Source organism: Crotalus tigris, unplaced genomic scaffold (genome assembly GCF_016545835.1).
Source record: "Crotalus tigris isolate CLP2741 ecotype Arizona unplaced genomic scaffold, ASM1654583v1 scf7180000018925.3142382, whole genome shotgun sequence".
Lineage (NCBI taxonomy): Eukaryota > Metazoa > Chordata > Lepidosauria > Squamata > Viperidae > Crotalus > Crotalus tigris.
Genome location: NW_024097278.1, coordinates 2,501,482 through 2,789,839, shown reverse-complemented (window position 1 = coordinate 2,789,839; position 288,358 = coordinate 2,501,482). Strand labels below are relative to the sequence as shown.

The window sequence follows — 288,358 nt, the reverse complement described above, 5'->3', positions numbered from 1 at the left end:
TACCTGAATTCCAAATGGGTTACCATTTCAGCCTCCAGTCTGTTGTTGTTTTTTCCTTACATCCCTGGAATCTGATCAGGGGATTAAACATTTACTTCTTAAACAGGCAACATTCCTACTTTGATGGTTGTGATAAACAATATCTTGGGCAACATTGCAGTATTAGAACACTCTTCACTCAGTCTGCAATAGACTGTCTTACTCAGAGTTGAGTTTGGAAGTCCTCAATGTCTATTTGCTTAGATATACATACAGTATATTCCCCCCAAAATACATTATATCCCAAAAAATACAAAGCACAAAGAGAACATGGTGAACAATTATTGTTTGGTCTTTGACAGTCCAGCTAGACTGTCCTTTGTGTTCAGTAACTGGATTGGAAGGAAGTCTGCAGCAGCCTTTAAACTCCAATGGGATGGTGCCAATCCATGCACAGAACCAGCCACATCAAATAAGGCACCATGGGTTGTTCAAACAGCAGACTTAAGTCTTGAGAGGCTGGCTGGCCAACTCAAAAAACAAGAGCCAGTTAGGTTTTTAAAGAGATCGTTATTGCTAGTTCTGTAGAGTAATATGACAACATCTTGAAAGTCTGCTAAAGGAATTCTCCCGCATTTCTCACTTTATATCTAGTAGAATTAAGGTAGTGTTACTCTGAGTCTCTTTCTGTTCCACACTTCCTCATTCTCCTGGATTCAAGAAACTTTTACGTAACAATCTTGTTGCCATCTCCTCTGGTTTACCAAGGTCATCACAGTTTGATATACATACAACTTTTAACAGTGGGACAACTAAAATTGACTTCAGCTGCTTTCTACAGGGATGAAGGTGAGATGAAGGTGACATCATGAGGACATGCTCTTAAAAACAGTTTGCTTGGCATCTTCATGCCAGAGATACAGATGTGCGAGACAAAGTTGCTAATTGTGATGGAGACACTTTTTCTGCCTTACATTCGATCTACAATGGCTAACTTAAGCATGCTTACTTTAGACCAGGGGTCTTCAAACCTGGCCCTTTTATGACTTGTGGACTTCAACTCCCAGAATTCCTCAGCCAGGCATGTGTGCCTGGCTGAGCAATTCTGGGAGTTGAAGTCCACAAGTCATAAAAGGGCCAAGTTTGAAGACCCCTGCTTTAGACCATCCCTGGAGGTCACAGCTTTTGTACATAGTGGTAAGGAATGGAGCCTTTATCACCACTTATATGAAATGCTAGGAATGCCTTTTGCAATATGGACCTTCCTCATTTTCTTTTTGAACTTGTCAGATGCTGGTGGTGTTGATGTACTTCAACCTAAGGCCCCAGACAGTCCTGACCACAAGTCCAGAAGGAAGCTGCTGATGATTTAATGACCTGCTGGCATTTAATTGTTGTTTTTAATGGCTCTGCATTGTTATACTTTCTAACACTGCAATTTACCATTAGAAATTTTCGTTTGAACATTGCTGCAGAGGGAAAATAATCCAAACAAATTTGAGCAACCGTTGTGTTAATTTTGTCTTTTCCCAAAAAGAAGATCTCATCCCATACATATTTATTTAGAAGTACGTATACTTAAGTGTGTGCTTAGGAAAGGTGGAACATACCTTACATTTTTCAGAAATAACAATTTTATGGATTCAAGCTAGTTCGGGTAAAACCATTTTAAATATTCAATTTGTGCTTTGGTTTTCTCTGATACTAATAAGATATTTTTAAATGAAACATCAATGGAGTTGTGTTAATGGGTTTGCAGATGAGAGAGCCAGAGTTTTACCCATGATGAAGGATACAATACCTGGTTCTGTAATCTGGATTAGTAGACACAGAAAAGGGCTATAGAAAATTCTCTTAGCTGCTGTTCCATGATCATCTGGATTGTTGTGAGGACTGTCTTCACCTCTATTTTAATTTAGGCTGCAATTCAGACTAGATGTTTGCATGGTGCAGAGCCATCCATAGGAGTTCTAGTTCTTCTTCTCTCTCCATCTTCCCAACTTTCTCTCTTTGTCACAGAATTATTGATCTCCCATTGATCAATGGGTCTATGCAAAACCAATTTTCCATTTGACCTTGGAAGGACAAGGGAGGCAGATGAAGTGAGAAGGAACTTAGTTGAAATGCACCATCCCAACTTAAAGTTGTTATATTCATTGTTATTGTAATCCTACAATGTGTGGGCACATATGTGATTCATTCAGGCTGACTGAAGCCCTTCATCCCATTCCATCACTCACTACGATGAGTGATTGGGGCTATTTTTGAACAGGGAAGAAAAGAAGGCTCAGATTCCTGCACAAAGACTTCAAGAACAGCCCCATATCCTGGTCTTAGCCATGGGCGGCCCCACAATTTATGTTGCCGACTCAAGGATGGGAGCATTGCGGTTTAATGTGGCCAGAAGCAAGTCCCCCTTTTCCTGTTTGACTCAGCAGCTAAACAGGGCCATCTGTTCTGGTAAATATTTGGATACGAGACCTCAAGGATTGCTGGATAGACTGGGGAGTTGAAATAACATCCTGAAAGAACATAATGGTAGACCTCCTGTATAGTTCTTAACAAAATGATCTGGACTTGTCTGCAAGATCACCAGGAATCAAATTTGGCCTGAAGAGCATTTGACCTTCACCTAATATATAGATGATCACACTGAGCCTAATCCAGATAGAGAAAGACGGAAGAAAAATATCTGGGAAGAACATTGAAGATTGCTTCCCTTTATTACTGTCAAGACAACTAAGAAGCCAACTTTTTCTTTTGACAAAGTCAATGTTGATGTTATTGAGGCATAACAAGAACACCAAAGAGTACATTACTGAATTTAGGATAAAGTTTTTTATTATAAATACATTATTTGGGTTTGGGACTCAATTATAAATTGCAGTGATATGTTTGGCAAAGAAAGCTTATCTCTCTCTTTTTTAATATATATATATATATATAGACAGCCCTCTTGAATTTTTCCAAATAACTTTTGGGGTATTTAAATACAGATTTATTATCTCATTTTTAAAGATTTTTTGTAATCCCACCTTTTTATTTTCATAAATAATTCAAGGCGGTGAACATATGTCCTTTCTCTTCCCATTTTCCCCACAATGACAACCCGTGAGGTGGGTTGGGCTGAGGGAGAATGACTGAGCCAAAGTTCAGACCCAAGGTAGGATTAGAACCCATCATCTCCTGGTTCTGAGCCAGATGCCTTAACCACTAGACCAAATGGGCTATGATGAGGCACAAAAGAAAAATAACTACTTGTTGCGCTGCTACAGCAGTTCTGATACTGTGATCTATTTAAGAAACAATCTGGAAAAAAATGTTTGCTTATTTGTTTATTACATTTGCCATTCTGCAGCCTGCCCTTCACTGTAGGCTCTGGGAGGTATAAAACAGAGTGATAATTATACAAATATAAGAAAAAGCACTCCTAAAATTGTAATAGAAAATACACCCATTTAGATAACATGACACAAAACAGCTCGTATTGAAAGTGTGGAGAATAGAATTGATTTAACCAATGCTGGAAAGGAAGGAGACCTATTTTTTAAATATTCACTCTGCATCTCCCCATTTGCATTTTTACTTTCTTGCATACGGTCTGTGGACTCGATAGAGAGGCAATAGTCATTCTAAACATCACAGCATATGGAGAGAAAAATTGCTTTGTGCACCCCACCCCATCCATCTCTGAATGAGGGATACAAGCCTTTTCCCACAGCAGACCACATCTAAAATCTCTCTTCTTTCACTAATTGAATAAGAACATAAACCATTTATATCAAGTAAATCCAGATTAATTTATTACGAAATTTCACCCTGTCTTTTTGGGCACCCATTTATTAGATTTACCTTCACGTGTAACAAATCTGATATGTGAGTTTGGTGCTTTCTTGTCATATCCATTCTTCAAAAACCAGGGATTCAGAGAATCACAACAGTACTGAAACGAATAAGGAATTAATTGCATTCAGCACGTCTTCTTGTACATTGTCTCCACTAAATGTTGTTCTTGCATCCTGCCATTGTTTATACATCTCCAAGCAGTCCCTTGGACTGGAAGGCGTTCAAACCGGTCAGTCCTAGAGGAGATCAACCCTGACTGCTCTTGAGAAGGCCAGATCCTGAAGTTGAAACTCAAGTACTTTGGCCACCTAATGAGAAGGAAGGACTCACTGGAGAAGAGCGTGATGCTGGGAAAGATTGAGGGCAATAGAAGAAGGGGACGACAGAGAATGAGGTGGCTGGATGGAGTCACTGAAGCAGTGGGCGTGAGCTTCAATGGACTCCAGAAGATGGTAGAGGACAGGAAGGCCTGGAGGAACGTTGTCCATGGGGTTGCGATGAGTCAGATACAACTTCGCAACTAACAACAACAACAAAGCATAAGTGACATCATTCATCATGCTTTTTAACATACTGAGGTCATCCCAAAGTTCTGTTTTTCAATTAATTGATAACACCATCATCATTCTCATTGTGAAATTATAGACAAGAACAGAAACAATTAGAGAAGGCTGTTTCAATGGAAGCGGACGTGGAATCTGGGTCCACCTGTCTGGGATTTTTAATACTTAAACCATGAAACTGAGGCTGTATGTCAGACATTAAGGGATAAATAATATACCGTGAACCAACTGTAAAAGTGTCTTTAACTAGCAAGAAAAAAGAGGAGCTTTTCAGTTATGGCAGGTATCAACAAGAAAAACAAATGCTGGAAAAGTTTTGTGAGCACTTTATTTACTACAGTTAAGAACTCAACTTTCACCTGAAGCCGTGAACATCCCCAGCCAGTATGTGATTATTTTTATAATAGGATTCCCTGTAGAAAATTGGTTGATAAAAGATGCACCTGGGAGAATGATGAGGCATACATAGCTCTAAAAGTGAGTTATACCTTTCAACCTTTTAGAAACGTTAAACATAAGATGCCTTGAATGGCATGTAAACCTGATTTTACAGTTTCAGAAATTGCCAGTAAACATTAGTTCTGGTGCATTAAGGGGAAAAAAATTCCCCTTCTCTTTGAGAAAATCAGAGAGACACCAATTTCTGCTAACATCAGTTTAAAGGTCAGACAATCCATAGATTGATTTTTCTACCAACCGTATCTTGTTGTGCGTTTCATAATAAAGCGATCAACATTTGCCAATTCTTGGAGGAAAAAGAGTTGATTCCGAGTGTCTGAGACTTAAGACATCCAAGTCACATGTTCAAATTAATTACATGGATGACTTTGAAGAGAACCTAGCTATCTAGATTTTCTCTGACACAATCTCCGCAGTGATTAAGCAATGGGAACAGAAATGATTTTTCCTTAGTCTATCTTACATCTGTATCTAATTTGTGCATAAAAGGTTGGTTGGTTTAGATCTTGATGTCTTTGAAAAAGGCACAATAGCTTTGATTTAGATGCAGTATATATCATAATTCACCCAGTTCCAATTGTTTCTGGTCCCTCCCTTATCTTTTTATATCTCATTGAAGTCCATCTTGATGCAACCGACCGCTTGATGAATGGAGACTTCCATCATCCTAGCACAGAGCAGCCTCCAGCAATATTTTAGGATTAGCATGGACATAGAACAATGTACAATTTATGTCATGCAATGTATGGTGGCATAGATAGTAGTAGTAGTAGTAGTAGTAATAATAATAATAATAATAATAATAATAATAATAATAATAATAATAAAGTTGGAAGGAATTTTGGAGGTCATCTAGTCCAACCCCCTGCTCAGGCAGGAACCCTATACCATTTCAGACAAATGTCTGTCCAGTTTCTTTTTAAAAACTTCCAGTGTTGGTGCATTCACCGCTTCTGGAGGCCACTGATTAATTGTTCTAACTGTCAGGAAGTTTCTCCTTAGTTGTAGGTTGCTTCTCTCCTTGATTAGTTTCCATCCATTGCTTCTTCTTGTCCTGCCTTCAGGCGCTTTGGAAAATAGCTTGACTCCCTCTTCTTTGTGACATCCCCTTAGATATTGGAACACTGCTATCATGTACCCCCTCATCCTTCTCTTCGTTAAACTTCGTTAAACTAGACATACCCAATTCCAGCAACCGTTCCTTATATGTTTTAGCCTCCAGTCCCCTAATCATCTTTGTTGCTCTTCTCTGTACTCTTTCTAGAGTCTCAACATCTTTTTTACATCGTGGTGACCAAAACTGGATGCAGTATTCCAAGTGTGGCCTTACCAAGGCATTGTAAAGGGGTATTAATACTTCACGTGACCTTGATTCTATCCCTCTGTGATGATATGGTACTTGATTCTGGCTCGCTACTTCTCTTATATGGATATCATAAGTAGGTACTGGTTAAGGGATTGTTTCACCCAGTTAATTAAAAGAAAAAAGAAAGAAAGCCCACAGTACTATGGGTTAAGGGGATTCCTTACCAAACAAGCTTAGAATTCTTAGTTTTTATTGTATGGACTTTTCCTGTTGGGTTACCAACATTCAGGATTTTTTTTTTTTTTAAAAAAATAGCCTGTTGACTCTTATGTTGTTTTACATTTTGATACCAATATTATCCTAAGGGGAAGTGATATTTTGCTGCAGATAAAGAAGCAGAGGACGAAAGAGATCTGCTTACCATTTTTAAAAGAAAAAAAATTGGTAGATTTATTCTTTAAACTCCGTCCATACCAGAGAAGTGCAGATGGAGAAAATTCTAGCTACAGCATTCAGTGTATTGGCATACGTAGGGGAAAATAGTAAAGACAAATCACAATCCCTTTTTTCTTCAACATGAGGGCAGATTTCAATTTAAGCAATTAAATCAGCACAACAATGTCATTGTTAATGACAAAATGCTATCAATGGAACAGGTTGCCTCCTGGAGTTGTCGGTGTTCCATCACTGGAGATTTTCAAAAGTAGACTGGACAACCGTTTGACCAGATGGAATAAAGTCTCCTGCCTTGAGTAGGGGTTAGGACTAGATGACCTCTGAGGTCCCTTTCAGTCCTATGGTTTTATATTCTGCTTTGCAGTCAAGAGCACCTGGGTAGAATCGGTCCCCTTATTTGTTATAACTAGAGGAACAATCTGGAGCATTTGGTTGTAAAGCCCAACATGACTAGGCCAAAACTGCAGCTACTACAGACTGAAGCAACATTTGTTTGCTTTTACACCTGAAAAAAAAGCACATAATCAAGAGACCGGGGTGAATTATTTGTTCTAGCCTTGCCCATAAAATCCAGCAAGCTGTGCTAAGAACGTGAATTATGAAGCAAAGGGGGGGAAACCAAACAGGTTTCTAGTAATGAAGTGTCACCTCCTACAAAAAAAGTGGAAGGGAGAATGATGGAAAGCTAGATTTCTCCGAAGCCAGACAGAACGTTCACCTTCCAAATTTACAACGGCAACAATGCAGAGCCGGTTCAAAACCACAAATTCTTCTTTCTGCCTTTGCAAAATAAAACCACAAAAATGAGAAAGTGTCACTCTCCCTAAGAAGAGGTGTTCTGTTTTGTACGGACCTTATTTTTTTTCTTTTCTATTCCCATTAATCATCATTTTAATTCCCAGTGATGCAATATAAGGTTTCATTGGATGAAAGAGTAGCTTAACTCTAAAGGCATTGCTTTCATCTTGGTTCTTCAACAGACTCCTGAAAAAGTGCAGTAAGGGAGTGGCCTCTACACACTGCATTTCATGAGTGTTTCTGTATCTTTGTAACTATGTAGTTTGGTTCATTCCTGTATTAACAAGATTACCTTCCCATAGAAGTAGAATGGGTTTTAATGTCTTCTTCCTAATTCTGTCAGAACCTATGCCCAAATACGGTACATTGTGAAAATAGTCTGATGTGCTCAGAAGAAACTTGTTACAAGTAAACCCCCTCCAAAATATGATCTTCCTGGTGAATTAATCAATACATAATTCAACGTATGAATAAACTGGAACACCAAGCCTTCCGCCTGTTTCTCCCCCTTTATGCTATAGCAGGGGTTTTCAGACTTGGCCCTTTTATGACTTATGGACTTCAACTCCCAGAATTCCTCAGCCAGGCACTCTGGCTGAGGAATGTTGGGAGTTGAAGTCCACAAGTCATAAAAGGGCCAAGTTTGAAGACCCCTGTCTTAAATCTAACAAACAAAATGGAGGCTGGCTGAGGAATTATGGGAGTTGAAGTCCATAGGTCATAAAAGGGCCAAGTTTGAAGACCCCTGTGCTATAGTCTTGCTATCCAGCAAAGAGGATGTTAACCCTGTGAGTAGTCCAGCTAAAAAGAACATCCAGGAACACCAGCTCTGTCTTTGTTGCTTAATAATACATAATAATAATAATAATAATTAACAGAACCTTGCAAAACTGAAAGCATTTCTTCTCTCCTTTACTTTTAATTTCAGGAAAACAAGGAGGTGTCCTTTCTGAACATATTTCCCATCCTCTTTTATTTTATGTGGGTGAAATATCTTTTGCATCCCATTTGTCCATTACTGAGACAATTTCCAGCTCAGTTCGTACCTAGCACACTCCCAGTTAATTCCTTTATCCTGATCAGTGCAAGGATATTTATCGTCAGTTGAGCAAAAAACAAAGCTTGTTTTTATTTATTTATTTATTAAACCCCACCAAACACCTGATGAAGTAGGATGAGGCAGACAAAGAGAAGTAGAAAAAGAGACATGAATAACAGGCAACAATTTATATTATCTACAATATATCTACCTAGTTATATTAAAAAGCACAGAAAATTCTGTGAGCTCCTGGATCAAACTGATTGCACTCTAAATAAGAGCCATTTGCATATTACGGTTTCATAGAAAAACATATGCAATTTCAGACTGCATTAACAAATGTATTTCAGGAAGCAAAAATCCCATGGTGTTTGCACTTTAGTCAGCCTCTGTCTTGTATACTAGGTCCAGTTCTGGGAACCACACTTTATCAAAAGATTCAACTAGATACTACATTCTCTAGCAAGTGCTTAAAAGGGCTGGATTTGCTGAGAGAAGACAATTAGGAAGGACATCACTATCTTCCAAACTTGGATGGATGATGAACCATATGAGAAGGTATCGGCCTGTTCATTCAGGTTATGGAATAATGGATTTAAGGGAAGCCGGTGCTGATCAAAATCAATAAATATTTTTTTCCAAAGAGTCAAAACAGTTCAGCAGAGGGATCAATTAGCCAACATATTCCTCCTGATTGTCCTTAGCTGCCTATTGTCTTAATTTTGAGGTAGCTGAAGGGTTTCATACACAGAATTCCCACCACTTAATGGTTCCATATTCTTTAAAAATATTCAAAAGAATTGTTCCCACGAAGTTTTATCCAATTAAATTTCAGCATTTCATATATCATTGATATTAATAACAACCACCACATTAACAAATAGTCATCAGAATGCAGCTTCCAGCTCATCAAATTGTATTAATATGTCATTAACTGGATATATATTGTGTTAAGTATGTACACAAGTTATTTATTCATTAAAATAGATATAAATCTCCATATTTGTTCCTTTGCTTGCAGCAAATAATATTCAACATTATGAACAGAATAAAAGAACAGGAGCAAAATCTGGTTCTTTTTAACACCATCTGCTTTAGTGATAATGTTTTTACTTCTTCTTTTTTTTTTTTACCTTTTCTCCAAAGTTCATAACTATTCTGACGATATACTCTGTTTCACTGTTTCCAGATTAGGCAGTCACTAAAAACTGCTAATAATAGTCTTTGCTTTCATGAGTTTGCTCCAAAGGAATCTCTTTCTCCAAATAACAGGTTCATTCTGATTTCTACTTTCCAGAATCACACCAGCAAAGGCTGTGCTTACAAATACGACATGCCTTGTAAGTTTGATTTCTTTTCTTTCTAACAATGAATGAAATATATACGGAGTCTCTGTTTATGAAAAATGCAACAGTTTCCCCCCCCCCTCCCACTTGCACTGGTCTCCATCTAGAGTTTATCCTCTGGTTTATAAGAAACATGCTATTCATGGAAATGGCATTATTGGAAACATAAATCATGACATAAACCCAGCTTGCACACACCCTGTTGTAATTCTTGTGGATTTCATTGGGGGTGAGGCAGAGAGGGTGGAAACAGCTCCCTGGGCAGATTAATGTGTTGTAGTTGCCTTAGAAACTGCTAAAGAAAAGTTTCCTTCAGGTTAAGCGCAATCCTGATGACTTGGCTGGTTTTAATTTTTTTGGTCTTCTGCCTCTCATCAGCCTGTTCTGCCATGGGAAGGATTGGTGAATTCAGAATAAATAAAAATACATATAAAAAGGCATTTGATCCCTTTTTGGTCTCTATAGAGCAAGGATGACAAACTCAGTTTCACTGAGGGCCACATCAGCATTGTGGTTGCCCTTGGGGGGCTGGATGGGTGTGACCAGAGTGGGTGCAGCCTACTGGGTGGGTGTGGATGGAGTGGATGTGGCCTACTGGGTGGCCATGGCCAATTCTACATCATTCGCATCAAGGGTGCCTGTGGGGGCCTGGGCAGGAGTAGGACAGATCTGAGGGTCTCTGGCAGAAGGGGGGGACCGGGGCAAGCGCCAAGGCATGGTCCACTAGGGCTAGTGCCAAGATGGCCACCACAAAATTGTACATTGGCTCCCGGCTGGCCTGGGCCAGGGCCAAGGCAGCGGAGGCCATTCCCTCACTGTTTCCATGATGGTTTCGCGGGCTACATGAAACCACTTTGCAGGCCACATCCAGGCCTTGTGTTTGACATGTCTGCTATAGTGAGTTGTTGCAATTTGTTACTCCGCCAGAATGTCCCAGCATCTTTTACTTACAGCAAATAAAATTGCACTAAAGGTACAAGAAAGAGCACGAGGTTAGACAGGGCTGCCATCTTGATGGTAGGGTGGCTAGACTTCAGCCTCTTGGTCAAATGCTCTATTTTCAGACCTGCTGCAACTTAAACCTTTAAACAGAAATGATCCTCGGCTCCAGTTGTTGAGAAAGGTATCATTTTATTAGAAGCGAAGTATTGTAGTAATGCAAAGCCAGAACTGAAAATTGCACACCAAAATGCCTAAGTTCAACTTTTTCCTCCCTTCTGCCTCCCATCACTGACACACACACACACACACACACACACACACACACCATGACCAATCAGGTTCAAGCAAGATGTTTTCAGAATGGTCACTTCAAGCCTAACTTGGTATGTAGCTGCCTTCTTCTCCCAGCTGGGTGACCTTGAAGCAGTGTCTCAGGGAGATACAGTACTTTTGCTTTCCCCCAAGCATCTCCCTCCTATTCATATACAGCCCCAGACTTCATGGCAGACTGTTACCACATGGTAGCAAAGCACCTAAGCAACGTAAGGTGGCAGCTGACACTTGGCCATAATTGATGCTTTTCTTTCAAGCAGAAGTGGATTTATAAAGGAGAATAAAGGAAGTGGACTTGTGTGTGAGAATCAAAAGTGCCAGGGTTTATTTGATACTCTTAATTTCAGCTAATATGACTACTGGCCATTTCTCATGTCTGCCTCTGGGGAAGGAAGTTTCCATGCACATTTGGAACCCTGCAAGGGATGTGAGGTGTAATCTGGTTTCACTTTGGATAATGTCAATCTTGTGCATAATAAAAGGGTATACAATGCTTTAAAAATCAGCACGACCCTAATATGGTCCCCTTTTTCTCCCCTCTCTCACTCGCTCTGTTGATCTTACGTCTTTTCCGTAAGTTACTTCTTTGAAAAGGAGATTTAAACAGGAAGGAAAAGCCAGGGGAAGGCAACGTGCTACAAACTTTCAATACCTTACTTCTTGGCATCGAGATAAAGAAAAACAGGATTTTAAGGCTCTCCAACACTACCACAAAAGACTACAAAAAGCCTCACATGACAAGGCTGCTACGTGATCATAGGAACCATCATTGTCAAATTCTGGCCTTGTGGAATAGCAGTGGTTTCTGATGGTGCCAACTATTGTCCTCCTCTCTACAGCTCATTCTGAAGGCTACCAAAAGACATCTTGGAGCTTAAAGTGAAGCTTTGCCTCTGCTCCAGTTATTGGATAATGGCTGAACATGGGTGGAAGAGGAACTGAACCCTGCAGAGCGACAAGATAACTGGGACCCTCTAATGAGTTCTTCACAAGCACATAATTTTAGTATGGCTGTTACTGAATAACAGAGTTGGAAGGGACCTTGGAGGTCTTCTAGTTCAACCCCCTGCTCAACCAGAAGACCTTAAAACATTTCAGACAAGTGGCTGTCCAGTCTCTTCTTAAAAACAGCCAGTGATGAAGCCCCTATGACTTCTGAAGGCAAGTCATTCCATTGGTTAATTGTCTTCACTGTCAGGAAGTTTCTCCTTAATTCTAGGTTGTTTCTCTCCTTGATCAGTTTCCATCCATTGTTTCTTGTCCTGCCTTCTGGTGCTTTGGAAAATAAGTTGACCCCCTCTTCCTTGTGGCAGCCCCTCAAATAATGGAAGTCTTCTATCATGTCACTCCAAACTAGATTAGAAGTAGGAGAACTATTTATGGACAGCAAAGGTTATTGACTGGAGGTTTCTATTCTGAAGGCAGGACAAGAAGCAACAGATGGAAACTAACCAAAGAGTGAAGCAACCAAGAACTAAGGAGAAATTTCCTGACAGTGAGAACAATTAATCAGTGGAACGACTTGTGAATGCTCCAACAATGGAAGTTTTTAAGAAGAGACTGGACAACCATTTGTCTGAAATGGTATAGATTCTCCTGCTTGAGCAGGGGGCTGGACTAGATGACCTCCAAGGTCCCTTCCAGCTTCTATTCTATTCTATTCTATTCTATTCTATTCTATTCTATTCTATTCTATATGGTGGAAAGTGAGTATTGGGTACATTTGTCTTTCCTTCCTTGCATGTACAACTTACATATTTTTGCAACATCTGAAAGTTGGACTATGTGTGCTGGTGTGCGTAATTATACTGGTAAATATCTTAGTAATTGTATTTAGCAAGCATTCCCTGTAACAAAATCACCTTCTATAGCTCAGATCAAAGAAAAGTTTTAAACCATCAGAAAAAGCCCGTCTACTATAAGTAAATTGATCTATTCCCTGGGGAGGTGCCATCCATTGTTAAAAACTGTCTGGAGCTATGAAACTTCAAACATTTTAAACTTTCTCCACACTGAGCCCAGATTTTTCTCCTTAAATGTAATATCTCTCTTATTCCCTTAACATTTCAGAAGAGGACTGTTACAGATTAAGGGCCATTTTAAAGGCCATATTGCCAGCTGAAATAAATGTTAATAATTTTTGAGAATGGAAGAGTGACATTAAATGAACTCTGTAGGATACACAAAGTATTATCTGTCTTTATAGCCCTTTTGAGTTGTAGCTTTTAACATCTGAGACATTTTCTAGGCCAGGGGAAAGGAGATGGAAGGAGAGCTTTGGTCCTGATCAGCTACAGATGCGACGGCTTAATCTCATTGAAAAAGCAGCTCAAACAACTGCCTTCCAGGCCATTAAATGAAGAAAGTCGAACTTTCTTCCCATGGGAATTAACAGTTTCCTGAGGGCATCTAAAAATGGGAATATGACTAATAATTCACCATGAACTAGCAATCTCCCATTCCCAGTGCCCTGCTCTCAAACGTAGTCTTCTCATCCTGGAGGAAGATCTTTCTGCTTGTATGGGGATGAAGGGCTAAGGCAGGGGTGTCAAACTCAATTTCATTGAGGGCCGCATCAGCATTGCGGTTGCCCTCAGGGGGGCGGGGGGGCATGGCCAGGGTGGGTGCAGCCTACTGGGTGGGTGTGGATGGAGTGGGTGTGGCCTACTGGGTGGGCATGGCCAGCTCTACATCATTCGCGTCAAGGATGCCTGTGGGGGCCTGGGCAGGAGTGGGACAGATCTGAGGGTCTCTGGCAGAAGGGGCTGGGACCAGGGCAAGCACCAAGGCATGGCCCATTTCTTCATTCCTCACAAAGGGTGACACCTCCCCAGCATGCCCAATGCAGCAGGGGCTGGTTCCTCACTATTTCTAGATGGCCTTGTGGAGCTAAGACTGAAGGCGTTTCAGCATAGATGGCCACCACAAAATTGTACATTGGCTCCCGGCTGGCCTAGGCCAGGGCCAAGGCAGCGGGGGCTGTTTCCTCACTTTTTCCAAGATGGCTTTGTGGGCCACATGAAACCACTTCGCAGGCCGCATCCGACCCCCGGGTCTTGTGTTTGACATGTCTGGGCTAAGGGAATTATGGTGTCGGTTGGGGCAATCAGAATGGGAATTGATGATTTCACAAATGCTTTCAGTGGTGGTGGGAAGATGGAAGGAGAAACGGAAGTCTTTCTATTGTTTTTCCTGGCAGTGTAAATAAGAGGAATAGGAAAGATTAAGAATTATATGAATGAAGGAAAAGAGAGGCAGTGTTCTGACCCAGCTCCCCAAACACAACAGATGCATCAGTAAATCTCCAACATTCCTTTTATTTAGGAACACCAGCAGTTTCACACAGCCAACTGTTAAAGTCTTTAGTTGCCTCCAAACAACGGAGCTCACCCCCTTTTCCCCTACAGGGGCCTTCCAAATACCCAGAGTTAATCTCAGTCTCTCACCATGCTTGTAGCAAGAGTCCTTCAGGCAAGCTGGATCTTTTCCAACATGCTCAGAAGGCGCTCCAAGTCCCAGTGTCCGAGGATCCGAGGAAAACTCCAGCAAGCTTCCAAACAAGAGTCAGGAGTTCCAATTAGAAGTGGCTGGCCAGCAGGGAGACAATTGTCTGCCACACCTACTCGTCTGTGCCCCTGCCCTTTATCCACAGCTGAGGGTGGGGCTCTGTTAGCAGTGGCGGCTCTTCTGCCCTGAAGACCACCCCATAGCCTTTCACTGTTCTCCTCTCCTCAGCCTCCGCCATGCCTGTGCATCAATCACTGGCCCCATGTGTCTCCTGAATCATTTGCCTCAAGGAATGGAGGTCTCTGCCTTTCCATCTGGGGGCTGGTGGATGGTCCAGGCTCCGCCTCTATCCCTGGCTGTGACAGCTCTATTCCTTTCTCCCTATCAAAGCTTTTAGATGGCTCTGAGGCTGGGCCTGACGTCCACTCCTGTGCTTCCTCTTCTGAGTCAGCCATGGATCCTCTGGCGGCTGACAGGCCATAACAGACAGAAGGAGAGAAAATGGAAAATATGAACAGAAAATGGGAGGAGAAAGGGAAAGAAAATGGTGACAAGAAGAAAAAAGAAAGAAGAGAGTTTTAGAAAATGAGGACCATCAAAGGAGGAGGAATCTGTAGAGGGATGAAAAAGAGAGCAAGGGGCCTTGACCCCATGGTGGAAAAAAGGTGGAACCTTCATCAGGCAGTCATAGCTGCCATCTTGATTTTTTGGGGGGGGCCCTCATCCCTGCTATAAACACCCCTGTCTGTACTGAGTTTTCCTTCTAGAACAGGGGTGTCAAATTGCCGACACGTGGGCCGGACACGTCATCCTTGAAGCTGGACCCACCCCATTGCCAGCAATGCCAAAACTCTCCCGATATGTTGTGCAACGTCACACGACGTTGTGAGTTTGACATGTCTGTTCTAGAACAAAGGAAAACAATTCCCTTCATACTAACTCTCTCATCAACTTGATACCTCCTCTGAAATACATTCTTGGATTTCTTCCCCTATACCAAATTTGTAGCTAGTTTCCAAAGATCAGCTGATGAGTTTCTCCAGGGAAAAATGCTCGTAGGATTTGTCCTTCCCTTCAGACATCTGAAGTTCTGACCAACTGCGAAGGTCAGAAGCAACTTTGGGGTGGGGTCACGTTGTCTGCCCATGTTGTTGTGACCTATCAACTAAAGTTGGGATTCCTGACCCCTTTGTATCTCCAGAGAAATCATGAGTTCTAATTATGGGGGATTTTAGGAGATTATGGAACTACAAAGTTTGAAACTCCTTGCTTTAGGGCAGTGTTTCTCAACCTTGACAATTTTAAGGCATGTGGATTTCAACTCCCAGAATTCCACAGCTGGGCTGTGGAATTCTGGGAGTTGAAATCCACATGCCTTAAAATTGTCAAGGTTGAGAAACACTGCTTTAGGGAATTTTTTTTTGTGTGTGGGAAGTATTGGTTAAGACAGACATGTCAAACTCGAGATATCACGTGATGTCGTGTGATTTATCAGAACTTTTTCCCCATTGCTGGCAATGGGGTGGGCGCGGTTTCTTTGTGACGCGTCCAACCCGCGGGCCAGCAGTTTGACACCCTGGGGTAAGAGGACAAACACATTCTATGTATCCCATACACACCCTTGCCAAATTGTCAAGGGGCTTCTCTTTTGGGGAGGGTATGTGTGGATATGTTAAAGCTGATACTCACTGGCAAAGCCACAGAAGAATACAGTCGGTCTACAGCCCAGAGAGCATTAGCGTTATGATAAATATTTCTACAAAGATAGACCACCAGGCCATTTGTCCTCGGTCCAAATCTGAGACGAGTTAAAAATAATAATAAATCCTTCAGGAATAATGATAAGTTGATCCTCGGCTATATTGTATGTCACTGTCGACTCTCAGTTTACTAAAATATTACAGAAGCTCTTACTCCTAGAAAAATAGGACTCTTTAACAATGTTATCCAGAGGCAGATTTATTCTTAATGCCTGTCTGCAGAAACCTGAATATTTTTTCGTTGCTGTTGTAACTTTTTAAAGCTCAGAAGCCCCAATGTGTTGCATTAGTTTTTTTTATAAGGGCACAATTATTTTCTGTTTCAGTGTGGCAGTGATTGCGGTGTGAGTCTCCTGCAGGAGAGTCCTTCCCAGAAAATTCCCTGGACTAGAAATAACTGTGGCTAAGAATCAGAGATAGAGACAGAAATCCAGATGCAAACACTGCAATCACGTCCTATCCCTTTTTCCATCTTTAATTGCCTGGTTGCTGCTGCCATTTTGACCCATTGATCTCCCACTTCCATTCCCCCTTCCCAGACTGCAGATCTATCCTTGGTAGATCTAGAACAGGGGCTAAGTAATGACAGAACTGTTGCAGGAGCGTCAAAAGTAGCACAGCTGTCTCTCAACACAAGAGACACAAACGTCATAGAAACAATGGATGGATTTGATCCAGAATTACCATTATTTCTTTACTAATTTATTTTTAACTGATCTATGACCCTCATCTTTCTGGTAAGAACTCAAGGCATCTAAAAAAAATTAAAAACAAAAGAAGATTTTTTTTAAAAGTAATATTTTAGCCTACAAACCCTATAATCAATACTATGACCAGTTAATTAAAAACTTGGCAAAAGAGACCAATCTTGTCGAAAGGAGCCTGCAAGAATTGGCTTTGGAACCAATATTATTCTAATTTTGTTCTTAATGACCTGGATAATGGGATTAGTGGGTTGCTTATGAAATCTGTGAATGATACTCACTGAGAATAAGAGAAATGTTAAATATTAGCATCCCTTAGTTCTTCTGGAACATCGTCAGAACTGCCAGGACTGAAAATCAGAAACTACCAACTCTTTTTATCTAACCCAAGGAGTCTTAAATACAACAACAGTAACAATAACAACAACAACAATAATAATAATAATAATAGGTAGACAAAATGCCAAATCCAGTCTGAACATCTGACTGACTGTGTGATGACTAATAATAATAATAATAATAATAATAATAATAATAATAATAATAATAAAGTTGGAAGGGACCTTGAAGGTCATCGAGTCCAACCCCCTGCTCAGGCAGGAAACTTCCAGTGTTGGAGCATTCACCACTTCTGGAGGCAGGTTGTTCCATTGATTAATTGTTCTAACTGTCAGGAAGTTTCTCCTTAGTTCTAGATTGCTTCTCTCCTTGATTAGTTTCCATCCATTGCTTCTTGTCTGCCTCAGGCACTTTGGAGAATAGCTTGACTCCCTCTTCTTTGTGGCAGCCCCTGAGATATTGGAACACTGCTATCATGTCCCCCCTCGTCCTTCTCTTCATTAAACTAGACATACCCAATTCCAGCAACCATTCCTCATAAGTTTTAGCCTCCAGTCCCCTAATCATCTTTGTTGCTCTTCTCTGTACTCTTTCTAGAGTCCCAGCATCTTTTTTACATTGTGGTGACCAAAACTGGATGCAGTATTCCAAGGGTGGCCTTACCAAGGCATTGAAGAGTGGTATTAATACTTCACGTGATCTTGATTCTATCCCTCTGTTAATGCAGCCCAGCACTGAGTTGGCTTCTGATTAACTTCTGGACAGGGTGTCCATATTTTATTATGTACGTGATTGATTTATGCCCCTCTTTTCTGCTTTAGAGAAACCAAAACAGCATACAGAATTGAGAAAAAAAATAGAATATAAAAACTGAAAATAAAAACAAAAACAAATGAATGAGCAGAATCATTACCCTGGTGCTTTCACATAACACTAGGGTCTGTTTTCAAATATCACAAATAAAATCACCATTTACTAGCCTAGGTGAAAAAAAAACAATGAGAAAAACCAAACTTTCCCAGAATTCCATTTACTCGCCTCCGAACTGGAGTATGAAGAGATAACGTAAAGCTGGGATTAAAACATGGAAATCATTCCGTTTGAAGGAACAGTACTGCTAAATGAGAAAGGATGCATTTGCTTTTAAAGAATAGGAAAAGGGATGCCTATTGTTCACATCAGTGTGTTTATACAAAGAATAACACAATTCTGCTCATATAAATATTTCTAATGTTACGAAGTAAATCCAGTTCTTAATATGTTCTTTGATGGATCTGTTGAACATCTTGATTGTAAATGAAGGAAGCAGATTATTTGAAGGCATGTTTTCCACAAAATAGCAGAATGGACCCAGTTTTGTTTGATGGGCCACACAGCAGGCGAGGCTTTAATGATCAAACTTGTCTTTGCCTAACAAGCTGGTTCTTGTTTTGGAAACCTTATTATATGCCATGTGCAGAATGGGACTAATTGACTGGGCTCTACATATCTTCTTGGCCATTCCACCACATTAGGATGATTCAGGAGGCCTCTTCCCAGCTACAATAAATATCACAGAGCATTACAGCCCAGCATTGTTCATAAAATTGAAATAATACCTACTAATATGTCTCTTATAGTTTCCAACAGGAATGCTGCAATAAGGGGAAGGAAGGGCAAACAAACAAACATACAAACAAATAAATAAAGCAACACTTCTCAATTATGAAAATCTCAAAGTCCCTTTACCATAAACACATAAAGTAACTTGAAAACAATCTATTAAAAAAAAAAAGGTAACGTCTCATTCAAGTGGGACTTGTCTCTGGTGACCACGCAGACATATCTAGGGAGGTTTTTTTGGCAACAAAAAGTGCAAATAATTTGCTTCTTAATCTGGGTAATTTTGAGATTGTTTGCCACTGCCAGACATGATATTCAAGAATTAACCATATCCAACCCAGTTCAGCTTGCTAAGATCAGCCAAGATCAACTCATTTATTCATGCATTATTATCCCACTGTTATTATTTCTATAAGCAACTCAAGGCAATGAATTTACCTACTACTCTTTCCTCCTCTAAACATCTGTATGGCCAATCCTAATAACAGATGGATCATCCAATGATTCAAAGTGCAGATTGTGCAAACGGAAGAAGAAAAATGGATTGCATAAACTAATTGTAGACAATGACATCACACAGTCACCAAAATGATTCAGTTGGAATATTTGTAAAAATTAGCATCTGCCAGTAATGAAAAATTGGTGGGAACGCAGAGCTGAAAAAAGTAGTTGAAAATGTTCAGGTTATAATGTTCAGGTTATAATATTGTGGGATTTCTGAATACAAATTGATAAAGTCTTGGTTCATAACATGCCAGATTTAACCGTGGTTGAAAAGAAGAAAGCATGCATAATGGATGCCTCAATACTAAGGAACAGTACAACTGGAACTGGGGAACTCAAAATATCAAGATCTGAAAACTGAAGTTAAAAGATTATGAAGTAAACCAGCTGTGGTGGTCCCAGTAGATATCAGCCCACTGGATACCATACCCAAAAAATCTTGGACCCCACTTAAATAACCTGTGCGTTTACAAATTTTCCATCTGCCAATTGCTAGAGGACACTCTGCTTGGATCTGCACATAGGCTATGCCAGGGCTTTTTTTGTCATAGAATGCCCAGAACGGAGTTCCGGCACCTTTTTTGGATGGAACCTTGTAGGGTAGGCAAGGCGGGTTGTATGATGTGTGTGAGTTCCAGCACCTTTTTTTTTTTTTCAAAAAAAGCACTGGGCTATGCTGAAAAATGATAACTTCCCAGGTTATTAGGAAGAGTATGAAAGTTAACACCAGCTTAAAAAACTGGCAGCTCAGATTTCATGCTGGTGCATGTATGACAACAATAGTACGTATTATCACTTGCACATGGGCACAGACTAATGTTTGCAATTGCCAAAGTGTTAGGATATCAGGACCAATACACGGAAATCCCAGGAATTAAACCCTACTCAGTACCGTACAGTGGTTCGCACTTCAGACAGGGGATTCTATTCATTTATGTACCTTAGGAAATATCCCTTCTCCCATAAATGCAATTTCAGCAGCCCCTGCATGCATTATAAGAATGGAAACCCTGCCTAGAAATACTTTAACTGCCTTCCACAATGGAGTGCCAAGACAAATCCCAACAGAACGGTGCCATCTCTTCAACCACAATCTGATTTCCTTGCCCAGTTTGTTGTGAGTTTCTGAATTATGTTTCCAGCAGGCTTCTCTCTTGTCTTCCCTTTCACATTCATTAAACCATCTGCATCTCACATTTCATTCAAAAGGAATTGCCCAGCAGCTAAACTGAAGAAGTTGCATATGCTTGAGAGAACTACTTCTCTTAGGCTTGCAAAGAATGTGTGCTATTGTATGGAATGAATGCAAATGCTGTTTTCTTAAGCATTAAGAACAACTCTGAGCTTTGGAGATGCACGGAGGTGTATGTGTAAGATAAAGTATGGATTATAATGCTTGAATTTTCAAGGGTCCACCTATAGTTCTGTCAGTCTTCCGTCCTTTTTAATAGTCTTCTGGCTACAGATGAAAAAAGGAGCTGCTTGTAAAACAAATCTGCTCTGACATGCTTTCTCTTTCTTTACATTTTTTAAAAAATCTTGCTACATACTGTATATAGCACAATTTATATTCTGTATTTTTATCTTGAAAGTCATGGCAAAGAATGTTCATAGACAACCTAAAGACTCTAAAACAGAGGTCCCCAACCTTTTGGGCACCAGGGACCAGTTCCATGGAGAAAGGTTTTTCTACGGACCAGAGATTGCGTGGTTTTGTGTGCTACCTGCATGTCGCAGATGGGGCTTTGCTTGTTTGTGCAGATCGGTTGCTGCCATGCCGCAGCCCGGTACCGGTCCACAGTCCGGGGGGGGGGGGGTTGGGGACCCCGGTTCTAAACATCCCATGGGGATGACATAGTTTTCCTGAAATGAAAATACTGGAAATCCCTTGCTGCCCAATATGCTACATAGCATGCGAGGATCTACTGCTAATGTTGATGCTAATTTTTATCTCAGTAATGATTGATTGATATGATTAACTTGTTCAGATTTGTGACATTTCATTTTTTAAATGAACTAAATTCCCTCTTCCCTTTCTTTGTCTATTCTAAACTCTAGTTCAAGGCTTTTCAACCAGTGGTACAGGCACCACCTGTGGTACGTTGGCACCTGGAAGGTAGTACGCAACCATCCTAGAAAAGTGGTAGCAGGGGAGGGGAATGAGCTGAACTGGTGGCAGTACCACATAAGCCTGAACGAGAGATGGCTGGAGCTGCAGGGCTGTCAGGGCTCAGTGGAAGCACCAGGATCAGTGCTTCTTCAGGGCTGTCAGGGCTCAGCAGAAGTGCCAGGATCAGCGCCAGTTTCCAGCTGGAGCTTGGCGCTGATCCTGGCACTTCTGCGCCTAGAAGAAGCGCCAATCAGCTGGAATGTTGCAGCATCTCCAGTGTCTTGTGATTTACATTCAGATGCTTGGCAACTGATTCATATTTATAATGGTCACAGTGTCCCAGGGTCATGTGAAGTTTTTGACATCTTGCTAGGCGACTGGTGGTACTCGGATATTGCCATATCCTAAAAGTGGTACAATGAGTGAAAAGGTTGAAAAGCCCTGCTCTAGTTCCCCTTTTCACTAGTATAATGATGACGATCTTAGATTTCATTTCCCTTCTCAGAGAAGACAGATGCAAAGTAAGAATGCCTTCTCACCATCATCCGTCTGCAACTTCCTTTCTTCTCTCAGCAGACCTGTAGAAGACCATTTTCCTTGTTGTTTTTTGGTATCTCTCAAAGGGTTCAGCTACTTTTGAGGTCGAGTCTTTCTGATATAATTTCTACAGTTTCTCAATAGTACCTTATACTCTCCTCTGGTCTACAAAAAAGAGCTGATGTTGCAACAAAAGGATTATCTCAAGACCTTTCAAGGGATGGAAGGAGGTTTTTGAACAACCTTCCCCATCCTGGTACAATCCAGGAGTCCTTATTCTAATTGAATGGCCATAAAAGGGGATTGCAGAATCTTATTGTGGCTACATATGTTTTAGTGATCTAGCTGGTAGTGCTGGAGAAACCTAAGAGGATTCAACACTGTAAAAACCTTTTCAAGTTGTAGAATGTAAAACCCATGCCAAAGTCCATAAACACTGGGTCTTACTTCTGGGCTGAAACAATGCTGCTGTTTATACTAAGTACGATTAGAGAGTGGTACCATATATTGCAATATAAACAATTTAATAAATACTGGCTGTATTATGAGGATTTTAAAAAAGACCATATGCAGATCAGATGGATTCCTGTATTTGGAGAAGGAAAACATCTAAGACAAAATTTGCTGATATATTTTGGTTAAAAACTTTACAAATTCAGTATGGGGAAGTGTAGATAGATTTTTTTTCCAAGCTCCAGAAACAAAATGACCATCTTTCTCGGTGCATTTAAAAAAAACAACACAGCAGGTATTTTAAGTGTAAAATGTTCTCCTACATGGTCATATATATAAAATCCTTGTCATCAGCACCACATTTCAGTTAATATTGTTGGGCCTACTTAAACTTCTTTTCTAAGTGTTTTATGCCATTTGTGAAAGACTGGAAAAAAATGAATTCTTAGCTTGCGTGGGTAGGCTTTCTATGGAAGGCTTCATTGTCTGTTATTTACTGGATTTTGAATGGAGACAAATTAAACCCTAAGCAATTTTGCATGATGGTTATTTATCTACATAAATGGATTGTGTCAGGAATGTCACTAGGTAATCAGGGATTAATCCAACGTGAAATTTTTATTGACTTTTTGAATCTTTGTGGGAGGTATTCTTTATTTCTTTATGCAACAAAATCTCCGATTTCTGTCTTGTTTCTATTCTTGTTTCCTAAATAACCTTGTTTCCTTTGCAGTAAATAATCTTAGCAAGTTTCATGAGAATTGATACCGAAGCAGGACGAATAAGACCTGAATACTTTCCATGCAGTTTGTCCAATCACTCAGATTAAACAATTTCCTGGACTGTATTTCCAGTATGGCTGATTATTATCATATTCACAATATAAAATCTGGTGTTTGCAAATAGAAGAACAATCTATATATATTTAAAATAATATATATAAGTAAAATAAATAATATGCGACCACCAGGAGAATTTAAGTAAGAAAATACTTTACTAAAAACCGCCAAGCTTTCGTTAGGAACTCCCAACATCGTCAGGGCTAAAAAGCCAGTTTAACAAAGATGACTTAAATAGGTTTGGCTAACATTTGCACCTGGCTCTTAGACCGCGTCACCGGCCCTGGCCGGTCAGTTTGTGTTCCAGATATTTCCTTAGTGTTGCGTTCTCTTCTGTTGTTCTTTCAGACCTTCCTACCTGTCCCTTCATTGTCAATTTCTGAATTTGCTAACACCCTTATATCCTCCTCCCTTCTAATGGTGTTTACTCCCATTCTATCCTTCCTTCTGTTGCGGGTCTCGGGGGCATTAGATTCTCTCTTAGTGTTAACCTCCATTCCACTGGGGCTCCATATGCTTTTCACCCCTTTTAATTCTGGGTTGATGTTTTTTCCCTGCTTCGTATTCCCCTCTCCCTTAACCATATGGGTAATCCTTGTCTGAGCATTATGCGTTTTGGCGCTTGTGCTCCCATCCCCCACCATGGTGTTCTCTGTGTTAACCGTCTTCCATTGTTCTGTCCGTTGATGGTCATTATCCCTGTCCAGGGCGGGCCCTTTACACTCCTCCTGGGAGGGGTCTAGCTGTAAGTAGGGATGCTCTTTTTCAAAAAACCATGGATAAAAAGCGTCCCTACTCACAGCTAGACCCCTCCCAGGAGGAGTTGGGACCCCATTTGGGGTTGAACGACCATTTCACGGGGGTCACCAAACAACGCAGTCCGCCATTTTTCCTCCCTTTTCCTTAGCTGTGCTACTCCCTTTTATTCTATTGGCTTTTGAAAGCCAATAGAATAGACTCTCTTGAATAGAGTCTAATTCTATTGGCTTTGAAAAGCCAATAGGAATTGTCCAGGCTGTCTCTGCCCTGCTGAGCCCGCCAAAAGCCCCATTCTGCAAACGGTGCTGCACGAGTTGAGTAGTCCTTGACTTACGACCGGTTGGGGATCACGGCATTAAAAAGGTTGAGAACCACTGATATAGACCATATATTATATATTATCTACTCACATAAACTTACTTCCATAATCTGGAATTTGGCACAACCTGGATTAAACTATTATTTTTGCTCTATCTGGACTGCCATTGTTATCATTTTGAGTGTTTTGAGCCCCAGGTGTTTTGAGATTCAGATTTCTTGAGTTTCCTTTTCAACTTTCTTTTATCCATTTCATTAGTTCTAAATAAGATCTCCCAATTCTTTGAGAAATTCAGGAGAATGATAGCGAGGGCTCCAAATTCACCATGCAGATGGATTACCACATTTCAAAGTAAATACATATTATGATCTAAAGATCTGAGGGGAGAGAAGACCATTAATTCCAGAACTAAGTTTTTCTAACTACATTACTATCCCAGACAATGCTCACTTATGTATGCAATTAATTTGAAAGAAATAAGAACAGTATGCTGGCAACCACACAAACGTTTATAAAACAAGCAAAGTTAAGTTTAGCTTTACTTATTTATTTTCATGTACAAAACACTGAATGTCTCTGATTCAAGAAATGTATTGATCAATCATGGTTTGGAACAAAAGGCCATAGATCTTTCTGCATTTTTCAAGCAACCAAGCAATTTTTCTTAATCTCAAGATTCTGCTTTCTCTGTAATGGTGAAAGGTGCAGTCAGCCAAAAACTTGCCTTCTATACCACCTCTTGCTTAACTGGAGAAATTATATTCTGATGTCTTTCCTGATGCAAAATGTTAACCTTTGTCAAGTACATTATACTCTAATTAAAAGCAGGCCCATCTCCTTTACCGATCAAGTTGTTAAAAGATATTGTAGAGGACAGATGATATTCCAAACTAAGATGAAAGCTTCACAATGAATGTTCTCAAAGGTTCTATAAGCAGAATTAAACACAAGAGATTTCTCTTTTTTTTTAAGCAAAATTGTTTGAAAAGAGAAAACCTGCTCCCTGCTTGCAATTAGTAGGTGAAAAGCCAGCAGAAAGATCACACCAGTATCCGTGTCTTTGAGAATAAACCTTCAGCTGCCCATCAGTTGGTGGAACATCCAAAGAGGACAAGGAAGAGCAGCCATTGAATAACCATTATTATTTCTCCAGGGACCAAATTGCTCTTAAAAGTGATTTAAAAATTGAATGACAAATAGGAAGCAGCAGTCAGAAATCTAGGCTGTAGAGAAAAAAACCCCAAACAATTCAGATTACATGACCTTTTAATTTAAACCAAAAATAAAGGAAGGATACAAGATTATTTTCCATCTACCAAATGCAATAAAAACAAACTTTGAGGAAAGAATTCCATCAAACAGAATGTTCTCTAAGCAGAAAAAAAAACCCCTTATTTTGACGCTAAAATGATTAATGAACCAGTTTATTTGCTATGTGCAATTTAAAAGCAACCCTTTTCATTTGATGCTCAGGTCTTAAAGGGATTTAAAAGTTGAATATATTCATCCTCCCTTTTGCCACTGAGATTTGCTTTAAATAAATGTAAAAATGGGAGCTATATAACAACACAAATTAATTAGAAAATAAAGAAATGTATTGATTATTATTTTTACTATGTTGTGGATATTTTGTAAGATGACTAGCACAAAGCCTAATTTCACCTCCAGACAGAAAGTTCATGATATTCGAAGATGTTTTTTAAACCTATCCTTGACTATTGGGAATTTGGAGCCCTTTCTTCCTGTGAATGAAAATACCCTGTGCAAGATTGTTAGGATTTTTTAATGGCCCTGGCAACTCAACAACAAAACTGTGAAGAATAGACTTCTGGAAACGTTGTGGGAACTGGTCTATAGAGAGAGTGAGGACTGAGGAATTCTGGGAGTTGAAGTCCACACATCTTAAAATTGCTGAAGTTGAGAAATTCTGGTTTAATCTGTTATAGCTGACAAATGTCTTGAGCTTAAGAAGGTGCTAAGAATAGCACTTCTGTTGCCAGCTCTTATAATGCTAGCCTTCGGGGATAACATGACTGATTTTATTTAAAAGAAGTACAGTAAGAAAATACACTTAAGTAAAATTAAATGCCTCTGATTACAGCCTAATTCACAATAAAAGAAATGAACCATGTTTTTTTGTGACTGATGTAGAAATGCTTCTAGGTTATTTCACTGACGTAATTATAATAATATGTAATAATTATTTTAATCATGATTAACAGGCTACCCCCCAGGAGTCATTTCACTGGGAATAATCATACTGTATCATGCGTGTGTTCCATGAAATTTAAGTGATTGCAACAGTGCGTTAAAGATGGTGATTAAACTGACAATCTGTAGTTGAATTGTGAAGAACTGTACTTGGTTTTCATTAACAGGAGTTTTTCATCCCCAGTTCTTTAGACCATAGTCTTCTACATCTTTCAAAACCAACCACTTGTGAAATCACGTTCTTTCAAATGGAGCCATGCTTTATTAATGGCAGTCTCTCTGGTCCTTTGGGGAGCTTGCAAATGTCTGAATTAAACTCTTTAAAAAAAAAAAGGTTAAACTTTTCTCCCCTGTTTCATTTCACCGTAAGCCTTTGATTATAAAAAAATCTATCAAGGGCCTTATTTATCCATCTACCAGTCTCTCCCCATGGATCAATCTAGACAACTCAGATTTCAGGGTGTCACAAACTTTGGAAAAGTAGTTTGAGATCAAATAGCTTTGGAGAACTCTCTGTGGTAGCTATTATCATAATGTCCAAGGCCCACATCACTTAACGGCCCTTACTTGACAGCTCCCCCTTGTGAGAGATAGAAGTGTCATTATATCCATTTTTCCCAACCAGCCAAGTCATAAGTGGTTTTGCTAAAGGTCATTCAAGAAGATTGCTAGCAAAGCGGATAATTGGAAATTTGTTCCCCGTCTCCCCAGGCTGAAAACTTAGCTGTTAGTCTCTTCCTTTACCTGTCAGCTTACTCTTCTGTAGGGTAGGATGAAATCTAGGCCTTCATTTCCCCAGAGATGTCGGTTTTTGCATATGTTGGCAAGGAATAATTTAGGATATCAAAGTGGCAAAATCTGAGTCAAACACTATTTTAAATATCTATACAGGTACGACTAGTTGTGAAATTTCTTCTCCTACAAATGTAATACTTTAAATATTTGAACAAATAATAAAAAAAACTGATTTAAATCATATCTGATCATGAATTCTGCTCGCATTCAGTGGTGGGATTCAGCCAGTTTGCACCACTTCAGCAGAACCGGTACCTAATTTTTTGTTGCCTAGGCCCAGAATGGACTTCCAGAAGCGGCATCCACACAGAGAACCAATTGTTCACATATCTGAATCCCACCCACTGCTCGCATTGCTACAGTTTCTTTGCGTATTTGTGAAAAGTATATTCTTATTCTACTGTAAGGTTTCCTGTGTGTTGCTTAGAAGTGATTGAGTCCAAAAATACAGTAACCAGAGAAGTAATAAAAAAAATGATAAAGTGACCACAGCAAATCCACAATTTTCAAGATGGCTACCTCTAGATCCCATGCTTATCTCCAATTGGATCCTACATAGATTTAGAGCTGACTCCATGTGTAATGTTGCCTATGTAGAACTTCGAGAGCAGAATTACAAATAGCTTGTAAAGAGACACAGATTTGACTACTTCCAAAGAAAAATTCCTACATAAATAAATCTTTCTCATTCAAACCAGGTATGGTTACTTCCCCCATCCCCCCCTTCTAAAGTTTTACAAGATGGTAGAAACAGAGGAATAATATAGTAGAATATAAGAAACAGCATGGTGGGGAGCGACATAGACTGTATTACGTTTAACACAACACTTCTTGTTTACCTGAAAAAGCAAAGAAAATTATTTGACACTCTCTCTCTCCCTCTCTCCCTCTCCTCCTCTCCCCCCTCTCTAGTTGACAGTGAATGAAATATGTGCATATTCCAAATAACTATGCTTGGAGAGAATGTTTTTTTCCCCCTTTCTTTCATGCACACACAAATGCTAGGCATCACACTCAAACACCTGAGGGAATCAAATGTGCCCCATCTAAATTAATTTGTAAATGTCTTGTTTGTTAGAAGCAAAAGGGAAAAAAAACAAAGAAAGAAAAACCATCCAAGAGGAAGAAATTTAGCTAGAAAAACTCCCAATGCTTTTACAAGACTTCAGGTGTACCCAACAGCTGCTTGAGCAAGATAAAATGCTGATTTAATGACCCAGGAAGACAACTTTAATGGAAATGGGATAAACACATTTCAGATCAGTTGGGCACACTTAAAACTGGAGTGTGAAATCTCTTAAGGAGTACAGACTGTAATGGCTTTTATCTGCTATTACCACAGTCTCACGGAAGTTCTTCCCTGACAGCTGTTCTTATTGTCTCTGGTAAACAATCCATCAAGTCAAAAGACTAAAAACGAAGGTGTAAAATTTCTAATATATTGAGCCTGGGAATAAGTTGTAGTACTATTACATGTCCACACCCACAGGCACACAACAATCAGTTGATATTTTGCATTCCAGCCATTTTTGGATTTGCTCCTGTGACACAAGCCCATTGTCATTGTCTTACATGTCCAGGTCAGGATTTAATGTATGGACTAATCACTAATCTGGGGCTGCTTTTCATATTAGGAATTTTACAATCTCTTTTCCTGTAAGGGATATGGCCAGACTGGAAAATGGGCTGAATTAAAATCAGAAAATATGATAATTTGGGTTTTTATTTCTCTGACCAAGATTGGAGCTCTGTTTGGTCCCAACAGGAACTAACTATGTATAGTTCCATAATTCTACAATGCCTATAATTCTATGGCTCTAATTCTCTAAAAATTACAGTATCTATAATAACTACAACTCTACAATTTCTATAATTGAATCCTATTGTTTTCATCCTATTTCTGGGCTTGCATAGACACTAGGGTCAGCTCACCATTACCATTATTTTTACAACTGTGGTTATTAACCCTCATTATTGTCTTCATCACTATTTCTGTTATCGTTGCTGTAAGAACTCTTACTTGCAATACTGTAATTTTCACCATTATTATGATCGCTGGCAGAATTGCGTACTCTTATTAGTCATCATCATTATTGTCAGGACGAGTAAAAGTCAAACTCTGGTTGGCTGGTTTCCTGTCTGCATCCCTAGCAATGTAAAATTTCAACACATCTTTTGGCACCCAAAATCCATGCTGCTCTAATCACGAGACATTTGTTAATTGAGAAGGCTGAGCAGCTTCATAATAATTTGTCTTTGGGAGGGATTGCATCTGAATGGGGGCCACACTTCATCAACACATTTTACAGTTTCTCTTCAAACTCTGTGCTGCACATTTGTTGCTAAAACCTGGCATCAGGACACATTGCCAGCAATTCATGTTGCTCATTAGGAGAGCCTATGTCTAGTTTAATGAAGAGAAGGATGAGGGGGGACATGATAGCAATGTTCCAATATCTCAGGGGCTGCCACAAAGAAGAGGGAGTCAAGCTATTCTCCAAAGCACCTGAAGGCAGGACAAGAAGCAATGGGTGGAAACTAATCAAGGAGAGAAGCAACCTAGAACTAAGGAGAAACTTCCTGACAGTTAAAACAATTAACCAGTGGAACAACCTGCCTCCAGAAGCGGGGAATGCTCCAACACTGGAAATTTTTAAGAAGAGACTGGACAGCCATCTGTCCGAAATGGTGTAGGGTTTCCTGCCTGAGCAGGGGGTTGGACTTGATGACCTCCAAGGTCCCTTCCAACTTTATTATTATTATTATTATTATTATTATTATTATTATTATTATTATTATTATTATTATCAGCCCAACAATTTCAGAAAGAATTTGGAGAACAGAGCAGACATCTCTGAAGAACCACTTGCCCTTGACTGAAGGAAGAAGCCATTAAAAAAGTTGATTAAAATGAAGTGGAAGTGGCTAAAGTTTAAAGGAGGAGAAGTACAGCACATGAATTGTTTAAACAAAATTTACTCTATTTACTACTTATTCTATTTACTCTATAAAATAGCATCATTGAAGCATCGGAAATTATGGAAAAATCTATTCATGCTGAGTATTACTCAAAAGGTTTCCATCCAGATTTTCTTCATTTATTTTTTTTAAAAAAAACTTTAAAAAAATATGAAGAAAAACTGGATGGAAACTTTTTGAGTAATACTCAGTATGAATAGATTTTTCCATAATTTCTGATGCTTCAATGATGCTATTTTATGCTGTTGGAAGAAAAGTCTTCATCCTGGTTCATCCAAACTGGGAATAAACATGGCAACTTCTTTGGGAAGAAGGTTGTAGTTTATTGGAGAGAAGAGCCAGACAGAAAGATGGCTCTGGCAGAAAAGAGAGCGAACACATGTAGGGAGTGGGTTTTTATACCCTCTAAAGCCTTTTGTTTTGAGTTGTTTCCTGTTCCTGTGGCATAAACTTTGAGCGGAGTCTGAGAGTGCTTTTCTGGGCCTTGGTATCTGTGGTTTAATCCTATTATGTTCCAAAGGTTATATCCTGCTTCCCTGGGGCTGGGCTAATGACTCTTAGAGTTTGGGTGAGGTATGCAGATTTTAGGTCTTTGTCTTCTTAATCTTCTAGCTCCAACTTTCCTGAATGGTCTGCATCTGCATTTCTATAAGGCTGGTTTCTGCTTGAGGGAAGCAGATTTGGGGCTATTAAGAAAACTGGGCATGCTTTCCTGCCTCTTCAAGATCCTGAGGAAATATATTTTTTCTGCCTTTTTAATATTTCCTTCTCTGGGGGACTGACTTCCCACAATGTTCTCCACAATTTTTTATGTTCCTGATATTACTAACTTTGTATGTTGAAATGCAATTTGGGAATGCTATTTTTAAGGTCCATGTTCTTATTTATTGCTTGTTTATTAAATCAGCACCTTAAATTGCTTTCTGCTCTTTTATCCCGAAGACTCAATCTCCTCGTCATCTCCTTTGCTCATTTAATTTTATAGAATATAATATTGTAGATCAAAGATGATGAATTGCTACAGAATATTAGATGATTATATGTAGATGAAGTCAGGGACAGAAAAAAGAAGAAAAGCCATAAAAAGTGAACTACTCAAAAGGGCATTTACTTAAAATTCCTCACTGCACATCTGTTACTTTTACAATATTGTATGAAAAGTTTTGACAGTTTTATTATTTCTATGTTATTCTACTTTTCTGTTACAATCACTTTGATTTTTTTTTTTTAAACTGTATACTGCCATGAGTTTATGTGGAGTGTGGAAGTATATAAAATGAGAAAGTAAGTAAGAAATAAATTAAAAACTACATGGTGGAAAATTGCGTCATCAAGATATGATGGTGATCATCCACGTAGAAGACTTGGGGAAGGAATTAAGCACCAGTGATTAGATAGTAGATTGTAGTATCTTCAGGGTTGGAGACAACAAATTTCTACACATCAATGAGGAGTGAAGTTTTGGTATCTCTGCCCAAATTCTTCTCTAGGAAATTTTACTTCTACTATGCTATCTGAGCTTAGTTCCCTCTTTAATTTGAAATCACTTTTTCAGTTCCACCTGGTTTAATTCAAACCATGCCTCTTTTTGTCATACGAAGCAAAAAAATGCCTTTTGATGAACCATTTCATTTGAGAAGACTAGATTTCACCATCTCATCAGTGAGGAGCGCTATTTTTCTTCAACTCATCATCATTAGCTGAATGGATCATTACGTTAATTCTGGGCAATCTTGAGAAAATGAAAGACGGAGACCATGAAGTTTTCAGAGATCTTTGTGGGAGGTCGATATGATAGGTGCAGTACAGGATCAAATGAGCAGCAAGAAACATTGAGGATTGGCCTCTTTATTAAATGATTCTGTGTCCTCAAGCATAATGAAACAAACTGTTTTGTTTCTGTTACTGAGATTTGTATGACGGTGTGTCTTCATTTTGATGAACACCATACTTTCCAAATTATCAGGAATTGGCCTTTTGATCTAATTTTCCTTCCCTTCAACACAGCTAATAATAAAACTGTCATATAAATCCTTGGCTTGATGAGTAAACTACAAGACCAAGCTGTAAATTTCTAGAGAACCTTTAAGATAGAAGCAATAAATGGTTTTTTGCTGCATTATTGGAGCCAGGTTACATTTATTTATTTTTTTTACATCTATTGCTGACATCATTTTATTCTGTTGTGTGGGGTGATCTCAATTTATGGCCTTGTATTCTGAATCCTCTGTAATTTTAGCAGAACTTTGCATTTCCCAAGTAGCTCTGCAACTTTCCTGCAGATTGTGCCATCAGACTTACGTTTCTCATATACTAATCAAAACAAGTATTGCATAGATATTCATATCATCCTGTACAGCTAAAGTCAAACACATAACAATAGGGAAAACAATGGGAAAACAGACCTACAGGCTAGAATGTGTAGGTCACACATCTAAACCATCTTCCAGTTGAGGCTCTTTGAGATATAAAAAGAAAAACAATGACCTTAATAGGTCATATTGTATGGATGGAGAAGGTCTACCTCTAACCTTATAGGGTTTAATTATTTTATTTTCATAAAAGTGCATATTATTCAATTCCAACTTCCTCCAGTTAGGTTTCAATGTATTGATATTGGGAAAAAAATCAATGTATATAATCATCATCATCATCATCTGCCTATCCCAGGTCCTGGGTAAGGACTCGATAGGTAGACAAAATGCCAAATCCAGTCTGAACATCTGGCTGACTGTGCGATGATTAATAATAATAATAATAATAATAATAATAATAATAATAATAATAATAATAATAATAATACAAAAAAGTCTGGATAGTGGACGTGGCAGTGCCTGGAGACAGCAGAATAGAAGAGAAAGAACTGGAGAAGATAACAAAATACAAAGACCTACAAATAGAAATAGAAAGACTGTGGCAAAAGCAAGCAAGGGTAGTACCAATAGTAATAGGCTCCTTGGGTGCAATCCCAAAACAACTGGAGCACCACTTAAACACCATTGGCATTGACAAATTCGCTATTAGTCAATTGCAAAAGGCGGCCTTATTAGGAACTGCTTCCATCCTGCGACAATACCTGTAATACCATCAAACATCCACATCTGCCTATCCCAGGTCCTGGATAAGGACTCGATAGGTAGACAAAATGCCAAATCCAGTCTGAACATCTGGCTGACTGTGCGATGATCAATAATAATAATAGTAATAGTAATAATAATAAAGTTGGAAGGGACCTTGGAGGTCATCGAGTCCAACCCCCTGCTCAGGGAGGAAACCCTACACCATTTCGGACAGATGGCTGTCCAGTCTCTTCTTAAAAACTTCTGGTGTTGGAGCATTCACCACTTCTGGGGGCAGGTTGTTCCACTGGTTAATTGTTCTAACTGTCAGGAAGTTTCTCCTTAGTTCTAAGTTGCTTCTCTCCTTGATCAATTTCCATCTGTTGCTTCTTGTCCTGCCTTCAGGCACTTTGGAGAATAGCTTGACTCCCTCTTCTTTGTGGCAGCCCCTGAGATATTGGAACACAGCTATCATGTCCCCCCTCGTCCTTCTCTTCATTAAACTAGACATACCCAATTCCAGCAACCGTTCCTTATATGTTTTAGCCTCCAGTCCCCTAATCATCTTTGTTGCTCTTCTCTGTACTCTTTCTAGAGTCTCAACATCTTTTTTACATCGTGGTGACCAAAACTGGATGCAGTATTCCAAGTGTGTCCTTACCAAGGCATTGTAAAGTGGTATTAACACTTCACGTGATCTTGATTCTATCCCTCTGTTAATGCAGCCCAGCACTGTGTTGGCTTTTTTGGCAGCTGGTTGGCTCATATTTAAGTGATTGTCCACTAGGACTCTGAGATCTCTCTCACCCATGAGTCTTCCAGAGAAAAATGAATACAGTATTTGAAATATTGTCTGCTCGAAATGGAAAATTCTGTCACTTGAAGAGGCATTGGGAGGAAGGGACCCTGTCCTTCCCGATTCCAGCAAGCTAACCCAGCCCCAAACCCAGCAGAGAAACTGATTGTATGACTATGAGAGAAATCTGGGGATATCACAAAAATAATTACAATTTGCAAGTGCAGGAAAGCACTTGACCGTTTCATTTGCATCACTTTTGCACAAGTTGACAGCCAGATCATCTTCTCGGCTAGTTTATTGGTGATCTCATCAAATAAGCAAAACGGCTTGAATAAGAAACCAAACAACATTTATATTTATGTAGAATTTCCAATAGGAAAATTCTTAGGATTGGATGTGATAATAATACTTTGATTAACCACAAAGCACATCAGAATACAAAATACAATTTGTTTTCAGGGCCTGAAATCCACTAATAAAATCCAGGCAGGTTGTAACTTCGTAAATGAAGAGAGATCCTGTATGTCTCATTGGCTGCCACTCCTCAAATCCTTGCAGCAGTTCCTGAAAACTGCACTGATGCTGGAAGACATTTGACAGTTGTAGCCACAACTGTCTAAAGCCATGTCTGAAAAAGCAATGATGTTTTGGGGATCACAAAGATTGCTTATCCTTCCAAAAGGCTTTCTAACCAACCCTTTCAAGATCCTACTGCAATTCCGTTTGTTCTCCCAGCTATGAAAACGGAGAAAAAGGCAAGTAAAACTCTCACACCTGCATTGCTGAATGGAGCTGTCTTTTGTGAAAACAAGGGGGAGGACAGACAGCAGCTATTAAAGCTGGATGCTTTCCCTTCAATTACACAATAAATTAAGGGCAATGACACAAAGGGGAGGGACCGAACACGATTCAGGAGGTGCACTTAAGACAAGATGATTCAAGGAATAAAGACATTAACTTTACATCTAAAGCAGAGGGAGGAGTTAACACCTAGTGAGAGGGAAGGAAGTTCCCCCCCCCCATTCATTCCACCCATTTTTTTTCCTTGTTCCTTCAAATTGCAAGGTTTGGAATTTAAAGAAGTTTCCAGAAACAGCTTTAGTTCATCTCAGACAGGGAGAGCTGGCAATTACAGAAGCTGAAGAAAAGCTGATAAAGGGAGCATCAGGCCTACAGACCAGTGGCATTTTAAAACTGTTTTTAGAAGCAGAAATAAAGCTGTTATCTGACTTATACTGGGTTGGGTTTAAGTCTGCCTCTTTCACTGTGTCACTCCTTAAATGCTTGTAATATTTGGAGATCACCTGACTAGAGAGGCCTGTATGCACTTTTATTTTTCAAACAATAAACTTTTCAAACGGGCATTAGAAATCTCGCACGGCTCCCTCAGACAAGAAGAGACTGGACAGCCATTTGGCTAGAATGGTAGAGGCTCCCTTGCTTGAACAGGGGGTTGGACTAGAAGACCTCCAAGGCCCCTTCCAGTGCTGTTATTCTGTTAAGTGTGGCTTGAGCCCATTCCCAGAAACTAGTCTGAAGAAACATCTCACCCAGGCCTCTCTCTAGTTCACACCAAGATAAAGTGAGGGAGGGATAAACATATCTGAACTTCAAGACCCTGTTACTATTTTGAGCCATTAGATGGGATATTATGTTATTAACTAGATGTTTGAATATGGTGGAGAATAGATAACTACTAGAAATAGAAGTACTATCATAACTAGAAAGACAATCACTTAAATATATGGCTCAGGGCCAGGCTATTTGCGAGACCGCCTACTACCTCATAGTTCCCTACGTCCGGTTAGATCCCACAGGCTGGGCCTCCTTCAGGCCCCGTCGGCCAAGCAGTGCCATTTGGCGGGGCCGCGGAGGAGGGCCTTCTCTGTGATGGCGCCCACGCTTTGGAATCAGCTCCCCCCGGAGATTAGGACAGCTCCCACCCTGTTGGTCTTCTGTAAGCTACTTAAGACCTGGCTTTTCTGGCAGGCCTGGGGTTTATAAAACCTAACCCCTGGATGATTGTCTTTGTACTGTTGTTTTGTTATGTTTTATGTGTTTTTTATTGTTAGTCGCCCAGAGTCCTTCGGGAGTGGGGCGGCTTATAAATTTTAAAAATAAAATAAATAAAAATAAAGATAAGATTTGTAACTAGAATATTAGATTTTGATATAAGAAGGGAAACAGGAAAATGCTAAGAAGTTTGAATAAGGGAAGCTTTTGGTTACCCATATATAACTTACTTTGAAATTATAAACAATAGAGACATTTTGGATACTGATGGGAAATTAAAATTTTAAAAAAGCAAAAACAGGATACTGATTGAACATATGGATATTAAGTGCAACTGCAATTAAGATAGGTTTTGGTTAGAAAAGTAATCTAAAACTGATATTATTGATATTATGAGAAAAATGTAACAAAGATGTTGATATTCAATTGTATATTTACTAATAACAATAAGAATTGGATTTGCCTAGTGTGGGAAAACAGGTAGCAGAAGAAGAGAGGAAACGTGATGGTGCAATAATGGATCTAGATCAGGGGTGTCAAACTCAATTTCATTGAGGGCCGCATCAGCATTGCAGTTGCCCTCCGGGGGGGGGATGGGTGGGTGTGGTCAGGGTGGGTGCGGCCTACTGGGTGGGCGTGGATAGAGTGGGTGTGGCCTACTGGGTGGCTGTGGCCAGCTCTACATCGTTCGCATCAAGGGTGCCTGTGGGGGTCTGGGCAGGAGTGGGACAGATCTAAGGGTCTCTGGCAGAAGGGGGTGGGACCGGGGCAAGCGCCAAGGCATGGTCCATTTCTTCATTCCTCAGAAAGGGTGACACCTCCCAGCATGCACCCAGGGGGTGGGGCCGACAAAGCGGGGGCTGGCTCTTCGCTGTTTCTAGACGGCCTTGTGGAGCTAAGACTGAATGTGTTTCAGCATAGATGGCCACCACAAAATTGTACATTGGCTTCCGGCCGACCTGGGCCAGTGCCAAGGCAGCAGGGATCGTTCTCTCACTGTTTCCAGGATGGCTTCACAGGCCACATGAAATCACTTCGCGGACTGCATCTGGCCCCCGGGCCTTGTGTTTGATATGTCTGATCTAGATTGAAGAAGTTAATATATACCACTGAATTACTAATGGACCCAGACAATATGTTGTCTATTAAGTACTTGATTGTAAAACTAGACAATCAATAAAATATTTATTTAAAAAAGATTCTGTTACTGAAGCTTTACCATAAGAATAGTCAGGCTTCCGCGGCACTGGTCTATCCTATAACAGAATAACAGAGTTGGAAGGGACTTTGGCGGTCATCTAGTCCAACCCCCTGCTCAGGCAGGAAACCCTACACCATTTCAGACAAATGGCTGTCCAGTCTCTTCTTAAAAACTTCCAGTGTTGGAGCACCCACAACTTCTGGAGGCAGATCGTTCCACTGATTAATTGTTCTTCACTGCCAGGAAGCTTCTCCTTAGTTCTATGTTCTTACCTCTATAGAATAGGTGGGGGGGAGAGTGGGGGCCACTAGTAATTATCATTCCCATCCACAGGTATTTACGGCAGCTGCTTCTGATTTATGCAAACTATTGAGAAGGTGCTCCACCTCAACCTGTCCACTCACCTTTCACAAACATCCAATTGGCTGCCTTACTGGCAGAGAATTCTGGTTTTATTTTGTAAGAAAACAATTGCTTTTTTTTGTCCCGCATTTCCCCACATTTAGCACTGAGATGAAGTTGGATAATAATTCCATATGGTATTTATTGTTTATGCACACGCAGAGGCTCTGCTTTGAATTGGGACTCCTGCTGCCCGTGCAGTAGCAGGGCAAGCCAGTCCCCATAATAAGCACTTCAGTGAAACATGAAGCCGGTTATGTTGAAACTTAAATGGATCTCAGGGTAAGAACCAAATTGGAAATTGAATAGCAGGGGTGCTGGCTAAGTTACCATGTGGTAAATATTTGAAAGGTGGACTTGCCATTAATTATTCAATTGCCAAGAGGCCTCTGAGAATTAAAAAAAAAAAATCAAACTTCAGAAATGCTGTGTAATTTATGAGCGGACCCCACCAGGAAGTAGAACAATTGGAAAATTAAAAAATAGCCTAACTTTCTAATGATTCTGCTGAACCTTATTATTTTCTTCCACAGAAGTGTAGTGGAATGAAGCATGACCAATGCAGGCTATTTATAAAAATGTATTTGGAGTACACGAAAGAAAGAAATACTCCCAAAGGGAGCTTCAACAACTCCCAGTCACAACCCAGCACGAACCATTTACTCAATTCAGAAGCCAAACCAAATAAATCAGAAGTCAAATCGTTATAAATCTGTAATGGCTTAATCCCATGTTAATGTTACTCTTGATAGTTAAATTCTTTTCTTTTTCTTTCTTTTTTCCTACTCATAGATAGTCAGTCCCATTCTTCCTTCTGAACGTTTTCTGTCCCTGGCAACACAGATGTTGTGTCGAACCTCTCATAAAAATATATAAATCTAGTTTAACTGGCCATAGTTTAATTCAGAATCTGAGAGTTATTGATACGTTCTTCTCATTTCGTGCTATTATCTTGCTAGCTTTTCATCTAGTTTTTTCCAAGAAAAATGATGATTATTTTGCTACCTCTTAGCGAAACAAACTACTGCGTTGTAGTCCTTGACCCTTCTTGCAAGATCAGTCCATGTGTTGTTATATTTGGGGCATTTACCCTTATGAGTACATTCTTTCAACACAAAATAGTACACAATACAATAATAGTACAATAATACACAACACAATAGTACAATAGTACACAATAATAGTACATAACAGAAACCACCATCAGAATATTCAGCCAAATTATAATTAATTACAAGTAGGATTCAAATATGTGAACAACCTGTTCTCTGTGTGGATACCACTTCCAGAAATCCATTCTGGATCTGGGCAACAAAAAATTGGCTACCGGTTCTGCCGAACTGGTGCGAACTGGCTGAATCCCACCACCAATTACAATTAGCACTAGTATAAAAATGGTTCCATTTTTTCCCTGTACATGGGAAAAAATGTACTAAGCTGTACTTAGGCAGCTTCCAGATGTGTGGACTTAAACCCCCCAGAAATCTTTCAGGGTTCTTCCAGGAATTCTAGGAATTGAAGATCACACATCGCGAAGCTGCTTAGTTTTAGGAAGCATTTCCTGCTGCCATCAAATTGTCCTTGAAATGAGGGTGTTTCTTTAAAATTAGTATTTATCTGCACTCAATTGTTTATAAAGTCCTTTTTTATCCCAATACACTGAATTGTGCTAGGATTGTAGGATTGTCTAGGGCAGTGATGGCGAACCTTTTACAGACCGAGTGCCCAAACTCCAGCCCAAAACCCACTTATGCATCGTCGAGTGCCGGGTAGGTGTGGCCCATTGGCTAGGTGTGGCCAATTGGGTGGGCACGGCCGCAGTGGTAACAGCAGACTGAGTGGGACTAAAAAGTTCAATCAATCAATTCCAACTTTGCAAGATCTTTTTTTTTCCTGCAAGAAGTTGAAATTGACTGAACCTTTTTTTTTTTTTTGCACACAGCGGCGGAGGCCTAAAGCAAAAAGGATTTATAAAACCCAGGTGAAGGCCTAGGACTGGGGCAATGGCACGCGTGCCCACAGAAAGGGCTGTGAGTGCCACCTCTGGCACCTGTGCCATACGTTCACCACCACTGGTCGAGGGTGCTGGCTCCTGGATTTTGGACCCATTTTGTTAGTTAGCTCATTTGAGCTACGTTCATTCAAAAACTGTTGCCTATGAAGCACTGTTTCACCCAATTGAAGGTTACAGACAAACAGACAGGAGAATTGAACTGAAGAAGCTTCTTGGATGAGAAGTGAAACATCTTCAAGGAAAAACGAAGTCCAAGTTGCCTTTTGAAAAAATTTGGGACAACCATGACCTGGATGACTGAGAATCTCCATAGACATACAGTTGCTTGGTTTTTCACGATGCCAACTTCCTTTTTTGCATTTCTTCTGAAATTTATCTTCCATCTTTTACAATTCTTTTTCAAAATTAATCATTGTATTTTAAAAAACCCAAACTCATTGTGAAACTAAAATTTGGCGATGTCAAAGGACACTGAGGGAACTGCCCTGATTTGTGATTAATTTCATCAAGGTTTCTCAAGGGCTTCGTATTTACTGAACACTGAGCAAGCTCATCAAGATCACCTCATTAATTTTAATTTCAGGATCAGATATTTCCAGGTGATTCATCATGTACAGTCAGAGGTTTTGTTTTGTTTAATGGATTACCTGAGAAAGAACACGAGGTATGAGCTCAAAATGAGATATGACTATCTAAAGCAAGGGTGTCAAACTGCCAGCCTGCAGCTGGAAGCGTCATGGCGAAACTGCGCTCACCCCATTGCCAGCAATGGGGGAAAAAGTCACGATACATCGCGACACATCATATGACGTTGTGAATTGGACACCCCTGATCTAAAGGCACAATGGTGCATCTCATCAGCAAATTCACTTTCCTGGCAAAGGTGCATGTCAGCCATAAAACCATAGCAATGAAAAGGGGGGGGGTCCTCCATTTTACCCCCATTCTATCACCAGTTTAAAGTAAAAAGCCCAAACATGTAAAAAGCCCAAACAAATTATATTCCTATTGGTTTCTCTCCTGCCTCGCCTCTCAATGAATTTCCACTGTAAAGTATATCACAAACAAGAAAAACTAAAAGGCAGTTAAAGTATCGACTACTTACTGTAACTACCTTAAAAGGACATAAATAAATTATAGCTAAACAAACTATCGGTTGTTTTTAGTATTTTGATTTTAATATGGGTTTTTTGAATTGTATGCTTTCCGGAGTCATTGACTGAGATTGATTGATTGTTCTTTCACCCTTTGAAATTTATGAGAAATAGGCCAATATTGTGCAGCCAGGGAAATGTTGTTTTCTATGGAAGAATATGGAAGGTTCTGGAATCTCCCATGTTACCCATTTTGGCTACTTCCACTAAATCCTTCCCTCTCTTCCCCCTCCACCCAAGGCAGCAACTTTCCTGCAACTCTCAGAAACCGGAAAAATAAATCAAATGCAGATTCCAAACAGCAAAATAAGTTGTCCATTCTTGATTCAATGGCTGCAAATGACTTCTACTGAAGAGGCCAAAGCTCCAATAGGGTTGAAAACTGACTTCACTAAACTTCTACATGGTCTTCTTTATTATTATTTTAAGACAATACAGGTATAATCTCTTTATTCTTCTCAATGGACAATAGATGGCCAGGAGTGACATTGTGCTGCTTGTATCGCCTCTCATAATAACAGTTGCCTTGGTCAGACCATAATCTCTCAAATCCACCATAGAGTTGCTGTCCAAACATGATAGGTACCTCTTACTTTTATTAACAAAAACCAGATGATGAATTAAGTGTTTCTGATAGGTGACCCTCCCTTCGAATTCTGAGAACATAAGCCAGAAAGAGAGAGAGAAAGAGAGAGAGAGAGAGAGAGAGAGAGAGAGAGAAAGAGAGAGAGAGATTTCAATCAGACATATGTTTTACATAAAATAAAGACTCTTTCATAAATACATCCCTCACTTGGATTTTATATGGCTAATGGTTTAAAAATATGAGAAAAAATTAGTAACAGTGCCATATTGATAGGGCTGTCTGTCATATTTTATCACCTACCGTCTCTTCAGTCTCTGCCTTGACAACGACAGGAATGTTGGAATTATGACTTATAGGTTTTAATTTCTGCCGCCTTGAGAATATACTATTTATTGGACAAACTTGGACAAACTAACTTAAAACAGTATTCTTCGTAGTACCCAGGAAATGGTTGTGATGTAGGAATGCCAGACCAAAACAGGATGATAAGAAGATGTGTGTGGATAAGCGTGTGATGAAGGCCACAGATCAGGGTAGCAAAATCAGTGTTTCTCAACCTCTGCAACTTTAAGAAATCTGGTCTTCGGTTCCTAGAATTCCCGACAGGTTTGATGGAAATTGAACCAAACGTAAAGTTCTCCTGAATTTTAGAACTGTGACATGATATAAATATGAGGCTGGTTTAGCCACTGACATTTGGTTATATGCAATTATATTATGAGAGAGTGCAGCAATTTCTGTTGGGCCTTCTAGATAGCAGTAGCAATAGCATGTAGACTTATATACTGCTTCACGGTGCTTTGCAGCCTTTCTAAGCAGTTTAGAGGGTCAACATGTTACAGCCAACAATCTGACTCCTCATTTTACCAACCTGGGCAGAATGGAAGGCTGAGATGGTCAGGATCAAACTGCTGGCAGTGAGTAGTCAATGAGCAGCCAGTTAGCCTGCCCTGCTGCATTCTAATCAGTGTGCCACCACAGCTCTTAGATCTAAGATCCTTAATATTGAACTAGCTTAATCTGACTCTAAAGTTACTATAATATCACTGGAGAAACTGTAGAGCAGTGGTTCTCAACCTGTGGGTTGGGAGCCCATTTGGGGTCAAACGACCATTTCACGGGGGTCGCCAAACAAAGCAGTCCACCATTTTTCCCCCTTTTCCTTAGCTGTGCTACTCCCTTTTATTCTATTGACTTTTGAAAGCCAATAGAATAGACTCTCTTGAATAGAGTCTAATTCTATTGGCTTTCAAAAGCCAATAGGAATTGTCCAGGCTATCTCTGCCCTGCTGAGCCCGCCAAAAGTCCCATTCTGCAAACGGTGCTGCACCAGTTGAATAGTCCTCAACGTACGACCAGTTGGGGGTTGCGGCATTAAAAAGATTGAGAACCACTGCTGTAGAGGCTCAATTTCTTTTGGATAGCTATTTATCTGGAAGATTTGTCGTTGTCTGCCAATATTCAGTGGGTCAATCTACCAGGCTGATGTTCATTACCCCGGAGGTAGAAAATACATCCTGGAACAAGGTAACAGCAAACCTCTTCTACATTACTGCCCAGAAAATTACGTAGAGTGTCCACAAAGCCATCCACTGCTAAGTTCAATTCAAAGGTGCCCATAGAATCCAACTTTGGGTGACTTGCTAAGGCAGGGGTAGACAACCTTGGCTCTTTTATGACTCGTGGACTTCAACTCCTGGCTGGCTCAGGAATTCTGGGAGATGAAGTCCACGAGTTATAAAAGAGCCAAGGTTGATTCTGGGAGTTGAAGTCCACGAGTCATAAAAGAGCCAAGGTTGCCTACACTTGTGCTAGGGCTTCATGCTTCGGTTTGTTTAGATGGGAGCTTCTAGTTTCCACCACAGTTGACCACCTATTACTGCGTACCTCTCCCATTCTTCAATTACTCACACCAAGAGCAAATATGTTAAAACAATTATGGAGTAATTATCAAAATTTAGTGTCTGATAAATGCCCAAATTAGCAGATGAGGATGAAGTGAAATTTTATCTGCAGATGAATAATGTCTGAGTCTCAGGTGGAACAATGGCAACTTTAAGGCAGCCATTAATCTGCAAAAGAAAAACAGGGGTAAAGAATCGTTCTTTTTCCCAATTGGGGAAAAGAAGCAGTTCTGTATTTCACATAATCTACACCTGTCCAATAAATGTGCCATGATGTATTTTGCATGGTGATTTTTCCATGAAAAAGAGATGTAGCTAGGGTTCTTGTTGCTATCAAAATATGTTTCCCAGACAGCAACATATGTTCCTTTGCAAATGTGAATGACAGACGTGAAAAAGTATTTTTCCTACTCCTGATGGCCAGGTTAGGGTCTAAATTGGGAAACCTCCTTTTTTTTAATCAAGTGTAAGATCGCAAAAAAATATTTCTGTTTGCCAGATTTCGGAAACTGCATCCTTAAAGTGAAGTCATCAGTTACATATTCCGAATAATACCTGAACACACAGCTTAATTCTTATTTTAGAAATCATAGGAGACAACTGCCATCTGGTCAGTATGAGCTACTGACAATTGCCTGCAGTTTTCTTGTCAAGATTTCAGAAGTGGCTTGCCATTGCCTGCTTCCTAAGGTTGAGAGAGAATGTCTGGCTCAAGGATACCCAACTGGCTTCGTGCCTAAGGTGGGACTTGAACTCATGGGCTCCTGGTGCCTTCACCACTACACCAAACTGGCTTTGTAGGGGAGGATGCAGACTGGTGTGATTCATACAGTTTGCTTTATATTCTGCAAAACAGTTCTGAAGACATGGCGCAGCAGTTAGAGGTGGCGCAGCAGTTAGAGTGCAGTACTGCAGGCCACTTTAGCTGACTGTGTTCAGCAGGTCAGCGGTTCAAATCTCACCGGCTCAAGGTTGACTCAGCCTTCCATCCTTCCGGGGTAGGTAAAATGAGGACCCAGATTGTTGGGGGCAATGTAAATATATATATACATTGCTTACTGGTGTACACCCCTTAGAGAGTGCTTGCACTTAAAGCGGTATATAAGTCTCATAAATAAATAAATAAATAAATTATAAAGATATGATCACCATACACAAGTAATTTGTTACAGTCTTCTTCCAGGCTGCTTCTCAACTTCCTAGTCCAGCCCAGCTATCTGAGATCCCCTGGTGGTCCTCCATTCAAGCAACAGTCAGACTTGGCTTGGCTTCTGGGGCCAGCCGGTGTCATCCTGGTCCTCCTTCATCCTACCTATAACAAACATCCTGCCTGAAATAATCAGAAGTTCAGAATGAGGGTGTTCTTGCAAATCATGAAAAACAGAAAGCTCCGAGCTCCTGCTAGCCATGTGGTTCTCCAAATCCCACCGAGTGGCCTTCAGACTAGGACCATGAAAACCAAAGGCTCCAACATTTCTGAGGAAACTGTGATAAGACTGTAATGTAAACTCTGAGTAGGCACCTCATCATCCCAAACTGGATCCTCAGAGGGCTCCATCTCCCTCATTTTGACCATCAGCTCTTCCAAAACAATCAAGTGGGGCCCTGTTCAACCTGAGCTTGTCTCCTCCAGTGGTCAAGGAGAATTTGGGAGACCTAACTAGCTTCTGGGTCCTCTTGCAAACAAAGGCAGTGACCAACCAGGAAAAAAAAAATGTGAAATGGTATCAGAGCAGTAAGACTCTTGGCTGGCTGGTTCTCTGCAGCCTCTGGCACCCAAGTGCCTCCACAGGAGCCTTCGCTCTCGAAGTCAAAGAATTGGGAAACACACTCAGGACCTCTGCGGTGTAAATCTCTTGTTCATTTGTACTAAAGCAACTAATCCTTTTACAATCATAAATGTCCCTTTGTGTTTAAGTGTTGCTCACTTTACTTCATTTGGTCGGGAGCCCAGAAGGTATGTTCTTTATTTGATTTTGGCATCGGGTTGTCTTTCCTAGTGGCTGCAGAAAGAATAATGCCGAGAGACCAAGAGCTTGGCAGACAGCTGGACTTACTGAGAAAGGATTTATTTCAGATCTCAAAGATTTGGCTTTCTCGCTTTCCTTTAAGCCTATATTTTAAGACTCCGTCCATCAGCAAGAAGGCCCAGTCTGCATTGGGGATAATTTGTTAATAACCTCATTTCAAGCAAGGCTCCGAGCGATCTATACGTCAACATTAGAAATAGCGAGAAGGTACTACTTTAGCCAAAATTTTACTCTGAGTCCACGACGGGGCTCATTTTCTGAAAGAAGAATTGGATATTAGTAACAGGCAGCCAATTTTTTTCCATGGATTCTATCAACCTCTGGATGCTAAAGGATTACCTCTAATTAAGTGTTTATTTTTCGAAGTTTTGAGGGAGAAAAAATTGAACTAAAATCACCCACCCAGGTGACTCCATTTGTGAGCACCGACTTTGTTCTCTCTCACTGCAGAGACTTTTGTTTGCAGCTCCAGCAGACTTCCAGATCAGGAGGAGGTTTTCCTGGCAAGAAGGCTCTCATCCCATCTGAAGACTTGCGCTAGGTCACCTGGGAAATGGTGCCGCCGAGCGAACCTGGATTTCCTACATCTAAGCCCCTTGGTGAGCAATCAAAAATTACACTACGGGGAAGCCTTAATTTCTTTGGCCTGAGGTTTCATAGAAGTGGAGTCCCAAAGATGCTTTTTCAGGAGGTAACTGGACTTTCTTGTTTTTCTTTGAAGATGTTTCGCTTCTCATCCAAGAAGCTGCTTCAGTGGTAGGAATCAACCAGTTTGCACCAGTTTGGCAGAACCGATAGCTAATTTTTTGTTGCCCAGCCCAGAATGGACTTCCAGAAGCAGCATCCACAAGGAGAACTGGTTGTTCACATATTTGAATCCCACCACTGAGCTGCTTCAGCTCTGACTGGATGGTGGGTGATGGAAGGATTTTATTGCATTACTCAGGTGATCCTGAGGACACAGATAAACCTCCAGGTGGCCTCAACGACTCTCTAAAACAGTGGTTCTCAACCTTTTTAATGCCACGACCCTCAACCGATCATAAGTCAAGGACTACTCAACTGGTCGTAAGTTGAGGATTAAACCAGTCATAAGTCGAGGAAAGGGCATATAAATATTCAGCGTACATAGGACAATTTTAAACCACCCTGTTTTTTCTCAGATTACTAACCCTGCTACAACATACAATTTTGGCATCTTTTGTGCAGCAGCATTCAAAATATACATCAGAAGATGGCTGGTGCCAGTGTTACTTTAAATGAGCATTTACAGTATCATTATAGAACAGTGTTTCTCAACCTTGACAATTTTAAGGCATGTGGACTTCAACTCCCAGAATTGGCTGTGGAATTCTGGGAGTTGAAGTCCACATGCCTTAAAATTGTCAAGGTTGAGAAACACTGTTATAGAATGATATGTACAATGACTTGGTTTATGTTTTTTTTAATTACCATTCATTGCTTTTATAAAGACTTTTAACATAGATATTTTAGATATTGTTTTAGCTTTGTATGTAATTTTTATTTTTGTATTTTTCATCTTTAAATTCTTTTGTAAGCCTCACAATGATATACTGCTCGTTGACTGCAGCAAAAGTTGGTTAACTGACTAAATGTTTGGAAAGATTTAATATATTTAAAGCACCGTTCACCAAAATGTATATGGGTGACATATGGGAATGAAAAACATATAGACACATTTGCATTTTTCCTCTAAATTATAGAATGATTGGAGCTTAATGTTACTTCCCATTAAGTATCATGCCATCTCATGACCATGGACCAGATAAAAACTGAGGCATATCCTCTCTTATTACAAGACAGGATAATACCAAGTTGAAATAAAGGGGAATGTAAGTGATGGTCTTTTTAAGCAGGTCAAATAAACCTGAAGTAGGTATCTAAGTTGATTCATGTGTTGTTATGAGAGAGATTTTATGTCTATCTAATGGGCGCTTATGTCTATCTAAAAGACGCTTGCTCCTGGGGAGGAAAGCTATGGCAAATCTAGGCAGCATTCTAAAAAACAGAGACATCACCCTGCCAACAAAAGTGCGTATAGTCCAGGCCATGGTTTTCCCAGTTGCAATGTATGGCTGTGAAAGTTGGACCATAAGAAAGGCTGAGCGCCAAAGAATTGAGGCCTTTGAACTATGGTGCTGGAGAAGACTCCTGCGAGTCCCTTGGACTGCAAGGCGTTCAAACCGGTCAGTCCTAGAAGAGATCAACCCCGACTGCTCTTTAGAAGGCCAGATCCTGAAGTTGAAACTCAAATACTTTGGCCACCTAATGAGAAGGAAGGACTCACTGGAGAAGGCCTAATGCTGGGAAAGATTGAGGGCAATAGAAGAAGGGGACGACAGAGAATGAGATGACTGGATGGAGTCACTGAAGCAGTAGGTGTGAATTTAAATGGACTCCAGAAGATGATAGAGGACAGGAAGACCTGGAGGAACGTTGTCCATGGGGTCGCGATGGGTCGGACACGATTTCGCAATTAACAACAATGGGCAGCTTTGAAAATTCAGAGTTCTGATAGCATTAGCTACACAAAGACGCTTCAGCAAATCTAGATTACAGGTATGGACTCTTTCAAAAGATGAATGGTTATAAAGCACATTTTAAAGCCTCTGTTTGAACACTTCTGTTGGGAGACATGGTTGATAGATAGCAGGAGAAGAGAGGGCTGATCAGAGATAGCCACAAAAGGAGCAGCTATTGGGGTTTCACTTTAAAGTTATCTTTAAGATATTTTGTTTAGTTCATGTACAGCCGTGGGTGAGGAGTGAATTACAAGATAACCGATGGAACGTGTATTCCAAAGTAAACCAGTCGGTATAGATAAAGTTAATTCTTTTTATCAGCTTTCCTTCTTTTTAAGGCACAACCACTCTTGACACAGCCAAATAGATCTCGCTGTGATTGGGCTTGGATCCAGACTAAGTTTGGCACAGTTTATTTCCTTGAATGTTCTTGGGAAAAGGGGTAATCGTCATTAAGCTGTCATGTTTGATTCTCAATACAATTATAGGATGACTAACTTAACTTGCATTCAGCTCTTTCTTTGATGAAATATTTGCCTTCATCATAACAAAATGGGACTCTCCAGCATTTCATCTGATATGCCAAATGGAATAAAGTTTTAGGCATCTGTGATTTTTTTTTTTTATAGTTGACAGTAGATTCCAAGATTCCGATTTTCCCATACAGAGATCTTGATTCGGTCCCATGTAGAATCACAGGAAATTTCTGAATCTGCATTTTCTCCTATTGATCAAAATAATATGTATCCATCCCCTATGAAATCTCCATTATCTGGATGAATATTAGAAAGTAAAAAAAAAAGTGATTACAGTTCAGGTACATTTGGTATTGCTTCAGAAAATCTGCAAGGCTTTCGAAATGCTGTTATTATGCCTTATAACAATAAAGTAGAATTCCTGTCCTACATGGGGGTGTCTATTTCTGCCCTGCCTTGAAGGACTTATGCAAACACACATCTATTATTCTTTTATTGTTTGAAGTAATGGCCTTTCTTGAAGCATACCTCATCATTTTGCACTATCTACAAAGACAGAATTCCACATGTCCAAACTTATATTTAAACACCTTCACATTAATTACATTGTTTTATAAGGTAATTAATTACATTAATTATCTTACTCTCAATAGTAGTAACTGTGAGAGGGATCTCGGAGTCCTAGTAGACAATCACTTAAATATGAGCCAGGCGTGTGCTGCAGCTGCCAAAAAAGCCAACACAGTTCTAGACTGTATTAACAGAGGGATAGGATCAAGATCATATGAAGTATTAATACCACTTTACAAGGCCTTGGTAAGGCCACACTTGGAATACTTTCTTCCACAAAGTCTTTGAAGTTACTAAGTCACGAAACAATAGGCAAATTCCTCCCCACTCTGCAGTCACACCTGTATTGATTAAAAATATTACAAATATTTGCATTGTGTCTTTTTATGGAAACACATACATTGCAAAACATTTATTTATGTGCTACAAAAAGTGGGAAGTTAGACAGATAATATGGAAACCCCTTTTCTTCCAGTAGTTCTGCAGCTGCTGGCCCTGGTTGCTCAGCCAACAGTCCTGAGTCCTGTAACCCATTTTTCACCAGATATCCAGGAACTCCAATATCTAGCGCGGACCTTGTTAACCCAGGCGACATCCGAGCCGGTATGGCATTCTGAAATTTACGTCTCACCATATTTTTTATGGGAGAGACACTCTTTGTCTGACTCCTCTGATGAGACCTGTCCTGTATGGTTGAACCTCTGGCATAGCTCTCATCTTCCTCAGAGTACACAAGCCCCACAACCACATCAAGGTAGTGCCTCACTGGGGGATGATGATGATGATTATGATTATGGATCATTGCACAGTCAGCCAGATGTTCAGACTGGATTTGGTATTTTGTCTACCTATCGAGTCCTCACCCAGGACCTGGGATAGGCAGATGTGGATATTATTATTATTATTATTATTATTATTATTATTATTATTATTATTATTATTATTATTATTACATTTAAATGGGCAACCTTGTTATTTTCATCAGCTCTGGTACTGTTGAATGTGTGGTTCTGTTTCCTGGATCCCTGAGAGTGCCAGCTGGCAGGTCAAAAGGCATCAATAAAATTATGAAATTATTATTACACCCTGTAAATGGTTCTCTGCCATCCATCTTTCTGCCTCAATCCATCTATGTTCAGGGTTCGGTGTAGTTTCAGCAGGCTGAACCCACCCTCTCTTTCCCCTGCTCTCAGAAGGAATTACAGGCAACATCCCTCTGCTTTTCATTGGCAACCAACAGACATCTTATGGGAAAGTAATGAAAACCTTGTTGTAAGTAATAAAATATGCTACAGAGAAGCTTCTTATAAGCAAACTGTTCCACATCTTTGGCTTTCTCTCTGGAAGGTCCTCCTCCCTTCCCAGATGCCAGCCAGGAGGGGGTTGAGAAAGAGAAAACAATGACCAATAAACCCACATGCCAGGGTGGACTTGAGGGCACAATAATCTTCCTCCTTTCCATGGAAGAGTCACAAAATACACACTCTGTGCCAAAGGAACGCCCCCTTCTTTTTTGGGGGAAGGATATCCCTCCGACTTCCACTGTAAAAGCAGTTGAAACCAGATTTCAGGGACTTCCATTCCCACAGCCTTTTGATTGTCCCTATAAAACTTGGCATGCTAACCAGACGATGCGTGTGGTTTTTAAAGGGTTTTCCTTTAAAGACTGTCCTTTATTTTGCTCTGTTTAATTTAGACAGAAAGTTTTTTTTTTCCCTTCCAAGAAGATGTAACAACTTTCAGATCAGTACTCTGATCTGTATCAGGAAAGACCTTCCTTCCTTCCTTCCTTCCTTCCTTCCTTCCTTCCTTCCTTCCTTCCTTCCTTCCTTCCTTCCTTCCTTCCTTTTTCTCTCTTTTTCTTTCTCTTTCCTTCCTTCCTTCCTCTCTCTCTCTCTCTCTCTCCTTCCTTCCTTCCTTCCTTTCCTTCCTTCCTTCCTTCCTTCCTTTTTCTCTCTTTTTCTTTCTTTTTCCTTCCTTCCTTCCCTCTCTCTCTCTCCTTCCTTCCTTCCTTCCTTCCTTCCTTCCTTCTTTCCATCTTCCTTCCTTCCTTCCTTCCTTCCTTTCTTTCTTTCCTTCCTTCCTTCTTTCCTTCCTTCCTTCCTTCCTCTCTCTCTCTCCTTCCTTCCTTCCATCTTCCTTCCTTCCTTCCTTCCTTCCTTTCTGTCCTTCTTTCCTTCTTTCTTTCCTTCCTTCCTTCCTTCCTTCCTTCCTTCCTTCCTTTCTTTCTTTCTTTCTTTCTCCTTCCTTCCTTCCTTTTTTCCCCATAATTCTTACGTTCCAACCTCTATTTGGCAACATGATAAAAAAAAAAAGCATTTGACTTGAATCTGCCTCAGTGATGAATGTAGAAGTGGGCTTGTTAATTATGCATTCATTTGTGAGAAATGAGGATCTCGAAGCCATCAAAGCTAGATCAAGTTAAACATTTAATCCAAATACATTTCTCTCCCAGTTGAAATTGGCACCGTCTAAAAGCAATGTGAACTTTGCAGAGTGGGAGGTCTCATTCTATCCCTTTGGTTGAAATTCCATCAAGTGTCTTTTTTTCCAGCTAATAGGTTTTCGGCTTACAATGCTGGTAGAGACATAAATTGCTCCTGTAAATTGACTTTGATGGGATGTTGAGATGCAGCATTAAATGCTTGTTTGTTGGTTGCTTTTCTATAATGAGCTTATGCTTAGGAATTCAAGTCGGTGTACATGGAAACTGCTTTTTTTTCCTCCCTAGTAGTAGGTCAGCTCCAGAATCACCCCCTAAGTTTTGTGACCTAAAAGGGTTTTGAACTTCCCTCTCCCAATGCAAATCTATTATTTTCAAAGGCTGAATTGGAGCTTCACATGTGGATCTGGTCTTTTGCACCTGAGAACTGGAGAGCCTTTTGTCTGCTTTTTTATTATTATTATTTCTGGTTGGGGGGAGAGAGTTGACTATTCTTCCCTCCAGATGATACCATCCTTAGGGGTGGGGTGGGGGTTTGTTGGACGTGCCTGTTTTTATAAGTTAAGCCACGGCCCAGCCTAGAAATGGATTTCCTGTCATTTGTAAGGGAAAGCAAGCGAAAATAATTACACAACGCAGTATTGAAGTTTAACATTGTCCCCACCCTAGCTGGAAATCTAACACCTAAAACAAACCTTTGGAAATTCCCACTCTGTCCATTTTAGTGTTATCAGCAGAGCAAATCTGACAGTCCCTAATTAGCTAAAACAAATATAATTATGAGATCCCAGGTTTAAAAGACAACTTGTCCACAGTGATGAGGGAGACTCATTTAAAGCGAATGAACTATTTTGGCCTTCTCCAACAGATCCCTGGATTTTCAGCTATGGCCACGATGCCTGGGGAATTCTGGGAGGTCAGAATCAAGAGGATGGATCAAGACTGGATCAGTAGCACAGAATTTTATGTTTTTTAAAAAAAAAAACTGAAGAAGGCTCAAGGAACAGACTTTTTTTTCCCCTGTGCATTTTGGATCACACCAGGTGCATTGTTGAGCCATGCTTTTATAGCTACTATGGCTATAATTGACTAATAAGTGAATTTAATGCTCATTTAGTGCTGAGGGAGAGATTTCAGACAGAAATAACTGCTCTACTGGATACGTCATTTGGAGTTTGCAGTCGGCTCCTACTCTACTCTAGCTTGGGGGCAGTCGTCATGTTCAAAGAATAGTCTCCAAGCATTGGCTTCTGGTCAGTTGGAGAGTCAATGGAATGAAACAGCAATTCAGAAGCAGTAGGAGATGCAAGCAAGATGCACTAGAAAGAAATGTAGCTGTGGACAATACCAGGAGAAATCAGAGAGGAGCTTAAGTCTCCTGAAGCTGAGCACCTCCATCAAGGGCTGCCTATTATTCTGCTGGAGTAATCCGGATTTCTCAGAACCTTTATCAGTCTTAGCTCTGCTTTCTGAGACTCTGGTGGTAGAGACTGATTGTTTTTCTCCAGCCTTCTTATCTTTCCAATAAAGCTTTGCACAGGTCCTTCCTTCCTTCCTTCCTTCCTTCCTTCCTTCCTTCCTTCCTTCCTTCCTTCCTTCCTTCCTTCCTTCCTTCCTTCCTTCCTTCCATCCTCTCTCCCTCCCTCTCTCCCTTCCCTCCCTCCCTGGTTCCTTCCTTCCTTCCTTCTCCCTCCCTCCCTCCCTCCCTCCCTTCCTTCCTTCCTTCCTTCCTTCCTTCCTTCCTTCCTCTCTCCCTTCCTCCCTCCCTCCCTCCCTGGTTCGTTCGTTTGTTCTTTCTTTCCTTCCTTCCTTCCTTCCTCTCTCCCTTCCTCCCTCCTTCCCTCCCTTCCCTCCCTCCCTGGTTCCTTCCTTCCTTCCTTCCTTCCTTCCTTCCTTCCTTCCTTCCTTCCTTCCTTCCTTCCTTCCTTCCTTCCTTCCTTCCTTTCTTCTTTTTCCTTTCTTTCCCTCATTCCAGCCCATCTCTCCTTTCTTCCTCCTTCCTCCTTCCCTCCCTTCCTCCCTCTCTCCTCCCTTCCTTCCTTCTTCCCTCCCTCCCTCCCTCCCTTCCTTCCTTCCTCTCTCCCTCCCTCCCTCCCTCCCTTCCCTCCCTCCCTGGTTCCTTCCTTCCCTCCTTCCTTTCTCTTTCTTTCTTTCTTTCTTTCTTTCTTTCTTTCTTTTTTTCTTCCTCTCTCTTAATCCTGCTTCCCTACCTCCTTCCCTCCCTCTCTACCTTCCTGCCTTCTGAAAAGAAAAAAAATGCCTTATCTTTTATACTGTACATTGGTTTGTCAATGAATTCACTACTATGTGAATAATGTAAGATGCTTTTGTAAGATATCATAGAAACCATGTGCAAGTCCTTTCCCCACAGCTGGCCAGGTTGCCAATCTCTCCAGGCACCAAAGCTTCCTGATTAGAAGGCATGACACCAAGTCCAAAGCCTATTTCTCTGGCTGCTTTCAACCCATTACAGTGATAAGCATCAGGGCCAAAGCAATATACACATCTCACCTCTACATCACCCAACAGTGTCTTCTTCAGGGAATGTGATGGATGAGATCTAAAACCCAAATACTTTGGAAAAACTGCAGAGAAGTGGGATCAAACTTCATTGAGCATAAATCAAACACAGACCCTCTAACTTCTTTTCTTCCCCTTTTATTTTGAGAAGCAGCAGCAAAGATTCCTTGGTATGCAGTTTGGTTGACTGATATATTAATTTTCCATCCTGATGGAAAGATAATTCTAGAGGGGAAAAGAGATACTTTGCCCAATTTATTAAAAGGGTGGTCTAAGACCATTAAAGCAGTTTGTCAAGAGGTTTTGGTGATGTTCAATATATATATTTATGTTTCATTCATACACAAGCACACACATGAAAAATTCAGCCCAAACTCAATTTCTAGTTATTATTTTAACTCATCCTCTAATATGGGCTTATTGTAATCTACATACATCTCATGCACACTGTTCAAAATAAACTCATTTCAATGCCATTATCCAGATGTTCAGATATGCTGGAAAGGGGTTTCCATATTATCTGTCTCACTTCCCACTTTTTGTAGCACATAAATAATGTTTTGCAATGTATGTGTTTCTATAAAAAGATATGATGCAAATATTTGTAATATTTTTCATCAATACAGGTGTGAATAGAGAGTGAGGAGGAATTTGCCTATTGTTTCCTGACTTAGTAACTTCAAAGACTTTGGGGAAGAAAGTACTCACAGTAATCCTGACTGGTTATCCTTAGATGAAATGTATAACGTAGAACATATCATCTGGAATTAGCAAGCTAAGGGTTCATCCACACATCCTGCTTGGCCCAGCATGAAGATGACCCACCAATCATTGATTAAGGACATGAACGTTCATCATTTTCAACCTGGCCCAGATCAATACCTCCCCTTCTTTTATTTTAAAACTAAAAATTTTCAACTTTGGCCTATACAGACTGTTCTATGTGTCCACTTGGAAGCAAAATTTTCAAGGTAAGCTTATTGGCCAATCCCCGTGCTGCTGTTTTTGGCTATCTACCACACACCCTTGGTCTTTGGCCAGTGGTTTCCAGGGATGTACTGGTTGATAGGCTGGTTCTAACATGTCTACCATGTTGTAGGTAGGAAGAACTGTACATGAGTCCCACTCTCCAAAATTCCTCTGCAACCCCCCAGTCTTCTAGGAGAAATGTCTCAGGCTGATGTCCTTCTAGTAACAGCAGCATGAAAGACAAAGAGTTCTTTCTCAACTCTTGTAACTATAAATCTCTCCCCTCCTTTCACAGGAGTTGGATTAAAAGCACAATACATAATTTCCAAATCCGAGTAACTAACAATAAGAAAAAAGGAAATACTGTATAAATTGTCCTTTTCATTGTAGACACGCCGATGCTAAATCAATGACAGGTGGCTGAAAAAAAGACTACCGTGCTGATAAGATCATAAACAGCCTCTTAAAAATCAATCTCCAATAAAATACCATTCAGGATACTGAAACACAATTGATAGTGGTCAGGATGCATAGCTTAAAGAGCCTAAAGTGGAACAAAGGCATACAAACCCATTATGCATCAAATACAATAAACTCACTATACAAAACACCAGAAACAATTACCAGAGACACATTCCAACTATCAGCATTGATCACGTAGATTAAAGCGTGTGTCTTTAAAAAGATCAAGGACCTGACTGAAAAATGCTTTATTCTTTAGCAACAAAGGATTTTCCCACTATGCTTCTTCTGTTTGCTTCTCCAGGGCTCCAGTATCTGGTGTGGACATTGATTTGTACATCTCTAACTATGGGTTAATTTGTGTGATTGAAACCACTATGAGTTTCATTTAATTTTTGATGGGTTCAGAAGATTTTTCTAAAAGGAAAAGCAGGCCTGAGTTAATTAAGGTTAAAGGAACAACTTCTTGTTTCAGTCTAATTTCACACTACAATGAACAACGTCGAGGTGTTAACTTCTTTGTTAAAAAGTGTCTTGCGTTGCAGTGGCAAAGGAGGTGAAATGCACTTTGGTGTATAATTTGGCAAAATTTCAGGAGATCCTGTCAACTGATATTTTCTGATTTATTTAGTTAATGCATTTGGGAAATGAATTGTGAATAGCACAATGTATTAAAAAATGAACAAAAGTATGAATAAACAGAAAAATTAGACCTGTTTGTGCCCTACTCCCAAAGCCTCTTAGATTTCATGAGTGAAAGGTTGACGTTCTTCTAGTCAGACCCGTTCTTGATATTCAGTTACTCACTTGGGTCTCTTTTATAAGAGGATTGTGACCCCCCCAGCCCCTCATCTCCCTTTCGCTTACATTTTGTAAGCCATCTTCAAAACATCGTTCTCCCCCTTTATTTCTTTGTTAGATTTATACCCTATCTTTTAGTCAGGAGCTCAAGACAATGTCGATAGCACTTTCTCCTCTCATTTTTCACCATAATCACAAACCCTCTGAGAGGGTAAGTTTTGAGACAGGATGATGGGCCCAAAGTCACCTAAAGAGCTTTTTTTCTTGCAGAGGATTTGAACTTAAGTCTTGGCCTATCCTTCCATTCCTCCCCTCGCTCAGAACTAATAAAACATAATAATAATAATAATAATAATAATAATAATAATAATAATAATAATAATAATAATAATAATAATAATGTTGGTCATCGAATCCAACCCCCCTGCTCAGGCAGAAAACCCTAACCCTACACCATTTCAGACAAACTGCTGTCCAGTCTCTTCTTAAAAACTTCCAGTGTTGGAGCATTCACCGCTTCTGGAGGCAAATGGTTCCATTGGTTAATTGTTTTAACTGTCAGGAAGTTTCTCCTTAGTTCTAGGTTGCTTCTCTCCTTGATTAGTTTCCATCCGTTCCTTCTTGTCCTGCCTTCAGGCGTTTTGGAGAATAGCTTGACTAACCCTCTTCTTTGTGGCAGCCCCTGAGATACTGGAAGACTGCTATCATGTCTCCCCTCGTCCTTCTCTTCATTAAACTAGACATACCCAATTCCAGCAACTGTTCTTTATATGTTTTAGCCTCCAGTCCCCTAATTATCTTTGTTGCTCTTCTCTGTACCCTTTCTAGAGTCTCAGCATCTTTTTTCCATCGTGGTGACCAAAACTGGATGCCGTATTCCAAGTGTGGCCTTACCAAGGCCTTGTAAAGTGGTATTAATACTTCACGTGATCTTGATTCTATCCCTCTGGATGAGAAGCAAAATGTTTTCTTCCTCAAGGAAAAAAAAAAAGTCCAGTTGCCTCTTGAAGAAAATAAAAATCACCTTTGAGTTAAGACTTGGAAGTTCTAGTTACAACACTTTCACCACCTTAACTAAATATGTGCAAAACAAAAAGCTGTTTTAACAGGAAGTTCCACAAAGGAAAGCGTAATTGAACTCTTTGAACCCTCAATTCAAAGACAATAGGGGAAGCCAAGGTCAGAGTCCTTCCTGTTTCAAAATGGATGACTCTTTCCATCCTTTCATTCCTTCCTAGAGACCTTCCCAAAGTCTCAAGGCACTTCAGTAAAATAAGCCTCCTCAGATAGGAAAATGTTCATTTCTCCTAAATCATGTGTTTCTAAGCTCTGGGCTTGGTTTATATCAGTGTTTCTCAACCTTGACAATTTTAAGGCATGTGGACTTCAACTGGCTGTGGAATTCTGGGAGTTGAAGTCCACATGCCTTAAAATTGTCAAGGTTGAGAAACACTGGTTTATATACACAAATTGATACGTTACAACTTTTGAAGTAATAAAAAATATGCTTTAAAAAGTACCAGACTGAAAACCTAAACCTGAACATTTCTACCCAGTGAACAGGCATCAGAGAATAAATTGATAAATAATGGAAGGGTAGAGTTGGAAGAGGCCGTTTAAATCATACATTCCCTTCGTGCAGGGAGCAAAATCAAAGCATCCAGATAAATGGTGGTCTAACCTCCACCAGACCACATCCAGTGAAGAGGAGCCAACCAATCCTCAGGGTAGCTGATTTTTATCCAATTGGTCTTACTGCTGAGAAGTTGTTTTAAAACCCAATTTTTTCTGTAACTTAAACCCATCATTCCATCTTCTGCACTGTGGAATTAAAAGAGAATTGTTGCTACCAATACTACCATTAAAAGGGCTGATGCTACCAATGTCTTCTCTTACATGGCATCTTTGCTACATCACTTGGTCCAAATTCGGGACTTGCCTTCTGTTTCAGAAGAATCCAACATCTACAATTCTACAATGTCTATCAGAAGAACTGAAGAGGTTTCTTGGATAAGAAGCGAATCATCTTCAAGGAAAAACAAAATCCAGTCTCATCTTGAAAAAACACCTTTGGGACTCCATAGACATACGTCTATCAAAAGGGTGATGAATGTCTTCACGTTTGTGGTTGCGGTCCCAGAACAGATATAAATTTCCCAGCGAAAGGAATTAATTTCAGTCTGTACTATAATTCTGTCCTTCCTAAATGTCAGTGAATTCATTCAATCTTAAATAAGAGAAGCAGAGAAAATGACAGACCTGGAGCAGCGGAACAGATTACCAGTTTGGAGGGCCTGAGGATTAACTCATTGTTCCTTGTTGTCAGGCTGTGAATCAGCCCAAATAATCACTTGGCACCCACCAGGAAAGGGCGAAGGGTCGGGCGAAGGGCCCGTCACACTCAGATTCTTCCAATCATTTAAACAGGTGCCTAACAGAGCAGGACAATGTCCTACATTTAAGGGGATGGAAGAAAACAAATGAGAACCAAGAGCTAAGTAAGAGTGGCAGAAACAAAACAGCATTAAATATTTGTCTTGGCTTTGCTCTGGCTGGATGAAACTTGCCTACAGCTTGCTTACAGCATTGCAATTGTTTTTGTCTTGTGTTCTTTTTTTCCCTCCGGTACGCAAAGAGAAAAATATATTTGTGATGACCTTGCAATAGTGTTTCCATCTAGATCAGTGGTTCTCAACCTGTGGGTCGGGACCCCATTTGGGGTCGAACAACCATTTCACAGGGGTCGCCAAACAAGGCTGTCCACCATTTTGCCCCCTTTTCTTTGGCCAGGCCCCTGGCACCCGATGATGTATAAGTGGTTGGGGGTCACCACAACATGGGGAACTGTATTAAGGGGTCGTGGCATTAGAAAGGTTGAGAACCACTGATCTAGATGATGTTCTTTGTGATATGTGATGATACATACCATAGGCATCTTCAGGGAAGGTTTAAAAAAAATCAAGATGGTGGTCATGCCCATGTAATCAATGTCCTATTCATTTGATATGATGCACCTCTCCCTGTGGACTTTCCTGATATAAGCAGACTTGGTCTACATTCTTTCTTCTCTCCTTTTTTTCCCCTCCTAAACCTTCTGAGAACATTTTGACAATTTCATGATTAATCAGGATTTGAATCTAAGAGCCCAAGTCTGAAGGCTAAGCTGGGAAAATTGCAGGGTAACTGTGATCTCTCAAATTGGGATCTTCATTGGGGATATAAAAGAGGTCGCTTATGGATCTTCCTTACATCTAAAAATTTAGCATCCATGCCTATTCAAGACTGTCTCCCTCAACCAGCATCTGTTGATCCTGGATGAACCAGCTGATCTTGAGTCATCTTAAGAAGAGACATTGAGGGTCACCATCTCAAGTGAGGAGAAAGGCTGAAAAGGCTCAAACTATGGAGCACGTTTTTCCTCAGATATGGGAGATACTGTCTTGCTTGCCTTTTGCAAAGCAGCATTGATCCTTCTATTAAGGATTGGTTTTGTGGTGGATGATGGATCTGAGCAATGGTTATTTTATTAAATGTTTTGTGTTCTTTTCTTTCAGTTTTAACCAGCATGAGTCTTTGTAAGTAGGGCAGGTATAGAAACCTATATTAATCAGATAAACCAAACAATAAAAATAATGCATGAAAAGGGCTAGGGATTAGTACCCTATTCCCAACTGAGTATGTGTCAGCATCAAGAAATGTCTGTGAAAAAGCAAGCACAATTTCAGATTCCTTCAACAAATATACATTTTCTATATATCGAAAATAATTGTTCCACTTAATTCTATATTGGTCAAGCTTCACCTCAAGGGCATTGAACCCTTTTGTGACCTCACACTTAAAAGAGATTTCAGAGAAACTGGAACAGTTTATTTTTAATGGTACTGTACATCATTTTATAAAAGTAATCTTTAAGGTTATAACAGTGTAAATTTCAACTCTTTCAACCATATATTTTCCCATTGTTCCATCTGTATATTATAACCAAAGTTTTTAGCTCACTTTATCATACGGTTTTCCACTCGTTCTTCTGTTTTATATTTCAATAAAAGCATATACTTTAGCAATCACATGTTCATCATTTGTACGTAGTTCTGTTTCAAATTCAGTCTTAAATTGTTCAAAACCATAAAATCTTTTATCTACTTTAAACCTTTCTGATAACTGTAAATAGTAAAACATAGATATTCACATTCCTATAAAGACAGATTGAAGAAATAGAATATATTTAGCCTTGAAGGAAAAAAAGACTGAGGGTGAGAGATAGGGAATGCAATAGTATTTTTCAAAGTCTTGAAAAGTCATCAGACAAAGAAGATTCAGACCAATTGCATCTCATTCCAACATGCAAGAACATGGAATTATGGATTAAAGTTACAAGATATTACGGTTTCCTACTCCAAAAGCCCTGATTTGAGGAATCCTGGTTTATTTGTGGAGCTTAACTCTTTATTTTTATTTTATATATTTATTTTATAAACAGTTCATTTCCTAATGATGTAATTCCGCTCCCTTTTATCTAGAAATAACTTTTGCCGAAAACATAAATATGCTTTGCTTAAAGGACCCTTCTACTGCTTTAGTGCAGAAACTGAAGCAAATGTTTTCATTTGTGATAGAGATTTTGACTGGATTAGGACTTCTAATATTAGAATATTATTATTGGAGATTAGAACATTCTAATATAATACTGGAATATTATATTATTATTTTTTAGAGAATATTCTATTTTCTATAATAGAGAATATTCTATATTGTACATTATAGATTAGGATATTATTTTATTAGAGATTTGGACTGGATTTGGAGTTCAAAATATTAATTCTAACTTTTTGACATTCTAATATTTATGGGTAGTTATAATTCCAACCACCCTTGAACCAGAATCATTTGATGTCAGCATTTTCTTCTCCTTCCTCCCCACAATTTCAAGTGGAAAATCCTAACCACAGACCCAAGCTTTGAAGAATATAACTCAATGTCCTAATATCCCAGCATTCACCTCGGAGGATGTGATCCAACCCAGTGACAGTTGGATATAATCTTTATTAGTTTTACCTTTGGAAAGGTTAAATGTATGAATGAAATCCGCATGAGAAGGCTTAACTCTGAGGTTGCTGGGGGATCAGGGTGGCAGAAGGAATGTTCCAGAAGCAAAGAAGGGGCCCGCCTGTGATCCGAGGTCTGATGTGATTTAACACAGAAGCACACATGCGGCCTTTCAAGATCTCACTTCTGTTTTCCTAAGGAGCCGCTGTTGAAGATACACACACAAATTATGATAATACAGAACAGTTGGCAAAAAGGGACTGCAATGATATCTAATAAAAAAATAGCATTCTGTACGCTCTTCTGTTACCACAAACCATCTGTTTCTACACAACGTCAGAACCTCATTGGCATCTTGTAGTTAGGCCTGGGGTTTGTGGGAGAGGGAGAGGGAGAGAGATATTGCTGAGGGAAGAAATATCTTCAAACCTTTCTTTCCATGCTTAGAATTTTCTTTTATTAACAAATTTGTTAAAAGCAACCTTTTGGAATATCACCCATTATTAAGCCAGATCTGTACCTGTGCTAAACGCATAGTATCTGGTATGGAATTGGTCCAACGTGTTGGCCTTTGAAAAAAAAAAAAGAGACACAATTTCCAGTTTCTAATTGTCTTTTTCTAATGTTAAAACCAGAAGAAATTTAGAATGGCTTGTTCTAAAATGAGGGATTTAAAGTAGAAACACATGGGGAAAATATTTGAAGGCTCAACTTATTTTTGATTGGCAGATGGTCATTCCATGCTACAAGTCATAGAAAAGACACCAGTCCCGCTTGTCTAATGTGAATACATCTGGGCAGTGCCAGAACTCACACACATCATACAACACGCCTTGCCTACCCTACAAGGTTTCATCCAAAAAAGGTGCCGGAACTCCGTTCTGGGCGTTCTATGACAAAAAAAGAGCCCTGCATCTGGGAGAAGGACTTGCTGGTATTTGAACTCTGAAATGTGGGGAACCCAAAATAAGAGTTTAAAAATTAATGTTTGGAGAAGGAGATGAGATCTAGGCTATAAAAGTCCATTCTATTGTGCTATCATCTCCCTCTCTCTCTCTCTCTCTCTCACACACACACATACACACACACACACACACACACACACAGAGAGAGAGAGAGAGAGAGAGAGAGAGAGAGAGAGAGAGAGAGAGAGAGAGAGATATCTTTCATTATCCATCTTTCTCTCTCTACCTCTTCTATCAAGCATGGTTCTTAAAAGGCCATGATCTTATCACAAAATGTAGCAGAATCCTGTGTTGAAATGTGGTAACTATTTCACCTAAATTCTTCAAGAAGATGATGCATTTTTTTCTATTGAAAAGTCAAAGCCTAATGAGCAGTTGAGCATCACTGGAAACCAGAGCAGGAAAAGCCAGTGAAAACTTGAATGTTTCTGATCAGAATGGAGTTTGCCCTAAGTAGACATTTTATGAACTTCAGACTGTATTTTCGAAATTTGTTTAGCTGTGTGAAGACAAATTTATCCATCAAGGTGGTACAAAACTTCAGCTTACTTGTTGATTTGCTCAAAAACAACTCAATCCAATCCCGGAATTGAATTAACTTTCCAGCTCAGAATGAAAATTTGGATTAAAATATTGATTAGAATCAGATTAGAATCAAATATTTTATTTGATTCCGAAAATCAAATCAATCTCATTTGGCTTGCGGTTTTTTGGGGGTTTTTTGAGTCAATTTGAATTAACAAATTGAATTGTAAAACATTATAATTTGAATAAGATTGGAGATACTCTGTAAAGTTCTACCAGCAACAACACACGTGCACAAGATCAATTGATCCAATCGACTTTAAGTACAGCTGTTTATACATGGATTAAATCTGATAATTGATATTCAGTTTGCATGACTTCAAATATCAATTGAAAATTGCTTTAGTCACTGAGGACTTCTTGATAGTGAGTGTGACCAGAATCTGGTCTAAGCCCCAAAGTCACCTACATCTTGTCCTGGTGTCACAATTTATGAAGGGACGTCTGATTACTAACTCTTTTCATAATAATTTATGACTACTTCATTTTACCTGACATGATAAATGTCATAAATCAAACATTTTAATTTGCATAATTTATTCCAATTTCAGAAGCTTAATTTTGTTGCCCCAAACATGCTTCCACTTTGTATAATACCTTGCTTTTAGGCGAATCCTCTATGCAAATTTGGACTGCACACAAAAATTTCCATTACAAGGAATAATAATAATAATAAAAAAGAGATCCTCTTTTTTGGCAGCTGGTAACTATATACTGGTTGAAAATAATCCTACAAGCAACAGGGATCTAGATATTGATGTAATTTGCCATATATAAGATTTTTTTCTGTGTCTCTCTCTCTGAATGTCTCTGTACGTGTGTATGTGTGTGTGTGCGCACATGTGTATGTGTAAGACCATATGCACAATAAGAAAACCCGCTCTGCGTAATTTAATATCAATAGACTGTATTTTTGAGAAACATATTTGAAATGCCAAATCTGATGATCCAAAACATATTTCTATGGTAAAGATATTATTATCTCCGCTGATGGACTGGTAGCCTTTAGGCAATTTTTTGTTTTGTTTTATAATCTGACAGAGCAGATATCGAGTTCTCTAATATTTTGAACTGGGGGCATCAATACCTTAACTATATTTTAACTAACTAGGTGTGTATGTTTTTTTGCAGGAAGTGCTTTTTTTTCCCTTTTCATTTTATTTCTGTGATTTTCGTTACTGTTCCTGGAAGTTATTTTTGTCTGGTTCCATATTTCTTGTCCATGAGCACCTTTTCCAGGTTTTACTTACTTGCTGCAACCTCATAGCCTTGTGACAATCAGACTAATTATTTCCCCATTCTTTCCTTTTCAAATAAAACATCAGTCACACCCACAAAATGTACTTCAATGTTGTTTTTAAAACTCCATTTGCAACAGTTCTGGTTGATCGATTGGTCTGTAAAAATGTGGAGTTTGTAGGATTGTGTAAACATTTCCCTATTTTTTAAAAAAAAATACAACAGCAGATGGACAGAAACATGGCTTTTCCCTTTTTTGTGTAGTTGCGCTGATCTGGACTTGTATTTCAACCAAAATTTTGACTGAATCTGTGTTTTTAGCAGTTCCAAGATAAGCACTAAGGCCTTCCATTTCACTGTGCACTTATAAAATGTAACCAGGCAGAAAAATAACCATTGAAGAATTACCTGCGCTTGTGACAAAGCTATTTTTATGCTGTTATATTGTCATATACATTTAATAACTAAAACATCTGGCTTTGATAACAATCACCCTATCCAGTGGGGGATTCAGCCAGTTTGCACCAGTTCGGCAGAACCGGTAGCTAATTTTTTGTTGCCCAAGACCAGAATGGACTTCCGGAAGTAGCATCCATGCAGAGAACTGGTTGTTCACATATTTGAATCCCATCTCTTACTTAAACCAGAAGTAGAATGCTAGCTCCCTTTGCATTTACCTTATTGCTTATTGTTGTCCATAATTCCACCTTTTTAAACAAAAATAAGCCTCTATTTTTCATGCCATATTAAACACCACCATACATTATTGCATTTGAGCTGCACTTTTGGATAATGGCTGATAATTATAGCCCAACCTAGTGCCTGAGTTCCCGTCAAGAGGACCAGCTCCTTGCTACGCAGCTTTGCCTCCAGCCCAGCTCTCCCACTGGAGGTTGTGATCGCAGAGGCCTCTTCACTACTACTGCAGCAGATGCCATCCATTGCAATGCCGCCATTTTTCTGGCTGTTGACTTTATCCTAATGCTGATTTTGGTGGGAAGGCCGACTCCATTGCCTCTGACTCTTTAGCATCTCCTGACCCACTCACACAGGAGAGGCTGTGGGGTGCAGCTAGATAGTTAAGTATTTCTTCTGGGGCCCATCTATCACACAGCCTTTTTATCTTGTTCAGTTACCAAATTGTGTCTGATGTCAACGCTGCAAATATTGTATATTCTTGCTTTTGACAATATGCAGAATTGTCTGGTAATTATGGGGTTAATACAGAGCAGAAGGGGGGTTGGGGGTAAAGCCCAGGAAAGAAAGAGGAAGAAAACATTTGACCTTCACACTAATTGGATAATGTGAGATATGACGGCTAATTTAGGGAGGGAACATGCTGATAAGTTAACTGCTCAGAGGAAGAGAACTTAGATCCTAGCATCCCTCCATTGTGCCTGTGCTGACATTTTGTAACAATAAAAGACTTTTAGGAAAATAAATGCCTGGAAGTTCTTTGAATTGTTTCATTAGCCGGAACCATAACATCTGACTCTTCATGAGCCCATGGTCCAGGCCCCCTTACCCTCCATTGTCTCTGGGAGTTTCCCCAAATTCATGTTCATGGCGTCAATGGCCCTATCTAACCATCTCCTCCTATGCCGTCCCCTTCTCTTTTTGCCTTCCATCTTTCCCAACATCAGCGTCTAAGAGAAGGCAAATCTGAAGTCAATTCCTTTGGCTGTTCCACCTAAGCATAGAGTAGATGCTCTTGAGGACTTTTTTCCAGTTGGATGTACTGTAGTTATCTAGCTGCTTTGCTCATCCTCACAATGTATTTCAAGAAATAAATCTCTTTTCTGTTGTACTTGCAAAACCTGATTTGGTAATGATTGCTTGGGTAAGATTCCCGAGTTAAGGAATTCTGGGATACCCATCCAAACATACGCCTCCACAGGTTAAGTTGTGATAACGATTATATTTTGTAAGCTACTTTGGGGGAGAGTATGTGTTCATAGGGAGCAGCCATTGGAACTCTGATACTGGGTCATAACTAGCTCTGAGGAAGTCCGTCATAACTTTGAACAGTTGCTAAGCAACTGGTTGTAAATTAAGGACTACCTGTAAACAGAGTGAGGTCAGAAGACAAAACAAGGTTTATTCAGTGGTGGGATTCAACTATATGAACAACCGGTTCTCTGTGTGGATGCCGCTTCCGGAAGTCCATTCTGGGCTTGGGCAACAAAAAATTAGTTACCGGTTTTGCCAAACTGGTGCGAACTGGCTGAATCCCACCACTGGCTTTATTGTATATTATAATGTAGTGTACCATCTGAGGAAACAGCAGCTGCGAAGGTTTGTGTACCAGCTTCATAAAATCCGGAGGCCGATTCATCACCAGCTGATTATTACAAGGACACAGTTATGAGTTTAGGGCGACATCACATGACATCATGCAATTTATCGGGATGGTTTTGCCATTGCCGGCAATGGGGTGGACATGGCTTCCAGATGACGCATCCAGCCCGTGGGCCGGCAGTTTGACACCCCTGGTTTAGGGGATGAAATTCTCTTAACTTGCCTTTTTCTGGGAACACAGTTTTCTTAGCTCTGCATTCATTCTTTTCTCTTGGTTTTTCCCTTCTTCTTTCTTTGGTGCTGCTGTTCAAGTTTCTTGTGTTCCCAAATCCATGCCAAGGATGCAGTCAACTATAAGATTTTCTAATATACGAGAATTCATTTAGTTCTGCAGAAAGTTTGATAATTAGAAACGGCCCAGAGCATCAGATATTTCACTAATTATATATAATGTTTGACCTCTTAAAACCTTTCTTGACAAAATGGAAAGATTTCAGCTTAATTGGCTCCCCCCTCAGTGTATGTTTGTGAAACATATTGCAAAACTGGTGCCAGAAAGCAATTTGAAATCTCTTTGCTCTCTCTATTTAATTCTCTTAGATATTTTTTTTTCTTTCTCTCAGTGTTTTTCACTTTTCAAAATTCATGCCTTTCACATTCAGCTGGTTGAACATAAGGAAGCTGGTGAAGCAACAGGAAAGTTTTTCCCGATGATTTTTTTGCAAAATTAGTTTTTTAAGACACAAAGGCAGGATTGTGGCTTCTTTTCATTCACGAAGTCCTTGATTTATCCCAAAATTATTCTTGTTTGAATTCAACAGTTTTTGGGCTGTCTGACACAGTATCCACCCGCAGTTTCAAGACTGAATCTTGCATTCTTCAGTTTCTCAAGACTTTTATTACTTTTGTGCTTAACAGTTTGCAGTTCAATTTGCACGAGCGGCGGGCCAGAACATACGTGCGTAGCTTGACTGCATGCACACAATTTGATTTTCACAAGTTGAGCTGTGCGCGCATGTGCACATGCACTGGACTGCCAATCGTGGTTTCAGCTGTGCCCCCTCTCATTTGCGCCTGCCTGCCACTCGGGCAGCCCGGTTCCAGATAGGCCACAGTCTGGTAATGGACCCTGGCATGGGGATTGGGGACCCCTGTCAAATGAGATGACAATATTGCCATTTTCTTCAAAACTGGAGTTCTATCAGAATCTTAACCTTAATCTTTCCTCTCTAGAAATCTTTTGAGTAGAAAAACACGAAAAGTTCAGAAAAACACAGCTGAGCTATAAACTATAAAAATATTTTAAGTAATAAATACATAAAGACAAACTCAATCAGAAGGTACAGTTTTAAACATCTTTATAAGAAGTACAACAATCAAATGTATAATGTCTTTAAGTTGCAGTCCTAGGAACTTAACTTAGTAATGTTAACTTCTTATCTTGTAAAGCTTCCTGATGGTACCACAGCCTGCCATTTGTGTTGTTGCTGTTACCCTATTAATAGGCAGACATTTATTCAAATTAAAATTGTTTCTATTTTAGCAAACAGAAGCAGCAGAACTGAAATTCTTGGACAAGAAGCATGGATATGAACCACTCCCAAATGGGACTTTTGTCTAGACCTGTTTCCAGTGATAGGATTCAGTTGGTTCACACCACTTTGGCAAAACCGGTAGCTAAATTTTGCTGAGTTCAGAGAACTGGCTGAATGCACACTGCTTCCGGAAGTCCAGTCTAGGCCTCAGAGGCCTGGAGAAGGCCTCCCAGGCTTAGAACAGCCCGCTGGAAGTGTGTGGATGTCACTTCCGGAAGTCCGTTCTAGGTTTCAGAGGCCCAGGCCTGCATCCAATAAGAGAACTGTTTGTTCAGGTATTTGAATCCCACCACTAGGTATATCTACTGGTGGGATTCAGCCAGTTTGCACCACTTCAGCAGAACTGGTAGCTAATTTTTTGTTGCCCAGGCCCAGAATGGACTTCCGGAAGCGGCATCCACCCAGAAAACTGGTTGTTCACATATTTGAATCCTACCACTGCCTGTTTCCAATATGATGTCTATGTTTTGTTTTGTTTTTTGGCTGTCATAAGATGATACTATTAACCACTAAACCACAACCATAATAAAAGGCACCAGGGCAAGTATTCTTACATTACGCAGGCAATTTTTCAAATCTACACATGAAAAAATGTTATATATAATAATAACACAACCTAAAAGTTCCCAAAGGTCAACATTTTTAAAAATAGCCTCATACCTCAGAGAAAAAATGTGTATAGATCCTAGCTCTTCCAGCAGTGCACAATTATTAATTATTAAATTAATTAAATAATTATTAAATTATTAACATATTAAACTGAGCTGCCACAATCAAGGATACACTAGTAATCTATCTAAAAATGAGGTGAAAACTATATTTTTTGCAGAGAAAGGCAACTGCAAACTAAAATTGTCAGATTCAGGAGAATCAGCAGGAATGGCTCAAAATGATCACGTGACTGAAGCCACCATCTTGCCTTTTTTGACTTCCTTCTGCTGTTTTCCCATGTCAGGTCCATCGTTCGTTAGTTAAAGTACTTGGCTAAAAAGGGGTTGATTTGAAGAACGGCAGAGGGATGATGTTCTGGGCTTTGCCAAAATCATTTCTTCCAAATCCTTTTCAAAATACACACAACTTCACACAGATTTGTTGCCGGGTATTTGTGTTGGCTCCTAGGTCCTTGTTTGATGCATTTTACCTACTTCCAAAACAATTCTTAAAATTTTCTATAAATAGCGCTGCATTTTTTTTCTCTCACTTTTAACCTGTTTTTAAAAGTGGGAGAATTTGTTTCGTTTGCTCTCTTTTCAATGATAACACAGCTATTTTACACATTCATTTCTGCAACAATCGTTCTTATATGTATTTTTCTTTAACTATAGGCTTTTTAAATTCAGCATTCCGAAAATCACCAGTTTTCATTTTTCCTAGTATCATAACTTCTTTCCACTTTGTTTCGAAACATTTTTTTTTTACTTTTGTTCACTTTCTAGTTATCCCGTTGAAGGACTAACTCTCAAACAGGTCTCAAATTTTCTTTTCTTCCTTCTATTGTCTCTTTTCCTTCTTTTCTTCCTCTATGTTCATTCTTTCCTAACTTCACTTTTGATACAAATCCCTCCCATATTTGAAACCTCTTACATCCTTCACTAATCGTTTGTCGAAAACGGTCATATCTAATAGGCTTTTGGTTCATTCCTTGCCCTTGTGTGCATATGAACACGCTCAAAGCATGTATTTAAGGCAAAAATAATGACTTGTGAACAGATACTCACCAGTCTTCGTATTAATTCATTCTTGTGTCTCCAAATGGTCCAATGACTTTTTGTACTCTCCTTTCTTCTACCCATGTCTCCCAACAGAATATTTTCCATCCTGGACTGTGTTCAATCTGACAACACATAATCTCAACACTTCCATTCTTTTATAACTTAAACTTAACTTAAAGGCTTTTTTAAAAAAATCCTGTGTCATCTCAGCAAAGAAAATGTATTTTTCCACGCTCATCTAGCTGGGAGGCCCCAGCTCTCCTTGGCTAATCTCAAAGAGTTAGCAGGTGTCATCCTTGTAACACAAGTATGAAAGGGTCAAGAAAGTATGGGCTGGGATGTCATAAACATGTGCTGTAATATTGTGGTCAGGAATGGATACCTATGGATGTGTCCGTTATTGTCTCCATTAGCAATGTAAAGATCATCTAAACATCTCTTCTGCCTTCATCTTCCTAATCCATACTTTACTTGAGTACATGATAGTTGGGTGATCCAGAGATCAATATTTGGAAATATTTAGAATATCTCTTCCCATAACAAGAAGTGCCTACTCTCAATAGTAACTTAGAGGCTGTAGGATTGCTCCAAGACTCAAGTGTGGAAGGAACCCTGGTTGCATTTTTCACAGGATCTTTCAAGTATAGCAGGACCACTGGATATCCCTCAGTGCATGAGGGCTACTCCATAAAGGATAAGAACAGTGGTGGGATTCAGCCAGTTCACACCACTTCGGCAGAACCAGTAGCTAATTTTCTGTTGTCCAGGCTCAGAATGGACTTCCAGAAGGAACATCTTCACAGAGAACCGGTTGTTCACATATTTGAATCCCACCAATAAATAAATGGATAAAAGAATAAATGGATAAAAGAATGGATAAAAAGGGCTTCCTTTAAGCTATGGATCTTCAAACTTGGCCCTTTTATGACTTGTGGACTTCAACTCCCAGAATTCCTCAGCCAGCATGCCTGGCTGAAGAATTCTGGAAGTTGAAGTCCACAAGTCATAAAAGGGCCAAGTTTGAAGACCCCTGCTTTAAGCTGAGTTACAAATAGACGTTCATGGGTGCTACATAATCTTCATGAAATTGTGCTCATAGTTAGAGAATTCCGGTCTGAGGCAGCAACAAATACGCTGGAGCTTTGAATGTGGGAAATACTTCATTATTTAACAGAATTAATATACAGAGCCCTTCTTGATCCCCCAAACAAACAAGCTACAGCTAAAAAGATATACTGAAGGAAGGTGGGTTGGCTGAAACACCATTATGGATTGTGTGTATCCAAGAACAAGTCTGATTCGCAATACAGTAGATTTTCTGTACAAAAAAAACCTGTATGCTGGTCCAAGAGTTTTAAAAAGAAGGCTAGAGCACAGGTCCCAACCTTTAGGGCACCAGGGACTGGTTACGTGGAGAGAGGTTTTTCCACGGACTGGAGGGGGCGTGGTTTTGTGTGCTGCCTGCATCCCGCGGATGGGGCTTTGCTTGTTTGTGTGGACTGGTTGCTGGTATGCCGTGGACCGGTACTGATTCACAGCCTGGGGGTTGGGGACCCCCGAATTAGAGTGATCTAGTCTAGGCCAGCTCTTAAATATAAATTCATGCATGCTTTCATTGCCTTTAAAAATCCATTCTTTGTAAAATGACACATACAATTTGGGTCAAAGAAAACCGAACTATATATACTTTTAAAATTTGTTTATTCCATTGAGTTAAAATTATACTATTTTTTAATTTATATCCCCAAGCTAAAGCAATGAAGGAGTCTGAGATGGCCCCCAGAGTTACTTTCAGTTTCATTTTATTCATTGATTTCCCCCCCCCCCCCGGTAACCTGGTACCACAATATATGAACAATGCTGAAACAGTTAACCTCGGCTTATTTTAAAATAGCAATTGCATGAGAGTTTCACTGTGCCAGGCAGGAGTCACTGAGCTATTTGAATGCACCCAGCCCCAACATATTTTAATTAAATCCTCATCTGACCTCAATGCTTTTTCTGTTCTGTTTTATAAAATCTCCTGTTTTATAAAAACCATCCCTACTGTTCCAAATTGCACTGGGTTGGATAGTTGACCCTCTTGGTGGGGAAAGTTTAGCACTATTTTATTTCAGTAACAATTTTTGGTCAGTTTGGAATTTGGCTCCGGCAATGCTTATTAGATACTTGAATAAATGTAAGGCAAGATAGCTCACGAGCAAATGTATTTTGCTCCTCACGGTGCAGCCCTTTACCCACTTCAAAAGCAGAAAATGGCCGCACAGTTGTTAACCAGAAAAAAATTTACACACCAAATGCAGCAAGTACATAAAGAAACATCTATTTTTCCAGAGCTGAGAGTCAAAACCAATCTTTGTTTTATTGAGTGCCATGCCAATTACATGGATTTCCCACAAAATTTACTCCCAAGAAGAAAGAGAATGCATGAGAAATAAGAAAAACCTGTTGTTTTTGATATCAATCAAAACCTTCCTCCATGTAAGGAAAATGGCTAATTTGTCATTTCACACTGACAAAGGCATGAAAAGTAGAAGAGTGTGCATCTGTGTAGGTGAGGCAAGGGCAACAGATGGAGAACCGGCATCAAGACAACAACATTTGTGCAAAAACAGCTTGAAAAATCACCAAACCAGGCTCTCCTTGGCCTCATTGCTGATGCTACAAACCAGCTTCCATGAAACCAGGTTTGTAACTTTGGCTGACTTGTTCCACTTGTCTGCTTGAGATAAGACCCACTGAAAATGAGGAGTCCCTTTGCAAAAACATATAAATCATTTAAGCAGCGAAAAGTTAAAAATTAAAAAAAGAGAGAGAATATTTTACAAAAAGAAATTGAAGCTGCCCATCTCTTTTGTGCGCATTATTTACACATGGACTTTGTTTTCATTTTATTTTAGTAAAAATATAAAACACAAATTCTGCCAACACGCTACTGCTTCTAACATACTCAAGTGCTCGGAACGAAGACTGAGGAAACGGCTTTCTCCCATCTTATCAACAATGTTGCTTCCCTCCTTTTGCTGGTAGATTTAATTGGACTAGATTTCATTTCAAAGAAACATCTGAAAACCAGCAAAAGAATTAAAATGACAGGGTGAGACGTGGATAAGAGGGACAAAAAAGTATGGTATCTTCCAAAGGAAATGGGTGTTGTCAGAAATCCTGTTGCTTACTCAAAGGAATTCTGCACTGGCCACCCACTTGCATCCTGGATACGAGAACATAGAATAATAGAGTTGGAAGGGACCTTGAAGGTCTTCTAGTCCAACCTTCTGCTCAATTGTCTTCTCAGTTGTCAGTTCCAATCTGTGTCAATGTATCTTTTCAATAGACAGCTGTTAAACTGATTGCCACTCGTGTCCATCTTCTTTCTGTGAAGCTAAGATTACACTGGTTTTATATACGAAGGCATCACTGCCTCATCTAAGGCATTTCTTACCTGTCCATCTATGCCAGGACATTTGTGGCTGTGCAGCTAAGTGAAACAAAGATGTGTCTGTCTAGAAGAAATGTCACAGTCTAACAGCCACATATATTTTTTAGTTTCCTTGAGCCTAATAGTTCAATCGTCCCACAGGCCTTTTGTTCAACCTTGGGGAAGCAAGAGAACAGCCACTGGATATCCTTCATCAAGGAACTTTTCAGATCACTGTTTTATCTCATTTCAGAATTGGAGAATATACAAATCCTGAAGGCTTTCTCCCTCATTACTGGTGTATTTGTCCAAAGATCTCAAATACACTAGTAATTATTCACCGCCAGGTCTCTTTGAGAAGCAACGTTGCTGGAGAGATGCCCACAAGAACCACCAAAAAGTACTTTCCCTTGCACAAGCGTCTTTTAAATAAAATCTAGAAGCTATGTAGATGAGGGCTGGTGATGCCTCCGGTTCCGTTTCTTCTTAATCTCTTGAGCATGCTTCCATTTTGGGCCACCTTTGTTTCGCTGCCGTTTCTTTTCCCGGTGCCACATCTGCTCACAGTACTCATCCAGGCTGAAGCTGGGACTGCTGAGCAACTGGAGATAATCTTTGTATCTTAACCGGGACTCAGCTTGCAGATCTCGTGTCCGGCTTGATTCTTCTTCTGCTCTGTGACTGCTGTCCATCTGTCCGTTCTCGATAACGTTCAGGTTTAACTTCACGATGGTGTGGACAAACGTGTGTTCCTGTGCTTTACAGTAATATGTCCCAGTGTCTTTCTTTTGCAAGCTACGGATTAGCAGCCCATATTCTGTCTTGAAGACCCTTTCATCTGGTTTCAACTGTTGGGTAGAAGAAAAAGAACATTATACATTTTATAGAAAAGAAGTATAAAAGAATGTTGAACCTGGAGAAGAAGGAAATTTTTTTAACCAAATCTAATGCAACACTTCCTTGTGAAGTTCTTTCCTGCTCAGACATGGTCCATATTGTCCTATAGCAGTGGTTCTCAATCTTTTTATACCGGCGACCCCGGTCATAAGGAGGCGACGTGCATGCGTGGCGCTGCCCCCTGCGCGGCATGCATGTGCGCCCCCCCTGTGCGGCACGCATGCGTGGGGCTGCCCCCTGCGCGGCACGCATGCGTGGCGCTGCCCCCTGCACGGCACGCATGTGCGGCAGCGCCCCCTCCACGGCACGCATGTGCGGCAGCGCCCCCTCCATGGCACGCATGCGCGGCGCCGCCCCCTGCGCCGGCTGAGGAAAAAAAATGGTAGATCGCGTTGTTTGGCAACCCCCGTGAAATGGTCGTTCGACCCCAAATTGGGTCGCGACCGACAGGTGGAGAACCACTGTCCTATAGGTATCACATATGATTATTGGTGATTAATTCACAAATAATGTTTGTGATTATTATGCTTCTGCAATCCTTATAGCTTTTTTCCATCTGTCCAGTTTCAAGTTCAAGTAAGAGATACAAACATGACATAATCCTAAAAAATACAGGACATCTGGATGTTCTATATGATTCCTGTGATACAAAGTCTATCTTTATTTCTGGGTTAGGTAGGGAAAGAAACAGAATTCTCAGGTGCAAAACAAAAAAGAAAATGTACTTGTTAGATATCCATAAACTGTGGACATAAAAAATGGAGAATCAGTCGTCTTGCTATCTTGTCATGTACCTGTTCCATATAATTAATACTTTTTAAAAATTCTTTATTTCTAGATATTTCTTCCATGAATGCCACAGCAATTGTGGCATCCCAGATTTTTCTGAACTCATCACCCCTCATCATTGCCCATGTGGAATATGGCTGCTTGGAGTTGTGGGTAAACAACATCTGGAGGATGACAGTTTTACACTCTTAAGCTTCCTAAGAACAGGAACATGACAAGATGGTTAGCATGCCTAGTACTAAAAAAGATGGATTGGAATTAGTCAAAATAGTCAATCAATTCAGGGCATATACTTGGAAGCAATGATTTCAAAACAGATTGAGTATGGTTTTGATCTATGAAGCCTGAAAAAGTAGATGGTACTAAATTTAGATGGCAGAAAAATTAGATGGTAGAAAACTCTACTGTCTGCAGTGGTAGAACTGACAAAAATATGTTTTTGATTAGGTGTATAGACTAAGCTTCTAGGCCAGGGGTAGGCAACCTTGGCTCTTTTATGGCTCGTGGACTTCAACTCCCAGAATTCCTGAGCCAGCATGGCTCAGCTTGGAAACCTCTCCCTTTCCCCTCAGCATGGCTGGCTGAGGAATTCTGGGAGTGAAGTCCACGAGTCATAAAAGAGCCAAGGTTGCTACCCCTGGCCTAGGCCATGTCAAGATTGCTTTTATCCAGGACTACCAACAGGCCTGGTAACTGGTTTTCAAGGAAGACCACAGTGTTGTTGCAATAGAGTTGAGACCGCAGGAATGCTTTCTAATAATAGTGATACAGAAGGGACAGTCTATAAAGGGAGAGAGTTATTTCAAATTTCCATAGCTATTCTAGGCTTTTTGTTGTTGTTCTTTTGTTAATGCAACATTTTAAAAGTGTGCTCTGGACTTATATTCAAATATTGTACAGGTCAAAATGCAATTTTTCTTTTTTCTTTTTCCCCTGAACAAAAACAAACTGGGTTTTCTCTCTGTGTGTATGTGTGTGTTTGTATGTATGCTATTGAGTAGGTTGTATTCTCAAATCTGTTGGTAACAGAGTCGACATAGCATTAAAGGCTAAACCGCAGCCATCTTTTACAGATCTTGTAATCAATGTAGTACAATAAACATTTCCTGATGTTGAAGCGAGTATTGGTTTTCAGGCATTTTTACATGCAATTAATAATTATAGCATCTATTACAAATAACAACTGTTTGCATTAGCTTCTTAAAGGCCTTTGCTGCTGATGAAAAGAACAATGGAGTCCTGTGGTCTAATATTTGCATGACCCAATTCCAGTTTGCGACTCTGATCCACGTATTTGAAAACATAATGGATGGTATCAATCATCCCTAGCAATTTATTCCACAGTGGCTAAATACAAACCCATGAGAAGTCTAGTTGCTTTTAAGATAAGGACATTTAATTGTGGCTGATCCCTTTATTGTACAATATGAATTTCATAGTTGATTTATGCCCTTTTGTTTAGCATGAACTTCTTAATCTTTCCCTGAGTGAGTCTGATTCTAGTTTTATAAGTGGGGAAGAAAATGATTTCCCTATTTATTTCTCTGCACTGTGCCCACGTTTTTGCAACTGTTCCATGCTTATAGCTTCATGCCATTTTATTCCTTGCACAGCTCTCATAAAAAAAATATCTTTCTTCTTTGCCTATTCTGGATTGAATCAGATTACCCAAAAAAGGTCTTTCTCTTTGCACAGAAAATTTCCTTCAATGCACTGAAAATTACTTTACTTAAGGATGTATGACACTCATAAAATGACTTCTGCAAATAATTTGTTAACAGAGCACATTTTCAGACATAAACATTGGACCTAAAAAAAAAAAAAAAAAAAAGAAAGATTAAGGATTTAAAATGGATTTTTACTCTAACTGACAACTATTCCTATGGGACAATTATGTGTCTTTTTTCTTTCATGTGTGAAGTTGAGACAACTTTATCACTTTAACCTAAAAGTTGGTCCAACTGTTTTCTGCAATATATAAGTGTAAATTCCTCCTCCTCCTCCTCTAATGAGAGCACATGACAAGGGTGCATTCTTTTTTCTGTACTGCCTACATCCCAGGATGTGAGACATTGCTAATGTGATCAGAAATATCCTGTGGATATATGCCTGGGGCTTCGGTTATTCCAGAACAACGAATGAAAGAAGCTTCATTCAGGAGTTCTTACATTTCTGAAAGTCCTGTTGGAGCTGGACCAGCAGAGACCTGGTGGCCAGCCAAAAATATAGCTACAATGAAATTTAAAATGGCTGCCCCAAAATTTCCCCTCACTAGAACAGAACGTATCTTAATATCTGATAATCTCATCTTTAGGACATGCTTATGTTTTCCTTAAATGCTCTAAAACAGGTTGCTACACACAATCCATCTCAGAAGATTCATAAGTCAATCTGGCCACTGGACATTTCAGATGAAAAGCTGAGGCTGAGGTATAGACTTGTCAAACATGACCTCCTGATCTTTGGGATGTCTGCTTGGGACTTCCAGGTTCACAGTCCATGCATTCAGCCATGATATCTCAAGCAGGCTTTCTAAAACATGTTTTCACTGAAGTGGAGATAAATCTGAAAGCATTCCCTGACGTGACAAAGTCACATTATGTTCTTCTACTGCCACACTGAGGCCTACAGAATGAAAAGCAGTAATAGTAGAAGATTGAGCTTGACCAGACAGCATGTGGCACGAATACCAGGAAATCTCAGCATTAGGCTAATAATACAAAGTAAATTATTGGGGTAAACTGTTAAGCTTTCAAAAAATGTCCACCGCTGTCTTTAGCAGGATAAGAAGAGGGATCAGATGAGCAAAACAGAAGTGAAAATGGAATGTTGCCCACTTGATTCATGTGCCTGTCTAGCAAACGTCTGAAGGAATAGATTTACAAAGCGAGGAGGATGACAGAATTAAATGTATTCACAGTGGAGCAGATCATGCTGTTCCTTTATGTGAAAAATATGTGGACAAAATCTCCTCTTTCCCTCCTCATTCATTCTTTCCCTCACGTGCACACATTCATTGAAAACTGAATAGCAAGACAGATGCATACATCTGAACCACTGATTGCATCATAGGTTTTAATACCGGTGTTTTAAGAAAGGGAGATTGTCACCAAATAGCAAGCTAGACATAACAAGCAGGGAAGACTTCGGGATTTTGATTTCTCCTGCTTCTCATTTGTAATATGCTTTTGTGCTGTATTAGTGAGGTCCAGATCTACGAAGCTACCAACAAATGGCCAACAATATCATCCAGTTGGTTAGCAAATTCGCAGAAATGAGGGCCCTTTTTTTGGTGGCGACGAAGGAACTTTGAAGTTGGAACTGGAGATTTAGAAATACCCGTCCTAAAGTGTTCTGTTTCCTTTAAAGAAGCATATGAGAGTTTAAGTTTAAGTCAAAGGCAGTAGAAGACTTTGTTGTAAATGGAATATTTAAGATTCCCTTAAATCTGAGTGAAGCTGCAAATGGATGAGTTGCAGAAGTGTTTGGTTTGGATTGCCATTTCATTGTTAAGGATGTTTTAATGAGCAATGTTATTTTGTATTAATTAATTATGGTTTTGTTTTTTTATTTTTTTCTATGTTATTGGTGAGAGGGGCAGCCATTATAAGTGCATCGATAGTCTTTTTTTAAAATAAATAAATAAATAAATGGGATATTATATAGTATGATTTTTCTGTTGTATTTTAAATATGTTGCTTCTGGGAAAAAATGAATGACAGCTGGTCTTGGGCCATAATAAAAAGGTATTCTAGAATAAACCTCTCTATTGTCAATTAGACAAACCACTTTAAAATAACCAGCTTATTTAGAATTGTGACCTGTTTTAAATTAAGGAGTTACATTTATTGCAGATATCTTGCTGGAGAAGTTATATCATTTTCCTCCCCTAGTAAGGATGATTTTATTTCTAAAGTGTTCATTGTGACACAGGCATGCATTAAATTCTTCCAGAGAACATTCTTCCCTTTCAGTGCAATCATTCCATTCAAAAGGAAACAGGCTGTGTTGTCATTGATTAACAGTCCTATAGTTACTTGACCCAAACTTATTTGACCGGCAACTGCAAAGAAAAAAAAAACATGAATGTCAAGATTAAGTAGAACTACAGTTATCTCAGCCAATATTTACAAGTACTTAGCTAAGAAAAACAGCTTCAGAGATAGGGTGTGGAAGGGGAAGTTCTAAAGAAGATTTGGAAGGTGATAAAGGAACGTCTTCTTTAAATCTGGGGTGAGCAGGCATTTGCTAAGGATCTGTAAAATGGAACGTGAGAAACAACTGACACCAGAACATAAGACCATCATTCATTAAATCCTGTATTTTTTTTACTGCATGAATTAGATTCACTTAATAATTAGGTCCTACAGGTTGCTCCAAACAGCTTATTCTAAAGGGCTAACATTCCGATTGGCTGGTACTTTTAATATTTGAAATTCTTCCATTGAGCATCATTTTTACTATGATGATGAACAGACCTGATCCTTTTTGAATCGGTATATAAAAGCTCTTTTTTTTAGACTCCATCTAGGAGTAGATCTCCAGGTATCCATTCCAGTGATTCTGTGCAAATAGCAACACCAATTGAAAAGTTGATTTTGTCCACATGCTCTAAAGCTAAAAGATTGTGGTTAAGAATGCATACATGGCTAGAGAAAATGAAGAAAAAACATATAGAGATTAAGCCAGAATTATTTTTGTTAGGCATAATTGTAGGAAATTATGAGAAAGAGTGTATATATCTAATTTTGCATATATTAACTGCAGCGAGAATTGTTTTCGCTCAATATTGAAAAAATGAAGATTTACCAACGGAGGAAGTGTTAATTTAAAAAAAATATATTAGAGTGTGTAGAAATGGATAGATTGACATTGAAAATGAAAGAGAAAGAAGACTCAGTTTATTTTAGAACATGGGATATTTTTTATAATTGGCTGGAAAAACAAGGTAGAGAGAAAGGAACTTAATATGTATTAGTATGCTAGGTACTGAAACCCAAACAATATGTTGCTGGCAAAATATTAAACACTTGTGTTTAGAAAAAAAATTATATATATATATATATATATATATATATATATATATATATATAGATGAAGATTCAGTTCCAAGATCGTGTGATGAAATGTCAAAATCAACTTTATGACATTTCATCACACGATCTTGGAACTGAATCTTCAAACTGAATCCCTCTATGCATGAAAGAGAAAGTGGATAGATTAGGTAAACTGCTTTTTCACTATGAGATCCTGAGCTTTGGCTTTGGATTCCTTCTCTCTTGTTCTAAAACTAATACTTTCCAGATGGACTGAGCTTATCATTATTTTCCCCCCTTTTTGCAATGTTAGCTGGGAACTGTGAGAATTGAGATTCATTCTGAGATAAAAAAGATCCCAAGATGGTCTGTTTATCGTTGTAGTGGGGTTTTTTTTTTTTTTTTTACTCCAGAATTTATTTTCCCCAACTTACTGTGCTGGTAACTTGATAGAAATATTTTAACTGACAAAGCAAATACTGTGTAGATACAGATTTTTGTATCTGTGTTCCTTATAAGGAAACTGTGAGTTGTATTCAAATTTGAGGTTTTTAGAAATACATGTCAAGAATATAAGGGAACCTGGATTTGGTGTCTGTCTGTCAACTACCATCTTCAATAAAATGAAAAACAAAACCACGACTCCTCTATCCTTATCATGCCTTGAACAGCAGTTCAATATTTCTGTCTTTCTTCTATCCTCAGGCCTCTGGAGTTTCATAAACAGCAGGCATTTCACTTCTTGCTACCAGATCTTCAATCTTTCATTCACATGCTTAATTTATAACAGGACTGGTGGAACTAGATATACTAAAAAAAAACTTTGATTAAATTCCAAACAGGGGAAGAAAAAAAAACAGGGCACACAAAGCCACTGTACAAAGATATACATTAAACAAATATTGTGGCTAGTAGATCAGATTCAGTAATAACTAGGGCTGTGCAAAATTTTGAGGATATGCAGCCTTAACAAAAGCTGCTACTCTCACTCAAACCTTCACTCTTACTGAAGTAAAACAGAGGTATTACTGACACTACCTCCCACGGTTCCAACAATGGCCAAAGGTCCTGCCTGTGCCAAGAAATCTCTGCCAGCCTTCTGTCCAGCCAAAAGAAGCAGATGTTCAATGCCTCTTCCAGCTGCAGAAATTCCTGGGGGAGTCTTTGAGCCATCTAATCTTGAGTCAAACTGTGCTTCTTCTTCTTTCTTTGTGAGAGAATTGCATCACTTCTGTGGCATACACCGTCTCTCCAAAGCAAAGCCAGACCACCTTGTGTTGGCCAAAAAGGACATTCACTTAAGAGTATCCATGTTTCATAGAGTTGTGGACTATTTTGAAGTCTGTATAACCTATGCCTAACAGACACAGTGGTTTTGTTGAGCTTGGCTCTAAAAAGTGAAAATCTAAAGCACGCTTAGGCATGAGTTCAGTTCTACACATGAGCCAATGTGGTAGCATGGTTAGTGTTGGATGAAGATGAGGCTGACCTAGGTCAAGGCCATTCTTAGCTATGGAAACTCATAGTTGGAAGAACTTGGCCCAGACACCTTAAGGTACCAGACTTACGATGGAGGACAATCTTCAGAAACTATTGAGGTGAACGAGCCTACTTTTAAATTTAGAATTCTTCCCATGTAGCTGCAAGAGAAATACTTTTACAAAACAGAAGATCTGGGAATGCAAGTACTTTGGGTGGAGATCACCACTACCTTCACAAGAATCACTAGGGAGAAGTGTCAATTGTAACAGTGATATATCAGCTTCCTACAAATTGTCTCTCCAAATAGAATCCTCAGGGAATATCCCACAAGACAAGATAATGCATTAAATAACTCCCACCATTTCTACTGAAATAGTCTTAATTCAAACTGAAAAATGCCAGATGTTTTCAGTGAGACTTAATTATAGTTAACTGTACATGAAACGAGCTGCAGATCTCTCTCATAGACTTTCACACACAGGACTGAATCCACCTCTAACAAAAATTTGGTTCCACTGAAACCAATAGGAAAAATCAGCCATGACCCGATCAATAAATCTGCTCTAAAAATTGATTTCCTAACATCACCCCAATCCTCTGTTTTGGCCACAGTGATATTCTGATGTTCCATCTAGATAACCCTTGATTGATGGAGGATGACATCACGTCTTCTTGCCCTTGAGAAATGTCTTGTTGTCTATATTGGTGCTGACACATGCTGATCATCTCTTGACTTTAAATTCCAGTGATGTCAATCAATCATCTTCATGTTGATAGCAATGACATATGGAGTCCTGTGATGCCAATCAATTATCTTCATGTTGATAGCAATGACATATGGAGTCCTGTACTTTTCCAAGCTTTGACTCATATTAATGACTGCGCTATCGATTTAGAGCCATTCCTGCTTTCAATACAAATAAAATAACTATTCAAGGGAATTGCATGTTAGGAAGAAAGTGTTAAGAGAGTGTTTAAAAAAAAAAAAAACCCAGAAAGCAACATATTAAAACTGCACTAAGGGCTGGCAACATTGCTTGCCTTTGTGAATGGTTTATTTAGAAAGGACTTCTGTCTTTCTATTCCTACAACATGGAATCACTTTGTCTCCAATTATTGGAAAAACTTCAGGATTTCATTTATAGTCTAACCATTATGTTCACTTTTGGGATAAATCTGAGAATTAGAATTATTATCTAATTATTATATAACAGTTATGTCTTACTTTTTTGCGTTTTTCTCTGGAGCACTGCTGAACTTTATAAAGAAAGTAATTAGAGTATTACTTCCATTCTCATACCTATTTTGGGGGGAAATCCTAAAAAAGGTCATTGTGTGGAAATGTCAAAACAGGATGTACACATTTCTCTTTTATTTTATTTCATAAACTGATGAAGAAATGAGCCAGAATGAAATTATGTATAAATATTTGTCTTAAGTCAAAATAACCCAAACAATAGATAAATCTGTCCTTTCCTAACAGTAATATAAATAGGCAACAATTTTAAAGCAACATACATAACTAGAACATTGTCAATTTAGGACTAGAGAGAATAAAATTTCCATGCCCAACCTCAAATCTCCTTGGGTAACCACTGACAACCTCAGTCTATTTCACCTTAGAGGGGGAAAAATACAGAAATAATACATAAGCCATTTTACATTCCTTGGAGGAAATGAGAAAACAGAACCTCAATAAGTAATAAAAGAAGCCTGGTTTAGTATTATTATTCCCACATTTTAAATGAAATATGGAAAGATTTTGAGATGGGGAGTTGCCAACGGCTGCCTGGTGAATTAACGGCAGAAATGACATCTGAATAAAACAGTTCTTAATTCATAGCCTGAGCTTCCAAACCATTAAATTTTTCACATTAAATCTTATTACATTAATTCATAAGACAGTCTAATTAACCAAGATTCAAACGTGGTTGGTGTCCAGGTTGTTTAGTCAAGGCATCTTTTACACATTCTGGACATTTATCAAAACAAAGAACTAAAGGGAGGAAAAATGTTTATGTTTGCTATTCATTGGATTCTTTTTCTATCCATTATGTACAATCTCATTTCTAGTCTTCCTAAACCACATGCCAACATGTACCTGTGACTTCAGCTAGTTCCATGTTTTGACTATGTGCTGATGTTCATATTGACTTGGGTTCTTTTGCCCAAAGTCTGCAGAAATTCTGTTCACTGACACCACAACTCATCTGCTGATTGGTTGTCATTATGTCTTCAACCACAGGGGTTGATTGCTGATAGCAATAGCACTAGCACTTAGACTTATATATTGCTTCATGTGCTTTACAGCCCTCTCTAAGTGGTTTACTAATGCCAGCCTATTGTCACCAACAATCTGGACAGTCTGAGTCAACCTTGAGCTGGTCAGAATCGAACGTCTGGCTGTGGACAGAGTCAACCTGAAATACTGCATTCTAACATTGTGCCACCGGAGATGGTGACGATGACTTATGATTGCTATGGAAGCGTGACATGGAACACTGACACAAGCAAAGTTGTGTCTATGGTTAAATCCACAGAAAGAGGTGGCCATATCCACTATGGTGAGGAACCAATTCATGGGAGTGCTAATTACACACTTTCCATATTCTAAAATATTCGGTGTCGCTCAAACATCAGGGGATCTTAAATTATACCGCACTTCTGGGCTAGGACATTTTGTCACTTTTACAATTTTCCCGTGGCATTTTGCTCCTTCTTATTCTTGCGTGTTCCTTTTGTTTAGTTTTGTCTATCTATTTTGGAACCATATTAATAGTTTTTTCATCACCTCTGGAAGGTAGCTTTGAAGTACAACAGAACAACAATTGACAGATACCTAATTGCGCACAATGAAAACAACGTCCAATTGATATTTTCCTGCAATTATTGAACCAATCAACGGCGGGGGGGGGGAGGAAAAAGTCACGAAAGAAGAATAAGGAAAAACAAGAATATACAAGTTGTCATTTTAGGTGTACGGTTTGTTAGATTTCTCTGAAAGTGTACATGTTATTTCATTTATTTTATTAATAAAATTTAAACAGCAGCTTATCTCATGGGCAATTGTTTTATATTTATGGCACACGTGGCAGTTCGGTAAAACTGAATCTTGGGGCAAATTGGACTTGGGGCTATAACTTAATGTAATCAAGTTAAGTTAAATTAAGTAACCTAATGTAACTTAAACTGCGTCTAATGTTTCTTAAACGTGACAAACCATCTTTGCCAAGAACTGAGTTGAACTCAGCGCTTAGGTGCCTTTATATTTCGCCGCAGAAAGGAAATATATGATGATTAAATAAATGGAGGAGCCCGGGGTTGATTTTCAGTTGATTCCAGCTTCATGGACACATGATGATACCTTAATTATTATTTTTTCCTTCCTCTCCTTTGTGATTCTAGTACAAGGAGGAGGAGAAACACCCTCAAAACCAAGAGACAAAACTCTGGTTTGCTTGAGCATCACTGAAATAAAAGTGAAGAGTTGGAGGACGGAAATCCTTCTCACTGCAGGGAGATGTTCCACTCCTCCCCCCCCCACACACACACTGATGCCCGAATGACATGGTGAAAGCAACCGGATCACTGGAAATCCTGTTTTACTTCCACGCCCAGCTCTGCCTGGAAATGACACTCCAAAGCCTGACCCTGCAGGGCCAAAGGGCTGTGAAGCCGAGCTGGAAGTTGCCCTCTCTTTCCTCTTAGGAAAGCAGGTTTCGCACCCTGGTGAGCTACTCCAAGCCCTTTACTTCTGGAGTGAGGCACAGAAGGTCTGGGGAAATGTTACTGCGCGTGAATTCCAGGAACAGCACGTCATTTGCTAAATGTGATTCAACTGGAATTACCCCAAAGGGCTGGGATCGGGACTGAGAGTAAGATGCAAACGGAAAAGTTACAACCCCCTACTGCTTTTGGAGGAAAGCAAAAAGTTGAAAAGAGGTACAGAAGAAAGAAAAGTTTAATAAAATGAAAGAAATTTGGCTGTGACCAACTTATTTCTGACCAAATAAGCACATCTATCTATTTTTATAATACCATAGATCCATCCATAGATGGATGGATAGATGGATAGATCTATCTATCTATCTATCTATCTATCTATCTATCTATCTATCTATCTATCTATCTATCTATCTATCTATCTATCCACTCCATCCACCCACCCATCATCCATCCATCCATCCATCTATCTATCTATCTATCTATCTATCTATCTATCTATCTATCTATCTATCTATCTATCTATCATATGTGGACAGTCTATCTGTCTATCATCATATGTGGACAGTGTCTGTCTGTCTGTCTATCATATATGTGGATAGAATCTATCTGTCTGTCTGTCTATCTATCTCTCATCATATATGGACAGTATCTGTCTGTCTATCTATCATCATATGTGGACAGTGTCTGTCTGTCTATCTCTCATCATATATGGACAGTATCTGTCTGTCTGTCTATCTATCTCTCATCATATATGGACAATATCTGTCTGTCTATCTCTCATCATATATGGACAGTATCTGTCTGTCTGTCTGTCTAGCTATCATCATATGTGGACAGTCTGTCTATCTATCATATGTGGTCTGTCTGTCTGTCTATCTATCATCATCATATGTGGGCAGTCTATCTGTCTGTCTATCATCATATGTGGAGAGAGTGTCTGTTTGTCTGTCTATCTATCTATCATCATATGTGGACAGTCTGTTTATCTATCATCATATGTGGACAGTATCTATCTGTCTGTCTGTCTGTCTCTCTATCGCTCTATCTATCTACAACAGGGGTGTTAAATTGCCAGCCCATGGGCCGGTTCCATCATACGGATGCCATGCCCACCTCTGGCAATGTGAAAAAAGTCACGACACATCACATGACATGGCGAGTTGATACCCGTGATCTACAGTATTTATTTTATGAGCTAAATCAGTTATGCTGAATCTAATATTGACAAATTCATTTTTTTCACCAATGCATATGGAGTTTTCTCTCTCGAGGGAAAGCCAGCCTCACCTCTTCCCGGTGCTCTTCTCCAGAACGCTGAATAAACCACCTAATGGAAGCTTGCTGTGACTTTGGGACACATTCCAGAAACGTTGAGTTAAATTCAATGCCAAAAATCACCTTTTCATCACTGGTTTCATGACTAATGCCTGGAAAGCAAACACAGGAGAGGGGATTAACTCTAGCCTGATTTATTAAAGAACGGGAAAACATGACTGATGCGGAGCAGATGGCAGAACAGCACCTTAAGCTGTTAAAGAAAACAAATGGTTTGGAATGGCACACAGACATTCAAATTAATGTCAGCCATTTATAACAATGCCATTCATCTTTGACTTGGTCACTTCCTGTCATCTCCATCACTGTGAAAGAAGAATTCGATCTATATTCTTTCGTTCTGAAATTGCTTTCAATGAGGCTTAAGACAAGGAAGTCAAGTCTCTAATTCATGTAAGTCTTTAATTTATTATTCCTGGACTAACCTATGAACTGGAACCCAATTATTATTTTTCATTATTGTATTTTCCAATTCATAGAATGCAGCTCATCACCACTACCCCCCCCAGACAAAAATGCATATATTGACCCCAAAAAATATATGAGAAAACTAAATGTTTTGGGAAAGCGGTCACATTAGAGAGAGAAAAATGTGAATTCATGGAAAGACTTTTTGGGCTGTATATAAATATCCCCCAAAACATTTGGATATTCATCATTCAAAAGTACTGGAATAATTCTACTGTGAAGATATTTACATTATTTTGGGAACAATTTGAATACCTTCAATTTGAACATTTTCAAAGATAGGATAGAAACAGTGGACACAATGAACTGATACTTTTGGTGGTATGGGGAAAATAAATGGAGTTGGGTGCAACAGGAAACTTAAAAAAAATAATAATTGTCCTCTATTTTTCCCTAGCTACTAGAGATAGGCTCACATGCTAGAAATTAAATTGTTTCCAAGATTTATTTCGTGTCATCCCCATCGGCCTACATCATTGCCTTGTTATAAGACAAATAAAATCTATTCCTTCCAGAAATTTTATTTTGACTTCTTCTCTGGGACAGCTCTTCTCCCCACAGAACAAAAGCACAGAAACTCTCATTTTCCTTAATGCTGACTGCACTCAGGCCCTCCACGTTTCTTTTGATTTGCATACACAACAGGATTAATATGAAAACAACTGTGCAGTAATTGAAACTCTGAATTAAATATTCATTTTTTAAGGAAAAATAATACTGTTTTGCTTCAGTGGTTTTACCCCCCTTACTCCTCTAAGAAAGGAAAATAAATATTCCGAACTGAGCATTTTAAATTTTATGTTATGTTGTTACAGAAATTTCAGCTTAACCACAAGGCTGACTATAGATAATGCATATTGCAATACCTTTTGCCAGGGAGCAAGTTAGTCTGGCAGGAGCATGAACAGCTATATCTGTGGGAAGACAGTAAGCTGTTGCTGAAAAGGAGATTGCTTAATTAGTAGGGAAGAATTAGAAGAAATCTTGGATTACTTGCTAATTGGAACTAAGATTTCGGATTTTGGTCCAAGAGTTGATGTGCAAAAATAGATAAGAAAATGTGAGAAGTGCATTTGATGATTTTGCTTCAGGAACTTTTCCTGACTTGGCTCCCTCACTGAAAGTCTTATAGACACAATATTTCCCCATTTGGGTTCCAGAACGGTGTTTTTTTTCATCTCTTGATGGCTGCTGCTGATAACTAAATAGTAAGTTGCAATATTGAGAAAGAATAACAATACACCAGCCACTCTTGGTTATGGAATATTGGTGCCAATTTGTACATTGAGAGCTTCTGCACCGGAGACAAATTCCTTGTGCGTCACACTTGGCCAATAAAGAATTCTATTCTATTCTATTCTATTCTATTCTGTTCTGTTCTGTTCTGTTCTGTTGTTCTGTTCTATTCCATTCCATTCTATTCCATTCTGTTCTATTCCATTCCAATATCTATTCTATTCTATTCTGTTCTGTTCCATTCTATTCCATTCTGTTCTATTCCATTCCAATATCTATTCTATTCTATTCTGTTCTGTTCCGTTCTATCCATTCCATTCCATTCCAATATCTATTCTATTCTATTCTATTCTATTCTATTCTATTCTATTCTATTCTATTCTATTCTATTCTATTCTATTCTATTCTATTCCAATCTCTATTTTCTATTCTCTATTCTTTATCCTATCCTATCTTACCCTACCCTACTGAACGGACAGCCTCAAGTGTCAAGAATACAATTCTCAACATCCAGAACAGACCAAGGAATCCCTTTGAGACACAGAGGAGCACCATGGGTTTTTAAGACAAAACAACAAAAAACCATCACCTATGGTTGGATTAAGGTTGCCAGCTTCTCAACTGAAATGAGAGATGTTGGAAATAAGAACACCAATTCAATACTTACTGTCTTCAACATCCCAGCACTGGGTAATCGGGTCTCCATATTTCACGTCTTGCCTCCTTGCACGCCTAGAAAATGAACAAATAAGTTGCCAAAATGGCATTTAAGACAGAATTCTTATGTTTCTGGCTGACAAGGCTGGTATGTACATTATATTTCAGGAAGGCAATTCATGGACTGAACCAAAGTAGGTGGATTCTTTGAGTGTGCATGCTGGGGACGGGAATAAGATGCGAATAACGACCCTGAAGAAGATTACAAAGCACTTGGTATTTTAAGAAGATCTTTCAACTTGTCTTGTCCCCATTCCAACTTTCTTGTCTCTTCAATCCCAGGACTACTTTCAAGCAAAGAAAGAGTTGCCAAGAGATCTTGCCATGAAACCTGAGATTAAATCAAGTGAGTAATCAATAACTACCCTTTCCATCTAATTGCTAAGGCAGTGGCTCTCAACCTTTTTAATTGCCGCGACCCCCAACCGTTTGTAAGTCGAGGACTACTCAACCGATCGTAAGTCGAGGACTACTCAACTGGTGCAGCACCATTTGCAGAATGGGACTTTTGGCGGGCTCAGCAGGGCAGAGACAGCCTGGACAATTCCTATTGGCTTTTGAAAGCCAATAGAATTAGACTCTATTCAAGAGAGTCTATTCTATTGGCTTTCAAAAGCCAATAGAATAAAAGGGAGTAGCACAGCTAAGGAAAAAGGGGAAAAAATGGCAGACTGCGTTGTTTGGCGACCCCCGTGAAATGGTCGCTCGACACCAAATGGGGTCCCGACCCACAGGTTGAGAACCACTGGGCTAAGGTTTCAGAGATATTTTATTCTAATGTGAACAGGAAACCATAGACCATGTAGAGAACTTAGTAGGGAAAATTATAGCAGACACCAATGGAGAAAGAGGGAAGGAGGTTCCCTTAGATCCCAATATGCTCCTCAGTATGTGTGCCTAATATTGACTGAGGTTCAAGCAACAAGCCAGCATTAGGCATAATAGTTCGGATGGGCAGATTCCTTACCTTTTTGAAGTTGGGGTGTATCTGGAACAGGAATTTCCATCCCAAGCACAATAGGGGTCCCTGGCAAGGCAGCAATCAGCACATGCCTTCCCATATGTATGACATCTGTGCAAGGAAAGCTGAGCCAGTCCATTTCTGGAACCAATGTACAATTGTTGCTACAAATCAAACAAGGCAAACAAATGAGAAACAATTTCACATTGCTTTATAGCATTAAAATACTTTTAAAAGAAACCTGTTATTATAGAAATGCCTCCATGTCCATCAATATTACTGTTTATAGAGCAGGGAACAGAATCCATGAAACTGTCTCTTTCTACATAGTTAAATGAACTTGCTTTAACTAGGTTTATGGGCTCACAACCATTTTGTTATAAAGATAAGCAGAAAACCCTGGTATTTTTTTTTTTTTAGAGACATTTCAAGCCACTCTTTTGCTGCAGCTCACCTGTTTAACATCATGGCATCACTTCCAATTATTTAGATTTGGCCTCAAGTCTGCTTTAAAAATCCAGGGGCAATAACATAGTAAAAAAAACCAAAACCCTGACAGAAATCTAAAGAAGTTATACACACAGACACAAATTGATTAAGTTGGAAACTCCGGACTACTTTGTATTCTAATTAATGAACATGAGTCCCCAAAAAGATTTAGGTAATCCAAACCTTCTTTTCATGGTTCTTTCAGTCTTGAAATTCAAGGTGTATACACTTCAATTCCCAGCATGCTGGCCAGGGAATTCTGGGAGTTGAAGTCCATACATCTTTAAATGGCTAAAGCAGTGGTTCTCAACCTGTGGGTCGGGACCCCATTTGGAGTGAAATGACCATTTCATGGGGGTCGCCAAACAACACAGTCCACCATTTTTTTCCCCCTTTTCCTTAGCTGTGCTACTCCCTTTTATTCTCTTGGCTTTTGAAAGCCAATAGAATAGACTCTCTTGAATAGAGTCTAATTCTATTGGCTTTCAAAAGCCAATAGGAATTGTCCAGGCTGTCTCTGCCCTGCTGAGCCTGCTAAAAGTTCCATTCTGCAAACGGTGCTGCACCAGTTGAGTAGTCCTCGACTTACGACCGGTTGGAGGTCGCGGCTTTAAAAAGGTTGAGAACCACTGGGCTAAAGCTAAGAACCCTGCTTTAAATATTGACAGAGGCAGTTCCCTGTAACCTTGACATGGCCAAGTCTAGAAAGATGAAAACAGTTGTTCCAATTGAAGATGGAACCTTAAATTTGCTTATGAAGCATAAATCCTACTGACCACTCAGATTAACTTCTGAATGAACACTTCTGCATAACACAATTATCAGTGTGACAAATAGGTTCTGCACAAAAGCTATCAGCAAGAAAGAATCAAACTAATATATATGCAACATCTTCTTCTTCCCTCTTTTACTGTTTTTTTCTTTAATATGCAATGAATTATAGAGTGTTCATGTGGAATGTGGAAATGGATCTCAAATCAAAAGGAGCAATTTGACAGGAAGGACTGGAAAGGGTAAGATTAGGGGGAAAAACAAGCAAATATTAAATCATAAAATATTACACACGGGCTTTAAAAAAGCCATTTATCAAGTGCTATTTACAAATTACCTGCTTTGGAGACATCTCCATGGTCAAAATAGGTGATGGATGCTGCAAAGCAAATGAACAAATGTCAGTGAAGGCAGAGTCAACATCTGGAGGAAAAGATGTTATCAAGGAAAGGACGTGTGTCGTATCACTCAAGAACACCGATTTGTTATTTAAGCCTTTTTGATAAACCATATCTAACCTGGCAGTCCTAGAGGAGATCAACCCCAACTGCTCTTTAGAAGGCCAGATCCTGAAGTTGAAACTCAAATACTTTGGCCACCTAATGAGAAGGAAGGACTCACTGGAGAAGGGCCTAATGCTGGGAAAGATTGAGGGCAATAGAAGAATGGGACGACAGAGAATGAGATGGCTGGATGGAGTCACTGAAGCAGTAGGTATGAACTTAAATGGACTCCAAAAGATGGCAGAGGACAGGAAGACCTGGAGGAACATTGTCCATGGGGTCGCGATGGGTCGGACACGACTTCGCAATTAACAACAACAACATCTAACCTGGAATATCAGAATGGAATTCCAGGCTTATGTAATCTTGTAAATGAAGGTGGTTTAATGGGGTTAACACCCAGTGCAGTCTTGAGTGTTTAAAGTTGCTTCCTAGATTTGAGTTTTCCATAACCAAGAATTCTTCCTGAGAGATTTCAGGAAGAACATCTTAATTGAATTGAACAATCTTTGGGTGGTCAAATAAATCTTTTCTTCAAGCAAGCAATGTGGACTACAATATTCCTTGAGTGAGGAAATTCCTCTCCTTTGTTGCTCGCATGTTCTTGGAAATACCTACATCGAATTAAATAACTCTCAGATGGATTAATATATAGAGAACCTACAGTATTTTTCCCCTCTATTTTTTCTGTAAGAAAAAAAGAAAAAGAAACGAAGTGCATAAAGTAGAGGAACATCTGTTGAGCTAATAGCTCTGTTTGGTATTAAATCTAATATTACAAATATGCAACAAATTGGTACATGCTTAATAATTCCAGATAACTTGGCAGCTGATTGGTGATCCCAGATATTTTCGACGTGATATAGTTATAATTAGTGCCTGTGGCAGCCAAATTGTGATATGGGAAGGTTTAAAACAAGAATCATCTACTTAACATCTCCCTTAACAGGGAGATTAATTTCATTTTTTAAAAAAAAGGTTTTCGTTCTGAAATGATTATTTTGCAATAATAGCTTATCGTATCTGAATACCCTGAAGGTGTTCATGGAGGCCACAGATGAGCTTGTCTGGAAGAAGACTTAATTCTGGGGGGTTGTACCACTAATACATGCAACAATATCACAACATCTCATTACCTCATTGTCCTTGGCAAGAGAGCTGCTTAATTAGCAGCCTGGAGGAAATGTCATGATTTGGAATAAGGGCACAGCACCCCAGCAAGTAAGTTTGCTAAGATGATCAAAATGGTTTGCCTATCCTTGAAATGACTGCAGACTTTTACTCCACCAGGATTTGTCTCAAATTTCACTCTTCGTGCTTTTTTTCTCCTCTTTAATACCCCCTCCCCCCAAAAAAAGGTATTTATGTTGCTGTTATTGAAGTCTTTCCTCTGGCCCAAAATATATCTTAGCTAACCAGAGTCATTGGATATGAGGTGGACAGCAAATAAATTTCATAACAAAATTAAAAATAAAAACAAATATCTTGATCAGTTTTTTTCCTCTAGCGCAGAGGCCCCCAACCTTTTGGGCACCAGGGACTGGTTACATGGAGAGAGTTTTTTTCGCAGACTGGAGGGTGTGTGGTTTTGTGTGCTGCCTGCATTTTGCAGATGTGGCTTTGCTTGTTTGTGTGAACCAGTTGCTGGCATGCTGTGGCCCGGTATCAGTCCACGGACCGGGGGTTGGGGACCTCTACTCTAATGTAAAAAATAGTTCACTTTTGGAGACCTACCTTGAATATTTGTAGTTCTTCCAGGATCACCTCTTCCATGTCCCATTTTTCTTTGGCGATGCTCAAAACTTTCAGCACTGTTCCTATATCTGAAATTGAAAGGATCCTACTGAAAAAAGCTATCAGGATGTTTCCCCACTCTGGAAACGGTTCATTTATCAACGTTTCCCGTAAACAGAAGCCTTGTATTTTCATTCTTCTCCCAGTACTTTTTAGCTAAATCCATATCATATAAATATCCCTTTTCCCCCCTTCTCTGATCACTGCTTGCTGCTGTTTAATACCAAGGAGAGAACATGTTATAAAGCCAGTGAGTAAATCTAATTTGTTGCTTGCATACAGCCACAGCCTATTGTTACGGATCCTGTCAAGGGAAGAGAGGAAGACCTTTATCCAAGTGATAGCTGTTGGTCTTCTGTTAAGTGGTGGGATTTTTTATTATTATTATTTGTGGTTGTGAGCTGCCTAGGAAGACCACATGAGATAGATGGCCATATAAGTTATTTAAATAAAATGAAGTACAACTTATAAGAGATTTTACCCATGGCTGTACTGTAAAGGTAAACAAGTTCACATCTCCAATTACACACACACACACACACACACACACACACACACACACACACACACACATACATATATATATATATATATATATATATATATATATATAGGTCTTTGGTTATTCGGGTTTTCTCCCGCGTCAAATTGGAAATGTCTTGGCGACGTTTCGACGAAGTCTCATTCGTCATCTTCAGGTTGGTGTTTTCAGCTTCGTGCTTCATATATATTCTTCATATATATATATATGATTAGAAATGTCCGTAAAAATGTGACTCCTGGGTATGTTCATATCATAAAATAAATAACTCACGATCACCAGGAGAAATAGGAAAAAATTTAATAAAACCGAGCTTTTGTTGGGAGCTTCCGACATCGTCAGGGTTATAGCCAGTTAACAGAAATGCCTTAAATAAAGTTAACTAACGTTTGCGCCCAGCTCCTAGACTGCGTCATCGGCCCCAGATATGCCCGGGATTCGCATTTTTGCAGCTATCAAGGACATACATATACAGGAAGAGTGCTAGCATGCATTCATGTGATCCCAAGTTAGTTATCAACTGAATTAGTTCTCGGCAACTCATTTTACATAATGGTATGCAGGAAGGACCTTAAGAAAGGAGGGGAAAAGATGCTGTCCAGGAAAGGATCAGAGAGCAGCCCACAACTGCTTAATAGGCAAAGAAATAAAGTTAGGAAGGATCCGGCCTAACATATCAGACTATTAAAAGTAATAGTGGGAGATTAGTATTCTTAGACTTGGAAGATTCTGCTAATGTAGCCTGATACAATAAAGTAGAATTAGTTCATCTGCTCATGTTTTCTGTCTTGTTTACTTGGGAGGGCTGACATTTTATTACCACCTTATTCTCCTACATGTGGAAGAAATTGATAAATGATCATATATAGTCCCCTCAAATGTTATAAAAGTGACTGTAAGCAAACTTTTCAGTTATAAATGTTATAAAGATGGCTGTAAGCACGTGCAGTCTTCAGAGCTCATGCAGGTTTCCACCATGCACAAGGCCTCTGAGCCTGGACTAAGCACTAGAAACTTATCCTGATCATTAGAAAAATAAAATGAAATCCAGTGTGCTTTTCACGCATCCCAAAAGCCCTCCAGGTACATTGTCAATGGATTATGCAAATGAGCAACGAGCAACAATGCCAATTCCCCTGCAATCAATTGTGAATTATTTCCTATATTTCCCCTCTCCTGCATTGTGTGCGCATGGAACTTTTCATATGGCAGTGATTGAACAAACAAAAGATCCTGAAATTAAGTAACTGAAGACCAAACTTAAAGGAAAGAAAAGGATCTTTCAACTTAACGGTACTGCAGACAACGTTGCTTCAAGCTTCTCCTTTGATTAAACTGACTGCCTCGTATGCTAATTTCACTCAATTTAAACCTCATGATGAAGGTAATTATACCGTTAGTATTAATCTTTGTTATGAGAAGAATGATTGAGAGATAAATAGTTTCCAGTAAACTGACCACATTCAATTTCCTACTTTGGTCAAATTCCTTCCAAAGTGCTAAAATTCCATGCAGTATCACTTAATCTGAAGGAGGGGAAGACGACTCTTGTATGAATAAACCAATTTCTGACTGTTGAAAAAATAACCTGAGTCTGATCCATTCACCACATTTTCAAGATGAAGGTTTGGTTACATGCAGTCTGAGGAGGACTGAATTGGAGCTCTTAAAACATGGCACGCTGAGGGAAATGTGGAAAGGTGAGCTTGTTAAATCAAGGACCATCTTTACAAAATAGCCCTGTAATCAAGCTCGGTTCCTGAAGCTAGCATGGTACAGTGGCATTGCAGAAGACAGTTGCATTTTGAGGATTGTAGTGACATCTCTTGATTTCTCCTTCATATTACAAAGATTCCAGAAGTTTCAATTTCAATCAGAATAGAGCTGGAAGGGACCAGTCCACAGCAAAAGTAGGAGACTCTATACCAGGGGTAGGCAACCTTGGCTCTTTTATGACTCGTGGACTTCAAATCCCAGAATTCCTGAGCCAGCATGGCTCAGCATGGAAACCTCTCAATTTCCCCTCAGCATGGCTGGTTCAGGAATTCTGGGAGTTGAAGTCCATGAGTCATAAAAGAGCCAAGGTTGCCTACCTCTGGCCTAGGCCTAGGCCACTTTATGACTCATAGACCTCAACTCCCAGAATTCCTGAGCCAGCATGGCTCAGCATGGAAACCTCTCAATTTCATCTTAGCATGGCTGGCTCAGGAATTCTGGGAGTTGAAGTCCACGAGTCGTAAAAGAGCCAAGGTTGCCTATCCTTGCTCTATACCATTTAAGACAAGTGGCTGTCCAGTCTCTTCTTAAAAGCCTCCAGAGGTGAAGCACCTACGACTTATGGAGGGAAGCTGTTTCACTGGTTAATTGTCCTCACTGTTAGGAGAACTTCTCCTTAGTTCTAGGTTGCTTCTTTCCTTGATTAGTTTTCCATCCATTATTTCTTGTCTTGCCTTCTGGTGCTTTGGAAAATAAGTTGACCCCCTCTTATTTGTGGCAGCCCCTCAAATACTGGAATACTGCTATCACCTCCCCCTGTAGTCCTTCTTTTCTCTAGACTAGCCATACCCAATTCCTGCAACTGTTCTTCGTATGTTTTTGTCTCCAGGCCCTTAATCATCTTAGTTGCTCTTCTTTGCACTTTTTCCAAATCTCGACATCTTTTTTGTTTTGTGATGACCAAAACTGGATGCAGCACTCCAGGTGTGGTCTTACTAAGGATGTATAAAGCAGTATTAATACTTCATGTGATTTTGATTCTGTGCCTCTGTTTATACAACCAAGGCCTATATTAGCTTTTTTGACTACTGGCTCATAGGACTCCAAGATCCTTTTCATAGCTACTGTTTTTGAGTCAGGTTTCACCTAATCTGTACTTGTACCTTTGGTTTTTCCTGTCTAGGTGTAAAATCTTGCTTTTCTTCACATTAAATGTCATGTTGCTGGATAGGGCCCATTGTTCAAGTCTGTCAAGAACTTTTTGGACCCTGAGCTTGTCTTCTGGGGTGTTGGCTATTCCTGCCAATTTAGCGTCATCTGCAAATTTGATGAGTTCTCCTCCTATTCTCTCATCTAAGTCATTCATGAAGATATTGAACGGTACTGGGCCTAAGATGGAACCTTGTGGTACTCCACTGCTTAGAGTTCATTCTGAGTTATGATAACATCTAAGCTGTTTATTTTTCACTCTTGCTTGATAAATAAAGAGAAGAGAGGAATCTTCGCACACTATAGGAGGACCTCAAGATCATTTAAGCTGGTACCTGCTTATCTGTACGTATATTTCCCAGTGTCTTGTTTACATCTCAGGGAAACAGATGCACCATCCAGCCAAGTTTAGGTCCTACTACCTTGGTACCATGGAAACAAGGTCATAAGGTTTTGGTGTCAGGTTTTGCTAAGACCCTGGTGTTGCCCTTTGAGCTGTAGGCTTCTACAAACATCTAGGGTGCTGTGAGACTCGGCCATTTTGGGATCTCTCCACTGGGCCTCCCAAAAGCAGAACTAAGATTTGTTATCATCTCACATGGTGCTTTTGTGTTTCTGTTTCAATCTGTCTGCTAAAATTAATAATGTGTTATTGACATGTAATATGTTAATATGGAAGAAGCTCTGCCACTGCTTTCTTCTAAGATGCCTTTTAAACTTTCCAATCCTGGAATTTCCTCAAGGAAAAGCAGCCCAAGTGAGCACCACCTCTCCACCTGGATAGCTTTCTCTGAAATTAACCCTGATTAGCTGGGCGCTGCCATCAGAGCGAACGTGATCACCTTTCCTAAAAGCGGGAGTGAAAAAAATATCTCCACATTCTTGATGGGTGCGCAACTGCTCCACCGAACCACCTTGTTCACAAATTACAAAAATCTACCTGGAGTTTCCAAATTCTCAAATGACTCGGGCCACCCAGACTGAACCTCAATTTTTGGGTCCCTTGAAGAAGGCTTCCTTTTCACTCAGCAGGCAATGAATGTGAGTAGCTCCCCTGCGGATGATGAGTGCTAGCAAAAACTTCCAGCAGAGTTTGATGTTGGAAGGGCCTTCTACCCAGTCTAGATTCCTTGGATTCCTGCCTAGAGCACAGCGTGACCGGACAGGCCAATGGCCTTCTCCAGCTCTAGCATTATACGATTCTCTCAGCGCCTCGCCCCCCCAGCTCCCGCTGTCTACTTCTTCCCTTCCAGTCGCTTAGCCCTGATTGTCTGACAACATTTACAAAATGTTCCCAGATTGGAACAGATATTCATAACCACTCACCTGCTATTTGCAATTGGCGGATAAACATTAAAGGGTATCTACTACATCTTGAAAAAAAAACAACCCATATGTTTCATGCCCATTGAGAATCTTGAAACAGATGAAAAATTAAGTACCCAGTTCAAGGTTCTGATTGGCCTTTGGGGAAAAATAAGCTTTTTCTAAACATTATGCCATTTGAATGACTAGATAATTTACAACAGATCTTCAGAAGCCTCTACACGTCTGCGCTTATTCCTAATAGTTTTTGTTTATCTATTTAGTTCTTATGTTTGGAGGCTTTGATTTCTCTAATAAAAAAGAATTCAGAGTCAAATTGTCATTGCAATTTGGTGGGTGAGATTAGGCTAAAAATGGGGTGTATGTATTCACTTTGCAACTTTATTAATTGAGTGCTTGTTTCGGCTTTCTTTCAAAGCCAACCGCAAAAACATGTTGTTCAATCTTTCATGCTATTATGTTTAATTGCTGAGAAAACTGCCAGTAGATTGATTTAGCAGGGAGCAAGTTGTTAGTTTTTTAACATGTCAAAAGAATCATATTTTACCATAGTCTAGATTAGTCTTCTCTGCTAAAATTCTGGACTGCCACCTACTGACTATTTTAAACTTGCAGACATCTATTATAATGAAGAGCAAAACGGAATAATAGTTAAGAGCCAATTCAAATAGGCCTGGTGCAAAAATAACACTCAGCTATAAATATCTTTCATCTTACTTTGTCTTATCCCTGATTCAGATCAGATATAAGAAAGTCTTAAGTTTCTCTCATTTAGCAATTATTTTCCGTTAAGCAGTGTTTCTCAACCTTGACAATTTTAAGGCATATGGACTTCAACTCCCAGAATTCCACAGCCAGCATTGCTGGCTGTGGAATTCTGGGAGTTGAAGTCCACATGCCTTAAAATTGTCAAGGTTGAGAAACACTGCGTTAGAGGAACCAGGATATCAATTTTAGCTTTTCACAATTTTCCTCCATACCCAAATTAGCCTTTTTTCTATCTCTGATGAATGTATGGGCCTAAAAGTCCCTATTAAAAATTGTGTGTGTGTATGTGTGTGTGTGTGTATCTTTGAAAGAAGCTTTAATGTATCAAGCATCAATCTGTAATGTAATTCTAACACAATATTTTTCGTTGAGAAGAGATGCTGTAAGGATACTTTGCATTCCAATGGAATAGTGATGTAGAAAATACAACATGGATAAACTAGGACCAACAAAGCTGTTTTATATGAGTCTTCCATTATTATTGGAGGGGAAAAAACCCTAGCCAGACCAGCTTGTCACTTTACAAGTTAAAAAACTAGAGGAATCTTCACTCTTCGTGCAGTATGGAAATGCAACCTTTTGCAGCTTGCTCAGAAGCTAAGCCTTTCTGAAGTTGAGAAGTAAAAATGAATAAACAAGCAAACCACAGTGACAATCTGCTTCCCTCCAAGAAGATATATATTGTGTTGTCATCAGGACCAGAATCTAATTGTAGATATTATATGCTGCAACTGCTCTGCTTAGTTATCCCATCGCTTATTATTAAGTTGATGTATCTCTTTGTTTCAGGGTTCACTCAATCCCAAACAAGCCTTTGGGGAAATTAGATATAAAGTTTGTCTTTTAATAATTTGGAAGTCACGCACGTCTCTTTGTCCTAGACTTACCTGTTCCTAGAAACATGACGTCATACTGGCCGTCTTCAGCTGTCACACGATCCACCACGATTTGAGTCAGCCGGTAGTCCACGTTGATCTGAGTGAAGACCGGAGCCCGACTTGCTGGGTGGGCCGCCCTATGCATCAGGGGGTGGCGCTTGATGAAGCTGATGACATCATCGGGGAAATCCCTGGTGGACTTGACCAAGGGGTCGTAGGTTTTGCTTGGACACTGATGGAGATGAGAGAGAGAGAGAGAGAGAGAGAGGGAGAGAGAGAGAGAGAGAGAGAGAGAGAGAGAGAGAGAGAGAGAGAGAGAAGAGGTGTTTATGATCCTGGCTGGCTGCAAGGAACAAAGATAAGGGACCTGAATATTGTCAGCCTTTTAGTCACCCATGTTGGTTTGCTCCAGGACTACAATTAATCCTCGACTTACAACTGTTCATTTAGTGGCCGTTCAACATCACTAAAAAAAAGTGACTTACGACCCTTTTTTACACCTATGACCATTGCAGCCATCCCCGTGGTCACAAGATCAACATTCAGCCACTTGGCAACTGGTTCATATTTATGATGGTTGCCATGTCCCGGTGTGTATGTGTATGTGTGTGTGTGTGAGATCCCCTTTTGCGACCTTCTGACAAGCAAAGTCAATGGGGGAAGCCAGATTCACTTAACAACCGTATGACTGATTTAACAACCACAGTGATCCATTTAACAACTGTGGCAGGAGAGGTCAAAAAATGGGGCACATTCGCTTAACAAATGTTTCACTTAACAACAGAAATTTGGGGGTCAATTGTGGTAATCAATCAAGGATTACTTGATTTATGACCATCCCCACATTCTCAGGTCCCTCTCTTCCTTCAGAAATCCCAGTTTCAGGGGAGGAGGGGGAAGACGAATTAGGAAAAGAAGTAGGAAACGTAGAGAGTAAAACATGCTACAAGTGGAGGACCACCGGAGCAGATCTGCAATCTCTGCTAAGTTCAAACATCTTCATTGCTAAGTGTATTTGGTCCTGTTCTCCAGCCATTGCAGGTTTCATTTGCCTTATTTCTAAACATATCCAGTCTATTCACACAACCTACATCTTGCTTGCCGATCTCCTAAAGCAGTAATGGCGAACCTTTTAGAGACCGAGTGCTCAAACTGCAACCTAAAACCCACTTATGTGTTGTCGGGTGCTGGGTGGGCATGGCCAATTGGGTGGGTGTGGCCAATTAGATGGGCATGGTCCATTGTATGGGCATGGCTGCCGTGGTAACAGCAGAACTGGGTGGGACTAAAAAGTTGAATCAATCAATTCCAACTTTGCGAGTTCTTTTTTTTTCCCGCGAGAAGTTGAAATTGACTGATTGAACTTTTTTTTTTTTTTGCACACGGCGGCGGAGGCCTAAAGCGAAAAAGTTTTATAAAACCCAGCTGGAGGCCTAGGATTGGGGCGACGGTGCACGTGCCCACAGAGAGGGCTCTGAGTGCCGCCTCTGGCACCTGTGCCCTAGGTTCGCCACCACTGTCCTAAAGAGATCAAGAACACCCATGTTACAGAAAAGCTTCTGCAGTTTAACTGCCACCATTTGGGAATCTATTCTGCTCGTGAGAAATAATTTTCATCTAAAGCTGAAAAGTTAAATTGCTTTAGTTGCTGTTAGCGTGCAAAATATTAAAATAGTCTCTCGTATCTGAAAACACCTAGCTCTTAACAGTGGTAAAAGAGATTCTTGGCTTCACCTTCTGAAAGGATGTCATATTTTATTCTCTGATACTGTCAGGGGAAAAAAGGAAGTGCTAGAAACCAACCGGAAAGGATTCTGAGGCTGTCAGGAGCTAAAAGCCTTGGATTAATATCTAAATTCCTATTCTTGTAGTCAGCACCAGAGGGATAAAGAACCGGTTGATTCATCCAGGCTCAGTTTTCAGCTATGGCACTGTCTTATCCAGGGACTTTCAAAGAGTTACTCTGGCACTGCCAGTAGCAAACATTTAATTTCATGTAGCCAAAAAATTTAGTGAAAGGAAATGCCCAGATGTCTTCATTAAGTATTTTTCAATTGTTAATAAATATCGCCCTCTTCTGGTTGCTATTAGAAAAGCACTTGGATCCCGTTGAACTGTATTCAAAAAGATTTATATACATAATAAGCCTATTAATGTCTAAAAACCTTACAAATGCTTTTGTTACAGCCTCCAGTGTGGCTACTGCCTTGGAAAATAATGCAGTATCGAAACATCTATAGACGTGTTTTCTTAAATCCTGATATTTAGATTTCTCACATAACATTGGACTATTACAGATGCCTTGCAGAGATGGTGTGTCCAAATTAGACTATTACTAAATAAATTATCCATGCTCCAGAAATAAGCGATGACAATCTTTCAAAATGGACTAAGGAAAGATTGGTCTCCCTGGCCCTGATTCTTATTCTGGATCAAGGTCACCATATACCACTATGGATTGTGAATGCAAGGTCACACCAGAATATTAAAAGCATTAATAGCGAAAACAATAGCAATTAGAGTTATACACTGTTTTGTGGTGCCTCACAGCCCTCTCTAAGCAGTTTGCAGAATCAGCAAATTGCCTCCAATAATCTGGGTTCTCATTTTACCGAGCTTGGAAGTATGGAACGCTGAGTCAACCTTGAGCAGGTCAGGATCGAACTCCTGGCAGTGGGCAGAGTCAGCCTGCAATGCTGCCTTCTAACCACTGTGCCACCATGACTCTTAATTAATCCAATAGCTTTTTTTGTGCAGTTTGGAGAGTGTGCATGCGTGACAGGTAGGATGACATTTTTCAGTTAACATTGCTCTGGTTTTCAGAATCCTACTACAACACTCCAACCAGAAACTCTACATCAGTTTGATGAGGAAGAGCACGACTTTAAGACAGTGTTTCCCAACCTTGGCAGCTTTAAGATGGGTGGACTTCAACTCCCAGAATTCCCCAGCCAAGTCCACCCATCTTGAGAGCATAAGGGAGTATCAGATGGTAGGCTTGCTTATCTGTGGTCCCAATGGATATTAATACTCCATTATCTTCTCGTATTAAATGGATAATACCCATGTTTTCTCCCAAGGGGAATGATTACATACAAGAAGCCTCTTACATGAAGCAGATGGACAATTTATAAAAAAAAGTTGATGGTGCTTTTTGGAGTTGATGGATTCTCAATTTTGATACAGATCTTTTAAGGAAGTCCAAGCGGCAATCATCCTGTGCACATTTGCTCCAGGGCCAAATACACCATGTGGCAGATCTATTATGCTTAAATGCAGGAGGGGGAAAATTGGTGGGTTTGGGACGTGCTTGAGCACTTAAGGTTTGGCACTGCTTAGAGAACATGATGCATGCTGAAACTATCCCAAAAACTGGATGGAATCTTCTGAGTTGTTTGTGCATTTTTTTTAAATACCCCAAATTGTTGCCTAACGGTACTTAGGTAATTTTATGGAAGCATGCCACTTGCTTAAGTCCAGGCAACTGATTTGAACTTTGGGAAATCAGGAACATTTTTTTTTCTGATAGGGACTGGAAAATCAGATTAAGTTCTAATAGCTGCAACAACTGTCAAAAAAAGTGTTTCTCAACCTCAGCGACTTTAAGATGTCTGGACTTCAACTGAGGTTGAGAAATCCTGGTCTAACAGTTTAGCCCTACATAAACCCAACCTTGAAACCCAAGGGAAAACAAGCAGTCTACCCTTTCTTATTCATTGTCTTTGTTTATTGAGAGAGATGAACACATTTCTGTAGAAAGAAGCCATTATGTTCTCCAGATCCAGAGTTCATAGGTTAACTACTGAAAATATCCTCACATTAAATGAACCTGGTACTATTCATACACCAGTAGGATTAAGCTTTGGCCACCTAATGAGAAGGAAGGACTCACTGGAGAAGGGCCTAATGCTGGGAAAGAGGGAGAGCAACAGAAGAAGGGGACGACAGAGAATGAGGTGGCTGGATGGAGTCACTGATGGAGGCGTGAGCTTAAATGGACTCCAGAAGATGGTAGAGGACAGGAAGGCCTGGAGGAACGTTGTCTATGGGGTCACGATGGGTCAGACATACTTCGCAGCTAACAACAACAACAAGGATTAAGCTAAATGGTCTTTCTCTGTGAGAAAGAGTATTTCATGTCTTTTGAACACTGTTTCTTAGGGGAATAACATCTCCTTCACACTTCTCTAATACGAACTAAAATGTTGCTCCAGGTTGCCAACATGGAAAGCCAGAAAAAATTCCCATTTTGATTATGCTACAGCTTCTATTTGGATCCTGTCTTAGAAAAACCCAGCAAAGTGTGACAGTGTCCAGTGCTATTATTTTAAAACAGAAACTTGTGCAAACAAGCCTTTACATATCCCTTCCATATACAGAGACTGGAAAGTATGTTCTACTTGGAATAACAAATACCCAGAAATCATAAAGTACAGCAGTTCAGAAGACAAGAAAGAGGAATGTGTGCATTTATAAACATTTAACTGTCCTCGAAAAAAGGACCGCTGCCTGAGCACTGCTCCTGGTCATTATGTATCTATCACGTAAGATGGGAGGGCAACTGAATTTTATAATTAAATAAAAAGAAATATATTGCTGAAGGCAATTTAGTTTCTTTAACAAAGCAGAACAAAAGTTAAGAATTCTGTAGAGCAGAATGTTTAACCTCACAGTGGACACGGCTGAGCCTATTACAGAACAGCTGTGAAATAAAATAAACATTTCAACAACCTTAATTAATGCAAGCAATTGGGGTTTGGAAGGGAAGCAGCATTTTAGAAGTATGGACCTGTTCATATCCTAGGAGGCATATATATATATACTATAGACAATAAAAGATTTCTAAGAGGGGCTGCTGGTTTGTCATTCTGGCTGCTGCAGCCGCTGGAAGTTGAGTTCTGTCTTCCGCGTTCGGTTTCGTTCAGCTGGGGGATCCTGGAAAGGGTCGAAAGTCACCCTGTAGGGGCGATGAGCAAGGAGGGGACCCCCGCTTGACTGTGGGAGGGCAGCAGCCCTTTTGCTTGATCTGGGGCAGCTCTCCAAACTGGCGGAGGAAAGACCGGCCATAGCAACATGGCTCGTCACTAGACTGCAGACAGCCGAAGTCAAACTTATCACCAGGCACTTCTAAAGCAGCACGGATGAGACTGGGTGAGATCCGATCTTCTCTCTAAGATCCTAAGTATTTTTCTTCCTGTAAAACTGCCCAAAGTATTTTTCCCCCTGTGAGGAGAGGGGGAAGGGGATTTCTCTAAGAATAGCGGCGACTGACTACCCAGGGGAGCTAAAGCACTAAAAGAATAACTTTAATCTAATTGGATTTATATGTTTCTGAAACTTAGGGACCAAAAGTTTTCTTATTTTCACCAAAGACCTTTTTTTTAATCTATAAAAAAGAAATAAAATTGGAAAAAAGGACTATAAAAATTTTGGACTTAAAAAACCTTAAGCGGCACTAGAGACATCTTGTGGTGAAGCTTGGTATTACAACTTGTTATTGCCTAAAGAAGACTTGGCTTGAAGCCCAGACTACAGATAAAACTCTTTTAACTTTGATAAACACCACCTGTGAGGAGTTCAGCTGTAAAGAGAACTTCTGGGTGGCATGGCTGGCCTCCTTGAACTATGAATGTAAACTTTTATTGATTTTTAGAGCTGTATGTGGGGAATTGCCTTCCTACTTTTTTATCTGAGGAATATTGGTCATTATTTGAGATGATGGACCTTGGATTATAAAATCTGACTTGACAAACAACTACCTACAAACACATGAAATAGAGGTTCCATACCCAGCTATAAAATTATTTTCATTGTCTGATTTCAAAGTCCTCAACTTAACATACCATTAAGAGAAGATGGATGAAGACCAGGAAAAGATTCTTTCCATGTTGAAAGCAATACATGAAACCATCTTTTCAGCTTGTGACAAAATAAGGTGTTACAGAAAAGAACAAGATGTCAGCTTAGATATACAAATCCAAATTCCAACTACAACTAAAGAACTAATAACGCAGAAAGTAACAGAAGAAGTGGAACAATCAAATACTAAGACAGAAGACTTAATTGACCAACAAATACAGTCAATGGAATATCCAGAAAAGGAACTGACAACACTGAAAATGGAAAAGACTTTCTATATAAATCAGAAGAAATTTGAGGAGCAAGAAGAAGAACAGACTGAATGGAAGATAAACATAGTAGGACAATTATGGGGATTTGGAATAATAGGGAGACGATTTAAAGAATACAAATAGACTAGCCCTTCCAAAAAAAATGGCAACTAAATGGTCTCTCTTATTCCAAACAATATATATAATAATAGAGGGAGATTTATTTGATGATTTAAAAGTGTTGACATGGAAGGCTAGTTGGCAAAGAAAGAAAGCCAGAATAAGGCTGAAGAAAATTGGGGGTTTGATTTATCATAGGGAATTTCATATTACTAATTAGAGCAGTGGTTCTCAACCTGTGGGTCAGGACCCCATTTGGGGTCGAACGACCATTTCACGGGGGTCGCCAACCAAGGCTGTCCGCCATTCTTTCCCCCTTTTCTTTGGCCACGCCCCTGGCACCCGGTGATGTATAAGTGGTTGGGGGTCACCACAACATGGGGAACTGTATTATGGGGTCGCGGCATTAGAAAGGTTGAGAACCACTGAATTAGAGGATCAAAAGGAGAAGTTGAGATAAGGGAAATTTTGGTCATTAAATTTAAAACATTTGGAAATTAGTTGAAAATAAGGATGCTATTTGTTTAATACTTAAAAATTAGACCCAAAAGAAAAACAAAATATTATGAATATGTTTGATTTATTAATTAATAAATATATATAGTGGGCTTTGATTTATTAAAGGGGATACTGTATTATTAATTAATACATGTAATTAATGATGTAAGATGGGGGGAAATAGATACTTTTTAGGAAATAGAACAAGATTATACCCAAATAGATGTGTATTTTGAATATTAGATTCTGTTATGAATTGAGATAAAGGAAACTTTGGTTACCTAAAGCCTGGAAATTATAAATATCAAATATTAAATTTGAATATTGATGGGAAACTAAAAATTGGGAAAAACCAATAACAGGACATTGATTGAATGTAAAAGTAATTAAGATATGTATAAGCTAAAAATATTGATAAATGTAATAATGATGTTTTTATTTAGTTGATATAATAAGATATAATATCAACTAAGGATGGCTTAAGCCTGCTTCATTTATCAGCACAGAGGTATAGGATGACGGCCATGCCATAAGAGCTGAGGCAGAAGAAGAGGTCCCCAGGGCATGCTTGTAACTGGGCTAGTTGGACACATGGTTAGAGGGTGATCTGAGGCTTTTAAACCAGGATTTGTTTAAATGCCCAGTTGTGCAATTGAATTAGAAGAACTCACCCATAATATGGCCTCTTTGTTTCAAGAATTAGAGAGAACCAGTTTTGTCTTGTCATGAAGGCACCGAGTTAGAAAGCGGGAGACCCTGAGTTCTAATTCTGCCTTAGCCATGAAAGTCAGCTGGGTGACCTTGGGCCAGTCCCTCTCTTTTCAGCCCAACCCACCTCATAGGTTTGTTGTTAGGGGGAAAACAGGAGGAGGAAGGTGCATTGAGTAGGTCTGCCACTTTGAGTTATTTGTAAAAATAACAAAGGCAAAGATAGAAATAAACCTATAAATAAATAAAGTGTAAAATAGATCAAAGACTCCTGCGAGTCCCTTGGACTGCAAGGCGTTCAAACCAGTCACTCCTAGAAGAGATCAACCCCGACTGCTCTTTAGAAGGCCAGATCCTGAAGTTGAAACTCAAGTACTTTGGCCACCTAATGAGAAGGAAGGACTCACTGGAGAAGAGCCTAATGCTGGTAAAGATTGAGGGCAACAGAAGCAGGGGACGACAGAGAATGAGGTGGCTGAATGGAGTCACTGAAGCAGTGGGCGCCAGGTTAAATGGACTCCAGAAGATGGCAGAGGACAGGAAGGCCTGGATGAACGTTGTCCATGGGTTCACGATGGGTCGGACACCACTTCGCAACTAACAACAACAACAAAACAGATCAATATGGGTTGTTGAAAAAATCATGACTGACAAAAACTCCTTTAGGATCACATGCATGTCAATCATTGCTCAAAATCGGGGGGGGGGGAGAAGGCAGCTGGATCCCCTTTTTTTGTATTCCGGCAAAGTTTTCATTGTGCAGTTGTGGTACACAACCCCTGTGCACAAGCCCCTTTGTGGAAGCTTTACAAACAGGAAGAGGCTTGTCTCTGAACAAAGTGCGTTAGTCCAACACTGCACTGCCATGCAAAACACACAACTAAAGATCCAGCAAAGCACCCACAACAGCAAGAGGGATACTTTCTAAAAATCCTCCCAATCATTTTCTTTAGTCTTTTTAGAGAAAATATGTTATATTCTAGCCTGGGAGTACGCCCATTGTTTGGGATTATTGGAAGGATTTAGTTAAGGGTTCTTATTATGCATGGCACATTCATCTAAACAATGAAGAAGTAATTTTAATACCCCAATCAGTAAAGGGTGTCTTTACCAAAAAATCTGATGCATAAAATCTCAAGGTACAGGATGATCCCAAAATGTCATCCAACTTTGCCGTGAAATACAATTCATTACATGGATTCCTTTAAAAAAAAAAAAAACACCCTTCAATATTTAAAAGCCATTTTCCTTCCAAAGAAATCCAGGCAGAGTTTGTCTGAATTTTTATAGACTTCATGCCTACAAATTACATTTAATTCCTTCAATTTGCTAATGGCCAATTTGCTGATTTCTTTTTGGCACTCAACTGAGAAATACGAAACGGTGGGTTTTTCTCAAGCAAGATGCCAGTTCAGTCTGCAAAGCAATCAAGAATTAATTCAGAATTGTCTCTGAGCTGGGCTGTAAATTGTATCTTATCTGTTGTGCATACTTCTGCCTCTGAGTAATGCTTTGTGCCTCCAGTGGCCGGCCAGACATCCACAAGCAGGCAAGGAAAAGTCCTCTTTCTTTACTATTTGTTTCTCAGAGGAATTTCATTGCTAATTTAGGAACTTCTATTTATACATCCTTATTAATATCCACTGCAGACGCTCTCTATCATCACATTTTGACACAATACATTCCATAACTGAATTATGGATTGTGTTGTACGTCTCTATGGGCAAAGACTTTCATGCAATGGGACTTGTGTCCAGTTTGAGAAATAGAGAGAGAGAGAAACTCTTCTGGACATCCCCAATGATCTTATCAGAGGCAACTCAATAAGTGAAAGTCTCAGCTGCTTCTTTATGAAGCAGTCTTGCAATTTCAGTCTATTGCTGTCACAGAGTTCTGGGCATCTCCGCAGACTGAAACAGCTGGTAGCCAGGTCTGATGCTTTTGAAGTATAGTCACCTGATATATATATTTTTTTTGACCCAAGACATTGCCCTGGATTTGACCCACATCCAGTAGCAGCAGCCTTTTATCTATGTGCTGGGAAGGAAGGAAGGAAGGAAGGAAGGCAGGCAGGCAGGCAGGCAGGCAGGCAGGCAGGCAAGGAAGGAAGGAAGGGAAGGAAGGAAGGAAGGAAGGAAGGAAGGAAGGAAGGAAGGAAGGCAGGCAGGCAGGCAGGCAGGCAGGCAGGCAGGAGGCAGGAGGAAGGAAGGAAGGAAGGAAGGAAGGAAGGAAGGAAAGAAGGCAGGCAGGCAGGAAGGAAGGAAGGAAGGAATTAAGGAAGGAAGGAAGGAAGGAAGGAAGGAAGGAAGGAAGGAAGGAAGAAGGAAGGCAGGCAGGCAGGCAGGGCAGGCAGGCAGGCAGGAAGCGAAGGAAGAAGGAAAGAAGGCAGGCAGGCAGGACGGGAGAGAAGGAAGGAAGGAAGAAGGCAGGAGGAGGAAGGAAGGAAGGAAGAAGGCAGGCAGGCAGGAAGGGAGGAAGGAAGGGAGGAAGGGAAGGAAGGAAGGAAGGAAGAAGGAAGGAATGAAGGAAGGAAGGAAGGAAGGAAGGAAGCAGGAAGGCAGGCAGCAGGCAGGCAGGCAGGAAGGAAGGAAGGAAGGAACGAAGGCAGCAGGCAGGAAGGGAGGAAGGAAGGGAGGGAAGAGGAAGGAAGGAGGAAGGAAGGAAGGAAGGAAGGAAGGAAGGAAGGAGGAAGGCAGCAGGAAGGCAGGCAGGAAGGAAGGAAGGAAGGAAAGAAGGCAGGCAGGCAGGAAGGGAGGAAGGAAGGAAAGGAAGGAAGGAAGGAAAGAGGCAGGCAGGCAGTAAGGCAAGAAGGAAAGAAGGAAGGAAGAAGAAGGAAGGAGAGTAAGGAAGGAAAGGAAAGGAAGGAAGGAAGGAAGGAAGGAAGAAAGAAGGCAGGCAGGCAGGCAGGCAGGAAGGCAGGGCAGGAGGAAGGAAGGAATTAAGGAAGGAAGGAAGGAAGGAAGGAAGGAAGGAAGGAAGGAAGGCAGGCAGGCAGGCAGGCAAGAAGGAAAGAAGGAAGGAAGGAAGGAAGGAAGGAAGGAAGGAAGGAAGGAAGGAAGGAAGGAAGGAAGGAAAGAAGGCAGGCAGGCAGGAAGGAAGGAAGGAAGGAAGGAATTAAGGAAGGAAGGAAGGAAGGAAGGAAGGAAGGAAGGAAGGAAGGAAGGAAGGAAGGAAAGAAGGCAGGCAGGCAGGAAGGAAGGAAGGAAGGAAGGAAGGAATTAAGGAAGGAAGGAAGGAAGGAAGGAAGGAAGGCATCAAGGGGCAAAGTCTGACCAAAGAGCAGGACTTCAAGGTCCTTTGAAATCCCTCTGGGTTTAAATTCCAGAGGATCCCTCATTCCAGAGGGCGTAAAATAGTAGGCAGACCCTGATACGCTTTAGGAACTCTTTATTTATTTTGTTGACTTTTGGTAACCAATGTTTGCCAAAAAGAACTCCTATGGAAAAAGCTGGTGGGATTTTCTCTGAAATACTAGTTTTTAAAATGCAAGCAGACAACAAGTATTAAATGCTGAAGCTGCGGGGGAAATCTGGGAGTTGAAGTCCAGATGTCTTAAAGTAGCCAAGGTGGGGAAAAATCACTGTTTTAAAGTAATGTAAGAAAGTTGAACTTCCATTAACTCACCTGATGTTTAGTTATGAAAGGGCTTGCATGCAAGGAAAATTGTCAGGAAGCAAGCAAGTCAAGGTAAAATTGATGTTTTTCTTTCTTTCAAAGAAAAAAATATTTTTGTAAAGGAAGACTGGGCGCTCCAGCTACTGCCTGATTCTGCTGAGTTCAGGTGACATCTAGAATCAGCTCATGTTCTGCTTAACGTTGGCTCTGCTCTTAGCCTAGGATTTGCCTTCAACATTTAGTATCGTATTTCTCTCCAAAACATCATTTAAGCTGTTAAAACTAGGGAAAGAAGGTTTGGGTTATTTTTTTTTTCTTTTGATAAAATGCAAAAAATTCCCCCCACCTCAAAAAAAAAAAAAAAAAGAAAGAAAGAAAAGAAAACAATCTTGAGTTGCTAAAGGACAAGCAACCATGAAATACAACTGAGATTTACAAGATTCAGGGAGGGGACAGATTATTTAATCAGCAATGATTCATTTGGGAGGGGAAAAAAAACCCCAGAATACAATAAGGGTGGATGAAGAGAAAAAAATTTGCAGAACAAAAACAAGTGAGCTTTCTTTTTAAAAAAAAAAGGAAAAAAAAAAGCATAAAGTCTAACTGGAGACACAAACAATCCACATCAGAGCAGTATTGAATGTGTGTCACACTCTGAATGTATATTTATATTTTAACATTCTAAAATCAGTGTGAGAACAGTGCCCTGTGCTTTTTATTTGGGTTTTTGATTGCCCCTTCTGGCTTAAAAGGAACCAAGAGAACTACTTGATAGAGGCAATGACCAGGCTCAAATATTCTCCTAAAACTGTCCTCCCCCCCCACAATAGTTCTGAGGTGGGTATATCAGAAAAGCTGCCCAGATGTTCCTCACATCAGGATGAGAATCATATCCAAGCCAGTCTCTTTGCAACGTTTTGCTGTTTCTGCACTGTTTGTATCCCAGAAGAGAGAGTCACATGGATAAAATCAAGAAAACGCAAGCACCAAATAGGCGACATTTTGAAATTTTCCTGAGTAAATGCAAGTGTTAGGAAAAGCTCACCTAAAAAAGTGCAACATACATGCGCAGGCAACACTACTTGTTTTTCTACTTCGCCAAACTGGAAAACAAAATGACGCAGATTTGCTACTGATCTTCTGATACATCAAACTTTTAATTCTCCTTGTGGGGCTGATATTCACCTGCCTCATCCTATTCTACCCAGTGTAGTTTTCGATCAACGGTCCCCACGGAAGTTAACAGCAGAGGGCAGTGGAGGAATTGTTAGGATCCTGAGGAAAGGAGCCTCTTTTTCCATCTGTGAAGGCCACATTCAGAAACCAGGAGAAATATTTTGCTAAAAGACTGACTCTCTCTCACAGCCTGGAGGCTGAGTGGCCCTGTGGCCAAACAGAAGATAACATCTCGTGCTTAAAAGAAGCTAAAACGTGTCCTAAATAAGTTAAGTGCTTCATTTGCAATTAGTCTTGAACGAATATGGTTCACAGCCCGTTTCTTTGATGCACTCAAATTACGATCACACGCTTCAGAATTCCTAGACTCAAGTATTTCATTCATTTCCCTGCTTTTTCTACAAACATTAATTAGAAATCAGCAAACAATGAACTATAATGAACTAAATTAGAACAAAAAAAAAATGAAGTGTGGCATTAGATTTCTATATACCAGATGAATTTCCCATGGTTTCTATTTAAATCATTTTAATATCAAGTATTTGCTATGGTTTTCCCAGTTGCAATGTGTGGCTGTGAAAGTTGGACCATAAGAAAGGCCGAGCGCAAAAGAATTGAGGCCTTTGAACTATGGTGCTGGAGAAGACTCCTGCGAGTCCCCTGGACTTCAAGGCGATCAAACCAGTCAGTCCTAGAAGAGATCAACCCTGACTGCTCCTTAGACGGCCAAATCCTGAAGTTAAAACTCAAATCCTTTGGCCACCTAATGAGAAGGAAGGACTCACTGGAGAAGAGCCTAATGCTGGGAAAGATTGAGAGCAATAGAAGAAGGGGACGACAGAGAATGAGGTGGCTGGATGGAGTCACTGAAGCAGTAGGCATGAGCTTAAATGGACTCCAGAAGATGGTAGAGGACAGGAAGGCCTGGAGGAATGTTGTCTATGGGGTCGCGATGGGTCAGACATGACTTCGCAACTAATAACAACTAAAATATAAAGTATTTAAATCATTTTAATAGGAAACATGGAAAATCCTCTTGTATATAGAAATCAAATGCTACTCTTCTTTCTTTTTCACTTTTTCATTTTTTTCTGTTCTAATTTAGTTTGTTCTTAACACTTCTAATACAATTTATTTCTAAATAAATAAATAGAATGTTCCCCTGAAAGAGAACCTTCATATATCTCAGATAATATGATAATATATCTACCTCGAGTGACTACTATCTTAAAAGTACTATTTATCAGGTGGGTAAAGAAAGGTTTTTATATATTCTTGTATTGCCATAACTCACGTTCATTACTATAAAAAAAGTCAGCCATTGTTTATTGTGGTTCTACAGAAATGTGGGCCATTAAGAGGTCACATTTAGTGGTTTTAATTTAAAAAAAAATTATTGTGAACAGAGCAAGAACACAAGGGAATTGCAAGACATAAGACATGTGTGCTTGTGTTTTAACATTTGACAAAGCAAAGTATTCTGTGGATGAGATGCTGGTGCTCCAAAAGCTGATCTCCACTTACTTCCCCAAGGAAATCAGACAAAAAGCAGAAGAGCAAAGAGAGAGAGTCAGGAAACAGGCAGTCTGATCAATGCAATCTCAAAGAACTTTTTTAAAAAAACAGAACAGAACCAAGTTGTCAAGTTGAGGAAGGAACAAAAGCAGAATTTAAAATATTCTGGAAGGAAATTAACATTCATTCAAGCAAACCCAATAATGGAAGAGGTTTGTTTGTTTTCTTTTTACCAAGGGGGTCAATTTGGGAAGAGATACTTACTGTGCCAGGCCTAGGATATGGAATTCGCCCATCGTATTGAACCCAGCGGTGGTCCACGCTTTCTTTGTGGGCATAATAGCCACTGAAAACTGCTCTGATGTCGGCCATACTGTAGACACAAACTGCTGAGCCCTTGAACACAGAACTGGAAAGGACACAGGCATATCATCAATCATGTTCAACAGATGCCTGAAAGCACTCACTTCAAATACAGCTGACATAGGATGAGTGTCACTTTTTTTTAAATTCCTCAAAGAATAAATTATTAATGGTAGACAGGTTTGCTTGGAAAGCAGCTTATTAACTATCATTGTTTTTTTTTTTAACTGAAATTGCAACTGGAAGAGATGGCTGCAAATGTCCCACTAATGTTTCTCAGGAATAAATTAAGCAACATTCAAGTTGGATTTGTCCAATGTATCTCGTTATTAACGAAGTCCCTCAAAAGCTGCCTCTTTCCATTCAGGGAAGTGAATTATGTCATACAGGGCACAGAGGGGTTTCTAGAGAAAATGATGGATGTGAAGATGTTTTTGAAGGGTGAAAAGCATGAAAACATTCATCTGAGCCATCCCAGTTCAAAATCTACACTTGTTTTCTCAAGTTCTCATGCCCACTGAGAATTCAGAAATTAAGATAAGGATACGGAACCATCAACCCTTATGCGAGATCTATGCAAAGAGTTTTCCTACACCAACTTTTTAAATTGTAATTTAATTTCTCAACACGGTCTTCCACGAAAGACCTTTTTGAGCAGAGGTCTGACATGATACTTCACCAAGCACTGTCTCCACCAAACTTTTCATTTGTCTCAGGTACAAATGAAAACTCTTCTGAAGGCCTATCAAGATTGGATTTTATTCACACAGCCCTTTTTGAAAATACTTTCGGTTAAATCTTGCAGGACAGAAAAGGATAAGCTGTACAAGAACATCAAGGCTGCATTCGGATGTTATGCTACATTTTTTTCTCTCCCTCAAATGCAGAGCTCAGAACTGCATTTGAGCCCAAGAGGAACCTCAGAGAATATGAGTGGTCCAAGCCCACCCAGAAAGTCTCATCCTGGGAACAGGATGGAAATTTTGATTCTTCAAAGCCAAGCCAACTCTCTCATCCCAAGACCAATTGCTTCTCCGTAGGTGGCACTGAGTAAGTCACCAACTTTGCGGCTCTCTGGGTTGGATTGTTTTCTTCCAGATGTTTCATTACCCAAACTTGGTAACATCACCAGTGCTAGTGAAACTTCTGCAAGAAAACAACTCAGCTCAGAGAGCATCAAGGACTCCACAGTCCTCCTCCTCCTCCTCCTCCTCTTCTCCGCAAGTCCTTCTTCCTTCTAGATCAGGCATGTCAAACTCGCGACATCATGTGACGTTGCGCGACGTATCGGAACTTTTTCCCCATTGCCGGCAATGGGGTGGGCATAGTTTCCTCATGATACATCCAGCCCGCAGGCCGGCAGTTTGACATCCCTGCTCGAGACTGATGATGTTACCTAGCTGGGTAATGAAACATCTGCAAGAAAACAACCCAGCTCAGAAAGCACCAAGGACCCCTCATTTCAACCTTGAGCTACAAATATTCTCCTTTAAGTCACCCATTTTCTGCCTCTCTCCTCCTTCTAGAGCTCTTGTAAAAGGTAAAAAAAATATATTTATTATAATTCAATCTATAGCCTAATATTTTTAGCATAATCCATCAAGGAAACTCTGAGGGTTGTTTTTCTTTTTTTTATTTCTTGTACAGATTTGGATTTAAGGCTTGAAATATACCTGGTGGTTGTGAAAACACCATACACCATAGGATTCCTTTCATCTCTTGTGGAAAGCAAGAATATGTCTTCTGCAATGGATAACATTATTTTGAGTTCAGATTTTATGCACTTTGCTATATGATGTTATTTCCAAAAAAAAAAAAAAAAAAACAAAGCAGGCAGGCAGGCACATGTACACACTCAGACACATATATACAACATCCATATTTTAGTTTATATGGTATTGTTTATTCCCAGGTGTACTATGTCTGTTTAAAATTACTAGATGACTTCAGTGGTAACTACCCCACGAATTGATAATGATTCATGCTTTGTGCATGGTTAAAAAATGTTTGTCTGCTCAAACTCTAAATGTGCTATTTTTTATGTTGGAATGTACTATAGACAAAAGTATAAAATTTCAAAGAGTTGAGATGATTTAAACTTCCAGCAGTTTAACTGTTGTTCTCTGAAACGATATTTTATGATTCATCGTTACTTTAGTCTTGAAATCCTTTTTTTTTCTTTTTCAGGACTGAAAAAGATGTAATTTAGCAAATAAACACAATGAGGTAACATATCACAACCTATTTTTTTTTCTCTTTTTCCTCTACCTGAATAACCCATGAATAATTCACTACCTAGCTGTTTCTAACCTTTATCATAGAAAAAAAATGAAGAGATAATTTTTCTTCATATTCTTTTCTTCCTCCAAAGCCTTGTGTGGTTTTCTACTCTTAAATCAAATAAAACATTTATAAGAAGTAATCTAAAGTATATGTTCCATTATCATTTTTTCAGTAGAAAGTCAAACATGTATTTCATGTGTTGAGATCTAGAATGTGTAAAAGAATTCAAGAATTCTTGATTGGTATTCTATTTTTAAAAAATCTGAACTCTTTATAAGTAATTTTATTTTGGAAGCTACCACAAACCCTGGTGGCGCAGTGGCAGTACTGCAGGGCTACTTCTGCTGACTGCCAGCTGCCAGCAGTTTGGCAGTTCGATTCTCATCAGTTCAAGGTTGACTCGGTAAAATGAGGAGCCCGATTGTTGGGGGCAAAATGCTGACTCTGTAAACTGCTTAGAGTGGGCTGTAAAGCAGTATATAAGTCTAAGTGCTATTGCTATTGCTACCACAATAGCACAAATTACAACTGCCCTTGCTACTTCTCCTAATATGAAACATTAATTGTACATTCTACCTTTTTGTCCAGATAAGTAGTTTGTTACTCAACAAGAAGCAGTTTCCAGGTAAGTTCTATATAACAAGATTATTCTATGAACTCTGTTTTATTCTTTTTTTCCCCTCCAAAGTATGTAAGTATATGACTTCTCTTCCAAGGCAAATAGATCAGGTTTTCCTAAATTCACACTGCTGGCTTCACCGAACTCTGCACTCTACAGTTCCATGATTGAAGAAAAGAATCAGTTACAACTGAAATTCACTTACGAAGTTCATCAAAATATGTATCAGCTCCCTCGGGACCTGGGATGGAGCAAACCAGCCTTGCTTTCAAGAATGTTGTCCACTTGTTGATCAGACTGCGTTGACCTCCTATGTCATTCTAAAAAAGTGAGAAAAGTATAACTTTTTTTAAAAAAAGTTACTGGTTAACAGGAAGACTTAAGTCATGTGAAGAGAGGGCCAAATTTGCAAATGGTCAGTCCATCTAAAAACTTATAGTGAAGGAGAATTCCCAGTAGAATGTTTCTCAAACTCAGTAACTTTAAAATCTGTGGATTTCAACTCCCAGAATCCCTAGGTAACAATGATGGCTGGGGAATTCTGGGACATCAAGTCCATACATCTTAAAGTTGCTAAAATTAAGAAGCACTGCAGTCTGTTCCAGGGTTGACCAGCTCTTCCTGACATCCAACCAAAATCTTCCTTGGAATTTAAAGTCATAATTTCTTGTTCTATCTCTTCAACTATTCTGTCCCATCTGGTGGTATCATACAAAATTTAACAATTTTCCAGTTGACTCAAAAGAACATGACTTTATTTCTTGGCATTTTGCCCCCAAAATTCAACAATATAATTTTTGGGAGGAACTACAAAACAAAAAAAAAAAGAAGTTGGGAGTTGCAAGTTGTTATTGAAAGACCAATATTCATGAGGGCTCACAAACAAACAGGTTCAGTTCAAGAAGTTTTAGATGTTACCAGACTACTCGGAAACATCTGGTTATGCTGACATGAAGGTGGGACTTGGAAACATCTGGAAAGCTCTCCGTTGGCGATGCTATAATCTATATAAAGCTATTCTTGGCAACCCAGCAGCAGTTCTTATCTTTTCACATATTCTAAAGAACATCACATTAGTAAAAAAATGTTCATTTTTTAAAATTACTTCCTCCCCTTTTTAAAACTGTATTTACACCACGGGCAGCTGATGAAAATCAAAAAGTCCTGACTGATCCTCCTTGGAATGCACAGATATAATTTGGCTGATGAAGTGATAAACTTCCTTTGTGCACCTTTCATAAAATGCAGGAAGTTGTTCCTTTAGCTGAAACAGGGGGGTCCAGGATTTTGACTTTCCATTTAGTCTCCAGCTGGATCAATTATGACCACAATGAATTTGTTAGCCTTTTTAGGTTTCAAAAACTTGCCATTTCTGGAACCTTCTTTTCACTAAAAATAACAATTTTATTAGCACCCACCACTTATTAAACTCTTCCACTGTAACAGTATACTTCGCCTTGAAGTGCCTTGCTTGGCAGCACAAGGAAATAGCAATAAAATCTCTGTTTATCTTTGCACTTGGATCGTAGAAACCTACATAAAGATTGTCAAATGGGAGGAAGATCATTTACCTTGAAAGATTGTTTACAGTCAATGAATAATCACATTGAAAACTGGAGCCTTCTCTTGAACAAAAAAAAGAGAATAAGAAGCAACTCAGGATAATTATATCTCTGAGTAAGCTCTCCTAGTAATACACAACAAAGTCTCCTGTGCAACTTTTTAAGATTAAACAAAGTTTGATGAACCAGACTCCAGGTTTTTGCTGCAACAAGTCAAATGGTTATCATTCTAGAAATTGTTTCAATAGAAGACCTCTTAAAGTATTGCTCTAGAAAGACATTTAATTACATTGTAGACCACCAAGTATCAATGCATAATCCCTTTTTATAAATCAGCAGAAAACAGCTGCAGGAAATTTTGCTAACTTCCTATAGAAAGCATGTTTCAAGGGTCTTTTTAAAAAACAGTTTTATTTAATGTTTCATATGCTTTATATTCAACCCTCAGTGACATCTAGAAACAGATTCCTGTAAAAAGTGCAACTTAAATCTGGAATCCAACATTTTTTATACTATATTGAATTGACAGCACTGTACTATAAATATATATGTGTGTATGTATATTTAACGAACAATTATTTTCCCCTTTGGAAAAGTTTGAATAGCAAACTTCCTTGTGCACAAAGAAAGGAGAATTTCGAAGATAAGAAGTTTGAAAATTTGCTATTATATAGTAATTCCTACAAGAAAGAAAACACAGTAAAATTTATTACTCAGATTGATGAATTAAAAAGAGAATAATGGAGAATTCAGCTCATTATCAATTAATCTGCACTTTTCTTTGGTCTGTGTAAGGTTACATTATCAATGGTGGAAATATATAGATCATCATGACTTCTACTCATGATTGCATGCTTTACAATTTTCCTTCTGCAGGACGATATGATAGCAATACAAATGCATCAACAGTATTGATCATTATTATTTTATTCTTTTTCATCGACCTTTTGTTATTCTTTTTCCCCTATGCAAGTGAAAGGTGGCATACATAGGAAATTCTGCTTATTTTATCCTACAAAAAGAACCAGGTGAAGTTATTGGGTTAACTGGCAGAAAGCCCATGGTCATTTAGGGCTTGAATCTGAGTCCTTCTTCAGTTTAAACACTCTATTATATTATATCCAAGAAATCACAAATCAGATGTTATTCGATATAATGTTTAAATTGTAGAAGGATTCAGATCCAAGCCCTCATTGACTGTGATCTACAGGATGACAATCTGTGCATGCTGAAGCTCCACCGAGATGGAAACTGGATCCCACAAAAACACAAAAAAATTGACTGGAGCACAGTAATGATAATGCCAGACAGATATTCCAGCTAAAGAGATTGTTCCTAGCCAACTAGATTTATATAACTAATTTTCCAAGCTTGGGACCCATCTTCCAGTCTTGTCCTTTAATATCAATGACCTTTGATGATAGAGACTATTCAGGTGTTCATGCATGCATTCTTTATTTTCAGTTAAAATGAACAATGAGAGGTCCTTAGTGTTCTCTGAGCTTGGTTGTTTCCTTGCAGATGTTTCATTAACCAAACTAGATAACCTCATCAGTGTTAGTCTAGTCTAGTTACTAGCACTGAAGATGTTATCTAGTTTGGGTAATGAAACATCTGCAAGAAAACAACCAGGCTCAAAGAGCACCAAGGATCCCTCATTTCAACCCTGAGCTGCAAACATTTCTCCTTTATTGAAAGCAAACGGTGCCGTAATAATTTATAAGAGTAACCATGACAAAAGGGGATCCTCTGAACAAAACTCAGTTCACCTCTGATCATGTTTGAATAGGAATTTCAGGTTCTTGCTTGGAAACATTATAAAAAATGATTAATTCATCAAAGCCAAAAATGTTGCCGAGGACCTAGAAAAGCAATGGTGCATTTAAAGTCAACAGTTTTATGGGGCTGATAAAATGAAAGCCTCTTTTTGAATTCTTTAACAGTGGACTTACCAAATCTGATTAGTATGTAAAATAACCTATCTTTTTATTTATTTATTTTTTTTAATTTTTATGGGTATCCCTGGTTAAGTTAGGTATGCAGAGTAAAGTTGAGGGATATTTATGTGCAGTTTCTTTTCTTTTTCTTTTGATTTCCACTTCTTCTGCCAGGACTTCACTGTGATTGATGTTCCTCACATGCCTGGTCATAGGCACTAATTAATAAGCCACTTACTCAAACTCCACTTGTAATCCAGGCAGACTTACACAGCTGCTCAGCATAATTACTGCTTTTAAAGTGTAGTATATTTGCATCTTGCCCTATGTCTTCCACCTTAAATGATGTCCAAAAGTTCTGGTTTAGGCTGCTTTTTTTCCGGATATGCATCATCTTTATTTATAGCCAGATTTAGCCTGCTGCAAGTTGCAGATGTGCTCTTAAATCTCGTTTTGACATCTTTCTTTGCTTTTTTTTATGATTTGAAAAGTGTGCATCCTATCTTTTGCACAAGTACTCTTTTTGTTAAATCTAGTCAGCACAGTTGTTTTGATGGTTTGCTTTGTAATAGTAATAGTAATAAAGTTGGAAGGGTCCTTGGAGGTCATCTAGTCCAACCCCCTGCTCAGGCAGGAAACCCTACACCATTTCAGACAAATGGCTATCCAGTCTCTTCTTTAAAACTTCCAGTGTTGGAGCATTTACTGCTTCTGGAGGCAGGCTGTTCCACTGATTAATTGTTCTCACTGTCAGGAAGTTTCTCCTTAGTTCTAGGTTGCTTCTCTCCTTGATTAGTTTCCACCCGTTTCTTCTTGTCCTGCCTTCAGGTGCTTTGGAAAATAGCTTAATTCCCTCTTCTTTATGGCAGCCCCTGAGATATTGGAATACTGCTATCATGTCCCCCCTTGTCCTTCTCTTTGTTAAACTAGACATACCCAATTCTAGCAACTGTTCCTTATATGTTTTAGCCTCCAGTCCCCTAATCATCTTTGTTGCTCTTCTCTGTACTCTTTCTAGAGTCTCAACATCTTTTTTACATTGTGGTGACCAAAACTGGATGCAGTATTCCAAGTGTGGCCTTACCAAGGCATTGTAGAATGGTATTAATACTTCACGTGATCTTGATTCTATCCCTCTGTTAATGCAGCCTAGCACTGTGTTGGCCTTATGAGCCAGCAGTGTGCTGCAGCTGCCAAAAAGGCAGTGTTTTTGTGTTTTGTGTTTTTGTCCCACTGCAAAAGTAGCAACCTTTTGGGTTGTGTGCAAATGGAGACAATGCATTTCATGTGCTGGACACTTCTTTCTGGGCATCAGTAACTTTTAGAAACTCACTTAGCTCTTGCTAAAATTTCTCTGGAACAAACACCAAAGAAATATGGGAAATGTTCAGTCAGATGAAGCATTCTGAGGAAAATCAAATGTCTGTGCATCTTTGAAGCCTACAAACACGTTCAGATATGAAGCTATCTGTTTTTTTTAGGTATCTGCCAAGCTTCCCATGAGAAGATCATTCACACCCATTTTCTCCTCCTTCTTCTTCTTACCTTCAAGAGAAACCAGATGATTCTTGATACCTTAGCAGATAACAGCACTGAGATGATACTGTTTGCACTCAGAAGCTCATCTCTAAATCTAGTGTTGAATGTTAGCTCAGGCTGTCAAAACACACCCCAGAAGAAGACAGTGGCAACCATTGTTGCCAAGAACACCGCATGGACATGTCGGTGAAATCCTCAGGATTTCAGCCTGCCTTAAAAGAGGCTTTGTGAGACTGAATGTGATGGATGCTCCCTTGATGAGTGAGTAATGAAGGCAGATAGGTATAAATGAAGGGAGAGATTAAATGTGTTGTTAAATGAAGCCTACTTTTCATCTATGTAAACAACATCTTAGGTCATGAAAATAAGAATGCATACATGGAGCAAAGATATGACAGCTACATACTACTGAATATAATTCATTTGCACAATTTCTAGCCAAAAGACGAAAAGTTTTCCTTGAGTGCCCTTCAGATGAGTTAAAGGGCTGCAGTGTAAATGACATAGCTCTTCCATGAGTCACTGCAGTTAATCATACATAATTCCCCTGCCAAATGAACCCAATCAGGCAAGTATCTATCAGTTTGATAAACAGCATAAGAGCCAGGGGGACCAAGAGATATGTGTTTGTATTCATTGGAGTATATTATTTTTTAAAATATAAGTCTTAAATGTTCATGACATGAAAATATCAAAACTTTGTTGAAGGGTAGGAGGAAAAGTGAAACGGGAGGGAGGGAGGGAGGGGAGAGAGAGAGAGAGAGAGAGAGAGAGAGAGAGAGAGAGAGAGAGAGAGAGAGAACAAAAAAGATCAGTTTAAGTTTCAACACTTTATGCATCCATGAGAGAAGGAAAATAGGGTAGGGTTAGGGAAAAACTGTGCTGCAACATTTTAAATAGTTAAGGTTTGGGGATACTCTAGGAAAGAGGAAAAACTCTTCAAAAGTTGAAGAAAAATATATCTTCAAGCTGATGGCTGCTAGGATAAAGATAGGAGGAAATCACCTGTACTTAGCCCAGGTTGGGTTAGTCCCCAACCCCTGGGCCATAGACCAGGACCGGTCCGTGCCTGTTACCATGTTTCCCCGAAAATTAGATCTAGCCCAGGGGTAGGCAACCTTGGCTCTTTTATGACTCATGGACTTCAACTCCCAGAATTCCTGAGCCAGCCATGCTGAGGGGAAAGGGAGAGGTTTCCAAGCTGAGCCATGCTGGCTCAGGAATTCTGGGAGTTGAAGTCCATGATTCAGAAAGCGGTCTAGGCGTAGGCCAGGGGTAGGCAACCTTGGCTCTTTTATGACTCGTGGACTTCAACTCCCAGAATTCCTGAGCCAGCCATGCTGAGGGGAAAGGGAGAGGTTTCTATGCTGAGCCATGCCGGCTCAGGAATTCTGGGAGTTGAAGTCCACGAGTCATAAAAGAGCCAAGGTTGCCTACCCCTGCCCTAGGCCGCTTTGTGATTCGTGGACTTCAACTCCCAGAATTCCTGAGCCAACCATGCTGAGGGGAAAGAGAGAGGTTTCCAAGCTGAGCCATGCTGGCTCAGGAATTCTGGGAGTTGAAGTCCACGAGTCATAAAAGAGCCAAAGTTGCCTACCCCTGGTCTAGATGTTTAGCATTGACGATGTAACCTAGTTTGGATCGTGAAATGTCTGCAAGAAAACCAGCCAGCTCAAAGAGCACCAATGACTCCTTCGTTATCTCAGAAATCTAACACCAAACCCCCATGGAAATTGATGATATCAGGAAAGGCCTCACAAATCAAGGCACTCTAAAATATAGAGAGCATTCATCCTGGGAATTCTGGCAGAAATAATCTCAGCACTTCTGGAGGTCACAAAAAATGAAGAAGGTCAGTTTGTAAAACTACAAACTAAGTAAGAATTTATCAGTGCAATATTTGAGACAAAACAAAGGGTTCTCATATTGTTTGTGACTTTATTATCAAGGTCATTATCATTAGAAAGACAGTGAAGAATCTCAGGGTTAGATTAAAAGGAAACAAGAATCTCAATTCCCATTAAGGTTACTTTTCTTTGTGGGAAAAAAAAATAAAATGATAATATTTAAACAGATTTGTTAGGGTTTTTTTTTTTAAAAAAACCCTCAAGTTTATGTAGACATTGGGCAGAAGTGTTTTCTGAACTAGAAATCTAATATTTAATTATTTTAGACATTCACAATTCAGTGGTACCTTATGATTTGCCATTTATATCTGAGTCTTTTTCACAGAAAACTCCATTGGTTTTGTCCTTTGTCAGCTTATTCCTCCACAGTTAATTTAAATAAAACGTAAAAAACAAAGGTTTAAAACTACATTTCACTTGATATTAGTGGGAACCTTCCAGTTTTTTTCCAAAGCAAAATGAGAAAGGTCAGCTACTGCAGATAAACTGCTGATAACTACTTCTTCTTCTTTTTTTTTTTTTAAAGCAAAATATCAGAAATGCCATTTGTCATGACAAATTATGCATTTCAGCCTGATTGTGAATACTGAAAGCATTTCCTCTCAATTTATAACATTATCCTCCTGGTGATATGCTGAATGAAAAATGACATAAAGCCAAATTAGAGTTTTGCATGAGCGCATAAGAAGTTGTGTGTGTGTGTATGTGTGTGTGTGTGTGTAAAATATGCATTAATATAGAAATAAGGAAAAGTAGAAAACTGAAAGGAAAAAAACAAGAAAGCCCAAGCAGAAATCTAGAACCTCAGACAGGTTGGGGAGGCCAAATATATTGGCAAAAGTTTTATCTGAAAAGGCAGCACCCTTTGAATCCAAGACAAGAAGCAACAGATGGAAATTAATCAAGGAGAGAAGCAATCTAGAACTAAGAAGAAATTTTCTGACAGTCAGAACAATTAACCAGCAGAACCGAAATTGCCTCCAGAAGTTGTGGGTGCTCCATCACTGGAGGTTTTTAAGAACAGACTGGACAGCCACCGGTCTGAAATGGTACAGGGCAGGGGTAGGCAACCTTGGCTCTTTTATAACTCATGGACTTCAACTCCCAGAATTCCTGAGCCAGCATGGCTCAGCTTGGAAATCTCTCCCTTTCCCCTCAGCATGGCTGGCTCAGGAATTCTGGGAGTTGAAGTCCATGAGTCATAAAAGAGCCAAGGTTGCCTACCCCTGGATAGGGTCTCCAACTTGAACAGGGGGCTAGACTAGAAGACCTCCAAGGTCCCTTCCAAACCTATTATTCTGTTATTCCTGATGGCAAATTGGTTCAATAATTTAACAGTTTCTCCTGAATTTTCAGCGCGTAGGTCCAGCTTCTTCTCAGATGAAGGAAGTGTCTCCCACCCACCCAAATGTAAATCCTCATCCAACCTGTCAGGATGCAGAGGGTCTATCTCTCTCTCTGAGGCTGGGAAGAAGAAGACTCTCAGTGCAAAAAAATATAGCAGCCATACTGTGCGACACACCCACATTTCACTCTATCTTGATGTCACTGCAAACATCATGTGACTGATGTGGCCAGTGCAAAGTACATTCATTCCTATGACTGCATGATGACAGAGTCACTTGTCCCACAGAGTCACTCCTGCACATGTTGCTAACTTTGATGAGACCAAAACTGATTGGGAAACGTCCTCCAAAGGGGGATAGCCAATGAAGGAAGCTGGAAGGAGACTGTGGATCATTCACACTTTGCAGCCGATGCGGCACCTTGGTGGATGGAAGTAGGATACCACTTTGTGGTTTTCTTTCAAAGAGGTGTTTCGATCGAAGCCTCAATGGAGCAAAAGCCTTGGTTGACAATTGGGAGATTAATTCTGTAAAGAATAATCTCCTTTTCTAGGAAGCTGAGTAACTGAAACTTCTCAGGAAAAACAAAAGAAGAAACTGGATTCCAGTCTAACTTCAAGGAAACTGTGCAATGCACCAGTGATGGGGGGTGGGATTCAAAGTGCTGCTTGCACACTCCCACTGGATGGGATTGAGCAGTTGGGCATCTTGGAAGTCTCCTCCATTAGAGGAAAGCAAATGTCACATCTGTGGGCCTCCTGCGGTTTGAAGGGTAGCAACTGCATGAGCTGCAGACTCCCCTGGGACTGTAGAAGTAATTATGGAATTCTTGAGATCTTAATCATGATAAATAATGGGAATATTGTCAAAAGTGGGACAGCACTAAGAAAAAAATCCTTCTTGGCTGGCTCCAGGGAAGGAAGACTAGACCATAGTCTTTGAAATTCTAGGAAATGTTATATATATATATATATATATATATATATATATATATATATATATATATATATATATATATTTTTTTTCTGAGGTTTTCGCGGGTATTTGTATATAGGTCTTTGGTTGTTCGGGTTTTCTCCCGCGTAAAATTGGAAGTGTCTTGGCAACGTTTCGACGAAGTCACATTCGTCATCTTCAGGCTGGTGTTTTTAGCTTCTTGCTTTGAGCAGCAATGTGTGGTTTTAGCTGTTTCTTCCTTTTAACTGCCAGTGAGGGTATGAACTGATTGGATGGGAGCTTGGCTGTGTTCTGATTGGGTGGAGGTGTGTTCTGAATGGTTAGGGGCTTGGCTGTGCTCTGATTGGCTGGGGGAGTGTTCTGTTTGGTTGTGCTCAGGTTAGTCTGAGTTGCAGAGGGGTTTAAGATTTTGGGGTTAGGGAGTCGTTTGTCAATAAGGGCAGGTTTCCAAATGGCTGGTAGGCGGGAGGTATCATCTCGCTTGTTCATGCTGTGTGGGCGTTTTTCTATCTCGATGGCTTCTCTGATTATTCTGTTATTAAAATGTTCACTTTTGGCAATGGTTCTGGTATTTTTAAAGTGATATATATATATATGTCACTATAATATACATCTACATCTCTCTCTCTCTCTCTCTCTCTCTCTCTCTCCCTCCCTCTCCCTCTCTCTCTCTCTCTCTCTCTCACACACACACACACAGATACACACCCACCTACACACACCCACACCCATACACACACCCACACCTTTACACACACACACACATATATATTTGTGTCTGTGTGTGTATATGTGTGTGTGTGTGTATAAAGGTACAGGTAGTCCTCGAGTTACAACCACAACGGAGCCGAGGTGGCGCAGCAGTTAGAGTGCAGTACTGCAGGCCACTTTAGCTGACTGTGTTCAGCAGGTCAGCGGTTCAAATCTCACCGGCTCAAGGTTGACTCAGCCTTCCATCCTTCCGAGGTAGGTAAGATGAGGACCCAGATTGTTGGGGGCAATGTAAATATATATATATACATTGCTTACTGGTGTACACCGCTTAGAGAGTGCTTGCACTTAAAGCGGTATATCAGTCTCATAAATAAATAAATAAATAAATTTATGTTGCTAAGTGAAACATTTGTTAAGTGAGTTTGCTCTATTTTACGACTTTTCTTGCCACAGCTGTTCAGTGATTGTGTTTGTTAAGTTAGTAACCCAGTTGTTAAGTGAATCCGGCTTCCCCCATTGACTTTGCTTGTCAGGTCACAAAAGGGGATCACTTGATCCCGGGACATTGCGACCATCATAAATAGGAGTCATTTGCCAAGCGTCCGAATTTTGATCACGTGACCACTTTCCTCCCCCCTATGTGTATGTGTATATATATCTATGTTTTCATTTTCTTTCCTCCCGCTTCATTCTCCCTGCCTTTTTTATTTTTTCTTTCTCATCTTTTTCTTAATATTAGTCTTTAATAGTATATATATTATATATACCGTATTTTCCAGCGTATAAGACGACTTTCTAAAGCGCGGAAATCGGCGCTGAAGTCGGGGGTCGTCTTATACGCCGGAAATTACGGTAGTTTCTGGTGGATGACTTTCTAGGCATGGAAATCGGCGCCCAAGTCGGGGGTCGTCTTATATGCCGGGTCGCCTTAGACACCGGAAAATACGGTACATATATATAATAGGCGAAGCTGAATGAAAGAAGAATATAGCCCAACTGCTATGAAAAAGTAACAGGGAAGGAAAATTACGGGGAAGCGAGCTGCAGGGAAATCGGATTACTTGGGTTAATTAGAGTGTAGCAAAGAGACTCTCTGCTTCTCGGTGACTGGTAATTAAACTGGCTGCTTCTTAACTTCGTTATCAGCTATGAAAATATTTTAGTGCCCAAATACAGCTGGCTTGTCACATTAAGAGTGCAGGACCAGCTGGATGAATTCTAGACTTTATTAGTAACCCATATTATGATGTGTAGACTACTTAAGGGGAAATTATTCTCTCCCTAGGGCAATTTGTATTTATTGAGGAAACAACGCGATGGGTTTATTTTACAAAATCCATATTGCTCACCTTGCAGACGCGGCCCACGTAGGACAGAATGGCCCTGTCGGAGGTGCTGCTCTCTTGGGAAACTTCTCGGAAAAAGAAATAGATTTTGTCATCGTCCGGATTATACGTGTCTGGGATAGGAAAGATTCCAATAAACTTCGCTCCTAAAAGAAATAAAAAATAATAGGAAGAATGGTAACACCATTTAATTGTATTTTCTCATGCTTTAAAACAGTATTCCTCAACCTTTTCAATTTTAAGGCATGTGGACTTCAACTCCCGTTGCTGGCTGTGGAATTCTGGGAGTTGAAGTCCACATGCCTTAAAATTGTCAAGGTTGAGAAACACTGCTTTAAATCCATCGAGACGTTGGCAAAACAGCTTTAAATTGATGTATTTCTTCACGTCTTCTTCCTCCTAACTGAATTTTTGTCTAGAATCCAGTACTGAACTTGTACAGATAATCCTTGGCTTACCACCATTTGAAGTTACAACAGCAGTGAAAAAAGTGACATATGACAGGTTCCCCACAGTTGTGACCATTGCATCCCTACAGTCATGTGATCAAAATTTGGGCAACCTCACTTTAATGTCTTCCTTTAATGTTATATATTAGCAATAGCACTAGTAAAAGCCCTTAGACCGGGGGTAGGCAACCTTGGCTCTTTTATGACTTGTGGACTTCAACTCTCAGAATTCCTCAGCCAGGGTGCCTGGCTCAGGAATTCTGGGAGTTGAAGTCCACATGCCTTAAAATTGTCAAGGTTGAGAAACACTGCTTTAAATCCATCGAGACATTGGCAAAACAGCTTTAAATTGATGTATTTCTTCACGTCTTCTTCCTCCTAACTGCCTTAGACTTATGTACCACTTCACAGTGCTTTACAGCCCTCTCTCAGCGGTTTACAGAGTCAGCCTGTTGATCCCCAACGATCTGGGTCTTCGTTTTACCCACCTCGGAAGGACGGAAAGCTGAGTTGACCTTGAGCTCCGTCAAGATTGAACTCCTGGCTGTGGGAATGCAGAGTCAGCCTGCAAACACTGCCCTCTAACCACTGTCCCTCCACGGTTCTAAAATATTATTTTAATATTGAAAATCAGGTCTGATTCTCAGCACCACCAGCCTAACAAAATGGCTGGGGACCTAGGATGAGACATAGAATGTAATTATTTGCTTTACCGCACTTCATTATACTATAGCTGCTTCCACTCATTGAAAACAAAACCTATATAAATCTAAATCTGTGATTCTACTGGTGCTTCTACACATATGTGTCTAACATGCAGTTGCATGTGCTCTTAACATAGAACTGAATGGGAGACGTTGGGATCTGCCAAGTTACCTGCAGAAAAATGTCACTAAGATCCCTCTCTCTGCAGACCTGTTCATGACCACATCCAGCAAAACCACGTTCTGAAGCAACGCGTCCCACAGCAGCAGGTTAAGCCTCTTACCGTTTAGCCAGTAGTGTTCAGACATGTCTGTCCTGATGCAGTGTTGGTCTTGCGATGTGCCTAGAGATCGGCTCAGTGCCGTGTCTTTGCCCAGGAAATCTGAGGCTGTTCCAGAGTAAAGATACCCATCTGCAAACAAATATTATTTTAAGATCACAGAGCAGAGATACTGAACTTGAAACTGTTTCTCAAAGTGGCACATCTTGGTCCTTAATTGTCAACCTCAGAAGTGTTTTGTGCATTTCCAAAACAGCCTTCTCATTATTTCCCCAGGGAGATAGGACTTTGCTTTCTTTTCAGAGAAAAATCACATTGGGTGGGTTTTGTTTTTTTTCCCCCTAAGCAATCAATCATTTACTGTAAACTGAGTATTTTGCTGAAGAAACAAGCTGTTGTGCTGGTCACTTTATAACTTTGTCCCTGGGATGGTGCAGCCTTTTTGTAGTGCCTTATACATGGTAACCTAATATTCTTTGTTCGTGAATAATGTTCAGTACAGCTCAAAAGATACATAAAACCTTTGATTCATGAACACTGGAAAAACTGTTCCAGCGTTTGGGATTCAGAAAACACAGGGCAGCCAAGTTCACAGCCTTCCTCTTAAGGATTCAGAAGCAGAACAGCTCCATATTTGGAATTTTCATCTGCTACTTTCAGTCAATACGAACAAAAAAGGGATATCCAGAGGTGTATGTCTATGAGATTCTCAGTCATTCAGGTCCTGGTAACTGGGCTTTGTTTTTTCTTGAAGACGTTTCGCTCCTCTTCCAAGAAGTTTCTTCAATTCTTTGGTTCGGTTCAGTTCATTCTTCGGAACTGAAGAAGCTTCTTGGATGAGGAACAAAACATCTGCAAGAAAAAACAAAGCCCAGTTGCCTTTTGAAAAAGCGGTGTGGATAAAAATAAAGTTAAGATTGTGCCCATGATCACACAACTGCATCTCCATCCCAGTTGTGGATAATAATAATAATAATAATAATAATAATAATAATAATAAAAAAAATAGAAATAGAAAGACTGTGGCAAAAGCAAGCAAGGGTAGTACCAATAGTAATAGGCTCCTTGGGTGCAATCCCAAAACAACTGGAGCACCACTTGAACACCATTGGCATTGACAAATTCGCTATTAGTCAATTGCAAAAGGCGGCCTTACTAGGAACCGCCTCCATCCTGCGACAATATCTGTAATACCATCCAACATCCACATCTGCCTATCCCACGTCCTTGGGAAGGACTCGATAGGCAGATAAAATGCCAAATCCAGTCTGAACATCTGGCTGACTGTGCAATGATCTATCATCATCATCATCATCATCATCATCATACTCCATTGGTGTTGGGCAGCTAATAAATTTAAAATCAAAAACAAGCAAGGGAGAGATCTATAGCTCTCAATGCAGTGTGGTAAATGTTACAACATTACAAAATATTTTTTTGCTGCAGCATAATTAGTTTTGATGATAGTTTTCTCTAAACCAATTGTTGCTGAAAAATCAGAACTTAAACTAAAAGATCAACTTTCATAGGATCAAAAAGGCTACAAACCATAATGCCTGAGTTTAAAGAACAAAAAGAAATCCACGAATTCATATATGGATGATTAATCTTTCACTTTTTCATATTTTGCATACCACTTTATTTGCACGGGAGCACACGACACACATATATTTTTATGCGTTTATGAAGAAAGCTTGAAAATACATCTGATGTATTTTCAAGTTTGCGGAAATTATTTATATCTATCCAACCTTCCCAAATAATTAGGACCATCAAGGCACTTAACAGCTCCTACTCTAGACTCAAATAGTAAGATAAAAGTATTAAGATGTACAGAGAGCCAGTATGGTCTAGGACAGAGGTCCCCAACCCCCGGGCCACTGTGGCGTTTTTGGAATGTCACATGAGTGGCTGGCCACAGCATGCACACACATAGCTCAATTTGCATGAGTGGTGGGCTGGTGGGCACTCACATGTGTGCCTGCCAGCCCACCGCTTGCGCAAGTCGAGTAGTGCACATGCACACCAGCCCACCACTCGCTCCGCCCAGTTCCGTTCCCCCCCAGCTGGGCCGCCAAGCTGCAAAGATTAGGGACTGCTGGTCTAGTGGTTAAGGCATCAGATTAGAAACCAAGAGACCATGAGTTCTGGTCCTGCCTTAGGCACAAGCTAGATCAGTGATGGTGAACCTTTTAGAGACCGAGTGCCCCAAAACCACCCCCACCCTGCCTTGCATGCTCTGCCAACCCCTGCCCCATCTCCGCCCCACTGCTGCCTTGCCCACCGCTTCCACGGCCTGCTGCAGATTGCCCAGGCAGCCCAGCAGTGCCATGGTAGCCACGCCTTCCATCCGTGCCCCACAGCATCAACTGCACGCGCAGGGGTGCAAGGGCGGAGTCTTGTCCCTGCTGCCCAGCTGCCATGTCCTTGGCTGCGCTGCTTTTTGCAGGCCATGCTCGGGGGCGACTCTCCTCCAGGGGGCTGCTGGTAAGGGGAGGGCCACTGGAGGAGGTGGGGCTGGGGCAACGGCACATGTGCCCACAGAGAGAGCTCTGAGGCCACCTCTGGCATGTGTGCCATAGGTTCACCACCACTGAGATAGATAGATGACCTTAGTTCAGTCATCTCTCTGAACTCTAGGAAGGAGCTGTGGCAAACCACTTCTGAAAAAAAAAACTTGCCAAAATGTCTTCAGGGTTTATCAAGACAGTCACCAGGAGTCAACTGTGTGTGCATACACATTGAAAAGAGCAGAAGGACAGGATGGAGAACGATCTTTCTCCAATAGTGCCAAAAATGACTTTGGGTGTTTGGAAGCACCATTGAAAGAGATTTCTTTCTGATCTTCAAGTCCAGACAGAGTCACAGTGAGAAATAGACTCCCTAAGGCAGTGGTGGCGAACCTATGGTACGCGTGCCAGAGGTGGCACTCGGAGCCCTCTCTGTGGGTATGCGCACTGTTACCCCAGCCCCACCTCCCCTCATGGCCCCCTCCTCACTAGCAGCCCCCCTGGAGGAGGGTCACACCCAGGCTCGGCCTTCGTGGAGTAGCACAGCCAAGAACATGGCAGCTGGGATGCAGGGACAAGACTCCGTCCTCATGCCCTTCGTGTGTAGATGCTACTGCGGGGCGCGGACAGAGGGTGTGGCCGCCATGGTGCTGGGCAATCTGCTGTGGCAGGCAGTGGAGGCGGTGGGTGGCCCTGTGGGCAGGTGGGGTGTGAGCGGAGTGGGGGGCGGCAGGGGGCGGGGCGGTTTTTGGCCACTTGGCTTCTAAAAGGTTCGCCATCACTGTCCTAAGGTCTCCCTCCCTCAATTCCATACCTATTGAAATCTCATACACGTACAACAATTTTAGGAGGAAAATTATCCATGTAAGCAAAATTGTCTCTGTTGATTTTTACACACGTCTGATCTTAACTTATTAAAACATTTCTTGGCTGGCATTTGTGGATAATTTCTTTTTCCATAGTCATGTAATGGTAAAACAAGCCATTTTTATCCAGGATAAATTTCCAAAATTAACGCTTTAATCATCCAGTCTGAGTAAATGGGTTGAGAGGAAGAGAAATTGCACTTGGAGGGACTAATCAAGAGCCTTGGTGAGAGAGAGAGAGAGAGATGAATAGTTTGCAGAACAAAAATGCACAGAAGAATACATAGAAACGAGAGAAGGAAGGAATGTTTGCAACAACAGAAATTAAGGGGAGGTGGAGCCAACAGCATGGAAGTAAACTAGAGCTGCATTTATTTTCCTTCTCTCCTGTTTTTATTTTTTCCCACTTATTACTTCCTGCTTTCCCCCCCCCCCCGCTTCTTGCATATTGTTGCTTATCCTAAAGAAACACTACTATGGGTGTGTACTTGTTTGTGTGCTTTGTTGATGCTACTATATCAACCTTCTTCAAATTGATTTCCTGCAAATGTTTGGATGACAGTTTGGAGATCAACCAAAATATCTGGAGGGCATCAGATCAGCTTGGGTGTTCAGAGGCAGTTTGTGCAATTTATATTTGAAGCATCAAGAAGGAGTTCTAGTTTCCCGGACTTTCTTAACATGCTTTATCTTTTTCTATCAGTGGCTGTGGCTGATGGGAAGGAAGATAGGAAGGAAGAAGAAAGGTAGAACATCAGGGTCCAGAAGAAGCTACTTCAGCAAGGTAAAACAAGAAACTATTGTCCAACCTAGTGGTTTCCAGGAGAATAATAATGATGATGATGATGATGATGATGATGATGATAATAATAATAATAATAATAATAATAATAATAATAATAATAATAATAAAGTTGGAAGTGACCTTGTAGATCATCTAGTCCAACCCTCTGTCAGGCAGGAAACCCTATAACATTTCGGACAAATGGGCTATCCAGTCTCTTCTTAAAAACTTCCAGTGTTGGAGCATTCATCGCTTCTGGAGGCAGGTTGTTCCACTGGTTAATTGTTCTAACTGTTCTTATTTCCATAAATTATATCTTGCATGAATGGAATGGAATGGAAGGGAAGGGAAGGGAAAGGAAGATGTATACAACAATGATTTTCTTCCTATCTATGGTGCTTGAACAAGTCCAATTTTCTTTTTCTCTCTCTCTCTTTCTCTCTCTCTCTCTCTCTCTCTCTCTTTTCTTTCTTTCTTTCTTTCTTTCTTTCTTTCTTTCTTTCTTTCTTTTTCTTTCCTTTCTTTCTTTCTTTCTTTTTTCTTGCAATAACAAAAACACATTCTAGCAAGTAAAAATCCATAATGAAGAATGAATAGCATAATGAAAGTCTGCCTATTGACAGACAGACTAAATGATGGATAAGTCAAAGGGCTAAAAGAAGGAACCCATCCCTGCTTTAACTTTTGATGACAAGGTCCTTTCAACACCAGGCTTCTTCTTTGTTCTCCCACACGTCTGTTATTTTGTGTAGACCACTTGGGAAAAGGTTGTGATTAAAAAGTAAACTTCAAATAGAGGGAAAGCATCAGCAGCAAAAAGTGCTACGTCTGACATGCGAGAGTCAGCTTTTGAAAAAGAGAATCCAGTCAAGGAAGGATTCATATTATATGGCTTAATTTGGCATCATTCAATTAGTGTTTGCCCTTTTTCAAGAGTAGTTCTCACAATAAACACCCACATGGAAAGAAATTGTGAAAATTCTCCAGAAACGTGAAAAGCTTTTGAAAGAGGAATTTATTTGGTTTTTTTTTTTCCCTGACACTTCTGTGGTCTGTCTCTCCACATATAAAAAAACCTGAAGATTAAGGGCTTGGTTTATATTTTACCATGGCTGCAGGGAGTCTACTTTAAGCTGCACTAGCTCTGACTGGGGTGGAAAGTTCCTCTACAGCTTTCGTGGAAAGCATGAGAGGTTCCCAATCCAGATGTTTGTGGTGATGTACTGAAAGCTTTGCAGGCCACAATAGGAGCACTCTACCATCTTAAAACAGTTTATTATAGGATGGCATGTGGAGGCCTTTAATTTGAGTTGGCCAAGGATAAGGAGTGCAGGGTCAAGCTAAAGTCACAAACAACCTATCTCTAAATCACAATATAGAATGAATGTTTTCCAATCCAGATCTCCACTGCTTCTTGAATTAAAACTGGAGAGTTCAATTGAGTTAGAAATAAGCCCTGAATTGGAGAGACATAGTGAGAAGACATCCATCTCTTTGTAAGCCTCTCCTCCTCCTCCTCCTCCTCCTCCTCCTCCTCCTCCTCCTCCTCCTCCTCCTCCTCCTCCTCCTCCTCCTCTTCTTGCCCTTCTGGTGGACTCGACCATTGTTAATTGATATTGTTGTAGTGATCTAATTAGATCTGTACTGATCTAATGCACTGCCACAAATTCAGATTCCTTGCTTTTTCCAGGCAATCCAAAGGTGCCAACTGTGTCCCAAATGTGGGGAAAGAGGTGAATGTTACATCTACAGGCCATTCTTAAAAGGAATTTGGGGTCCTTTCAGAGGGTGACTAGAAAAACCAGGATTTATTGATTATGATTTGCAAATCATCAGTATTGTGGCCAGTATCAGCAAGAAGCTGGAGCCCAATGGTTAATGACGTAATGGGCAAATTGTGTATCTCTAAGAGACATGATATCCTAACTGCAAAATAATCAGCTTTAAGGATGCTCATGCAATCCTTAATTCTTCTTTAAATGGCTAGCTACCTAGCTAGCTAGCTGGCTTTGGATTAATGGTATATAACCAGGCTTGCCTAATAAAAGTTAAATTGTAATATATAAACAGATCTGGTTGCTTCTGACAAGCTTTTAATGTGATTTTGTTTACCAGATCCTGCTATAATCTGTTCTGTTGTGAGGAGATATATTATTATGTGTACATCCAGGGTGCAGCTTACGGGATATGATTCAATTCAATTCCACCCTGTGAACCATAAATTTCCTTCTCCATGCATGGTTTTGTTTTGAAGCTTGACTAGTGGATTTCTATCAGTTTTAAGACCAGAGAAAGGTGATTATATTTAATTGGCAAAGACTCATTCTCAGATTACGGGATTTTCAGTTCAGTTTTCCGAATCTCTAGTATTAGAAACATACTTTAGGAAGTGAATCAGAACTTAGCTTTATAGATTCAGCTTTAGTTATCTTAAGCTTCCACTAATTCAACTCTTTAAAATGTCATCTGCCCTGTGACATTTCCAAAGAGGACAAGATATCTTGAGAAATTTGCTATCTACTGGAATCTCATCAAGAAAAGAAGGCTAGAGATTCTACCAATAATCATTTAAAAAAAAATCTTTGAAAAAGTAAGGCATTTGAAGATAGACAATCCCTACTGTTTTGGGTTCTTTCTTTCTTTCTTTCTTTTTTAAATAATGGATGACTTAGACCTTAGGAAGGTCAAGATTCAGAATTATCCACCTCATTATCAGAGAATAAAGGGCGAATATTTATCATATTCTCTTTTTGAACTGTGACCAATCCTTCAAAGAAACAGACTATAACATCTCTTCTGCCATAAATTAAACAGGAAAAAAATGTCAGGTACAGTTCTTTTTATCTTACAACAAGATATTATAACTTGATGGACAAGTTAAATGAAACTGGGCCAAAAAAAAAAAAAAAGTAGAAAAGGGGCAGTGTGTCAAAGAAAATTCTTGCTAGCGTTGAAGTGAAGAGATTAGTCTAGCATTCCAGGATGGCAGATATTTGACTCCACCAAATACAATTCTAAGGCAGGAAGAAGACAGAGTGATATTGTGCTTTGACATTGTGCTTTAGGCTAGGATTTTAACAATACAATAAGGGCAAGCTTTTCTTCCACATGAAATGTACTTAGCAAAGAGACTGAAGAATACAAATACAGCCATGTACAAATACAAGCTAGGATTTGGCCAGAGAATTCTTGGACTTGCATTTTTTTCTGCAAACTTCTCTGATTTGCATTGGAATAGCTGTACTTCTCTAGTTTTGCAGTGTAGTTCTCGGATTAAAAAAAACAAACACACCAACAGTCATACATGGGGCACAGTCCAGACAAAAATGTATAGATTCGTCAATATAGACAAATCGGTATTGAAACCTGAGCCATAGTAGACACTCAGACAGGCTTTTAAAGAAGTTAAACAGACACAAAAAATGAGGCTAAAAAAACATCGTGTGAAATGGAAAGATTCGGCCATTCCTAAATTGAAGGGTTGGGTAAATTCATCTCATATTTTTTTTAGCATAACGAATCTGCAGGCAGATCACTGAATTTTGATTCTTTCCAAACCTCACAGTCTTAATATCCTTTCCCCTGGAGTTTCTCAGAAGCTAATCTACAACACTATAGTTGAAAAAGCTTTGTTCCATCATTGATCAATAGTCTTAGATGCTGTTCTTCAGGATGTGACTTTAAGGCTACAAAGAAGGTCAGTTATAGTATTTATGCCCTCATGATCCAATTCTTAATATTAAATTCTGGTAGAACATAACAAACCAATTGTATTTCCGTTGCTAGGCTTAAGCAACAGATTTCGTACACTTCAATTGTGTTAATCTCTGAATTTGAATGGTGCAGTTTTCCTATGCCTACATGAATAATCTTAATCAACCATTTATAACAATCTCCTTAAAATAGAGTTTATTTTAAAACAATTAATATTTGTTTATATGCAGTCTAGATTGTCAGATGGCCATACATTTTAAAATCTTAATATTTGCAATGGAAGCTAAAAGTGTATTGCTTTCTCTCTCTTCTCCAAGTCCTTATAGATAGTACAAACCTTTGTTCTATGCATGGATATTTATTTGTTAATTGGTGAGGTTTATGCCCAGCATTTTTAGGAGCTCAAGATGGCTTCAGTGATAGAAATTGGCAGGCAGAGCATAGCAAGATGTATCTTCCAAGATAATTCAAGAGATCAGCCAAGCAGGTGTTTTCGCAAGCTGCCCTAGAAACTAGAAAAATCTACTGAGCTTGCAAATGTTCTCTAGCTAAGGAAAGCATCTGCTCTTCTGATTATTTTTACATGCAGTGCAATGAAAGGCGTCTGCTGCTCACTCATGAAGCTTCTCAGGAATATGAATTACTAAACACATCTGTGAGGCCGTACCAGGAAACACTGGCCTTACTCCAAAGTTTTCACTTAATCATAACTAAACAGTATCATTTTACTGTAACAAATATGATATGATGTTTTATTGATTATAATATATAGACCCTTCCAGCCCTGCAAGGAGGACATGCTTCCAGAACTTTCCTTCCCCCATCTGCCCCCTAATATATTTCCAAGGAAGGTATCTTGCTCCCATAATGTACACTGATTAATAATGATCAATCTGAGCAGGTAAGCTGAAAGGAGATGCTTCTGGAGAACGTAGACCTCTGCTCCAGGACTTGCCTTCTTTCTCCCAGTTTGACCAGTTTAGCAAAGACTAACGGTGGCCAATCTAGTCTAGTTATTAAGAGATCCAGTGGAAAGGAATAAAAAAAAAGCAACACATTTTAAAAGAAAAGAAAAACTAGAAGAAAAACTCAAAAAAATATCAATCTTAGCCAAATGAATGGAAAAAAAAATCACCTCTGAGTTCTTACCTGCCATGACAGATGCAAAAGGCTGCTGAGGGTCAAAGGGACATTTCAGTCTGCCAGATTCTAAGTTGTGAGAATTAAATCTGAACGTTACATCCTGTATAGAAAGAAGACACATCCATTAGTTCAATGCTTCAAGTGGGAGGCAGTCTGTATTTAAAGAGAGTCAGTTGTTATACTGTTGAACTAAGACTGAGGAGATCCAGAGTCTGAGGAGATTCAGAGTCTGAGGAGACCCAGGAAACACCTCAGCCACAGAGGTTCTGGATCTGATTTGGTTCTTGGCCCTACCTTTTTTCTCTGTTGGGAGAGAATATTGAAAGAAAGAGTATTATGTACTTCCTCTTGGAGTTAAAACCAGATAAAGAAGAAAATAATAAGTAAAGTAGATTATGAGTTTCAATCTGCTTTACAGATATCTATAACTAATGGTATAGGGTTATCTGCCTGAGCAGGGGGTTGGACTTGATGACCTCCAAGGTCCCTTCCAACATCATCATCATCATTATCATCATCATCATCATCATCATCACCACTATTAATATAGAGTTTGCATGCAGGGCTCTGTTTGAAGAAGCTCAGCTCCTAAGAGCCTTTGTTCAAATGCTCTTCACCCTTCTCTGATTTGACACAAAGCTCTACAGATACAACACTTACTGTCTCCACCGTTGATTTTTCCTGTCAGAAAAAAAGAGAATATTCTCTTTTAACACAGGTACAGCTAAGGATGGGCCAGGAAAGAGCTGAATGCAATATTCTAGCAAGGTGGCTGAGAAAAAAATTGCCAATTGGGTGCAAGTGGAGACATGATTAATTTGGTTCGCACACACCTCCATTGACTACACTGATATAATTTTAACCAAACACATAATTATATGTATTTTAGACCAAAACTAGCCTAGTTAGCACTTCCCTTGCCTATTTCCTGGCTACATAAAGATAGTTTGCCTCAGTCACAACCTACCTGTCCAGCAGTGACAGAGTAAAAGAAATACTGCAAAAGAAAACAGGCTTCGAAAAGCAACCCAGAAAAGTATTTTCAGTTTTTAGAAAGGACGGAGGGTGCCAGAGCAATTCAGTTACGCTTCAGTGCAGAACTGAGCCGAGTTACGCAACCTCACAACCGCCAGCAAATGTTTGGAGCTCCAGTTCTTCTAGTTTCCAATTGGCCCAACTCATTTATAATGCATTCGGTCCAAATTAATCATTTTAAATGGTGCCCTTCCCAGGTCAGCGCATAAAAAAGAACTGGGAGGGAAAAGAAACAAAGGGCTATGAACGGCGTTTGACCTCTGGAATCTCCATGATCCAAGATGGCATCTCTTTAATGCTGAGCAGAACAAAGATCAGAGAAGAGCCTTCCGTTGTGGATGGCTACGACTCTCCCAGAATTATGCCCTCTTAGAGAGCTATCAGCTGGCCAGTTTTCTCTGGGAAACTTAACAAAATGAACATGATGGTGACAGCTTCCAATCCTCATCGGTGTGTTTATTATAGGTATAGCCAAGAGACTTCTATGGAATTTAGATTAAATTTGGCATGAACTTTAGTGGCAGCCGGCCTAGACTTGTAATCTCATCGTGCAAAAATATGCGAACTTCTTGGAAAAGGATTTAGAAAGCTTAAAATCAGGTCGAGAAGGAATCTGCTCTCCAGCCAGACATTTATTTTTTCTACAGAACTTTATCGTCAGGTAGCCCTGAGGCTGACCAGTAGGTAGGGAGGGAAGAACGGGCGGCATTGAGATTAGAGTCTAGACACCGCCAAGAAATTGAGGTCATATTTCTTGATAATTAACAAAATTAATATAGCACTTACCTAGCCTTTCCAAGATACAGAACAAAATAGAAAAAAAAGTGGTGCTACTGTAGATTTTCTTTATTTATGCAGAGGAAAAAAATACAGTTCTAAGACTTTGCTTTCCATTTTGGTTTAGTGGGATGATGACCAAATGTTTTAGTTTCACAGCAGATGTTTAGTCTTAATTTTCCTCCTCCTCCTCCTCCTCCTCCATCTCCATAACTAATGAATATGTACTTTGCAATTCTAATTTCACCTCTCATCCATAATGCTGAGAGATGGACAAAATACACAGAGTGGTTTCAAGGTGAAACTTTGCTCGGTAGGCATCAAAAGTAGAATGATCCAGCTTCAGACCGAAGAATCTCCTCAGAGTCTATTCAAAAAGGATTCGGGGTTTTTCCTTTCATTTACAACCACCCCCTGCTAGCCGAAGGCCCTGTAAGGCATCCAGGCTAAAATGTGCTCTTGAGGCTATTAATCATCTGATAAAAGCAAGTCTGTATCGAACCACATTAATCACCTCATCTGAGCCAGAGGTTTGCCAACATACCAATATTCAAAGATGTGAGAACATGAGTTCTTACATGATTTGGTAAAAATGTCACACCGCCTAGTTGTCAGCAGTGGCTGTCAGATCATTTTTATAAGGCCTTAGATTCTCTCGCGCGCTGTTTTTAAATTTTCCATGGAAATGATGGATGCTAGGAAAAGTCATGGCCCATTTGGGGAAGAATTAAATTACCTCTTTGTGTGTTCCAAGCTCAATGTAGCCACAGACTGGGTGAAAAGCTCCTGTACCGCAGACATAAACATGAGTCTTGTTGTAGGGCTGAAGGACTCTGATAAAGTTGGCACATTCTGTCTATTGTGAAAAGAAGCACAGACCATATCAACTATTATTAACACCCAGAGGGCAGTTCAATATGCCATACAATGCTAAGGGAAGATACAAAGGACCCTGAGCAATTGCATTTATCTTGTAAGATTACCAGCTTCTGAATAGAGTTCATTATATTTAAAAATAACCATTGCTCTCACACCCTGCTTGGAGTTTTTTGTGTTGCCTGAATCAATAAAGCATTGCTGCTCTCCCAAGGAAGGAGGTTTACAAGGGGATGGAAAGGATAATGAAAACTGGTGCAACTCTTTGAACACCCACTTGCTTATTGTACCCATGAAAGCTCAAACAATGGGCCTGCTTGTGAATTATAACAAGGTCAAACCGAATTGGCAGGAAGATGGACACATGTAGCAAGATGTGATAGGAACAGACAATGGCATGAAAAAAACGGATATTAAGCAGCTTCATCTCAGAAGACTTACAAACATATTTATTGCTCATCGGATTGGCTTTGATGTTTGGATTTATTTATTTTTTCATTCCCCACCTTCTCGAATTAAAAGTTCTCTAGAGTAGGTTTCTGATTACCCTTTGGGAACTAACCATTCCTTTATGCTATCTCCAGAGGCGCTCTCTTTAAATCAGCCACAAAGGACAGCAAAAAATGGGCTCTCTGCTGTCATATGTTTGGACGTCTTCCATTCTTAGTGTCCTGTGTTTAGGTCTTGCTCATTTTCAGCAGAAATCAAAAGGTTGACTCAGCCTTCCATCCTTCTGGGGTAGGTAAAATGAGGACCCAGATTGTTGGGGGCAATGTAAATATATATATACATTGCTTACTGGTGTACACCGCTTAGAGAGTGCTTGCACTTAAAGCGGTATATAAGTCTCATAAATAAATAAATAAATAAATAAACTCCTGTTGACTTCAGAGGACTAATGTTGGAATCTGGGGATCTGCTTGCTGCAGATTACTCTGTAATGCAGGCTGCCCTTTCCCTCTAACCCAGTGTTTGTCACACAGCAGCACCTCAAAACTCATCACGTAGCCTCCCCCAACATCTGCTGGGTCAGATCCCTGATTAAAAATATTTGTTAAAAGGAGAATACAAAGGAAGCCTGCTTTATCACAGGTTTCCCTCCTATTCATTAATCACACTGGGGGCATTTCCAGGCAGAGCAGCAAACAGCAACTACCATTACTACTTTTTCTTTTAATAACTTTCATTTGAATTTTGGATGTATTTCACAGCCCCCTGTGCAGCAAATCCCTTATTCTGCAAGAAATACGGATAGAGATACCAGGATTTTTTGGAGCAGAAAACTTCTCTTCGTGATCTGAACTTTTTGACTTATCCTTCTCTTTTCTCAAGTACAGCCAACTTGGACAGAAATGGCAGAGCCACAGAGCAGAAGCACCAGCAAGCCGGGCAGAATTCATTTTACAACTCATGTATCCACATTCCTTCTGGGAGTGGCCGGCAACAGGAAACAGCCCTGAACCCCACATTTAAGTATCACTGGTCTCAGCAGAAATCAGGGCCTTCCAAAAGCAGGGCTTTTACAAGCCAAAGTTGCAAAGGGCACATTGTAAAAGCGGGTCATATGGAAACTTGGAAGAAAGTCTGGGCAGATTGATCCATGTCATAGTGGGTGGAGTGGCCAGAAATGGCTGGATAGTGTTTTACTAGCTCAGGGGTAGGCAACCTTGGCTCTTTTATAACTCGTGGACTTCAACTCCCAGAATTCCTGAGCCACCATGGCTCAGCTTGGAAACCTCTCCCTTTCTCCTCAGCATGGCTGGCTCAGGTATTCTGGGAATTGAAGTCCACGAGTCATAAAAGAGCCAAAGTTGCCTTCCCCTGCCCTAGGGCCTAGAGCAGGGGTAAGCAACCTTGGCTCTTTTATGACTCGTGGACTTCAACTCCCAGAATTCCTGAGCCAGCATGGCTCAGCTTGGAAACCTCTCCCTTTCCCCTCAGCATGGCTGGCTCAGGAATTCTGGGAGTTAAAGTCCACGAGTCATAAAAGAGCCAAGGTTGCCTACCCCTGTACTAGCCAGACAAAACCCCATGATTAGCTGAGCAGGATGGGCATATCAGCATGGCTTGGTAGCTGAGGAAGTCTCTGTGAAACACAGACAGCTCTTTGGCTTTTCCGCTGCTTGCTCGTTCCAAAGGATGTGGTCTAGAAGGGATGCTGAGGCCCAAGGAGAAAAAGATTGCTGCAACCTTCATCTGGCTAGGTCTACAAGGGTGAACTAAAAGAATGTTGCTACGGGAAAGGGGAGAGGGGAGGCATGCTCCACCACTATTCCTGGATCTTGAGACAATCTGAAGTTTCCTGCAATCTAGGAATAAAATGGCACCTGCAGATGTGAGGGAAAGTTCATCTCAACCATCTGCCATGAGAAGGGATGGAGAGGGGGGGGTGAGAGAGAAAGAGAGGGAGGGTGTGAGAGAGAGAGGGAGGGAGGGAGAGAGAGAGAGGGAGAGAGAGAAAGAAAGAAGGAGAGAGAGAGAGAGAGAGAGAGAGAGAGAGAGAGGAAGACAAGAGAGAAGAGCTGGACATAGTTCAGACAGAACAGGAAGAGAGCGGCATTCAGGCACTGCATCAAACAAATACATCATAATGAAAATTTGTCTACAGGGAATTCTCAACAGCTAGATTGCCCTCAAAGGGAGGACAATCGGCTGGAAAATCAATTTAAGTCATTTATGGTGTGGGAGTCTGGGAAAAGATCTGGCAGTTGATGTTACTGAAGATGTTTCAACATTGACTTTGAAGAGGGACAACATAGGCTGAAAAAAAGGGGGAAAAAAACATGTCCAGGTGACATATGAGAAGAAGCAGGTTGCAGCATTTTCAATTCCATCTTCCTTTCTCTTTTTCTGATCATCCTAAAGTGGCCTCTTGCAGCAAATTACATCTTCATAATGTTTCCACTACAATATTCTACATATTGTAATGTCCTTAGGGGATTAACGATGAAAGAGGGTTTTTTTAGCAAAAAGAAACAAAATTCAGAATACCAGAAGGAAACATAAAAGAGAAAGGAGAATGAAATGAAAGAATTCAAGTTAAAAAAAAAAAAAGCATTCTGATCCCTCTTCAATATGCATGGGTCAGCCTGCACCCAAAACCTTGTGTCTAATTCTGGACATCACATTTCAGAAAGGCCATGGATGAACTGAAGCTTGATCAGAGATTTCATTCCAAAGAAGGGAAGGGTTGAATGTAGTTGGGCTACAAAGAAGAGAAACCTACAAGAAGCCATGATAACTTTGTCTAGCATCATGTAGAAGATTGGACAGGATTACTCAGATTTTTTTTTCCCAGAAGACAAAACAACAAAACATGGGTTTAAACCAGGAATGTCCAACCTCAGCAACTTTAAAATCTATGGACCAATGCCCAGAATTCCTCAACCATTCTTGCTATCTGGGAATTGAAGTCCTCGAATCTTAAATTGGACATTCCTGGTTTAAACCATTAGATTCTGATTAAGGAGAGGCTGGATAGTTATTTTTGTATCTCCTGGACTAGATGAACTTAAGATCCTTTTCAAGTTATCCACTCTGATTCTGTGAAATATTAAATCTTGGAGGGAACAAAGAATATATTCAAGTGGGCTTTCCATGACAAAGGACAATAATGCTTTTTTTCTTCTGTCTGATTTCCATTTGCATGATTGGGCTGCCATGAGATGGCGGTGTGGGCTAGCTACTCTTGGCCAAACCAACATCTGAATGTAACATCTTCTTATAGGACCTGTTGGTGTCAGGAGCAAAGAGATTTAAAAGCATTGAAAAATGAAGAAGAAATCTTCAGCAGAGCACAAATCCAAACAAAAATGGCTCCTGCTTTGACGGTGGCAACATTTTTGACTAATCGTTTTATTTATTGCTGCAGGAGAAATTAATGAGCCTCTTTTTGTGGTAAAGGACACACAGCCCTTTAAGTGCAGCCAGCAGCAAGCCCCTTCTATTTTAGGGCTTGGGGTGGTGCAAATTGGGCTGAGTAAACCATGAGTCAGATAACCCTCAGAGACGACATTATGCCAACACCACCATGAGTTCAACAGCAGAGGCTTTGCTAGATCAAATAAAAGAGACGTTAACAACCAAATTCATTTCAAGTCACCTGATTCCACCAATGTACAGATTGTAATCGTAAAACTGAGGGGGGGTAAAAAAGCAATATACTTACATGGGCATCTTTCCCGGCTAGTTTACATAAATCCACTTTTTCCTTTGCTGCGGGCCAAAATATCTGCAAATCATTTAGAAACGGGTCTTAGGATCAGATGATTTTGTTATTCTTGACTTAAAATATATTTATACATTCACTTCTCTATTACATCAATGCAAGCATGATACAGTATATTACCAAACCTCCACCATCCTCTGTGCAGGCCCAGACCTACATTGGGGAAGGAGCTGGCCTAAAACATGGACAGGATCCCTAGTGATCCTCCCCAGCTGAAAGGTGTCATTTGCCCCCCACAGCAATCCCATGAACAAAGACTAATTTTGCAAAGATTGCAGGCATGGACAGGAACGATGCGTTAGTTTTTAAACACTGATTGTCACCAGATTTTCCTGGCTTTCACTATGCTAAAATCCTATGTGAAAGAAGGTAAAATATTTAACAAGCATTAAGCACATTCAATAAAATAAAATATGAAATCAGCAGCTACATTTAAAATTAAAATTCTTATATAAAGCCCTGCAAACATTAAAAATGTTTTTGCCTCATGGAGAAGCATCCATTAGTTGGGTGTACTATCTATATCTCAAAACATATATAATTGCAGGTAAATGAAATGCCTGAATACCTTAAAAAAATATATTTTGTTTTCCATGTCCTCCTCCTATTCCCCACCCAACTGCCTTGGATTATTATTTTTTCCCTTTTTTTAAAAAAAAAGGTTTTATTTCATTTATTGGATAGTTTAATTTAGGGCTTTATTCTTGAGAAAGACTAGGTCTAAGAATACTGTCCCCAAATTACATTCTATGCCTAGATCAAAGCATGCCTTAATAATTAATGACTGTAAAAATAAAGATAAAAAACACTTAGAATAAACTTTGTGATCTGTTACTCACATTCACTTATAACAATACTTATTTGTAAATATATACAACTTTATGATCTAATCACTATTTAGGCCTACGCAGAGTATGAATGGGGCCTGCTCCCTAAAGATGTACATTTTGCTATCGCTAGAAAAAATTGTGCCAAGTTTATAACTGTTGCTCAATGACATAAATTTTAATTTTTGGCTTTGATTTCAACTGTATCCATTTCATTCTTATTGTTTATGTCCTTTTGTTTTCTTCAAATTGTTGCAAACTACCTTCAAAGATGGTATAAAGACAAAAGGGCAGGGTATGAATGATCCCAGTGAACATATCTCAGGGACTGCCACAAAGAAGAGGGAGTCAAGCTATTTTCCAAAGCACCTGAGGGCAGCACAAGAAGCAACGGATGGAAACTAATCAAGGAGAGAAGCAACCTAGAACTAAGGAGAAACTTCCTGACACTTAGAACAATTAACCAGTGGAACAACCTGCCTCCAGAACCAGTGAATGCTCTAACACTGGAAGTTCTTAAGAAGAAACTGGACAGCCATTTGTCCGAAATGGTATAGAGTTTCCTGCCTGAGCAGGGGATTGGACTTGATGACCTCTGGAGAGAAAAAGAGAAGTTCCCTGAGAATGGGCTCCAGCACTAAAACCTTTAGTCCTGGTGACTAACTTGGACTGGATCCTGAGTTGGTTTAGCCTTTAGAAACATCAACCAAGTCATCACCCTTTTTTAAACAGGCTGATTCTCTCTTGTTCCAAATTACAGGACATAAACTTTTGGGAGGCAGATTCAAAGTGACTGTTGGGGGATGAAAGGAGCCTTTATAATATAGTACCGTATGACCAATCCAGAAGACTGGTGGCTTTCTTCACCAAGCAGAAACTAGATGGTCATCTGCCCAGGGCAAACTGAGGCTGGATTCAACAATTCCTTCCAACTCTCGTATTCTGTGGCTCTAGGATATGAAGCAGTGGCTCCTTTCACTCCTGTTTCACTGCAGGTGGCCTTTGACACCAGGAACAATATGTAACTCAGACCTCATAATCATCATGGCCATCAATAAGCTTTTCCTCTGTGGGATCCCCTGCAGGAGGAACAGGATCCTCCAGATGGAAGGGAAAGCACCAGGCGTTCCATAAATCTGGAGCTAATGAACCACACGTGATGGGAGCAGTGGATATTTTCATTGGGTTGATTTACGATTCCTTTTCAAAAGGAAAGCGGAGACAGTGAGGGATGGCTCAGAATATTCCCATTGTATTTTTTTTTTTAAATGACTGGGGCTTTAATACTGAGATTGTAACTCAACTTATAAGTGAGGCTGCAACTGACAATATGTAGAGCGGCACGTTTTCCACACAGAAAACTAGTAGCTCACCTAGTGATGGATTTACCCCTGTCCACATGGGTGGAATGAAAGTGTCAGATGGCTACAGAAGAGGAGAATGGAAATCAGATGTGGTTTTTCTTTTGGTTGGCTTCAAAGAGCAAGTCATGGCTTGAGTCTCTCCCCCTAGTGCTGAGATTCTCCAGCTATATGTACAGGGGTTGAAATGTGCTTGAAAAATTAAGTTACTTGTATGGCTCACTCGTCTTTATTCCTTATGGCAGAGAATTCCCAGGTGAATAGATTTTTTTTCCCCAGTACCCATTCTAAGCCATGTTAGCCTATGACAGACAGAAATCAGAAGGCATCTGGCCAATAGCCTTATTGACTGACAAATTTTATTAAGAGGCATAGGGGTTCATGAGTTCAGCTCATCAAAGTGTATGCTTTTTAGTGAAATTGCTAGCTAACAAAGATGCTATACCAGACTCCTTCTGAATCTTCATGGCTCATGGATGACTCCAATGGAAAGTACTGAACTAAATATTTTTATTGATTTGTTTATTAGGTTTATATGGCCACCCATATTTCAAAAGTGACGCTGGGTGGCATACAACAATTGTGTAAAAAATATAAAAATAATCATTATAAAAATATAAAAACCATGATTTACATTGAAATAGGCAAACCACAAGGAACAGCAAAGAGTGAATAGCAATAGCACTTAGACTTATATATCGCTTCATAGTGCTTTACAACTCTCTCTAAGCCAGTGCTTCTCAAATAGTGGGGCGGGCCCCCCAGGGGGGGCGCGAGGCTCCGTAAAGGGGGGCTCGTTTGACCTCGGCAAATACTGTCATATTGGACGCCCGTGACACACGCAAAGGACCCGATTGGATAGACAGTCGCGCAGGGGGGCGCGAAATGTTTTCTTCTTCCTAGGGGGGCATGACAGAAAATAATTGAGAAGCACTGCTCTAAGCCAGTGTTTCTCAACCTTGACAATTTTAAGGCATGTGGACTTCAACTCCCAGAATTCCACAGCCAGCATTGCTGGCTGTGGAATTCTGGGAGTTGAAGTCCACATGCCTTAAAATTGTCAAGGTTGAGAAACACTGCTCTAAGCTGTTTAAAGAGTCAGCATGTTGCCCCCAACAATCTGGGTCCTCTTTTTTTTTTTAAAGAAAATTTTATTGATTTTCTAGTTTTACATTCAACTATTTGAAAAGCAACGTGGCAGCTGAGTTGGTCAATAATTCAGTAACATACAAATATCTTTAGTACAGATCTCAAACTATTACATTAAATATTTCCTCTCTTTTCCCCTTGGTATTTACCGTCTCATATTTAAATTAATACAATTTCTTATTATATCGATTAAATAAAAATAACTTTCTTGCATTTATCAATAATTTTTAGTTTGTACAGATCCTAGTTGTTTTAACATTCAATCTTTGTAGACAGTATCTGGGTCCTCATTGTACCGGCCTCAGAAGGACGGGAGGCTGAGTCAACCTTGAGCCCCATCAGGATCGAACTCCAGGCAGTGAGCAGTGAGTTTGCCTGCAATGCTGCACTCTAACCACTGGGCCACCAGGGCTCTGAATTTCCACTGAGTGATGGAGCCATTTTAGAATGTCACCGGAGCCCTGGAGCTCCACGCCCAATAACAAAGCCAGGTTTTGAGGGGTTTCTTGGACATTAACAAGGATGGATCTAAGCTCACTTCAGGGAAGTGGAGTCAATATTCCACAAGGCAGAGAAAGCCCACTTCCTGGGACCTATCAGATGAAGTATTAATATCACTTTACAATGCCTTGGTAGGGCCACACTTGGAATACTGCATCCAGCTTTGGTCACCACAATGTAAGAAAGATGTTGAAACTCTAGAAAGAGTGCAGAGAAGAGCAACAAAGATGATCAGGGAACTGCAGGCTTTACAATATAAGGAACGATTGCTGGAATTGCGTATGTCTAGTTTAATGAAGAGAAGGACAAGGGGGGGACATGATAGCAGTGTTCCAATATCTCAGGGGCTGCCACAAAGAAGAGGGAGTCAAGCTATTTTCCAAGGCGTCTGAAGGCAGGACGAGAAGCAATGGATGGAAACTAATCAAGGAGAGATGCAACCTAGAACTAAGGAGAAACCTCTTGACAGTTAAACAATTATCCAGTGGAACAACTAGCTGAGAAGATGATCTGTCTGTCAACATGTGCAAAAGTGATGCAAATGAAATGGTCAAGTGCTTTCCTGCACCTGCAAATTATAGTTATTGTTGTGATATTCCCAGATTTCTCTCATAGTCATAAATTCAGTTTCTCTGCTGGGTTTGGGGCTGGGTCAGCTTGCTGGAATCGGGAAGGACATGGTCTCTTCCTCCCAGTGCCTCTTCAAGTGACAGAATTTTCCATTTCAAGCAGACAATATTTCAAATACTGTATTCATTTTTCTCTGCAAGACTCATGGGTGAGAGAGAACTCAGAGTCCTAATGGACAATCACTTAAATATAAGCCAGCAGGGTGCTACAGCTGCCAAAAAAGCCAACACAGTGCTGGGCTGCATTAACAGAGGGATAGAATCAAGATCACGTGAAGTGTTAATACCATTTTACAATGCCTTGGTAAGGACACACTTGGAATACTGCATCCAGTTTTGGTCACCACAATGTAAAAAAGATGCTGAGACTCTAGAAAGAGTACAGAGAAGAGCAACAAAGATGATTGGGGACTGGAGGCTAAAACATATAAGAACGGTTCTGCTGGAATTGGGTATGTCTAGTTTAATGAAGAGAAGGACGAGGGGGACATGATAGCATCTTCCAGTATCTCAGGGGCTGCCACAAAGAAGAGGGAGTCAGCTATTCTCCAAAGTGCCTGAAGGCAGGACAAGAAGCAACGGATGGAAATAATCAAGGAGAGAAGCAACCTAGAACTAAGGAGAAACTTCCTGACAGTTAGAACAATTAACCAGTAGAACAACCTGCCTCCAGAAGCTGTGAATGCTCCAACACTGGAAGTTTTTAAGAAGATACTGGACAGCCATTTGTCTGAAATGGTATAGGGTTTCCTGCCTGAACAGGGGGTTGGACTAGATAACCTCCAAGGTCCCTTCCAACATTTATTATTATTATTATTATTATTGTTGTTATTGGTATTGGTATTAATGGTATTCACAGTATTTAACCTTCTCTAAAACAGCTTGCTCAAAATAAGGGAGGTTCCCTCTACTTATTTCTTTGCCCAGATGCACATCAATTACATCTGGCTTTCACAGGCCTTTAGTGTTGGCAGCTTGTCAACATTTTGTTGTTCTTCGATAGCAGCATATCACAGCAGACCGGGGTGAATGTCAATATCAACTCCACTATGTCTGGTGTGCTGAATCCCTGTTTACATTCCTGAGTAACAAAACATCTTAAAAAACAAGCAACAAACATGTCAAGATAAATAAATATTTTAAATGAGTCTTCCACACTGTAGGTAGGGAGGACTCTTAGCGAATTATACTCTGCCGTTGTGGTGAAATCACGGAACTGGAGAGTCATTTTGTGCACAAATTTCAAACTATGAAGACTCTATCCTGGCATATTGTTGTAACCAAATATCTGCTCTGATATTCAGAATAGGCATAAAAATTCCAAGTATCAGCATTGCATCATTTAGCTGGTGAGTGGGCTTCCCCAGGGAATTGCTCAAGCTAACTGATTCTTTTTGGAGTTAACATCTATTTTCTGGAGATTTATAAGGTACTTCTTCTTCTTCTTCTTCTTGTGCCATATCCGTTATCGGACGTTGGTGACCATGTTGGCAATCCTGTTTCTATCAGCAGCCGCACGAAAAAGTGCTGCTGAGTTTTGTCCAAACCAGTCCCTTAGATTTTGAAGCCACGATGTTCTTCTTCTGCCTGGACCTCGTTTGCCTTCAATCTTTCCCTGGAGGATGAAATGGAGTATGCCACATTTTTCTGGGTGTCGCGTCACATGTCCGAAATAGTCTAATTTTCATTTTTTTAATTGTTTTTATGATTTCCCTTGGCTTTCCCAGGCGGCTTATCACTTCCTCATTTCTGATCTTGTCAACCCAGCTTATATGTAACAGCTGCCTGTAAATCCACATTTCAAATGCTTCTAGTCTCTTCAGGTGGCCTTCTGTCAGAGACCCACTCTCTACTCCATAGAGCAGGATAGAAAAAATATAGCCTCTGACAAGCCTGATTTTCAGTCTTAGGTTTATGGCGTGACTGCAGAAGACCTTTTTCATTTTGAAGAATGCTGTTCGAGCTTTCTCTATCCTTGTCTTTACTTCAACGGTCATGTCCCAGCTTTCATGCAAATTGGAACCGAGGTGTGTGATCCTTTCAACATTATTTATTTATGGGTGTCTCTATGCAGAGGCATCCTAACTAATTAAAAAAAAATGGCCGTACTTATTCCATAGTCCCAAATCTCCACACTAGAGCACTCCATCTTCTCATGTGATGTTAAAGGCCAGCTTTCCCCCCCCCCCTGTGTTCTTGCTTTGCATCCATCCTCTGTCCAATCACTGCAGGAAAGTATTTCATACAGCATTCTGATTTAGGGGGTTTCTCCCCCTACCCGTATGGAGGGGATTTTTTCCGATGACGCAATTTCAAGGCAAATGAAGGACCGGCTTGTCCCAAAGGATGCCGTTTCCTTACCTACAGGAAACTCTGAAGCAACCAGGTGGCATCTAGCCAACACAAACCTGTCTGTCTGAACACAGCACAACACAAACATTACATTCTGACACTCATCTGCCTCCAGGAAGTATCTTTCAAGCCTGGCGCCTTTCACACGGGTTTGACGGACATAAAAATCGTGGTTGGAAGTGCAAAATAGAAAGAGATATTGATGGGGTGGGGGAGGGAAAGGGGGGGGAACCTTGTCCTGAAAACTTGAAATATAAATCTATATAGAGGTACTTAAAAAGGTAGGCTGGTTGCCAAAAGACTCACATCTACAGGTCCTTCTGAGATCACTATTCAGGGAAAATAATTTAGAACAGGAGCTCACCTTCCAATATGCTGCTGTGCACTAGTGGCTCACGACAAAGGTCAGGGAGAAACTTATCAGAAACAGACAGGCCCAGCTGCAAAACTGTAAACAGAAGCCCATGAGGCTGCCTGACTAACCACATCCAAGGGAAAGCAAGACCTCCAGAAGAAAAGTTTGAAAACCTCTTGGCAGCCTGAAAATCCTCAGGAATGAACTTGTTTTGGTCACAAGAGTTGAACTGTGACGCAGATAACCAGGCTCAACCTTCAGTATTTCAGCTGGAATATAGATTCTACATGGGATACTCTAACCAGGCATTCTTCAGATGTGTTGGGGAACTACAATTCTCTGACCTCCTAGCCATCCAGCATGGCTGAGGGCTGCATTCCCCACACATCTTGACCTCCAGCCTGGAACTTCTAGGATAGGGGTGTCAAACTGCCGGCTCGTGAGCCAGATGCATCATGCGGAAACTGCGCCCACCCCAGCTCTGGCAAGGGGAAAAAAGTCACGATACATCACAACACGTCAGGTGACATGACGAGTTTGACACCCCTGCTCTAGGAGAAGGAGGCTGACAAGTCTTGCAGCATGAGTCTAAAGCAGTTCCAGTCCACCCAAGCTGATTTGCTGAGGTGAAACACGTGGCTTTTGGCTTCAGAAAAGAACCATGTTATCTTCATGGCCTGAACTGCTTCCACTTCATTACAGTCTAAAGCCATATTCCCAACCATAGCAACTTTAAGATAAGTAGACTTCCACTCCCAGAATTTCCCAGCCACAATGGACTTCCACTCTCAGAATTCCTCAGTCTGCCATTTTGGCTGGGGAATTCTGGGAACTGAAGTCCACATATCTTAAAGTTGCCAAGGTTAAACAACTTGGGTCTAATGTCTCAATAGCAGAGTCACTGCTGATGTTACCTACTTGGGCAGGGGTCTTCAAACTTGGCCCTTTTACGGCTTGTGGACTTCAACTCCCAGAACTCCTCAGCTGAGGAATTCCGGGAGTTGAACTCCACAAGTCTTAAAAAGGCCAAGTTTGAAGACCCCTGTACTTGGATAATGAAACATCTGCAAGCAAAACAAACAAACAAAAAAAAAAACAGGCTCAGAGAGCACCAAGGACTCCACAGACCAATGTCTCCATGATTTTGCCTTGTTGGATCATTTTTGAAACATTGCTCCCTCTGCTACATTAGGGAGAGGGTGAGCTAGTGGTATCCATCAAATAAAACTGCTGCAGATATGACAATCAACATGCTTGCTGAGGACTTCACACTCATAAACCATAAGAAACCATCAGAAGCACACCAAGAAAGAAATGAAAGTGCTCCCAAAAGGATAACTACATCCAAACAAGTTCCTTTTAAAATCTAGTCTGAAGCTGATTTGAGTGCATGCGTTCTCTTCCTTCTTCGAAATACGCAATTTAGAATAGCCAGCAAAAAAAAAGGTCTCGTGTTTTTCTTCTTAAATGTATCAATACACATTCTTCCGTGAAATCTCGAACAGCTATTTGATTATAGTCAAGTCACTTTGAATTATACCAAAGGCACATTACAATTTTATAGGAAGGAGTTATCGCTCAGCGCATCTGCTTCCCATCTAACATGCCTGCAACTCCTGACAACAAAGCCAAAGAAGAAATAAAGACCATAGCTACAACTTGCAGTTTGGCATAATTTAGGAAATTGTGTCTCGTGTAGGGTTTGGGGTGTGTGTGTGTGACCGTCTGTGTTTATCCTCATAAAAGTTATTTCATAACCGTAGGATAAAACCTTAGGCTTCATGTCTTCTCAAGAAAACCTGAAATTGCTCTTGCATCAAATGGCATTAAATGGTGGGTTGATAGGAAAGTAACATCCATGTTACTAACTTAACAACTGCAGGGATTCACTTAACAACTGAGGCGAGAAAGGTCATAAAATGGGGAAAAATCCACTTAACAAATGTTTCATTTAGCAACAGGACTACCTTTAGGTAAATGAAACATTTGTTAAGTGGATTTTTCCCCATTTTATGACTTTTCTCGCCTCAGTTGTTAAGTGAATCCCTGCAGTTGTTAAGTTAGTAACACGGATGTTAAGCGAATTTGGCTTTCCCCGTTGACTTTGCTGGTCCGAAGGTCGCCGAAGGGAATTGCGTCACCTCGGGATTCTGTGATCGTCGTAATGTGAGTCAGTTTTCAGGCTTCCAAATTTTGATCATGTGACCGTGGGGATGCTGCAATGGTTGTAAGTGTGAAAAACGGTCATAAGTCATTTTTTTTCAGTGCCGCTGTAACTTTGAGTGATCACTAACTGAACTAGTGTTAAGTCGAGGCCTACCTTTTTTTTTTTTTTGTTACTGAAGAAGCCTGCTTTTGTCAACAACTTTGCTTTAGGTGTTTGTTTGGTGGAGGGGCTCAATTTGAAAGGGGAATAATGAATTCCAATTTAGAAATTTAGCCTTGAATACAGGCCATTCATTTGGCAGTTATAAGTTCCTAATTTTGGAAACAATTCTTCAGTGAAGATAAGGAGATGGAGACCATGGTTTGGGACCATTTCACTGATGACCTTCCCAGTTCATACTTCCTAAACTATTACATGCTCGCTTTTCTGAATAAATCTTTACCATGGACTTTGACCAACCCAAGGACAAACCATGTTAGGGAACAATACATACAATGCAAACTTGCATTCAACTGCCAGATTGACAAGAGCTGATATATCACACTGCAAATCAATCCATGCAATTTAGCCAGCTATCACCAACTGATTTATTGATTTATTGAATGTATCAGATGATAACTCAATGCAGCGGCCATTAAAATATGCACATTTCCCCACGGTACAGTATGCAAATTTAAAAGGTACTGCCAAATGGGGAAATCAGGAGATTCAAGCAGTTCAAAGGACTATAAAGATTTATTGCAAGCTTAAGCTCTCTAGAGCATGGGTGTCAAACTTGCCATGTCACATGATGTGTTGCGACGTATCACGACTTTTTTCACATTGCCGGAACTGAGGTGGTGCAGCCTCTGCATGATGCAATCGGCCCAGTTTGACACCCCTGCTCTAGAAGAATCTGGCTGTTAAAGGAAATGAGCGGGAGATAAGAGGGACATTCAAGGTGGGCTGGACTTTGATCTCCTGCAGGGGGCACGCAGCGACTCGTGGCTTATGAGATGTTTGACCCCCCCTCCCTCGGGATCAGCCTGGTCATCTCTTACAGGTACGTGGTATATTTTAAAAATGTATTTTTAAAAGTTTATCGGACAAACATACATTAAGAAACTAAAAACAGATATATTAAAATGGATATATCGATGCGCATAAACATTTTTGGGCTATTTTTTAAAAGAACATCCAAACAAGGAACTAGTTCTAGAATGAAACTAGAATCAGTTCTGGAACAAAAGAGGTACTAAACTAAATCAAATGTGATGCATTCCCCCCCCCCCCATTAACTATAAGGGCCTCAGTGTGTTTTTGATGACTTCTAACAATAAGAATCTGTTCCTTCTTTTTCTTGTATCAATATGTAGAAGCGAAGTGAAATATGAGTGTTTCTCCATGAAGACTGACCTTGTTTGCATGTAGCTGTCATAATACACGGGGAAAGATAGAGCAAGATGTTACAACTGTTTACATTCTAGCTCCACGGAGGGCAAAAGTCCAGCTGATATTTATCCTATTATATTGCTTTCTTGCTCCGAGGGCTCTGCGGGCTGACAAACCCAGTTTATTAAAAGCAAGCTATGTAACCATGGGAGGTTGGATTATTAAACCCACATGATGGCATAGGACAAACGATCCAAGCTTTTCACAAAATTACTGGGAGGAGGCAGATTGGTTAAGAGGCAGACCTATTGATTCTGTAAATATGGATATACAACGATAAACTGACCTTTTTTCCATTTTTGTTTAAGTCAACTAAGCTGAGCAGAAAGATGTGGTCCTTAGCACCGAGCAGGAGATGACCTCTTTCTTCGTCAAGGAGCAGGGTCCGAAAATCCAGTCCCTCCACTGAGCCCAGGAATGGAACGCAGCTGTTCGAAAGCAGCAAGTCTGTGAGAGAATGAACAAAATCCTTGGAACCAAGAACGTGTAAACACTGCTCGTTGGTGTCTTCTGTAAATATATGCACCCAGCAGGACCTTCGTTGGTTAGGATAACAAAGTGGAGTTAGCAAAAATCTCTTGCCGGAGAACACAAGGCAGAGGAAGGTTAGCACGGTATCTTTTTCTCATAAGCCCACATTTATCAAAACTGAGATTAGGTCATCTCTATAAGCATTTGAATTTCTACCTTGATATATATATATATATATATATATATATATATATATATATATATATATATATATATATATATATATCAAGGTAGATAGGGCCATTAATCAAGAAGGATGGCCCTATCACATGGGCAATGAGTAAGCAGTTAGACCAGCAAGGTGTATAAAAAGAATTTCCCCACTCCCTGAGCTTCACTCTGAGGATGCTGGCAGGGGACCAGCGAAAGCTAAGTTGTTTCTTTTAACATTGTAAATAGTTGGTTTTATTGTTTTTAAATATCTTTTTAGTAATAAACAACTGGTTTATACCTCTCCCGGAGATCGAAGGTTGTGTTATTGAACAAATATGCCCGGGATTCACATTTTTGCAGCTATCAAGGATATATATATCCTAGCCAAGCCCCTACCCAATCAGAACACACCTCCACCCAATCAGAACACAGCCAAGCTCCCACCCAATCAGTTCATACCCCCACTGGCAGTTAAAAGGAAGAAACAGCTAAGACCACACATTGCTCCTCGAAGCACGAAGCTGAAAACACCAGCCTGAAGATGACGAATGGGACTTCGTCGAAACATCACCAAGACACTTCCAATTTTACGCGGGAGAAAACCCGAATAACCAAGAATAAATAATAAATATAAAATATAATATATATATAATATATATATATATATATATATATATGTAGGTCTTTGGTTGTTCGGGTTTTCTCCCGCGTAAAATTGGAAGTGTCTTGGCAACGTTTCGACGAAGTCCCATTCGTCATCTTCAGGCCTCAGAAAACATATATATATGTGTATATATATATGTATATATATATTCAAATTTCTTTTTTTGTTGACAAATAGTTAAAGAGTTAAATGGGAGACTAGAATAGCTATTTCAAGCTTTTTAGCTCTCATCAGCTAGCCATACCCTTTATGGGATTCGAACCTGCATACTGGGCAGTTTTATTAACGTCCAGGCCACCGGCTCTCCTCCCCTCTTTTGTCAGTCCAGCCAAGGGAATATATAGAAAGTTTTTTTTCTGGTCAGACCGGTCTAGTTGATGCACCTTCGGTTTGTTTGTTTTTTTGACTGCTATATTGCAGTTCTACTATTATGATCACTTTTACCTTGCAGCCCCAAACTAGGAGCGTTAAGCAGGCTCAAGCTGTTACTGCAATACACTACATATTCGAATTTCTTTTTTTGTTGACAAAGAGTTAAAGAGTTAAATGGGAGACTAGAATAGCTATTTCAAGCTTTTTAGCTCTCATCAGCTAGCCATACCGTTTATGGAATTTGAACCAAAAAAAAAAAAAAATGAAGTCCAGAAGAAGATCTGAAAAACAAATCTTAGAAGAAATGGTTTAAAGAATGGGCAATGCAGAAGAGAACAGAGGAGATCAAAAGGAGGAAGAAGGCACTTGTTCTCTGTTGGTCCTGCAGGCAGGACCAGAAACAGTGGAAAGCTGAATCAGATATTAGCAGGAAGAATGTCCTGCTAATAAGAGATGTCAACTAATAGAGGAAGTTGCCTTGGAAAATGGGATAATTCTTTTCACCGGAGCTCTTCAAATTCAGCCAAATGCTTTAGAGATCCTATATTTCAGTTTGGCCAGAGCTTCATATCTGATTCCAAAGCATCATTCTACGGATTCCCTGTGACCCCAGAAAGACACCAGAGTTTTAAGGGAAGAGCTAAATCTGTGCCTCCTTTTGGTCCATTTCAGAATCACATGTGAAGCCCTCCAACTTAACAGCCCTCTCTAGACAGAGAGCAGTGGCTTTGCCATATTTATTTGGCCTTCCTGTTTTCACTACAATTACAATAATGAACCCTTTTGACTGAACCGATTCCAAGGGCTTTAGACTTCTCCAAAGAGAGAAAATTATGCAGTGTACTATATAAGGAGTTGCCTGACATTTTGGGAAGCCATACGCATTGAATAAATAAATACATTTCCTTGAAATACCTCCTTCTCTGTCATAGGACCGGCTTAGCCATCAATGTCATGATCAGAAAAGGCAGCCTGAGGTCTTCGGGCACAAAACAGCCCCATTACAACTTTGAAGACATAATTGTACATACTATTTTCAAATTAAGTTTGACAGATGGCACAGTTGCATAAATAGGCCTTTTAAAAATATTGTGGCTATTATAATTACTATTACTGAGCTGATGAAATGCTCTTTGATGCCTTCCAATTATTGGTAACAGAACAATAAGCCCGCTGGGTTCATAGAATGTATCCAGTCCAAATAATTGGCTTATAAACATTGTAAGTGAAAATGTGTCCAATCTAAAGCAGTTGTCATTACAAAGACAATCTTGGGCTGTGGATTTGCGCAGGTTCCCTTGTTATAACCCAGCTTATCTTACGTCTTCTACTGCCAAGCAAAGCAAAGTCATCTTGTTACTCAAGCAGTTAAAAATGTACTTTTTTTTTTAAAAGAAAATTGTCTACATGCTTAGCTGTTTATCTGATGCATGGAAAAGACCTATGTTTCACCTAATCTGAAAATAAAACTGAAGAACGAAATTAACTGTTGGTACTTCCCTATTTACACCAATTTATTAATGTCATCAGCACTAAGCATTGTGAGAAGAAAGATAGTTTAGACAACGTTAGGTATCTTAAAGTGGTTTTGCAGAAAGCGTTACGTGTTAAAATAGTTTAGACAACGTTAGGTATCTTAAAGTGGTTTTGCAGAAAGCGTTACGTGTTAAACATGCGGCTGGGGAATTCTGAGAGATTTATTCATTCACTCATTCATTTATGAATGTATTTATTGAATTTATTTGCCATCCATCTTGTAGCAAATTACTTCAATGGAAGCAGAGATGAAGTCCACATCTTAAAACTGCTGAGATTGAGAAACACAAAGGTGAATCTGTCAAAAACCTGACAGTGAGAATAATTAATCAGTGGAACAGCTTCCCTCTAGAAGCTGTAGGTCAGTGATGGTGAAATCTTTAGAGACTGAGTGCCCAAACTGCAACCCAAAACCCACTTATGCATCATCAAGTGTCAGGTGGGTGTGGCCCATTGGGTGGGCATGGCCAATTGGGTGGGCGTGGCTGTGGTGGTAACAGCAGACTGGTTGGGACTAAAAAGTTCAATCAATCGATTCCAACTTTGCAAGATCTTTTTTTTCCCGCGAGAAGTTGAAATTGACTGAACCTTTTTTTTTTTTTTTGCACACGGCAGTGGAGGCCTAAAGCAAAAAGATTTTATAAAACCCAGCTGAAGGCCTAGGACTGGGGCGACAGCACGCATGCCCACAGAGAGGGCTCTGAGTGCCGCCTCTGGCATCCGTGCCCTAGGTTCACCATCACTGCTGTAGGTGCTCCAACACTGGAAGAGATTGGACAGCTATTTTTTCTGGAATGATACACAGGGTCTCCTGCATGAGTGGAGGGTTGGATTAGAAGACCTTCCAAGGTCGCTTCCAACTCTGGTATTCTGCTGCGACTGTTCCTCTGGTGTTTCAAAGTGGTCCTCTGTCCCTCTGGGGCACATGCCAGAAACCACGTGCCTGCATGAACCCTGACTTGCACAGTATGTAGCACATTGCATCTGACACTTAGCACCTAGTGCCAAGGCTGACTGTGTGGCCATCAATACTTGGAAGAAAGCTTTGCTTTGTGTGAATCTTCTGTATAGCAAGGACAGAAGAGTTTATTGAAGTTTATTGAGTTTATTATTGAAGGACGAGTTCATTCCAAAACACAACAGCCCCTTTCAGAGGCGTGTGCCAAGAAACAGAAAGGTCACTTGGAACATGCCAGTTGTGTCTCTTCATACACTCTGAGTGTCCCAAGGAGAGAAGAGAGTGCACAACCCCAGAGACAAACACCACCACTTGACTTCCGACAGCACAAAAGAACAAATAAAGCAGAAAAGAGCTAAACACCACCACATTTGGTAAACGCTGTCCTATCCAGGCCCTGGCCTTAAGCGGGAAGCCATTCAGGGATCCAATTCAGTTCTTGTTATCTCTCTTAACTGGAAATGAAACAAACGAGTTTTAATTCATAGCAGTCACTTCAATCTCTCTTCCCCATCTTTTACAACTCGGTTAGCTTTCCAGCTTCATGGCTAAAGCAATCAACACACTGAGCCCTTGGGAAAAATAGCCAAAGGCTAATTTGAATGGAAGCTGTGGGGCTCTGCTATAAAAGAAGAAATAAAATCTTTTATGCCCCTGACAAATTTCATTTCATGCTGCCTGTTGGGAACATCCTAAATGGCTTCTGAGTTCCTTACAGTGCAAACAGTCAATCTTAGAAATTACCGTAATGGATGATTTGCCCCATATGCCTCCATAACTCATATTCTCGTTCTCATTCACCTTCTCTCATACACTTTTTTTTTTAAAAAAAAGGTTTTTTTACAAACTGAAAATAAACAGATAAACCTGAAAAACGGAAAAACAATTCTGCTACAATTCATCAGCTGTGAGGAAAAAAAAAAAGGCAGAGATGCTTAAAAGATGCTATGAGTCAGGATAATTTAATTGAAAGCTGGGCTCTTATGTAATTCTATGAATCAATCCAGAAAGGAAGGAGAATACCTTACACCAGTGGTTCTCAACCTTTTTAATGCCGCGACCCCTAACCGGTCGTAAGTCAAGGACTACTCAATCGGTCGTAAGTCGAGGACTACTCAACTGGTGCAGCACCATTTGCAGAATGTACTTTTGGCGGGCTCAGCAGGGCAGAGACAGCCTGGACAATTCCTATTGGTTTTTGAAAGCCAATAGAATTAGACTCTATTCAAGAGAGTTTACTCTATTGGCTTTCAAAAGCCAATAGAATAAAAGGGAGTAGCACAACTAAGGAAAAGGGGGAAAAAATGGCGGACTGCGTTGTTTGGCGACCCCCGTGAAATGGTCGTTCGACCCCAAATGGGGTCCCGACGTACAGGTTGAGAACCACTGCCTTACACTAAGCAGAAGTTTATCTGGAGGGAAATAGTAGAAACAGACCATGATGGAGATAAGCTAACATTTCAATGTGAGTGCACATTTATCTCCCAGTCTGAAAGGTGCACTTGAATCCTGATAGCATCCAAGAGCCACACTTCAGAAACAAAATTAAAAACTAAGCTTGATTTAATTTAATGTTGTCAGGCCAAGAAGGTGGACCAGGCCAAGAAACAGACGCCATGTAGGCCTAAAACTACTTTTACGAGAACACTACATTAACAGAATCTTACAAGTTTCCATTTGCCTCTCTTCTCCCTTTTCATCTTCTTGAGAACTGGAGAGGGGAAGTTGCCTGTCTTGAGACATTGTCGTACATTTCTCTCTTTGTCTGGGCTTAAGTCACGTTTATCTCTTTGTTGCCTTGGTAACAGGTCTTCCTCGTCTCCATTCTCTACTACCAAAACTCTTCAGCTCATTGACCCCTTCATGAAGTTTCAGATTGTTCATTGACTCTCCTCCAACATTTATTACATGAAAACTTAGTAATTACTAATCTGCTATGAATAAGGATAATAAAAAACCAATAATGGATAATCCCATCAACCCTGAGGGTCAATGTATTGACCACTTTAGACAGCCCTGCGCTATTCTTTCTACAAATCTATGTTTAAATAGAGGGATTTTGATCACAACCCATATATTTAATCATTTCCCTATTCTCTCATGTTAAATAGTAAATTTGGTTGCAATTTGTAAGATACTCTGGGGCAGGGCTTTTCAACCTTTTCACCCGTTGTACCACTTTTAGGATATGGCAACATCCGAGTACCACCAGTCACCTAACAAGGTGTCAAAAAAAAAAAAAAGGAAAAAAGTGATAAAGTACAGGTAGTCCTTGACTTACAACAGTTTGCTTAGTGACTGTTTGAAGTTACAATAGCACTGAAAAAAGTGCCCCCCCCCAAGCCACAGCCGACAACTGCCTGCCCACCCGGCAGCGCTCTTCCTCCTGTCTGAGGTTTTCATTGTTGTGAGCATTTCTGTTGAGGATTGGCAGCGGGGATGGGGTGGGAAGTGTTTGGTTTTTATTCCCCCTCGTCTGCTGGGTGGTTGCAGCAGGTTTTGGTCACTTCACATGACCCTGGGATACTGTGACCGTCAAAAATATGAATCAGTTGCCAAGCATCTGAATATAAATCACAAGACCCTGGAGATGCTGCAACATTCCAGCTAAACAGTGCTTCTTCTGGGCTCAGCAGAAGTGCTAGGATCAGCACCGAGCTCCAGCTGGAGCGTGGCACTGATCCTGGCACTTCTGCTGAGCCCTGACAGCCCTGCAGCTCCAGCCATCTCTCGCTCAGGCTTGTGCGGTGCTGCCACCGGTTCAGCTCATTCCCCTCCCCTGCTACCACTTTTCTAGGATGGTCGCGTATCACCTGCCAGGTGCCAATCTACCACAGGTGGTACCTGTACCACTGGTTGAAAAGCCCTGCTCTGGGGTGTGAGGGAGTTAAGTCGTGCACACCTGTCCTAAATTCAGGACAAGAAAAGCCAAGCTGAAGCAAAGGAGATGCAGAAGCCAAGTGGCACCAGGTCCAAATGAGGTCTGAAGAAGACGTTGGAGACCAAACAATGTTCTCATCAGAAGAACTCTGTGCAACCTTCCAGACTAAAAGATTCAGAGAACCCAGGAGGGCTCCCATTTAATGGATTTATTCTCAGTCCCTTTTTTATCTTCCAACTCATTCACATTTCCCCTTCTGGCAGCCTTTGAAAAGGAACTCTACTGTTTCCAGCTACAGCACCATCTCTGGAAAAGAGGGCTGAATCCAACAAGTTGCAAGCAGGTTCTATGAGACCAACCTGGGCTTTGAGGCATGACTTTTGCCTTTCAACACACACCACCCTCCTGGCTGTATTAAATGTGTTCCTCCAATGGGATTCCAAGGTGGCATTTAGAAAGAGCCAAAGCTTCTCAGGCAAACAGAGCAAATAGGTAGGACTGAAGTACTGGCCCAATAGCTAGCTAGTAGTCCAGGGCAGAATATATTTTGCTGTTATTGGATTTTTGACTAATTGATTGGTTTGCCAAGTTGCCCCTGGACACTACCATCTAGTTACAGAATCTAACTTGTCATGTTATCATTATGTTTGTTATTTCTTGGTTCTCCCTTTCAGTAGGACAGGAAATTCTACGCATCATATCATATCATACAAGTTGCTTCCTGGTCGTCCTTGCCAAGATGTACAGGAAAGCAATGGGTCAAGTGTAGCAAGCATTCCTGGTGAAAGGAAGCAAAGACTCAGGGAGAAGAAGGACAGAAGAAACTCTTCTAGGTTCAAGCCAGCTGTTCCACTGTCTCCACCACCTCCGTTTCTTTCTCCATCCAAGCCGTGTCCTAGCTCATCCCTGGGTCTTAGCCAGGTCCACTGGAGAATTATGATGCCGTATCATATGGAGAAATATTTATTTCCCTTTCTCTCCCTCCTGCTTCCAATGGAGACCCTCTTGCAATTCCAAAAAAGCAAAACTCAGATAAGTTCATAACTAGTTACACTGTCACAAGGCTGACAAGGGTCAGTTCTCAAAGGTTATTCTTAGTTCAGCTGCCCTGATGTTACTGAGGGAAGGCCGGTCTGCAGGATAGTGGAAGGGATAATTAACAGAGAGGAAACACAGAAGTCAGTAGAAACATGACCATCCATATTTAGCATCTAAAATTGAGGGGAAAAACATCACAAAAACTATGTATTTATCCACTTAGGCTGAGTCTCTCTGCCATCACTTCTCCAAACTTGTAGCTGGTCTTTACTTCCAGCATCTGGCGCTGTGTTTGTGGAGACATGTTTCATTGAAATTTTTGACTTCCTTCAGAATAATTCAGATGTTTCAACCAGGAGGAAATGCCAACACTTCTTTGGCTAGGAAGACTGCAGATTCACCCCACCATGAAGACCAGTAATGGGTAACCATGTTGGTTGAAAACTGGAAAATGCTTTATTAATTCAGCCATGGATCTCACTGCAGAATTTCAGAAATGCATCAGGGCTGCATCTCATTCTCAAAAGAAAGCCACTATTTTAAAGTCTCTTTATTCAGTGCCAAAAGTATAAAGGGACTTAAATAATTTGTGATCCTTTCATGCCATCCACAAGGAGACATTTCATATCCTTTTATATCTTTGTGGCATTTATATTAAACCATCTTTATGCGACATTCCAAGTTATTGTCTTAGTAGTGTTGATTTTTAATGGCCTTTTATTGTGACACTATCAGTGAAGGACTCATAAACCAAGTTTCACAAATCTTCAATCCTGTTGCCAGATTAGGTTACTCAACCTAATCAAAACAAAAACCAAATGAAGATTTCTGTTGAAAAGTTTTGTTTGGCCAAGTAAATTCCATTTTCAGAAGGCCTGGTGACAACTGTGCTGCATGCTTTTATTTAATAAGATAAATTATCTCCTACAAATCTTGAAAAATACCATAGAAAAGTCGCTGCCAGAACACACAGCACAGATCCCAACCATACTGGATGTAATGGCACTTGTTCTATGCAATGTTTTGCTCAATGAAATGTTGGTTGTTAACCAGCATAAACTATAAAATAAACACGCGTAGAGCTATAAATAAATCTATTGGAAGATGTGGCGAGACCTGGCCGTTAGAACTGCCAAGATTTGAATATGACTGAATGGATTATTAGTATCAACAAATAAATCTGTAAGTCTAAAATTTGTAAGTTAATACAAATTGATTGAACTAACTTAATTTAAAATAACCTACCCTACCCAGATTCAGGACAAGGAACAATGGATAGATTATAATCAAGAATAGAAGCAACCTAGAATTAAGGAGAAATTTTCTGACAGTGAGAATAATTCATCAGTGGAACTGCTTCCCTCCAGAAGTTTTGGGTGCTCCAACACTGGAGGCTTTTAAAGAGAGACTGGACAGCCTTTTGTCTGAAATAGTATAGGGTTTTCTGCTTGAGCAGGGTGTTGGAGTAGAAATAATAACAATAATAATAACAATAATAATAATAGTAGTAGTAGTAGTAGTAGTAGTAGTAGTAGTAGTAGTAGTAGTAAAGTTGGAAGGGATCTTGGAGGTCATCTAGTCCAACCCCCTGCTCAGGCAGGAAACCCTATACCATTTCGGACAAATGGCTGGCCAGTCTCTTCTTAAAAACCTCCAGTGTTGGAGCATTCACGGTTTCTGGAGGCAGGTTGTTCCACTGATTAATTGTTCTAACTGTCAGGAAGTTTCTCCTTAGTTCTAGGTTGCTTCTCTCCTTGTTTAGTTTCCATCCGCTGCTTCTTGTCCTGCCTTTAGGCGTTTTGGAGAATAGCTTGACTCCCTCTTCTTTGTGGCAAACACACATTGCATTGAAAAGTCTAAGAAGAGTAAACAGAGGCTATAAAAAAAAACATGTACCTTTGTAAAACAGCTTAAGTCTTGGAACATTGTGCTTTGATGTCCCCTCAACTGAGGAGAGCAGAATCCCCCAAAATAAAAGTAGACATATAAGTTGTGGCTTGGAAACACTCGCCCTGTTCATGCCTTCACAATTTTGCCTTCTGTTCATATTGCAGAAAACTTGTCTTTTCTTAGTTAATCCAATGAGATCTGTAATAAAAGAAACAAAAGAGCATCTTTAGCAAACAGAGCTTGGAAAAACACTTCAGCTAAACTGTAAATTGTTCAACAGCTACCCATTATATTTTAAAAGCTCAGACTATTTATGATGACCAGTATACCCATCCCTCACCAAGGATAAATGAATAAAAACAGTGCTTTGAGATAAATTGATCATATTTGTACCAGTTGTTGCCACATGTTCGCAGACCCTGAAAAAGCAACTTACAACCTAGTTCTGAAGTTCAGACAGCTGGAGTGTTCATCTTCTCAGGATGCACTAAGCCCCAAAATTAAGTTCAATTCCAAATTGGAAAATTCATAAAATATATTTGTTTCCATTTGACTGATCTGGAACTACACAGTTCAACTATACTGAAGAAATCGGGGTCTTATGTTTTATGATTAAAATTAGTTGTTGCTGGTATGTTGTATGTTGTTTGCCAAAACGTAATGTAAATTTGTAAATGCTACAAGTTCTTATAAAATATAAAGGACTGCTAATTTTTCACAAAAGAAGAGATGGTGAGGATGTGTTAAATGCCTTTAAATAAGTGTGTGTGTGTGTGTGTGTTTGTATATATCCTCTGAAGAAGTATATATTCTTCTTCGGAGGATATAAAATTCGGCAAATACTAAATTAAGAATCAAATCTTTAAATTTTGGAAAATATTTTTGCTTCCTTGCATTGTTGCAGTTATTTTGGGGTGGTAATTTCTGTGAAAAAGCTGTGCCTGTTGAGGTATATCTGGGCAAGAAACGTGTCACGTTTCAGAAGAACAGATACACAGATTAGGGAATTGTGAAAAATGGAAAACAGCTTAAGGAGTTTTGATTATTTTCTGCTCCATTAGCGTGGAAGTCAGAGAAAGTGAGATATGAGAGGGACTGATGATGGATATAGAGAGGTGAAGGACCCGAACAGCTGCTATTTTCAAAGCAAGCTCCCAATGTGACATCCTGCAGGCTTCATCAGAAATTCTTTTTTTCAGATTCATGCTTCTTGGAAGAAGAACTCATAAAGAGCTTTGAACCCTGGAACAATCCTTCTCTCTAGATATTGTTTAGCAATGTTCATGAACCCAAAAGAATTGAACAGGATGGGTTTGTGCACCCAGAAACCTCCCTACTCTTTATCTAATTTCCATAAGTTGGCATCTATGCCTCCCAGGATGACAGTTTTACACACCATCTGGGATTCTCATAAAATAAGATCTCAAATCTTCAGAAGAGCATTCACTTTCAGATACATTAAAGCAGTGGTTCTCAACCTTTTTAATGCCACGACCCCCAACCAGTCGTAAGTCGAGGACTACTCAACCGGTCGTAAGTCGAGGACTACTCAACTGGTGCAGCACCGTTTGCAGAATGGGACTTTTGGCGGGCTCAGCAGGGCAGAGACAGCCTGGACAATTCCTATTGGCTTTTGAAAGCCAATAGAATTAGACTCTATTCAAGAGAGTCTATTCTATTGGCTTTCAAAAGCCAATAGAATAAAAGGGAGTAGCACAGCTAAGGAAAAGGGGGGGGAAATGGCGGACTGCGTTGTTTGGCGACCCCCGTGAAATGGTTGTTCGACCCCAAATGGGGTCCCGACCCACAGGTTGAGAACCACTGCATTAAAATACCTTTTCAGACCTCCTGCATGAGTCCATGGAGGTTGGGGACCGAAGGCCATGATCGGCACCTCACTCCATCTTCAATTAGATAAACACTCAAAGGGGATTTTGGTGTGTGTGTGTGTGTGTATGTGTGTGTGTGTGTGTGAAGAGTGCTTCTGGTCAGACTTGACTCCTAGTGACACACCACACAGCATGAGATTTCAGTATTTCCCCACAAGACTTTGTGGAGAATTCAGGTGGCCATACCCAAATTTCAGAAGATTTCAAGAATCTCACATGACAGTTCATGACTTCTCATCTATGAGAAAAACCTGAAGTGACACTTATTGGCACAGAGAGAGGAAAAACTGAACCAAAAGAACAGACTCTATTGAATCCACATAGGACACACTGAATCTGGCTACAAAATGAACTTGGGCTTACTGGAGAGATGTGTATTTTCTGCATATTTCCTTTTGTCTATTTATTCCAAAACATCACTCAGATGGAACACAACACAAAGGGTCCCTTTATACCTACAGCAGCTGGACAGCCAGCCAAGGCCAGCTGATATGTTCGGTTCATTCATTCAGGCCTGGCTGTTCTCAGGACAGGCGAAGATCAAATTTTATACCACGTCTTCCTCCAGAAGCAGAAATAAGCTCTTAAGCAGGTAGCCAGGTAGCCAATAGCATATTTTCTTCTTACTGACAGGGAATAATCAAATTATATTAATATTCTATGGTCTCCTCTCCAATTAAATTTTAAAAAGTGTGTGTGTGTGTGTGTGTGTGTGTGTGTGTGTGTGTGCAGGTGTATCACAAGGTGATACCATGTGTGTCCAATCACACTTGGCCAATAAAGAATTCTCTTCTCTTCTCTTCTCTACTTCCTATTTCTACTCTGTTCTGCTCTGCTCTGCTCTGCTCTACTCTACTCTACTCTACTCTACTCTACTCTATTCCTATTCTACTCTACTCTACTCCACTCTACTCTACTCTATTCCTATTCTACTCTATTCCTATTCTATCTATTTCTATTCTATTTGTATTCTATTTCTACTCTACTCTACTCTACTCTACTCTACTCTACTGTACTCTACTCTACTCTACTCTACTCTACTCTATTCTACTCACATATCTATGGGCATGGTTGTGGCCACATTTTTGTAACAGCACCACATTTCATGAGATTTCAGTATTCTCCCATAAGACGTTGTGAGACTTTAGGCAGCTAACCCCAAATTTCATAAGATTTCAGAAATCTCACATGACTAGTTCTCACCCATGCTTACTGAAATCTGGTGAGATTTGACAATATTCAATCTTTTTGTGTATTTAAAAAATTGCACCATGTTGCACAAGAGCTCACTGTTTTTTCAAGGAATCTGCCTTACAAAATGCCCTTTCCCTACACAACCATGACTGCAATCAACCATGGTTACTTTGAAAAAATTCAACACTGTCTAGGACAGGGGCAGGCAACCTTGGCTCTTTTATGACTCGTGACTTCGACTCCCAGAATTCCTGATTCAGCCATGCTGAGGGGAAAGGGAGAGGTTTCCAAGCGGAGCCATGCTGGCTCAGGAATTCTGGGAGTTGAAGTCCACGAGTCATAAAAGAGCTAAGGTTGCCTACCCCTGAGCTAGGAATAGTGGAGAATGGAAGTCCAATACATCTGGATGGTACTTGGTTGGGGAAAAAAATCAGATTCTCTCACAGGCCAGTTCACTTTGAAAAGCTTTAAGGTATGTTAACTTCATCTCCCAGAATTCCCCAGCCACCTGCTTAACATTTAACACTATTTTTTCTTAATTTCTCCCTCTTTTTGATATCCGTTTTTCTCTGTGATTGGTAGAGATGCTATTAAAGCCTGCATGGATACATTTCCCTCCAAGAAGTCCTTTCTTTGTTACTGGTCTTCAACCATGTTGCAAGCAGCCACATCTTCTCTTTTAAAAAGGGATTGGACAACCATTTGTCTGAGATGGTATAGGGCAGTGGTGGCGAACCTATGGCACGCATGCCAGAGGCGGCACTCGGAGCCCTCTCTGTGGGCACACATGCCATTGCCCCAGCCTCACTTTCCTCCATGACCCCCTCCTCACTAGCAGCCCCCCTGGAGGAGAGTCGCCCCTGAGCATGGCCCACATGGAGCAGCGCAGGCAAGGACATGGCAGCCAGGCAGCGTAGACAAGACTCTGCCCTCATGGCCCATCCCACACAATTGATGCTGCGGGGCACAGGCACAGGCGTGGCCACCATGGCGCTGCTGGGCTGCCTGGGCAATCTGTGGCAGGTCCTGGAGGTGGTGAGTGGCCCTGTGGGCAGGCAGGGTGGGGGATGGGGGGGGGCGGAGGAGGCTGGGGCAGGGGATGGAGCTGGGGCGGGGCTAGTTTTTAGACACTCAGTCTCTAAGACGTTCATCATCACTGGTATAGGACTTCTTGCCTGACCAGAGGGTTGGACTAGAAGACCTCCAAGGTCCCTTCCAACTCTTGTCATTCTGTTATTACTTTTTGCAAATCCACTTTAAGATACATAAAGGAAGGAGGTATCTTCCCTTCATTGATTGCATAATGGAAAAAAAGGGGTGGGGTAAAAATCTCAGAAATAAAATACCTAAAGTAAAGATTGTTGAGATGTTCTTCTGAAAACTTTTTCAATTGATTAAGTTGATGGAGCTAGTTTCCACACAGAAAAACAGCTGTGAGTATAATGTCCCCCTCTTACTATATCCTTGCCAAGTCAGGTTATTTACCTATATTGCCAAAAGTGTTTTCTGTTTTCCCTTATAATTGATCACCAAAGGCTGAAAACCTAAGCAACCAGGCGCAGTCAGACTAATTTCAGAGTTCAGCCAGGACTCTGACTCAACAAGGGCCCGGCTGCCCTTCCCTGGAGGGCCTCATTAGGATGGAATTTATGATTTTCCGGGCGTGGCTCTTGAGCCTCTGCTCAAAAACCTGGACCCTTTAAACCGGAGACCTCAACCCCAAATATTTGATGTACTCCTGGAATTCTCATTAAGGTAAACTTTGCAATTCAAATTTTCGAATGTTTGGAATGTTTGCCCTACTCTTCCCCTCCCTTCCTCAATTTGCAAATATCTGGAATTTGAGCATTTAACAGCATCACCCGTTGGTCTTGACAACTCTCTGAAAAGGAAGCCCTGCACTTATTTAACAGTGGCCAGATGTCCTGAATTACTTGGCCTCCGCCTTAAATAGGTCTGTTTTGGATCGCAGATTTAGAGTAAACTGGCCCCGCACATTTTCTGGGACTTACATTTACTTGAATTGAAGAGGGCTTCCTTTCTGATACAATTTACAATTATAAGAGAAGTCATTTTCTTTAAAGAAATGGTTACGACACAATTTCAGAAAAAAAACATACCTAGTGTTAACTGGTTGTTATGTATTTAAGGCTATTGTTGAAATAATTATCAATTTCTCACTAGTTCTACCATTCTATTAAATAAAGGTTAACAACATCAACAACAATTAATAGTAGTAGTAGTAGTAGTAGTAGTAGTAGTGGTGGTGGTGGTAGTGGTAGTAGTAGTAGTAATGTTGGAAGGGACCTTGGAGGTCAGCTAATCCATCCCCCTGTTCAGTCAGGAAACCCTATACCAGTGATGACGAACCTATGGCACGTGTGCCAGAGGCGGCACTCAGAGCCCTCTCTGTGGGCATGCCCGCCACTGCTGCCAGCATCTCACACAGGTCCCTTAGGCTGCTGCTGGCACCTGGAGCAACCGCCCCGCCCAGTACAAAGGAGGTGAAGTGGCCAGCTAGCAAGCTCGAATAGAGGTGGTAGAGCACGCCCCCATGCACTCGCTGGCCTGTGTGCGGGGGCCGATGGTGTCAGGCAGCAGCCGTCCCTGCCTCGCCTGGCCTTGCCCTGTAGCAATGGCACCCCACCCTACCCCCTGCCTCACCCTGCAGGAAAAGCTTCCTGTCCACCACCCCACCCATCAGAGATCCCCTGGATCTCCCCCAATCCTGCCCAGCCCCCACAGGTGTCCCCCCACGAGCAACATCAAGGTGGCCACGTCCACCCCAACCATGCCAACCCAATCTGCCATGACTACTGTAGCTCTTCAAATACAGAATAGCTGTGACTCACATAATCAATAATCAACTGCTACTGCAGCAAAAATAATCAATTAAAAAAAGACAAAAAGGACCAGGTAGTGGACGTGGAGGTGGCTGGAGAAAACCGAATAAAAGAGAAAGAACTAGAGAAAATCATAAAATACGAAGACCAGCAAGTAGAAGTAGAACAACTGTGGCAAAAGAAAACAAAGATAGGACCAAGAGTAATAGATTTTGGAATTGTCCAAAAACAACTGGAGCACCAATTCGGCACCATCGGCAGTGACAAAATCACTTGCACTTCAGTCAATTGCAAAAGGCAGGTTTTATTTGGTACAGGTTACATCCTGTGACAATGCCTTTAGCAATCCTAACCCTAGTCCTAACTCTTGGGAAGGACTCAACAGGTGGCCAAAATGCCAGACCCAGTCTAAAATCTGTGCAACCCACCATAATAGTAATAATAACAACTTCCCAGTTCCCATTCCTATCAGAGTTGTGTTAACACATGCAACGTTTCTACCCTTTGTCTCTTATAACTTTTGTAGCAGTGTTTGGTCTGATCCATAAGCAATGTTTAATTATTTTCTACTCTGCTTTTTAAAACAATGAATAAATCTAGGTTATTAACTTTATATTGACATATTTTTTATGTCCAAACGTGAAATAAATCGAATGTTATTCTATCTTCATGTTAGTTCCCTCTTCCCCTTGCACTTCAATTTATTATATATGTATATAGAAAAGAAAATATATAATCTCAACTTAAAATCCTAAATCTAGATCTGGAAAAAGGATGCCCAAAAGGAATCATGTCAAAATAGCACACTGAAGTCAAAGAATGTCATTTTTAAAATGCAGCTACCTTCCAAAGAAATGAACTGAATGTTTTGTTAGTATAAATAATATATAATTAAACCACCATAAAATATCACCACAGAACTTCTATCCAAGCAAAACTTTTGTATAAAGTTGACAGCAAATTAAATACTTTGAAAACTTCAAAGTAATGCAAACCAAACAATCTGTAGAAGCAAGTCAATGTGCAGAGCACATTTCCTTCATAGGTTAGTGCCTTCCATGTAAGTCAGTCTTAATGCACTTTGATTTCCAAATATTCATATAAAATGGTGGAAAGAAACAAAAATTGGAAGCTGGTATACTTTATTCACGAACAAGTTACATTATGTCAAATGGAAAATTGTTTATTTCAAAGTTTGCAGACTGTGACATGTTATATAAATCAACATTCACCACAGTTGCAAAATCCAAACATGACAAGTTTGGAAAATAGAGAAGCAACCCAAACAGAGGTTTTCAAACTTTTCCTCAAGAAACTCCTTCTACTGTGCAACGTTGACATGAGAAGCTGCCACCGGCCTGCCCGACAATTTTTTAATGTATTAAAAATTCCGCACAGTGCCCTAATCCGGTAGATTTTAGTTACTGATAAGTAAATAATGAACCATTCCATTTTGTGAGGAATGGCAGTAGTGGCCAAAATTGTGGAAACCTTTTGGGAAAAGTGTACATTTGAGGTTTCGTGACTAATAATAACACTGCTTTCTTTGGAGTAGTACCATAAAAATATATATCAGTGGAAAGATAATTTAATCAAGAATATAATGCAACAAAGTTTGTTCAATTATCTGTATTCTATGAAAAGTTATAGCCAAATAACCAGAAAAAGGAAGCACAACATGCTTAGGTTGATATCAGGTAGCTTTCCCTTTCCTTCATCTGATTGTAGCCAATGAGTGTTTAGAGAGCCAATCGGGTGTCATCTTGTTTTGGCAATGAGCCAATCAGATCACAGTAGGATTCAGTTATTGATATCATGTATTGAAGCTGAGAAGAGGACATGTGTCAGTGTGTTATGTGATCGCTATCAAGTTGGTTGGGTTTTTTTGTGTTCTTTCATTTAGTGAGCTTGCAAAACGTAATAAAATTAAAGTAATGGTGCAAAGAGTTGACTGGTTGCCCAGAAAGCGATGTAAAATAGTATTATGAAGTGAACAAGGCTACAGTTATAAAGAAATTAGAAGAAAAATTGATGAAAACTTGACCAAAGGTGGCATTTCTACTGTATATTTTTCCCAAAAGGTTTCCACAATTTTGATCACTACTGTACATGCTGAAGCTAGCCAGACTTCAACATTGCTCACAACACAAATAGGCAATTAATTATTTAGCATTGAGATACTGTATTTTCTCAAAATCATTTAGACTGGAAGCTGCAGGAAGCGAGACTATGGAAAAGTGACAACACCAGAAGTTGATTTTGTTCTTTGGTGTCTTGATATACAACACTTACAAGAACTGATTGATTACAAAAGCTAGTGCCACTTTTTTTCTTCTTGGCATCTGCCCCCCCCCCCAGATTCAGGAATTGGGGACGTGTCCTCCAATCTTCCATAAATGGTTTGTTCAGTCATGTTTTTACATGACTTGAGAGCATCTAAAATACATCTCTGTTCATAGGGAACTTTTCCTAACTTAATTGGGAGATGATCATTGGAGTAGAGTAGATTTTCTTGGGTTTTGTTAGGGATGGACTCTCTCTTAAACTTCATTTTGAAGAAACCAGTTTCATTGATCTAAGCCAAAATTGGGTTTTAGCAATCTAGATATAAAATGACATCTTATTTCCATGTTATACTTGCCCTTTCAGTAATCAAAATTATCTTCAAAGATACTCCATTTATTTTTCTGCAGGATTCTCATGTTCCATTTATTATATTCTGTGGTAAGCACTAATGGTCACATTCAGCTCCCTTATGACTGTTATTATTTGTGGTGATTGATTCAATAGCAGTGCAACATAATCATTTCACAAAGTGGATAGAAAGTTCAGATCTTATTTGGCAATTTTTCTTATTAATTTTGGCTTGGCTACCACCTTATAAACAAAATACTGCAATTCTGGAAATGAGACAGTTTCAGAAAGTTTCTGATTATAGTTTCAATAATCTGGATGTTTTTTTCGTGCAGGAGGAAAAAGATAAATTAGCTTATTACAGATGTATATATTGTTTTTTTTTAAAATGATAGAATCCACTTTCTCTTGGCTTCTAGAATACTAGAATTAATGCAGCCTTAAACTGGTGTCTTCCCAGTTTGGACTTCATTTCCCAGAATTCCAGTTAGCAACACTAACACATTCTGGTAGATACTACTTAGGAAAGCTAATATAGCTGGCAAAAAATGACACTTAAGGAGAGGTGATGAATAATTAATCTCTAATAATAGTGGTCCACATTTCTTTTGGCAAAATAGTGTTCCAACAGAAAAAAATATCTGTAGCTCAGGGTTGAATTAAGGGTTCCTTAGTACTTTCTGATCTTGGTTGTTTTTTGCAGGCTTTTCATTATCCAAGCAGGTAACATAAGGGTCTTCAAACCTGGCCCTTTTATGACTTGTGGACTTCAACTCCCAGAATTCCTCAGCCAGCGTGCCTAGCTGAGGAATTCTGGGAGTTGAAGTCCACAAGTCATAAAAGGGCCAGGTTTGAAGACCCCTGAGATAACATCATCAGTGCTAGAAGGGAGTGAGGTAAAAAAAAAAAAGAGCCAAGCCCACTCCTTTCTAGCACTGATGGTGTTACCTAGTTGGGTCATGAAATGCAAGACAATAACGAAGCTCAGAGAGCACCAAGGACTAGTGTTCTTTCTCACCAGAGACCATTGGATGACAAAGCACATTTCCTCTGTCAAAATCTCAAAAATAAATAGCCTATTCACAGCCACATTGTAGAAAAGATGATTGCTTCACAATCTGTAGATATGCATATGAATCTCTACAGCAGTGATAGCGAACCTTTTAGAGACCGAGTGCCTAAAAACTGCCCCCACCTGCCCCTGCCCCACCTGCTTTGCCCCGCCTCACACTGCCCTCACCCTGTCCCCTGCCCCGCCTGCCCGCAGGGCCACCCACTGCCTCCAAGGCCCGCCACAGATCACCCAGATGGCCCGGCAGCCATGCCCTCCGCCCGCATCCCGCAGCATCAACTGTGCGCAACAGGGCGTGAGGGCGGAGTCTTGTCCCTGCTGCCCGGCTGCCATGTTCTTGATGCGCTGCTCCATGCGCGTCGCGCTCGGAGGCGACTCTCCTCCAGGGGGGCTGCTGGTGAGGAGGGGCCCATGGGGGAGGCGGGGCTGGGGCGATGGCGCGCGGGCCCACAGAGTGGGCTCTGAGTTCCGCCTCTGGCATGCGTGCCATAGGTTCGCCACTACTGCTCTATAGGCTGGAAATAAATACTCTTATTTCAAGGCATGGGAAAATTAATCTGACTTTGGAAGGCATTGGGGGAGGGGGGTTTTGGGGGAAATTTTGCAGGTGCTTCATACCTCATGATGCTGTGAACAAATCTGGAATGGACCAGTACACTTTGTTCCTTAGTATTGTGTATGAGATGCATTAACAAAGAATATTATTTTTCCTTGGAACAAATAGAAATCAAATAGTGTACAGTCTCTCTCTCTCTCTCTTAGCCAAATATGGAGGCCTAATGGTAATTCCATTCCATGTTTTTGCCTGGGATTTTAATAAGGGAAGGAGATTGACAAATATCCACATTCTGTACATTTTGATTGACGGCCCCTTCATGAAAGATCACAGTACAGGTATCCTCATTTAGCAACTGCTTTGTTTAGTGACTGCTTGCAGTTACCATGGTGACGAAAACCTAATTTGGAGATCAGTCCTCACCTATACAACCTTGGCAGAAGTGCAAAGCAAAAGAAAGCTGCAGTAAGATCATAAGCACAGCCGTAGCTTCACTTGGTGACTGCTTCGCTTAATGACCAAGTGGCCGGTCCCAATTATGGTCACTAAGCGAGGAGTGCCTGTCATCTCTCTTTTATCACAGTCAGCTTGGAGAAACTGCAGGCATGTTAGGCTGGGGTATTGCAAAAAGTATTTAAAAAACTGTGAAGAGAGAACAACAACAACGTTGGAAGAGAAATGGAATGGAAACTAACGAAGTGGAGAAGCAACCTAGAACTAAGGAGAAACTTCCTGACAGTCACAACAATTAACCAGTGGAACAACCTGCCTCCAGAAGTGGTGAATGCTCCAACACTGGAAGTTTTTAAGAAGAGACTGGACAGCCATTTGTCTAAAATGGTATAGGGTTTCCTGCCTCAGCAGGGGGTTGGACTAGATGACCTCCAAGGTCCCTTCCAACTTTATTATTAATAATAATATTAATAATAATAATAATAATAATAAGCCATTTTCCTTCCACAGAGTTTTCATTCGTGCTATTAAAGAACACCCAGCAAGTAAGCATCAATATCTTTGAAAGTATCGGGAACAACTTTATGAGGCCATCTGTGTTTTTCTGGAAGCTGGCCAAATTCCTCCAATGATAACTTTTTTTGTTTTCGTCCTGCCTTGGCCAAGCCATAGAGAAACCAATATCCGTCTTCCAGGCTTCTGCAGTGAGCAAAGCAGAATCCCCCTCTTTGGAGGAAACATTTCCCCTTATCTCCTAACTCTCCTTTGGTGGAAGTGGCTGTTATCTGAAATGTCCTTGGGGAGGAGCTTGTTCCTAGCAAAGGTTGTGAGGATGGTAAATGTCTTTTGCCTCAGGAAACTCCCTGAGGAAGACACCAAACCACTTTGCCAAGTCTCACAAATGCCAGCCACGTGGGGGAGAGAGAGGGAGGGAGGGAAGGAGAGAGAGGGAGAGAGACAAAAAAGAGAGAGAGAGAGAAAGAGAGAGGGGGAGAGAGAGAAAGAGAGGGGGAGTGAGAGAGAAAGAAAGAAAGAAGGGGAGAGAGGGGGGAGAGAGAGAGACAGAGAAAGAGAGAGAGAAAAAAAAGGGAGGGAAAGAGAGAGAGAGGAGAGAGAGAGAAAGGGGGGAGAGAAAGAGAGGGGGAAAGAGGGGGGAGAGAGAGAGGGAGAGAGAGAGAAAGAGAGAGAGGGGAGAGAGAAAGAGAGAGAGAAAGAGGAGAAAGAGAAAGAGGGGAGAAAGAGAAAGAGAGAGGGGGGAGAGAGAGAGGGAGGGAGAGAGAAAGAGAAAGAGAAAGAGAGAGAGGGATAGAATCAGGCTTTCAGCAGGCTTTGAGAATGTCACCAAAATGCCTCCGCAGGCCTTTTGCCTATCATTTTTATAAAGACGGGACCAACTTCACTTTTAAAAATATTTTTTGCTTGTACAGTAGTAAGCCTTCCACAACACAGCCTTTCTTTCAAGGGCCCTTTGTTATCCTAAGTGGAATGTGTTAAACAGGTAGTCCTCAACTTACAACAGTTCAATTAGCGACAGTTCAGAGTTACAGCGGCACTGAAAAAAGTGACTTATGACCATTTTTCACACTTATGACTGATGCAGCGTCCCCAGGGTCACGTGATCAACATTCAGATGCTTGGCAACTGACTCATATTTATGACGGTTGCAGTGTCCCGGGGTCCTGTGATCCCCTTTTGCGACTGTCCAACAAGCACTTAACAACTGAGATACTAACTTAACAACTGCAGTGATTCACTTAACAGGAAAGGTCATAAAATGGGGCAAAATTAACGTAACAAATGTTTCACTTAGCAACAGAAATTTTGAGCTCAGTCGTGGTCCTAAGTTGAGGACCACTGGTATTTTTTGCTTGTAACCAGCCTTCCTCAAGAACCATTTTTTTCCTGAAAGGAAAGCATTATAGTTCCCACATCAGCCCACATCTGCTTCAGACGAACACTGAGCTCTTTTTCCTCCTTCTCCTCCCAACCTCCTTCTATCTTTTTTCTTAGGGCTTGAAAGAAAAAAAAATGTGGGTGCTCCAACACTGGAGGCTTTCAAGAAGATGTTGGACAGCCATTTGTCTCAAATGGTATAGGGCAGGGACAGGCAGCCTTGGCTCTTTTATGACTCCTGGACTTCAACTCCCAGAATTCCTGAGCCAGCTGTGCTGAGGGGAAAGGGAGAGGCTTCCAAGCTGAGCCATGCTGGCTCAGGAATTCTGGGAGTTGAAGTCCACGACTCATAAAAAGAGCCAAGGTTGCTTATCCCTGCCCTAGGCCGCTTTATGACTCGTGGACTTCAACTCCCAGAATTCCTGAGCCAGCCATGCTGAGGGGAAAGGGAGAGGTTTCCAACCTGAGCCATGCTTGCTCAGGAATTCTGGGAGTTGAAGTCTACAACTCATAAAAGAGGCAAGGTTGCTTACCCCTGGTATAGGGTCTCCTGCCTGAGCAGGGGTTGGACTAGAATACCTCCAAGCTCCCTTCCAATTCTGTTATTCTGTGATTCAACTCTTTTGTTCACCCTTTATTGCAAAAAGCTGGATTCATATTTTTCCACCTAATATTTGAACTCAAATGACTTAATCCTTCAGTTTCCACAGTCCTCTGCACAGCATAGCATTCCTAAACATGGTTTGAGATAGACAGATGGTTAAAAATGTTGGCAGTAAAAGAAATGATTTGTGTGGATTTTGTGTGCATTGTTTTTTAAATTAGAGTCCGTGCATGAACAAAATACTGTAGCACAATTGTATTTTTTGAGGGAAAAAAAGCACTTTATCGACAGCCCAGCACTGAAAATTTAAACATCATCAAGTAAAAATTCCAAAGAACTTAGAAATGAATACAGTGAAATTTCATTTTAACATATGCCGATTAGTGTACATTTAAAGTGACAATAATGGACAGCCATTTGTCTCAAATGGTATAGGTTCTCCTGCTTGAGCAGGGGGCTGGACTAGAAGACCTCCAAGGTCTCTATTCTATTCTATTCTATTCTATTCTATTCTATTCTAGTCTAGTCTAGTCTAGTCTAGTCTAGTCTAGTCTAGTCTAAAAAGATCTGCTTCCAAGAATAGATATGTGCATTTCACTTCCCATAACTCAGATCAAAAAGCTACATTGATCAAAGTATATTTAAACTGATTTCAATCACACTCTCCAGATTTCTGGGTCACACGTTCACACTCTGAATTCCATCTTACCAAGTGAGACAACAGGATCCTGAAATAGATTCATGCAGCTGGCATGATTGCAGTTTTGTTAGATATGAAACAAAATCAAAGAGTCCCAAGTAGAATAAAAAGCAACATGGGAAATAAAGTTGGCTTTCTATCATCTGGGACAGTCTTGTTTCCTTGTTGTGTGTGCATTTTACAGATGGAATATTTGAAAATGCAACTCTTCACCTGCAGTGCAAATTAAGTGAATCAGGAAAGAATCAGCTCCAACAGAAGAGAATATCTGTAGCTCAGCTTTTTATTACTCTCTTTTGTACTTCTTTTCAGCCTGGTTGAAACTTAAGAAAACATTTGTCTGAGCTGACAACAGGGGAAAAAAGAGAATCAGGAGAGACTTGAAACGTAAGACATCCCTATTGCTTTATCTGTCTACCATAGTACAACTTTTCTCTGTTATATAAATTAAAGGTATAAATATGCAAGGAAGCATAGCATAGATAAATCCCAATAGAATTTGGAAGCCATTTATGGCAGTAGACCATATATTACCAAAATACAATAGAAACAATCCTCTCATGTCAAGCCAAAGGCCTACTAGCAGAGTAGGAAGTGTCTGAATAATCCTCATGATTATTGTTCCCCCCCAAAAATGGAAATGGCGGTATGCTGCTTCTGGACAGTCTTTTGTCTGAGATGGTATAGGTTCTCCTGCTTGAGCATGGGGGCTGGACTAGAAGACCTCCAAGGTTCTTTCTAGCTCTATTCTATTCTATTCATCCCAAAATGATGTAGCTGGAATAACTAGATTAACTGGTAGACCAATTTTCAAGAATTTAGCTGTCTTTTAAGCGCAATTAAACCAGCAGCCATTTTAATTTTCTGAGGATGCTTCCATGGAAACTAATCAAGGAGAGAACCAACCTAGAACTAAGGAGAGATGTTTCCTGACAGTGAGAACAATTAACCAGTAAAATGGCTTGCCTCCAGAGATTGGACAGCCTTTTGTCTGAAATGGTTTAGGGTTTTCTGCTTGAACAGAGGGGTGGACTAGATAGAAGACCTCCAAGGTCCCTTCCAGCTCTGTTATTATGTTATTCTGTTTTGTTTTGTTCTTGTTGACTTCCTAATCTTGCCTATAGCCTGCCATCTATTTATATATTAGCCTGGTCCAATCTCCTTACCTTTTTCTGACCACTAAAATTGGATAAGGTGTCAAAAAAAGGGAGAAATAATGATCATTGTAATATTGGCAGAACTCTATAAAACTGAAGCCAAACTAACTAAGGGAAAACGTGGAAAAGATATCATGCACAACCTCATGGACCCCTTCAGAAAGCATCCAAAGGATTTCCAAAAATCTCCAGTTTTGTTTCATTGTGCAGAAAGGTCACAGCAAGGCTAAAACCCCATGGTAGACTAACATTCCAACTAATGTGATCTTGTAACCTCAGGATGTGGTGACAGTTCTTTAAACACAACTCAGGTGACAGGTGAGATCCAATGCCATTCAGCCGACCTTTAATCTCCACGTGGATCTACATCAGAGGTCTTCAAACTTGGCCCTTTTATGACTTGTGGACTTCAACTCCCAGAATTCCTCAGCCAGGCATGCCTGGCTGAGGAATTCTGGGAGTTGAAGTCCACAAGTCATAAAAGGGCCAAGTTTGGAGACCTCTGGTCCTCATCAACCAAGGCAATAACTGATCTCTCCAGTTCAAGATGGAACCCATCATTAGAAGTTATTTGGACAAAGATGACAACTTGATTGTGGGCTGCTGTGTTGGGTGCAGCAAATGAAATAGAAAAGTGGCACTGACTTCAACCGCAACAGATCAGGGCTCACTCAGACTGATCTATATCTGGCTTCAGATGTGATAAACTGATTATTTTGGTAACCTTTCACTTATAGGTTCCCATTTATCATGCCTTTAAACTTTAAAAGTTTTTAAAAAGGGGGGCCTCAAGGAATTTTTGGCTGGTGCAGGGAAGCACTGCTCCTGTCCAGCTTTTATTTATGATGGCATCAGGAGGAGTAAAGTTATGTCTCTCATTCTTCTGCACTCTGGAAAAATCTTCATCCTTACTTCCCATTATTGCCTGTTCAGGAAATCCCTCTGCACAGAAGGTCAGAAACACATGTTTTCTTCTTCTTTCCTTTCCTATAATATTTCAAAATACTCGTACATATAAACTTCTCTCTAATAGAAACAACATACTCTCAAAAAGTGCATTAATTTTGAGTGGAATTAAATCTGGAATGATCACTTATTGACTATCAATCAAGGTAGGAAATGTTCAGTCTTCAGGAACATCTCCCAAGTTTCCTTTGAAATCTTGTGATTTTTTTAAAAAATGTTTTTTTTTATCCCAATGATAGCCATTTTCATGGCTATCATGGCTGCATACAAATTGACTTCAAACTGGCTTTATTCTGTTCCAGTCCTGGAACAATTACATTCTTTATCACTTGCTAGGTCAGTGTTTCTCAACCTGTGGGTCGGGACCCCATTTGGGGTTGACCGACCATTTCACGGGGTTGCCAAACAACGCAGTCTGCGATTTTTTCCCCCTTTTCCTTGGCTGTGCTAGTCCCTTTTATTCTATTGGCTTTTGAAAGCCAATAGAATAGACTCTCTTAAATAGAGTCTAATTCTATTGGCTTTCAAAAGCCAATAGGAATTGTCCAGGCTGTCTCTGCCCTGCTGAGCCCGCCAAAAGTCCCATTCTGCAAACGGTGTTGCAAGTTGTCTGCAGCGAACGCGAGCTGTCTGGAAGTTTCCACCCCTCCCTGCTGAGCAACTACTAAAAATGTAAGTAAAAGAGGGCCGGGGGTGGGAGATGGGAGGCCGGCGGGTACAGGGAGGGTTGCTGGTGCGCGTGGGGCCCGGCGGGTGCCTTACCTCCCTTGGGCTGGGCCAGCTGGTGGCCCAGTCGGTGGTCGGCCTGCGCCATCTCTGCCGCTTGCCAGCTACGCCTTGGCCGGCGCAGGGGGCAGCACCACGCATGCGCGGCGCTCCCGGGCAGGGAAAGTCCTTGACTTACGATCGGTTGGGTAGTCCTCGACTTACGACTGGTTGGGTAGTCCTCAACTTACGACCGGTTGGGGTCGCGGTATTAACAAGGTTGAGAACCACTGTGCTAGGTGAAACCTTCATATCCTATCAAATTCAGTATAATTTATAAACCATCTACACACCCTTTCCTTTCCTTTCCTTTCCTACCATCAAATACCACAATCATGCAGCATGCTTAAAGATGCAAATAGCTAGTAATCCAAATAACTGACCTAATCATGGTTAATCCTCTCTCCTCCCCCCCCCCAATTCTGGCAAAATATAAAATAAATGTGCATGATAATATTACTTGCTTGGATGGGGATTCTGTAATGCTCAATTCTAAAAGCATAGCCTGTTAAAGAAAGATACCGCCTCAGATTTAGCGCTGGGAAATATGTCCAATAAAATGGAATGGAAAATTTATCAGCACTGTGAAGACCACCAAATATGAAAAAGGTAAAGGAAATAAACAGACCACTGCCATCGACAGACATTCCACCAGAAAGTCTGCAATAATAACTTTTCTTCCCTAGAAAGTAAAATATAGTTTAACATAAAGAAAGTTCTGAGTTATTTAACCAAACCAAACCCAGTGCCATATATTATTCACACTGGAAAAAGGGAGCTAACAATTACACAATTTACCCAGTAAGTGAAAAGCTACACTGAAAAATATTGGTGATTAATGCTGTTCAGTTCAGCTCCAAGTTTATTTCAATTAAACACTGAACAAACAAATCTGCAGGAGAAAACAGTGAATTCTTGAAAAGAAAAAGAGGCAGACTGGATATAAAGCGCAAGCTAAAAAGGTACCACAGAATGCTCATATGGCTATTATCACCAGTATAAACAACAATTAATGCTATGTTTTACAGTATGCAGATGACAACAATCCAACTGCATAGCTAGTTAACATCTGGCCGGCCTGCTTGGAAATGAGTCCACCCAGTTGAGTGGGGCTGACTTCCAGATCTCTGAATACAAGATTGCAGCTTAAATTACTTTCTCAGATTCCACCTGCCTGGAAAATCTGTAAAACAACAACAACAACATCAGCAACAAAGACCGTTAAAAAAAAAATTTACCTCAGATTTGGATGTCTGGGAAAACCCTTTGCTGTTCTTAAGCACCAATCTTGGACCACTTCCAAAACAAACTCTGATAAAATCCTAGTCATCCTATGAAAACAGAAGCTTTCTCTCTCGAATTATAAACCATCCCGGAATATTTCCTCCTTTTCTGCACACAGATTCCTTTCCCTGCCTCCTCACTCTTGCTGTAAAATATGCTAAGAATGACATTGGCTTCAACTTCTCAGTTACAAGAGCTGGTGAGAAGACAGAATCACAAACAACAGGCTCAGAGCCTTGCTTAAAATCAGAACATACTTCCAAGCTATCCTCTTCCATCTGTCTCCAAGCAGAAGCTCATAGTCCAAAATCTTGACTTTTCTGATCATTTTTTGATATTCCAGGATTGATAGTCAAAGACAAGGAAAGCCACATCCTTTCCTGACTGGCTGCGCTTTCTCTTTTAACAAACACAGAAGCAGATGGTCCAGATTTCTTGGTTTCCTTTTTAAGTGGGAAATCAATCTGAGTTAAATTGTGCTCTTTATTATTATTATCCTGCATAAATTTGGGGAAAGGCAAATATAAATAAAGGAACACTGGCAACATATTATTTATTGCAGTGGTTCTCAACCTTTTTAATGCCGCAACCCCCAACCGGTCGTAAGTCGAGGACTACTCAACTGGTCGTAAGTTGAGGACTACTCCACTGGTGCAGCACCGTTTGCAGAATGGCACTTTTGGCGGGCTCAGCAGGGCAGAGACAGCCTGGACAATTCCTATTGGCTTTTGAAAGCCAATAGAATTAGACTCTATTCAAGAGAGTCTATTCTATTGGCTTTCAAAAGCCAATAGAATAAAAGGGAGTAGCACAGCTAAGGAAAAGGGGGGAAAAATGGCGGACTGCGTTGTTTGGCGACCCTCCTGAAATGGTTGTTTGACCCCAAATTGGGTCCCAACCCAGAGATTGAGAACCACTGATTTATTGGAAGCAATAAGTATTCATTGAAAACTTTATTTATTATTAGCTGGCTGATAGGTAAAGGGTCGACGCAACCATTCTTTACTTGGTACTCTCCAGAGGTGTTGGATTACAAATCCCATAATTCATAACCAGCATTTGGGAATCTTGAGATTTGTAGTCCAGCATATCCAGCAAGCACCAGTTTAAGGATCAGAGGGGTCTTTAGTAACAGTACATACTATATTCTGCTTGGCTATCATCAACATTTGTGTTGTTATTATACCTTGAAGTTCTGTTTATATAAACACTCAAGGAGTTTTGCAGTAATTTTAAAAATGCCAAGTAGAAAATTGCACTTAACAATAAATTGCACTTAAAATTAAAATAAAAGCCAGTAGTATCAACATTACTGAACAATACTATGACTATTTTCTGCCTTTTTCTAAATACTGGCCCTCGTCTAACGAAATAATTCTTCACTGTATTATATTTCACCAAATGTATTCTTGGAATATTTTCCAAGGGTTGGCCATGCTGTCTTCTTCTCATACACACCTGTAATTCTATGTACATTTACCTGGGAATAAGTCAAACTGAATTTAATAGCATTTATCTCTGAGGGTATTGGAAAATAACTGCTTTGCAAGTCATCCAAGTGGACTTCCACATACAGATACATGTTGCTTAATAGGAAACATCTTTTGTCCAAGTATTCAATATATATTCTCAATACTTTAATTATTCCCATACATACATTTGGTTTAAGATCCACTAATATACCGAGTTTCATGGCAACTGCTCTTTGCATCTTCTTTTTATTTCAATCAAAAATGTGCATCTATTTAAGTGCGCTTCTCAGAAAGGGATTTCCACCCCAATCCCAGCTAGCTGAAGCCTTGCTAACTTGGCCTAGCTACTCCCAAGGAAACCATCTAGGTAATGCTCGAACATCTGGACAATGCAAAGAGAAATTAAGATTTCCTCAGGCCAACTTCTATTAGGCTGAGTTCATAGTAAAAATGCATGCAATTTGGCTGATAGCCTTAATATAAAACAAATCTCCCCTTGTAATGCATTAAATGGCATGAATATTTGCCAATAAAATCATTTCTCCACTCAGCATTCCTTCTGTCATGTCAAATGGAACGTATGCATTTAACTTAAAGAGGGACAGAGCCACCTGTCTGAAAAGAGTCATTGGGGTGAACAGCAGCTTGTCACAATCTGCTTCAGGAATAACAATAACAATAATAATAATACAAAGACCTACAAATAGAAATAGAATGACTGTGACAAAGGCAAGCAAGGGTAGTACCAATAGTAATGGGGTGCCTTGGGTGCAATCCCAAAACAACTGGAGCACCACTTGAACACCATTGGCATTGACAAATTTGCCATTAGTCAATTGCAAAAGACGGCCTTACTAGGAACTGCTTCCATCCTGTGACGATATCTGTAATACCATCAAACATCCACATCTGCCTATTCCAAGTCCTTGGTAAAGACTCGACAGGTAGGCAAAAATGCCAAATCCAGTCTGAACATCTGGCTGACTGTGCGATGATCCATAATCATCATCATCATCATCATCATCATCATCATCATCATCATCATCATAAAAGTTGGAAGGGACCTTGGAAGTAATCTGGTCCAACTCCCTGCTCAGGCAGGAAACCCTATACCATTTCAGACAAATGGCTATCCAGTCTCTTCTTAAAAACTTCCAGTGTTGGAGCATTGAGAGCTTCTGGAGGCAGGTTGTTCCACAGGTTAATTGTTCTAAATGACAGGAAGTTTCTCCTCAGTTCTAGATTGGTTCTCTCCTTGATTAGTTTCCATTTGTTGCTTCTTGTCCTGCCTTCAGGCGCTTTGGAAAAATAGCTTGACTCTCTCTTCTTTGTGGCAGCCCCTGATATATTGGAACACTGCTATCACGTCCCCCCTCATCCTTCTCTTCATTAGACTACACATACCCAATTCTAGCAACTGTTCCTTATATGTTTTAGCCTCCAGTCCCCTAATCATCTTTGTTGCTCTTCTCTGTACTCTTTCTAGAGTGTCAGCATCTTTTTTACATCGTGGTGACCAAAACTGACTGCAGTATTCCAAGTGTGGTCTTACCAAGGCATTGTAAAGTGGTATTAACACTTCACGTAATCTTGATTCTATCCCTCTGTTAATGCAGCCCAGCACTGTGTTGGCTTTTTTTGGCAGCTGCAGCACACTGCTGGCTAATATTTAAGTGATTGTCCACTAGGACTCCCTCTCACAGTTGCTACTATTGAGCAAGGCACCACCTATACTATACCTGTGCATTGGCTTTTCTTGCCTAAATGTAGAACCTTACTTTTTTCACCACCATTTTGTTCGATAGCGCCCAATGTTCAAGTCTGTCAAGATCCTTCTGTATTTTAAGCCTATCTTCTGGAGCTTGGTGTCATTGACAAATTTGATGAGTTCCCCATCTATCCCCTCATCCAAATCATTGAAGTTTCACAAAGAACATGGAGATAGTTGCAGGACTTTTTCTGGTGGGATTTGTGGGGTGGGTGAAAGACCCATTTGGGTTTCAGTCATCTTACAGCCAGCCAATCCAATTGACCATGAACAACTATCATTTTCAAAACATTTGTGCCATCTTCAGTGTTCATCTCTGTCTTTACAGAAATGAGCAAGCTCAAGACAGATAACACAATCACAAGGTATAAAACCCAACATTGGGTTGTAGACCACAAGGATAGGTTTGTGGAAAATAGAAGCTTCATTCAAGGCATGAGTGGGCAAGTTTTTCAATGGCAGACACTGCTATATGATGGCTCCAACTCTAGAAAGATTTTCTTAAAACCTTTTGATCAGCCTTTTATACAATAAAGGCAGAGTGCCATCAGATCCCAATATTTGAATCCTGAAGATTTGGGATACTTTTGAAACAACTACTTCAAGTGCTCAGATGCTGTCTACCGAAGCAGTGGAGACTGAGACAATAGCCAAGCTGTTACCAAACCTTTACCCATCTCTATTCTTCTGTCACTTTTAGTCTCTCATATCCATTTCAAGACCTTAACCATCCTTTCACCGTCACCAAACTCAAGTTTGCAAAACTTCCATAGGAAATCTTTTAAACAAGGGCTGCAGAATTCTCAAATTCTGTTCCAATGAGAACAATTGCTAAGAATTTCTTGGCCATAACAATTTAATAGCTTATCTTGATAACCCTTTTGCCAACTGCTCCATTTTAAAATTGCATCCTCCCACTTGGTTCCAGGGCAGCCTAGAATATCTTGGCACCCAGTTTTCTTTAACAGCTGATAAGAATAATTCCTTGCAATTAAATGGCAGTATATGAAAAGGGCATTAACAAAACATGTGTATTTCCACAGCTGCAGACTTCACCTTGACGATAAAGAAGTCATCTGGAACTATACCATGTTATTTTGTTCCACGTGTGAGATTTCTACATTAAGAATTGAAGATCCCATCTGTGTAAACTGAAACGCTCAATCCATGCAACAGATGGTATATGTGCAGAATGATTTTCACTGGATATTTTGAAAAGAGGGAGGCCCTCTTCCCACATCACATTTTAACGCATAAAATGGAACTGTGGAACTGTTTTGTTTATACTGTAATCTTCCAGGCCTTCTTCCTCTTTTCATTTCTTTTGTTCCCTTTTAATCTATCTTGAAACTGCATGCTACTTAATGTTGCAACATGGGTACTTTTGTCAAGAGGTTTAAACATAATATGTAAAGTATGAGCAGTGGTGGCGCAGTGGTTAGAATGCCATACTGCAGCCTAATTCTGCATTCCCAACACCAGCAGTTCGAACCTGACTCAGCCTTCCATCCTTTTGAGATCTGTAAAATGAGGACCCAGATTGTTGGAGGCAAAATGCTGGCTTTGTAAGCTGCTTAGAGAGGGCTGTAAAGCACTCTGAAGTGGTATATAAAGTCTAAGTGCTAATGCTAAAAAAGGAAAGCATACATAAAACCTGAAACATTTAGTGAGCAATTGTATTAACTGAATTTTATTTCTGTGCACCCACCAGAAAAGCAGGTGTCAGTTTTCTTCGTGTCAAACAAATACTTAATGGCAAATTTAGGTTTATTGTTGTGTAAACAATAGCCATTTCAAACTCTTAAAAAAATCTCCAAATCTGGAATTTTGAGAGCATGGCTTAAATAGATTAGCCAAGCATAAGACAAATGGCAAAGTTGTTTATAAGTGTGACCAACACAGGTAATAAGTCTACACAATCTTGGCACTTCCTAATAATACAGTAAAAACAGAGCTGGTCTTGAGCCCAGCTGGAGCAAATCAATCACACAAGTATTTTTGCACAATCCACATTTTGAGCAAACTGAATTGGGCTCCAGCATGAATACAAGCAGCCAGCAAGATTCCCCCCCCAAAAAACCTGTCACCATTATATTGCTGTTGTTGGGTTAACATGCAGATTTCCATTAACTCTGTAAATGCCAAGCGACTCACAGAGTAATCCTTTCATTCCAGATTAATATAAAATAAGAGATATCCACAATAGTTCAAAGCTGATCATTCAAATCAAATAATAGTCAAGAGATTTCCACTAATTTTGTAAACTCCAAGAGATTCACCCAGGGTAATATTTTTATAGCAGAGGTATAAAGGAGAGGTATCCTTAGCAGTTAAAATCTGATCATTCCAATCAATACTAATTTGTGTTCCCATGAAAATATGTGCCTGGTTTAGTGGCACCTGTTGTTCAAACTGCAGAAATTATAGTCAAATAGTATTTCCCTTTTCAAAAAAGGGTTCCTTCTAAGAATATAAAAGTTTTAATGTATCAGAGAAGGCAATTTGTCCAAAACGGTATAGGGTTACCTGCCTGAGCAGGGGGTTGGACATGATGACCTCCAAGGTCCCTTCCAACTTTTTTTATTATTATTATTATTATTATTATTATTATTATTATTATTATTAATTACTATTACTATTATTACTATTATTACTATTATTATTATTCATAACCTCTCTAATTGACCAACCCTATGGATAACAAATTTTAGGGAGGAGAGGAAGGAAACACACGCACTCACCTAAACATAAAACATCAGAATGGAGACACCAAACAAATCTGGAAAAGAGATTTTCAATATAATAATAACAACAACAACAACAATAATAAATGAGAATAGATGAGAAATAATAGATGAGAATAGATGAGAAAGAACTGGAGAAGATACAAAATACAAAGACCTACAAATAGAAATAGAAAGACTGTGGCAAAGGCAAGCAAGGGTAGTATCAATAGTAATAGGCTCCTTGGGTGCAATCCCAAAACAACTGGAGCACCACTTGAACACCATCATCGGCACTGACAAATTTGTCATTAGTCAATTGCAAAAAGCGGCCTTACTAGGAACTGCTTCCATCCTGCGACGATATCTGTAATACCTTCAAACATCCACATCTGCCTATCCCAGGTCCTGGGTAAGGACTCGATAGGTAGACAAAATGCCAAATCCAGTCTGAACATCTGGCTGACTGTGCGATGATCCATAATAATAATAATAATAATAATAATAATAATAATAATAATAATAATAATATCTAAATACTGCTTAACTTCAGGAAGCTTCTCATTCCGTCCCATGGTCACCATATAATCTTCAATTCACCAGGTCACCAATCTATATCCTTCACTTGTCTACAATTATTACAAAGAACCATTCCTTCATTCAAGCTAAAACATAAGATTTGTTCAGACAATATCTTCAACTGTCCATTCCCATATGGGATAGAAAAGGACCAGCCCAACCCATGTGGCACTGGAGAGATAATCTTCCACACTTACAGTGCAATTGAAACTCCAAAGTGACTAAGATGGAACCCTTCACTTCAGAATTCTAAATTCTGGAAAAGTTCTACAGGTAGGAAGTCAGTGGAATAGTATTAAACGGAACAGTTCCTGCCTGATACGTCTGGTTCAGATGACAATGTTGGATGCAGCCTCTTCTTCATTGAGAGGTAGTCATCTCATCTACAGAATTCCACTTGGTTCCAAACTCTTCAATGCCTACAGCAGGGGTCTTCAAACTTGGCCCTTTTATGACTTGTGGACTTCAACTCCCAGAATTCCTCAGCCAGGCACCGCTGGCTGAGGAATTCTGGGAGTTGAAGTCCACAAGTCATAAAAGAGCCATGTTTGAAGATCCCTGAGCTACAGTATGTGAAACTCCTGATCCTTAGAAGATCTAAATAAAATTTAATCAGTAACACTGTTGACCACCAACTCATTTTTGTTTTGTTTTGTTTTAATCACCTTCATCAGAAGTTATGTAAGCTGTGACTTAGTCTCTGGATGTAATTGGGGGCTGGAGGAAGATCAAGAAGTTGATCTGGGAGATTCTCTCCCTTTGAAGTAGAAGGTGCATAACCTAGAGGTCTGCTTATATCTCCCAACATCAATGGAGACATAAATGGTTTCCATGGTAAGCATTGTGTTGTTCGTGCTCTGAGCTAAGGTAATTCCTGAACAGAAATAGCCCAGCCATAATTATTCAATTGCTAATAAGCTCCAACTTGTATGACAATTATGTGCATATCAGTGTGTATATATTGCCGCCCACTTTACAGCAATGTTCCTGGATAGGATACAACTTTTAAATAATTAAAACAATCCAAACAATAAATGTCTGAGTTTGCCAAAAGCAATTCCAGCTTTATAGTAAACAACACCATCCGTCAGAGCTTGATTAACCTCCTGGCCTCAAAGCCTGGGGGAATAACCAAATCTTTAAAGCCTTGCAATTAGGACACTACTGTGTGCTTTCTTCTTTTTTGTGTTGCTAACAGAGGCAACTTATTAGAAACATATTGCCCATGATCTGCAGATGCTTCCCTCTCCTCCAATCTGCTACTATGTTGAGTTGATTTGAATGGTCAAATCTACACTTGGACACTTACAAGACATTGGAAGCATGAAAGGGCAAAAAATCAACTTTCCATCAATTATCACATGCATAAGAAGGAAAGTATGACATTTCATTTATTTAAGGAACTTTTGTATTGGTTTGTTTGTTTTTATTTGTTTACATAATCTCAAGGTGGGGACATTGTTTTCATGGTGTTTTCGGTTCTGAAATGGTACAATTAAAGCTTTTTTAAAGGATGCATATTTCTCAACAAATCAATAACAAAACCAAACACAACAGCACAAAACTATCTATAGCCAAAGGCTAGGCTATGTCTTTAGCTAGTTCCCAAAATTGTAAGACTCAGTGCTAGCCTAATTCAGCAAGGAACAAATTTTATATTTTATTACTGGAAATTTCTCCTTTAGTATCACAAAGAGAGACTCTTTAGGAAATGCAAGTCTCACAATCATTAGATCCCCTTATCCCTGGCTTGTAAGTGATAGAGAACATGCTGTTTGAGATAATTAAATGGTAAGTTTGCACTTACTTTACACACCCTTCTAAGTAGCCTAAAAAAACATCTTCATGCTATAAAGATGATTCACTTGTCCTCCAAAAGCTTAGTTACGATAAAAATATTGATTACTGGAAAGAAGAATGCTGTATGTAGGTGCTGTATAAGAAAGAAAGAAAGAAAGAAAGAAAGAAAGAAAGAAAGAAAGAAAGAAAGAAAGAAAGAAAGAAAGAAAGAAAGAAAGAAAGAAAGGAGGGAGGGAGGGAGGGAGGGAGGGAGGGAGGCTGGCTTTGTCCATAGATATGGCAACTCTATATGGTAGGATAAGCAGATGAGGGAGTATAAAACCATATTGTGAAAATTAGGGGTTTCAGAAGATAGTTTGGGGATTACCACTGTAACCAAGACAACATGTTTCCCATAAAAACAGTTTGCAGAACATTATTTCCAATATCCCACAATTTATACCAGAAAGCAAGTAATCAGACATTGGTAGCAGGTTGGGCCAATTAGATTCCATTTCTTTTGAAGAATTAAATGACTCCTAAGGAGAACTTCAAGAGAGGACTCTCTACCAGGTCATCCAGGGCCCCCCTGCATTTTTATTAAGAAGTCTTATTCACCACCCATTCTTTCAAATGGGTCCCGACAGCTGTTATGCACATGGACCTCCCAGATATTGAGAAGGGGCATTTCACATAAATTTCCATCCTTTTTTTATTTTGTCAGCAGCAACATTAAAAAAAAAGTGGTGTCCTTCCTGGAATTCATCAGCACTGAGCAGCACTGTCTTGCCAATACTGGTAATGAGCAGAAACTAAGGAAGGGAAAGAGTCAAGGTCGAACACAAAAGGAAAGTTGCGAAGACATCTGAGAGAGGAACTGCTCTCCCAGAAAATAAGTTTTGTAGAGCATTGCCTCATTAAGAAAACCTTTTTCAACCCATAATCCTATTTCTGTTCCTTCAGAACATCTAGAATTGCCCAGTGATGAACCCAATAGCAAGTACATACTCCAAAAGTTGATAGTAATGCCCAGTTTTTACATAGTGGCACGCCTCAGATATTGTATGAAGTAGACCCTCTCAATTCCTGGCAAACAGATGGGGAAGAAATGGAGGTAGTGACAGATTTTATCTTCCTGGGCTCCAAGATCATCTCAGATGGGGACTGCAGTCAAGAAATTAAAAGACGTGTGCTCCTGGGGAGGAAAGCTATGGCAAATCTAGACAGCATATTAAAAAGCAGAGACATCACCCTGCCAACAAAAGTGCATATAGTCAAGGCCATGGTTTTCTCAGTTGCAATGTATGGCTGTGAAAGTTGGACCATAAGAAAGGCTGAGCGCCAAAGAATGGAGGCTTTTGAACTATGGTGCTGGAGAAGACTCCCATGAGTCCCCTGGACTGCAAGGTGATCAAACCGGTCAGTCCTAGAGGAGATCAACCCTGACTGCTCTTTAGAAGGCCAGATCCTGAAGTTGAAACTCAAATACTTTGGCCACCTAACAAGAAGGAAGGACTCATAGGAGAAGAGCCTAATGCTGGGAAAGACTGAGGGCAATAGAAGAAGGAGACAACAGAGAATGAGGTGGCTGGATGGAGTCACTGAAGCAGTAGGCGTGAACTTAAATGGACTCCAGAAGATGGTAGAGGGCAGAAAGGCCTGGAGGAACATTGTCCATGGGATCCCGATGGGTCGGACACAACTTTGCAACTAATAACAGCAACAACAAAGAACTTATGAATCCAGAGGTTGCATCATAGTGGTTGGTAAAACCCGTCTTTGCACAAATCACCTGCTTTGGTCTTTCCCTTTTCTTCCAAGTCTCTGCAGGAATATGGAAGGTCAGATCTTTCAAGAACAGATCCAATCCCCTTATAACCAGCAAATTAATTTCCTAGGGCAAACCCTTTCCAACCAGGTTAGGTATGGAAGTCAGTAAATTATACAGATTCTTCTGAATCCAGACAATTTGTAATCTGACATAACTTCAGATGGAGAGTGAAAGGAGTGAGGCCACTGTGGGTGGGCTGCAAAATGGGAACAAATAAGGATTTTACAAACAGGATTTTACGCAGCATAGAAACAGTAGCGCTGCATAAAGTGAAGTGTAACAGAAGCGTGGAAAAGATTTAAATCTTTCAAATGCATGCAGGATAACGGATTGAGGGCTAGCCAGCCTGCATTTCTTAATCCCTCTTGGCCCCTAAGATCCTGGTTATAAAGAATCTGCCTATTTCTATATTGCTTTCAGATGTGTTCACCCACAATTCCACCCAGATCTTCATAATCTACATTCTTAAATAGAGAAAACAGAGAGGGGGGGGAGGCCATTGTGTATGAATCCACCACATAGGAAATTTTAAAACATTTTTTTCATTATTATTTTTTCTCTTGAGCCAAGAGCTTGGTCAAAATATTTAGAAAATAAAAAAAGCACACAAATGTACAATCTCCCACTAGGAGTAAAGAAATCCAAAATCTCAGAAAACATAAATCAAATGTTAAATATTTAATCCCTAAGGCTTCTTTATCCCTACAACCTAATGAAATTTAGAAAGGTTAAGCCAAATGATCAACCCACAATTATCTTCTATGTATCGATCCAGGATTGCTGTTCTCCAACAGCAAAAACTGAGTTCCAAGTTTGAGCATATTTTGAAATGGGTTATTAATCTTTCCTTTTTCTCTGATCTTTTTCCAAATCTAAGCTGTTTATTAATCCCAACCTGCATCATGACTTATGTTAAATCCCAATCTTTTTATAATATTTATAATTTTGGATGCTAAGTATTCACAAGGGTTTTCCTTCCTTCCTTCCTTCCTTCCTTCCTTCCTTCCTTCCTTCCTTTTTTCCTTCCTTCCTTCCCATCTCCTTCCTTCCTTTGTTCCTTACTTCCCTCCCTTATCCTTATAATGAAATTTCCCATTTATTAGAACCATTTTAATAAAGTAATGTAAAAAAACAATCCATCCAGTTCCATTAACTATGAAAAGTTTGTGAAACAAAGGGACTGTGCTTCCAGAGTCAGCAAACTGCAGCTTCAAACTGGGTTTGTAGGTTGGCCTATCATTACAAAATGAGCAACTGAGGCACAGTTTAGAAAACAGGTACAAGTTAATTCATTCCAAATGTTAAACAGAAGCAAGTCCCAACCTTATTTATTTAATATATATGCCACCCTTCTCACTATCTGCAGTGGCTCTACACTAATTACACGTAAAGTGTTGTGAAAAGAGCTCCAGGAACTGTTCCAGGATTCCAGGATCATCACGGAGAACATGGCATTATGTAGCTGACGGTTAACTGTTTAGAATAAGGCATGCTATATGACATAAAATATAAAATACAAGTTTAAAATATGTAGAAATTAAACAGATCTTGTGCAGAAATTATCAACATTAATTGTGTTCTGTCTCGCTGCCATGAGATTCTCAAGCGTACACAAAGGGCAGGCATACACATGTTATTGTCTACAGCAGGGGTCTTCAAACTTGGCCCTTTTATGACTTGTGGACGTCACCTCCCAGAATTCCTCAGCCAGCGTGCCTAGCTGAGAAATTCTGATAGTTGAAGTCCACAAGTCATAAAAGGGCCAAGTTTGAGGACCCCTGATGTAGACCCACATGGAGATTAAAGGTCAGCTGAATGGCATTGGATCTCAGGGTGTCACCTGTCAGCTGAGTTGTGTTTAAAAAACTGTCACCACATCCTGAGGTTACGAGATCTCATTAGTTGGAATGATAGTCTACTGCTATCATGAAGGGCCAAGTTTGAAGACCTCTGGTCTATAGGTCACACAACTGCAAAAAGCAGAAGCCACAGGATAGCCCAAACTTGTTCAGAATGTCTCTGGACCTTGCTGTACCTGTGCACAGTCTATTCAACCATTTCTATGACTATGTGATAGCCAGCTCCCTCTTGCCAACAACCCCAGTTGAGTTGTTTTGAGCGCAATCATCGTCTGCCTGTGGCTTCCACCTTTTGCTGTTATTTTAGACGTGTTTCTCTGGTCAGCAGTGTGAGGAGGTCAGATTCAAGCCATGTTAAAATGGTGCCAAATATTTTGTGGTCGAACTGTTCTAACCTGAGAATAAGCTGTCCCGGCTTCATCAAAAGGTTTTGGTGTTCTTCCAGAAGACATCAAACTTGCAAGTACGACATTCTGACCTCATCTTGCAGTGGGACCTCTTTCAATTAAGTCAGAACTGCCCATTCCAACAACAGAACATTTCTGGTGAAACTGAACTGGAATGTTTGGGGTGGGGGCTCAGAATAGTCAGTCCTCACAAAGCTTTATACCCCTCAGAAATTAAGCATTACCAATCCAGATTAGTATTTATTTCATTAGGGAACTATCTAGGAATTTTAAGGTTGCTGACTAGGAATGGAAACAAATGAGCAAAAAAATATATAAGCTCCCATTAGAAGACAATACCAAAATATTTCCATAGTATTACTAGGAAAACTGCAAGGATGCAAACATGAAGAATCAAACTCCTATTTTTTTTTAAATGTTATACTGTCATATTGATGTTTTGAACTACATTAGCAACCCAGAGTTGCTTATACGCTATGGGTATTAATTTAAATTAAATCATTAAAAACAAACTCAAAACTTAGAAATGCATAGCATGCATAGCTATGAGTCCTGGTGAGGATTTGTAGTAATAGCCGTAAAATTTCTGAAAATTCAGTCCCTGATAAACTGAACACAAAGTTCTACATTATTCATCCTCCATAAATGAGTAACTTGTTCTGCAACCAAGTTCAGGAAACGGTGCATGGAAATTGTTCAAAAGTGGGACAACTTACACATATATATTCCAATTTGTAGGAAGTGAATTTAGGGTGGCAGTTTAAATTTGGTCAACGTGAGCAAACAATAATGCTGTTCTGTTTGAAATTAACTTTTGAGCAACCCCTTTGTGTTTCCAGGAGAACCTTTATTATTCTTTATTTCACTTTATTACAATAGCCGCAATAACAGGAACGATGACAGCCTCTAAGCATCAGGAGGCCCCGGTAGATAAAGATTTCAGCAAAGGTTTTGTGAACCTTTTCTGGCAGAATGGATGGAGGATAACATAAAACAGGCATATTAATCCTAGGAAGAGTGTTAACAAAGCTATTTTCATTATTCACTGCTCACGTGCCAAAAAAACTCCCACAGATTGTGCCGTGTTCCCTCTAAAAGCCACAGGCAGCCTTGCAGCTGATTATTCTGGCAGCTTTTCTTTTCTATTCCCCCCCCCTTTTTTTCCTGGTTCTTCATTCCTTCTCCCCCGTGTGCTGTTAACCAGGAGATTAAAGTCTGCTCACTGAGATTGATTCTGATTTTCTTAGGGTGTTTTCTGAGAGATTGAATTAAATTGAATCAAAACAGATCCAACAAGACTCTAGTATAGTTACACTGCCCAGATCATAAAGACACCTGCTTATGACATCACCATCTCTCTATCGTCTTAATTCAGCTCTATCTTGCTTGCTTAACAAAGAAAATGTCCTGAATTCAAATTCTTTGCATTTTGGGAAAAGGGTGCCCAAGAATGACTGAGAATCAATCCAGACAAGCCAGGAAAACTAAAATCAAAACCCTTATCGGAGTGCTTTAAAAAACACACACACAAAACTGGCCCTAAACTAAAACAAGTGAACAAGTTGGCAACCTTTTTCCATCAGAGGCACTTTCCCTGCAACCCAAACTTGGAGGTGGGTCATGAATGCGAGACAAAATGAAACGTGAGGAAAAGAAAGAATGTTCTCCTCTTAGCAGGATCAGCGCTTCCCTTGTGTGAATGTGCCAGCGCAAAGACAGCTTGTGCTTTCAACTGTAATGCAAGATAAAACCTTAGCTTCCCACCCAGGCCATTAAAACAAGCAGATTACTCCATAGAAGCTGACCTTGTCTAATCTCAGGAAGCTAAAGAGGGCAAAACCCTGGATGGGAGACCAAGAGGAAATCCCAATGCTATAAGCCAGGGGTGTCAAACTGCTGGCCCACGGGCCGGATACGTCACACGAAAGCCACCCCAGCTCCGGCAAGGGGGGAAAAGTCATGATATGTCATGGCACATCATGTGACGCGGTGAGTTTGACACCCCTGGTCTATAACATTGGGATTTCCTCTTGGTCTCCCATCCAAGGCTTTGCCAGTCAGGAAATAGGGAGAAAAATCTTCAAAGAAATCCACAACTCCTGATTTCACCAGAGGCTTGAGGGAATGCTGACTATTTCTTCACATTAACTCACTCCAGAGTTGCTTTGTTCTTCTTTCTTACAGCATAAGGTAGCCCACAGTGGGCCCTGGCTGATCCTGAAAAAACTCAGCAGGATCAGAACTTGTTCCTTGCTGGGATGGAAGGCCAAGGGAAAGGGTCAGGGCTGCAGTCTAGAAGTTAAAAACAATAAAACAGCAGTGAAAAACCATTTCTCTGTAGCTCTGGCACAGTGAAGTCATGGGAGATTCCATGAAATTCGATTGTACTTTTTTTTAACGCCTTTGGCCATCAGTCATCGACGGATGCAAACTAAAGCGAGATACATGGGAGTGTAAAGCAGGGGAAAGCGTGAAATGTTCCCATTCCACGGAGTGGCCTCTTCTCAATTCATTCATATACATTTATCAGCACAAGTTTGTGGTAATAGCTGAGGAATGTTATTCAGGGACAGAGTAAAACCATATTGCTTATGTCCTTTCAGCTACAGCCTTTTTTTTTTCTTTTCTTTACTTCATGCAGTCAATATACAGTTTGCACAGTCTAAAACAAAAACAGAACAGTGGACTTAAAATATCCAGGGAAATCCAACCATTTCCCCTCTTTGGAATAAATCACCACCACTCCGTTCTCCTCCACCCTCAGCAAATGATAAATAAATCTTCTAAAACCCTGGTCAGTTTTGGCAAAACAGCTGCTTCCTGAAGTCATATGCCTGTATTTACTAAGAGGCTTGGAAACGGTTCTACTGCTTGTGATTTTTAAACCCTAGAAACACAGGCTTGCATTTGGACAGAAACGATGCTCCTTTGGCGAAAAGGCGACTGCCGTGGGATTCAGCATTTGAAACTCAAGATTCAGATTTCTTGAAGCGGAATTTACCTGCCAAACACCCACAGCATGGATTGCTGCAAGGGAGTTTCTGAGATTATTTTTAGGATGCACCCTTACTTCACTTAGAGAGAGACATTTTGACAAAGAGGCATTGGACGTTTTTCAGAGTAGCAAATGTGCTTTGTTCAGCATGCTAGTTTGATGCAACAAAAAGATACTTCCTGTAAGTAGAAAGCATCAAATCCATGAAGGAAACGTTTCTAGAGCAGGGGTGTCAAACTCAATTTCATTGAGGGCCTCATCAGCATTGTGGTTGCCCTTGGGGGGCTGGGTGAGTGTCACCAGGGTGGGTGCAGCCTACTGGGTGGGTGTGGATGGAGTGGGTGTGGCCTACTGGGTGGTCATGGCCAGCTCTACATCGTTCACGTCAAGGGTGCCTGTGGGAGCCTGGGCAGGAGTGGGACAGATCTGAGGGTCTCTGGCAGAAGGGGCTGGGACTGGGGCAAGCACCAAGGCATGGTCCATTTCTTAATTCCTCACAAAGGATGACACCTCCCCAGCATGCACCCAGGGGGCAGGGCCAATGCAGCAGGGGCTGGTTCCTCGCTGTTTCTAGACGGCCTTGTGAGCTAAGACTGAATGTGTTTCAGCATAGATGGCCACCACAAAATTGTACATTGGCTCCCGGCCAGCCTGGGCCAGGGCCAAGGCAGTGGGGGCCGTTCCCTCACTGTTTCCAGGATGGCTTCGCGGGCCACATGAAACCACTTTGCGGGCCTCATCCGGCCCCCGGGCCTTGGGTCTGACATGTCTGTTCTAGAGCAGTAGCACTAAAAAAGCAGAATTGTGTAGCTCAATCATTGCACAGCTCAGGATTCCAGAAATACCGTCTGTCAAATATGAGAGCTTTGGGCCTCCAAAATAGCATCCAGAATGGTGGGGGGATTGAGGGAAGATTGGGAATTGAAAGGAGATAGATCCCATTTTTTGAAAGAGAAGATGCACTGAGGGTGTACAAGGGTTGCTGCTTTGAAAGACGTGGATCGCAAGGCGCTTGGAGGTAAAGTCTGATGAAGAATGGTTAAATAATGGTTGAAGAATTCTTTGGCTAAAGAAGACGGGACTGAGGAGAGCCAGGATAGAAGTCTTTTGATGTTGAGGAGGGGGTGGATTCCTTCTCCATAATACTCCAGGGCAGGGCAGGAAGTAGTGGGCGGAAGCATTTGCTGAGGGAGATCCCCGCTCAACTTTTCCTGTCTCTGAGAGTCACTGGCCAGTGTGTTTCTCAACCTTGACTATTTTAAGACATGTGGACTTCAACTCCCAGAATTCCCCAGCCACCTTTGCTTTGGCAGTTGAAGGCCACACATCTCAGTGTGGTCAATACTGAGAAACACTGCATGAAGCAGTGGAAGAGCTTATCTCCTAAAGTCATGGGAGGGGGGGAAATGTTCCAGCTAAGGTGGGACAGCCATTTGTCTGAAGAGGCCTGAGGATTTATCCCAGGTTTGGCCTTGAAGATCACCAATGTCCCTTCCAACTCTCTGATTCCATTCTTCAACCTTTTGTCAGACTAGGCAAAAATGGGCATTCTAGGGACTCTGGTTTTGTTGATTCTTACAGAAGAGAGCTGGAAGGGACCTTGGAGGTCTTCTAGTCTAATCCTCTCACTTCATATCCAGTGATGAAGCACCTACAACTTCTGGTTAATTGGTTAATTGTCCTCACTGTTAAGAAGTTTCTCCTTAATTCCAGGTTGTGTCTCTCCTTGATTAGTTTCCAATGTAATCCATTGCATTCCAATTCAATCCATCTGCAAGTAGGCAAGGTAAAAGAAAAGCCACCACTGTCTTGATTTCACAACTAAATTCCCCCAAATCCAGCCAACCAGTCAGGCTGGAACGAAACCTGAGCACTGTCAAGCTAAACCACTTTGTGTGAGAAGAGACACTCCTACTTTCATACTGTAAACAGTTGTAAACCTAGATGAGAAACTTCGTTTCATAGTACAACCTCTGTTTTCCTGCTTATGCCTGAACAACACTGATACCAAATGTTACCTACATAGAAATTCAGAGTGAATATAAAAAGTAAGTACATTTACACACACACACACACACACACACACACACACACACATACACACAAACACAAAAAACAAGATATCATAATATTAAAAAATGCCAAGACACTAGGACAGTGATGGCAAACCTTTTAGAGACTGAGTGCCCAAACTGCAGCCCAAAACCTACTTATGCATCATCGGGTGCCGGGTGGATGTGGCCCATTGGGTGGATGTGGCCCATTGGGTGAGCGTGGCTGCATTGATAACGGCAGACTGGGTGGGACTAAAAAGTTCAATCAATCAATTCCAACTTTGCAAGATCTTTTTTGCAAGATTTTTTTTCCCCGCAAGAAGTTGAAATTGACTGATTGATTGAATCTTTTTTTCATTTTTGCACATGGCGGCAGAGGCCTAAAGCGAAAAGGTTTCATAAAACCCAGCTGAAGACCTAGGACTGGGGCGACAGTGCGCGTGCCCACAGAGAGGGCTCTGAGTGCTGCCTCTGGCACCCATGCTATAGGTTCTCCACCACTGCACTAAGATGAGGAAAAACAATATTCTGTTAATAGATTTCTTCCTAAACCCAAATTTATCATTAAAAATTAAATTTTAATTGACCTTGAACATTCCTTTATGAAACTAGAAATGGATAAATGTTTTATCCATGTAACTTTTTGCATGTTTTTCCAATACTAGTTTGTAGTTTTACATTCTATGTTTAAAATCCATGGATATTTTGTCTAAAAAAAGTGAGGTTTAACATGCACTCACAAACATTCCAGTTATAAATAAACTTGATTGTGACATCCAGAAAAGCAGAGAAATCAGTGGATGGTGGTATTCAAATCTGAATATGACTCCCACCAAAAGAAAAATCTCTGAAGAACAGAAGGTGATCCAAGATTTTTGCTAAATCTAGTGGAGGAAGAAATCCCAACATTTTGTGTGCACAGTTTAATCAATATAATAACAGTAAATAGATAGATAGTAGATAGACAGAGATGGATAAATGGAGAGATAGAGAAATAGATGATAAGATGGAGAGAGACAGAGAACAAAATAGGAAGTACGGTAAATGCAGCATGGGAAAAAATTTCAATAGCTAGCTACGAATTAGCCTTTCTTTCTAAAGCATCATTAATCAGCAACAATTAACTAAAACACAGGTTGCCGATTAAAGTTGCAATGCAAAGCAGATATGACAAATAGACAGGCAGAAACTTGGTGGATAAAATAAAAGTCCATTCAATAAAACAAACAACACAGAACTATCCCCTAACAATAAGAACTACTGGCAATCATTTGTGGGTGAAGTTTACACATAATGGTGCAAAATGTTGCCCCTTTTAGAAGAATAAATTTATCTTGATTAATACAATTATCAGAGTGCCCCTGAAATTTAAATGAAAGAGGGGTAATTATGTCCCTCTTGAACTGGCAGTGCAGCAGAACAGACAGGCAAACATCTGAATAAAATAAGGTTGGACGGAGGTTTACAAGTTTAAGATCACTTTCAAAAAAAGCTGAAATGCAAACACAGACCAGATTGACCTCCTGCATTTATTCTGCATTTATTTTTTTCATTTTTTGGTCATTCTGAATTTTATGTTGGGGGGGGGGGAGAAATGTCTGTGATGCATATAGTTGGTTAACCTACATTTTCCTGGCAGACATTCTTTCAAACATAAATTTCCCCCACATTGTATCTGTACTATGCACAAGATGTTTAGCTCTACATTCAGATTCTTTTAATTAGAGAATAAAACTATAAAAGGGGTTTTACTGCCATATGTGATGCCTGGAAGTGGATTGTTGTAATTGTTGTAACTGTTGTAATTTCTCTCCCTAGAAATCCAGGATTGATCTGCATCCCTGCATGAAGCCAGAACTCAAGTTTTGCTTATTATTGTTATTAAAGGGCGGCGGATGGCAGGCTGCTTTTAATGAATCTCTGCCAGGTCTCTTCCTTGCCACCTCGTAAGAAAAACAAGTGGAGGAAGGTGTTTGCTGATGCAAGTTTGCAAGCTTTTCTCTTCCACAGTCTTGAAGAAAGAGGCAGCAGTTCCTGGGTTGTGCTAGAAACCAACCAAGACATTAATCAGCCCTGATTACAAAAGCCGAATTTTTCTCTGGATTTGCGTGCATAACGTCAAGCTCTCTTTGCACCACATCCAGGTTTTGGAAGCGATTTTGGCCCTGTTGATTTCCAGGATATTTTTTTTTGTACACAATGCACTGAACCACAAAACCAACCAAACAGGGAGGCAGAGTTTGTGCAACACACCTGAGCCACAGATATTTTTTTTAAAAAGACAGTGATGTGAGGGTCAGTGTAACTGAGGCTACTGCTAACAAAACGCAGCTGATTCTGAAACTGCGGTTTCCAGATTAAGCAAGTGATATAAATTAAGGTGACCAACCATCCTCCTTTAGGGAGGACAGTCTTTCTTTTGTAAGTTCTGTCTTCTCTCGAAAAGTGTCCTCCTACATGTCCTCCTTTTCGATATTTGAAGACTAATCTGTAAATCTCCGTATTCGATCGATGCCGATCCGATCCGTTGCATGTGATATGACGTATTTGTATTTGACATGACGATTCATCAAGGCTCGGTACAGTGCGGTGAGATGCGATTATGAACGCATGCGCTCCGCACAGGAGAATTGTTTTGAGGGAGTGCGCCGCGTGCAAGTGGCTTTGTTTACTTCTAATGAAACACTACACGGCACACATGCACGCATTAGACTCACTTCTTTCTCAGTGAATAATCAATCATACACAGGTGAGCACAATAATTCACGTTTTATTAATTCATTATCTATTTAATAATTTCCAAATATGTATAATTTTTATTTACAAGTTTATTCACTTATGTCATTGTTTCAGTTTTAATAATTCATTTTGTTTATTTATATTTTTTTTCCTTCAATTTATTTGTGTCCTCCTTCTTATCGTAAAAAAGTTGGTCACCTTATATAAATGCAACAAAAAGAGGGCTTTTGCACAATTGCCTATTAGTGGAGGCTCCTAGCCCTGATACAACCATTACTGCATCAATAACCAGCCCAAACCCTTCCCACCACAAGAGGTATGACTTTAAGGAATCTCACTGCTCACTGTGAGAATGGTTTTTGCCATTGGAAGAACCTCAGAAATATCACCAAGTGGGGCCAATAACAGCACAGGTCAAGCAGAGAAGCTGGACATCTCATCAAGCACTGATGCATCTTTGCACCTAAAGCCTTTGCACTCTGAATCATGGCTCCTGTGCCACAGCTGAGAACGGGGTCAAATAAGACAGTGACTGGAATGGTGTGATCGATGCTCTGCCTGGTTCAAGACACACATCAGTCTCTATCTTGACTTTAGGACCCATATTTTGCTGTCTGTCCCCCTATCTATGGAGTGTTGTTTTAGAACTGCATGTTAGGAAGCTGTACTTTTTCTTTTCAGGAGAAAGGGATATACGATAACATAAAGAAGAAAAATAAGATGGATAGATTAACTATTAATTGCAATAGTCTCCCCAGTGTGGACCTACTCCAGATATAATGGATGCAATTCCCACCCGATTCTCCAGCGAGGGGCCGTGTGGAATAGTGGTAAAAGGGCTAGACCAGGAGGGGGACACCAGCTCCAAGATCTGAGCCATGGGGTCAGTCGGGGTGACTTTGACCCAATCAGGATTTCTCCACCTAAGCTTCCTTACAAGCTTGTTCAGAGGACAAAATGGTGGGGAAACCAGAATTCCTGGGAGAAAAGTCCATCCATCTAACAAATGCATAAAATGAACACTCTTTAGAGAGCTCAAATTGGGGACAAGTCGACGTAGCCCAGCTATCATTTCCCTCATAATCTTTGCGACAGCTCTCCTATTCCCATGGCAGTCTTGAAAAAGCACCATTTGAAAAGAAACATTACGAAAACAGCTTTTTAGGAATCTTAGTGCTCAGCCCATATTTCTGTCCAATCCCAATTTTCTCATCCCACTAATCCAGTGGTTCTCAGCCTGTGGGTCGGGACCCCATTTGGGGTCAAATGACCATTTCACGGGGGTCGCCAAACAACGCAGTCTGCCATTTTTTCCCCCTTTTCCTTAACTGTGCTACTCCCTTTTATTCTATTGGCTTTTGAAAGCCAATAGAATAGACTCTCTTGAATAGAGTCTAATTCTATTGGCTTTCAAAAGCCAATAGGAATTGTCCAGGCTGTCTCTGCCCTGCTGAGCCCGCCAAAAGTCCCATTCTGCAAACGGTGCTGCACCAGTTGAGTAGTCCTCGACTTACGACCGGTTGAGTAGTCCTCGACTTACGACCGGTTGGGGGTCGTGGCATTAAAAAGGTTGAGAACCACTGCACTAATAAGTGGGCCTAATAATCCAGCCTCTCAGACTGATGCAATTTCCCTTTACTTAGAAATAAATCCTACTACAGTCAAAGGTGATTATTCCCACGTGACCCATTTTAAAATCCCCTCCGTCTCTTAGTATCTTCAGCATGGAGTTGGCTTGTCACCACCCTCCTCAAAGATGTTTTTCTTTTCTTCCTAACTCTGGGATTTGCTCACCCAAATCTTAACCCGATTTCATCCTTTCTTGCTTTTAGGAGATAAGCAGAGTTGTCTAAGTGCTGCCACCTACGGTAGCTCCGTGTGAGATTTAGAGAACTATCGCCCAATAAATCCACCTGAGTTGATTGCAGATACCCAATACACTTAACCTTGGCCCTCAAAAATGGAAGCAGCACTGCTGGGTATGAATCAGGACCTCCCCTCCCTGAAGAGTTGAAGTTTTTCCCCAGCTAATTTTGAGCCAGCCCTTGAGGGTCTTCTGGAGCCAGTTCCAAAATAAGAGGAAAAACCCTCCAGTCAGTAACCTTAATACAGATATGGACAAGTTTAGCTTGACTTAAGGCTTCAGAGGTGAGGACCTGCCAAGGCTCATCTGTGCAATGGTGAAGAGCACTAGGGGTTTCATCTTCCTTCCTAAGTCACAGTGCATCTCCCAACTTAGTACAATCCTCCCATTGTGATGCTCAGGTATCCTCAAGAATAAAGAAGGAGAGCATCACCCCTTGCCCATCAGCTCAACCTGTAAGGAGACCCTCTGATATCATCAGATAGGGCAATTCTGACACAAGTAGCATGTGTGAGTACATCCATATATGCTTGGCCAGGGGCTGCGAGCCCCAAAGTAAAACTCTGGGCATTCAGAGGGGCTTGATCTTAAATAAATGGGTCAGGGGACCCCGTGGGGAATTGAACCTGTTAAACAGTTTAGTTGGATGGGAACAACCCAGGGAGGCAAGAATTTAGGCTCCAGGTTGCACCCACACATTTCCTGGGTGGAGCCCTTAAATCAAGGGATGATTATTCTCCCCTCATTTTGACGGCCGTCAACGCAAGGTTGCTGTTGTTATTATAATTAGCCAAAACATTTTACTGATCCAGTCAGAGTCACCCCAAACCAGAAGGGCCAAATGCTTGAAAACAAAAAAAAAAAAAAAAAAAAATCTCTCCTGGGTTAATAATAACACCTACAGTACTTTTCTCTCCCCCATTATTCCCACGCTCATGGGTCTGCCTCAGTTTCCCTAGGAGAGGGCCATTCCACACGGCTCCGCTTTTTTTTTTTTTTTTCCCCTTCGCCAGAAAGCAGCGCTCCGACGCAGGTCAGAGAAGGCAAATGTCCTCTTGCTTCGCCCCGAAAGTCGCGGGCACTTCCCGCCAGCAAGTGCCATCCCGCGCGCGCGTCCGCGCATCCCCACGGCACTCTTTTACCCGAGAGTCCAGTCCAGCCAGCGCCGCGCCGTCGTGCGCGGAGAGCGAGGAGCGAAGGTGTGACAAACCGCCACCCCCCCCACATCACCCCCCCACACACACACACATGCACACCACACACACGCGCGCGCACGTAGAGAAACAAACACACACCCACCGGTGCACCTTAGAGTAGGCGAGGATCGGGCCGGCGGTGCTCTGGAATCGGGCGCATTCCTTTGGCGGCGGCGGCGGGTGGAGCGGCGGGCGAGCCCTGCGTTGCGCTGCCCGGTGGCGGCTCTGGGCATCTGCGGGGGGCGGACCGAGGGCGGGGAGGGCGCGTCCTCCGCCGCCGAGCCTGGCGAGCCGGGGCGGGTCTCCGAGTTGGGGAAAGTTCCACGCGCTCAGCCGGTCCCTCGCTCCCTCCGACGGGCAGCTCTGCTCGGCGCACCCCTTTCCCCCGACCGACCGCCCCGCGCAGCCCCAAGTGGCCGGCCGGCCGGGCTGCCGCTTCCTGGCTCGGTTGCTCCGCTGCTTGCCGGTCAGGCGCCGCCCCCCCCCCCCAGCCTCGCTGCCCGCAAGGTGGGCAAGCGGGCAGCCTGACAGCCGACTTCAGGTCGGGGGGCTTCGGCCGCGGGGGTCTCTCTCTGGCTGGGCTGGAGCCCGTCTGCGGAGAAGCCCCCGGAGAGAGAGAGAGAGAGAGGGAGGGAGCCCCCGCCTCCCGCTCGCCTTCAAATCTGCCCCTTGCAAAGGTGGGGCCGGAGGGGAGGGAGGGAGGGTCTCCGCCGCCGCCCCTGCTGCCGCTTTTCCCGGGAAAATCTCAGCTCTGCCCAAGGGATCTCCAGACCCTCCTCCCCCGGACCGGTGGCTGCCGGCCTTCTCTTGAGGACCCGAGGCCGCCTGGGCAGCAGCCTCCGCGCTCAGCCCGATCCTAAAATGTGACAAGGGCTGTGCGCCAATGAGCCTTCAGCCCTCGTTCACAGGATGGGAGTGGGACTATATTGTAAGGGTCTCTGCAGAGTCTCAAGTCATCCAGGTCCTCCCAAAGGTGCTTTTTCACAGGCAACTGGACTTCCTTGTTTTTTCTTTGAGGATGTTTATTATTATTATTACGATTATTATTATTATCTTTTATTCATTAAACATCAAGTCAAATGAACATTCAATTTGGCTGGCGCTGATGGTTGACAGGGGTTGCTACTAGCATCCTAGGTGTCAACCAGGTACGTCCGTAAAATGTAAGATGTTCCGAGTAGCGCAGGTTTTTTTGTAATATTGCTGGAGTTATTGCAGGAAGCTGCAGTTTCTTAATGTATTTTGCAAAGTTGTTGTTGTTGTTGTTGTTGTTGTTGTTGTTGTTATTTTATTCATTAAACATGAACCTCAGTCAACTGAACATTCAATTTGGCTGGCGCTGATGGTTGACAGGGGTTGCTACTAGCATCCTAGGTGTCAACCAGGTAAGATGTTCCGAGTAGCGCAGTTTTTTTGTAATATTGCTGGAGTTATTGCAGAAAGCTGCAGTTTCTTAATGTATTTTGCAAAGTTGTTGTTGTTGTTGTTGTTATTATTATTATTATTATTATTATTATCTTTTATTCATTAAACACGAACCTCAGTCAACTGAACATTCAAATTGGCTGGCGCTGATGGTTGACAGGAGTTGCTACTGGCATCCTAGGTGTCAACCAGGTACCTCCTTAAAATGTAAGATGTTCCGAGTAGCGCAGTTTTTTGTAACATTACTGGAGTTATTGCAGGAAGCTGCAGTTTCTTGATGTATCTTGCAAAGTTTCTTGATGTATTTTACAAAGTATTATTATTATTATTATTATTATTATTATTAACAATAGAGTTGGAAGGGACCTTGGAGATCATCTAGTCCAACCCCTTGCTCAGGCAGGAAACCCTATACCATTTCGGACAAATGGCTGTCCAGTCTCTTCTTAAAAACTTCCAACGTTGGAGCATTCACTGCTTCTGGAGGCAGGTTGTTCCACTGGTTAATTGTTCTAACTGTCAGGAAGTTTCTCCTTAGTTCTAGGTATTAGAAGTATTTCTGATTACACAAATTCTTTGTTTGCTTGTTAAATTTATACGCTGCCCATCACTCCAACAAGGTGACTCAGTTTTTTTTTGTTGCTTTTATTATTAAGAGAGACAGCTGGTTGAGTTGGGTGGCTGTAGAAATTGAATGAATGAATAATGAAATAAAAGAAACTTTGCAGTTTTTAGTCCTTTGGGGAGAGGTTGGCCTGCAAATACAGTTAAGTAAATAAGTAAATTCAAGAGATGGAATATGAACTCACATGGGCTGGGATTGGCTCAGAATTACTAATATGAAATTCGTCGCTCTTATGAAAGGGGCACAGGTTTGCTTGGGCTGTATTCCCTGTATTTGTAATTCATCTAAACATCGGGAGTTGTGGATTTTTCATGCATGAAAGGGGCACAACAAATTATTACAAGCTCTGGAAGGTATGTTCTATTTTTAATTTGCAGCAGTGGGTTTGCTGATTCATTTTGTTTGGCACCGTTCAAATTACATTTTTTTTCTACCTTAGAAACCCAAAAGAAGCTTTACAAGTGATAGAAATGGACAGAGGCAGAGAGAGGCAGAGAGAGAGAGAGAGAGAGAGAAATGAGAGAGAGAAAGAGAGAGAGAGAGAAAGAGAGAGAGAGAGAGAGAGAGAGAGAGAGATCCGTTCTCTGTCCTTTGTTTGATCCAATAAAATAATAAGAAGGAAATTACTTCTCTTTATTATTAATGGATAACTAGGTGGGCGGGGTGATTAAAAGCACTGGACAAAATCCAGGAGACAGTGAATTCTAGTCCTGCCTTAGGTGCAAATCCAGCTGGGTGATTTTAGATCAATCTCTTTCTCTCTCTTTGTCCTAGGAAGCAGAAAGCAAAGGCAAACCACTTATGAAAATCTTGCCAAAAAAACCCTGCAGAGCCATGTTCCTATGGTTGCCAGGAATAAAGATTGATTCGAAGGCACCCCTTCACACTCAAGGAGATACAAGAGAAGGGCAATAGTGGATGAGAGTAAAACCCAGTCTAATCCAACTTGATGCCACTGGGAATTTTAACAGGAGAACATATGGAGAAGGCCAGCAGCTGAAAGACAGAGGCCTGCTACCTGCCTCTGATCCTGGATCTATCCCAAAGGAAGGATAAGGAAATGGGGTGGAGAACAAGCATGTCCCCAGATGCACCTTTTATCTGCAAATCTTTTCCTCTCACTCCCCCCCCAATCTTTCTGGGCTGGGGGAAGATCAAAGCCCCAGAATGCTACAAGAGAATTCAGAGGTAGTATAGATCATCCTCTCTTAGCTGGTGACTCAAGAGGCAGCTGGGAGGGATAATTGAAAGCAGAGAAAGGGGATGCTAGACGCACTGAGGATGTCATATTAGTAACATGGTCTTCCCGCAAGGACCTTTTGTGTGATGATGATAGGTCCCTTAAGCCAATTTCATTTTTGTTCCTAGGACCGATCCTCTTTCCTAATAGTTTTGAGAACTTTTTTTTGTTTGTTTGTTTTACTGCAACCAAATCTAAGTTAGTGCAAACAATGCTCTCTGCAACAATGAGGCTATGGAATAAAAAGTTCAGGCAGCTTATAATTTTAGAAAAACCGAGTTGCCAATCTTGACTTGGAAGAAGGTTAAAATTCCATGGAAGTATATAACAAAAAAATATTGGCAGACACAGGAGAAGGATTCAGCCACATCTTTACTCGTAGAGGGCGGTAATTTTGTATAGGGAAAAAAAAAGAAAAAAGCTTTTGCAGTAGAGTTTTCCAAAAGGCAGATTTTCATCTGCAGCCTGATTCTTATATCCAGAGAAAAGAGGTAGTATGCCAGTACCAATGGGTATACAGATGGCAAGAGATAACACGGCACCAGTGTCCTAATGGACAATCCCTCAAATATGAGCCAGCCGTGTGCTACAGCTGCCAAAAAAGCCAACTCAGTGCTGGGCTATATTAACAGAGGGATAGAATCAAGATCACGTGAAATATTAATACCACTTTACAATGCCTTGGTAAGGCCACACTTGGAATACTGCAATCAGTTTTGGTCACCACAATGTAAAAAAGATGTTGAGACTCTACAAAGACTACAGAGAACAGCAACAAAGATGATTAGGGGACTGGAGGCTAAAACATATAAGAACAAGTTGCTGGAATTAGGTGTGTCTAGTTTAACAAAGAGAAGGACGAGGAGGGACATGATAGCAGTGTTCCAGTATCTCAGGGACTGCCACAAAGAAGAGAGAGTCAAGCTATTCTCCAAAGCACCTGAAGGCAGGACAAGAAGCAACGGATAGAAACTAATCAAGGAGAGAAGCAACCTAGAAGTAAGGATAAATTTTCTGACAGTTAGAACAATTAACCAGTGGAACAACCTGCCTCCAGAAGTGGTGAATGCTCCAACACTGGAAGTTTTTAAGAAGAGACTGGACAGCCATTTGTTTGAAATGGTATACAGTTTCCTGCCTGAGCGGGGGGTTGGACTAGATGACCTCCAAGGTCCCTTCCAACATTATTATTATTATTGTTGTTGTTATTATTATTATTATTATTATTCATCGCACAGTCAGCCAGATGTTCAAACTGGATTTGGCATTTTTGTCTACCTATTGAGTCCTTACCAATGACCTGGGATGATGATGATGATGATTACCAATGGGTACATAGTGTCAAGAGCACAGGGATCATAGTTGCCCTACAGGTTGCACGAATCTGACCATAAGGAGAAAACTGGAAAACTATAATTTTTGGCCATTAAGAGAATCTGGCTTCCCCAATTGATTTTGCTTCTCGGGACCAAACTGGGAAGGTCTGAGATGGTGATTACATAACCCTGGTTTGCAACCCTCATAAATGCATTTTAACTGCGAGGCATCCAAACTTTGATCATATGACCACAAGGATGCTGCAAGGATCATAAGTGTGAAAACCAGTCATAAGTCACTCTTTCCAACGCCCTTGTAACTTCAGAGGGTTGCTGAGTGAACGGTTGCAACTCAAGGATTATCTGTAGTAGAAAGGCTGAGAACTGGAGAAGTGGCTGGGCTTCTCTGCTTCCTCCCTTCCTGTGTCCTGAAGGGAGGGAAGTAAGGCAGGTGATGGGGGGGAGGGGAGTGTCACTGTCAGTCCCAGAGTGAAGGCAAATCAGCCCTGCAACCGTCTCTCCTGACCTTCAGGAATGGAGATGAGCTGAGGGGTGAGCAGAATGGAAGGACCAGGTGGGAAGGGAGGCAGCCGGTCCCATCATAATTTTGTTCTTGATGACCATTAGCTAAAACCGTGGTGCGTGCCACAGGTGGCACGCAGAGCCCTCTCTGCGGGCACACGCACCATCACCCCAGTCCTAGGCCTTCAGCTGGGTTTTTATAAAGCCTTTTCACTTTAGGCCTCCGCTGCATGTACAAAAACAAAAAACAAAAGATTCAATCAATCAATCAATTTCAACTTCTCACGGGAAAAAAAAGATCTCGCAAAGTTGGAATTGATAGATTGAACTTTTTAGTCCCACCCAGTCTGCCGTTACCACTGCAGCCACGCCCACCCAATGGGCCACACCTACCCAATTAGCTACGTCCACCCAACTGGCCACACCTACCTAATGGGCCACGCCCACCCGGCCCCCAACGATACATAAGTGGGTTTTGAGTTGCAGTTTGGACACTCGGTCTCTAAAAGGTTTGCCATCACTGAGCTAAAAGAAGATACTCTCCATTCTCACAGGTCCATTCAGACTGAGGATGGAAGGGGTCATACAAGCAGGGAGAGAGGGAGAGAAGAAGAGGGAGAGAGAATGAGAGAGAAGCAAAACTGGGAGGGCAAGAGGGTGACAAACCTGTCCTTGCAGTCAAGGCAGCTGCAGTGATTACCAGATTGGTTTACCAAAGCAAGCAAAGGAGAACTTCTGCCACAGTGCCAACTTTCCTGCCAAGGGTTCTAAGATGGCGGCGCCTGGATCAGCTGCGGCTGCATTGGCTCTCGAAGGTGAAGAGTTATGGGAGGGATATTAAGGGATACAGGCCTTAATGATCAGGAAGGATTAATGTGTTTGAGCAATGGGGTGGAACTAAGATAACATACAACATACAACTGACAATCTTTGCTGGCATGGCAAGTTTCTAGCTGTTTCGGAACTGTTGGTGAGACTGTTAAAAGTCATTGGTGCTGTTTGAAATTGTTCTGCCGGCAGCAAGGTCTGACTGCTGGCCCAGCGACGGATTCTATTGCAAATAAGGGCTGTTTCCAAAGGAGGCAGAGGAGGAGAGGTCCTGGGGCTTATGGAGCAAAGGAACTGTATGAGGCTGTCAGCAGGCCCAGAGGATGGGAGAGAGGCTTTTGGAGGAGTTGGTGGCAGCGGCAGCAGCATTCTCCAGGGGCGAAAAGGAGTGAGGCTTCTTTAAGGAAAAGGTGGAAGAGACAAGATCAGAAAAAGAAAAGGAGGCGAGGTTGTCCTGCAGGAATACAAACTAATTTGAGGGATAATCCACATGGAGCTCCATTTCCATCTGTCCTGTTTGCCATCGTTCGCTCCCTAGAGACTAAAATGGAAGATCTGTAACTTGAGCTGGCCACAAACAAGGAGTGTATATCGGAGGTGGTGACCCTTTGAGAGCTGTATGTAACGAAATTTCATTTTGATGTATGCCGATTGCTATACTTTCAAAGTGACAATAAAGTTTTTTTGTTGTTGTTGTTATTATTATTATTAGGGTGGGTGATTGGCCGATACACCATTTGATCACACTCTCTGAGCCGTTCACAAACAGCTGCTTTTTTGGGTCCCTTTGAAGAAGGGAGAAAACACCCAGGTCCTTTTTATTCATCCAAAGACAACGGTGGTGCTGGGGAATGGTACTTGCATACCAGGAGTCATCAAGTCCTCAATTAGGCCGGAAGGCAGGGGATGTTTTTGGCCTGAAGGTGCCAGTCGAGAATATCCAGGCAGGCTGGCGGCCAAAATGCCTTGGTCAATTGTACAGAGCTCAAATTAGGATCTAGATTACAGGGGTAGACCACCTTGGCTCTTTTATGACTCGTGGACTTCAACTCCCAGAATTCCTGAGCCAGCATGGCTCAGCTTGGAAACCTCTCCCTTTCCCCTCCCTATGACTCGTGGACTTCAACTCCCAGAATTCCTTTGCCCTCAGCATGGCTGGCTCAGGAATTCTGGGACTTGAAGTCCATGAGTTATAAAAGAGCCAAGATTGCCTACCTCTGGACTTGGCCTAGGCCGCTTTATGACTCGTGGACTTCAACTCCCAGAATTCCTGAGCCAGCATGGCTCAGCTTGGAAACCTCTCTCTTTCCCCTCAGCGTGGCTGGCTCAGGAATTCTGGGAGTTGAAGTCCACAAGTCATAGAAGAGCCAAGGTTGCCTACCCCTGATCTAGAACATAGAAGATAGAATATCAGAGCTGGAAGGGATTTCAGAGGTCTTCTGGTCCAACCCCCTGCGCTGGCAGGAGACCCTCTGCCATTTCAGACAAGCAGCTGTGCAGTCTGTTCCTAGAAACCTCCAGTGATGGAGCACTCACAACTTCTGGAGACAAGCCCTTCTGTTGGTTGATTGCCCTCACTAGTAGGACATTTCTTAATCCCTTTCCTTTGTTTACCCACCTTTTCATTGCACAAATACCCCCCAAAAAATTCCACCGAAGCTCTCTCTTTTCAAAGAAAAACCTTTGTAATCGAGAAATTGAAGAGGAAATGAGGACTTATTTTTTTTCTTGAGTGTACAATTCGCTGTCTCTGTATTCTTCTGTATCCATGGAGAAGGCTGAATTACACTTTCTCCCACATGCAAACCGACTTTATTTCATATTAAAGAAGTGTTGGTAACCCGGCACATTTCTTGCAGAAACTGCTTGGCAAAAGCAGCTAATTATATAATGAATAAGACTGCAACTATTAGCAGCATCGGTTAATTAACAGGCTACACAATAACCGTTTTGTCTTTGGAGAAGAGGCAAAGCTGAAGACAATGAGGTTTTCAGGAGAGCAGATGTTGGGGGGAAGAAAGCTTACAAATATGGTCCAGAAATATTTCCATCCACATTACTTCTTCCCAGTCGACCATTAGTGATTTATCCTTTGCTAGCTAAGCTTTGCCTGGGTGGAGGAAGGCTTCATGCCACAGAGACCATGAAATTCTTCTTGTGGATGGTGTTTGTGTCACTCAAAGTCCCACAAGCTCAACATCTGGAAGGGAGCTCTCTCTCTCTCTCTCTGTGTGTGTGTGTTTGTGTGTTGGGCAGCTACAAAAAAGTTTCTTCCAGCTACCAACAAAGTTCTGGCAGAGAAGAAGCATAAGGCCATAAATCAAATGTTGTACAGCCATAAAGCAGTCCTTGGCTGTAATCAAGAGTGGCAAAGAGCCAAGCAGCAGTTGCATTCAAGTCAATGAGGATCAAGATTTCAGCAACTAATTCACGAAGGATCCTTTGTGGCACTGTCTTCAGAATAAGATTGTTGCCAAGGTTACTCCAACCAGGAATCTTCCTTCTGAGTGAGCCTGAAATACCCAGGTATTTCACGTAGTCTACCCAGGTGTAACTCAAGCTGCTAGGATATAATTGTTCTAGGCTCCTCTTGACTCCCTTCTGGCTTTTCATGGGTTTTGCAGTACTGTTCCCAAGCCCTGTAGAATCTTCCTTCATTTCCGGATCAGAGTTCTTGAATCAAGATCCAGATAACAACACTGCATCCAGAATAAGAGTTGGAAGGGACCTTGGAGGGCTTCTAGTCCAACCCCTGATCAAGCAGGAAACCATATCCCAGAGGTAGGCAACCTTGTCTCTTTTATGACTCATGGACTTCAACTCCCAGAATTCCTGAGCCAGCCATGCTGAGGGGAAAGGGAGAGGTTTCCAAGCTGAGCCATGCTAGCTCAGGAATTCTGGGAGTTGAAGTCCACGAGTCAAAAAAGAGCCAAGGTTGCCTACCCCTGCCCTAGGCCTAGTCCGCTTTATGACTCGTGGACTTCAACTCCCAGAATTCCTGAGCCAGCCATGCTGAGGGGAAAGGGAGAGGTTTCCAAGCTGAGCCATGCTGGCTCAGGAATTCTGGGAGTTGAAGTCCATGAGTCATAAAAGAGCCAAGGTCGCCTATCCCTGGCCTATCCCATTTCAGATAAATGGCTCTCCAGTCTCTTCTTAAAAGCCTCCAGTGTTGGCATATCCACAACTTCTGGAGATAATGTCCGTTCCACTAATTAATTGTTCTAATTGTCAGGAAATTTCTCCTTAGTTCCAGGTTGCTTCTCTCCTTGATTAGTTTCCATCCATTATTTCTTGTTTGGTCTTCAGATGCTTTGGACAGTAGGTTGACCCCTTCTTCTTTGTGGCAGCCCCTCAAGTATTGGGACACTGCTATCATGCCACCTCTAGTCCTTCTTTTCATTAAGCTAGACATACCCAATTCCAGCAATGGTTCAATTCCAGCAACATCCACCATGTTGCCTCTTTTGATCTTGCCCTCCAACCCATGGAGGCTACTGAGCAGTAGGGCCTTCAGATGGTCTGTCCTTACTGGTGCTTGAGAATGGTTCCGTTATTTCTGGGTTGCGACATTGCCAAGCTGGGTCCTCTCTGAGGAAGGTGACATGTCTGGCCAGGCCCTGATAGACCTGCTGGAGGAGATGCTTAGCAAGAAGGAAAGAACTCAACACCACATGTTGCTTGGCCAAGAAGCTTTAAAGCTTTAAAAGTTCCATCACAGTGAATAAGCACTTGATAGCTTGCTGTAGCCATATCATTTCTGTAAACATTAAATTGTAAGTGGACTTGGATATATGAGTCACCCTTAAACATCCTTTTAAAAATGTTTTTTTCTCTCTCTCCTTGGATCTGAATTTGTATCAGTATGGATATTTTGTTTATTTGTTCAGTTTTTGGTTCTTTTAAGGAAATGAGCCAGTCTGCTTTAGAAAAAGAACTCATCTATCATTTTCCATTCTTTTAAGCTTTAGGTAACAATTTCTGAAGTTTTGAAGGAGGATTTCATATCTGCAGAACAATTAATGGCTTAAGTCAGGGGTGTCAAACTCAATTTCATTGAGGGCTGCATCAGCATTGCAGTTGCCCTTGGGGGGGGCGGGTGTGTGTGGCCAGGGTGGGTGCGGTCTACTGGGTGGGCATGGATGGAGTGGGTGTGGCCTACTGGGTGGGCATGGCCAGCTCTACATCGTTCTCGTCAAGGGTGACTGTGGGGGCTTGAGCAGGAGTGGGACAGATCTGAGGGTCTTTGGTAGAAGGGGGTGGGACCGGGGCAAGCGCCAAGGCATGGTCCATTTCTTCATTCCTCACAAAGGGTGACACCTCCCCAGCATCCACCCAGGGGGCGGGGGTGACACAGCAGTAGCTGGTTCCTCGCTGTTTCCAGACGGCCTTGTGGAGCTAACACTGAATGTGTTTCAGCATAGATGGCCACCACAAAATTGTACATTGGCTCCCGGCTGGCCTGGGCCAGGGCCAAGGCAGCGGGGGCCATTCCCTCACTGTTTCCAGGATGGCTTCGCAGGCCACATAAAACCACTTTGCGGGCCGCATCTGGCCCCCGGGCCTTGTGTTTGACATGTCTGTCTTGAGTGATTACTCAGGTAGCAGAGAAAGTAAGATCCCCCAGATTCATACTACACTGTCAGATTTTGATATGTTCTAGAAGAAAGAATTTCTCAACCCTCATATCTAGTTTTACCTTCATTAAAATATTGCTATGTAAAATGGAATAAACCTCAAAGCAAAGTTGATGCTAACATTAATTCAGGTAATTCTAGTAGATATGAATTCTAGAAAAAAGATGCCCTCTGCTGGCTGGCTTTTAGTTTTTTTTTTTTTGAATGAGCCATAACACCGAATAATAGCTTGTACAATTTTAGGTAGGAAGTGAAAGAAATCCACCATTTAATCAGGGTTTCTTGACCTTGGCAACTTCATTCGGCAACTTCAATTCTGTGGACTTCAACTCCCAGAATTAATAATAATAATAGTAAAGTTGGAAGGGACCTTGGAGGTCATCTAGTCCAGCCCCCTGCTCAGGCAGGAAACCCTACACCATTTCGGACATATGGCTGTCCAATCTCTTCTTAAAAACCTCCAGTGTTGGAGCACTCACCGCTTCTGGAGGCAGGTTGTTCCACTGGTTAATTGTTCTAACTGTCAGGAAGTTTCTCCTTAGTTCCAGGTTGCTTCTCTCCTGGCTTAGTTTCCACCCGTTGGAAACTAATTCCACCTGTTGGAAACTAATTCCCCAGGCAGCATTGCTGGCTAGGGAATTATGGGAGTTGAAATTTTCACATCTTAAAGTTGTCAAGGTGGAGAAACACTGATTTTTAACCCTATAAATCGGAAAAGGCTGTCACACAATAACAATAACAGCATTGGAATTGGGATTAGCATTGGAATCAAGATAGAAAAGCGTATTTCTTGCCCTTTCAAGTTAATGCTTTTATGCCCAAGCTGGACAAAATATCCCTTCTTGTTTCATATGGTGTTTTAAATCACAGCTGATGATGAAATTTAACTACAATTCCCATGGAATTGCAGCCATTAGTTTCTCCTATGGTAGGAAACAAAGACAGTGTGGCTTCTGATTTGGACACATTATATCCAGATTCTAACATGATATGTCAAATAGGTTGAATGGTGAGCGGCTTTGTCCTTAATGTTTCAGCGGGTTCAGCGGGTTCTCGTAAGGATCTTTAATTTCTGTTTATTTCACAGAATTTTGCCTCTTCATTATGACTCTGACAAACAACTCAGCTGAACTGAAGAAGCTTCTTGGATGAGAAGTGAAATGTTTTCAAGGGAAAGTCCAGTCGCCTTTTGGAAAAAGCACCTTTGGGGCAATCATGACCTGGATGATGAAGAGTCTCAGTTGTTCAAAACTTTATCAGCTTTCTCTCTTCTCTATTCTTGCTCAAAAGATGTCCCTGGGACTGACACAATATCTAATCCCTTCCTTAATTTCCTCTATGGACAATTAATATCACCTCAACAGCCTACCCATTCTTCCTAGGATTTTTTTTTTCCAGACAAGATCCATTCTCTCCTTTCACATTTGCTGTTTCTGCTCCACAGGAGAAAGGAGGAAGATTGTGTCAACTGTTCTGCTCTTGTTATGGTGTGGTTGATGAAGGAATCTAGATGTTCAGCCAGGCTTACCGTGAAAACTCCCTTCATTTAATCCCCAGAAGAACATTCTGGTGAGATAGGTTGAGCTGAGAACAAATAATGGGTTTCAAGACACACTGTGGGTTTGTAGGGTTGGAAATAGATTGGACAACCATTTTTCTGGAATGGTATAGGGTCCCCTGCTTGAGCAGGTGGTTGGTCTAGAAGACCTCCAAGGTCCCTTCCAACTTTGGTGGACTCTTAAGCTAACTTAATGTTGCGTCCTTCGCGAAATGGCAAGACACGAGAAGCAGTTGTAGTTCTCGGGAAACTTCTTTATTCAGTTCAGCATACAAGGTACAAGACACCGACAACGCCCAAAACTCCCGGCCTCTTTTATAGGCCATTCCCGGGTCAATCTGCAACTTTTGGCACGCCAGCACTTGCGCATGCGCACAAGTACTGGCGACAGCCTGTCTGGTCCCGGGCAGTTTGCACCTGCCCGGGACCGCTTGCAATGCCCCGAGCCTGCTTGCACAGGCTCAGGACATAACACCCCTTCCCCCCGGGTTAAGACTATTAGTCATGTCATAATAACACAGAACCCATTGCGAGTGTAGTGCCATACTACCTTAAGCCATACATTTCTTTTGCTTCCTTCAATCTCAGTGTTCTATTTCCTCTGTATACAGGAATGTTCTCTGTTAACTCTGTTTTGCCAACAGAGTTACAAAATCCTCTAAATACTTAGGGGATCTTCTGGCTCTCTGTGACCTCCTAACCTCTGGGTACCTGCCAAGTACCCCTTGACTGAGGGATGATGCGTATCTGTCCCCCCTATTACACCCTGATGGTTCCCAAGGACTGTGCTCCAATGCCTGGCCTGTTTGCTTGTCCACCGGGCTCGTCAGGCCAGGGCTTCTTTCTTTGTTTGACCTGGTTGTCCTGCCTAGCTGCAGGCTCTCTTGCCCCTCTAAGTGACTGTCACTGTTGGGCGATTCTGTAGAACCTCCAAGGTCCGTCCAAGACCTGTCAGCAGGTTGTCTGTCCCCTGGTTCCCGTTCTGTCCCCGGGCTTGTGGGGTTTTCAGTGCTGTCCCAAAACTAAGTTGTCCCCTGAGTGGAGTCAGAGGTGTTGTAGTCGGGATTTGGTTCCTCGACCACCTCCCTGTATGTTTGCCCCCTTCTAGGGACAGGGGTAGTGTCGGGCCAACTAGAAGGAGTGTGTGCCAGCTCTCTTGTGGGGTATGATTTGTTGGGATGCTCCCGGGTATCCTCCCTGACTGGAGTATTGAGTGATGCGGGTGAGTAGTGATTATGCCCCTGGGGTGACTCCCTGGCTGGAGTAGGCATGGATGCCTGATGTCTAGTTGGGCTCCTTGAATTCCTGTTTGGAGCACTCGCGGAATCTTGGGATAAGCTGTCTGTAGCTTCCTCATTAATAATGGGCAGCAGACCATACCCTTCCCTTTGCCCAAAGGGGTCCCCCTCCCCCCCTGGAGAAGACCCAGGAGTCTCAGCGGGAAGGTCCCGTCTAGGGCGAAGCTGGTCAATGTGTTGACGCAGGACACGACCGTTGTCCAGGGACACCTCGTAAGACAGAGGACCTGTGACCCTGGATATAGCAGCGGGGACCCATGAATGACCAGGCCCGTAATTACGAATCCAAACCGGGGCACCCACAAGGAGTTGTCTAGGTGCCCTGGGGTGTGTGCAAGAAGAAGGCAGTCTATCCGGATGCAACCGGTCAAGCTTGGTAGTCAGTTTGCGCCCCCAACGAAGTTCAGCTGGGCTCCTCCCTGTAGAAGTGGACGGTGTAGTGCGATAAGAAAGGAGGAAGTCAGCCAACCTGTGATGCCAGTCTCCGTAGGTAATTTTCTTCAAGGTGTCCTTGGTGATGCGAACCATGCGTTCAGCCATACCGTTGGTGGACGGGTGGAAAGGTGCAGAGGTGGCATGACGGATCATGTTAGCCTGTAAGAAAGCTGGGAATTCGGAAGAAGTGAATTGAGGGCCGTTGTCAGACATGAGGACGTCTGGAAGCCCGTGTGCAGCAAAAATCCCCCTCAGTACTTGAATAGTCTTTGCAGCGGTGGTGGAAGAGACAGGTACAACCTCAAGCCATTTTGAATGGCTGTCAACTAGGACCAAGAAGAATTGACCCTAAAAAGGCCCAGCGTAGTCAATGTGCACCCTAGACCATGGAGACTGTGTTTCCTGCCATCTATGTACAGGAGCTTGGGGCATTTCGGGGCGCGAGAGATGGCAAAGGTGGCATGCGTGCACCTTAGCTTCAATGTCACTATCTAACCCAGGCCACCACAAATGGCTGCGCGCGAGCGCCTTCATGCGTACAATGCCAGGATGACCCTCGTGGAGGGAACCTAAGACCCTAGTCCTCATTGAGGTAGGAATGACAACTTTGCTTCCCCAAAGCAGACAACCCTGGAAGGTGGACAACTCGTTCCTTTTAGACCAGAAACTCTGAAACTCAGTGCCAGGACAGCTCTCTGGCCATCCAGATAAAACCCAAGAAAGGACACGTGAAAGTGTGTGATCTGTGCCTGATTCAGCAGCTACATCTCTGGCATTCAAAGGAGACTCGGGCAAGGCCTGAATGGAGAGAAGATTGATAGCTGGTGCAGGGTCAGCTTCTATTACCGGCAGGGGTAACCTACTGAGGCCATCAGCATGGCCCATTTCCTTCCCAGGTTTGTGAAATAGGGAGAAATCATAGGCAGAAAGAAAGATAGACCATCTTAGCATTCTGGGGAAGATGATTTGGGGAGTTTGCTTACGTGTGGTAAACAATCCCAACAGAGGCTTATGGTCAGTGAAGACCGTGAAATGCCTGCCATATAAAAAATCATGGAATTTTTAATTCCAGCAACAACAGCTAAAGCCTCCCTGTCTATTTGAGCATAATTACGCTCAGCAGAAGACAAGGTTCTGGAGTAATATGCAACAGGAACCTGAGTTCCATCTGACCTGAGGTGGCTAAGTACAGCTCCTACCCCATAAGGAGAAGCATCACAAGCGATGCACACAGGAAGGGATTCATTGAAATGTGCAAGTACACTGTTAGAAGTGAGTAAGGCCTTAACCTCATTGAAACTTGCTTCATGTTTTCATGACCACTGCCACACTGCCTGTTTGTCCAATAGCCTGTGAAGAGGCTCAGCTACACTAGCCTTGTGTGGAAGAAAAGAATTGTAGAAATTCAGAAGGCCCAGAAAAGCCTGTAGTTCGGCCTTAGACTTTGGCCTTGGAGCATGCATAATAGCTTGCAGTTTGGATTCAGCAGGGTGAATCCCAGTAGCATCAATTTTGAATCCCAGAAAGTCAGTAGAAGGCACCCCAATTTTACATTTGTCCTTCTTAAGCTTGAGGCCCGTTTTCCTGAACCTTAACAGAACAGCCCTTAATCTGTCAGCTAAATTGTGTGTAGAGTCTCCTGCAATTAAGACATCATCAAAATAGGGGCAAACCCCTGGTATACCCCGTAGTGTGTTTTCCATTACGCTTTGGAAAATTCCAGGAGCGACATTTACTCCAAATTGTAGCCTCTTCACCTTGAATGCTCCTCTATGGGTCACAATGGTCTGAGCTACAGCAGCATCATCATCAACAGGCAGCTGTTGATACGCCTGAGCTAGGTCAAGCTTTGCAAAAACACGCCCCCCCTTGAGGGAGGCCAGAATATGACTGACCACAGGAACAGGATAGGCATGTTGCTGCAATGCCTTATTCAGAGTGCATTTGTAATCAGCACAGATGCGAATGTCCCCATTTGCCTTGAGAGGCGTGACAATGGGGTTTCCCAGGGACTGGAGTCAACAGGTTCTAGAACTCCTTGCTGAATCAGTTTGTCCAACTCAGTGTCAATTTTACCTTTTAAAGCAAAAGCGACCCTTCTTGCTTTAATTCTAATGGGAGTGACAGTGGGGTCTAGCTTTAGTGACACGGGGGGTCCTTTGTATGTGCCCAGCTGGGGGCTGAAAACATCTGCAAATTCTTTGCAGACTTCTTGTAGGTCAAGTGTTTGCAGACTATTGAGCCCTGTGACGTGTATTCCCAAGGCCTCAAACCAATCGAGTCCTATGAGACTCGTTCGTTCACCCCCTACTACTATTAGATCTAGTGGACCTTCAAAATCCTTATACTGTACGTTAAGGGTGGCCTCCCCCTTAACACACACTCTGGAGTTTTGAAAGTCTGTTAACACAATGTCAGAAGGCCTCAGCTTGGCCTGAGTTCCACTACCGGAACAAATCTTCCTAAACGTTTGCATGGAAATGATCGAAAGTCCAGACCCCGTATCCAGTTCCATAGCCAGTGGAACCCCTTGTAGCTTCACCTTAAGTGACAGCTTTTTCTTAATGGTCTTGTGTGTGCCTGTCCTAAGGATGCTTCTTCGCGAAGCGCAAAACCCCACCCTGTTTTGGCTGGGAACCCTGGTACCTTTCAAGCGCAATTCTTCCTGAGGTTGTACCTTCTGACAGCCCAGGCACACAGCTGCAATGTGTCCTTGTTTTCTGCATACTCTGCAGATAGTGGAGCGGAACTTGCAGTCGGTTCTCTTGTGGCGACCTCCACAACCGAGGCACTTGGGGAGAGCTGAAGAGATTCCTTTCTGTTTCCCTTCCTTCGTGGGGTAGAGACGGTCCACTTCATCGTCAGGATCCTCCTCAGAGTTCCTTTGGACTCCTTCCTGGTGCACGGACGCAGTATCTGGAGTGCTTTTGATCGGCCGCATGTTCTTGATGGTGCCACCCGCTGCTTCTTCTGCAGTGACTCTCTCAAGGCATCTTGGAATGATAAGTCTTCTTTGGCAAAAAGTCTCTGCTGTAACTCTCTATGCCTTAGTCCGCATACAAATCTGTCTCTCAGTCGTTCTTCGAGGTCCTTGAACTCGCAGTGTTTAGCAGCTTTCCTCAGCATGGCGATGTATTCCTTGGCCGATTCTCCGGGTCGTTGATCCCTCTGTTCGAAGGTGTGGTGCCACGCGATGACGGACAACTTGGGCTGGAAGTGCTCCTTTAGTAGCTTTTTTAGATCTGCGTAGCTGACAGAGTCTAGAGGAACAGGTGCTGCAATGTTCTCAGCGATTTCGAATGTGTCTTGACCGCAAACGCACAGCAGGGTGGCAGCCTTTAAACTATCTTCCCTAACTTGATTTACCTTGAGATAGTTTTCCACCCTGGCTGCGTAGGACTCCCACCTCTCCGGATGTGAGACGTCGAATTCCGAAAGCCTTCCAATTTTTGCCATTTTGTAGAAAGGAAGGGTCTATCAGCCAGCCTACCCCCGATGCTCGCTGGATTGGCGGGTAGCTGCCGAGTCAACGCCGTTCCTGCCGCTCAGGACTCACTCGGGTAAGCTTACACCTTTCTTTTGTCGATGTAAGGCATCCCACCTTCGTCGCCAGTGATGCGTCCTTTGCGAAATGGCAAGACACGAGAAGCAGTTGTAGTTCTCAGGAAACTTCTTTATTCAGTTCAGCATACAAGGTACAAGACTCCGACAACGCCCAAAACTCCTGGCCTCTTTTATAGGCCATTCCCGGGTCAAACTGCAACTTTTGGCGCGCCAGCACTTGTGCATGCGCACAAGTACTGGCGACAGCCTGTCTGGTCCCGGGCAGCTTGCACCTGCCCGGGACCGCTTGCAATGCCCCGAGCCTGCTTGCATAGGCTCAGGGCATAACACTTAACATCTTAATTGTTAAAAGTGAAGCTGGTAATTGTTAGGGATGGTGCCAATGGAAGGAGAGTGTGGTGGGCCACAGTGAAGCAAGAGTTTCCCAGGAAGAAGGGATACATTCCAGAAAGGTGGATTAGACAAGAGACACCACAGCCCAGAGCTGGATAGAAGGCAGAGGAAGAGAGTTAGGATAGCCACTTCCTAGAATCTCCCAAGGACTATCCATTAGGGCAGGAGTCTTCACACTTGGCCCTTTTATGACTTGTGGACTTCAACTCCCAGAATTCCTCAGCCAGCATGCCTGGCTGAGGAATTCTGGGAGTTGAAGTCCACAAGTCATAAAAGGGCCAAGTGTGAAGAGCCCTGCATTAGGGTAAGAGTAATAAGGGTTTAATCTGGCAAGATTCTGTCTATTGCGTGTGAGAAATAAAGAACTACATTCTGGCAAGATTCTTCTAAGCTGTTCTTGGACTAAGCCTGGCATCATCATCAAATATCAGGTGTAGCCCACCCCTTCCTAGTGCTTGGACACAGCAGTGGTGATCAATTTTCTTAGAAAGGTAGGAGAAAGAAGCCAATGAGTTAAAGTCTGGAACATATAGAACATGGGCCTTGACTTCTGTGTGCTGCAGCCGACAGTATATTTATTATTTTGCACCACAAAATATCTAATCTAGCCAAGCTGTATCTGTGAGCCTCCTGCCAAGTCAATTCCTGAAATAGGAGTCAAAATTTTCTGCTGTGTCTGGAGAAAAGCCTGACATTAGCCATTGCACCACACTTATTTGATTGGCTTTGATTTTTCTAACATAGCCAACATTGGGGGCTTGAAAGATAAGGAGATGAGACAAAGAAGTCAAGGAGCGGTCGGGAGGGTAAGCGAAAGAGATGATTGGAAAGAAAGATTCAAGGAAGGGTGCAGATCAGTGGTGACGAACCTATGGCATGGAGTGCCAGAGGCGGCACTCAGAGCCCTCTCTGTGGGCACACATGCCGTTGCCCCAGCCTCACCTCCACCCATGACCCCCTCCTCACCAGCAGCCCCCCTGGAGTAGAGTCGCTCCCGAGTGTGGCCCACATGGAGCAGCACAGCCAAGGACATGGCAGCCAAGCAACGTAGACAAGACTCTGCCGTCATGCCCCATCCCGCACAGTTCATGCTGCGGGGGGTGGGCAGAGGACGTGGCCACCATGGCGCTGCTGGGCTGCCTGGGTGATCTGCGGCGGGTCCTGGAGGCGGTGAGTGGCCCTGCGGGCAGGCGGGGTAGGGGATGGGGCGGAGCGGGGTGGGGCCAGTTTTTGGGCACTCGGTCTCTCTAAAACATTCGCCATCACTGGCATAGATCCTTCCTTGCACTGGGTATTAATTTAAGTTACAGAAGAATTTAAAGACATATGATTATTCTGGATTTGGAGAAAGGCATGCATGCCAACAAAAGTAGATATGTGGTTCTCAGTTATGCTCGGATAATGAGCCATTGGCACATTTGATTTAGGGCTGGTTCACTGGGTTTATGGAGTTTTTCATTTCAAGTAATGCCGCAGGAGAGAGGGATGGTTAATTTGGTCAGAATAGCAGGAGAAAGAGACTGATAATCTTACCTTTATGCCCTCTGCAATTCTTTCCTTCAAACCTGCCTCACATCTGCTTCTCTTTCCATTGTGGAAGAAAAGCCTAATGGAAAGAGAGACATTTTGATCTGGAAAACAATACCAGAAAAAAAAAAAAGAAAAAAAAGAGTGGAACATTTTATCTCCTGCAGCTCTTCCAAAGTTGGCAAATAGAAGGGAGAAAACTTCACTATAATCTAAATATTGCTGTTCAACGCAACATAAATATAGTGCAATTCCTGCAGAGTGTTGACAAGTAACGCTTATAGACGCTGGCCACATTAAATGGCTGGGGAGAGACACAAATTGTTTTTCTTTAGTCATAAAGCAGAACTTTTTTTTAAAAAAAAACACAAAACTCTCTGCTATTTTGTATTAAAAATATGAAGCCATTGCTAAGTCAAATAAATACCTGAGCAACTGGAGGAAACAGAGTGAAAAGCTGGTTGTGACTTCCAAATACCGTTTGTCACCTAGTCATGATTAGTAACAAAGTCGTAATTACTAATTTTTTCTTTCTTATTTATATAAATAGGTGAGCCTCCCATCTTGATTCGCAGCACGTGTGTCCACCAGGTGCAGATTTATTTTCAATCTCTGAGAAATGAGAACAGACGCCGCATCGATTTGAATCTCGGCATTTTGTATACAGGTATGCAACTTATGACCACAATTAGAAGCAGAATTTCTGTTGCTCAGTGAGTCAAGCTTGATTTTGTGACTTTTTTGTTAAGTGCAGTTGTTAAATGAATCCGGCTTCCCGCCTTGACTTTCATTACTTGTCAGAAGCTGGCTGGGAAAGTTACCAAGGGCAATAACCAGGTGATCCTGTGAGGCTGCAACTGACTAGATACACACCGGTTGCCAGGCGCCTGGATTTTGATCCTGCAGCCATTGGGACCCTGCCACCAGCCATAAGGACCAGCCGTAAGTTGCTTTGTTCAGGGCAGTTGTAACTTCAAAAGATGTTTAAACAAACATTTGTAGCTCAAGGGCTACCTGTATTGTACTCTTAGAAAAATAATCTACATTCCAATCTCAATTTTCTTGACATGCTCTAAAATTTACTCCCTGAATCTATCTATCTATCTATCTATCTATCTATCTATCTATCTATCTATCTATCTATCTATCTATCTATCTATCTATCTATCTATCTTTCTTTCTTTCTTTTTTCTTTCTTTCTTTTCTTTTCCTTTTCTCTTTCTTTCTTTCTTTCTTTCTTTCTTTCTTTCTTCTTTCTTTCCTTCCCCTTCCTTCTTTCCTTCATTCCCCATCCTTCTTTTGTTCTTTCCTTCTTTCCTTCCTTCTCTTTCTTTTTTTTCCTTCCTTCCTTCCTTCCTTCCTTCCTTCCTTCCTTCCTTCCTTCCTTCCTTCCTTCCTTCCTTCCTTCCCCTACCTTCTTTCCTTCCTTTCCCTTTCCTTCTGACCTTCCTTCCTTCCTTCTTTCTTTTCCTTCTTTCCTCACTGCTCTATATCTGGTTATTATTAGCTCTGATTTTGTTCCTTAAAGTGCATTGCGGAATAAATTAATCAATTTAGTAAATTTTAGTGCTTTTCAATCAATGTTGACTAAAGAAGTAAAAAAAAAAGTTAAATATGACATTGTGCCACAGAATTATGTATATCGACTTATATTGGGTTTTTCCCCAATTGATCAGTCTGCCTGTGCTCCACAACTTCACTATGTGAAAAATTTCTTATTAAGTTATGAAGGAGCACGCCTGGCATTCTAAAATGTTGGTTTAAAAATAGAAAGTGACAGCCATGGTTTATTGGTCTAAGGATGAGACTGAGAATAACAAACTCTCCTAAAATAGCAGAGTCAGCTTATATCTGCTGGACATTTTTAAACTGCCCTGAATTGCTACATGTTTTAAAAAATAGATCAGTCACTCCAGTTTAAATAACCTGTCTCGCAAGATGTGAAAAGATGTAGAAAAGAGCCACACAAAAGATTGTCTTGTAAATTCAATGCATGCTGAGCATCCTCGGTGTCATGGTTCCAAAAGAAGAAGCTCTTCATAGAACTTTGAGGCATTGTTTTCCTTAAAGAATCTTTAATAGCAACATAGCTTCTGAATGTACATAAAAGAAGCGAAAATCTGAATTCTCCTTCCCCAAACACACAATATCTAAGCATAACTCACTCCTTCATTTAACAGTCATTAATCACATTCTCCAATTAGTTTGAAGTGCGAACTTTCCCTCCCGTCCCATAACCTGCCAGCACTTATCTCCTTTTATTACAACCAACCTTGAAGAATACTCTACTGAGATATTGTTATGGCTAACTAGTCCCCAAGCACATTCTTCCCCCTCCCCTCCAGCACCATCTAATTTTAACCCTAAAAGCAATACACAGGTTAAATAGAAAATGTCTGCATCTTCATATATTGCCAAGCACTTGAAATACTGCATCCCGTTTTGGTCACCACAATGTAAAAAAGATGTTGAGACTCTAGAAAGAGTACAGAGAAGAGCAACAAAGATGATTAGGGGACTGGAGGCTAAAGCATATAAGGAATGGTTGCTGGAATTGGGTATGTCTAGTTTAATGAAGAGAAGGACGAGGGGGGACATGATAGCAGTGTTCCAATATCTCAGGGGCTGCCACAAAGAAGAGGGAGTCAAGCTATTCTCCAAAGCGCTTGAAGGCAGGACAAGGAACAAAAGATGGAAACTAATCAAGGAGAGAAGCAACCGAGAACTAAGGAGAAACTTCCTGACAATTAGAACTATTAACTAGTGGAACAACCTGCCTCCAGAAGCAGGGAATGCTCCAACACTAGAAGTTTTTAAGAAGAGACTGGACAGCCATTTGTCTGAAATGGTATAGGGTTTCCTGCCTGAGCAGGGGGTTGGACTAGATGATCTCCAAGTTCCTTCCAACTTTATGATGATGATGATAATGATGATGATGATGATGATGATGATGATGATGAACATCTGATGTTAGAAGCATTGACACTCGGTGTACATAGAATTATGTGCCTATTGTACTGGGAATATCATTTTCAAAGTTATCACTCCAGAATTTCTGATGGCCCAGATATTGGTTAAGACTGGGAGGAGGGGAAAAGAGAAAAGGAAGGGGAAAGGCAAGGAGAAGGAGAAGAAGGAGAAGAAAAGGGAGAATCCATTCTCCTATCATACAATATAGGAAAAGCACAATCACCTGTAACTTGTATTTTTACCCACGATGAATGCAATTTCAAGAACTTTCTACATGATCAGATGCACCTATAGCAGGGGTAGGCCACCTTGGCTCTTTTATGACTCAGGGACTTCAACTCCCAGAATTCCTGAGCCAGCATGGCTCAGCTCGGAAACCTCTCCCTTCCCCCTCAGCATGGCTGGCTCAGGAATTCTGGGAGTTGAAGACCATGAGGCATAAAAGAGCCAAGGTTGCCTACCCCTGACTTATAGTGTTTGAGGATAGAATATGATGGTGTTTGCAGTGATGGTAACCCTTACAGTGCAGAACAAACAACATTTGCAGAAAGGATGTGCTCATAAAGAATTTCTTTAGGTGGTTTTTTTGAACTTACCTCTGCTGAGAAGTGACTCAGACTCTTTGGCTTGGTTTTTGCTGCCTCCTGCATCTCTCTGTCACTTTTGCAGTCCTCATGGAAGTATTTCCCTTATAACATTTTCATATAGATCTTAGGGCATGATGAGGAAGCCAGAGAGAAGAAACTACAGATCTAAATGAGGAAGGAAAAACAGGCTCCCTATACTCCAGACACCATTTTATACCTTTAAAAGTTAGCCCACTCCCAAAAGTGCAAAGAAGAAAAAGTGTTGGTACCAGGTGAGTCATATGATGCCCGTCATTTGAATGCTCCTGAAAAGCTTCCTAAAGAAAGCCTGCCAATCCTTGATATCCAGTGGTGGGATTCAAATATGTGAACAACTGGTTCTCTGTGTGGATGTCACTTCTGGAAGTCCATTTTGGGCCCGGGCAACAAAAAATTAGCCAAAGCGGTACGAACTGGCTGAATCCCACCACTGTTGATATCTCTTGCCTCCCAATATCCAGCCAACAGGACTTTAGCTTTAATTGATGTTGTTAATTTCCCCTTCGGCTCCACTGCAGTTCAGGTGATTTTTTTTTTTTTTTCCTTCAGATGGTTTAAATGCACCCTTACGGAAGCAATTGACTTTTTGGCAACCACAATTAAGAAGTCGCGTTCACAATGTCAAACAGTATTTACAGGGAATGCACCTTCAGAGAAGCAAGTGGCACTGACTTCTTTCCAGAAGGAACTGGAGGGTGGCCAAATGCCCTGGCTGCTATGTTTTACTAGATTGGAAGGTCAACTCCTTATCTTTAGGTATGTGCAGGAGAAGGGTCACAGTTTGAAGGTAGATCTGTGATGTAACTTACCCACCAAAACTCCTCATTCTGCACCGCAGAGTGCTTTGCCTACTGAGTGGATCAGATCCTCTAAGATTAATCAAAGATTCTTGAAAACAAACTTTCTAGATGCCACTTACAGAGATACCACACACAAAAAAGACGTTGATATAGCAGTATTCCAATATATCAGGGGCTGCCATAAAGAAGAGGGAATTAAGCTGTTTTCCAAAGCACCTGAAGGCAGGACAAGAAGCAACGGGTGGAAACTAATCAAGGAGAGAAGCAACCTAGAACTAAGGAGAAACTTCCTGACAGTGAGAACAATTAATCAGTGGAACAGCCTGCCTCCAGAAGCAGTAAATGCTCCAACACTGGAAGTTTTTAAGAAGAGACTGGACAGCCATTTGTCTGAAATGGTGTAGGGTTTCCTGCCTGAGCAGGGGGTTGGACTAGATGACCTCCAAGGTCCCTTCCAACTTTACTACTATTACAAAGATGATTAGGGGACTGGAGGCTAAAACATATGAACTAAGGAGAAATTTCCTTACAGAACAATTAATCAGTGGAACAACTTGCCTCCAGAAGTTGTGAATGCTCCAACACCTGGAGGTTTTTAAGAAGAGATTGGACAACCATTTGTCTGAAATGGTATAGTGCTAACTGCCTGAGCAGGGGGTTGGTCTAGAAGACCCCCAAGGCGCCTTCCAATTCTGTTATTATGTTATTTTTTAATTGTTTTTTTGCAGCACAAAGCAATTTTTTCTTGTATGCTCACTTTAATGTGATTTACTTCAGCAGCATGTCCAGAATCCAGCTAATGTTTGGCTGCCTTTCAGTCTTTTGCAATCTAGTTTAGAAATGCACAATTTATTGGGTTCAGCTTCATGAAAACCATCTGCATTCCTGTTAAACTATCCATTGGCATCCCACATCTACGGCAAGCTGGAGTTTTGGATATTGATTCAAAATCGGTTATACTCCTTTAGCTATTGTGTGTAGTGGGACTAGATGAGCAAGGTGGGACTAGATGAGCAAGGTGGGTTTCATCTTGAAGAGAAGTGTGGATTTTGTTGGAAAACCTGTGTGTTGCAGAGCCTCCTTTGTTGAACCTGTCACTCTGTTGATGGCACTTGGTCTACCCAAGGTCCTTTGGACTAGTCAACTATTGTCTTTAGGTACCGAATTTTATTTTCCTGGCAGGGCTGTGTGTCTCAAAATTGAAAAAAAAAAAGTTTAATTCTAGCAACATTATCCTGGGACTTGTGCATTTACCTTCATTTGAAATTAACGATCATTTAAGAAATCCTGGACTTCTTTCTATAAGCCAGCCCCAGACCTGATAGAGAAGTCAGGTCTTTCTACTGGCCACATTCTGTTATAAATCAAATAAACCTAACTCTGAAGATGGTGAGAACCAGTTGCAAGATTTCATCCATAAAACTGAAACTGAGGACTTGAGCACCCTCTCACAGGTTAATGGTTTAGGGAAGAAAGAATATCCAGTCTTGGCTTGAGTCTGATCTGCTGCTGTTTTCAGCAAAAGCTTGGGCTGCACCTAAACTACCTTCCCATTTATCAACTGAAGATGGAAATGAGCTCCTCTCTATGCTTCAGATCAGACATGTCAAACACAAGGCCCAGGGGCTGGATGTGGCCCGCAACGTGGTTTCATGTGGCCCACAAAGCCATCCTGGAAACAGTGAGGGAACGGCCCCTGCTGCCTTGGCCCTGGCCCAGACCAGCCGGGAGCCAATGTACAATTTTGTGGTGGCCATCTATGCTGAAACGCATTCACAAGGCCGTCTGGAAACAGCAAGGAGCCAGCCCCTGCTGTGTCGGCCCCACCCCCTGGGTGCATGCTGGGGAGGTGTCACCTTTTGTGAGGAATGAAGAAATGCACCATTGCTTGGAAGTGGCCAGCAAATGGCCCTCGCCTACTTCACATATCCGGCTTGATGGGCTCCGGGGGAGGGGTTTTGGCAGGCTCTTCCAGTGGACCATGCCTTGGTGCTTGCCCTGGTCCCACCCCCTTCTGCCAGAGACCCTCAGATCTATCCCATCCTGCCCAGGCCCCCACAGGCACCTTTGACACGAATGATGTAGAGCTGGCTACGCCAACCAGTAGGCCACACCCACTCCAGCCACGCCCACTCAGTAGGCTGCGCCCACCCTGGCCACACCTACCTGCCCCCCTAAGGGCAACCGCAATGCTGATGCGGCCCTCAATGAAATTGAGTTTGACACCCCTGCCATAGAGCAATAACTATAGCAGAGTTTTACCGAAAGGTCACTGACTGTATTATCCTTCTCTTTTCCTTCCTTTTATTTGAAATGAAAACAATGGATTAAAACCATTTATCTCCACCTAGTATCCAGGTCTAGGGTATACGATTGTTTATAAAAAGAATAATTCAGGCTTCTATAGAATTAAAGAGCTGGTGCAGGTCTCCTTCTATCTGACCAACATGGACGCCCACCAAACTGATTAAAGGAAGTTATCCTGGATAAGACTACATTCTGGCAATCCAGTTGCAGAATATTGTCTCAGCTGAAAACTATCTGAGCACACCAACATGTTTTTTTTTTTTAAACGAACGCACAGCTCTGCTCATTGTAACAGAATGTCAGATACTCTTTGATTCTTTTATGAGATATACTGTAATGTCACTTATCTAAGCAAAATTATATTGATTTCTCTGTGCTTTGGCAAACCTCAGGCAATAAAATGACTCCTCCTTGCCAAGCAGACTGTCGATTTATAACTTGGCTGTTTAGAAAAGCATGAGGTATAGTATTACTTGAGAATGAGGACTTGTTGGAAAGGAAACAAAGGCCATTGTATCTTAAGGCACTGAAGATTATTTAGCTTCAGCAAAGTAGCCATGCCATGGCCATGTAGTCCAATTGACAAAAGCTAAAACCCATCCAACTCATGGCTTGGCATGGTGAGTGAACAGAAAGATAATGAAATGTATTTCCAGCTCTCCCTCCGAAGTATGTGGGTAGTGATATGTTGAGATGGTTAGCTGAATCAGAAGAGGATTGATGTAGGAACCATCTGGTTGCTGACTTTGCAAATCAAATAGGAATATCAAGTATCAGTATCCTTTATCTCCATTGTTCCCCTTCTCTCTCTCTCTCTCTCTCTCTCTTTCTCTCTCTCTCTCTCTCATCATAAACAAAAGAGAAGAGCTGCCTTTGAATTATGAATGTGGAGACAGTTATGGACTGCAAGAAGAACAAGTCAATCAGTGATGGACTGCATGTAGGCTGACAGTTGAGGTGATTATCAACAAACAGAAGTTCATCTTCTTCAGGGGTCTTCAAACTTGGCCCTTTTATGACTTGTGGACTTCAACTCCCAGAATTCCTCAGCCAGTGTGAAGTCCACAAGTCATAAAAATGCCAAATTTGAAGACCTCTGATCTACTTGGAAATATGGGCTAAACAAAAACTATTCTGCTTGATAGGAATGAAGAAAGTAGAATGAGAGAACAATAAATAAGATGGATAGGCGGGATGAAAAATATTGCTGAAGTCTCCTCAGCAGAGCTATGCATTCAGCAGGATTCAACCCATGGAAACATTTTGAAACATGAGTCTTACTATTTGGACATCATCCCATGTTTTTGCTTCTTCCTTTCTTTATTTGGTAGTCACCAGCTCCTTGTCATAGTTATATCTGCTTCCATCTTGTTTGGACCAATCTTCAAAACTCAAATTATTTTGAAGTTTCTATCCATTTGCTTACATTTTGCAAGGTTTGAAAAATCCAGTAAATCACATTGCAGGTGTCAAAGTTAGAGAACCAAAACTTGTCATTATCTAATTTCAAGCCCAATAAGAAAACGGTATCCTTATGGTTGTCAAGCTAATTATATATTCTGGTTGCAAATTACAATGTCCCTGTTCGCTTGATGACTTTTTTCTAGTCAAGTTTTCAGAACAAACCAACAAAGCCCATAGCACATCCTATGAAGATTAAAAAAATGAAAGGTTTGGAAAGTATCCAGATGGTTTCTAGTCAATTACTTCCAGAGTCTGTGGTGGTTACATATTGCAAAATCTAAGTGTTCCTTCTGCAGAATAACATAGCAGCTTATATTTGTGCTTCTGTGTCTACTAACTCAACTCAACTGGAGTCTCTGGCTTCCCCCGTTGACTTGGCTCCTCAGAAGCTGGCTGGGAAAGTCACAGATGGTGATCACGTGACCCCAGCACACTGCAACTGTTATAAATTTTAATCACGTGATTGGGGAAATACTGCGAGGATTGTAAGTGGGAGGACTGAATCGTAAGTCACTTTTTTGAGTGCTGTTGTAACTTCGAACAGTCACTAAGAGAATGTACAGCTAAGAGAATTACCTGTAAGCAAGATACAGTATAGTTAAACTGTCAGTTGGAAATTTACAGTTCCCAAATCAATTGTTGACATCATCTGATCATAGGCAAACATCATGTGATATATTTTTTTTTATGTTTACAGTTAAGGAAAACATTTGTATTGTTCTACAGCATCCTATGTTTTCTCCTAAGACATGTGAATAGTTGTGCCTTGCAGGACTTCATGAGCACTTACCAGATGGAGTAAAAAAAAAGTCATGATGGCAGCTGCAACCACATGACTGAAGCTCCAGGTGGAACTCCGATCTACCCTCATGACCACCATCTTCATTTTTTTAACCCTTGTGGGACTTGCAAGTCACAGTCTAGCTAAGGACATCTGCTGGTGGACTTCAGGACTCTTTCGTCCATGGCAGCAGACCTAAGTCAAATGGACTACCATTGACTCTCAATGCCGTATGCTTCTCTGAATATATTGTTTTCTTAATCTACTGGAGAAGAGCCTAATGCTGGGAAAGATTGAAGGCAATAGAAGAAGGGGACAACAGAGAATGAGGTGGCTGGATGGAGTCACTGAAGCAGTAGGAATGAGCTTAAATCAGTGGTTCTCAACCTTTCTAATGCCGCGACCCCATAATACAGTTCCCCATGTTGTGGTGACCCCCAACCACTTATGCATCACCAGGTGCCAGGGGCGTGGCCAAAGAAAAGGGGGAAAAATGGCGGACTGCGTTGTTTGGCGACCCCCGTGAAATGGTCGTTTGACCCCAAATGGGGTTCCGACCCACAGGTTGAGAACCACTGGCTTAAATGGACTCCAGAAGATGGTAGAGGACAGGAAGGCCTGGAGGAACGTTGTCCATGGGGTCGTGATGTGTTGGACACAACTTCACAACTAACAACAACAAATCTAGTGATACAAATACAGAGTCTTAAGCACAAATTTCTTCCCTGTTTTCTATTAAGCTATTCCCCCTTATAGGCTTTGTCTGTGTGCATTTTCTGTTTTACATTGTACTTGATTATTACCCTTGAAGGATTCTGAAGTTTGGAATACATGTTCTTATTGTAAAAATACCAACGGCAACAATGCAAAAGCAATCTGTTTTGGAGTATTTGAATGGATGCTAATGTGCATTGTCTAGCTTTAGGTCAGGATTTTGGACTGGATACTGGAAGAGGATGCCATGTGAGACTAAGACAGGGAAATGTTTTAAAGAAAGTCTACACTTGGCCAAATAGTCTATGCTGTTTCCAAAAAAATCCATGTCTTCATATGATCTGGGATGCAACAATCACCCTCTCTCACTCCTGGCACTTTGGCTAAAATTCTGATCCTGCATAATAATAATAATAATAATAATAATAATAATAATAATAATAATAATAATAATAATAATTATTATTATTATTATTATTATTATTATTATTATTATACCAAAATGGTATAGAGTTTCCTGCTTAAGCAGGGGGTTGGACTCAATGACCTCCAAGATCCCATCCCTTCCAACTTTATTATTATTTATTATTATTATTATTATTATTATTATTATTATTATTATTATTATTATTATTAAGTTGGAAGGGACCTTGGAGGTCATCGAGTCCAACCCCCTGCTCAGGCAAGAAGCCCTATACCATTTCAGACAAATGGCTGTCCAGTCTCTTCTTAAAAACTTCCAGTGTTGGAGCATTCACAACTTCTGGAGGCAGGTTGTTCCACTGGTTAATTGTTCTAACTGTCAGGAAGTTTCTCCTTAGTTCTAGGTTGCTTCTCTCCTTGATCAGTTTCCATCCGTTGCTTCTTGTCCTGCCTTCAGGCGCTTTGGAGAATAGCTTGACTCCCTCTTTTTGGGGGGCAGCCTCTGAGATATTTGAACACTGCTATGATGTCCCCCCTCATCCTACTCTTCATTAAACTACTAGACATACCCAATTCCAGCAACCATTCCTTATATGGCAGCCTTGTTTTTCCTATGTGCTGAAATCACATGCACGAGCATGCACACACCTACACATGTTTGGGGCAATTGCCAAACGCACCAGGCACACAAATCCTCACAACAGTCATTGCCTAAAGCAACAATTACAAGGAATGTGGAGAATTTCGCTCAGGTTTGGTAGCAATTTCAAAGAATTTTGAAGCCTATCAATGAGATTAGCAGAAGTTTCCCAAGGAATCCTCACAGTTCCTAGCTCTGGAGCAAATGAACACCAAGCCACATTTGCTACGTCCCATTTAGATGAAATATCAAGAGGATATCAAAGCACAGCTTGGTGTGTTTGAAAGTACACCTGGGTGAGTTGTTTGCTGTAGTAGAAAAAAAATGGAAAGAATCCCAAAACTGGTCCACTTCTCTGAACATCTTTACATAGGGATGATCTTTATGAATCCAGTAAGAAAATGGTACTATACAGCCCCATGTGGATTAAAGTGCTGATTAGAGTATAGTCTCTTAGCTGGACTTCACACAACTCTTGAATTTTGTGCAAGGTGATTCTTGGCAATTGCAAAAGCATCAAAATGAATTTTGAAGTGCAGCATATGAAATGTTGTAATCAGCCTATCCATCCACCCATTCACCTCTGAAAGTAATCCGGACGGCAGACAGAATAAATGTACTGTATATGTGAGGAAGGTCAGGCAGGTTTTAAAAAGGAGATTTTTTTCCCTCTCATTCTTAACTTTTGAGTGGCTGCCAAATGTCTGGAAGAGGCTTGAACTCTGCCTCCAAAAGAACCACGGGGATTGCAGAGATTGGGCAATCAGGGAACATGGCCGGACAGGTGTGCATTGGGCCTTTCCACCCTCCAGTAATCAGCATCGCTCTTGAGTCTGCTTATGATGCCGAGACTCCAAGACTTAAATGAAAGCTGAGCCAATTAACTGGGATGTTATCAGCTCAGCTTTCATTCCGGAGAAAAGCCTGCAAGGACCTTCAAGGGATTTTCAAGGCAGGGTGGCTGCAACTCCTCCTTCAAGGAGTGCCAAACTGCTCTAAGTCTTCTGAGATGGAGTTGGATTCTCCTGCTGATGGAGCCTGCCACCTGGAAATCCTCCCCTTTGCAAAATGAATCAGCCGCTTTAATGGGCCTGTTTTGCAAAGCGTTTTTAGATAACGGAGGTTTTTTAGCTATGAGGATTATGCGTCTTCTGATAACCGTTGTGGAATCCCTCAGCTAAAATCACAGCTAGGAACACAACAAATGCCAGTTCACCCCGTAAAGTCAGTAATCGCAATAGCAATTAGACACCACAGCAGTAAAATTCTTTCAAGGTTGGCTAATTTGGAAGAGGCTGAACAGGATTGGACATGGCTGTTGTTTGAATGGGAGACCACGAGGACGTTTTAGGGACGTTGAATAGATGGGGAATTTGAAAAAGAACACCACAGAAGCACCCACCGACAAACCACATCTGTATTTTTGCCAAGAGAATTATACAGACACATTGAAAGGATCTGAGCTTGACTTGACTGTCCGTATCCAAATCAAATGTGCAGTATGGAGAATACCCAATTTATAATTCCAGAAATAACCCAATATGATATGGATGATTTCTAAGCAGTCCAGTTAAACCCAATGTCCAAACTATTTTCCAATAACTAAGGAAGAAAAAAGAGAGAAAGGATGTACTTTGTGATAGGCTAGCTAGATATTGAACAGAAGATGGATTCCAACAAACGTAACATGAAAGTTACATGAAATTCAAACCAGTTTTGTACCCATAGATTTGATTTGAAACCTTCGTGTGAAGTTCAGTACTTTAACAAGGGTTGTGCAGAATTCCAGACAAAGAAGATAAAGTCTTTGTACACAAAAATAAAATGTGTTCAGAAATAATAACATGGACCCTTCCTGACTGTGGTGCACCTAAAGTTGTTCCTTGAGTTTAATAATAATAATAATAATAATAATAATAATAATAATAATAATAGTAATAAAAAAGTTGGAAGGGACCTTGGAGGTCATCGAGTCCAACTCCCTGCTCAGGCAGGAACCCTACACCATTTCACACAAATGGCTGTCCAGTCATGTGTTGTGGCAGATGTGTAAAGATTGGGGTGGTCTTTTTTTGAATTACTTGACAAGCTAATAAATCTAAATAAAAAAAGAAAACAAGTTCAGGAAGGCTGAAGATCCACAATAAAGCAGTGGAATGAAAAAGCCAACTTTGGTCTGATGGCAAAGTTCAATCGAGTTTTAGGGCAGATCTGTGGATGACTGAATCTCATATCCTTCTCTTTTCTTCTCATCAGCTTTCCACTTTCTCCCAGAGCTGTTGCATTGTTGCCCTTAGCAATTCACCCAAGCTCCAGAAAACAATTCAGAAGTGAGCTTTGTGGAGGCTCAGAAGAGGAGTAGGCTTGGTCCATGCCCAAAATGGCACTTCTTTAGAGAAATCAAAATCAATTCTGTCTTGCTCTGCCTTAGAGTCAAGGGCTTGGTCAAACACAACACATACTCCAATTTTGTAGTATAGCAGCAAAAGAGCATATACATTCATTATAAAAACTCCAGGGATCGGGTCAGACAATGCAGAAAGAAGCATTCCTTCAAATATCAGAACTCCCAAATCGAGTGCAATTTTGTATGCTAATGCAAGCAATGAAAGCATTGTTAATTAGCCATATTTCATGCTATATGGGGAGGTAGGATATCTGCTACATAAAATATTGGACTTTCAGCATGCTCAGCCTTTAATTTATAGTTTCAGGGGAGGATGATAACAGCCTTGGATTTTTGTTTTACATGGAGCAGTGTGTATGTGTGTGTGTGTGCACAAGCTGCTTGAGTTGCACCTGTTGATGTGCAATATAAAATGAATAAATTTTCAGTCTGTTGACTACTAATAAACTTGGCAAAGCGACTTTATTTATTTATTCCAGTTTACTCAGAATGAGCTGAATTAGTGTTGGGGAGCTGACAGGTGGATTATTTTGCATTTATATTGAGAGACAGATTTCAAAAAAAAAATTCATCCATTATCCTGAAAACCAGCATCTCCAAAACTTCATTGGTTCTTATAGCCTTTAGGTGACCCTGATTCAGTTCCTTAGTTGGCCAACTAATCCCGGCCTCATTCATTAAGATCAAGGTTGAGAGCTCTGGAAATTTATTAAGCATCTACACAATGGAAGCAAGACAATTTCTTGGCTTGAATATATGCATTCCAAATTAAATCCATGCCTTAGTTAAAAATAGAAATATTGTTGTAAATTCTATAAAATTCTGCTTCTGCTGCTGCTGCTGAGAATTACTAAAACTGGTTTTGTAAAAGAACAGAAAAAGGAGAGGAGAGGGGAGGGGAGGGGGGAGAGGAGAGGAGAGGAAGTAAATGGATGAAAAAGGAGAGGAGAGGAGTGGAGAGGAGAGGAAGTAAATGGATGAAAAAGAGGAGAGGAGAGGAAAGGAAGTAAACGGATGAAAAAGGAGAAGAGAGGAGAGGAGTGGAGAGGAGAGGAGAGGAAGTAAATGGATGAAAAAGGAGAGGAGAGGAGAGGAAGTAAATGGATGAAAAAGGAGAGGAGAGGAGTGGAGAGGAGAGGAAGTAAATGGATGAAAAAGAGGAGAGGAGAGGAGAGGAAAGGAAGTAAACGGATGAAAAAGGAGAAGAGAGGAGAGGAGTGGAGAGGAGAGGAGAGGAAGTAAATGGATGGAAAAGGAGAGGAGTGGAGAGGAGAGGAGAGGAAGTAAATGGATGAAAAAGGAGAGGAGAGGAGGGAGGGGAGAGAGGGGAGGGGAGAGGAAAGGAAAGGAAAGGAAAGGAAAGGAAAGGAAAGGAAAGGAGGAATTATCCATGAACAGAAGGAGGAATTATCCATGAACAGATACAGCAGTTGAACAGAACTGCTGTATCTCTAGAGGCATCATGACTTTGTATACTAATGATCACAATTTATGAGTTGCCCAAAACTTATGTTTGACCACTTCTGGAAATAAAACTCAAGTCTAGAGAAACTTTAGTTTAATCCAAAGTGACAGTTTCAGGGTTCTAAATATGACAGCCCATTGTATGCTTTCCCTTTCCAAGAAGTCATGGGATGGACTTATGAGCTGATTGTGCTGATATTACAAAGTATGGTTGATTATGAGTTAGCAGTGAATGTCACTGGAAAAAAAATGTCACTGGAAAACAATAAAGGCAAGTTGAAAAGAAATGCAGTTTCCAACTCAAAGGAAGCGATAGTTGCATGTTATTCTGTGTTGGCCAGAATACAGAATACAACTCAACTTGAGGTGGTTCCAGTCATGGGCTCCATGCTTTAAGAAGAATTTAGACCAACTGGCAACAAATTAAATGAAGGGAAATGAGAATGACCAGGAACTAGAATTAACATCTTATCAAGGCAGGTTGAAAGAGACGGAAATGTTTAGCTATTAAAAGGCTGGCTGGCTGGCTGGGTGCATGATGGCATTCCTCAAATACCAGAACTGCTGTGACAGTGAAGAATTGCACACTCTTATCACGGCAGAGGGCAAGGCACAAAATAATAGGTTTAGGTTACCGGAACCCAGATATCATCTGAATGTTAGAGAAAACTTCTTCATAGGAAGAACAGTTCAATGACCCAGAGAAATTCTGGTCTCAGCTTTGCTAAGGATGTTTTGTAAATCTGGATTCTTGTAATGGTCTTTCCGATTCTAAGGATGACTCCAGCCTGAATTGCTGGTAACTTTTAAACATGCTCATGTTGTTGTTGTTGTTGTTACTGTTTTTAGCAAAGTCTCAAAAGATATGAACCATGGTCTTCTTCTGGATCTTAAAGAAAGTGCAACCTTTCTCTAATTTAAAGTTCAGTGCATATTAAGAAAACTCCTTTATCATGACCCTTAGCTCTTAGTTCTTTGCTTTATATAATCCTCTGTGGTTTTATAATTCCTTTCTGTTTCTGGTTTAAGAATACAGCCAGAGTAGCAGGTTAGGAAGCCATAATTAATTCACCTTTGCAGGAATCCCCTGCAAATATCCTTATTTTCTATGTTTTGTTACCTTTTGCAGCTGGTTAAGCTAAGTTGCCTTCCGGAGAAAGGAAACAAAACCTCACATTTCTCATTTTCCTTCCCAAGAGTTTTCTTATCTCCCATATTTACCAGTAAACACAACATTCTGAGATTCCTTTTCAAACCGACTCTTTTTTTTTTTTTTTAGCCCCGGGAGCTACAGAATTACAGTTTACTTCATGACCAAACAGGAGTCAAATTAATCTTCTGGTGTATGGTAATTGCCGTCACAGAAAGAAGAAATACTGAACTCCCATCAGCTCCGAAGAACTTATTTTTTGACACAGAAATGAATCATGACCCAACAAACTACAACATATCTTTTTTTTAATTGGGTAAGAGTCATGTGACCTTACCTTACTTGGTGGACATATCTGAAAAGGGCACAACATTTATGGATCCTGCCTTTATAGTTTTGGTCCTTTCTGGTCCACCATTTTGATAACAGAAGCATCCGGGCCTTATGGAGCTAGAAAAACCTGGGAAAATAAAGGAGAAAAGTGACAGCCCAAGAGTTAACTTTTTGCAATTGCCAAATGCAGAATTGCTAGGACTCTTTCTCTAGGGATTGCACTTGGCATAACTCCATTTCTAACCCATCTTTGTATACCAACTTTGTATACATGGTTTTGCTGAACCCTTCTCTGCCTTTGTGGCTTCCCCTTCCCACAATTTTCAGGATGAAGAACATGCTGGGAGAGCTTGTGGTGGCTCGGAGGGGTGAAAGCAGAGATGCAGATAGGATTTATTATTTTTTTTCTGGGGTGAGGTTAAACTATCCCTCAAACTATGTTCCTCACATAGCTGTTCTGTTTGATGCCAGGTTAATAAAGGTCTCTTTCCAGGCTAACATCTTTCAAGGAACCATCAGCTTTCTTTCCAGTCAGAATCCTGACTTCCAAAAAGGAAATGAAGAACATGTTTTCAGAAGCTTATGTGCCCTGAAATAATGATTAAAAGCTGCCTTTTGCCAAGCTGGCATTTTCTCCAATATACACAATGCTACATTTCTCTCAAGAGGGTGCTGCTAAAGAAAGACTGACAAAAGCTTCTGGGGGATCGTTGGCAAATGAGAAGTTCTTGGATCAAAGTAAGGGAAACAAACAAGCCAATTGTTCTTGCTTTTCTGTCAGATATTAATGGAAAGAGCTTTTTTTAAAAAAAATATAAGTGTGCTTCTGCCAGAGCTCTGCGGTTGGCATTAATTAAATAGAAAGGCAGATTAGAAAATTGAGTTTTACTGGGTCTTAATTCAAGTCATAGTTGGATAACCAAGTCTGAAAGTCGAGGCAAGAGACGGGACCAAATCAAGAGATGGACTCTTGCTGGCAGTAAGTTTTTGGCTATTTGAATAATATGTTTGCATTTATGTGCTCCAGAGAAAAGTTATAAGAGGACTGCATAAAAAAGTTTGGTTTCCCCCCTTCCAGATTTGTAGATTACCAAATATTTCAACCTGTTCAAATGAATTTTGATCAAAGGGATGGTACAGAAATGATATCTCGGTAATCCTTTGTAAAGATACTTGCAATTTGTCTTGAAACTAAGACTATCCAGGAGAAATGTTGAAATCCCGGTTTTCTAATTCATTGCAAGGCATAGTATTTCAGCAAAGAAGTATTAGCTGTCAGTCTAAAGTAGTTACTTTATTAAGATCTCCATTAATACTGCCAAATGCACAGCCTTTATATGATGACAAAGACTGAATATGAAAAATAGGATTGCTTTTGATATATTAGCTCTTATCCCGCTTTCATTTGTTACCTGAAAATCCCTAGCTCTATATTATTCTGAATATTAATGAATGGCACTTAACTGCTCAAAATCATTTTAACATGGAGAACGTTTATTCAAAGTTGTAGGGATTTGCTCCCCTGACATTGTAATTCAAGGAGCTCCAGTTCTGTACAACTGTCTGAAAACATTTCCTGGCATTTAATTCCTTAAAAAAAGGGCAACTGTGTTGTCCCTTGATTTTGCTAAGTCTAGAATTTAGATTTAATAGTCATTTACAAGTTGCATATACTTGGAAAGCATGCCTGTCTTGGAAAATTCACTCCAAATCAACCATGAATTGAGTCATTGTGAAATTTTGAACGTATGACATGCATGCCAACTGAGTTCATCGTATGTTGTCAACTTTTGTAAAAACTGTTGGAGAATAACCTAAACACACAGTGTTCCCATTGTGTGCAGGACAACTTCAATTCACAAAGGACTTAAAACCCCAACTTGATAGGTGGTCTTCATATGAACCATTCTCTATCAGCCTTCTAAACAGAGGGATGTATTTATATTTATTTTAATAATTTTTACTTACTCTTCTACTCTCTTGCTCTGAGTTTTAATTATTTACTTAAGCAGGTGTGGTTAGTGCTTCCATAGGAGACCATCATGAAAACCACATTGATATCTACTCAAAGACATCAAGAGTTGAGTTTGACATTGATGCTACCTAGTAAACTAAACATTAAAACTTTTAAAATCTTTGTTTAAAAAGAGCTTTAAGTTTGGTTTTTGGATCTTTAGGACATTCAGTTAGAACTCTACATCTGAATTAAATTATGGGACTTTGCTAAAGATTTGGGAAAAATGTTGGCCTTATCTCTCCATAACTATAAGGCCATTCATTAGTGAAGTTTTGTTTTGTTCTGACAATCATATGTGGCTTGACTTACTGGAGTAAACCATCTGCTGACTTAAATTATTCATTCCCGGCAAACAGCTTTGATAGGGAATCGCCTGTTTCCTCCACTCATGAGAAAGAAGTAATCCCAAAGGTTTGGGTTGATGTGGGTGGCTAAAAGCATTCGGGCTGATCGGCAAAGACTTGATTGAGCGTCTGCCTCTGGGCTTGCAGCTGATTGTGTTGAAGACTGGATGACTCCCAGCCCTTCAAATCCAGCCAGGAATCAAGGCAAGTTCTCCAAAGTCCAATGACAATCCACTTTGAATCACTCCCAGCATTGCATTAGCCTCCTGTCGTCTTTGAGAACCCAAGGAAGTAACTGCCATAAAAGAAAACTGACAGGGAATACAGATGACACCCCCCCCCATTTTAAATATAACCATTTTAAAAAAGTAAAAATTTCCTTGGGTTGGGCTGAACTCCTGTAGACTTCACAGCTACTATCTGCCGTGCTCCAAGTATAAGCATAGAAAATCTATAACTTTTCCTAATCAAAAATTCCTCCCTCCACCGGTATTTTTTTTTTCCTCTATAGAGAATGTGTAGAGATAACAAGAACCTGCTTTTACATGTTTTTGTTTTATAACAAAAAAAAATCTTTTTTCTTTGTTTTGCACCATAGTCGAGAGAAAGGTCAAATCTTGGAAACAGGGCAACAAGTTCTGTGTAGTTGCTGTATAATAAAAAATGAGGAAAGTCACATGTTGGGAATTTGAAGTTGGCAGAAGCCATGGGTATCCGTAGAAGGAGGTCCAGAGGGCCAAGAGTCCAGCTTCAATTGTACAAGTAGTCAAAGAGCTCATAGAGCTGGTGCAGACTTCAAACTCAGAGAAGCAGCATCTTTGAACCTTGTCATTTATATGCTTAATATGGCATGTACATGGATACAAATATGGCTAATATAAAAGAGAAATATATTTCTTCAGATTCTTTCCCCTTCCTTCCTTCCTTCCTTCCTTCCTTCCTTCCTTCCTTCCTTCCTTTTTTCCCATATTAGTTTATGTTGCAACTTGCAAAATTTTCTTTTTCTTTCTTTCTTTCTTTCTTTCTTTCTTTCTTTCTTCCTTCCTTTCTTTCCTTTCTTTCCTTTCTTTCTTTCCTCTCTTTCTTTTTCCTTCCTTCTTCCTTTCTTTTTCTTTCTTTCTTTCTTCCCTCTCTTTTTACTTCCTTCCTTCCTCTTTCTTTTTTTTCCTTCCTTCCTTCCTCTTTCTTTCTTTCTTTCTTTCTTTCTTTCTTTCTTTCTTTCTTCCCTCTCTCTTTTCCTTCCTTCCTTCCTTCCTTCCTTCCTTCCTTCCTTCCCTCTCTCTTTTCCTTCCTTCCTTCCTTCCTTCCTTCCTTTCTTTCTTTCTTCCCTCTCTCTTTTTCCTTCCTCCCTTCCTCCCTTCCTTCCTTCCTTTCTTTCTTCCCTCTCTCTTTTTCCTTCCTTCCTTTCTTCCCTCTTTTTACTTCTTTCTTTCTTTCTCCTTCCTTCTTTCCTTACTCTTTCTTTCTTCCCTCTCTTTTTCCTTCCTTCCTTCCTTCCTTTCTTTCTCCTTCCTTCCTTCCTTCCTTCCTTCCTCTTTCTTTCTTTCTTTCTTTCTTTCTTTCTTTCTTTCTTCCTTCCCTCTCTTTTTCCTTCCTTCCTTCCTTCCTTCCTTCCTTCCTTCCTTCCTTCCTTTCTTTCTTTCTTTTTCTTTCTTTCTTTCTTCCCTCTTTTTCCTTCCTTCCTTCCTTCCTTCCTTCCTTCCTTCCTTCCTTCCTTCCTTTTTCTTTCTTTCTGTCTTTCTTTCCCTCTCCTTCTTTCTTTCTTTCTTTCTTTCTTTCTTTCTTTCTTTCCTTTCTTTCCTTTCTTTCAATGTCTTTTGCTTCTACTTTTTAAAATTAAAAACTGTATAGACAGGATGCGAAGCTAGTGGCTTCCTCCCTGCCAGCCTTTCCAAGATGCTGGTGGGTGGGAAACTAGCCCGCAGGGGGAAGAAACGGGGTTCTTGCTCCCCTCCTGGCTGGCATCCTGACCTTCAAGTCCCCTGGAGCTTTGGATGCAGGGGACCAACTCTGCGATCCAACGCTTGCATCCAGAAAGAGCTTTGCCCCAGGTGGAGGGCTCTTCATACTTTTTCTGTCTGTGTACTTTGGAACCTCCCCCCACCCCCCATTATTTTGAGTGGGGGGGAAGCTGGCTCTCAGCCTTTCACTGAAAGTGGAAAAAAAGGGGGAAAGCAAACACTTGTCTCTACCTCCAAGGAAGTCACAGCAAACTGCCAGATGCCTCAGGAGTTTTATTTTCTCTTGCAGAAGCCTGGAAGCAGCTGACCAAATTGCCTCTTTCCTATTCAGCTCGTTTGGAAGCAAGACTTGCAGGCTGGCTGAAGCTTTGGGTCTTCAGGCTGAACCTCGGTGTGTGGTGTCAGATGTTTTGCTGTGCCACCCTGACTGCTTGCTTAGTAAAGCTTGGGGGGAAAAAATTACTCTGTTTCTCTTCTCTGATTATACGGAGTGGTCCTGATTAACCAACCACTCAACAACAGCAACAACAAAACACATGGGGAACGATATCCTCTCCCTTGCAAATGGAATGGAGGCTATTCTTCTGTCAACCAGATGAGAAGCACCGCACAATACAGACAAAAGAACGAGGGAGCCCTTAATCAACACAGGCAAACATTGGGAAACAAAGCTGGGTGACTTTTGAGCTGCTATAAGTCATGTTGAATGTTGACAGGACCTCCCAAATTAAATGGGTACTCTCCAGGAGGTCCAAGTCTGATTCAACCCTTCTGGAAGCAGGAAAAAGGAGGACAGTCAATGACAAGCCCACTTTTCTGATGACCAGGAAGGTGAATAGAAGCCCTCCTGGTCACAGGCTTTTGGGAGAGGTTATTAATTCTCACCAGACTGACCAGCAAAAAGTCTACTTGTAGGCTTGGTTGAAAAGTAAACAATGAAAGAAAATCCTTCCATTGTTGTTGTCAAGCTACCTACGTGGAGGCATCTATGGCCTCACCAAGAACTGGGCTTCACTTGAGGGAGTCTTTAATTTTAGTTGTTTGCTCTAGCACTGGGGTTCTCAACCTTGGCAACGTTAAGGCTTGTGGACTTCAACTCCCAGAATTCTGGGAGTTGAAGTCCACAAGCCTTAAAGTTGCCAAGGCTGAGAACCCCTACTCTAGCAAATACATTGGATTTTCATTCTACTGTCCATAAGATGTGATTAAAATCAAGAGCATCCATTGATATATGACTTTTTGATCCAACTATTCCTTCTCCCAGTTTTGGAAAATGTTGTAATTTCTCCCCCCCCCCTTGCAAAACACTCAATTCTGTTCTTTTTATGCAAGTGTCTCAGCAAGGGAAATCTAAAACTGGATTCTCCACCCACAAAGGAGCAATTACAAATTGCTCCATTATCTCCAGGATATGTCCAATAACACCTTGGAGGTAATTACCTTTGGTTTAAGAAACCTGGATCTAAGACATGTGCTCATTTTCATGCTGGAGATAGCATTTTCTCAAACGTCCAGATGGATCAACTGAAACATTGACCTTAAAGACAGGGAGAATGCATCAAAATGTGGTCCTCACTGTCAGGAAGTTTCTCCTTAGTTCTAGGTTGCTTCTCTCCTTGATTAGTTTCCACCCGTTGCTTCTTGTCCTGCCTTCAGGTGCTTTGGAAAATAGCTTGATTCCCTCTTCTTTATGGCAGCCCCTGAGATACTGGAATACTGCTATCATGTCCCCCCCTTGTCCTTCTCTTCGTTAAGCTAGACATACCCAATTCTAGCAACCGTTCCTTATATGTTTTAGCCTCCAGTCCCCTAATCATCTTTGTTGTTCTTCTCTGTATTCTTCCTAGAGTCTCAGTAGTGTAAATCCTGGATTTGTGTCCAAAGGTTTTCTCCTGAGGGCACCACTGCTTTTTATTAGGCTCTCAACAAAGTGTGATCCATCCGGTGACTGTACTGCAGGATAAGTAACCATGAGATTCTGCTGCTCATTTTTTTTCTTGATAACTCTTTTTTCAACCCAGCTTCAAAATCCAACCTATCCATAATGCTATCATTAATGCCATTGTACCAATAAAAACGTACTAAATAAACCAAATCCGAATGTTTATGAGATAACCCAAAGAAATATTATTTCAAAGCATGACTGAAGACGTTCTGAGACAAGGAGAGCTATGCTTTCTTAGTCTTAGTCCCATATGCACCGTTTGACAGGTTTCTTACTAAGCTGAGCCAGCTGCATCAGGGTTCCAAAATTCTTCTTCGCTGATATATTGGGGGAAAAAAAGAGTTTATTGTGTCTTGATGATATGGAAGTTAAGTTTAGAAGCTGTTCAGTGCACGAAAGGTATGCAAATCTAATGTAAACAAGAGAGAAAGTGGTTAGGAGCTTAAGATTGTATAAAATGCATACATACATGATTAAAACCACAATTTTAGTATCAAACTTCTAAGGTTATCTAGGCCATTTTGACAGTTTCCTGGAAATGATATCCCTGCTTTAAATTCAAGGTTTTCATTGTTATCCAATGGATTTAAAGAGATGGAAAGAGAAAAAGAAAAAGGAAGAAGATAGTTCTTTTTTATCTGTTTACAAGACATACCCCAAATATCAGGATCTTTTCTTTCTTTCTTTCTTTCTTTCTTTCTTTCTTTCTTTCTTTCTTTCTTTCTTTCTTTCCTTCCTTCCTTCCTTCCTTCCTTCCTTCTTTCCTTCCTTCCTTCCTTCCTCTTTCTTCTTTCTTTCCTTTCTTTCTCTTTTTTCTTTCTTTCTCTTTATTCTTTCTTTCCTTTCTTTATCTTTTTTCTTTCTTTCTCTTTCTTCTTTCTGTCTCTTTCTTTCTTTCTTTCTTTCTTTCTTTCTTTCTTTCTTTCTTTCTTCCCTCTCTTTTTTCCTTCCTTCCTTCCTTTCTTTCTTTCCTTTCTTTCTTTCCTCTCTTTCTTTTTCCTTCCTTCCTTCCTTCCTTCTTTCCTCTTTCTTCTTTCTTTCCTTTCTTTCTCTTTTTTCTTTCTTTCTTTCTCTTTCTTCTTTCTTTCCTTTCTTTATCTTTTTTCTTTCTTTCTCTTTCTTCTTTCTTTCCTTTCTTTCTCTCTTTTCTTTTCTTTCTTTCTCTTCTTTCTTTCTTTCTTTCTTTCTTTCTTTTCTTTTCTTTCTTTCCCTTTGCTCCTGAAATATATAGCATTCTGTTTATGTCTTTGTTTTTTCTTAATGGAAATCCCATCTCTCTTTGTATAAACACTTAAAGCCACTTACAATAATTTAAAAAAACCCACCAAATGTAAGATACAACTGTAAAAATTAATGCAATTAAAATCAAAACTAAAAACCAGCAGCATTAAAATGAATGTTAGGATCAAAAATTTGACTTTTCACTTTCTCTTTCCCATTTTAGTTCACGAAAAGTATGGACTTTGCTTCATACCTACTTTTCTGCTCTTTTTTTGGGAGGGGGGAGGGTTCTAGCCATAAATGAATAAAGTTAAAGTTAAGTGGGATATTTTGCATAGCACCAAATTAGACTAAAGTGAATCTTGTTTGCATGCCTGTTCTTTATCTTTAACCTGAGCAGTTGGAAAAACATATCCAAAGAGTTAGAGAGCCAACAGCCTTTTCCTCCATGTTTTTATAAACTCATGGTGCCTTCCAAAGGCATTTAACATACCATCTGGACTGCCCAAACTGGAACACTGAGAAAAAGTCAGCCATATTATATGACAGATGTGGGGGTCTGAGGGAATGTTAAAAGCATGTTGGAACCTCTGGCAAAGAGCTTGTTCCATGGCTGGGCTGATATTCATCTCAACGGTTTCTTTTCTTTGAGAAGCAGAGGCAAGAGAAGGTCTGCATGGGAAGCCCATCTGGCAGACTCGTCCTTTGAAGACATTGGAAGCATTATTCACCAAAGATGCCCAGAGCTATATGTTTTAAAGGGGGGAGAGAGAGAGAGAGAGAGAGAGAGAGAGAGAGAGGATGATCTGTCTGTCTGTCTGTCTGTCTATCTATCTATTTATCTTCTCTCATTATCTATCACCTATCTGTCTCATCTGTCTGTCTGTCTGTCTGTCTATCTAACTATTATCTATCTATCTCCTCTCTCTCATCTATCACTGGTCTCTCTATCTATTTATCTATTTCTCTCATCTATCTATCACCTATCTATCACCTATCTATCTATCTATCTTCTATCTATCTCTCTCATCTATCACCTCTCTATTTATCTCCTCTCATCTATCACCTATCTGTCTTATCTGTCTGTCTGTCTATCTATCTATCTATCTATCTATCTATCTATCTATCTATCTATCTATCTATCTCCTCTCTCTCATCTATCACCTATCTGTCTGTCTCTGTCTGTCTGTCTGTCTCTCTCTCTCTCTCTCTATTTATCTCCTCTCATCTATCTATCACCTATCTGTCTCATCTGTCTATCTATCTATCTATCTATCTATCTATCTATCTATCTATCTCTATCTATCTATCTATCTATCTATCTCCTCTCTCTCATCTATCACCTCTCTGTCTCATCTGTCTGTCTGTCTGTCTGTCTGTCTGTCTGTCTGTCTCTCTCTCTCTCTCTCTCTCTCTCTCTCTCTCTCTCTCTCTCTCTCTCACCTGTTTATATCTCTCTATCTCTAGCCAGCCATCTTTCTATAATCTACTTAGTTGGTTACACAGCAAAAGTGTAGGAAATTGTCACAAGGGAATTGCATGTAGAACAGATGAGCAAAATGCAGGGTGATGCAATTGTGACGATTGGGTGATAGAGCTGCCAATCAAAGGTGTCTCCTCCAGGGTTGATTCCAGCAAGAGAAGGAGACCTGGAGAAGAAGGAATGGGGAGCTTTAGGTGGAAGGACAGATATGGGAATGCATTCCCATATCAGGGAAACATGTTAGCCATATTTTTCCTGTTGGGTATGCTTGTATTTACAAGACTTGGAGACTTGGTAGAATTAAGTGAATAAAAAACTATTCATTCTTTGGTTTCTACGTTTTCTGAGTCTATGGGCATCCTGCAGCTTCCTTCTCTTGTTATCTTAGATATATATAAAGAATTTCTAAGTAGAAAAGTTTTGCTGTTAGCAGCAAAATAATAATTTAGTAAGGCGGGGACACAATAGCAGCCCCATTCTATTTCTAGCATTTATAACACTGTATTGGAGGTTATTTTAAGCTGCTCAAGCTGCTTAAGATGGGAAGCCATGTAAATCTTTTAAATAAATAAAATATTACCAAGTTAAGCCATTCCTGTCCCGTTATCTTACATTACCTCCAAGTACCAGATCTGATGTATCACTATGTTCATTGCAACTAGGGGGGAGCCCCACTGAAATCTGCAGAGCTTGCATCAGAAAAGGCATTATAGTATTTGGCCATTAAGTTTCATTAATATCATATCAGGTACTCCTAAACCAAACAATGCTTGGAATCCAGACCAATTTATATATCAACAGCTGCTCACAATGTGGCTGATTTATTCTTGGTACTTTTTTTAAAAGACAGAAAGAATTTGTCTATTTTATTTTACATGAACTTCATCAGCATTACAAAGGAGACTGCCCTGACAAATAATTGCATGTTTATAATATTTCCTCAGGTAGATGCTCATTGTTCATCATGCAATGTAGTAATGCCCTTGGCTCCTTAGACTACGGTTTGGCAAGCATTTCCAAGAGGAGAAGGAAACTGTATGCTCAGATGTAAGGGGGGAAAAAATCCTGGGGGTTCGATAATCTGTGAATTGGGAAGAGGAAGAAAATGAATAGGAAACAAATCCAATGGATGTAGATTCCTGTTTTAAGCCAGAAGGAAGAGAAAGGAAATGGGTGATAAGTTTAGCACTCAAACGTAAAAGTTCCCCTTTCACTTTAGAGAAAATAAAAATAAAAAGTATTGATTATGAATGTACCACTCCAAACCTTCATGCTAATCACTATTGGATGATTTTTACTCCTTTTCCCAATTTGGAGTTAAACATGACTAGTTTTACAGTAACAATGGTGCAGTAAACAGGATTCCCAACCCCAGACCCTGAGATATAATAATAGTAGTAGTAGTAGTAGTAGTAGTAGTAGTAGTAGTAGTAGTAAAGTTGGAAGGGACCTTGGAGGTCATCTAGTCCAACCCCTGCTCAGGCAGGAAACCCTATACCATTTTGGACAAATGGCTGTCCAGTTTCTTCTTAAAAACTTCCAGTGTTGGCACATTCACCACTTCTGGAGGCAGGTTGTTCCACTGGTTAATTGTTCTAACTGTCAGGAAGTTTCTCCTTAATTCTAGGTTGCTTCTCTCCTTGATTAGTTTCCACCAGTTGCTTCTTGTCCTGCCTTCAGGCACTTTGGAGAATAGCTTGACTCCCTCTTCTTTGGGGCAGCCCCTGAGATACTGGAACACTGCTATCATGTCCCCCCTCGTCCTTCTCTTCATTAAACTAGACATACTCAATTCCAGCAGCCATTCCTTATATGCTTTAGCCTCCAGTCTCCTAATCATCTTTGTTGCTCTTCTCTGTACTCTTTCTAGAGTCTCAACATCTTTTTTCCATCGTGGTGACCAAAACTGGATGCAGTATTCCAAGTGTGGCCTTACCAAGGTATTGTAAAGTGGTATTACAATGTCATAAATAGTAGTTTCTGCTCATGTATAAAGTACCATCTATTCTAATCCCTGAAATGGTGATGCTTTTTCACCTACAGACTTTGGAAAAATTCTACCCTTTGCTCAGCATAACCATAAAGAAGGGACTGTAGGCTATCTCTTTGCAGGAACGTGTGGACTCCCTCTTCAGTTATACTTGACTTTGGGAGACTTCCCCAGATAGATCCATCAAGGCTACAGCAATGATGGATTGTTGTCTTCTTGAGTTAGCTTCCTTTAATCACCCAGTCTATCCTACAATCCCAGCAGTTCTGGTTGTCTCCTATCCAAATATAAGCTTGTTCTGACTCTGTTTAGTTTCTCTAAGGTCAACCAAAGCCAACTGTAAGACCACATTTGGAATATTGCATCCAGTTTTGGTCACCACGATGTAGAAAGAGTGCAGAGAAGAGCAACAAAGATGATTAGGGGACTGGAGGCTAAAACATATGAAGAACAATTGTAGGAATTAGGTATGTTTAATGAAAAGAAGGACTAGGGGTGACCTTATAGCAGTCTTCCAATATCTAAGGGGCTGCCACAAAGAAGAGGGGGGTCAACTTATTCTCCAAAGCAGCTGAAGGCAGGTCAAGAAACAAAGGATGGAAATTAATCAAGGAGAGAAGCAACCTAGAGCTATGAAGAAATTTCCTGACAGTGAGAACAACTAATCAGTGGAAAGGCTTCCCTCCAGAAGTTGTGGGTGCTCCATCGTTGGAGGTTTTCAAGAAAAGATTGGATGACCATTTGACCTAAAATGGTATAGGGCAGCGGTTCTCAACCTATGGGTCGCGACCCCATTTGGGGTCGATCGACCTCTTTTGTGGGGTCGCCAAACGCGGCGATCCGCCATTTTGTCGCCTCCGGGGGCGCGCCGCGCCTCCGGGGGGGCGGTGCCACGCACGCGCGCCGCGCGTGGGGGCGGCGGCGCGCCTCTGGGGGGCGGCACCGCGCATGCATGCCACGCATGCGCGCCGTGTGCGGGGGCCCGCCCCCATGCACGCCACGCACGGGGGGCACCGCGCATGCGTGCCGCACGCGGGGGCCCCACCCCCATGTGCGCCGCGCCTGCGCATAACGTTTGTGTGACGGGGGTCGCCGTCACACAAACGTTGAGAACCGCTGGTATAGGGTTTCCTACCTGAGCAGGTGATTGGACTAGAAGATCTTTAAGGTCCCTTCTAACTCTGTTATTCTATTATTCTGTATCATTTAGCTGGGTTTCTCTGCATAATGCCAGTTTAGCTTAAACCCAGAACAGGAAACCAACACAAGGAACAACAGGACTTTTCATAAACTCTGTACATGCTAATGCATCTTTACAGAGGCAAGTATATGAATGGTCACCATAATATTGCTGCACTACGTCACATCACAGTGGAGAAGGAGGTGTCTGTGGATTCCCCATCTGGAATCCAGCTGCTGATGGGCTATTTCTCTCCTCCAGGATTTACTATTTTTAAGCTGAGCAGAGGGAAGATAGCCCTACGAATATTGAACTATCCACTGAGAGCTCATCAAAAGGAGGGTCCTTTTTTCTAAAGAATAACAGATGACATCCCCAGCACAAAGGAAATGCTTACCAATTTTGTGCTGAAATATCTGTATTGTTTATATCTCTGCCATTATGGTAAAACCGCCTGCTAACTGCAGACCACATAACTATAAGTTTTCATTCAGAAAAGCAACGAAATTGGCAGAAAGGACTCTTTAAACAAAAACAATCACTAGTTGCATTATTTCCTCCATGAACTTTCCACTCCAAACCATCAGCTAAATGCTAATTACTATTGGATGATTCTTACGGCTTCTCCCGATTTCAACTTAAATATGTATCGCTGTGCGTTGGTTCCAGACCCACAGCGTTTCCACTCGCGATTTCTCAAAAGCTATTTGAAAATGGCCCATGATTATCTATATTTCTGCCTATTCGAAACACCAAGCACAAGAAGCAAAGAATATTAAGCAAAGAATGATTAAGGAGGCCAAAGGTTGAAACATACAAAGAACGGTTGCAGGAATTGGGTATGTCTAGTCTAGTGAAAAGAAGCACTAGGGGAGGCATGCTAGCACTGCTCCAATATGTGAGGGGCTCCTACAAAGATGAGGGGGTCAAACTAGTTTCCAAAGCACGAAAAGGCAAGGCAAGAAACAATGGATGGAAACTAACCAAGGAGAGAATCAACCTAGAAATAAGGAGAAATTTCCTAATAGTGAGAGCAATCAAACAATGGAATGGCTTGCCTCCAGAGGTTGTGGGTGCTCCATCACTGGAGGTTTTTAAGATGAGATTAGACAACCCTTTGTCTGAAATGTTATAGGGTTTCCTGCCTGAGCAGGGGGTTGGACTAGAAGACCTCCAAGATCCTTTCCATCTCTACTGTTCTAAGTGTGAATACAGCTCAGTTGCTTGCCCTACCCTCAGTAGATTCTAGGTGAATAAAAAACCATCCTACTTCATGCATTTGAGAATGAGGGGGAGAAATAGGCCCAAGGACCATGGCATTCAATTTTTTCCCCTGCCCAAGAAAATCTAATCTTGATCTCTTCTCACATGGCTACTGCTACTGCAGAAGGGACACAAAGCTGCCAAACCACCATTCCTCTTCAAGGACCTGCTACTGTGGCTAAAACTCAGGAAAAGGGTAGAAGATATAAGGCAAGAGCTCTTTTCTTTCAAAGCATTGTAAAGGAAATGCTCATTTTGCAACAGTTCGAGGCACACCTGAATCAGAAATTAAACTTTTACTTGGACTTCAGTAAGGCATTTGACAAAGTAGATCACAACCTACTACTTGATAAGATAGAAAAAATGTGGGTTAGACAGCATCACCACCAGACAGATCCATAGCTGGCTGACCGGCCGTACTCAGCGTGTGGTCCTCAATAGAACTGCATCTACATGGAGGGAAGTGTGCAGTGGGGTGCCCCAGGGCTCTGTTCTGGGCCCAGTGCTCTTCAACATCTTCATCAACGATCTGGATGAGGGGATAGATGGGGAACTCATCAAATTTGCATACGACACCAAGCTGGCAGGAATAGCCAACACTCCAGAAGACAGGCTTAAGATACAGAAGGATCTGGACAGACTTGAACACTGAGCACTATGTAACAAAATGAAATTCAGTGGTGAAAAAAGCAAGATTCTACATTTAGGCAAGAAAAACCAAATGTACAGGTATAGTATAGGGGGTACCTTGTTCAATAGTAGTAACTGTGAGAGGGATCTCAGAGTCCTAGTGGACAATCACTTAAATATGAGCCAGCAGTGTGCTGTAGCTGCCAAAAAAGCCAACACAGTGCTAGGCTGCATTAACAGAGAGATAGAATCAAGATCACGTGAAGTATTAATACCACTTTACAATGCCTTGATAAGACCACACTTGGAATACTGCATCCAGTTTTGGTCACCACGATGTAAAAAAGATGCTGAGACTGTAGAAAGAGTACAGAGAAGAGCAACAAAGATGATTAGGGGACTGGAGGCTAAAACATATAAGGAACGGTTACTGGAATTGGGTATGTCTAGTTTAACAAAGAGAAGGACGAGGGGGGACATGATAGCAGTGTTCCAATATCTCAGGGCTGCCACAAAGAAGAGGGAGTCAAGCTATTTTCCAAAGCACCTGAAGACAGGACAAGAAGCAACGGGTGGAAACTAACCAAAGAGAGAAGCAACCTAGAACTAAGGAGAAACTTCCTGACAGTTAGGACAATTAACCAGTGGAACAACCTTCTTCCAGAAGCAATGAATGCTCCAATACTGGAAGTTTTTAAGAAGAAACTGGACAGCCATTTGTCTGAAATGGTGTAAGGTTACTGCCCGAGCAGGGGGTTTTGACTTGATGACCTCTAAGGTCCCTTCCAACTTTATTATTATTATTACTTTGTACACTTTGTGCAACTACTTTTCAACTGCTGCAGAATCTCATGCACCTTGTGTTAGTCAGTTTATTTTTAAAGGTTAAGAAGGCTACTCAATTCTACAATGCTATCTTTCTATTTTAGTGTTCTCCAGATGTCAAATGTATCTTAACATACATTAAGGATATTAAAATTACCTTACTTTCTATTTACAATTGACAGCTCTCTAATAAACATTAATTTCAACCTTTCAATGTTTGATGCAAATGAGCACATGCGCAAATGTCAACAGAACACTGTTTGGTCTGCAGCATTCAGGTGGAAGGAACTGATTTCCTTAAGATAAGGCAGTGCCTGAAGTCAGATCTGGTTATCTGAATCAAGATGCCCCCCCCCCTCAAAAAAATGGATCAGTATTGTTGTACCCACACTGTCCCTTTACCTGCATTCCCATCCATACCCAGACCTTTATGACTGGGTTTGTGCAACATGCAATAAACCAGACAAAAAGCAGGTTAGATAGTTTCAGTTCAAAATATCACAGTAACCAATCATTCCTTTAGTCTGTTGCAGAATCTGGCCATTATTTTCATAAACATAAATGCAAACACTGTAATTCTGGTTTTATTGTAAAGCAACTTGCATGAATTCACCCAATGTGCATTTAGTTGTATCCCCAATTCTGCCTCCTGTATCTGTTTGGAAGCATTCCTGCTGCTTGCCTCGCCCTGCTGGAGGTTGTTTCCCCCCCCCCCCAATAAACTCAGCCACATATATCCACCCAGGAATGCTTTATCTGAAAAAAAAAATGAAAGGAAACATGAAAACAGGCTTACATGTTTCCAGTGGGGCTGAGTTGATCCCCCATCGGTCAAAGTCTGATAAAGTGATGCTTATGTATAATATATAGCCTGATGAAATATGGAAGATAAAGGGAGAACTATAACTGATGGCAACTTTCCCCAAGATTTTGTTCTTGTTCCAGATGGAGGTTAAGTCTAAGCTCTGTCAAGTCTAAAACTCGGTAAATCTGGACATGATAATGAAAAAAAAAATTTGTATCCATCCTCTTTAGTATTTCTGGCCCCTTTCTGTTACAGATTGAGGCCTAATCTTTAAACATTAATCCTCTGACACTACTGTTGCTATTGCTTCTATTTCTTCTTCTCCACATGCCTAACAGCTTCTGTGATTCTGTGGAAAGTTCCTTTCTATCTAGTCCCATCTACCAAATAAGGACATGGACTTAGCAATCGACAGGATAAAACTTTTGCCTTTTGCTCCAGATCACAGGCTTTTGGTCTTCTTTAATTCAAACTAGGAAGGCTAGCTTGTGGTTACTTCTCAAAAGAAACATAGCTTAGAGGTGGTAAGAACCATAGACCTTTGGCCTTTCCTGGGACAAAGAATGACTACTTCATCTACAAAGACAATTGTGATAAAAAAAATTCAGAATCAAAGTGTCCACTGAAGGAAAGAGATATACAAAAGTTTATTCATAGAAGAGAAGCCATATTTGGAGATCTCCAATTTTTTTTTACTGTGATGAAAAACCTTATGTTTTTTTTTTTCCCCATGTGATTGGAAGGGCTCGTATAAATAGACATGTCTGGCCATCTGTCCAGGATCTATTCACCAATCTTGAAGTCTAGTAAAATATAGCCTGGGACAGATTGAGGAAGAATAAGACTAATGTTTGAGTCTACTTTAAAGAATCACCCCTATGTCCCTTAACCAATGCTTTTTTTGTAAGAAAAAAGGTGCTGGAACTCAGCCCCCCCCTCCCCCCAGCCATCCCTTGATTGACAACCTTTCACTCCTCTCCCGAGCTGGACTGCCATGCTAAGGTGGATGGGATGGATGGGGTAGGCCCGGTCCCCCTATGCCATTTTGGAGCCAGGGGGGGGGGAGTGACGGTGAACAGCTCCGCTGCCACTGTGCGCTGCTGGAGGGCTTTCTTTAAGCTTCGCCCCGCAGATCACCTGACTGGGTGCAGCTGCCGTGTCCTTGTCCTCCGCCAACACTCCCGTGGGTTGCGCCGTGACCAGGTAGCACAAGCCTCCCCCACCACTTCCCTCCACCAGTCCTTTGTCGCTTGTCTCACGGAGAACAGCGAACACAGCAGCTCTGCGCAGGGGTGCAGAGCAGAGAACAGCACTTGCTTGCTGCCCTGCATTGCCCCACATCTCCCTTCTCCCTTCTGGAAATGGCAGCCCCATTTCCTGCCGCTTCTCCTCCAGGTGCAGCTCCTCCCTCTTCCCATAAGCATTTCTTTGCTAACCTGCTTTCCAGCTCTGTCATGTTTCTCTTCTGCTGCAGGGAAACGGAGCTTGTGGGACTAAAAAAAATTCAGTCAGACCTTTCAACTCCTTGTGAGACCTTTATTTTTTTTTTTTCCCTGCAAGAAATTGGAAGGTCTGACTGAACTTTTTTTAGTTGCTGGAATTGGGTATGTCTAGTTTAATGAAGAGAAGGATGAGGGGGGACATGATAGCAGTGTTCCAATATCTCAGGGGCTGCCACAAAGAAGAGGGAGTCAAGCTATTCTCCAAAGCGCCTGAAGGCAGGACAAGAAGCAACGGATGGAAACTAATCAAGGAGAGAAGCAACCTAGAACTAAGGAGAAACTTCCTGACAGTTAGAACAATTAACCAATGGAACAACCTGCCTCCAGAAGCAGTGAATGCTCCAACACTGGAAGTTTTTAAGAAGAGACTGGACAGCCATTTGTGTGAAGTGGTATAGGGTTTCCTGCCTAAGTAGGGGTTGGACTAAATGACCTCCAAGATCCCTTCCAACTTTACTATTATTATTATTAGTTCCACAAATTCCATTGAAAAAAGGTGCCAGAATGCCGTTCCATGCGTTCTATGACAAAAAAAGCCCTGCCCTTAACCAGGCCCCCATAAGCCTTTTGTTATGCCACATCTTTGTCAAAATGTGTACTTTGTCTCATCCTCATCCAAGAGCTAATGCAGTTTAATTTAGCTCTTCTGGAGTAAATGTCGATGGAGGTTCTCAATCACCCACTCATGCTTGCCCCAAAGGTGCTTTTCCAGAAATCAATTGGACTTTCTTGGTTTTTTTTCCTTTGAAAATGTTTTGTTTCTCATCCAAGAATCTTCTTCGGTTTTCAACTAAACCGAAGAAACTTCTTGGATGAGAAGCAAATCATTTTCAAAGGAAAAAAACCAAGAAAGTCCAATTGATTTCTGGAAAAGCAACTTTGGGGTTTTTAGAGCAGGGTTTCCTTCTTTTCCCAACATATTTCTTTGTGACCTAGCTACTTTCTTAAAATATGAATGCTGATATGGACAGGAATGAGATGTTTTTTAAAAAACAGGGAGAGAACGCTAGTCCTATGCTGCACAGAAGGTTGATTTAAACTAGACAGAGAAACAGTTTCTGCACGATGGCTATTGCTTATCCTCTCCCCAGGGGTGCTTGCTTTTCCACTCCTTTTTGTAGTAAGAAATGCTGGGTTGGCATTATCTTGCCTCTTTATTTTTTCCCCAAGTGTTCTTTTGAGCACTGAGAATCCATTTACCTATTAGTCTAAAAAGTGCAAGTTGATATATTAAAAAGGCCACGCAAACTGGCACTTCCAAAGAACCAGAGGAAAAAAAAAATCAAGTTCTATTCCTTTGATTATCTTCAAATGAATGACGGAATTGCAGTTTCTGAAAACAGACTCAAGGGTTTCACATCCTTGTCCTGTACATCAAGGCTTTTCAACCAGTGGCATGGGGACCACATGGGGTACATTGACACCTGGCAGGTGATACGCAACCATACTAGAAAAGTGGTAGTGGGGAAGGGGAATGAGCTGAACCGGTGGCAGCACCGCATAAGCCTGAGCGAGAGACGGCTGGAGCTGCAGGGCTGTCTGGACTCAGCGGAAGCACCAGGATCAGCATCACGCACCAGCTGGAGCTCAGCACTGATCCTTGTGCTTCTGCTGAGCCCAGAAGAAGCACCAATCAGCTGGAAAGCAGCACTGATCCTGGCGCTTCTGCTGAGTCCAGAAGAAGCGGCAATCAGCTGGAATGTTGCAGCATCTCCAGGGTCTTGTGATTTACATTCAGATGCTTGGCAACTGATTCATATTTATGATGGTCACAGTGTCCCAGGGTCATGTGAAGTGACCAAAACCTGCTGCAACCACCCAGCAGACGGAGGGGGGGGATAAAAACCAAACACCCCCCACCCCACCCTCGCTGCCAATCCTCAACAGAAATGCTCACAACAATGAAAACCTCGGACAGGAGGAAGAGTGCCGCTGGGCGGGCAGGCAGGTGTCTTGCTCAGCTATGGCTTGGGGGGCACTTTTTTCAGTGCCATTGTAACTTCAAACAGTGACTAAGCGAACAGTTGTAAGTCAAGGACTACCTGTAGTTCATCACTTTTTTCCTCTTTTTTTTGTGGTTATCAGGTTTTTGACACCTTGCTAGGTGACTGGTGGTACTCAGATATTGCCGTATCCTAAAAGTGGTACAATGGGTGAAAAGGTTGAAAAGACCTGCTGTACATAGCCAGGACATAGATATCTCCTAACCCTTCTTATTTTCATTCTCATCCCCACCAAAGTTGTCTTTATTTCATTCCCAGCCAAAAAAAGCAAGTCAGCCTTAAGTCATCATACTAATATTTAAGACGTATTTTCTTCCTTGTTCTGACACCATCCAAGAACAGCCCCACCCACCCCCCAAAATTGAAAATCTGCTAGGTTTTGTTACCCCCTGCTGGTTACTGCAAAGACTGGGAACAGAGGTAAGAGAGGGATCAGCAATGGGGAGAACCAATTCCACACTCGGATAGTTTTCCCTTGATTCAAGGATGGGTCGATAGCAATTCCATTCAGTCTCTGGAAAGCCCCCCCCCCCAGCAAAATAAGAGCAAACGTAGAGTTGCTTTCTTGGAATTGCTTTAAATATTGCATTTATTTCATTTCTACCTTCAAGAGGAGGGTTCATCTCCCTGCCAAGTCAGCAAACTGAAATTGGCACTTGCCAGGAAAAAGAAATTGAGGGCATTTGACAGCAAAGCCATATCCTTCCACATCCTTTGGTAGGACTGACAACTATTTACTTTCTTGATCACATGAACCACAAGCCAGTTTGGCTTGGTCTTGCCTGACACTGCAGGATGGATGGCAGCCATGAAAAATTTAATCAGTCCCACATGAGACCATTGAAATCAGCTCAACGGGCTGCCAAACCCAATGGTTAGAAACTATACATTTTTCCTCCCAATATCCCCTATCAGGGATTATCTGGCATAATTCCACTTTGTTCTATCTGCCAGAAGTTATTCTGGATCTTTGGCAGATGCGGTCTTTTAATCGAGATACCAGGTTATTTAGAGACATGGTTTATGAGCCATCTTGGTAGTTTTCTGCTCACGTAGAGGTAGTAACTGGAGAGAGCAGCCATGAAGTCTGCTTCAAGGGATGCAATCTTCACAACTGTGTTGCAGGTCTCTGAATTACTGTAGGACAGTGTTTCCCAAACTTGACAATTTTAAGGCATGTGGACTTCAACTCCCAGAATTCCACAGCCAGCATTGCTGGCTGTGGAATTCTGGGAGTTGAAGTCCTCATGCCTTAAAATTGTCAAGTTTGGGAAACACTGCTGTAGGACATAGCTTGCCTCACTCTACTCACTTCTTGGATGGCCATCAGAGGTGAGCAAATCTCTACTCCTGTTGATGTTCACTTTGAGGATCAGGAAGCAACAATCTTTTCCCCACTTCTATCTTTACTGAAGAATAAAATGGGACATCTGTAGTGTGGGAATAATGCAGAGAAGGAACATTTTGGGAAATATTGAAAAGGCAGAATATATTACCTCAAAGGATATATTACCCCAAAATCCCCAAAGGATTTTAAAGGCATAAACTTCTCTTCCACCCACCCCTGTCCCCAGCCAGACAACTCAGCAGAAACCAGCTTTTAGAAATGCAGATGTAATAATCCATTCAGGAAGGTTGGAGCCCTCCAGCTAGAAGCTGAAGAGATTAGGAAGACAAAGACGCTTAAAATCTACATACCCCACCCAAATTCTAAGACAGGACATAATAGGATTAACCCACCAATGCCAAAAGAGCACACTCAGACTCAGGTCAAAGTACATGACACAGAAAATACAAAGCTTTAAACAGGAACAGGAAATAACTTCAAGAGCCCCAGAAGGTTAAAAAAAAAAAAGCCCACCACTCTGCTCCATGTGGTCAGTTTTTTTCCAGAGCCATCTTTCTGTCTGGCTGTCCTCTTCAATAAACTACAACCTTCTTTCTAAAGCAGTCTCCGTGTTGTTTATTCCCGGCTTGGATTGGACCCTGATGAAGATTTTTCCTTCAACAGTAGGCTTATGTGACCCCTAACTATCTGTATCCAAGACTGTCATTGGCATTTGGGGGCAAATGGCTAATGTTTGACAAGCCACTTTCAACTTTATTGTATTCTAGAGGATGAAAGTTGTGATGCTGTTACCCAGACAGTGAAGACTCTTCTGATTTGAACAAAAACTCAGAGGAAGCTTAAAAAAAAAAAAATATCTTTTCAGGCTATTCAGCTCAGCAGAGTAGCAGAAAAGCTGGCAAAGCAAAGCCAAGATAAATTGTCAAAGGCTAAGCAAGTTACATGGTTGGTGGTGGGCTTCATTTCATTCACGATCAGCCAATGCTCATAAATCACACAGACCTGCTTAGATTAGCTGTGGCAACTGATCAAAGGCTTTTGGCTTGCTATTTCCTGCTTTAGAGAATTAGGTAAGCTCACTCAGGTTTCCTTGATGAACGGAGAGCTTGAGCCAGTAAGGAGGACAATCCATTAGCCTGGATTATTTTAAGAACATGTTTGGGTCAGGCTTTGTAATACTGGAATGGTATTGTGTACTGTTCAAGAAGATGTATGCCTGTTCCCTCGATTTGACCTCTGCTGGCCTCAAAAAAGAAAAAAAAAAAAGGGGGGGGAGGCTGAGTAATTAGATCAAAACCTAAGCTAGCTGTGCTTTGATATTTTGCAAGGCTCTCAGATGAACATCTGACGGGTGTTTGAACAACTCCTTAAAACGTTCCATATTATGTCCGATCAAAAGGCGTAAGTTTTTGTGCTGAAATTTAAACTTTTGTGGGAGGAGTAATTGCATGGGTGTTAATACTGGACAAGTTCATGCTGGGTTTGCTCAAAATGTGAGTAATTCATCCTTACAGGGAGAAAGGGTGGGACTGTGTGTCAAGAGACCACAATCAGGATAGTCTTGAAAAAGGGATATGGAAAATCCGCAGATTCACTTGTGTATCACTTGGGTAGGAATCCCTCCTGACCATGTACAGATAGAAATTAGGAACACATTAAGCTTTAATGGAGATTATAATATGCGGAACCGGTGCTAATTTTATTTATTTATTTTTTTTAAACTTCCAAAGAATACTACAATATTTTGCTAAAAGCAGATCCCAAAAACTTCAGTGGTGAAGAAAGGATTTGAACCCAAGTCTCCCACTCAGTATGGTTCCCTGGCTCTTAACCAAGATTAAAGCATGATTTATGTAAAAAAAGATGTTGAGACTCTGGAAAGAGTACAGAGAAGAGCAACAAAGATGATTAGGGGACTGGAGGCTAAAACATACGAGGAACGGCTGCTGGAATTGGGCATGTCTAGTTTAATGAAGAAAAGGATGAGGGGGGACATGATAGCAGTGTTCCAATATCTCAGGGGCTGCCACAAAGAAGAGGGAGTCAAGCTATTCTCCAAAGCACCTGAGGGCAGGACAAGAAGCAACAGATGGAAACTAATCAAGGAGAGAAGCAACCTAGAACTAAGAAGAAACTTCCTGACAGTTAGAACAATTAACCAGTGGAACAACCTGCCTCCAGAAGATGTGAATGCTCCAACACTGGAAGTTTTTAAGAAGAGACTGGACAGCCATTTGTCTTAAATGGTATAGGTTTCCTGCCTGAGAAGGGGGCTGAGCTAGATGACCTCCAAGGTCCCTTCCAACTTTTTTTTTAATTATTATTATTATTTTGGATCATCGCACAGTCAGCCAGATGTTCAGACTGGATTTGGAATTTTGTCTACCTATCGAGTCCTTACCCAGGACCTGTGATAGGCAGATGTAGATGTTTGATGGTATTACAGATATCGTCGCAGGATGGAAGTAGTTCCTAGTAAGGCCGCCTTTTGCAATTGACTAATAGCGAATTTGTCAATGCCACTGGTGTTCAAGTGGTGCTCCAGTTGTTTTGGGATTGCACCTAAGGAGCCTATGACTATTGGTACTACCCTTGCTTGCTTTTGCCACAGTCTTTCTATTTCTATTTGTAGGTCTTTGTATTTTGTTATCTTCTCCAGTTCTTTCTCGTCTATTCTTCTGTCTCCAGGGTTGTTGTTGTTGTTATTATTATTATTATTATTATTAAAAGTCGTCATGTTTTTGTCATTCAAAGCTTAGCATCATGCAGCAATAGGGGCTGAGGGGTGGGATTACAACCTCCAGAATTCCAGACCTGGTTTCCAGCCTAAAACACCTACCCTTGGAATAATTCTTATTTATTTATTCCGTTTTTATGCTGCCTAACTCCAGCCGATTCTCCTCCTGCTTCAGCACCAACAAAAGCCGATTGAGCTGCCCGATAAACCATTACAATCTTCCCGGAAAGCGTTGGTCTCTTCCACTCACCAGAATTAGCCCAATGAAGATATCCACTACCTGGTTTTGTATTCTTTAGTGCTTAAATATCAAAGTCAACAGGCCCTGTTAATTGACACCATCCGCTGGATTGCCACTTAATCAAATTATTTAAGGCTTCGCTGAAAAAGCTTTAAGGCAATCAAAAAAAAAGGCAAATGGGGTCTGCAACTAATATTGTGAATGCGGTGAACTTCTATCCAGTAGGTCAGGCCTCAGTTCTGGGGTTAGAATTTTTTTTCCCTCCGTCTAATTCTTTTCCATTTCCTCTTGTGTAGAGTTTTCTAGACACCCCATCAGAAAATAATCAGTCTGATTTACCCCCCCCCCCATTTCTCTTCCTAGTTTTCTTTCTTTTTGTCCTTCCACAAGCTGTACCCTTGTCTATGCTTGCCCTCCAACTTGAGAAGCGAAAGAGAAATTAAGAAGAGATTTTCACAAAGACTATTTGTTTTGCTCCAGCTTGTATGCTGTTAGTAACTTCCTGTGAAATGCCTCATCCTGGCTGCTCTACAGAGCTGCATTCCTTTGCTCTTATGGCTATGAGAGCGGGCTAATATTACCCTAAGTGAGCAAAATTATATCCGTTTTCCTTCCCTCCAACTGGAGAGGGGACGTTATTGCTATGCATTCTGAACACTTTATGGAACTCCATTGGGAGGGAGGGAGGCATGCATATGATCTAACCAAGACCTAAAGCTCTTCAGGAAACTGTCCACAAAGATAAGAGAGGGGAAGATTTAAAAAGGATTCTATTTCAATGGACTGAACGACTTGATGAAAGCTATAAAGCCGGGGTCAAAAACCTGGTGGGAGGTGTCACATGACTAAGGAGGTAATTCCCAGTTGGATCCTTTCAGTGCCCATTAAAGTGGACTGTGAAGAGCACCATGATACAATTTCAGAGTGAGAGCGTGTGGTACTGACCTTTCCCCTCCTGGAGTTGCAGAAGGTCACTGGACATCCCGGAACAAAAGCTGGACCTTATTTACAGTAAACCTGCTCTTAATCCTTTGCTAGCAGAGATTCTGCAAGAAGGTTCTATTATGGCTCTTTGCTCAGATTCACAGGTCGAGACCTCGCTTTTTTAAAGGGAATTCAATTGGAAGTGATTTTTTTATCGACCAGAGTGAGTTTCTCAAAGTTTGTTGTGGTTCTTGCTGATGTAGAATTCTACCTCCTTTCCACAGGTAACATCTATAGTTTCAACTGGGAAACAATGAGCATCCTGGACCCAGGCAAGTCTAAAAATGCTACAGAATTCCTGGAAGCCTGGCGCTCACACAAATCAGTCGTCAATAGGCCCACAGCGATAAATATATTCGGTTATACTAGATACAGCCCACAACCCCTCCTTGAGGGTGATGGATGGCCTAGAAAACAAATAAATAAATAAAATTCTACACAACATTCAAAAGAGACAATCAGAAAGCTAAAAGTCCACAGCAACTCCTTGCCAGCAACCAACACACCCAGATAACCAAAGATTAACACCAAGGTTAACATCAGACCAGCAACCAAGTAGTAAACAATGCCCCAATTAAAGACTTACCAGCTGAGACAAATGATCAAACAGCAAAGAACGGCCTAATTTATTTATTTATGAGACTTATATACCGCTTTAAGTGCAAGCACTCTCTAAGCGGTGTACACCAGTAAGCAATGTATATATATATTTACATTGCCCCCAACAATCTGGGTCCTCATTTTACCTACCCCCGAAGGATGGAAGGCTGAGTCAACCTAGCCATCATGACTGACAGGCAAGCCACTAGAGCAGTGGTGGTGAACCTATGGCACGCGTGCCAGAGGCGGCACTCAGAGCCCTCTCTGTGGGCACACACGTCATGCCCTGGAGATGGCAACCGTCCCTCTTCAACCAGCTGCCCGCTAACTTGCTGAGGTCCCACATGGCCGGACGTATCCCAGCACCCATGCGCTCACTGGCCTCTGTGTGCAGGGGCCGATGGTGTCAGGCAGCACCCACCCCAGGCCCTGCCTCACCTTGCCCTGTGACAATGGCACCCCCACCCTGCCTTGCCTTGCCTCACCTCACCCCGCAGGACGAGCTTCCTGCCCACCGCCTCACCCACCACAGACCCCCTGGATCTTCCCCAACCCTGCCCGGCCCCCATAGGCATCCCTCCCCATGAGCAACATTGAGGTGATCACGCCCACCTTGGCCACGCCCACCTTGGCCACGCCCACCTAATCTGCCATGACCACCAGCGAAGTCCACCCAGTGGGCCACGCCCACCTGGCACCCAGCGATAAATAAGTGGACTTTGGGTTGCAGTTTGGGCACTCGGTCTCTAAAAGGTTCGCTATCACTGCAATAGAATATAAACTGAGAGCAAACTCCAGCACTGATGATGTTACTTAGCTGGGTAATGAAATGTCTGCAAGAAACCAACCAAGTCCGAAGAAGCACCAAGGACCCCCACAGAATTCATTGTTCTTACCGAAATATGTGAAAAGAAGGCTCTGAAATGGTCAGTGTTCCATCATTGCTCCTTTTGGTTGAGGAACCTTGATTGAATCAACCTAAGAACAGCCGATCAATTCAGATACTGCAATTTGCATCCTTAATATTGACTTACATTTCACCCAATGGGGTGGCTGCAGAATGGCCACCTGTTACCATTTCAGTTACCATTCCCAGGGCAAAACTTGTATTACATATAGATGGTTCACTTTTTTTTTCAAGTACATAATTTTAAATTCTGGAGACAATTTGGCATGACATTGTATAATTTAATAGCCTACTGCTGTGTAAATTATTAAGTTTGAGAAATCAAATCTGCTTTCTTTTGAAAACCCTAAAAAGCCATTATTTCTCAAAACGTATTCCCCAAATATAAACATTTAGATTCATTTAAAGGCTATCGCGTTAAAAGAGAAAGCAACCACATTCATAACCCTTGAATTAATCCTAAATGCTAGTTTAGAAGGAATTGCAATTGAAACTTGACATCTGTGCATTATAAACATAGTGCAGTATTTTTTGATTAGGCAAATATTGTAAATTGCTCAACCCTGTGCGATACGAACGCACGCGTCTGATCTATGGTTCTGGAACTGATTTGTGGCAGTACAGAGTTTTGAACATGAATGAGGATCATTTTTAATTTAACCGATTCATCAACCTTTATGATTCTATTACTATTTTATAAATGCACTGTTGACTCAAGATCTACAACTTTTTTTGCTAATAAACCGTGATATGTCTTGAGGTGCAAGAAGTGTAACCCCACTGCAGTTGCTTTCACAATAATTCATTTCCATGTCAATATGAAAAATTCTACAAATTGTGAATTGTGGTAGCTTCAAAGTGATCTATTAAAAGAGGACTTGAGTTTGGTGTGTGTGTGTGTGTGTGTGTGTGTGTGTGTGTGTGTGTGTAGGGGTGTTCCTAGACGTTTCATTACCAAACTAGCTAATACCATCAGTGGACTAGCCTTGGTAATTTACACTTGAATTGTTGGCTGAGGTTCATAGCTTTAGATAAACCTATTCAAAACGGTTATGATACAATATGTTTAAAATTGTGAATTCTGTTCTGAATCCAGGTAGCAAAGGATTACTTTGTGTTCAGCAAACAGCAAACTACTCAGCTCAATTCATGGTTTAATTTTCCCAGCAGCACTAAGAAAATGGCTTGCAATTTCTTTCATCTTTTTTTTAAAAAATTCCAATTAGTGAACAGTCTGTGAACTCCCAGTGGTCTCCATTTACTACTCTGCTTAATTTCCAAGATCAGCTGAAATTCACATTTGGATCATATGGGAAGATTGCTGGACAATAGAATGAACTGGAAAATGTAGTACTGTATATGAATTAGTAGCTGGAATGAAACACATTTTGAGCTAAATGGGGTTCTTTGGGGGGGGGGTTATGGCTACTAAAAGGCCTATCAGGCAGATCATTGAGATTTGATACAAAATTATATCCCATAAAAGCACAAGGCAGTCAAAGGAGTGTAAATACTTGCTGCCATTTAGGCTTCAGCTAACATTTATACATCTGACAGCACGAAACAGTCCAACGACACACACTGTAGAAGTGCACAAGGATTGTTTATCTTGGCTGCCTTTAATTCGGGGGTCCCGAAACACTTCCAAACAGAGACTCACTGTTTGAACTGCACTACGAACACCTCGCTTAGGAACCACAAGCAGCCCATTGTGCGAATCTGTTCCACAACATGCCTTTGGAGCAGAGTAGAGCAGCACCCCATTCAATTCAAATGGTTTCCACATGGAGAGCAATTAGCAGAACCACAGGCGATTATGACTTCATGTGTTCTTTAGCCGATACAGTTTCCCTACTAATCTGTTCCTCTTTTTTGCAATGGAGAAATCAGACTACCGGGTTACTGAATCGTTGCAGGAGGAGAAAACTGGGTATTACCCAAATTCCAAACATTTGAGTAACCTCCGAGATGGGTCACTTCTCCGCACACCACTTGTGTATCAGACTTCTGTGTGCTCTTGTTCAACCAAGCGAGGGTCATTTTTCCAAGCTTCAACTGGCCCTTTGTGTTGGCTTCCACAACCGAGTAAAGACAAGGAGAGACTGTAGAGTACATTCAGGGGAACCATAAATTACTAGGCTGTGCTTTTTTTTTTAATAAAAAAAAAGGGCAGGGAGGAAGAAGGAGGGTTTGTAAAACGTTTGCAATGCTCCCTAAAGAATTTTTTTCCTCATTATATCATGATGGAATGAGCAAATGACAACTCAAGGTTCTTGAGGTTTTAAAGATTTTCTTGTATCCCTGTCAGTAAGCCCTCTTCTTCTTCTTCATATCTCCAAACAAAGCCCATTCAAGATTCAATTTAGGTTATTTTCTTGCTTAAGGATCAGCATCAGATTGGTTCAAAAGAAGAAAAAAAGCTTATTTAAGTGAAGATGCCCAAGGAACCTGATCTATGATAGGATCCAGCATCCACCATACAAAGAATGGTTGCTGGAATTGGATATGTCTTGTTCAGGGTAGGCAACCTTGGCTCTTTTATGACTCATGGACTTCAACTCCCAGAATTCCTAGCCAGTCATGCTGAGGGGAAAGGGAGAGGTTCCAAGCTGAGCCATACTGGCTCAGGAATTCTGGGAGTTGAAGTTTATGAGTCCTAAAAGAGCCAAGGTTGCCTACCCCTGGTCTAGTTTAATGAAGAGAAGGACGAGGGGTGACATGACAGAAGCGTTCCAATATCTCAGGGGCTGCCACAAAGAAGAGGGGGTCAAGCTATTCTCCAAAGCACCTGAAGCCAGGACAAGAAGTAACAGATGGAAACTAATCAAGGAAAGAAGCAACCTAGAACTAAGGAGGAGTTTCCTGACAGTGAGAAAAGTGAATCAGTGGAACGGCTTCTGGGGGCTCCAACACTGGAGGTTTTTAAGATGAGGTTGGACAGCCATTTGTCTGAAATGGCATAGGGTCTCCTGCTTGAGCAGGGTGTTGGACTAGAAGACCCCCCCTCAAGGTCCCTTCCAACTTTGTTATTCTGTAACACTTCAGAATTTGATAATCTATGATGGGAATCCCCTGTCACTTCTTTCCCATCTCCAAAGTTCTCTGTTTGGTCTTTAGGCCTACAGTACCTTTCTTGTCTTCCTTTATGCAGCGAAAGGATTTTTTTTGTTTTTTAAAAAAATGTGAACTTCCTGTGATCTGTCGTCTGTTCAGAAACCGCAAAAAAAAAGGGGGGGGGGACTTAGGTCCTCAGAATAAGATATGTTGAAGCTGATTCAAAATATCATACATGTAAGAGAAATGTCAACATTTGCAGGTGGATAATTGACAGCATAAAATACAAATATGTTAGGGAGTATAGAGTTGTTTGAAAGCAGAGCTGCTGGTACTGGAGGAAGCACTGAGAGGAGAGGAAAGTAAAGAGGGGACATGAAAAGTGGAAATGTTATATTTATTTAAATAGGAAAGAAGAGTTCTCTACAACATACAGCCGTGGTGGTGAACCTATGGCACGCGTGCCACAGGTGGCACACAGAGCCCTCTCTGTGGGCACGGGTGCCGTCGCCCCAGTCCTAGGCCTTCAGCTGGGTTTTATAAAACCTTTTCGCTTTAGGCCTTCACCGCCGTGTGCAAAAAAAGAGGCTCAATCAATCAATTAATTTCAACTTCTCACAGGGAAAAAAAAAGATCTTGCAAAGTTGGAATTGATTGATTGAACTTTTTAGTCCCACCCAGTCTGCTGTTACCACCGCAGCCACGCCCACCCAATGGGCCACACCCACCCAATGGGCCATGCCCACCTGGCACCCAATTATACATAAGTGGGTTTTGGGTTGCAGTTTGGGCCTCGGTTTCTAAAAGGTTCACCATCACTGACATACAGCATAAGGATTGTAACAGCCACTACATAGACTAGACAGGCAGAAGACTAGCAGAGGATATCCATGAACATCAAACTAACAGTCAGAAAATCAGTCTATCTCAATCTCTATTTCTATAGATCTATATGTCCATATTTCTATGGACATATAGATCTAGATATAGATAAAGGTTATCAACTACAATACAGTTATTTAGGTGTTTTCCTTCAAACTACAGATATATTCTACTCTTATCTTTTGTTACTATTTAGTTCACTGCAGATTTATATAAAAAAAATCAAGTCTTCACCTGAGCATGTAAATATATGGGGGGGGGGGGTTGAGAAAGAGGAATGCACAGAGCTACCTTTAAAATACTTCATATTTCCCTGCCACCTGCCTAGTTCACATCATCTCCAGAAATTTCCTCTCTAAAATACTGTTTTCTATGTCCTTTGTGCAAACGAATTACCTGCTCTAATATTAAAAGGATAGCAGGTCATTGATTTGCCTATATCAATTGGAAATATGCTATTCCAATTTTCCAGCTAGCAAACGCTTTATCTGTGAGTTGACACCACGTAAACCCTTCAGGATTTTTATTTTATACGACAAAACTTCCATCTGTGTCAACTTTATTTATTATGGACAAATCTTCAGAATTTCAGTCCAAAGCAAAAGTGAAAAGCTGCATTTTAGTCCAGAGCCAAGGACTCACTCCACTTTATGTTGTTTATATATCCCGTTCATCCAAATTGTACAACTAGAATGGATGATTTGTTCCCTATTTTACAGCATAAGAGTTCCAAAAACAGGAACAAAAATCTCATGTACATTGCCAAAGTGTTTTATTTGATGCTCTTCACAATTCACATTCATTAAGCAATTAATTGTTTGGCAGTTCCGCCCCCCCCTTTCAGTCCAGTAAATGCGTAGCCTACATCAATTTGGTTTTTATAGGACAATCCATAGCCTGTCCCAAGCAAATTCAATATATAATTTTAATAGACGTTTCAAAACATTCACTCTCTTCCATGTGCTTGAGCCAGGCTTGAATCTTGATGACTTCACGGCTACACCCATGCATTGTTTCTTTGGAAACAATCATGGAAGTCATTCTCTTTTCCCAGAATTTTAACAATTCTTTCCAACCAAACCAGAGATTGGAAAGAAATTGAGGGAAAGAGCTTGGGATGGTGTCAGGACTGATCATTAGCATCTTGCTAAGCAGAGCGGGACTAAATTTGGCGGTGGGAAGGATGAGCCAACACAAGAAAGAGTGGATTTAAAAAATGTGCTGGATTTGGTCAAAGGTTACAGAGAAAAGAAACTGGAAGAAAGTCTTCAATTCTTATGGGGGGGAAAGCTGGGAAGTAACTTGGAATTGGTTTAATAATGGTGTGTGGCAATGACCTTGAGAGACACTGCCTAGGGCAGGGATAGGCAATCTTGGCTCTTTTTTGACTTGTGGACTTCAACTCCCAGAATTCCTGAGCCAGCATAAAAGAGCCAAGGATGCCTACCCCGGTCTAGGGAATCCCAAAGATGTTTTTTTTTTTCCCTAAAAGGCAACCAAACTTTGTTTTTCCTTGAAGATGTTCCGCTTGTCATCCAAGAAGCTTCTTGAGTTCTGACTATCAGAACAGAAGACTTCAGTCAGAACTGAAGAAGCTTCTGAAATTCAGTGAAATTCAAGGAAAAACAAAGTCCAACTGCCTTTTGTAAAAGCACTTTTGGGGCAACTATGACCTGGATGACTGAGAATCTCCATAGACATTGTCTAGGCAGGGAACGTCAGATAAGAGAGAGCACAGACTGCAGCTGGATAGTGAACAGGGTGAGAAGCTCAGAAGAGACCCTTCCTAATTTTTCAGGAATAAAAGAGATGAGAGGACAATTGTATCTTCAGACTTCAAGATTCTGTTAACATAGCCTTACAATAAAGTAGAATGAGCTGATCTGGTCTACTTGCTTTGTCACGTGCTTCATTCTTCTTTCTCTCCTGCTCTTAGGACCCAGCATGGAAGGAATGAAGCTCACCTTGCTGAAATCCACAACTGGCAAATAACTAACCATAAAATCAAAGCAGTTATCTAACAATTCAAACATTTAGGCATCATTTCCCAAGAGTCTTGAAAATTACCCTTCCAATATAGCCCATAATATTGCAGCTCTCCATTTTATAATCCCACTAGGCTGAGCTGCTACTAAATAGTTCAGCCCCAAATATGCTGCTCAACTGCTATAATTCCAATGTTGTATCCTGTGGAAAATAAAGCTTTCTCTTTTCAGATCTCAATTTATGAAGATCTCCACAGGAGAATGGCCAAGATTTGGCAATCTGTGACTAAATATCAGCCTGGCACTGACTGGGCTAATTTTCCCAATTATAAAGCTTATGTTTAAATCTGTGGATGTACATGGTAAATAAATTATGCTTAATTAGTCTGTCTCCAATGTTTCTGCTAAATGTGGGGTTGGATAAGGCCAAGAATTAATTAGACCACCCATATGGTCAGTGGAAATAGAGAGTGATTTCTATTTCCATTGAAATTGTTCATCTCTTCCAGGAATTGAATAATTTTACAAACATCCCATTAACTATCGAGGAAAACATGGCATCCCACACCTGCAAAATAGGTGTATTATCTTCCTCACAGTTTTCAGGGTTTTCTTTCTGGAACCACGGATGGCAGATTCCCACAAACTCCCAGATTACAAAGGTGATGTCCACCTGAATCTGCTGTGACTGAATCTAGGGAGCCTTTTTAAAAGTTGTATGTCTTAGCCTGACTCGAGATGATGACTACTCTTGACATTGTTAAAGATTTCCTTGGTCACACTCATGAACTCTCTAATGTTGGTAGAAATCCTAAAGTCACCACTTTCTTCATTAAACAATGATTTAACCCCTGAATTTTTGAAAAGTATTCACTTCCCCATCGTTGGATCTTCTGGATCAAAAGCTTTCCATTCCAAGAAGTTGAAGATCTCTCTACTGGGAAATCAAGGTATGCATGCAAATCTCAGCTGGAGTTCTTTGAATAGCATCCTTGAAAACAGAAAAGTATCATTGGAGGAAATGAGATAGAACAAAGCTATCCTCAAATAAGAATAGCTTTCTGCTCCTAGAAAACAACCTAATGGATACCCTAGGACAGGGCTTTTCAACCTTTTCACCCATTGTACCACTTTTAGGATATGGCAATATCCGAGTATCACCATTCACCTAGCAAGGTGTCAAAAACATGATGACCAAAAAAAAAAAAAGGAAAAAAGTGATGAAGTACAGGTAGTCCTCGACTTACAACAGTTCGCTTAGTGACTGTTTGAAGTTACAATGGCACTGAAAAAAGTACCCCCCAAGCCATAGCCGAGCAAGACACCTGCCTGCCCACCTGGCAGCGCTCTTCCTCCTGTCTGAGGTTTTCATTGTTGTGAGCATTTCTGTTGAGGATTGGCAATGGGGGTCGGGTGGGGTGTTTGGTTTTTATTACCCCCCCCCCCGTCTGCTGGGTGGTTGCAGCAGGTTTTGGTCACTTCACATGACCCTGGGACACTGTGACCGTCATATGTGGTGGGAATGCACGCGAGCTTGTGATTTTTGGAACAGGATTAAAATATGGCTGGAAGAAATATTAGAGCAAGCGGTAGAACTAAAACCAGAACTCTTTCTATTAGGTTTAACTACGCAAAGGTATGACAAAGGCGTACTTTATTTAATGCTACACATTTTAATGGCTTCCAGGCTGGTTTTTGCTCAAAATTGGAGGAATAAGGGAACTCCAACGGAAGAAGAGATCCTGTATTAAACTTTTGTACTATGATAGGAACTGATAGGAAAATTCACTCTGGAATGTCATGTTTGTCCATTGTTGTTTTAATTGTATTATGAATAAAAATTAAAAAAAATATGAATCAGTTGCCAAGCATCTGAATGTAAATCACAAGACTCTGGAGATGCTGCAACATTCCAGCTGATTGATGCTTCTTCTGGGCTCAGTAGAAGTGCCAGGATCAGTGCTGAGCTCCAGCTGGAGCCTGGTGCTGATCCTGGCGCTTCCACTGAGCCCTGACAGCCCTGCAGCTCCAGCCATCTCTCACTCAGGCTTGTGCCACTGATTCAGCTAATTCCCCTCCCCCACTACCACTTTTCTAGGATGGTCGCGTACCACCTGCCAGGTGCCAATGTACCACAGGTGGTACCCGTACCACTGGTTGAAAAGCCTTGCCCTAGGAGAAACCAAAAGATCTAGTCCATAAATCCTACAAGACATTTGGCCTGCTGGATGAAAATTCCATCCATCTTATATTCTAATTGCAACAACTGTTGGCCCAGCTTCTTACAAAGACATGATGACAACAGTATATAAGAATGCTGCAGTAAAGTGATAATTTTTTGCATGGTGTCAAGTCTCTCTTGATTAATATAAAGGCAGACTATTTTTCATTCTAAGTTCATATAATAAATGGCAGCTTTTTCTAGCATGATGCTAGATGTATCCAGAGAAAAAGCATTTGAAATTAAATATGACTAAACATTTGCACTAAAAATACTCCTATGTCAGATTGCATTAAAGCCAATGTTTCTGCAAAAGCAATGTTTATGTTACACTTTGACTCTTCATTTAGGAAGTGGGGAAAACACATGGCCCTAGATGAAAAAAATTTAAGTCCTAGACTTTGGAAGTTGCTGGCACGCTTAACATGACTGCTGAAATATTTTTCTTAAATCAAACCTTTCAGTCGATGTACAGAAATATTATACGACCCAGGATATCTGAGCTGCAAATAGTGATTTAGATTGACTAGGGACATTCTTTGCAAAACAAGGTTTGAATCTTCCATTCTTTCTCCATGCAGCTGTTTTCCCATTTTTCTTTCTGATTTCTATGTGTTTCTGCTTCCTTTCCAGATGTTCCACAAAGGTGAGCATCAGGGATCACACAGAGAACAAAATGATATCATCATGAGCAGTAGCCCATCAGATTAGGATGCTATCACTAAAAAAAAGTGAAGCCACTTGGAAATATTAGCTAAAAATAACAAGTCTTTTATTTCCAGAAAAATAAATTCCCTCCCTAGTTAAAAGAGAGTTAATAAGTTTTGGTTTTGATTTTTTTCTGGGAAGGCCAAACAAGGTAGATCTAGAGATCTCAATCCTGCATACTGTATGCACCCATGGAAAAACTACATAGTACTTAAAGCACTGGGAACATACTGTAGCTAATGCTGGCCCATATGTTATGAGTTTTATTGTCAGGCAAAATAATATGAATCTTCCATATCTATGGAAATATCTTAGAAGACACTAATGTTTCATGTACAGGGTGCAACAATTGATTTTTCATGGTGAAGTTATGGAAATGATCCCACAGTTATTCTTATAACCAGATGAGTTTGCAGAAAGTCTCATTAAGCTAAAAAGAGTGTGTTTATTTATGCATATTTCTATCATGGCACACAAAGCCCGTTGATTTCATATATTGAAAAGGAGGGGGAAGCGAGTAACATTATCTGCTTTGATCATTTGCATGTTTGTTCCATGAGTCTTCTAATCTATTATGATGTGAAATTTAATTTAATAAGGTCGAACTGGAGCATCTGTCACCAGCCTTACCCAGTGCCAGTAAAATATTCTTACATTTTTCAGTCCAAACTACTTGCCAGAATTATTGAAATGGTTTTTAAAATAGTCCCTTTCCTTCCACCCCAAAGAGTGACCTAAAAGAATGCAGCTTTTGAATTACACCTAATTCTTTATCAGGCCATCTCCTTCAAGGAACAGTTGAAAGGATTTGGCACGACATATATATATGTGTTTTCTTTATATATATATAAAATCTTTGGTTATTAGGGTTTTCTCCTGCGTCAAATGGGAGTATCTTGGCGACGTTTCGACGAAGTCTCATTTGTCATCTTCAGGCTGGTGTCTTTGGCTTCGTGCTTCCAGGAAGCACACGGGAGAAAACCCGAATAACCAAAGACCTACATACAAACACCCGCAAAAATCTCAGAAAACATATATAAATATATAAATCTCCATTTCTAGCAGGGATTAATTTTTACAGCAATCGGTTTTGAGATCTCTTCTTATTTTAGCTTTCTTCCTTCTCGTGATTCAGAATTAATAAGACTCTGAAGAAAGAACGAGTAGCTTCCAATGTCACATTTTCCCTATTAAAAGAAAGAAAAGGCTAAGAAACCCAGCCATCTCACAGGTTTTTTAAAACAGGTGCACATTTATTTGTTTGCAGGAAAAATCCATCTGAATAGAATTTGTTCCTGCTATGGATCTGCTTCCAAATTGCCATGTCTTCTTATCGGGAGACATGGTGGAATTTCTTTATATCCTGGCTGGATGTCAAGGATTATGAATTAGGTCTGAGTGACATAATTTAAATTAACCTATGGGTTATTCTGAGCTAGGGAGGTGATTGAATTCCCTGTCAAACTGCATCACTTTGAAGCCTTGATCAGAGTTGCAATAACTCTGGAAGGAATTCTGCTTATGCTCAGCAGAAGCCTCTCCATCAGTCAGGGAAGACGTCGGAAACAAAGCCAAGTGTTGGGTTTTTGAAGCTGGCTGGCATGCTGCTTTCTGAAACAGCTTTGAAAGCTGCTTCCCTTGTAGAATAGTTGAGGGAAAGCACCCTACTGAAGTTTTGCACCATCATTCGAGTTACCAGTATCTGTAAATCAAACCTAAAAGTTCCATATTTCAGCTGTATCTCTATCATTGATTAAGGAGGGCACCCCCATTTCAGTGCATCCAGGCATTCAGTGCACCCAGGAAATCAATTGAAAGAAATAAAATATAAATAGATGGCATCCATACTCATGTCTTGTGATGTTGCTGTGATTACAAAACCAACCAATGGAAGTGTTGAAAATGAAACAATTCACTTGCCTTTAAACTTCCAACTTTACTACTATTACTATTACTAAATTAAATGGGAAGAGTTCCTCCTCCTCCACCTCCTCCTCCTCCTCCTCCGTTCCCTGAGATTTTTGAAAGGGGTTTTCCTTGTCTTCTTTCTAAGGCCCAAGAGAGAATTACTGCCTCTGGGTCACCCAGACTAAAACAGCTCTAAAACATAAGAGTCTCTTGATTTCTATCTAATGCCCTTAACCCAGGGGTGTCAAACTCAATTTCATTGAGGGCCACATCACCATTGTGGTTGCCGTCAGGGGGCCGGGTGGGTGTGGCCAGGGTAGGTGCGGCCTACTGAGTCGGCGTGGATGGAATGGGTATGGCCTACTGGGTGGGCATGGCCAGCTCTACATCGTTCTCATCAAGGGTGCCTGTGGGGGCCTGGGCAGGAGTGGGACAGATCTGAGGGTCTCTGGCAGAAGGGGTGGGACCGGGGCAAGCGCCAAGGCATGGTGCATTTCTTCATTCCTCACAAAGGGTGACACCTCCCCAGCATGCACCCAGGGGGCAGGGCCGACGCGGCAGGGGCTGGTTCCTTGCTGTTTCCAGACAGCCTTGTGGAGCTAAGACTGAATGCGTTTCAGCATAGATGGCCACCACAAAATTGTACATTGGCTCCCTGCCGGCCTGGGCCAGGGCCAAGGCAGTGGGGGCCGTTCCCTCACTGTTTCCAGGATGGCTTCGCGGGCCACATAAAACCACTTCACAAGCCGCATCCAGCCCGGGCCTTGTGTTTCACATGTCTGCCTTAACCAGTACACAAAATTAGCTTTCTTAGTTCTGGGCATGCCTCAGAAGTATGGGTCACAAAATTTTCAGAAATTTTCATGCTGGCTGGGCAATTCTGGAGTCAAAGTTCACATGGATAGCTGGGAAATTTGTGCTTCATGATGCCAGGACATCAATTATTTTGCATAACATGCTAACAAGAGACCCAGAGATTACATACTGAAGTCTTTTTTTTATTCATGTGACACAGTGAACCTTAAGTTAACCATATCATGTTTATGAAACATGCTAAGCTAAAACATAATTGGCCAGTTAGTGGTGCAGTGTGCCGTGTGACCTGGGTGTCTGATACAAATCACAATTACGATGTGGAAGACACAATGTCATAGTGGCCATGGCATCATTTGCGCAATCACATCATGACACGCGTGACATTGTTGGCCCAGACACCTCTGCTACAAAAGCCCAGCTAAAGTGTTTGCAGCATATCCTTAATTTGGTTAAAGCACAAGAGGAGAAGAAGAGAAAGCTGAAATAATTTTTCAGAAGTTTTTAAACAGCATTTCTGAAATATTTTCTATACTCATCTCACTAGAGGGGGAAAAATCCACATTGTACTCTGACAGGCAATTGCAGCTGCTTGTTGAACTGTAAGCAAAACGACAGCCTGATAATGAAAGAAGACAGAACTGAAGAGTTCCACAGCCATACTTTAAACACATTGAGAATATCTGTCTGCGAAGCATCAAGATCCTCTTTGCTTGAAGTATCTGGCTCTGAGTTAAAAAAATGAAGAGCAAATAGTTCTGAATTACACCTGACCTAACAGGTTGGTCTGAGGGAGCAACATCTTGCTTTTACCGTACTTATTTTAAGCTACCTAGATTTGGCTTTTGGTGAGATGGTGAGAGCATATAAATTTTATAATGAATGAAAACAAAGAAGCAGTCAAATATCTCTGTACACTTGTCTGAAATGTGGAAGAATTAGAACAGTCTGCCACTTACCCATAACAAAGTGAAGAAGGGAGAACCACAGGCTGTGTGGTTCTCTTGGGAAACGGTGGCAAGGATTTTTCTTACTCCTATCAAATTGGAGTTCCAGGGTTTTGGCCTTCAGATAAGATGAAGAATCTCGATAAGCAATTTGCAATCCTCTCTAAAAGACAGATACACTATGGAGGAAGTATATTTAGGCAGTCCTTGACTTTCAACCACAGTAGGGAGAAGAACTAAGCAAGGCAGTTGTTAAATGCAGCTGATTTTATGACCATTTTTGTCATGGGTGTTAAGCAAATCGCAGCAATGAATCACACGGTCATTAAGGGAATCCAGCTTCTCCCATTGACTCTGTTCATTAAAAGCCAGCTGGGAAGGTGACAAATGGTGATCTGTGATCACATGACCCTGGGATGCTGCAACCATTTTAAATACATATTGGTTGCCAAGTACCCAACTTTTGATCACACAACAATGGGAATGCTTTGAATGGTCACTAAACGAGCAGCCTGTACATTGAGGACTACCAGTATTGTATCAGAAGGGCATCAAAATGAGATAAGTGGGCGTTGCTAATTCCCCACTAAACTGGTGAAAGAGTATTGGCAGAGAGAAGTAGTGACCTGTAAATTCAGCCCAACTCTTGCAGAAAACCTGAACAAAGATTGCATCCAATCTTATTCAAATCAGCCCCTCTGGAAGCTCTGGGACAGGGCTGCTCCGTGGAAAACGGTGGAATTCAACACTTGATGGAGTCTACTGAGTTATTTGTTTTTCATAAATGGCTCTGCTCAGTAACAACTGCCAGAGCTGGAAAATATTTGAGGAAGGGTGGAACTGTAAACTGTCTACACTTCTTTCTTTTTTTCCTCAAAGAGTGTTAAAAAAAAATAAGCAAGAATGCAACAGAAAGCAAAAAAAGAGTGCAGTTGGTGTTACCCTTGAAATGAAAAGCAGCACTACCTTAATATTTCTACTTAGTATTTCATTGACCTTGGCTTCAAGGGGCAGTTAATTGTTCTTTTTCTAGCTTAAATTCTGGACAAGTTCAAGATGGGTGGTTTGTTTTCCAGAAGAGAATTAAAGTGACTGGAATTTTGCAAGTAGGTGTTTCCCTAAAAATAGCATTTGTTTGATTACACTAGCCAGCCAGAAGGAAGGGTAACAGCAGCTGGTGTGCCTTACAATCATGTGGTTTAATTCTCAGCTTTGCTCTGCAGCTACAGATTCTGCTAATTCTCTTGGGATTCATCAGGGAAGACAATGAAGGATCGCTGAGCCTTGACAAACGGTTTTGAGGAAGATGCAAGTGGCATGACACAATAGTAAGAGCTATGTGGAAAAGTAATGGCAATTTGCAGAATACAACATAAAGCTGGATCATTGGTGCTTTGCTAAGTAAATTGTAGCTGAAAGGAAGGCAGAAAGAATATAAAGCTTAACATATTATTTACCTAGAGATTGTGACAAAATAGAAATGTCAGAGAACTAATAAAATATCAGGAACCTGCGCCCCAAGGATCAATCGTCCAGAGCAGTGGTTGGATTCAAATATGTGAACAACCAGTTCTCTGTGTGGATGCTGCTTCTGGAAGTCCATTCTGGGCCTGGACAAAAAAAAAAATTAGCTACCAGTTCTGCTGAAGTGGTGCGAACTGGCTAAATCCCACCACTAGTCCAGAAGTTTATTCAAACTATTGAGTTCTTTATATTTCAAGACTTGGGGTAATATTTCAACTTAGACAACAGCCCTAAATATCTTGGTGGTCTTTCATCCATGTATTAACCAGTTCTAACTCTGCTTAGGATGTTTCAAGGTACTGTTTATATATCAAACTATATCAGCCTGAATTGCTTTTGAGTTTTATTGAACTTATAAACTACTATGAAATTCAATAATTTTAATAATCAATACACATTGGCTTTGATTTGGGAATGAAGACTGTTCAATAAAAGATTAAATGCTACCACATTTTTTTTCTTTGAAGATTTTTTTCAAAACGTAAGGAGAAAATCCTTCTGATATTGCAGATTGTTGTTGGCTTTTCAAGATGTTTATGACTATTTTCTCATGTTATTTTTCTCTCCTAATTTTACAACATTTACATAAAATATTCATAGGAATCCAAGCCATATTGTTCTTTACAATCAGAACAAAGAAAACCCAGCAGGATGATGATTCCTTTGAATGCAGAAATATCAACTATGCTGTTGTAGCTCAAAACTAAGAACACAAATAAACTGTATACAGTATAATAACACAGGATTTTGATATTAATAATCTGAGGCACCTGGGAGTGACTTTTCTCCCTGAATTTATTGTATGCTGTACTGCAATAATAATTTCATTTTAGCTGCAATTTTTTCAGTGTTTCTTATAAGAGTTTTCAAGCAAGTGTTTTACTGCAGCAGCTTGGAAAGATATAAACAACTCTTATAAGTAAATAACTTAATATTTAATTAATACTAATTAACAATTGTACTGCATGAATTATGCTTTAATGAAGTAACATAAATGTAACCATTCCTGTTTTTTTAAGCTTCTGGAACCAAATAACTCTAAGAATAGAAACATTAACCTACAGTTGGTGGAAAACATAAATGCTTGAGTTTCAGAACTATCCATTATTATCAATACACAATTGCTACAAATGATTTGCACTACAGTACAAACCAAGCTAGTTATGAATTTGATATTCTTGCTTACCAAACACATCTCTCTTGATGCACATTGAACTGGATATGATGTTAACCCTATCTATACTGGAAACAGAGAACAGTCTTTAAGCCCTTCCATAGCACCGTTTAATACAATTGTTTGACACTGATGTATATAAACCATAATAGTAATCAAAATAATTCATAACTCATAAGTATATTTTTTTTAGTTTTTAGTCCCATTGATTTGCCACCAAAATTAGAAGAACATATTTACTTGATAGGCCTCCTTATTAGAGATGTGGACATATTTTGCAATTAAGCTTGAAAAAAAAACCTATTGGATATTTTACTGCCAGTGAATTCAAGGTAAGAAAATTCTCATTTATCTTTCTCCCCTCCTAAAATCCTGACTCTGGATTAACTGAGGATTCTTGCTTTTCTTTATTTTTCATTACCAAATATCTTTCAGGTTTTCTCCAGTGCAGTGTATGTCTGAGAGAAATATTCTTCTTTATGCCACTCTTGGAATGACCACGTACCATCACCTGATCCCTTGATCAGTTCAGGGATCCTGCCGCTTAGATGTTGCCTATGAGGAAAAACAGGGATCTGCTGAACCTGAAGTCCAATCTGCCTGAGACACAACTGAAAATGTCTGCATAAAACAGAGTTCCTGTCCAGAGAAGTCATTTTCCAAAATGGAAAAGTTGTATTAAATCCCCCCCCCAAAATAACATTGTTCACATTTCTAAGCCCGAGGTTTGTCATTTGTTCCTATAACTTTACCGCAAAGCAATTTGCTTTCTTCAAGGGAAACATTGCACAGATAGAAAAAGAAGGTAAATGTTTATGTGTTAAACATATTTATTATAATTACTGTTTTAATCTCTCTCTCTCTCTAAGGGACTGCAGGAGTTACCAGGAAAGGTAACCAATCCTGAAACCATGCATTTCAGGTTTTCAGGATAAGAATGCCCATCTTGAACTAAGCACAGAAAAGAACAGAAACCCAAAAGGAACCAGTTTTCTGCCTTGTTGCCTCCGGATCAAAGTCTATCATATATTCTGACTGGATTTCAGGAAACAGCCACCATACAGATTTTTAAAACTATCTCCTCCTCCTCCTCCTCCTCCTCCTCCTCCTCCTCCTCCTCCTCCTCCTCCTCTTCCTCCTCCTCCATTTTCTTCTTCTTCTTCTTCTTCTTCTTCTTCTTCTTCTTCTTCTTCTTCTTCTTCTTCTTCTTCTTCTTCTTCTTCTTCTTCTCCTCCTCCTCCTCCTTTTCTTCTCCTTCTTCTTCTCCTCCTTCTTATTCTCCTTCTCCTTTTCTTCTTCTCCTTATCTATCTTCTCCTCTATTTTCTCCTTCTCTTTTTCTTGTTTTTTTTTCCTCCTTTTCTTTCTCCTCCACCTCCTATAAACAACTCATCCTGTAGTTGATGAGTAAGGGACTCAGAAATTATTGGATTACTTGAAGCTGATGAGGGCTACAAGTATCATATAGCATGCTTTTTGGAGTAGCCCACCCCTTTGGAATGAATTGAGAACTTAATAAAACAAGCTGCAATATTTCACCTGACTGAAAATAAGCAAACATTGTACACCAACTTAGTTATTGTGGGCTTTCCAGATGAATAAACTACTTGGACAGTCAGTGGGATTCTAATTGCATCAATCTGGTTGCACTTTCTTCCCCTGTGTTTGCATACTGTGCAAATTACAGTGATAAGCTGTACATTTAATAAGTCAACACTGTGTGCAGACTTGTGCAAAGACAGCAGTTGAACCAGTCAGCTGTCCTATGGCCTGAGAAGTGAGGTTCATTAAATCTATCCACTCAATTTTCTTGGAATAACCAAAAGTCACTACTGCTGCTTCTTAAGAGACTTTCCAGCAAATTTAATTTAAACAAATAACACATTCCTCTCTAGATTCAACACATTTGCACTCAGGTTATTTGGGAGGAGTATGCAAAATATTGCAAAATAATCTTCCCTGCACAACAAGAATAAAATAGCAGCATAGCAGGGGAGGTTTTAGAAGAGGCCCAGTTCAAATTTCTCCCATTTTATTTCTAGATATCTGAATTGTAAACTGAGGGATTTTTGTGAAAGAGGGACAAATGTATTTCAAGCTTGCTCACAGCAGTCTCCTTTTTTAAAAAAATTAAATGCAGTTTTGTCCTTGCTTTAGATGTTGACAGTGAGTTCTTTCCCCTTCTCTCCAGCTTTTTATTTTGAAATGAAGGCATATTGCATCCTCCATGCAGGACACTAAATAAATAAATTGATTAATTCTTTGTATATCATTCTGAGATTAACTAGGCACTTGTAAATTGTCTGCCATTCTGCAATTGCAAGTTTTGATTGTATTTACTTAATTGTAAACATGCTGGACCCATCTGGACTAAAACCACTTCACATATGGGTGAAGTCTGCTCCTTTCCTTAGTTTTCCTATTATTGTTGTTTTTAAATCATTTTTCTCTCATCCGTTTAAACTCATTCATTCATACTAGTGAAATTTCTTATTTTCCTTTACCCCATACCTAAGAAGGGAGAATGATTTTATTTTTATAGCAAAAAGCTTGGAGGAAAAAGTAATTGCTTTCTCCCTCTACTAAATGGTCCTTATCTAGATCAGGGCTGTGAGTGTTTAAAGTAATCACAAATGGAAAGATAATGGCTCACCATGCCATTGTGTGTTGTCTTGCAGATTCATCAGCAATTTGAAAGTGTCAATCTTTTTTCCTTGCTCTTTTTTTAATGTCTAGAGTAAGACTACATTATTTTAACTGTATTTATGGTCATATCCTTACCCTTTGGAAGAAGAAGGAGAAGGAGAAGAAGGAGGAGGAGAAGGAGAAGGAGAAGGAGAAGAAGAAGAAGAAGAAGAAGAAGAAGAAGAAGAAGAAGAAGAAGAAGAAGAAGAAGAAGAAGAAGAAGAAGAAGAAGAAGAAGAAGAAGAAGAAGAAGAAGAAGAAGAAGAAGAAAGAAGAAGAAGAAGAAGAAGAAGAAGAAGAAGAAGAAGAAGAAGAAGAAGAAGAAGAAGAAGAAGAAGAAGAAGAAGAAGAAGAAGATGATCTTGGAGGTCATCTAGTCCAACCCCCTGCTCAGGCAGGAAACCCTTTACCATTTCAGACAAATGGTATAGTGTTGGAGCATTCACAGCTTCTGGAAGCAGGTTGACCCCTGATTAATTGTTCTGTCAGAAAATTTCTCCTTGGTTCTAGGTTGCTTCTCTCTTTGATTAGTTTCCATCCGTTGCTTCTTGTCCTGCCTTCAGGCGCTTTGGAGAATAGCTTGACTCCCTCTGAGATATTGGAATGCTGCTATCATGTTTCCCCCTCGTCCTTCTCTTCATTAAACTAGACATACACAATTCCAGCAACCTCCAGTGTGATTTAGCAACCAGCAGCCTCCATGTTTTAGCCTCCAGTGCCCTGATCATCTTTGTTGCTCTTCTCTGTACTCTTTCCAGTGTCTCAACATCTTTTTTATATTGTGGTGACCAAAACTGGATGCAGTATTCCAAGTGTGGCCTTACCAAGGCATTGTAGAGTGGTATTAACACTTCACGTGATCTTCATTCTATCCCTCTGTTAATGCAGCCTAGCACTATGTTGGCTATTTTGGCAGCTGCAGCACATTGCTGGCTCATATTTAAGTGATTGTCATTAGGACTGCAAGATCTCTCTCACAGTTGCTACTATTGAGCAAGGTACCACCTATACTATACCTGTGCATTTAGTAATCCTTGCCTTCCTCCAAAGTGTCAATCTTTTCTTTCTTTCTTTCTTTCTTTCTTTCTTTCTTTCTTTCTTTCTTTCTTTCTTTCTTTCTTTCTTTCTTTCTTTCTTTCCTTCCTTCTTCCTTCCTTCCTTCCTTCCTTCCTTCCTTCCTTTCTTTCTTTCTTATTTTCTTTCCTTTCTCTGGATTGCCCACCTTTATTTCTTTATGGTCACCTGTCCATGTTAATGATGCAGGTTGGCATTGCCTTTTCCTTCTTAATACTTGATTAACTTTCCTAGCTTTATTTCCTACAGGTTCTCTTTTCATCCTTTCTC

The 288,358-nt window shown here is 40.8% G+C and overlaps 1 protein-coding gene and 1 long non-coding RNA gene across 7 annotated transcripts; one reads left to right on the top strand and one right to left on the bottom strand.

Annotated features, from left to right (window-relative positions):
- Positions 1–72,208: 72,208 nt before the first annotated feature.
- SEMA3D (semaphorin 3D) lies at positions 72,209–208,129 on the bottom strand. Of its 6 annotated transcripts, none has more exons than XM_039357516.1 (19): positions 207,788–207,913; positions 168,757–168,923; positions 166,415–166,606; positions 156,672–156,832; positions 145,554–145,616; positions 141,246–141,365; positions 138,704–138,797; positions 129,684–129,812; positions 128,250–128,392; positions 117,144–117,258; positions 115,710–115,779; positions 113,938–114,082; positions 99,941–100,163; positions 93,434–93,522; positions 91,534–91,575; positions 89,943–90,100; positions 88,926–88,990; positions 86,507–86,646; positions 72,209–74,137 (listed from the first exon to the last, which is right to left on the bottom strand). In XM_039357516.1, exons 2-19 carry the CDS (start codon positions 168,803–168,805, stop codon positions 73,733–73,735), a joined length of 2,403 nt encoding a protein of 800 aa, XP_039213450.1. In that variant the 5' UTR covers positions 168,806–168,923; positions 207,788–207,913; the 3' UTR covers positions 72,209–73,732. The 6 variants fall into 6 exon arrangements, with proteins under 6 accessions (XP_039213450.1, XP_039213452.1, XP_039213451.1 ...); XM_039357518.1 differs by having other exon boundaries at positions 168,753–168,923; positions 207,796–207,854; XM_039357517.1 differs by having other exon boundaries at positions 207,796–207,853.
- Positions 208,130–282,853: 74,724 nt separating this feature from the next.
- On the top strand, positions 282,854–285,349 carry LOC120314456. The gene is made up of 3 exons (XR_005558435.1): positions 282,854–282,960; positions 284,524–284,662; positions 284,766–285,349. It is a non-coding gene; the product is annotated as an uncharacterized LOC120314456 (long non-coding RNA).
- Positions 285,350–288,358: the final 3,009 nt, after the last annotated feature.

Coding starts and splice junctions, on each gene's coding strand:
- SEMA3D (XM_039357515.1), bottom strand. CDS start 207,917: ATGCCCAGAGCCGCCACCGGGCAGCGCAACGCAGGGCTCGCCCGCCGC. Junction 141,366..145,553: donor TAGCCGGGAAAGATGCCCAT/GTAAGTATATTG, acceptor TTTTCACAATAG/ACAGAATGTGCCAACTTTAT. Junction 88,991..89,942: donor TACACCCCAACTTCAAAAAG/GTAAGGAATCTG, acceptor TTCATTTTCTAG/GCGTGCAAGGAGGCAAGACG.